The sequence below is a fragment of the Carettochelys insculpta genome, chromosome 1 (assembly GCF_033958435.1).
Source record: "Carettochelys insculpta isolate YL-2023 chromosome 1, ASM3395843v1, whole genome shotgun sequence".
Classification (NCBI taxonomy): Eukaryota; Metazoa; Chordata; order Testudines; family Carettochelyidae; genus Carettochelys; species Carettochelys insculpta.
The window spans coordinates 23,727,328-24,015,685 of record NC_134137.1 but is presented as its reverse complement, the minus strand read 5'-3'; the positions used below and the strand labels follow the sequence as shown (position 1 = coordinate 24,015,685).

The 288,358-nt window shown below is 45.1% G+C and overlaps 3 protein-coding genes and 1 non-coding gene across 11 annotated transcripts; 2 read left to right on the top strand and 2 right to left on the bottom strand.

The window, feature by feature from the left end:
• Window positions 1–1,668: 1,668 nt before the first annotated feature.
• PCF11 (PCF11 cleavage and polyadenylation factor subunit) lies at window positions 1,669–32,612 on the bottom strand. Its single transcript, XM_074983491.1, has 16 exons — window positions 32,157–32,612; window positions 27,502–27,627; window positions 24,906–25,094; window positions 24,252–24,446; window positions 21,886–22,982; window positions 21,420–21,609; window positions 15,519–16,158; window positions 13,856–15,432; window positions 10,604–10,709; window positions 9,071–9,193; window positions 8,308–8,422; window positions 7,483–7,666; window positions 6,799–6,954; window positions 6,026–6,118; window positions 3,781–3,816; window positions 1,669–2,767 (listed from the first exon to the last, which is right to left on the bottom strand). The coding sequence occupies exons 1-16, from the start codon at window positions 32,343–32,345 to the stop codon at window positions 2,552–2,554; spliced, it is 5,232 nt and encodes a 1,743-aa protein (XP_074839592.1). The 5' UTR covers window positions 32,346–32,612; the 3' UTR covers window positions 1,669–2,551.
• Window positions 32,613–67,209: 34,597 nt separating this feature from the next.
• On the top strand, window positions 67,210–249,271 carry LOC142006876 (ras-related protein Rab-30). Of its 6 annotated transcripts, none has more exons than XM_074983393.1 (11): window positions 67,211–67,363; window positions 130,812–130,912; window positions 133,016–133,099; window positions 214,221–214,361; window positions 222,362–222,463; window positions 222,886–223,067; window positions 226,072–226,229; window positions 228,149–228,321; window positions 233,923–234,087; window positions 235,139–235,326; window positions 245,469–249,271. In XM_074983393.1, the coding sequence occupies exons 2-11, from the start codon at window positions 130,820–130,822 to the stop codon at window positions 245,671–245,673; spliced, it is 1,491 nt and encodes a 496-aa protein (XP_074839494.1). In that variant the 5' UTR covers window positions 67,211–67,363; window positions 130,812–130,819; the 3' UTR covers window positions 245,674–249,271. The 6 variants fall into 6 exon arrangements, with proteins under 6 accessions (XP_074839522.1, XP_074839494.1, XP_074839499.1 ...); XM_074983398.1 differs by lacking the exon at window positions 67,211–67,363 and adding an exon at window positions 121,484–121,573; XM_074983404.1 differs by lacking the exons at window positions 67,211–67,363; window positions 130,812–130,912; window positions 133,016–133,099 and adding an exon at window positions 170,428–170,812.
• Window positions 156,644–170,199, bottom strand: DDIAS (DNA damage induced apoptosis suppressor). Of its 3 annotated transcripts, none has more exons than XM_074981325.1 (6): window positions 170,081–170,199; window positions 167,884–167,928; window positions 166,651–166,779; window positions 164,391–164,552; window positions 162,318–162,435; window positions 156,644–159,492 (listed from the first exon to the last, which is right to left on the bottom strand). In XM_074981325.1, exons 3-6 carry the CDS (start codon window positions 166,761–166,763, stop codon window positions 156,931–156,933), a joined length of 2,955 nt encoding a protein of 984 aa, XP_074837426.1. In that variant the 5' UTR covers window positions 166,764–166,779; window positions 167,884–167,928; window positions 170,081–170,199; the 3' UTR covers window positions 156,644–156,930. The 3 variants fall into 3 exon arrangements, with proteins under 3 accessions (XP_074837426.1, XP_074837439.1, XP_074837433.1); XM_074981338.1 differs by having other exon boundaries at window positions 170,077–170,170; XM_074981332.1 differs by lacking the exon at window positions 170,081–170,199 and adding an exon at window positions 168,425–168,611.
• LOC142007736 (U6atac minor spliceosomal RNA) lies at window positions 161,576–161,703 on the top strand. The gene has a single exon (XR_012644012.1). It is a non-coding gene; the product is annotated as a U6atac minor spliceosomal RNA (small nuclear RNA).
• Window positions 249,272–288,358: the final 39,087 nt, after the last annotated feature.

The window sequence follows — 288,358 nt, the reverse complement described above, 5'->3', positions numbered from 1 at the left end:
CATGTCTACGTGGACCAGCTCAGCAGTCTGTTCACCAGTGACCATGAGAGTACCAAAAAGGACATACTTTTGCATGTGTGTTTACCACCCAGCAGACCCATTCACTATAGCCAAGAACAAGAAGCCTCAAATGGGAGAGAAAGTTGGTGTCTGAGCCAAAATTTTCTGACAGATGTTTTCCTTATTTTGTGGATTGCAGGGATAACACATGCTCGTCTACCAACCCTGTTTATCTGCTAGCCCTCGGTAATTTAGGGTGATCAATCAGCTCCACAAAGGTAACCTGATCAGCAATACCAATACATCATGCCCCTCATTAGGACTATACACTCTAAGCCAGTGGCTCCCAAACTTTTTGGCATCACACCCCCCTTTTGATTTTTGAGAAACACTCACACCCCCCGGCTTTTTTTTTTTTTTTTATCATGGGCCAGCCACCCTAGCTGGCTGTGATCTGCCTGCCTGAGCTCCTCCTCTCCCCAGAAACCCAGGCACCACCAGCCCCTCATCTAACCCCAGCCTCATCCTCCCACCCAACTCACACTAACTCACCCTTGCAGGAAGCAGCTAGCTCCACGTGGGCCTTCGCCAGCTGCCCGATTCTTATAGTAGCTGTGCTGGGTCACCACATGAAATGGCAGGGGCTGAGAGCCAGAAGATAGGGCTGGCTTTGGGTGGGGGGAATGACTGGGTGGTGTGTGGAGGGGACTATGCACACAAAGGCTGGACCACAGAATTACTCAAAAAATTACCTAAGCACCCTAAATACATCCATGGTCAATTACCTACTATGTGACAGAGGAATTCCAGATGCTGAAGAGATTTTTGAAAGGGTTTCAGTCCAAAGATTGCCTAGATCTGGAACTGATGCCTCCACTGGTAATTTGCAACTTCCTTGGTGGAATTGTATCCCAGCTTATGTTATGATTTACGGATGTGCTGGTAAGTGTCTTTTGTCCCCAGTGTTTACTGCAAATGACTATGAATAGACTGGTCTCCATGAAAGAAAAAAAAACTGTCAGCTACAACTTGTACAATTTTGATAGCACTTACATCTCCATGCACCTTTGAGAGCCCCATGTCAAGGATTTTCATTCTTTAAAAGGAACCATCACCTCAAACTCAAAGGGATTAAGGAGAAAGCGGTGCCAATCCACTGTTGCAACAATCATGATCTTAAGTTATGAAACAGGCTACCCACCTCTTAAAAGTTGCAAAAACACTATTCCGTTTCACTTAACACATCTCCACCCCCTACTCACATTTTAAATGAAGCGGAAATTTTGACTAACAGCTTCAACACTGGCTTTTGCAAGAGCAGGAGCGTAATTTTTCACAGTGGAATGTACTAGTACTCTGCACCCAGGGCTGGGGTGTGTGTATTATGTTTCCCAAGTCTCAGAAGCATCCTTTTGCAAGGCAAATGTACTACGATTTTGCAGAGGGGACCAGAATTTGACCACTATATTTAACTCTAGCTTAAAATTTTTGAAAGCTTGCAACATAAATTCCTTAAAAATAATCCTAACATGTAAAATACTGTTTCTCTCAGCCACAAATTATTTTAACTTCAATTTCCGGACACGGGCAGGCGGACACACACACACACACACACAAATTACCCCAAAGCCGCTCAAGAAATAAAAGAGATTCAAACTCAAATATGCTTCATTCTATTTATTACATGTTAGAAATATTAACATCTCTGGTTTACCATCTAAATCCAGTCATAACCAACAAAAGAAAAATGTTAACCATGTTTCAAAACGAGCACTCTTACATTCATTTCCTTCCCTGTAACTTAAAAGAAAAAAATTGTTCAGCTGTACTAAATTCTTATGTTTGACTATTTGAAAAGAAGCATTAAAAATCTGCTTCAACAAGCAAGTATACTGGTTTGTTAATCAAATGTATATTGGCAGTTGTAACTACAACCAAGCTCACAGGTTGTTTTATTAATCCACTCATCTACCCCAAACTGTCTTTTTGGTTATTTTGTATTTATATCTGGATATGTATGCAAGTTTGTTTAATTAAATCTAATTGGAAAAGAAATCTAGGGTTTGCTGTTTACGTTCCTGCATTGTTTTCCTTATAATCCTCTTACGAATTCAAGCAACTTCCTTCAATTATATTTAAGAATCCTACTTATCTAGACGTCTAAATTGAGGTCCTCTGTTTAATTCCACTTAAGTTGAAAAAGGTACAGAAACTTCATTCGATGGTGTGCATAAACATTACACTCCATATATAGCAAAAATATCTTTTATTTATAATTTACAATTCCACAAGTGAAAATTGTACACTTTTTTTACATATACAATTCTATTCCGTTAAATTTGCACGCATCTACAGAACTGTCACACAATCGACACCTGAAACTGTGCAGGCAATAAAAAATTCAAATACAAAAATGTATTTATTAACCAAATAATAGCTGGGGCCCTGCCCCATGAGAACATTTTATTTATATAAAAAGTATTTGCCTTCTAGTGTCAACACAGCAGCGATTCTGTAAAAAAAAAAAAAAAGTTATGCCTCTCAAGTTTAGTTAAACTGGTTCAACCTTATCAGTTTCTGTTTTAGTATCTGTAGAGACAGGTGTGCTCTCCTCCATACAAGTAGCTGGGGTGTCGACAGGTTCTTCTTTGACTGTAGGACTTTTACAGGGCTCCTGTATTTCTTGTTTGACAATGTTCAACATAATATTTAGTGGGTTTTCCACAGGGGTCTTGCTGGGAGATGGTGTACAATCAAATGATGATGCCTGTCAAATGAAAATTAACAAATACACAATTTTGCATGTCACTAAGTCAGTTACTTCATTTATGACTAAAGGAGAGATCCAAAAGTTATAAAATGTTTCTTCACAGGATGTATAAATTTGGTTATTGAAAATGCAAGCTCCCCGTTGCTCACCACAATTCTTGGAGAGTTGGTTTGTTCCGTAACATTCTTGCTGTAGCAAATATAGCTTAAAAACAAACCAGTGGTTTTCAGCTGGGGCTGACTATGTCTTAAGGATCTGGGAAAGGTTATTATTACCACATAAGAGTAGTTTTCAACCTGCTATAAGCAAATCCTGAGTGTTCACAAGCTATAACTGAAGTCCTGTGGCACCTTATAGACTAACAGATATATTGGAGCATAAGCTTTTGTGCGCAAAGACCCGCTTCGTCAGCATCTGTTAGTCTATAAGGTGCCACAGGACTTCCTGTTCTTTTTGAACACAGACTAACTCGGCTACCTCCGATTCTTGTCAAGCTATATCTAAGATTTCCAAAGGGGTTAGGATCTTCATTTGAAATTTTTAGGGACCCACAAACAAAAAAATCTTGAAAACCTTTCAAACAAGTATCCTGCCAAAAATCACAGTACACTCCTTACTAACCCTAATGTAACAATTTGAATTCTTGCATTCACATTAAGCATCTAATGGAAGTTAGAAACTAAGAACAGATCAGTATCAATTCATCAGATTTAAAAGCTTTAACCCTGTACACTTGACCTATATATTCTACCTATGGTTTCTCTTTATGGCTGTTTACATGTAAGCTGACTAGCTATGTTGTAACATCAGAGTTAAGTAATGAGATTCCCAATGCGTGTTGAATTATAAATTTGCCATTACCATCATTCTTGCAGTTCCTTTTTTAGTCACATGTGACAGAAAAGTGTATCATGATCTGAATGCATTCACTCAGTACAAAGTTACAAATCTCTCAGTACAAAAATCAACCTAATAATAAGCTGTTTGAGCATAAACAGAGAGACACTTACTTTTTGGTAATCTTCATAACATGATGGATGGTAAATCTAAAACAAGAAAATCCATGTGACTTCTCTACATATTTGAACACAAAAATGCACATTTTCTACCTTTTGCACTGGATTATGTAATTAGGTGTGCAGAACAGTTTTGATTATTCACTTCACTGTCAGACAGGCTAGCTTCCCTAAACATTCACTTTTTAACTGAAGTCTCCCAGGCTTGGTTTCTAATGTCCAAAAGTAAATCTGAGCAAAATGCATTTTGTCCTTAATGATGATCACAAATGTAATTTCTCTACCAAAACTTCATCTTAATATTATTACACTGTATGCTCCACCAGCACAAGACAAAGATCAAACATGCAGTTTAAGCACTTAAATCCACTTATTAGCACCCCTTCTCAGCATCAACTATCTCCTATCCCCCGATTCATAGACTCAGATAGTTATAATGATTAATACAGGGTTGATCTGTTTTTCATACGAGGTGAGATCAAAGGTCCATCTAACCCAGTATCCTGTCCTCTAACAGCGACTAATGACAGGTGCTTCAAAAGGAATGAACAAAACAATCATCAGGTAATCCATCCCACTGCCCTTTCACAACTTCTCGAATACAAAAGTTCGTATGGATCACTTTCACTGATGGACCTATCCTCCAGGAACTTAATTCTTTTTTGAACCGTTATAGTTTTTGGCTTCACAACATCCTCTGAAAAAGAGTTCCACAGGCTGACCGTGCACTGTGGTAAGACATACTTCCTTATTTATCTTCTCCACACCAATCAAGATGTTATAGACCTCTACACCTTTTCCCCTCAATCTCTTTTTCAAGCTGAAAAGTCCCAGTCTTATTAATCTCCCCTCACAGGGAAACCATTCCATACCCTTCATGATTCTTGTTATCCTTTTCTGAACCTCCTCCAATTCCCATATATCTACAGCTAGTACTCAAAAGGCGGATATACCATGGATTTATATAGGAGTAATATGATATTTTCTGTCTAATCGTCTCCACATTATAGAATCATAAGGCTAGAAGGGACCTCAGGAAGTCATCTAGTCAAGCCCCCAGCTTCAAGCATGATCAATGCAACTAAGTCATCATCCCAGCAAGGACCTTGTCAAGCTGGGACTTAAAAACCTCAAAGGATGGAGAATCCACCTTCTCTCTAGGCAACGCATTCCAGTGCCTCACCACCCTCCTGGTGAAGTATTTTTTCCTAATATCCAATGTACATCTCTCCCTTTTTAACTTCAGACCATTGCTCCTTGTTCTGCTATCTGACACCACTGAGAACAGTTTCTCACCATCTTCTTTAGAGCTCCCTTTAGAACCCATAATCCCAGTGGTTCTCAAATCTTGGCCCTCACGTTTTTAATTTTTTCCCCCACACACCCGTGTAAGAACCCTTTTCCTCCCATCAACCTCAGGCCTTGCCACCAACTCAATTCCTTGCCCACCTCTTCCTGCCCCCAACTTCACCCAGCCCTTCTTCTTTTCAGCATTTTTCCACCCTGCTCCCAAATGCACCCTGATCCCTGCTCCTCCCACACACTGTGGGAACAGCTGTTACCTGGCATGCCCCAGCATTCAGGAGACATTGGGAGGTAGGGGGAGGTGTTGAAGGATGGAGGGGAAGGAACTCAGTTTGAGAAATGCTGATCTAATCCCTTTCCTAATGATTCCCACTACTCTGTACACTTTTTGGACTGTGGCTGCACATTGAGTGGATGTTTTCAGAGGACTATCTTCAATAATCCATCCCAAGACCTCTGAGTGGTATCACGTAATTTAGGCCCCATCATTTTATAATGTATAGTTGGCATTGTGTTTTCCGATGTGCATTACTTTATATTTTAAAGTTTGACTGTGACTGGATTTTTTTCATAATATTTAGAAAAAAATATATGAAGGGTTCAACTACACTACTGGTTATTGTAAACTGGTTACAATTTTATGTACAAGTTACTGACCTGATATCTACATGTATTTTATTTATGGGGATGCTGCCTAGTGGTGCTGTAGCCAGGTATATCTGTGCTAACATATCAGCATTTTAATGGTATCCCTTCCTCTACAGTGCTGATGTTCTGGAGCACTGTGAAAAAGGCAGTATTAAAACTCTTCAAGAGTGAAGACAGACTGGGCTGCCCACCACCACATGGCCCTCTGCACATCCATACTACTTCACCTACCCTGGCTTTTAGTAACCCCAAAGCCACAACTACAAAGGTAAAATGGTCAAAATACCTTTTCCTCTACCCTAATAGCATTCTTTAGATGCCACTCTTCCTCTTCCTCATCCCAATATTGTTCAAATTGCTCTTGGCAAATTTCACAGCTCTGAAAGATAGAATAACATAACTATGTAAATTTACAAACACTTTTGTGCTTACTAGTTTCTAGAGAAGCAGCTAACTATAGTTTAGGTAAGTGGGCATTTTAACAATCAAGGTAAATATAAAATAAATGGACATTATTTATTTCATTGCAATACACAAATTGTGGACTAATTGTAACTGACAACTAGATTCCCCATTCAGGTAACAAAAACATTTGTCCATCTTGCTATTTTACCATTAAAAATAGCTCTTATCTGATTACATAGTTTCTCTCCTTAAATAAAATTAGAGATGTCTGTCACATCTTTGTTGCTACTCTGTTAAACACTTAGATGTTTAATTCTTACTCAGCCCTTAATAAGGCCAGTTTCTATTGGCTTCAACTGGAATGTTTCAGAATAAGGCCTGAATGAAAACACAAGTTCAGCAACTTGCAATTAGGCTGACTGGGAATTTTTTCAGTTTGCCTGCCTCTATAGTCTCTCCTACTGCACATCTGCTAAATCCAAGCTTCAGCTTCCAAACAGATACATTTCTAACATGCATTTGCAAGATATAAGGATAAAACTTCACAGTTTACATAAAATATTTAGGGGTAAAAACAAAAGCTGTAAGGTTGCTCAAAATTAGACTGTCCCTTCATGTAGGCACATTAAAGACAATTTAAATATGTAAAGTCACCTCATCTGCTCCAGCTGGTCCAGCAGGAACACTTTGAAACTCTTTTTCTTTAGCAGCTTCTTGTGTCTTCAATACAACTTCTTCATGTACTTTTTCAAAGAACTGGCTCTTTGCACGTTCCTCTAAGTCCGCTATTTCTTCAAATTCTATCCAGTCCTAATGAAGTTAACAAAAGTAACAATCATCTCTTCATTAATCATAACTTTTAGCCATTTAAATACACAATTCCCTCATTTTGTTATTTGAGAGGCAGTGTGAACATTTTTAGTAGAAAGTGTCAGTTTGATCAGGAAATCAATTCTCTCTCCTTACAGATACACCAAGTGCCAAGTTTCTCCACACTGCTCCATTGTGCTTTATGCCTGTTCTACACGGACCACTCTTTGGAGTGACAATGTAGCTCAACATCCGCCCCCATTTTCATCACTGTTCTCCACTGAGACTATAAAAATAAAAAAGTCAACCGTCTTAGACTTCATTAGTTCCCCCACACAGCTTTCTTTAATGCACTTATAAACACTGGCAGAAAAGAAGGAGAAATCTCAGAAGATTAATTATCAAAGGCAAAATTCTGTGTTAATTTACATTCCATGCAACACAAATGACTCACTGCAAATGCACAGGGAATAAATTTTCCATATATTCATTCAAGGATACACAAAGATATTATACTGCATTACTTACTGTTAAACTGTAGTACCACCTTCTGTGAGTAACTTTTCTGCTAATGTCCTTTTCAGTGCGATTCTGTCGGTAATGCCAATCTAAGTGATCTGCATATACATCAGTCTGTGAAGTTGTGAACCTCATTCCGCAGGAGTAACACTGAATACCAGTGTACAGTCGATTTATAACACTATCATAACGCCTAAAAGAAAAAAAGTGTTGAGTGTTAACATTTACTAGAAAAGTGATTTTATTTAAAAAGGTGAGAAAACATTTCAGTAAAGTGTGCTGGATTCCCACTGTCAACACAGAAAGCAGTGAAGCCATTATATAACTAAAGTACGTGTTGGAGCACAGGTTTCCATAGTTTTCAAATTTTCAAAAGGATTCAGTAGTCTCTAGGTAACCATACAGGAAAGCACAGTAGCACATAATGTTAGCAGATTTAGCTCTACTGACTCCAATGAGCCAAAAGCATATTGAGGTGAATACAAAAATACCAGACCCAAAAGTGCAAGCCTTGTGCACATGCATCATTCCACTGACCTCAATCAGAATTAAAAAAAATTTGGTTCAATTCAAAAATATGTACATTGTCTAAGAATTAAATGTTTATAAATGTGTTTCACATGTAAGATGTTAGTATAAATGACATGACATTGACAAATGTAATAAGCAAACAAAGTTGTATCCTTTCTACCCTCTTACTCTACTGTGATATCACAATCTTCTACAATTAAGTTCTCAAATTGTCTTGGGGAAAAAAAAATCAATTAAACTACCTATCTATTAGCATGTCATGATTACCCAAAGCACACACGGAGCCCACATTAGTACACATACTGTTTTAGTTCTTCAACGGTAAAGTTTGTAAGATCTGGGACATCTTGATCCTCACTCTGCTCTTGGTCATCCTCATCTTCCTCAGGAACTGGCTGCGAAGACGTTTCATTCACTTCTAGAGAGCACAAATGGAAAACTGTCAGTTTGCCAAGGCGTCATCTGAAATAGTTTCACTTATTCAAATGATAAAATGAACATGGTAAGGTCAAATACAACTATACAGCATTAATCAGTTCAATCTGGTGCTATAACAGTCTAAAACAAAAGGTACAAAGATTAGTAATCAGGTCAACAATTTGAATTTGGACATGTAATTTTCAAGTGACTTTTCTAATTCATTCAAACCCTTGATTTTGAGAGTAATCTATAAACAACCTAAGTTTAAGCAATTTCAAACACTTACAAAAAAATTGTTTTGATTAAGACAAACACTGGGGGATTACACCAAAGACAGACTGATTTATTTGGAACTCTGGCTGTGTCAGTTAGCTAAAAATCTAAAAAGTAAATTGTTCAATATTGGAAATTTTAAAAGGAAGTTACCAAACACAATCCACTTCACTGGATGCACCAAGATAGACACTCTGAAATATGATACCATATAAAACCAAAAGCAAGTTCTTGGCTTTATTTGCCATAAGTAAATAATTGAAATACCTATTAGATAAAAAATTAAGAGCACTTGCACATCAAGATTTTTGCTGGGAGCTTCTCCACTAACTCTTGTATTAAAATGGATTGTAAAAACAAATACTATACATACGTGCTGAAGAGGAATCAGTAGTTTTTGACACTTTGAGGATTCCCGTCTTAAGGAGTTTAGAGAACAACTCATTTACATCAACCTGGCCAAGGTGATTATCAGGATATGAAAGTGGAAGGGATCCTATATGAAGAAAAATAGCAGTGCTATAATATTTCTGATCCATTCAAGAAAATCAAGCCTTAAGATATGTCATCCTGTTTATTTTAATCATATTCATTTAAAACAATTTTTCTTTAAAGTTAATGCTTTAAAGAAAACAGAAGTTGCCAAATGTAGTTTCTGATATGCCGTAATTCTGAAAATGGCCTACTTTTGTGTGGGTGTGAGATGGAAAACGGAAGCACAGTTGGTCTGACATTCATCTTGCAAGTTATGCAATTCATTCCTGCACACCAGAGACCAAAATGAAAGGCTTCCATAATATGAGGTGAACAAACAATCAGGTATAAATATCTACTAGATTTAGACTGAGAAAATAACACGTTCCAAAAACAAGACGACCACATATGCATGGTTGGTATGCTGGGTGGCAGACATATTAGTACTCTGAAAGCTTAATACAACGAGGAGGGAGGGAGGAGCTGCAAAGAGAAGCTGACTAACAAAGAAGAACCAAGAGGCACAAAACAAAAGGAGGAAAAACAGGGAAAACACTTGGATAAACAAAAAAGCTGAAAAAATGGAGAGAGTAGATAAAAAAATGAGACTACAAAATGGCAAAAGAGAGGTGCTTCTATCTGAGGGTTAATCTTTTCTCTCAGCATTTCGTTTGTATGATAAATATTCCTGGTGGTGATATATACAATGACACCTAGTTCAATAAGAAATGAACAAAAGAGACCTTATGGGTACCTAAACTCATCAGAACTGGGACTGACTGACACTTGAATGGAAAACCTCCAGAAAAAATTAAAGTTCAGGATTTACCTCTCAACAATAGTTTTGTTATCCAGCAGCATTCCTCGTCTGGCAGCCTGCACCTGCAGTTAACCGCCAGCCCGGCTTCCCGCTACCAGTGGGTCCTGGCAGCCTGCGCCTATTGTCTGCTGCCGGGACCCATGGGTGGCAGGGAGCCAGGGTTGGCAGCTGTCAGCAGGCAAAGGCTTGCTGGGACCCAGGACCAGCAGATGCAATTAGCAACAGGTTGCTAGGCTCTGCACGCAGCAGGTACTCAGGGCCAGTGGCTGACAGCAGGCATAGGCTGTTGGAACCTGGGGCAGCCAGAAACTGGGACTCAGCAGCCAGGATCCACAGTCAATGGGGAGCTGGCTTGGGGCTGGAAGAAGATGATACTTCCCTCATTTGTAAAATTCTCTCAGCTGGTTTGGGTCAAGTTCTGAGGGTGCTAGATAAGAGAGGTTCAACCTGTACTACAGTAATTGCATTTACTAGTAATTTTATGGTATTAGTGCTATATTGTTCTTGAGATGAGGATTCAAAACTTTGTTTATCAGAAGTTCTAGAATTTAACAGCTTCTCTGGTAGTTCGCATCTCATTTAATATAACTGGCATAGAATCTGTATACAAACCTGCTTGACTCTGAACAAAGCTTCCAGGATTTTGTGGAAGTACAGGTAAATATGTTTGTCCTTGACTGTAAGACCCAGGTTGAGAAGATACAGATAAACCAGGAACCTGCCAAAGGAAGAAGTACATTTTTCACAGCTATTTGAATTACAAAATCGACTTACATTTTAAACAAAAATGCAGTAAAGTAGCAGTTTAAAGACTACCAAAATCATTTATAAGGTGAGGTTTCGTGGGACAGACCCAATGATTTTGGTAGTCTTTAAAGTGCTATTTTACCGCTTTTTTGTTTTGATAGTATTTAGACTACCACGGCTTTCTCTCTGTTACTTACATTTTATTATTAACTCCTAAATGTCCCTAGTATAGAACCACAGAGATGTAAAACTCAAAGGGACTTCAAGAAGTCAACTAGTTCAGTTCCCTACACTGAGGATTAAATAGTATCTAGACTGGTGTGGGCACACTTTTTGGCCAGAGGGAAATTAGGATGAATTGGCCAAAAATGCTCACAAAATTGGGAGCTGGGGTGCTCGAGGGGAAGCAGGCTGGGCTGGGGGGATAAGGCGCTCGGGACATGGAAGAGTTCACTAGGCTGGAATAGAGGGGTTTGAGGGCAGGAGGGGACTCTTGATGGGGCACGGGATTGGGGAGCAAAGGGAGAAGAGGACACCGGCTGGGGGGTGCTGGTTCTGCCCTTGGGCTAGGGATAACGGGTTTTGAGTACAAGAGGGTGTTCTGGGTCAGGATTAAGGGTTTAGAAAGCAGAAGGAGCAGGGCTGAGGGAGAGGTTTAGGGGTGCAGGACCCAGGTGGCTCTTACCTGCAGCCTCTCCTACCCTCCAGCTCCCATGAGGAAGCAGGCCCACACAGCTCTACATGCTGCCCCTGCAGCACCCACTGACCACTGCTTCCGGCCAATGGATGCTGCAGAGCTGCCCCTGGATGGGGAGGGGAAGAAGATGCATGCAGAGCTTCCAGGAGATGTGTGGGGCAAGGTGAACCACACCTCCGACCCCACTCCCCAGCAGGAGCACTGAAGCAGAGAAAGTACCAGACCTTGCTGCCAAATGGGGGTTCAAGGGCTGCATTAAAAGGCCTAATGCCCTTTTTGCCCACCTGATAGATGCTTGTGTAACCTGTTCTCAAAAATATCCAATGACAGATTCAACAACCTCCCCATGTAACTTGTTCTAGCGCTTAACTAGCCTGACAGCTGTGAATTTTTTCCTAATGTCTTATAAATTTCCTTTGCTGAAATCTAAGTCCACTATTCCAGTAGTCCCTAAATGTTTTACCTTGTGCCCAGGAACCCAACCACCAGCCATCACAGGCCCCAGGACAAGGCATGTGCAAGGCCTGGTTTTGTGCCCCAGGAAGGAGTGTGAGGGAATGGGCAAGGCTGAGGGTAATCAGTCCTTAGAGCCACTCAGACCACAGCACGCTTCTGGCTCCCTCACCCCCAGCCACGCAGAGCAGCACTCCAGCAGCAATTCAAAGAGGCCTGTGGCTCTGGGTGTTAACAGTAGTGACGTGAAGCAGGGATGCAGACACACATAAGGAGGCTGAGCACACAGCTGGAGCTGGGGCCAGGACTGGCATCCAGGGTGGATCGCTGGCAGGTGGGCCCAGCAGTTGAGAAGGATGGGGCTCTTTCCCTGCCCTTTGTCAGGGCTAACCCAGGCACCAGCTGTGCGCCTGCCTCCCTGAATGTTCCAGATCCTAGTGTGGAAACCCTCTGCATTATGCATTTAACTATCTACACCCATGAAGAGGAAATGGTTCCACACATTTATGAGGGATCCTTATAATTTGACAACACAGCATTTCAAACTGTTTTTCAAGCATATTGGGGGAGCAGGGGTGGGGACCTAATGAAATGCTAAGGTCTTCCAAGATTATTTATTTTAACAAGCGATATTTGATTCTTGTAGCTGTCAGGCCTGCACATATTAAATTCATTTTCAATACTAACTCACCATTGCTTCTTTAAATTGTTCCTTTTCACCAAAAGTGGGCATTAAAATTCAGGTTTATACCTACCCATTTAATTCTCAAGTAAACTCCACTATGAAGTAAATATGCTCTGAATTTTAAATGAGAATTTAAATGGTATCAGATATACCAAAAATAACGGAACTGAGAGTGTTTCCATAAAACCCCAAAACAATATACACTAGTGAATTTCAAAGGGAAAAAGTATTTTTTATTATTACTTCTGCTGTAACTGACTTCTGCCAACTGATCAGGAAGTTCCTTCAGCAAATACTTCTAGATTCCTGCCTTTATGTTCTATAAAATTTTACCAATAAGTGGTACTAGGAATCTTATCTATTGTTATTCATTTTATTAGTTATTCTTCATATTGCATTCAGCTATTACTCCTGGGAATGAAGAACACTTGTAGAACTCACATTTTCTAATCAACTGGCTTTGTTACAGCTGCTACCTACTGAGCAGAATTTTTGCAGGACAATCATCAATACTAAAGCCAACAGACCTAACACACTGACAAAAGATGTCTACTAAACAGGCACCTTTTATCCAACCAATAGCTTGAGTGTGACAAAATCCCATATCTTCTAATAACCTTTCTCCCTCTCTCATAAGAGCACTAAAATTCTGTATCTCCAAAAGGGTTAGCTAAAACAATCCCGCACGCACTACATATCTACACCAGCTTTCTGCTACTTATTTACATTAGTTAGGTAGAATCTGGCCTCTACTTCTCTTGCAGAAAGATAAAGAGTATTTATATGTTTAAATTTAATGTTGCCCGTGGAATTTGTTTTGTGCGAAGGGTAATTAAAAAACAGCAATCACAGCTATTTCTGCATTCAAACAGTTAGTGGAAATAGACCAATTTCATTATTATTTTGATCAGATTACACTTTTAAGTGTACACATTGTCAGGACACTTATAAAACAAGCTAGGAAGTATCTGAAATTATTTAAAAAAATCATTAAAATATCTTTTCTTACTAGATTAAGGATATTTCTCTTTAAAAAGCTTCAACTTGGAATCAACATTATCAGACTATTTCCCTTAATTCATAGAATCATAAGACTTGAAAGGACCTCCTGAAGTCATCTAGTCCAGCCTTCTTCACTCACAGTAGGATGGTAGCCAATTATATTCAAATTAACACTTTTTAAAATGAAGCCACCTGTAGAGGGGGTGCTGTCTCCTAAGCCCTCAAACTCATAACATTTTGTTATATGGATGCAGGCAAATTTAATGCTAAACAATCTTACCTGCTGTGGTTGCTGAGTATTTCCTACTGATATAGAATTAGGCAAGCTATTGAAATTTCCATATTGAGGACCCTGAAGATTCTTGTCATCAAAATAATGTCCAGATGCACTGTTAAGTGGATTGGGGAAGTTCTGTGCTCCAGGGCCAGGTGGCCCATTGAAATTTGGTCCTTGAGGAGCATCAAACATTTCATGCCTCTGGAACTGCATATTATGGGATGGTCCATTGAAAGCCTGATTGGGATGTTCATTGTACAAACCAGCTTGCCCATAGGCTAGTGTTTCCAGTCTTGAGGCAGTAGTATTAGCTACATTTTCAAACCTTGGACCTTGAAGTCCAAGGGGCATTGCAAACCTTGAACCTGGCTGGTGTTGAGGACCATCAAACCTTTGAGGTACTGGTGTATCAAATCGTGGCTGCTGTCCAGGTGGGCCATCAAATCTAGGAGGTGTCTGTTGACCAGGTGCCCTTTCAAAATTTGGGCCAGGTTGTCCATGTAATCCATCAAATCTTTGCAAAAGAGAGAGCTGACCGGGTTGGCCATCAAATCTGGATGAATGACAGCCATCGAATCTTGGACCAGTCTGACCTAAAGGCCCTTCAAATCTAAGTCCACCCACTGTCTGGACTGATGGGCCCTCAAACCTAGGACCAAGCCCTGGTTGGACATGTGGACCCTCTAACCTGAGACCACCTCCTCCCTGCACATGTGTCCCTACAGATTGACCATGAGGTCCCTCAAAACGCAGACCTCCTCCTGGTTGACCATGTGGTCCCACAGGCTGATTGTGTGGCCCCTCAAACCGGAGAGCATTCCCTGGTTGCCCATGGGGTCCCACTGGCTGAATATGTGGCCCCTCAAATCGGAGACCACTCCCTGGTTGACCACGAGGCCCCATAGGCTGATCATGTGGACCTTCAAATCTGAGTCCACCCCCTGGCTGACCATGAGGCCCTATAGGTTGAGCATGGGGTCCCTCAAATCTGAGACCACCAGAGGGTTGCCCATGAGGCCCCTCAAATCTGAGACCACCCACAGTCTGTCCCGCAGGCCCATCAAACCTGCGACTACCCACAGGCCCCTCAAATCTTATAGCACCCCCTACTTGCCCTAGTGGACTTTCAAACCTTAGCGCACCTCCTGCACCTACCTGCCCAAGGGGTCCCTCAAACCTGAGAGTGCCTATCTGCCCTGGTGGCCCATCAAACCTGAGAGCGCTGCCTCCCCCTGTTTGTCCCAGAGGCCCATCAAACTGAGAGGCAGCCCCTCCTCCCACCTGACCTAGTGGCCCCTCAAACCTCATAGAAGCCTGTGCAGGTGGCCCTTCAATTCTAGGGCTTGAATTGTTAGGAGGTCCATCAACAAAATGACCAACTTGTCCATCTCCCCTCACAGGAGGCTGTCTAGGTGAGCCATCAAATAGAGGTCTGTCTTCCATAAGTGCACCTAATCTCTGCTTTATATCAATGCTTGCAAATCTTGATCCCGGACTCTCTGTGAACGCTTTGTCTGGATCTTCGTATCTAGGTCTCTTGAAACGTTCACTGAATGGGGATCTTGGTTCTTCTCGAACCCCTAAAATTTGGGGGGGGAAAAAAAAAGTTACTTACTGAAATTCTGCAAGATTCCTAACCTCAACAATAGCAAAATAAAGTATATACCACTCTGTCCAAGCATCTGTCTTTCTTCACGATTATCAAATTTGCAAAATGCATCTCCATCGATTTTCTGAAACTCTGGTGTACTTTTTCCTTGTTGCCTGAGCGTCTCTCTAAATTCATCTGATTCTCCCCAGTTGTCATAAGGATCAAAGCCTTTAGAACTTCTTGCTCCTTTGGAAGAATTCTGTTCATCATATCTTCGTCGGTTCTCAAGTGGTGAAAGATTATCGGCATATGGTCTATTGCCACTTATAGGAGAATGCCGTCTTGACCTTTCTCCAAATTGTTCTTTTCTGTCAAACTGTCCCACACGTTTTCCTTTTGTTTGCTCACATTCTATCTCAGAAAGCAATGCATCAGTCAAACGATAGTCTAAAATATCATCAGGATCTAACAGATCAATTCTTGGAAATGAATGCTGAACTTGTGTTCTTTTCAGTTTAGCTTTATGTTCATAGTATGTTAATTCAGCATCAGACAGAAGCGGTTTCTTCTTCATACCACATTTTTCTTCTGTAGGACTATCCCACACATTGCACCTATGCTTTCCTTCCTGATACTGGAACAGTTGATGAATCTGATGAGCCACAACAAGGAACTCATCTTGCGTTATTTCACCAGATGTCAGACGTTCATTTGCCTACAATATACAAAAAATGTAAACAAATTTTAGATTTAAAAAACTTTATTTTTAGTACAATATACAAAAACAAGTTTAACAAGGGATGTGGAGTAGCATTATACATCAACATAAAAACCTATTCTGAGGTATAGAAGGAAGTGGCTACGTCTACACTAGCCCCAAGCTTCAAAATGGCCACGCAAATGGCCATTTCGAAGTTTACTAACGAAGCACTGAAATGCATATTCAGCGCTTCATTAGCACGCGGGCGGCCGCGGCACTTCGAAATTGACGCGGCTCCTTTTCGAAAGGACCGCGCCTACTTCGAAGTCCCCTTATTCCCATGAACTGATGGGAATAAGGGGACTTCGAAGTAGGCGCGGTCCTTTCGAAAAGGAGCCCCGTCGGGACGAGCCGCGTCAATTTCGAAGTGCCGCGGCCGCCCACATGCTAATGAAGCGCTGAATATGCATTTCAGCGCTTCGTTAGTAAACTTCGAAATGGCCATTTGCGTGGCCATTTCGAAGCTTGGGGCTAGTGCAGACACGGCCAGTAAGAATTAGACAGCTCTGGGTAATTGTAAAAGGAAAAAAATAAGGATGATGTCATGGAAGGAGTCTACCATAGACTACCAATACAGGAAGAGAAGGTGAATGAAGTATTTCTAGAACAAAACAGATACTCAAAACACAACACCTAGTGGTTACCCTTAGTATGGCAAATTCAAAATTTCCAGTAAGTTCTTCAAATGTATTGCAACAAGAGAATTTTAGAAAGTAAAGGAAGTTATCAGAGGAACAGTCATTTTAGACTTGATTTGACCAACAGTCAAAATTATGGTGAACATGAAGATGATTGGCAAAATGAGTGAATGTGATCATAAATAGATCCACCGGGGGGGGGGTGGAGTCAGACAAGCAGAATGACAACAATGGACTGAAAAAATCCAACATTAACACACAGAGACTTGGTAAATAAGGGTCCATGTGAAGAAATTCTGAAGCAAAAAAGGTGTTTGGGATCGCTGGCATTTTTTAAAGAGACAATGTACACATAAAAGCAAACTATGCCAAATGAGAAAAGATAAGGTAACACTTAAGGATTCAACAGGCTCCATCAGAAGCTCTTTAATGGCCTAAAATCCAAAGAAATCATACAAAAAAGCAGACATGGACAAATTGCTAAGGATGAATGCAAAAAGGCCATGCCAACACTACTGGCCAAATCAGCAGTGGTAATCAGCTAAAGAACACTCTCCCATCTGCAAAAAACATAAGGAAAGTCAGCAAGAGAGTAACCCCCATCTACACAGCACAACATAGATACGACAGTAAGTGCAGTTAGCTACACTGATTTCAATTACGTTATTTCAGTTGTGTGACTGAAGTATCTTAGACTGATTCACCATGGTAGCATATATAAGCCCTAAGTCACATCTAGCAAGGGACATAAAAAGCAGTAAGACAATGACCTCTAACAAGATCCCTCACTCACCTAAGGATCCTAAGGTAAGCAGTCCTGCAATGAGGGAAGGTCCCTCATGGATCAGTAACTGGTTAAAAGATCCAAAACAAATAGTAAATATAAATGGTCGAGTTTTCCAAGTGCAAAAAGGTGAACAGTGGTGCCTCCTTACTCTGTACTGGGACTAGTATTGTTCAATCTAGTTACAAATGATCTTTAAAAATGGGTAAACATTAGCAAAATTTGCAAATGATACAAAACTATTCAATATAATTAAGACCTAAGCAAACTATTACAAAGGGACCTCTCAAAACTAAGCAACTAAGCAACAAAATGGCAAATGAAATTCAATGTTAGTAAATACAAAGAAATTCTCATTGGAAAACATAATCCCAACTAGACATATAAAAATTATGCGGTCTAAATTAGCTACTACTCCAGAAATAATTCTTGGAGTCATTGTGGATAGTCCTCCGAAAACACTGACTCAGTGTATGCAGCCACTACATTCAGAAGCTGAGAGTATACAGCTCAAATGCCTGTTAAATGGCTTGATTACTACTTGAATGGCTCTTCCCCGGGTTCAATGTTCTGCTAATATATCTGGAAGGTTTTTCATGCTTAAATTAACTAGATCCTTTTGGGAGGAAGCAGAGCCACTAAACAAAGAAAGGAAGAAGTGTGAAGATATTAAAATGCAACATGTCCCAAATTTTTGGATGCTCACTGCAAATGTATATGGTTAAGCAGCCATACAGCAAGAAAGGACCTGGGGATTACAGTGGATGAGAAGTTGGATATGTCAATAGTGTGCCCTTGTAGCGAAAAAAGCTAATGGCATATTAGGATGCATTAGGAGGAGCATTTCCAGTCAATCTAGAAAAATTATTCCCTTCTGTTTAACAATGATGAGAGTACTGCATCCAGTTCTGAGCCCCCCAGTACAGAAAGGATGTGGATGTACTGGAACAGGTCCAGTGGAGGGCAATGAAAATGATTAGGGGGCTAGAGGACATACCTCTGAGGACAGGCTAAGGGATCTGGGCTTATTTAGTTTGCAGAACAGAAGAGTGAGGGGCAATTTGTTAGCAGGCTTCAACTTCCTGAAGAGGAGCTGTAAAGAGGCTAGATCGAGACTGTTCTCTGTAGTGACAGATGGCAGACCAAGGAACAATGGTCTCAAGTTGCTGTGGTGGAGATGCAGGTTGAATATTAGGGAATTAGGAAAATCTTCACCAGGCAAATAGCGAAGCACTGGAATTCTTTACCTAGAGATGTGGTGGAATCTCCTTCCTTGGGGGGTTTTAAGTCCCAGCTTGAAAAAGTCCTGCCTGAGATGATTTTGTTAGGGCTGACCCTGCTTTAGGCAGGGAGCTGGACTTGATGACCTCCTGAGGTCCCTTCCAGCCCTAAGATTCTACCATTCTATGATTCTGCCCATGGATTAGTACAACCCTTGCCTCAAAGGAACAGAGCAGGCAAGTGCTGGCCAAACAACTCCGAAGGAGCAGGGGGTGCTTGCACAGCCAGCAGCTGGAGAAGTAGCACTCTGAAGGAAAAACAGATACTTCCCTCCAGCCACTAGCTGCATGGCCATCCCTTGCTCCAACAGCCTTGGTGATCAGAGGTTGGATACAGCCTGCCTGGAGAGTGGCAGTTGAAGCATTGGAGTGGCAGCAGGAACCAGCAATGCACAGAGCCTGTGGGGGTGGTGGCTGGGTGGATATGCAGAAGTCTACACCAGCTCCCAGCTGCAACGGGCGGGGTAGGGGAGGAGAAGAGCAAGCCTTGAGCCTTGCAGGTCTGATTCAAGGCAAGTTGCCAAGCGCATTTGGCCTGCAGGCTGTGCCTGAATGGGGGAGGAAGTGACTCTGCACACTGCCATTCCTCTCTCCCACAGCTGGGGAATGGCAGCATAGGGAAGCTCTGTCACTTGACTGTTTGCAGGTTCCATTCCGGGTCACGCTCACTGACTGGGAAGCACATCCAGTGAGTGCAGTGGAGGGTGGTACCTGCAAGTATAGTGGTGCAGAGCCATCTGCACTGCGCCCATGAGCTGCACCGGATGGGTGCACCAATCCCCTACCTCCTCCCTCCTGTCCAGAACCCTGCACTCCTACTCCAGCCACCTTTGGCACGCCCCCTGCCAGACAGCCCGACCTCATCCAACTCCAGTGCCCACCACCCACCCAGATACCACATACCCAAATCCCTCCTGCACCCCCACTCCCAAACCTCCCAACCCTCCAGACTGATCCTGCACACTACCTCCCATCCAGACTCCACATCCCCACCCTCCTCCCACATTCGACCTCCTGCCCAGGCATGCACCCCACCTGCACACTATCACCTGACCAAACCCTGTATCCTCACACCTCCAGCCTGTTCCCCAGCAGTCCCCTCCCACACACCACCTCAAATTTTTCGGGCTCACCGCCAAGACTAGAGGGGGCTTTACAAAATCTACTAGCCCAGGCCCCTAAAGAGTTAATCCAGCCAGGGTGGCGGTGAGACTCTGAAGCTTGGCAGCCCACGCACGCACCAGGCTGGAGTGCCAGGGGAACCCCCTGCATTACATGAGTGAGGTATATGTCCCTCATTTTTGTCATGTTTATCCATTGGGGGACATGGCCCTGAGGTGGTTTTGTTTGTATTTTCCTTCTAACTTGCAAGTAGCACACAACTGATCTTTCTGTGAGTCACTCCCCCACCCCCCGAGCTAATAGGTAATAGGGTTATATGGAAAAGTCAGCACTGTTATGTCACAAAAAAAAAAATTAGGCCAAATCACCCTAATTTCCTTCTCTGACAGAGCTAACAGCCTAGCTCATGGCTAGGGGGAGGCAGCTCAAGCCAACTAGGGCTATGTGATTTAAATGACATTTCTGTGAAGTAGATGTACACCTAGCTGACAATCAAAGACTAGTTAGCAATGGCTCTCTGGCAACCTGGGAATGCATATAATCACAGGGATAAATTCTAGGTCTGGTACTATTCAATATTTTCACTAATAACTTGGATTCTGGAGTGGAGAACATATGTGTAAAATGTGCAGATGACACCAAATTAGAAGTTGATGTAAGCAGTTTGGGGGACAGCATCAGAGATCAAAATGACCTTGACAAATTGGAGAATTAGTCTGAAATCAACACAACATTCAATACAGACAAATGCAAAGTACAACACTCAGAAAGGAAAAATCAAATGCTTAACTGCAAAATGTGGAATAATGAGTTCTTATAATAGTGCAGAAGAGGATATGGGGATTATAATGGATCACTAACTGAACAGGAATCAGCAACTCGATGCATTCCCCCCTCCACCAAAAAAAAGAAGATTAAAGACAAGAAAAGTTATTTGTCCTACTTAATTTGGCACTGAGTCCAGAGAATAGTAACAAAAATGATAAAAGCTTCAGAAAACCTGACCTATTGGGAAAATATTAAAAAAAACTGAGAAAATTTAGTCCTGGCAAGATGATCAAAGAGGAAGCTGAAAGCAATCTTCTATCACTGGTAGTACAAGGATAACCTGTTCTCCTTGTTCACTGAATGTAGGACAAGAAATAAAGGACTTAATCTGTGGCACTTAAATTTAAGATTAAATATGAGAAAAAAATGATCTAACTCCAAGATTAAGCTCTGCAATAGGTTTCCAAGGAAGGTTTTGGAATCCCCATCGCTGGCAAGTTTTAAAGAATAAACTGTACAAATCAGGGATCGTCTTAGTTTACTTGGTCCTGTCTCAGCATGGGGGCCTGGACTTACCCATGCAAGTGCCTTCCGTCCCTATATATTATACAAATTATATGTTACCCTTTTAAGCAGCTCTCGCTTGCTTGCAGAAGTCAGTTCTTTGGGAATCTGCAAGTTGGCATCCACACTTAATCGATGCTGTTGCTTTGGGGCTCGAGGTGACAAAATTCCTTTACCAGCTGCCCACATCTCCCTGTGCCTCTGATGTGGAGATTTACTAGGTCCTTGATGTTCTTCGTTCTGTTGTGAACTGAAAATAATAAAATCAAATTAGCTAAGATACGCACTTTTTTTTCAGACAAGAAATATTATTCACTAAATTCACATTAGAACTAATTCCATCTAGACCTGATGTGATACAGCCACAACGCAGAAGACTCAATGAATCACTTGTTTGCCAGCAAAAATGTTTAAAGGACAAACTGCAGCTGCTTTGATAATCTGAATACTGCACCCCAATCCTGCTGCTACTGGGGTCAATAGCAAAACTCCCATTCATTTCAGCAGATCAAAATCAGTAACTTACTTTTTACTTTCCTCCCAACCAGATTTCCATCTTTTGCTTGATTTGGAACCTTGCCAGTTTTCCACATTCTCCTTTGGTTCTGGAGTGGACTTTGCAGAATGCTGATTTGGGGCTTCCTGTGGTCTATCTTCTTGAGTTTTTTTCAATCTCCTTGGATCTCGGGCATCCTGTTTAAGATTCCTCTTACTAGAATTTCTTTCTTCCCTTGTAGCTAGTGTAAACTCCTCAACATGAGATTGCTTAGGCCCTGACTGACGAAGCTTCCCTATCTTAGGAGCTGAGGAAGTAGGAGACAAACTTCTCAGTCTTCTTTTGGGTGACCTTCTCTCTCTTCTCTTCGGTGAATGGGAAGATGGAGATCGAGACTTAGGAGACCGTGACCGGGATCTTTTTCTATTACTTGATCTTCCTAATTTACCTCCCTGTTTTTCTGAGTCTTCTGAAATAGAATCCTGTTTTTGAACAATTCCATTAATTACTTTATTTCTGCTACCAACAGGTTTGTGTTCAGACGTCTTATGTTCCTCTTTTTCTTTTCTCTCCATACTTTTTCTCTTTTCCTTTGTGTCATCATCTTTACTATCTGGCTTCTCCTGAAGATGCTTTTTTAATCTTGGATCTCTTTTACTAATTTCAGATATTTTTGTACTCTCGCTTTCTTGGCTTTTAGCATGGGATAGCTTGGTTTTCAAAGGGGATGGCGATTTACATTTTGCATCTAACTGATCAGGTTCTTTCCTCTGTGTTTTCTCATTTGATTTTAACTTTTCTTGCTTTGAGGCATTTTGTTTTTCAGCCTGCACTGTTTTGTTTGTCTTGATATCAGACTGATTTGTTGTGGTAGATTGAAACTCTTTCCTATGACTTTGATCTTTAGTATGAGAAGAATGCTGAGCCATCCTATTGAGACGAGGATCTCTGTTTACTACTTTAACGTCATGAAACTGGGAAGATGGAGATGGTCTGTTTTTTTCAGATTGCACAGGAGGCTGGTGAGGAGCTTTTACTATCATATGAGGGGTCTGTGAAACGTGTTTGGAAGGTGCTTGAACAGAACCCATGGTAGTTGCCCCTTGTTGAACACTAAGAGAAACTGCCTAAAATAAGGAATAAAATAGTGTTAGCATGTAAAATATAAGACCTACAAATTCCTGTGTTATTGAGCTGCTCTGCATCTTGAAAATCAACTATAGAAGAAAAAGCTTTGAAAGTTAATGATGAAACCAATTTATAAAATAATCAATCCTAGGACCTGGCCTACATATAATCTTTCAAAATGTCTAGTAAGGCGTCTCATTGAATTTCAGGGTTTTTCCATCGTATCCAAAAAACTGTGAATAAGTAGAAATTCAGGGTACGAACACATGATATACAAGGGAAGATGGTTACATCTGGCTTTTGGGAGACAAACCTGACATAACTTGAAAATATTTATGAAGTCTTCCTGCTCCAATCTCTCTTTGTTAAAAATTAATGTTTTGCTTTCAAAAAATAAGTGGAATAAAGACTGCTGAAAATGCATGGGCTACGGCAACTCTAGAAGCATCTGTTGACAGACGCTTCCATCAGAAGAGATTTCCCAGCAAAACATCTGCCAACAGATCAAAGCTACACACAAAGCAGATAGAAATAGCGATCCACTCTCTTGACAGAGAGTGGCTGGACTGACTGGCTCTCTCTCCACAGAATGGCGGACTGGAAGCTCAGAAAACAGGGCTGCCCAGTGAACCAGAAGTCCTGTCGACAGAGGGTGCCCCAAAAGACCCACACAGCCTTTCTAACAACAGAATCTATTGACAAAGTGCTCTTCCTCTTCTTGGAGAGGCAGAAGGTTGTCAGCGAAAATGACAACTTTTGTCCATTTTGTGTGTGGATGCTCCACCTGTTTTGTCGACAAAACTCTCTAATGCAGCTGTGGCAACAGGGAGTGTGCTTTTAACATGCATATAGTATTGTGATAACTACAAAAGATGGCACACACAAATCACTTTGGGGAAGCAAAAAGAACAAAAGTTGTAAATGGGAATAAAAAAATGAAGTTGCAATTAAAGCCTTCCCTCACTCCAGTTTTGATTTTTTTTTCTTAAAAAAATCATGAAGATATTTGAGGTAATATAATCTTTAAGCCTCTAATTTTACAATTAGCTCCACATGGGAAGATATCACCACCACAGGAGCAGAACCTTATTCTAAGAAAACTTAGCTTGCCCAAAAGGGTGAAAACTGCTATACTGCACTACATATATAGCAAACAACGTAGCCAAGACACCATTTCATAAACATTTCAAAAGCAAAAGAGATTCCATTTCTTTTGTTCAGAATAAAATCCTCCATATATGATCAAACTCCATAACTACCTCACTTACCAACTGTGCTTTAGTCTGTTCTAGCTCCAGCTCTAATTTTTTCTGTTGAAGCTCCAACAACTGTTTTTGCTTTGCCAGAAGTTGTTGTCTTATTAGCTGCTCCTGAGTCAAGCTCTTCTGTATTTCAGGAACAGCTGGAGGAGTTGAAATACCAGATGAAATGACTGTAGAAGTAGGTGCAGGAGGTTCCTCAGGCTACAAAGAAAAATAATCATAAGGACATTACAAACCTTGGAAGGAGAAACAAGTAAAGAGGTTCAAAGTTATACCCAAATCTCACTAAATGGCTACAAGCATTCTTTATCTCATTTATACTACAATTCACAAACTATAAATGAGTTTTGTAATTTCACGAAAAAAATCATTAGAATATTGAAAAGTGTTGGCACAACTGAAATTTGCAGTGACATTGTAAGCATTTAATACAATTCACAAATATGCAAGAATATTCAGTATTTTAGTTAAATTCCAATTTTGACATGTAAGAGATAAATCCAATTAAATCTTTAAATAACTGAAACCTTTGACTTACCTGCACCTGTACAGAGCTCTCAAAATTCTTTAATACTTGCTTAAAGCATCAGCAAAATGGGACACAAAGAATAAAAACTGCATATCACCATCTGCTTGTGCAGAAATCATACTAAAACTTACCGATTTATTTAAAAACTTAGGATTCACATGGATGCTAGAAGTATTCACATTTGGGGGCAGAGGTTTTATTGGCCAAGCAGGATCTAATGAGTTGACTCTGACATCAAGGGCATACAGCTTCTTCAAAGGGAAAATTTCATCCCAGGTAGAACGTAATTTAAATAAACTTTTCCTAGTATTTTCATCCACCTAGAAACAACAGAACAATTCTATGGCTTGTTAAGTTAATATAAAATTGTAGCATGTTTTAAAAAACTATAATTTCAGCTATTTTATTCTACACCTACACTGACTTAAAAATTAATCTTCTCATAAAATCTTTAATGAACACAACTGAGCATTTAGAATCAGGCAAACCATTTTAAAAAATGTACAAATACACCAAAATGTCCAAGTGCAGCATCTGTCTAATGCAGGTTTTAACTGAAAACTTTGAGCTACTCTTTGAAAACTTTAAAATGCCACAAATGTATAAATATGTATTTGCTGCTTGAAAGACATTTGAGGGTTTCGTAGGATATTACTATCCTTAACAGGCTTTTTGTACAGTAATATACTCAAATTTCTTAATTTCGGTCAATTTCTGTAAAAACCAAATATTAACAGCAAAATAGATAATATAGACAAAAGAAACTGACAGCAAATCAGAAAAAGGTCTTCCGAATTTTCTGTTCTCCTGTGCCTTCAACTCATTTAAACACTAAGATCTGTACATCACATTTTGATTCTTTGTGCTCAAGAATCCATAACTGGGAAACAATCTGATTAAACGTAGCAAGAACAAAATTAGCTATAAGTCAATTAAAGTTTTCACTTAAATTCTACAAAGATATGAGGCCATCAACTAGAGTGCTAAATCTCTAGCGTATGTATCTTTTAAAAATCTCTGAACAGTTGCAAGTGTTCTACCTTGTGAATTAGAAATAGACACCAGAAACATTCAACTAGTAAGCTTTCTGCTTAATAAATGGTTATAATTTGAAGACCCTTAATGTACCTCAGCAGCTGTCCCATAATCCTTATGTTATTTAATCAAATACATGTTTGCTTTTCAGGAAGTATTTACTGCTGCATATCAACTCTTACTGGAAAATTTAGCAAGACATACTATAATCTGTAAGGTTGTTCTAAGTTTCAAACTAAACAGAAGCATTCCGAAGAATTCCCTTAAGTAGCATACTCTGTAATCCTTAAAAGAAAGATCTACTTTTTTATTCAACATAACAAACTGAAATTTACAACAAAAATAGCTGCAAAGATTGAGCTGAAAATCTGACTTCTCTTTTCAATGACCATCTCACTAAAAAGCAAGACTTGTAACAACGTAAATACTGGCATCCAAGACAATATCAACTGGCTTTGATTCATTTTAATGCCAGTTTAAATATTAAAATGACTTCAATTTAGTGATTAGGTATTTAAAATAAAGATTAAAACAGAATATAAATGGGAGTGGTTCCAAGTAAGGAATGGTAAACCTATGAAGCTCAGAAACATCCAGAGTTTTAGTTTTTGATGCACTGGGAAAAGCATGGACAGAGCTTTTATTGGCAAGGCCTGTTACCATGGTTTAAATCACAAGACTTTACAGAACTTGGAAACAGTCCTTTAAATAGTCTACATTCATCAATACAATCTATTCAATGGCTATTCACACAAAGTAAAAAAAATTAACATTTAAAAAACAATATATTAAAATTAAATAAATAAATTAAATAAATTAAAAGAAACACTGAAATCCTCAATGGGACATAAAACCTGAACAGAAAATACACTAAATAGCTACCAAAAGGTTAATTTTATCTGCTAAATGTATGAGATCCTGTTTTCTTATCTTGATAAGCAGAAAAACATCTAATTTCCAGTTTAATTTAAATCTATTAAGACCAAGTCCCTCAAAAACTTTACTCAGGTTTGCATTTTTTCCTTTTGAGAATAGTCCCAATTATTTCTTGTGAAGGATGACAAAATGTGAACAGAGTTCACAGTATTGGACCCACCACTGGGTCACAACATTGAAACAAAACAGTCATTTAAAACGATTGTGAAAAGCTTTCTAAGAAAATAAAACAAGTCACTAAGAGAACATCAATACGTCACTGATTTGCTTTCTTCTTAGTTATTGCCGCTCCAGATGCAAATATTTAAAAATGATGTCAACTTGAGCTACAAAAGGCCATATTAATCATCCTCTCAAAAAAGCGAGAATGACGCCTATGTGTTTTCTTTACATAAATGGCATTATCTTTAAAACTATGAACCATTTAAAATAAATTAACCTGTACCACTGCAACAGAGCATACCATATAAATACTTTATTACATGATAGAAATAAAGCCAAGATGAACTTCTCTATTGAAGTATACTATGGAAGTATTTTAATAAAAACTTGATGATGATCCTGAACTAGTAACATCTATCATAGATACTTAACAGCTTTTCTTTTATGATATATAACAGTGTACAAAAAGGCAAATTAAACTCACTCATTATTATGCTTCACCAAGCAAGAAAACCCAACACTGAAAGGCAAATATTTATTTATACAGGAGATAACTTTGATTAGACTAGGTAACTTTTCTGAAAGCATATGTACCTTTTCAAATACACAAATAAATGTTGCAACTAGGTTTTTAGTAAATGCAGTAAGATATTCTCTTCCAACGTTCTTGACAATGGAATCCATAAGATACATAACAGGAAGCTTCTCTGTTGGGGGAGCCTGAGGTAATAAAAAGAAACTGAGAAGTTTAGTATAACACACACATTTAAACATTTTTAAGATTACAGGTCTCTATTTTTGGCTGACACTACAGACCAAAGCATTATTTTGTACTCACTGCACTTGGAACCTTTGTTATCGAGTACCATGCTGTGTACCTATAACACAAAAACTGTTGACCTATGTGCTTTACGTTTGTGTATGAAATGACTTGGGAAAAAAAATTAATATACCAGATAGTATTACTATTTTAAGTGTTTTGAATGTAACCATTTCAGGTACATTTGATGGAATGGACTTAAATCACAACCAAACCACCATCATCTAGTGCTATAACTTCTAATTGTGACATGTATCAACTTAAAAGTTTATCTAAGCTTCACGTTAACAGAATACAGATTTCTGACTGAACAGCCCACAAAAAATTAACTCTGTAGATGTAGTCTATTTTGAATTCAAGAGTCTTTGCTAACCTACATTTGGCATAAACTAGTTATTTCACTGCAATCCAGATGAACATACGGCATCTCAACCTGCTATAACTGTTGTAGACATTCAGTCCGATTTTCAAGCTGTATGCAAAACATTCAGCTATAACAAGTTCTAAACCCAAACACCAGTCAGCTACAAGGTTGGTCATGAGATTATGGATGAGCTGGTCGGGAAACCAAGATTTCCACTGAAGATAGTCTTCAAACTCTGGACTCTCCATCATCAAAGCATCTGGATTTTTTTTTTTTCTTTTTTTTTTTTTTTTTTTTTTTTTTTTTTTTAAGGTTCATACACATGATTGGTACCAAGTTGGTGCAGTAGGACTAATGTGGTGCTGGCGAGATTGGCAGAGTAACTTCCAAAGCAAACAAAGCCTTGTTGTCCTACCCCACTAAAATGAATTTTATCTACCATTGGCTTTCACAAGCAGAAGGCACAGCAAACTTCCAGAAAGCATCAGCAGGTACACAGATTTGTTGGACAACATACAATGCACATGTTGCTAACGGTCTCCTCTTCCACAGGAACGTCCATTGCCAAACTTTTCCCAGCTCCCATCCCACAAGTCCAGGTACACAAGTCAGTGAATTTAGTCACAGTTTAGATAGGTAGTCCAATGGGTCCCTAAATCATTGATGACACCTCACTTCACAAAGCCCATTACCCAGACAAGTGTGTGAAAATGCTCTTGCTTTACAGTTTTATATTTAGTACCTCACCCATTAGAGTAGCTTTAGTGAAACTGCGGACAGAAATATAAAAGGGCATTTTGAGTCTACAAGTCTCGTATAAGGGTAACTCTGAAGCCAACTATGTGTTTTCAGCCTTAAATGTATTTTTATTTACATTTTCATACTATTCCACTGCCATGACTAATGCTTGCTCAGAGGCAAATAAGTAATTTCTTATTAAACGGACCTTAATATTCCATTTGGTAGCTACCTACACTTGATTGTATGCAAAACGAAACACTATCAGTAGATGGCATGTCTTAATATGTAATAACCAGGTGCAGTTACGCACAATATGGCTTCAATCAGCAATAAATCCCTAATCTGAATATTGAAAAATACGCATATTTTAACACTATCTTTAAAGATGACAATATAATCTGGTGCTAAACATACATCTCTCGCCTTAGGAAGCCAAAAACCAAATGTTCAATAAGGCTTGATATTAAAATGGCTGGAATGGTTTTGGTCTCTTCTTATGGCAGCTTATTTAAAAAAAAAACTCTTTGTAATGTTGAATGCCTTGTTAAAAAGAAAACAGGGAGCTTATAATCGAAGTCAGATTTCAATGAACACAGTTTTCTGACCATCACTTATTCCTGAAAGCTACTTATGCAGTATGAGCTGCTCATTTTTCCAGTTCATCAGTGAGTATGTTTGTAGACAAGTTCAATATACTCAGCTATGCTTAAAATCTGGGAGTCTCTGAATCCTTTTAAACCACTAGTAAAACCATTTTAAAAAGTATTATAACTGTCACTTGCATTACACACCAGGTTGTGAAGTAAGGGCAGGTGGAAGTACTTCAATCTGGTAAGAAAATCAGACTGTTTTAGCATGGACTTACGTTATTTGGAACAGTTATAAAGCGAACCCAGAGTAGAATTCTTAAGTCTTTTGGGTATTAGATATTAAGAACCAGGGCTCAGATAACACTAAATTTTTTTAAGTCTTCATTTATGGAAGTGTTTATTAGTGCAATATAGCTATCAAGGATTACAATAACCACAAGTGAACCCATGTTTGGCGTGTTCTTTGGTTTTCAGATTCCAGTATAGTTAGAATACAGCGAAAATCTCCACTAGCTGAAAGATACCCACATGACACTACCCAAAGTGCAGAGAAAGGAGGAGCAAGAAGGGGGCTCAGCATAATAACCAGAACACTGAAGGATATTAACAGCCTGTTTGGATAGTGGGGTTTGGTCTTCATCAGAGAACTCTTGTTGTTCTCTTTCAATTAATGGGTGAAATTTGTTGCTGAAGATGTGCATCTCTGAGGTTTTTATTAGTTTTCTGAAGGATATGAACCATAAAGTCATTTTGATATCTGAAGCCAAGTCATGTAACTTTTAAACACTTAACACATAACCATGTAAATATGGATTTTGAAACAGATTCTGCACTAAACAATGGTAAATAAAAAGACAAATACATATTTCACGCAGTTTATTTACAAATTTTATATAACCAATCACACAGTTCAAAACCATTTATTAAAATGTAAAGCAGACCACTCAGTTTTACACTAAAAAGAAACTGTCTCCAGGCAACACTTTTAAAAAAGTGGCTGAGTAAAGGAGGTCAATTTCCTAGGTAGAACTAAAATCTTGCCTTAAATAACTGGAGAAGTCACTAACAGTAACTAAGCAAAATCAACCATAGATACAGGATTTAGAACATCTTTTTTAAAAAAATAACAGGGAGGCCCTGAAACCACGCAGAAATGAAACATTTCAGAGCACTGGTATTTATGACAAACTATTTAATATGCACATCCCATAATATATTAGATAATGAAGAAATCTATCAGATTGTGAAATCACCTCCCCAAGGAAAAAGGAAAGCCCGGCCAAAGAGAACATTTACAAGTCTGGAGAGGGGATTTGGAGAACCCACAGTTGGAAGCCACTCTACTTTGACAGAAAGATACCTTTTCAGAGGCCTGTACACCCACCTTTTCCCCCCATAATAAGCCTCTATTTAAAACCACAATAGGAAAGCCCTAGATCAACTAAGGGAAGAAGGAAAAAGCAGGGTGTTGCATTAATTAGGATGAGTACGAAAAGGAACTCTCTTACTGGGATTTAATTATGTGCTAATTAAAATCCTCAACTAAAAAATAAAATACTCCCGTCCTCCACCCTGTGCCCCTGGCTGACTGATGTCAGCAACTGCCTGGGTTGGGCTCTGAGAGAGCATCCTCTTTCCCCTTTGTATCATGTCCTCTCAGGCGCCATGTTAGGATCCTACAAACTGAATTTCTTCTGGCCACTCCCACCCCTAAGCTTCTCTAACCCAGTTAAGCTACAGGCACCCCCACCTCTAGCCAAAGCACTTCGTCTATAGCCCCCCCGCCCCCAGATTCCCCACACCAAAATAAACTTGTATAAAGAAACGGCCCCATTCAACTACACCAACTTCTCTAACCAGAACGGCCTCAGTCTGAATAAACTCTTCCTCATTAGGGCAGGACCCCTGCCTTGATGCCTGAAAAGGGGGAAACAGCCTGTCCTCAAAGCTCAGAGCGCCCCACATTTAGCATCTAATAAACGGGACAACTTTGTTCTACAAAATTCCTTGTTTTTCTTTGAACTACCCAAAAACAAGCGCTTAAACCTCCCCTCTCCCAGCAACCTCCCCAAGCCGTCGTTGTAACTACACTACAAACGACGGGACTGACGAGTTTAAGCGTCAAAACAGACCCAGGGGATCTCTCCCTACAGTTGGAGAGCGGGGTGGTCGTACAGCCGAGTCACTGCCAGGCCGCCATGTTGTGACTCGGGTTTACACGGGCCTCCATTCCCAACCACCCATACTCCGCCCGGAGCGGCCCATGGCGAGATCCCCGTCTCCTCCCTCCCTGGAAATCGGAATTCTGTTGTTACAGGGTCCTGGCGCTGAGCGGTAGGGGCTGCTCCCCTGTCTGGGGCAGAGAAGGAAGGGTCCTAGCTTCGTGCTCCCCTCGCCTACCTCCACGCACCCCAGCTGCTGGCCCAGCTTTATAACTCCGGATCCCCCTCCGACTCCCAGAAACCGGCACTCCACACTCCGTTGACTCCTCTCTTCTCCGAGCCCTCCCCTCCCCAAATCCCCCGTCTTCCTTGTGCGCTGCCCCTCCCCCCACGGGCATCACCTGTACTAGGGCCCCCCGCCCCCGCTCCCTTCCTGCTATAACCCGTCTCCGTCTAATCCCCCTCCCCCACCCCATCTGCCTGTCTCCCCTCTACGCATACACTGTCCCCCAGCCGGCTTCGCCCTGCCCCAGCAGTATAGGAAGGAGTAGTAGGCGGTGGAATATAAAAACCTTGGCGATTTGCGCCTCGATCAGGGAGACGATGTCCTTGGCGAAGGGCACGTTCTCCTCGGCCAGGATGGTCAGCATGTTGATGTGCGGCTTGCTGTTGAACGTCAGATCCTCCAGCGACGACTGGTAATCGCGGCACGCGTCCTCGCGTGCCTCAGCACCGCCAGCGCCGCTCTCCGGACCCGACATCCTCAGGCCGGGGCCCGCGCCAGGACCCGACCCACCGAGACCGAGAGCCCCCTCCCCGCGATCCCCGGCCGCTACTGCTGCTACCGCCGCCAAGCGACGCTGCCCTTCGCCGCTGGCTCCGGAATCCGCTACCGCATCCTTCTGGCCGGGGCTCGAGCTGCTGACGGTGCCGCCGCCGCTGGTACTACTGCTGCCTCCCCAGCCCCCGCCGTCTTAGTCTCACACACAAAATGGCGGCGGCTGCGGCTCGCGAAGTTCTTCCTCCAACCGTTGCGTCATGTGAAATTGTTCTGGGGGGAGGGGGCGGGCGTCTGGGAAGCCCCTTTTGTTCCCTCACTGTGTTCTGGTTGGCTCACGCCTCGTATTCGGAGTTTGTGATTGGCTCGCCTATCGCCGTGCCTACTTACGATTGGCTATTTCTTCTGATCTAGTCTCACACCAAACCCTGGCTCCCTCATTCTCGCCGTTCTGAATTGCTATTGGTTAGTTTATCTCGACACTCGCTCCTGATTCGTCGTGGCGTTATTGCCGCCTTCCTTTACTGGTTTACAATTTTGATTGGTTCTCCTTTGTAATCCCGCCTTTTTCCGAAGTTCTAAATTGTGATTGCTTCTTCCACCAAACTCTGTCGACACCACGCCCTACCTTCCTTCAACTGCTTCATCGAGCGCTGGGTGCCGAGACCTAGCTTCCTATTGGCTTAGCCATTCGCTCAGCTGTTGGCATGGCAACCTGGGCTGTTCTGAGCCGTATTTACCCACCCCCTAGCTTGATAGCAGCAAACAACAAGGAAGACAGCCAAGTGTGTGCTAGGCACTTTGGTTGGGGCCTACGTCCGGCCTAGTGCTGAGGGAGCCTCAGAGCATATAGCCGTCTCCTTACTGTTTTTGCACAGCCCCAGCAGGCGGGGGTGGTGCCTGTACTACTTCCATGTGGCACTAAACACAACTCCCTCTTCCTCATTTGCACCTTCCCAGCAGCCCCTCAGACTGGCCCCACTAGGATTGCCAACCTCTCGGAGTCTTACTGGGTCAGGGTTGATCTCTTGGAGGCTAAAGAAGCCAAAACCCTGAGAACTTTGGCTGCTCGAAGTCTGGCAGTGCAACAGGGCTGAGGCATGCTCTTATGTGCCATTTTAGGGTCCTACAAACTGAATTTCTTGTGACCACTCCCACCCCTAAGCTTCTCTAACCAAGTTAAGCTACAGGCACCCCCCACCTCTAGCCAAAACACTTTGTCTATAAGCCCCCACAGATTCTCATTCCCCCTGCCTGCCCTAGCCTCCGGCTGCTCCCAGAAGTGTTCAGCATGGCCATGGAGAAGCAGGAGTCTCCATGCATTGCTCCTGTCCCAAGCGCCAACTCCACAGCTCCCATTGACCAGGAACTGCAGAGCCCTCCTCCCAGCGCCCAAGTGGAAATGCCAGACACTTCCAGGAGTGGCGCCAGAGCACATGTGGAGCCTGCCTTACCCCTGTGCTACCAATTGGTAAATGCTGCTGGGCCAGAGCCCTTACCCCTTCTGTACCCCCTGTTGCCCCAGCTCTGAGTTCTCTCATGGAGCCAGCACCCTATACCCTTGGCATATCCCAAAGCCCCTCCTGCATCCAGCTGAGCCCAGAGTCCCCTCCTGAACCCAAATTCCCTCCCAGAGCCCACAACTCCTTCGGCACCCAGGTGCCCTATCCCAGACTGGAGCACCTTCCCACATTCCAAACCCTTCATCCCCGGCCTAGAGCTCACACCCCTCCCACAGCCTTAACCCTGTACCTCAGCCTGGTGAAAGTGAGTGAGGATGTGGAAGAGCATGTGACAGAGGGAGGGAGCTATGTCTTGGACTCTCCAGGTAAGATAGTTGTAAGAGACAGTTAACATAACAGTGAGCATACTGGGTCAGACCAATCATTGTGCTAACCCAGTATTCTGTCTTTTGACAGGAGCCAGTGCCAAATGCTTCAAAGGGAATGACTAGAACAGGGAAATCATTATGATCCATCCCAGTCGTCCACTGCCAGCTTCTGGCAGTCAGAAGCTAGGGACATCTAGGACGTAGAGTTCATCATTAAGCACCTTGGCTTATGGCTATTGATGGACCTAAACAAAGCCAAATAGAGACTGCTGAGAAACTAGCATTGTAGAAGCAGATTCAGAGTTCAATTGTGTATTGTGACCAGGTGGGTAAGGGTGCATAAGCAAACATACAAAAAGAAACTGGCATTGTCTGGGAAAATTTATAAAGGGAAGAAAGACAGGTACTAGCATATGACCCTGGAAAAGCAATAGACTAGGGGCTTGTTTACATTTTAAATGCTTCAGTGGCACAACTGCTCTGTGGTACTTTAGTGTAGACACTACTTTTACTGACCTGAGAGGTTCTCCTATCCGCGTAGCTAATCCACCCCATAAAGTGGTAATTAGATCAATGGAAAATTCTTCTTTGTACCTACTCCTGTGTATATGAGAAGTTAAGTTGACTGGCAGTCAAGGGATGTGGATTTTTCACACTCCTAAGCAGCATACCTGAGTCAACTTAACTTTTTAGCAAGGACCAGGCATGAGAAAGAGTTGGGTCTGGTGCTGGCTGAAAGGACTTGGGTGTATTGCAAGGGAGGGGCTGGAAAAACTGAGAAACCTCCTTTTTATTCCTGGTTCCTCTGCCTTCAGAGATACACATTTTTGTATAGTCCTTGTAAATAAACAAGTTTTTGCATAAGGAAATATCAGACTTTATCAATTTCTGCTTCCAACTGGAGCATCCCTATGGACAGGAACTTTGACTAGCCTCTCAGCTCAAAGGGAACAATAATATTATATCAGTAAACTCTCCCAGCGTGGATGCATTTTACACTGGTAAAATTGAATTTTTTACTGGTATAGCTTACTCCAACACCCGTAATGAAACAAGCTTTGCTTTTTACTGTCACTGGGGACCACCCTTCTTCACACTCCTTTGTGACAAAGCTGTGCCCACAGAAATCTGGACATGACCATAGGCCATTTATTTTTCTCGATCTATTAATGTTGCTTAGGGGTGTGATTGTTTAGTAACATTGTTACAGCTATATAAATCATAATAGGTACTATTTCAAAGTAAGTGCTATGTGTGCAGCCTATGTGAAATAGCTAAATTGTATTTCAAAATACATTTTTTGCGTGTAGCAGCCCTATTTAGAAACAGCTATTTTGGAATAGCTATTCTGGAATAGCTTATTTTGAAATAAGGTTGCTGTGTAGATGTAGTCTTAGAATCAACAGAGATGATGCTCATCTATGCTCATGCTTCATTGACCCCTGTACATCAGTGTTCAGTCCTGCTTGGTGATGTGGTATTATGGTGTTGTCATAACAGCATGCCAGCATTTGTGGGAAACAAATTTAAGTGTAAACACACGTACATCTAGGTCAATGGAAGGCAGTTTATTTCAACCCAGCTTTGCAGTGTATATCAGATCAGAGAACATACCAATAGCTAAGAAGGTGTTTAGGGGTGATACAGATGTCGCAGCACCACACATGTCGTAATACTATACATATAGTTGAGAAGACCTGATTTCAAGTGCTTCTGAAACGTTTACAAACTGTTGCTGAAAGGTCTCAGCTTTTATGCCCGAGTTGAATTTTCTAAGAAAGCTTACTAAAACTCTTTTGGTCTGTTTTAGACATATGCAAGTAAATAAAAGATTATCTTTTTGCATTCAGAAATAATCACCGTTTTTCAGTCAGGTGACTCTTAACTGGTTAAGGGTACGTCTACACTAGGAAATTAGGTGAAATTTGTTAAGGTCGATATTTTTAGCACCCGATTTTATAAAGTCAAAGGTACATGTGCACACTGGCACATTAAGTTGATGGAGTGCATTCCCATTAGGTGGCCAGCCTTGCACTCTGGGTACCTATCCCACATTTCCTGCTGCCCTCTTCCATTGTGGGTTAAGCTCCCAGTGTCTGACAGAATAAAAAAGGGCTCCTAGGAAACCTGATCCACTAGAAACCCGCTAAGACTCATGATGGTCCAAAATCTGCTGTTATTTATAATCAGTTGTTACAGGCACGGGCATAACTAAATGGCAAAATTTGGCCCGTTCTCTGTGCTGTCCCTTCCTTTGTTTTCCAGGATGGGATATTTACTTATTCATCCTCCAAGACAGGATTCTCCTGTTATTCTGCCCATGCTGTGAGATTTAAGTACTGTCTGACTCTTCTTACTGATATGATTGCAATCAGCTGCCACAGACGCAGAGACATACTTTTTCCAGATGCAACAAGTAGTCCTGTGGCACCTAATAGACTAACAGATATTTTGGAGCATAATCTTTTGAGGACAAAGACCCACTGCATCCATGAAAGCTTATGCTCCAAAATATCTGTTAGTCTATAGCGTGCCACAGGACTTCTTGTTGTTTTTGAAGATACAGACTAACAGAGCTGCCTCTCTGATACTTTTTTCCGGATGAAACAGGATCAGATCAAATGGTCTCTGTGGAACCAGTGCTCTTATTTCCAGGTCCTAGTGGACAAGTGGCTGGAACAATATCACTGTTTTTAAAAAAACATTTTTGATTCAAGTCTCTTTTGGATCTTTTAGCTGCAATGGTGAAATTATCTGTGACTCTTTCAGTAATAGACTTACAGCACTTAACTTCATCTTCACAGAATCACAGAAAGTGGAACCATCAAGTGATCAGTTCCAAATTTCTGGGCATGTTCAAGGCACCAGTGGCCAGAATCCTACTGATTTGGGGGGATAATTAAAAACACTGTAAAACGGAGGACTCCTGGAGCTACTATCATCTGTTGATGGCAACCATTCACAACCTGCAGCGTAACAATACTTCTTTCTGCCTCTATCGTCCCATTAGAATGTTTTTCACAGGCACTTTGAATGACGCAAGAAAAATAATTGTTCTTCTTGCTGGAGCTCTGGATCACTTATTCACTTCTAGCAGGAGCAGCCAGAGGGAGAGGATAGAGTTAAGCTTCATGTATTCTTTCTTCTCTTCTAACATCCTGCTTCTTTAAAGCCTATTCTAGTTGGGGAAGAGAAGGAAAGTGCTTTGGTGGAGGAAAGGAGGAGGAATTCCCATCACCCTTGGCCTGGTGTGGGGAACCAAGGAAACTAGTGGGGTGGAGGTGGAAAGAAGTGAGAAGCACAAAGTCTATAACATGACATGGACAATGGGGTCCCTGCTGTGAAGTGAGGAAGAAAGGCAGAGGAACAGAGCTCTTGGTACAATGAGTAGAAAATAAGACCTTGGCATGCCTGAGGGATGCTTTCAAGGCGGAAGGGAAAGAGGGACATGTGGGGCCCACAGAACCTTTGGTGGTGGTGGAGCTGGGCACCTCATGAAGGTAGGGAGGCACAAAGAACCCCACATGGGGCGTGGAGATCAGAGAGAGTTCCAGGGATGTATGCATCTGATGAAGCGGGTCTTTGCCCACAAAAGCTTATGCTCCAAAATATCTGTTACTCTGTAAGGTGCCACAGTACTTCTTGTTGTTCTGAAAGAAAGGCAATGGGAACATGTCATGCAGGGAGCTTTGTGGGTAAATGCATGAGGGCAAGCTGCCCTGAGAGCATTCAGCAATTTCAGCAGCCTGGAGAAGCTATGAAATATGCACCTGCCCATTAATAATCTCTAGTATGATGAATTACAGATTTGCTTTATACCTTAGGCACATCAGCTGAATGTGAATACATTATTATAATCATAGTCTGGACACATTCTAAATCAGATGAATCTCTAGATACATTCCTAACTGGATCCTGATTATTTGCTACCTTGAGCGGAGTTTATACTTGGTCATATTTTGTCTGGGTAGTTTGGGAGAACTTTAAATGTACTTGAGGAAAGGATGAAATGGGAGTTCTGGCTGTGTTTGTAATGAACCACTCCAGTGCTGTCAAACTTGCTAGAAGAAATTTATGGCCCTCCCTGTCACACCCACACACACTTTGGTACCAGAAGTACACTGCTACTGGAGAGCCTTTGAAATATTTAAAACATCATGTTTTCTTGTGTTGCACGATAGCAACTGCAGTGGAACCCATCAGCAGTGCAGTCACATTACTATATTGTTAAAACTTAATAACATCAGATTGTCTATAGCTGGTTCTTCCTTTTGGTTTATAGAAGCCCCTGAGTTTCCTATTCTACACTTTTAATTTTTATCTCTTTCTATTTTTATGCCACCAAACAGAGGTAAGCAAGAGTAGATATTTGGTTCACCCACACTATGGGTGCATCTACACTAGCTGGCTACTTCGAAGTAGCCAGCACAACGTCGAAATAGTGCGCTTTGCGTCTACACGCGCTATCCACTATTTCGATGTTGAAATCGACGTTAGGTGGCGAGACATTGAAATCATGATTCCTGTCCGAAGATGGGAGTAGAGCCCTATGTCAGCGTTAAATGTCGAAGCAGGACATGTGTAGACAATCCACGTCCCGCTACTTCAATATAGCGGGGTCCTCCATGGTGGCAATCAACTGAGGGGTTGAGACATGCTGTCCAGGCCCTGCGGGGCTCTATGATCACTGCACGCAGCAGCCCTCAAAGCACCATGGACCCAGGTTTCCTGTGGCAGGAAGCTGAGAGTGTGCAGGCAGCAGCACACGCACGTGATAGCCCTGCACACCCTCTGCAGACCCCGACCCGACTACCCAGCGCCATGGAATCAATCCAGCCCCCTGACCACCCTCAGGGCTCCCCCCTGAGGGGACCCAGGGACCCCCGGCAGCCAAATGGGGTCCAAAAAGCAATGGGGCCCCTCCTGGTTGGAGGCCGAGCTCCAAGACCTCCTGAGGTTCTGAAGTGAAGAGGAGGTGCTCCACGTGATGGGGAACAAGCGGCAGAACGCAGAAGCATTTGCCCAACTGGCCGAGGGCCTGGCCACCTGGGGTCACCCTGCCCGCACTCTGGATCACATCCGTAGCAAGAAGAAGGAGTTGTGGAAGGATAATGCGTGGGCCCAGGACTTGGCCAGCTGGTCTGGGGCCTCCCCCACCACTTACCTCTATTACAGGGAGCTCAGGGCCATCCTTGACCCCCGGGACACCTCTTCCCCCCAGGCTACATTGGACACCACAGCTGAGGAGCGCCAGCAGGCCTTGGAGCCGAAGTCTGATCTGGAGGCCAGCCCCGCACCCTATGGCCCACCCACCCCCCTGGACGGCAGAGGAGGGGTCCAGAAGCAAGGAGCAGGGGCTCCTCATAGGCCTCCCTTCCTGGAGCACCAGCCAGGCATCCACCCACCAGGGTTCCCCCGACCGTGGCAGTGGACGGTCAGGTACCTACCCCACAGGGCACACACCCCTGGGCCATGAGGTGGGGGCACCAGACACAACCGGGAGTCCCACACACACCCCAGTGGACCCCGACCCGCAACTGCCAAGCCACAGCATGGTCCCAGGATGGCAGCATGGCCATCAGCACCCGTCAGCACCCACACCCATGGACAGTGCCATGCCCTAACCCTGGGGGGCAGGGGGACCATGCAGTGGAGACACCCAACTGGGACACCACACCCATCAATGGAGGATGGAGATCCAGAACCCAAGGGGGGGATGGGGGAATAGGCCATGGGCTAGGGCACAGTACGAACAGCCTTCCTCTCCCTTTCTCCCTCTCTGCAGCTGCACCATCCGAGGTCCCAGGCAGCCAGACAGCCTCCGTGGTACCCGAGTGCCCGCTGGAGGCCAGGCACTGCCAGCGCACGGGGACACCACCGAGGCCAGGACAGGCATGCTACCGCCAGACCCAAGGGATGGCCCCCGTGGACCCCCAGCTCCCAGTGGCTCTCCAGCGGCAGGCAGAGGTAGCCAAGAAGCAGCTCTGCTTTGACCAGGAGGAGTCCACCTGGTGCCAGGCAGCGTGGCGGAATTCATGGGCATGTTCTGGGACATAGCCGGGCTGCTCCAGGAGGCTGTTGCCCGGCTCCTGCCCCCCGCTGTCCACTCACCGTCCTCCCCGCCACTCCACCCTATGCCCCCCTGCCGCCCCACCTGCCTTGCCTGCCCTGCCTGCTGCGCCGTGCCACCTCCCAGCCCCCCAGGACTGGAGCCCACTGAAGCTGAAGACCAGCCAGTGGAGGCATCCCAGCCATACCTGCCAGTCCTCCCGGCCCCTGGCCAGCCACGCCAGAAACCACAGACATGGGGGGGGGTGACTCGTACCCACCGGGGGTCGTGCCCTTCTAGCCCCACCCCAGATTGATGGGCCGATGGCCGAGTCATCCGCTGGCCCCCCCATTCGTATATAGTTGTCCCCCTTGTATATGTGTAAGGAAAGTGCAAGCAGGAACTCAGTGCTGCTGAAGGCTGGGAAGAATGTGTCTCCCAGAGATCATTTGCATGACAATGCAAAACTGTGCATATGTGATACCTTGCAAACAAAGACTCATTGTGGGGGACAGGGCAGTCGATATAACTGCATAAGACATGGATTACACAGGGCTCCCTGGTTTAAAGTATTGTAAAAGGGATGGGGAGAGATATGGATTGAATCAGCTAGCTGAGTACCTTGGCTTTGCCTATGCCTTGGCCATATAGTTATAAGCCTGGTTTGACTAGTCCTCCCCACCTGTTAAAAAATTGAGCTGGATACTAACTAAGCAATGAGGGGTCCTGTAGCACCTTATAGACTAACAGAAATGTACGAACATAAGCTTTTGTGGGCAAAGACCCACTTTGGCAAGCAAAGTGGGTCTTTACCCACAAAAGCTTATGCTCATACATTTCTGTTAGTCTATAAGGTGCCACAGGACCCCTCATTGCTTTTGCAGATCCAGACTAACACAGCTACCCCTCTGATAGCCGGATACTAGTATTTTTATGAGAGTCCACTTTGGTGGATACCACAAGTTGAAATTGCAGGGTGGGAGCTGAGGCTACCAAGAGCTGAAATCACAGACCCTGTGTCTACACGTGCCCCTTCCTTTCAAAAGGGGCATGTTAATGAGCAGGTTTGAAAGATGCTAATGAGGCACTGCAATGAATATGCAGCACCTCATTAGCATAATGGTGGCCACGGCAATTCGGAAGTGCAGCTTGTCGAATCACGCACTGCCCGTGGAGACGGGACCTTCCGAAAGGACCCACCTCGTTTTTGAAAGCCCTTCTTCCTATCTGGTGATTGGAAGAATGGCTTTTGAAAACTGGTGGGGTCCTTTTGGAAGATCCCATCTCCACGTGTGGCGTGCGATTCGAAAAGCCACACTTTCGAATTGCTGCGGCCGCCATTATGCTACCGTCTGAGGGAGGTAGGTCCCGCCTCCAGCCGGCGGAACAGGCCTGAGTTCTTAAAAACGCAGGTGTCGTGTGTACAGCCAGGCCAGCCCATGTACAAATCCTGGAAGTGGCCCCAGCTGTCCACCATGCCCTGCAGGACCATGGAGTGGTAGCCCCTTCGGTTGATGTATCTTCCCCTGCTGTGGTCCAGTGTGCGGATGGGGATGTGGGTCCCGTCTAGGGCCTGGAAGCAGTTTGGGAACCCCATGGCAGCAAATCCGGCAACAGCTGCGTCCAGGTCCCCAACTCGGATTACTCTCTGGAGCAGCATGGCATTGAGTGCACAGACCACCTGTGGGGAGGGGACAAAAGCACCCATGAGGGTGTGCAGGGTACCCCAGGCCCCTCCCCCTGGGCCCCCTTCCTGGGCACCTCCCGGGCACCCCCCCACCCAGCCCCTCCCTCCCAAGCACCCCTCCCTCCCCAGCCCCACACCTGGGCCCCCCTCCATGGCTCCCCGCCTCCCCAGTGGGTGCATGCCCAGACCTCCTTACCTCCATGACAATGGCCCCTACCGTGGCCTTTCCCACTCCAAACTGGTGTCCCACAGAGCAGTAGCTGTCTGGAGTGGCCAGCTTCCAGACAGCTATTGCGACCCTCTTCTCTACGGGGAGGTTGCGCCACACCCGGGTGTCCTGGTGCCTCAGTGCGGGGGTGAGCCACTGGCAGAGCTCCAGGAAGGTCTGCCAGCGCATGCATCAGTTCTGCAGCCACATGTCATTGTCCCATTCACCCATGATCAGCCGCTCCCACCACTCGGAGCTGGTGAGGTAGCTCCAGAGGCAGCGGAGCACCTGGTGCTGGAGGAACAGGGGAGCCCGCTGGTCAGGGGCATCCCCATCTGCCCCTGGGGAAGGGCCCCCTGCCAGGAGCTGCTGGGTGGCCTCCCATGCAGCACCTAGCAGGGCACTTACTCCCTGGGTAACTACCTGGAAGGCTTCCAGGTGCTGCTGCTGCTGCTGCTGCTGCTGCTGAGGGTCCATGGCTGCTGTGCGTTGGTCTGCAAGAATGTGGCAAGCGCTCTGCAGATCTCGCGCTGTGCAGGCCGAGCGTGTCTGGGAGGAACCCTTTAAAGGAGCGGCTTGTTGTTGCCCTAAAAAGGCTAGTCCAGCCTGTGACCCCATCTGCAGGCTTTCCTGGCCCTATTTCGACAGTGAGCGCTTGTGTGTGTGGATGCGCCGCGTTTCCTTCTGGGGCAGCTCCTTTGGACGTTCCCCATCGCTACTTCGACGTTGAACATCAACGGCACCAGCCCCGGAGGATATGTGGATGATATGCATCGAAGTAGCTTATTTCAATGTTGTTATTTGAAATAGGCTACTTCGACGTAGTGTCCTAGTGTAGACTTAGCCTACGTGGAACAAGCATGGATGTTTGGCATCTTTAGAATCATCTTTGGTAATAATGGGACTAGTACATCACTCTTTACAGTAAACTCTTTCATATCTAGCATTCTATCATCTGGAACTCTCAAATAACCGGCATTTTAACTTTAAGTAAATTTTAGTTATATTTTCCATGAGCAGCGTATAGTACAAATACAAATAAATACAGCAAACCCAGTATAAGTTTACAGTGTACAATACTACTGTTGTTGGTAAATAAAGTACTTTGCATACATTTTTGTTTGTTTCTTAATATCTAATCTTGTTTTTCGTTAGTGTTATGCATTGCTAGGTATACCTCTCTAGTATCCAAAATATTTGAATATCTGGCAACCTGCCAGTCCTGGGGCTGCCGCCTATGAAAGAGTTTACTGTACTTTAAAAATCTTATGAACTTCCATGGGGAATTTGAGTAGAAACTGCTGGATACAACCCATTAATAGTATGTAGCAGTTACATATCTTTACAAACACATTTCTGCTGTGCCTGGCACATTGTATAGTCTTTTATACCTGGTGCTTCCACACCAGCCTTTATGCAAACTCTTACATCTGAACTTGATGCTACAACCACCACATTCCGACAATATTATGCTATTGATATTAGTGCTCCCTAAATTGAGCTAATGGTATTTACATTGAAGACAATCACTTGGTACAATTGAGCTAATTGCTTTTAATTAAAATTTACCTTGTAGTATAGGCATATCCTGAAGAACGAGGCCTGAGAGATAATATATTTTATTGGACCAACTGCTGCTGTTGGGTAAAAGAGACAAGGTTTTAAGCTACACAGAGCTCTTTATCAGGTGACTTGTGTAACTAGAAAGCTGGTCTCTTTCACCAAAAGATGGTGAAATAAAAATAAAAGTTATTACTTCAACTGCTTTTTCTTTCCAGTATCATGGGACCAACTGGCTACAACCCTGCAAACATTACAGTCCTGGTTTGTTCTGTTCTGTCTTTTAGCTCTGCAATATAAAATTATTGGTTTATGAAAAGTACACCTGTACAACATTTCTAGCTTGGTAAATCTCATGTGAAAGGCCAGGAAAAAAAGAGAAACATCTTAATTTTGGTGCAAAATAAGGAAAAGGTACTAGCAAAGAGCATAAAAATGAGTAAAACTTATTTTGGAGCAACATGGATGTCAAATTCATTTTTGCAGAACTAGTTCCTCCAAAATTCTATTCTACTTTGTTGTAAGTCCCCTATTGCTAAAGTTCTTTCTTATGGCTCCCTCCTCACTGGCTTCAAAATCAGGTATGCAATGACAATTCCTGCTCCAATCAAATTGGATCCTGCTGTGAAAGTTGAACGAAAAAAAGCCATGTCGTATGCCTATTTCCTCTTGTCAGCAGTGTTGAAAACCTCCATGTTTCAATAAAGGAGTTGTAAATCATCAACATCTCTAATGCTACCAGTTCAGAATGCCATGAGCTGCATGGAAAATTGCTGGATCTTCCCTTCCCCTGATGTCATACTTTCCCCATTCCATCTTCTTTCATTTTTCCTGTACAATAATTCCCATATAAGATGTAGCTCCTGGAGCCTTCGTGAAGGCCACAGCTCATAACTGACATCTGGGTCTCCAACAACTGCATTAGTTTGCAAACCAACCTTGTTGCTTGTGTCTACAACTCTAAATGCAGCCCTAGTAGTAGGCATCCTTCGATCCCGAGGGATCATGGGTTTGCGCCCCAGTTGGACTGATTCGAGCAGCGTCTTCTGTGGTTGTGCAATCCAATCCGGGAGTGGCAGTCCTTTCCGCACTGGGAGCCGCAGTAGGCAGATGTCGCTCTGGTATCACAGGCACGGATCTTCCTGAGGGCTCTCCTATCTTCCGCTTCCTTCACCAAGGTAGTTTCATACATAGCAAGAGCTTCCTTCACTCTCTGTTTCCAGGCATGCCTGTCTGAGGCGAGCGAATGCCAGGTGTTCACACTGATAGAGAGAGCGCTGAGGTCACGCTTGCATGTGTCCTTGTAGTGCAATTTAGGTCGCCCTTTAGGCCTCTTTCCAGATGCCAGTTTGGAGAAGAGGAGGTCCTTCGGTATTCGGCCATCTGTCATGCGTGAGACATGGCCCAGCCAGCGCATACACCTCTGTTTGAGAAGGGTCAACATGGAGGCGGTGCCTGCCCTCTCAAGCACTGAGCTATTGCGGACCTTGTCCTGCCATGAGATACCTAGTATGCACCTAAGGCAGCCCATGTGGACTGTGTTGAGCCGCTGCTCTTGTTTTGAGTGCAAAGTCCATGTTTCATTGGCATACAGCAGTGTGCTCAAAACACAGGCTGTGTAGACCTGCACCTTGGTGTGTACAGTGAGCTTATTGTTAGCCCATACTCTCTTCGTCAGCCTGGAGAACGTTGTGGCGGCTTTTCCAATGCACTTGTTGATCTCACTATCAAGTGACAAGTTGTCTGAGATTGTTGAGCCTAGGTACACGAACTCATGGACGACTTCCAGTTCGTAATCTAGCATGCTGATAGATGGCTCATTATCCACATTTTGGCCCATCACCTGGGTCTTCTTTAAGCTGATTGTGAGGCCAAATTCCATGCATGCATCTGCAAAACGAGTTATGAGTGACTGCAGTTCTTGCTGAGTGTGAGCAGCAATAGCTGCGTCGTCAGCAAAAAGGAAGTCCCTTAGATGCTTCGTAAGCACCCTGGTCTTCGCGCTAAGCCTCGACAGTTTGACGAGGTTGCCGTCTGTTCTCGTGCGGAGTGAGATGCCCTCTGTAGCAGTTCCGAAGGCATATTTGAGCAAAACTGCAAATAAGATGCTGAACAGTGTTGGAGCCAGCACACACCCGTGCTTCACTCTGCTGAGAATCTCAGAGGGTTCGGATGTGGATCCGTCGTATTCAACAGTCCCCTTCATGCCTAGAACCAAGGCATAATGTGAAGCACAAGTTTTGAAGTTTAAGATCATCTTGAACAGAGATGAGTGTCCACGCAAGTCTTGCAGCTGTTTTGTTAAACCAGCGTAAAGGTGCATGGAGATAAAGGATATAATTTTAAAAAGAGTGTAAGAGTGATTTAGGAGCCTGAATCCCATTTGAGAAGTCAGATTAAGTATTTATAATTGATTCTGAATGAAGGTTTAGCTCCTAAATGCTTCTTGAAAGTGGGATTTTGGTGCTTTTGAAAATATTACCTAATGTATTTATCTGCTACAAAATGCGTTAAGCTAAAATGATGGAAGAGCATTTACATGCAAACTTGCACAGAGTTGATGTGTTATTAAACCACTGCAAACATGCTTAGATATCATTATTTTGTTTTGACAGTGGTTTATATTAGGTTACCTGAAGTCAATTCCCTATTAGTTTGAACTAAATGAAATAAAAAAGAAATGTATCTACATAGGTTTTGCATAAGTTTAACTAAACTTTCATAAAGCTACTGAATTGAACTGCTGCAATTTCCTCATGTAAACACTTCCTTCGGCTTATTTCACTCTGGTTTGTATTAGATGACATGATGCTGACAATGGTAAATGGTTGGTGACTCATCTCTACTTCCAAGGTTGCTAATACTGATAGTGCTAAGATCAAGCTGTTACTATTATCAGCTATAGGATTTGTTTTTAATATTTACCTGGTGTAGATAAGGCGTTACTTGTCTGAAAGCCCCACAAAATGATGTAAATCTTCTGGAATTTACATCCCATTTTCCCTTTATATAAACTAATTATTATTAGTAGGTTCTATGTTATCCAAGTATGAGCAAAATAGTCACTTGGAAATGAGACCATGAGAGTATGATGCAGTGTTCCATATCTTTATGGAAATATGCTTATGAATATGAATACCACATAACTGGACTATGGTTTATGTAAGTTCCTCATGAGATATATAATTGGAAAGGTTGTAATCTACCGATTACATGTGGAGGTACCTTGCAGTCTCCAATATGGTGCCTGAACTCTGAGTTGATGAACCTGTTCCTGACAACTGATATGAATGTGATCAACTACAGTAAGTGGAATGTTAAGGGCCCATTTTTGCTTTTATTACAACTGTGTTAATAGTAATTGTTCACCATAGGAACTACTGGATGCTCAGACCTTTTGAGATTTACACTGCTTATGTAGATACCTAAATAAGGATTTAGGAGTCTAACTCCTGGTATGCAGTTTTGAATATTTTGGCCTTCGCTCTTTAGGTAAGCATGACCAATCTCACAGCTTCTTGTGTCCACAATTATAGTGGATTTTAATGGCCACAGTTAACATCTATTATGGAAAATTTAGCAAATGTATTGTCCGTTCCATGCTAGTGCCTGGTACTAAAGTGAAATGTTTCATACAGATCTTTCAATATTTGCTTCAGCTTCATCAAAAGACTTAAATTTGGTGGAGAAAAATCCTTAGTGGAACATAATACATAATACTCTATACCACAGTGTGGGATAAATTCTCTAGCAATATTTCCAAATGCAATGTGCTTTAAAACAAGAAAACCTATTTTCTAACAGGTCATAAACCACAAGGAGCATAATTCTGCATAGAGTTACTTACTCCTGCATGTGCAGTTGCTTCCTTGTGGAATCCCACTGGTTTTAAAGGTGAATAATAACAACATGTGCATGAGTCATGGTGTGCAGGACTGGGGTCTTGCATGATAAATTGGGCATCAGAAGATGGTTTTAATACTACTTCCTCTTGGACTGCAATAACAACAATTAAAAAGTGTTAATGGAGCTAGATCATCCAATATTATTGATATTATGGATGGGCTGTTTATATAAACAGTGTAACAATAAAGTACTTATCTAGGTTTCATTTCCTTATGTGCTGGAATACTAAATATTGATTTCCTTATTTTTCAGTTGGATATTTACCATTCAGTTGTGCTATCCCTGCAGTAAAGTGACTGAAAAATTATATTGCTGATCTCTTAACAATCTTTATAAAATTTTCAAATCTACAATGTGTAACTTGAGGACGTTTCTCTTCGTTGCTTAAAAAGTCAATGAGACATTAGAAAAAATAAACCCTAAGAATGTTACACTTAGAAATACCATATCATGTAAAGGAAAAAAAATAAGGCAATGCACATATACTTCAGACAATCCACTCTGTCACCCCTCCATTGATGTACAGTCCTACAGGGACTGTACATTATTGGTGTAAGTTAGAACAATCACTAGGTTATTATGTCGGGACTGGCTTATGCTGACCCCCGATACACTTGTCCATTCATCCTTTTCTGTTCTGTTCAGAACTCAGATGCAGGAAAGAAAGTAGCACTAGCAGTTTTAGAGCCTAATATATATCTGAGATGAGCTTTGGCCTGGCGAGTTGTAAAACCCTATGGGATGCGATTAACAAGAAGACGGATAGCTATTAAAATGATCCATATTCTCTTTGTTGTGTAAGGTTGAAGCTGGCTCCTTGCCACTGTGAGCAAAACAAATTGAATAGTAAGCAGCAGCCCTGGCCTTAGAGCACTGGAATTGTAACTTAGCAGTCACAAAGTCAACCCTTCATCTTACTTGAAAATGCATCACAATCATATCTAACTTTAAATTGTCTGGGCACCTTTCATGAATTTTACTGCTTCTTTTTATGGCCATTGATGTAACAAATAGTGTGAAGCTATGTTATGCCTGTTCTCATATTCAAAGCAATATTTGTAGTCATTGTCTACAGTTCAGTTTTATGAGGCTGGGTTTCATGTGTTGGTCATGTTTTTCTTTTGGTGAGGAAAAACACCACTGATCAAATTTATCCTGTGGCAGTTAATCCATTGACCTCCCTGAAGTCACCATGGGTCAATTTGGCTCTGGAAGGACATGAGCTGACCAATTAAATGTTTAAAGATGTGACAGGAGGATACAGTGGTTTTAATGTGACCAAAATTCAGGTCCCTATTTAAGAGTTTAAAAAAAGCAAACACTATGTCTGTAGTAGTGCCACAAGCACCCTCTGAAAATAGATCTATGGCTAGTTGAACCCATGACGTTATAGAAAAGTCCCAGTGCAATGCTCATTTTGAAAAAATGGGATTGCTTCCATGATAAACTTTTTTGAAAAAGAGGAGCTGTAGTCATGTACACTCATTAGTGCATTATGATGATACACTGTCATTTTATTATTTTAATTCCCCTCTCTTGGCAAATTACTTGAAAACATTTCTAAGTACTGCTTTTTTATGCACATTGCTGAGTGCATGTGCCCACATTAAAGAGAAGCAACTATTAAAAGCAAGGTAGAGTTTGTACAGTTTAGTGGCTCATTCTAGAGAAAAGTGACGCATAGCATTGCAGCATCTATGGTTGTTGGTTAGTTCCCAGCAAAGGTAGTTATACTGGATCTTGACATTGTAAACAAAGGTTTGCAAACCCTTTTTTAATCAAGCATATGTAATATATCATCTTCTTTCTTCTTCAGGCTGGTGGAGCAGAAGTGTGCAGAATATTCATGCTCCATCTTTGGTAGAAAACCAGGCATCCAAAAATTAAATCTTAAGTAATTACGCCCATTGTGTCAAAGAAACTACCCAGACCCTCTTCATCAAAAGTTGCCTCAGCATAGCTTTATAAAAGAACATCTAAATCTCTATAAACTGACACTGATGACCAAGTATGAAGCTAGCTCTGAAATATATGGCCAATTAAAATTCTCTTGGTCTGCGCAGAGAAAAAAAGCCAAGTGAACATTAGGCAAGAAACATCTGTTTCCTAGAGAAGTGGGAGGATGATTCCAAATGGCTAGGAAATACTATACAAATATTTGAAGTATTTATAGTGGATGTGTGATTCCTCTGGACACCAGAGTGATTGTTCTACTTCGTATTTAATCATTTCTTAAATGAAGCATTTGAAACAAATGGCAGCGGAGTTCTATTTAACTTCAATCATACAAGCTGTTTCTCTCCCACAGGTACAGGTTGAACCTCTTAAATCCAGTACTCTGTTGTTCAGCAACATCTTTGATTAGCAAGACCACTGATGTTGCAGAACAAGAGTCCTGGGGCTGGGGCTGGATCAGCATCTGGGGGACTGGGCTGGGGCCAGAGCAGCAGCTGGTAGAATGGCTGGGGCCAGAGTTAGAGCTCCTCGTGGTCTTGCTGCAGCATGGGGCTGGAGCCAGAGCCCCTGCCAGAGTACAGGACTGGGGCTGGAGCCTCAAGTGAAGGCTCCCACCATGGTGCAGGTTTGAGCCCCCACCTTCCAGAGTCCTGTGCCAGCCCTGGTAGCACAGGGCTGGGAAGCAGAGCCCCACGGGGCCTCGGCAGCCTGCAGTCCCAGGGGAGCAGGAGGCTTAGGGGTATGGATTTTCCACGCACCTGAGTAATGTAGTTACATTAATGTAAGTTTGTACCGTAGACCAGGGCTAATTGCATGCTGAATATTGCCATTACTGATGATCAAAGCTAAGAGTAATCAGACCTCGATTCAATACCCAACTGTTTAGCTATTTCCTTTAAACCTGGCTGGGCCAAATTTTGCTCTTGGTGACACTGTTGTAAATCCAGAGTTACTCTGCTGAACTCAGTGGTATTGCTTGAAGTTTGCACCTGTGTCTCTAAAAGAGGAATCTGGCCTCTGGGTCTCATTAACCCTCTCTAAACTGCATCTAATAATACTTAAATGTCTTTGAAAAAACATTTGGGGGTGAAAAGTGCTACGGGCTTGTCTACCCTTACAGGGCTGCATTAGGGCAGCTGTGCTATTGTAGTGCTTACTGAAGATGTTACTTACATTGGTTTTAAATAAATATATGGAGATACACATCTCATAGAACTGGAAGGGACCTTGGGAGGTCATTGAGTGCAGACCCTTGCCCTCTTGGCAGGACCAAGCACCATCCCTTTTCATTTTTTTTTCCAGTCCCTGTTTTACCCCAGCTCCCTAAATGGCCCCTCAAGGACTGGGCTCACAGTCCTGGGTTTAAGCAAGCTAAGGTTCAAACCACTAAGCTATCCCTCCACTGAAAATATCTAAATCTCTATAAACTGACATTGATAACCAAGTGTGGTGGCAGAGGTTCTCTCATCACTGTATTACTCTAGCTCTCCAAGAGATAGTAGCTGTGTTGATGGGAAAAGCCTTCTGGTCAACATAATGCTGTTTGCACTGGTAATTTTGTTATGCTTATAAGAAGCATGTGGGCTCTCTTCAGAGGGATAAGGCCTGAAGCCTCTAGCTTTACTCATGCCAGGCTCAGCCTGGATAAGGGAGGAGGGTTGGTCAGATGTGTGTCGATGCACTGATAATGAAACAACAATCTGAATGAAATCAGATGCCAGCACGACTAACTGATAAAAGATGCCAGTTCAGATGTCACCTGAATAAACAAGGTCTGTGGCACCAATCGAGTGATCAGGGTTGTGTCAGTAAGTTGGCTACTGAAAGAAAATTACAATACATGTACTATAAATTGGAACGTGGAACATCCAAACACTGTAGGCGACTGGAAAGTTAGAGCTGCTTCAAAAGGAGATGGAGAGATACCCATGTGATATACTTGGGCTGGCGGAGATGTGTTGGATGGCATCAGGAGAGCTGTGCGGTTGCAAAGTCATTTGGTCAGGGAACGAAACAAAGCATGAGGCAGGAGTCGGATTCCTCCTTAGCAAAACAGCTAGAGGAGCATTGTTAGGATACAAACCAGTGAGTGCAAGAATGATGGTAGTGAGATTTGAAGCAAAACCGTTCAACATCTCAGGCATTCACGTATCTGGGGAGCAACATAACATATGATCTAGACTGTAAGAAGGAAATAGCGACTAGCATAGTGAAAGCAAGGGTAAATTTGAAGGCAATGGATAAGATCTGGAAAAAGCAAAGTGACCAGCTTAGGAATGAAACTGAGCATCTTAAAAACATGTATTCAGCAGCATATTGTATGGATGTGAGACATGGTTGATAATGAAAGATTTAAAGAGAAGGATATTGGCATTCAAAAGGAGTTGTTATTGAAAGATCCTGAGAATAGGATGGATGCTGAAGGTCACCAACGAGGAATTATATAGCAAGATACAGCTGAAAGAGAACCTACTGCAGAAGGTTATACAACGGAAATTACAGCTATTCGGGCATATCTGCAGAATGAATAACAAACTAAAAGTCAAGACCCTGGTATTTGGCATAATGGACGGTTCAGATAGGAGAGGAAGAACCCCACAGAGAATGGGTAGACGATATAGTAGATTGGTGCGGAGCTAATCTACAGAAACTAAGCCACTGTGCACTGGACAGGGAAAGATGCAAGGAAGTAGTGATGGAGGCATTGAATACCAACAGGCACTGAGCCAAGGGTTATTGATGATGATGATAAAGAATGCAGTTACACCAACTGAACTCTCAGTGTAGACTGCACTACATCGATGGAAGGGCTTCTCCCACTGACATCCACCATCTTCGGGAGGCAGGGTATCTGCACCAATGAGAGTTCTCCCACTGGCGTAGGTTGCATCTTCACTAAATTCTACAATGGCACTGTAAGTGTAGATAAGCCCTTGCTCTTCACCTATCAAATAGGGATACACTCAGCTGTGATATAGAACATGAAAGGAAAATGCTTAATTACGCCCCCAAAATTACAGAAATCCATTTGAATGAAAATAGTCATATGGTGGAACGGACAACTCCTGAGGGCCCCTGCTGGTGGTCCTGCCACATGCTGCCCAGAAAAGGGAAGTGGAGAGCATCTTCCAAGCTGCCTAGAGTGTCTATGTGGGAGGCAGTCAATCACAAGAGGAGCAGCAGTTCAGGACCTTGCTGGCCTACATAAAAGGAGATGTAGAGTAGTTCTCAGAGACAGAGCAGTGCAGGTAGAGATCTGGGGAGCAACAGGGAACTCGAGGCTGGTGGCTGGGACTCAATGGGGTTGCCAGGCATCTAGTTTTTGATCAGCACATTTGGTCAAAAAGTGGCTCTGGCAGCTCCAATTGGCACTGCTGATAGGCCATTAAAAGCCTGGTTGGCTGTGCAGCAAGGCCAGGGCTAAGGAAAGCTATCTGCCTGATGCTGTGTGGCTTCTGGAAGAAGCTGCCAGATCTCCGCTGCCTCTGGGGCAGGAAGGCTCTGTGTGCTTCCTCTGCCCCTACCGCAAGTGATGGGTCTGAAGCAAATGTTGGCTGGGAACTGCAACCAATGGCAGCTACAGAGAAAATGAACTCTTAGTGGACCAGCAGGACAGCTGAGGCCCAGAAGACTCAGAGAGGGTGAAGACATTAGCTCCAGGGAGGGAGTTTTGGAATATGGTCTATACCAGGTCTGAGGCCATTTTAAAGCTTGCCAGAATAATTAAGGCCCTGAGTCCAAGAAGGGTTACAGGCAAAGGTAGGCCAACTGATGGGCTGTGGGATAGGCCTTCCTGTCAGATTGTTTCCTTGAAAGGGGATTTTATTTCACATACAGTGTTTTTCTTGCCTGTAGGTCCAAGTCACCAACGACCCCCCACAAACTGTATGCAGGTCCAAACACATACACACACTCTTAGATGGGGGCACTAGCAGAAGATGACAGTGACCACATTACAAGTTATAATATATCTGTAGCAAATGTAGACTTTATATTCCTTGTAACTTTTATAGACTGTACAGGAGTCTTTTGGAGGAAATTAGTTAGCTGAAACTCTGGGAAATACATGCTCATTTTAAAATGAATTTGGAGATAGGATAAAACTAAACCTCCAAATGGGAACACCCTTTTGATCCCAATTGTGAGATTTAAGCTCATCTCTGGTTTATACATTGTCTAGTTTCATGAAGTGCTATCTACTGAGTCTTGTTATATGACACAGGATTTAAACAGCCCAGTTTGCTATGGTGGGGACTACTCAGGGAATTTTCTTGTTACTATTATTCAGTAGTCTAGTCTTTTAAGACTTTCTTCCGCCCTTCAAGCATTGGTTAGTAAAAGAAACTACACAGTGCTTATCAGATTTTTCTTACAGAATGCCACTTCCCCTGCTCCAACAAAGTCTACCTCCAAGGAAAACTGCCTCCATTTTATCTATAAGTTCAAATAGTTAAGAATCAATGTCTGCTTTGTTTGCACTGAATTAAATATTATGGCAGGCCATAATATTATACCCCTTACATCAGTGTAAAATAGGGATGGCTCCACTGAACAAAACAGATGAATCAGACTGAATATTGTTAATGAGAGTCAGTATCCATTAACCTCTGGAGACTCTGGAGCTCTCCCCTACAAATAACCATACACCTAATGAACACATCCAACACAACCCTATGCCAGCATAGCTTGTCATACAGGGAAGTAGTTGAACTACACCCACAAAAGCTTGTTTTGCCAGTATATGTTGCATCTTTGCTAGAGGCTTTGACCTGTTATGCTGGAATAGCTGTATCATCAAAATGTTTGCATTGTAGGCTAGCCCTGGCATCATATCCCACTTCAGAGAAGAGTGAAGCTCTCCTACTTCAACTAGGTGATGTCATCCTCAGCGGACACATGTCCGTCACAGAATTACCCCAGAATTTAGCACAATTGTCAGTCTCTTTGTGTTTTGGATTGGGAATTTAATACATTGGAATGTGAGGAAGCTTACATAACATAGCCTGCCTGAACTATAACTTTGTCCAGTGCTGTTGGTTTTGAGGTAGAAATCATCTACGTCTTAAAAAGTTAACATTTACGCATTCCCAAATGGAAGGCTTTTCACAACTCATTTAGCAGGCAGGTAAAACGCACAGTAAAATCGAATTATCCCATTATCTTTAGAACGTGTTATTATACTCTTGTTGTAAGGACAAATTCACATGTGCCAACTCTGTGGGTGTTCCCACAGCACCCATGGAGGACAAAAACAGTGGATGTTCAGCACCCACAAGCAATCCCATTGATCAGCTCCTCTCTCTCCTGCTAAGTGCTTCCATCTGTGGGCTCTGCTGATCAGCTTCTTCCCCTCTCAGAGTCTCCTGCCCCCCACAATCAGCTGTTCACTGCTATGCAGAAGGTGGGGGAGGGGAGGGAGGAGTGGTGGAAGGGGTGGGAGTGGGAGTGGGAGCAAGGCTTGGAGGGGAGTAAGAACTGAGCAACCCCAGGAACCAAGAAAGTTGGCATCTCTGTCAAATTACATAAGGAGACTAATATCTCTACTACCCATCCGCACTCCAGTCTCTTAAGAGACATTATTCTGAACCAGAGCCACAAGGTCCAGCTGGCAAACTGATCCCGAGGAGCCAATCCCTTTTTACCCAAGACCTAGCAGCAACAATTTTTGCAGCAGACTTTTGCAGCTTTCCTTTTACAAAGGGGAGTAAAAAGTGGAGAGGGGCCCTTTGTCCACAACTTCACTGGACAGTAGGGAGAAACAGGTGAAGAGACATAGCATGCAAGACTTAAGCCAATTAAACCCTTCTACTCTTGTCCTTTCCTGTCTTTTACAGTATAAACTCATTGGGAAAACAAACATGTTTATAATAAATATGTCAATGCTTAATACAACAACAAAAGGCTGCAAATTTTACACTTTTTAGATGGGGCTTGGAACCATTTCATAACTTGGTTTGGCCTAAGGGAGCATCAAACCATGTTATTAAGGAACTGTGCTGTAGCTGTATGCATTTATAGCCCTGTTTGGCCCCATCATCTAAAATGCAATCCATATAAGACTGCATTGTTATAAGATGGCACCAGCATTGTCATGTAGTTAAATACTGTAACATTTAGCATAGTTTCAGTATAAGAATTCATTCAAGAATTCACTTCTTAGGGCCAGTCCACACTAATGTCTTTTCTAACTGGTTTATGGCATACTCCTCTGACCCGAGTTACTACAGTGTTCACAGCAGGTTATTTCACAGTACAATCATAGAACATACCTAATTGGGTAGTGTGCTGGGAATGATGGAGAATCTCTAGATCTAAAAGCATGCATTTCTGCCTGAGCTCCAGGATCCACAAGCACAAAACCAGTAGCAAACAGACTTTTCTATGTGGCCTAGCTATAAGACAAGGACAAAAAGCTACACCAATTACTTATGCACAAACCAATTTTCTGAGACTGTAGCCCACTGGTGAAAGTTACACATCCATTTTGTGCCCAATTCACAGGATATTAGTAATTAAAAAAGCCCTCTAGTTACAGAACTTTAGCCCTATTTGGAGCACGTGCTTTTAGTGCTGAAGCTTCCTGGATCCATGACTGGTGTGCAGGGCCTGGGGCAACCTCCCAGGCATGAGGCCCAAGGCACACCCCCAGTGACCTAGGCCCCATCCCTTTCCCACCATATTCCTTTACCCCTTCCACAAGCAACTGGACTAGGAATTAGCTGGGGCAAGGCATGGGGCCAGGCAAGGCAGCAGACGCCCCACTTACCATACAGGCAGCACGAGTGACAGCCTGCTCTTCTCCACCACTCACTTGCAGCCTGCTGATCCTGGTTTCTCTGTGGACAGCAAGGAGGGGAGGCCATTTCTCTTTACTGCTGCTGAGTGGGGCTCAGGGGGCCAGGAGGGTGCAGTAGAGTGGAGCAGGCCGCCACTTGCCTTGCCCGCCTGGTGAGTGGAAGTGGGGGGCAGGCGAAGGGAAGTGACTCTCTGCTGCTGCCACCATGGCTGGGCCCTGCCCTAGGTAATCCTCCCACATTCCATCCATAGGACGGCCACTATGGAGCCCCAGAAAGCAGAGCCTGATGTAGTCGCCCCAGTTTGTCCTATGGACAGGACAGCTCTGCTGGTGTGTCAGCCAAGAGGGCATGCATCATAAAGCCACAACTGCGTTGCTGCCAATCCAAGGGTGAAACATAAGGGGTGTGTGAAAGGCTACATACCCAAAATACTGGGGGGAAGAGGGCCACCAGCCAGTTCACCCAACTGCTGTAAACCTCATGCTTTGGAGGTCTCCAAAGGGTCTAGGGTGGCATAAGGTTTTTCATGGGGTCTGGTACGGGCTTCAGAAGCCAGAGCTGCTCCTGCACTCACCAGCTGTGGTGGAAAGCAGAGCAACCTTGCACCAGGTCCCACTGTTCTTCCAGCCATGTCACTAAGGGGCAGGGATGAAACTGCCCGTGTTCACCAGTGGTGGGAAATGCCAAGCAACAAGGCTAGGAGCACAGCAGGATGGGCCTGGATTGCTCTACTAAACCCTGTGACTGGATGGAAGCGTGGGTGTGGGGAGGCAGCAGGGGAGCAGAGCGGGCTTCACTCGTGCATCTGGTGCCAGGCCCCCTCCTATTTCAACCAAGCTGCCCCCGAGCTGCATTGCTCATGGCGAGGGGCACAGGGGGGAGAAGTAGTAACATGAATACACAGCACCTTATTAGCATAATAGTGGCCATGCACAATTCAAAAATGCCGCTTTTGGAATGCATGCTGCTCGTGTAGATGTGGCCTTTTGAAAGGACCCCTGACTTCAAAAGCCCCTTCTTCCTAAAACCACATAGGAAAAGGGGCTTTTGAAGCCAGGGCGTTCCTTTCGAAAGGCCCATCTACATGGATGGTGGCATTCCTAAAGCAGCACTTCTGAATCATGTGTAGCTGCCATTATGCTAATGAGGTGCTACATATTCATGTCAGCACCTCATTAGTATCTTCCAAAGTGCCTCATTAATATGCTCCCTCTGAAAGGAAGGGACACACGTAGACACCACTTGCGTGTTGGGGGCTCAGAATACAGCTGCCTCATGGCTCTCCCATCTCCTGCTGACAGCACTGTCCACACAGGGCTATTGATGGTGAAACTTATGGTGGCCACAGGGTGTCTCCTGACAAGTTTACTAATAAAGGGCTCTAAAATTGGGGATATCAGAAGGCTGTTAAGCAATATGCTATTTTTTTCCTGTCCACGTCTGGAACAAATTTTGTATGCATGTGCCAACGTGCACCACCGAGAGACCCATGCTGCCAGCTGTGGGAGCTCTACTAATCAACTGGGCAACATTGGATTCTCTTTTGGGTGGCTGCCCAGGCACTCCAATTCAAGGGAACACTGGTGTAAGGGTTGTTATGTGCAGGTTTTGAATGCATGCTGCCCCCCAAGATACCAAATCTGTGCTCGTAAGTATGCAGTGAAGTGATATTAATACATTTTAATTTGTAAGTGGGAGGGATGGGAATAGCAGTGAGAGATGTGCAGTCAAAACAGCCTTCTTTACAGGAAGTCTGAGAACCACTTGTGTAGACAAAACCTTAAGTAAGGGAGTGTTCCAGTTACAGACATAAACCCTGCAACTCTCATGGATGTTGAGTTACATTGGTATAGTAAACACTTACATTGGCGGGACAAGACTGTAGTGCACACGGACCTAATTGGAAAAATGTGTACAGACTTAAGTCAGCCTGTACAGCAGAGGCCACTAATGCACAGAAAAATCAATCAGGGGCAACACACAAGAGAAGCAAAACAAAACCTCATTGATGTGGTCCCTGATTGAAAAACATGCAAAAAAATAGTCCCCTTGTTGCCCTCAAACACAATCCCCAGAGTCTAGGGTGGCCACAGGTAGATTTTATGGGCCTCCCTCATCTCTGGAGTGGTGCCAAAAACAAGGGGTTCAGTGTGGGGGGATGCCAGGAAGCAGACTTGAGGTATGGGGTCTGGACAGAAGGCAGGGTGTAGGAGCAGACTGGGAGTGTAGGTATGAGTTGGAGACATGGTGGTGCAGGAAATCAGGTGGAAAACATGCGCAGGAATTCCTGGGGAACTGACTGGGGCACTGACCTGACACCATCCACCCGTTGGTCTGATTGCCTGGAATTATGGCTAATCAGAGCATGCAGGGAGCGAAGAGAAAGAAGTTTCTCCAGGCAGCACTGTGCTACTATTTCCCCAGCTGGAGGAGTGGCAGCAGCAGCAGCACAGAGCCACTTCTTCCCCTTCAGGTAGAACCCCTAAGCTGGATCTGGCCCCAGCTTGCTTGACTTCCGCCTGCAAGGTTCAGGGTGCCAATGGAACAGATGCGGGGGAGGGGATCACTAACCCCAGGGGCAGGATCCAGCCAAGCCATAGGTTGCCCACACCTCCTGTGTAGACCTCAGATATTAGCAAAATAGCACGTTCCTACAAACTCTCTTACTGCTCTGCCTTAAATACGGCTGAACTAGTCAGCAGCCTCCAACACTGCCTACAAAGTTTTTCAAGCGTAATTGCAGGCTTCAAGACTACCTCGTGGAAGAATGCTGACAAGCAGTCCACTGGCTTAGGAGCCAGACTAACAAGAAGGGAATTAATAGGAGTCAATAATAGGTAAAATGTTTCCTGAGGCAAGGACAAGGTCGTCTTCATGCCTCTGCACCGAGGTTTCCAAGACCTGGTTCATGCTAGAAAATTATTTTACCCAAAGAAGGAACAGCACTGAACCACGGGATACTGAAAACAGAGAAGCACTGCCTGATGGGAAATCTCTGCCCCAGATGCTAATGAACCCACACCTACTGACATCCAAATTAGACATCAGACCAATTCTAGTAATGGATCCTACTGATACCCAAAATACTGAGAGCCTAGTTGCATTGATTTGTTTGAGGAACATTGCTCATAACCAGTCATGATTAGTCTCATCTCACCTGTCTGCCCATAATCAAATCTAATGTTCTTGAATCATTCTCCTACCACCAGAAAAAACACCTACCCCTCCTCTGAAAACTATTCTGATGCGCAGAGGTAAACTGCACATCAGTTTCATTGAGACTTCATCTCCTGTCTGATTGTTCTGGCGGCTGTTTTCTCCTGCCCTCTACAATCTTTCCACCTACCTACCGTCACCGAGACCCAATTCATGCAAGTTCACATGATGAAATCTCTCATGCTCCCAGAATCACCTCCTAACCTTGTCTTCTATATGGTTTGCTATCCCAAATATTTGTAATCACTTCCATCAGCTACTGTAACTGTTAAAATACATATCCACTACTCAGAAATAACTTTCATTATTAAACTGGTTGCTTCTTTCTTTCTGGCTCACACTTTGTTTCGGCTTCCCCATTCCCTCTTCAAAACTTCTTGTATCTATGCTAAAGACTCCTGTAGTGCTCAGAAACATCTTGGAGTTTGCCCATCAAGTGATTTACTATTAGAAAATTGTGATGTGAATTTGGGGATGGGATGCTGAACCAGGGTGGCAGCTGGGAGTACTGTTTAACCCTGCCCGAGTCCAAGGGCTCATAAGGGCCACAGCTGGGTACTAATGTACAACCCAACCATGAGTACAGAGACATGCAAGGTGTCAACTTCTGTGGACTAATGAGTCCTCTCAGATGAACTCTAGTAGTATGTCTTCATCTGTCTCCAAGGTTAGAAGAATTCCATGGACCCTGGAGTAGGCAAAATAGCTTCATTGGGAGGAAAACTAGCTAAAAGGATAAGTGAAACTCGTTATGCTCACTAGTAACACAAGCAGCACACTGGTAACAATTAACCTCCCCCTGTAGCCCCAAATAAATGAGCATACCCCAGAATAATGGGCAAATCTAGTAATGTGCCCAAAGTGAGATGTGGGGGGGGGGGGGGAGGGCAATCACCTAGTCCATAGGCTGCAGGCTGCCCACCACCATGTACCATTATCAAAATTGGTGAAGATATTGAACAGAACCAATCCCAAAACTGATCCCAGTGGAATCCCACTTCTTATGGTTTCCCAGCATGACTGTAAAGCTTTGACAAATACTTTCTGGGAATGCCTATCAACCAGTTATGCTCCCATCTACGTTGTATTTTCCTAATTCATTAATTACATGTGAACCTACCTAATGACACACTAAAATCTCGCTTTACCACACCTATCACTTTATCCACATTTATCCTACCCCAGAAAGCTATGTGGTCCATTGGACACAATTTGTTCTTTACAAACCTACACTGCTACTCATCACCTTATCTTCTAGATGTTTACAAGTGTCCTTTATCATCTTTCCTGGTAGAGATGATTGTCTATAAACCCTTTTGTTGTCTTTATTTGGCTTTCTTAGGCAGGCACTGTGTATCTGCCCTTTCCCAGTCTTCTGGAATCTCTCCCCCAGTGTTGCATTTCAAAGATCATAGCTAATGTCTCACATAGTTCCTCAGTCAGTTCCTTATTTCAGGATGCATTTCATCACACCCTAGAAACTATCTAACCTAAGTAAATAACTTGTTTTACTATTTGAGCTTTTGAACCTCTCACTGACATTGTTCACCAAGAAGGTGGGTGATGAATAGATGCCTAACATTAAGTACTTCTGCCATTTCCACTTTGTTACTGTTTTCCCAAGTAATGGTCCCAACCCTGTTCTTGGTTTGCTCTCATTTCTAATATTAAGTTTTTTCTTGTTACCCTTTCTGCCTCCAGCTAGAGCTCATCATGCACCATAGCCTTTCCAGTTTTAGCCATACATGCTTGTGTTGTATTCATCTTCTGCAATTTGACCTCCCTTCCACCTTTTGTAGGACTCTTTTTTGATTATTCAAGGTGTCATGGTTAAGCCAGATCTATCTCTTTATACTTCATCTCTTATGCAGTGAATAATGGCTCAATATAGAATACCAGTGCTACATGTAAAACTAGACAAATGAACTGGTGCGAAGAAACAGTCACTTCCTACTACCACTCCTCTAGGTTACATGCTGTTACATGGTGTAATGCTGGAAATCATAGGGTAAATGAAACCACCCGAACCACTCAGCCTGGAACAGGTGGGGGCTGAGAACACGAGGTGGTAGCATCAGTGCCTCCAAGCTTTCCTAGAAGGTTTTTATAAAGAAACAAGAGACGCACAGACAGGGGAGTACAAAGCATGGGAATGAAAGAAATGGAATGGTGAAACATAGGGGGTACACAGAAGTCGAAATGAAGGTATGGCTCAATCCATCTTCCCACTTCTCTATAATGCAGAACACTAGAAAGCAAGCACAGGCATGTAAGGTATCCTGAGACAGGATCAGCAAGTGTCTGTACTAAAATCCTCTGCAGACCCTCACCCATTCTTTCACTTGTTAATTCTCTGGCTATGGCTACACTGTGGTTGCTATTATGGGATACAGTTGTATCCCCGAAAAACCACCCTCTAGAGCTAACTGTTACACTTGAAACAGCAAGGCTATTTCAAGCATGGTATCCATTTCCGCTACCCCCTCATTATGAGAAGGGACGCGGTAACATCAAAGTAGGCACTTATTTCAAGATTCAGTGACTGCTGGACATAACAGTTCAAAATAAGTTAACTTGAAATAACTTGAGATTTGCATCGTGCAAAGCACGCAAGTTATTTTGAATTGCGGCTACAGTACATCCATAGCCCCAGAAAGCTGAGGCTTGCCACACGCCCTCCTAATTTCCCCCCTTTTTCTTATAGTTTTAAAACAAAGAAAAAAAACCCACCTATCACTTGATATGTACTTTTCTAAATGAATGGCCTGTAGAGGAGCTAGGATTGTCCAGCTCTTATGGTCATTAGTGGGAGCTCAGAGTAGTTAGGACATTTGTAAATCAGGCCATAAATGTGCAAAAAAGATGTTAAAAGGAATATGACCCAAAGATATGCAATTTTATCAGAGTTCTATGTACTTTTCCCCTTGTCTAATGTGCCCATGGTATTTTTCATTTATGGTGCTAGAGGTTTGTATAAGAAAGTGTATGAAAGCAGAAATAAGCATGAAAGAAAGCAGAATAGAGATAAAGATAGGCCCTGTGCCTACTTTTTCCTGTGACCTGGGAGCAAATGTTAAGTGAATGTGAAGTTTGTCTTCACATTCAGAAGTTCTTTAGCAGCAACTGTATCACTATCTGAAGGTTCTATTACACAGAATATTGTAAGTCAGCAGACTAGCATATATTGATGAGAAAGTTTTTTTTGCTTTAGCAGACTGAAGTATAGCCTCTCTACTTCACAACTGGAGATGGATGGCCTAGACAGTGCTTGGTCCTGCCATGAGGGCAGGTGACTGGACTCGACCTCTTGAGGTCCCTCCCAGGTCCGGTATGTGCTATCTATGACAACATTCTCATTTACTTTAATTGAAATGGGCTTGAGTTCTAGATAGGAAGCTCTCACTCACATCCCTATTACTATGCACTTCCTGTCAGTAAGTGCGGTGCAGCAGCTGCCATGATTAAGTTCCTAGAAATCCTAAGATGTACGGTATATTATACTACTTGTTCTCTCATGTAACTGCTATTGAACGAAGACGACACATCCATGATACATGAAGAGATTCTTCTGTTAAAACACTGCAGCATCCTTCATCTGAAAAAACACAAGATGATTAGTTCAATTTCAGCAGCTGAAAATTAAAAAATTGCATCTGCATCAGGTTCCCACCCCCATACAAGTTAGTCAGAAACCCAAATCATCTTCTGAAGTTTCATTTTGGATACCCATCCCACCTTACCCTGCCCCCAATAGTTCAATTTCTTGGGGGGCGGGGGGGGTTGTTTTCAGCACTTCTTCCTTGCCTCCTTTTTTCAATGGGAGAGGAAGAAGAGAGGAGAGACAGCAGCTGAATCAATTTGTTAAAATACCTCACTTTTACAACTGGAATAGAAGCATTTGTATTTCTCTTCCCTGCCTTCTTATTTCCAAACAGGAAAAACTGCCAGCTTGGTTAATTTAAATCTATAGGTTTTAAAATTAAGAATTAGGCACTTTCCCTTGGACATTTCCCAAAAATATTATGGAAAAAACAGAGCAGCTCTAATTTAAAATTCAATGTTCCGTTGGTACCAAGGATTAAAAAAAGTCACACTACATATATGAAGTCTAAGTTACACAGGGTATACATTTGCTACTACTGAAAGAGCATACAGTGAATTGTTACAATTCACTAAAGAATTTCAAAAAGAAAACCTTTCTGAAAGAGCTGTAATCTCACACTTATGTTCATCTACATACACTTAAATTGTATATTACTTCCTTCTAGGCTTCATGTGTTCATTTGCCTTTGTTTCCCTCCCAGAAAGGCTCTCCCTCCATACAGGCCATTTTGTTCTCTCACTAAGAGTATGCTCCCCAGAAGCTTTTTCAGGGACACTGTCTTCAACTGTCCTAGTCAGACGAGAGATGATTACAGTCACTTTCACATCTAAGAGTCTACGGTGCCTTCCCATCATAAAAGGTTATATAGTAACAGCACAAGTATGACAAAATACTTACAGGCTTAACTATTACACGAACTCAAAGTTTACTTCCAAAGCGGTATTAGAAAATAAACTATTTACCTACTTATCGAGAAGTGTCGTAAGATCAGTCTTCAACTGAAGAACTATTTGAAAAACTTTTACCATATTATCCAAAATGACATCACTTCCACTACTGCAGTACGATCTTCTGTAACGCTAGAGTCAGCACTACAGTGAGTTGCGAGCCTGTGGCATAACTTGGCTACATGACCTTGGTGTTTGTTGACTTTCAACTGAAAAAATGTCACAGGTGCAGTGTGACCTGTACAGAGTGAAACTTCTGAAAGCCATGACAAATTATGATTAACGAACTTCACAAAGCTGTAGACTGATTGTTAAAAAAAGAAGACTGGAAAGCCCTGCATTAGTGTGGAAAAGAGTGAATTATGAAATGCAGTATTTTACACCACTTAAGCACCAGACTTACAAGACAACTGGATCTTGCAATGGTCCCCTGCTTTGTTTCTTTAAGTTGGCTTTCTCTGGCAATTCAAAATTGTGACAAAAGCATCATCACCCTCGTATATCTTCACAGAAAGAGGAAGCTCATCTTCTTCAGGTAAACACTGGAATAAAGTAAACTGTGTATTCCTAAAAATAAGACACAGCTAAGCAATTCTCTCATACACAGTAAAGGTGTACTTAACAGGCTTCCCACACATCCATTGAAGAAAGCTGTTTCAAGAATCTGCCCACCACATTGCTATTTGATGGTCAGGAAGCCTGACTCATCTCTGATTAGGCTTTATCAGATAACATAGAGGTACGGTCTTTGGAGAGGGGAGGAGAGAATATCAAGCATCATCTATATACTCCATCAAAATACTTACTGCTTTCACTCAATATGAAGAGGCTCCAGCTGCACAGATCTAGGCCAAATTTAATTTGAAAAACCTCAAGTAGACAGCTGTTCTTCCGCAATTATCCCAAACCTTCTTAAAATAAAAAAAAAAAAAAGAAGGTCTCATTTCTCCTCCTTAGTGCAAATTACTCCAGCAGATAGAGACTCACTCAAGAAATGGGAAAAGAACGCAGCACTTGGTAAGTTAACGTAATATCCACATATATCAGAAAGAGGAACTTTGAGATGCAAGGTATTTTTCACTTAACATATACCGTATCATTTACCTTTCTTCAGTGACCAACATGGAAAGATTTTAAAAATCAAGGGCTAAGGTGCATCCCTTCAATCAATACCAACTGACAGTTTTATGGCAGGATTCAGAAAGGCAGAATGCTGTTCAAAATTCTGAGCATAACACCTTAAGCCTAAAAAAGAGAAGGGGAGGGACTATTGCATTCTATTACCTCAGTACCAGCATATCCTGAAAGAGAACAAATTTAATAAAATGATTGATAAAGTTACTAAAAGCAGAAAAAAAAAACCATGGTAGTACAAACATTTTTTCACCATACTTTCCATACCTAGTTCCTCCCACTGCAGTGCTCTTACTGGGGCAAAGCCAAGACAAAAGGTACCAATTACTACAGTGAAGGCCTATCCTGGACATACTTTACCTCCAAAGACCAGCTCAAGTTCCCCCTTCCCCACCCCTTCCATTCTCTTTTAATACTTTGACACCATTTACCTATCTTGCCACAGTAACCCAACAAGGGATGATGGATGATCTACAGAGGACCTCAGAAACTGCCAACCCCCACCAGCCCCTCTACACAGTGCCTACTTGCTGTAAGAAAGCAGAGATCACCTGCATCCTTGATGGTCTCTTCAACCAACGAGAGTAAGCTGAGAGCAGGACCAGAATAACTATTCTCTCTAACAGGAATTTGCTAGTGTCATGTCACCAGCGGAGTCCCGAGGGCAGGCCACGCCTGACCGGTGAGAAGGCCACCACCACTCAGGACCCTTAACTAAGAGCTGCTGTGAAAGTCACCTTTGATGATGGAAACCAGCCCCCCCTCCCAATCATGCAATAGCCGGATTAACATTAGAAGGAACCTGCGCTTGCAACAGGAAGAGTCACAAATGACGGCCTTACAGCCCAGGTCCCTCTCCCAAACAAGCCAGTAACTCTCCCACCCAACTGGTGGAAGAGCTACTGATGGAGGCTGAACCCAGCCAGGACTGAGAAGGCTGCGAGGAGAAGAGAAACTCTCCCGAGAACTTATCGCTTCCACAGCAGCGGGGCCTTCTCCCTCGCCGTCATCTCCAGTGACTCTGCAGCGCTACCCGACGGCCGTCCTGCCACCCGTGAGGGAGGGGCCCCATCACCGCGCGGCTCGGTGGGCGCCAGAGAAGCCGCGTACCCCGACCCCAGCCGCTCCGAACCACCGCTCACTCTGCGCCCGCTCCCCACCCGCGGGTAGGGTCCCTCTCCGCCGCAGCGCGGCCGCAAACACAGCTGGGTAAAGACTCGGCCCGACTCCCACCCACGACGGACTCGCGCATTCGCCTGGCTCCGCCCGGGCCCTCAGCGCCGCCGCCCCCAGTCCCGCACCCTCCATCCCTGCGGTCCGGGGTCTTGCGAGCCCCCGGCTAAGCCAGCGACCTCGCTCTCACAGCGCGAAGGAGATGGGAGAGGGATGTGCCGCGCACGCTCCTACTCGGCAACCGACCCTCGCAGGGGACTTCAGCGCGCCTCGCCGCACCGTCCTCGCTGGCGGAGGATAACCGAACGTTCCGCGCGGTTTATTGGCCCCCGCGCCTCCCCGTCTCGTGTGGTGGGAGAGAGGCGCGCCCGCTTCCTCCCTTTCCTTACTCGCCCCTGAGCATTCCGCTCCCGCCCTCCCCGGCCGACATTTTAATCCGCTTTCCCGGCCGCTCCTCCACACTAACGGCGAACCCGCATCACCAACATGGCCGCCGAGCGTGCCTTCGCCTTTTTCCCCACCCGGTTTTCTCTGCGGCTGCGCGACGCAGAACCTTATGGGAGTTGTAGTACTCCATGCTTCGGGGGCTTGCCGCTCGATGTGAGAGCGAACTACACATCCCAGAATGCCTCACTGCCAATCTTAAGGGGCCAATGGGAGGCTTCCCTCCTCCCCCCTCCCACCCTGGCCATGGGGATGATGTCATTGCAAAACAGACAGGGGAGGATTCTGCACTGCAATTCATTGTGCTACTCCGTAGCCTCCTCCCCCTACTGCTGAAGTGCTAGGGCAGTGGCTGAGTCCCAAGCGGGGGGGAAACTATACAGCCATCCCAAGGGAGCTACAAGCCTTACCCCGTGTCTCAGTGATTGAATCCCACATTGCGTCTTGTTTTATGATCTCGCCGGGGAAGGGGGGAAATCCCAAACCCAGGTGAGTTCTGTGATTTCTTCTGATCAACTTATCTGTAATGTGCATTTTAAAGTCACAAAAGTGCTATTGATGGGTGAGGTTCAGTGCAGGGCGTTTGTGGGGGCATGGGGAGCACTGCAACCGCAACAGCGACAAAACACCTTCGTTCTTTTCCTTGTGCATTGAGTGGTCCATAAACGTGATTATTATTTTTGGAGGGGCGGTTGCGTGTGAAAAATCCTTACTGAGCTAGACTTGCCTGCAGCACGGTCATCAGACAGTGTTGTTTTTCCTTCGTATACAGATGTTGGCGTGGGGTCTGTGTCTGGTGTGGAGAGCAAGACGGAGCTGAGATACGCATTTATGATATTGTGGTGCCTTTTTTAAAAAAATCCTTGATGCATTTTTAAAACAGCTAATTTATCCTGGAATAAGATGTTTACTTAATATAGTTTTGAATACTTTGTTGCCTTTTTTTCTTGCATTTAAAAGAACAAATGGATGATGTATTTGAAACTATAGACTTACTACTTATGTGGAATGCTTTCTTTCCTTTTCCCCACATCTTCAGGATGATAAATTAAAAATAGCCACAGCAGTAGGCTCAATCATATTGAAATATGTGTACAAAATATATAGAAAGGGTACAACACACACTGCTCATATGTGTCAGTATTCTTTTTAGATAGTCACAGGATGCTTAAGTGTGATTTGTTTTTATTAAAAATATTCTCTTTTAAATATTGCTAATTTTGAGCGTCACTGAGTTGTTTGAAAAAGTGAACATCTGTAGATCTTTCTTAAAAACTCCATTGGAACTTTCAGCACACAGTAATACTTTATAAGTAGAAATTTGATTGTACTTCACCAAGATACAATTTTTACTAACAGATAACTGGAGGGAATTCAGTTGGTCATCTCAATGATGAAAGTAGCAGCAAATACGATTGACTGTAATTTGCTATTGCTTAATGACGCCAAGATGCTATAGGATACGAGATAGGCGTGTTTCTGGCTGGTGAGTGAGATCTGGGACTGTTAGCGGGGGTTCAGAGGGCAATGTATATGGTAAGTTTTTGTTAGAATGGTAGGTTTTTGTTAGAGCTATTCACTTTCTTTGTCAGGGAAAAAATGACCTGAGTTGCATGACTTGCTCTCAGTTACTTAAATTGTTTAAAAGTTATTTTCGAGTAGTATGAGTAAATAGATACTTTGAAAATCAACAGCTGGACTGGTAGACACTGTATAGACAGATGTACCCAATCTTACCTTATTGAACTTCTGATTTACTTGGTTTTCCTTTTGTCATAAGTAGAAGAAATGTGGGTGTTTTTAAAATTAACTCTGGAATCTGACACAGCCTGGTTGTCTTTGGAGAGGGTGCAGTGTAGAGCACGTGATTCGAGGGTGGTGGGGGAACTAGGCATCTGGGTCCTTTCCCAAGTTCTGTCCTTAAGTCTTGAGTGAAAGTCACTAGCTTCAGTTTCAGTATCTTAAAATGGGAATAATGACTGCTTTTGTTAAGAATTTTGAGATGTTTGCATGTATATTGCTACCATATCAAGGTGCAAAATATTACTTTTTCTTTTTTAAGACCATATTGTCACTGCAATTGCAAGAATATTCCAGAGAAATCCACTTTCTGTTTTCAAACATATTAGCAGGAAACACAAAACCCCTTCACTGCAGAATTTGCAGCATCTCTCATTTGTGTTCCTTCAAAGTTTATCATCTACAAGGGCTGACTCTGTTTGGGGCACAGGAAGGGTGCGTGCAGCTGAGCTGATTTTCCTCCACTGCTGCATATTTGCTTCTGTGCTATTCTTGTGTAAGTGAGACTGTTTTATCCTCTGGCAGACTTTCCTTGGAACTGCCATGCTAAGGGATGTGTGACATGAGTGCAATGTGGACAATGAAACTCCCTGTTCCTTTTGATTAAAGTGTTTGTAAACACTAACACAATGGTTATGGAGGCAGTGTGTAGTTCAGTGGCTTTTATTTGATCCTATCTTGCAACTACATTCCTGAGGGTAAACATTCCTCATCTAATCTCCTTGTATTTTTTTTGGCTCTCTTCTTTTTTTCTTCCTTCCTTCCTTCTTTGTTCCTGCTAAGTTAAAGGAGAGGAACAGCAGTGCATACAGTCCAGTTGCCTTTTTTTCTTTTTTAAGACTTCTTTTCTTTCCTGGAATGGCATCTCTGTCCTCTTTTTTTTTTTTGTCAAGGGAGTGAGTGCATAATTTAATATATGGCTTATCCTGTTGGCTATACGTGAAGAACCTCTACAGCACTGATTTTGTGGGCTGTAAAGAACAAGTGCTGGAACTGCAGTGATAGTCTGAAAGTGTATTCTGTAAATTAATGACATGTAAGTTAGGAGAAATTTATATGGTAGGGGATTCAAAGAATGGCAGGGGGTGTAATATAGTTCCTAATGTAAATACAGTGCCTGTATATTTATACCCATTTTGCATTCTTATTTATTGTTTCCATGTATTCTTGTTTTATCATGTTGCTATATTTGTGATTTTCTATAATTAGCAATGAGTTTGTTTAATGAATTCTGGTGCTGTATAATAACAGAGCAATATTTTTAGAGTTAAAATGCGTATCAAAATGCAAACACCAAGTAACACACATGCAAATGCAATATGCATCAGGATGAATTGCAGTTTTTGTCTTGCAGTAGCAGAAATGTAAAAAGACTATAAAAGTTGGACATTCAGGGGATCATCATCTGTCATCATGAATGATAAGAAACAAGGTGGGCAAGGTAATGTCTTCTGTTGGTGAGGGAAACAAGCACTTGAACTTGATATTACCTCACCTACCTTGTCTCTCTAATATCTTGGGAACAGACAATGCTACTACATTGCACTCAACCATGAATGAGCAATGTCAAGAACTATCACCTTGCTTCTACCAAATAGCTGGGTTTATAAAAACTTTAACTTTATGTCTGGATCCCACAAAGAATTGGGCACGTGCATTTACTCATGCAAGTAACTCCACTAGGTTTGTGCGAACAAAGTTATATGCAGGTCCACATGATTGCAAGGTCAAGCCATTATTTGCTAAGCATCAGCAATGAGGTATACACTGTATTGGATTTAAAGAAAAATGGTCCTTAACTGAAAGTGCTTTCGGATAGGAAAGGTCCCAGTCCCAAATAAGATCTACTAGCAGGGACACATTCTGAATTCTACCTTGATGTGGAATTGAGGTCTAAAATGTACAGACACAAATAAGAAAAGATGGACTTGGAGAGCCAAGGAAAATGTTGACATAGATTTGTTCTCCTCTGCTGCAGTGCTGGGAGAGAAGGCATTTGAGTGATTGAGGCTAGTGCAGAGGGTATGGAGCTAGTGGGAAAAATTAGCCTTTAGGAAAGATTTGAATGAAGAGAACTTGATGCACTGGGACTTAAGTGGTAACAAAAAGGTAGTCGTGTTAGTGTGTACTCCAACAAAACAAAGCAGCAGAAATGTAGCACTTCTGGTAACATTGTATGTGCTATTATGTGCCAACAATGCCCTGACACTATGTGCATTGGACAGACTGGGGAAAAACTTCTCCAAAGAATAAATGGACACAGAGCAGACATCAAGAAACTCAATACACATGTCAGTCAGTGAACACTTCAGTGGAGTGGGCCATTCTGTTAAATACCTGAGAATTTCTGTTCTGCAACACAGAGAATTTAACAACAGATTAGAGTGTGAGATTTCTGAGTTAGAGCACATATTCAAATTCGACACATTAACACATAGTATGAATAGAGATGTCAACTACCTCACACATTACAAAGACTGCTGCCCTTCCTTTGATTCTTGTAATTATCTCAGACAGGACTATTAAAATTCCCCCACCTCTCACCCCTTCCTTCTATCCTATGTGATTTGTCATTTTTTTTATTGCATTTTTTTTTCTTTTTGGTCCTCTGTACTTACATATGTCAGTCTGTATTGGAAATGAAAGTGATCTGATGAAGTGAGTCTGTCCCATGGAAGCTCATCACCAAATCTTTGTTTTGTGGGACTTAAGTGGTCACTTGTATAGGGGCCTCTTGGAAGAAGATGAAAAATCAGAAATGTGAGAAGAATAAAGAGAGTGCTGATTCTGGTATATCCTATGACCCTTTTTCTATTGTCGCTCCCATAAAACGGGTTTTGTTCTTTTTTTTTGACCAGTGTAATCTGTGTGTGTTACATGCCCCCTACCTCCACACCGTTGCTAGTGCACATGAAATGAGTCATTCACTGCTTGATTGAGGGAACCTTGCCCTTTTAACTCAAGCAGTAGCAACTCCTGCTTTTTGTTTTGGAGGTCTCCAGTTCAACCTTAAGTGCGTTAGTCAAGATGGCATCCATCACTGGCAACTTCATTCATCTTGTGTAACTGTGAATTGTGTGATCTGTCTTATGGAGATTTATCTGCAGCTGTATTGTTTCTGTGCCGGGGGCTTTTTTCCCCATAAATAAAATAAATGAAAAGGTACAGCAGTCCTGATTCTGGATTTTAGTATTGGGTACTATCATAAGAACATAAGAACATAAGAATGGCCATACTGGGTCAGACCAAAGGTCCATCAAGCCCAGCATCCCATCTGCCGACGGTGGCCAATGCCAGGCGCCCCAGAGAAGGAGAACAGAAGACAAGTGATTTATCTCCTGCCATCCATCTCCTGCCCTTGTTATGAAGGCTAGGGCACCATACTTTATCCCTGGCTAATAGCCATTTATGGACCTGACCTGCAAAAATTTATCAAGCTCTTTTTTAAACCCTAATAGAGTCCTGGCCTTCACAGCCGCCTCGGGCAAGGAGTTCCACAGGTTGACTGTGCGCTGTGTGAAGAAAAATTTCCTTTTATTAGTTTTGAACCCACTACCCATCAATTTCATTTGGTGTCCCCTAGTTCTTGTATTATGGGAAAAGGTAAATAATTTTTCTATATTCACTTTCTCCACACCATTCATGATTTTATATACCTCTATCATATCGCCCCTCAATCGCCTCTTTTCCAAACTGAAAAGTCCCAGTCTCTCTAGCCTCTCCCCATATGGGACCCTTTCCAAGCCCCTAATCATCTTAGTCGCCCTTTTCTGAACCTTTTCTAATGCCAATATATCTTTTTTGAGGTGAGGAGACCACATCTGCACGCAGTACTCGAGATGTGGGCGTACCATAGTTTTATATAGGGGAAGTATGATATCTTTTGTCTTATTATCGATCCCTTTTTTAATAATTCCTAACATCCTATTTGCCTTACTAACTGCCGCTGCACACTGCGTGGATGTCTTCAGAGAACTATCCACTATAACTCCAAGATCCCTTTCCTGATCTGTCGTAGCTAAATTTGACCCCATCATGTAGTACGTGTAATTTGGGTTATTTTTTCCAACATGCATTACCTTACACTTACCCACATTAAATTTCATATCCTTTTTGTTTTAGGGAGAGATTTGTTTTTTTTTTAGTGGTGGACTCTAAAACATGAAAGTAAATTGTGCTGCTAATAGTTTCAGAAATGGCAGTCAGAAAATGTGTCTGAGCCCAGCTTTTTGTGTGTGCCTGTGTGTGCGTATTTTGTCCAGATTACATGGATGTACATGGTAATGTCAAAGAGAAATTATGGATCATAATATGAGTATATCGATTATAGTAGGATAGGAATTGCATAGAATGGGACAGAGTAGGATAAACCTGGGAATAATAGGATAACATTTAAATCAGAGAAAATTGTGGCTGGATATCAGAGTGTATCAGAGTGTGAGACTTGTTCACTTAGCTGAGTGAAGATTATTCCATCTTGTAAAATATCTGATCTGAAGAAGTGGGTCTGTCCCATGAAAGCTCATCACTTAATAAATTATTTTGTTAGTCTTTGAAGTGCTACTTGACTGCTTTTTTGTTTTCCATCTTGTAAGTGATGACAATTCCATTACAAAATCATTATCTCAGTGGGAGAAAGCCTGGAATGTAGATTACAGGAACACTTCTGCTTTGGTTGGGAACATGGACTAAATGACCTACAAGTTTCTAATTTCTATAACTTGACATAATTGTTGATAGAAAGTGTGCTTTTATTGTTAACTGCCTGTTATAGCATGAAAAATTATGTTGTCATGTTTGCAATCTTTCCCTGGGCTGTGATGCTTCTCAGTTAGACTATGCTTCAAATGAAATAGAACAAATTGGAGCAAATATATCCCTGATGTGACTCCCATTTAATTCATTACAATTACATGAGGAATTACTTTGGCCCATTAAAATCAATGTTACTATTTAAACATAGTTAGGTTTCAAGAATTCAATTGGAAGGTTTCAATTTTTAATGGTAAATGTTGGTAGACATAGAGTTCACCATACACGCTCAAAAATGACAAAACATTTCCATTGATCATTGAAATTTACAGATAGGTGGAGAGCCATGTGTGGATACAAATATCTAACCACAGGTGCTACTTGCAGTGCTCTATTCCTAGAAGATGCTGCTGCCAAAGGAGAGGAGCATGGTGCCACCATTCCCAAGAGGCAGTACTACTGCACATCCTGGAGGAGCTGCCAGCATTGGGTGCTGGCTTCTGGGAGAGGCGGCGCCACACTTCTTTCCTTTGGGTGTGGTGTCTTCTGGGAGTGGAGCCCTGCACATCAGCAGCTACCAATTTTTGTCCTCGAGATATTCGCGTCCATGGGTAGACACTGGTATCTGCATAGGGCTCTATAAATCAGTAAAAAAAGAGTAATGGTGCTTGGGGAAACTACACAGTTTGATTTAAGGCAGTTTTCTTTGTATGTTGGGATATGAGTTGACTATTTGTGTTTTTAACAGTTATGAAGTTTTAACATCTTGAATCTTAGTATCTACTGTCATTAAATAAATTTCACGCCTTCTATTGTCTGACCCCTCTATAATTTTCCATTATTGTGAACACTTATATTGATAAAAATAAAAAGAAATGCTTAAAATAAACTGATGTTATCTGTCATGTTATTTAAAAGATAATCATTCTGCCAAACCCAAAAGCAACTGAGAGCAAATTATAGTGGATCATTATTACAGTTGGTTCGTCACTGCTCTTCCTCTCGGGTACTAAAAATTGTCAATATGGGATGTCTACACTGGAGCTGAAGATGTGATTTCCAGCTAGGGTAAACATATAAGCTACATCTACATTAGAGAGTTTTGTTGACAAAACCCACGGAGCATCCACACCAAAAGTGCGTGCTGTTGACAGAACTCGTCACTTTTGTAGACAGCCTTCTGCCTCTCCCCCATGAGGCAGAATACCTTTCTTGACAGAATCTGTTGACAAAAAAGCTGTGAGGACACTCCGGGGGTCCCTCTGTCAAAAGACAGGGCTTCTGGGTCACTGGGCTGACCTGTGTGCTGTGCTTCCGGTTGGCCATTCTGTTGAGAGAGTGGTCAGGCAGTCTGGGTTCTCTCTGTTGACAGAGCAGATTGACAGAGCAATCCTCTTTTGTGTGTGTTGGCAATCTGTTAACAGAAGTTTTATTGGAAAGGTAATGTCTGTTGACAGATTGCTGTACTGTAGGCAGAGCCATACACACTGGCTCTGATGGAGCTCGCGTACTAAAAATAGAAGTACATCCATGGCAGCACAAGCAGCAGGATGAGCTAGCTGCCCCGGGTATATGCCTATGGTTTCAGATGGCATCATACTCAGAACAGCTCACCTAGCCTGCTGCTGGTATTGCCACATTTATGTTTCTGTTTTTTATGTGAGCTCAGTCAGCTTCAGATTACACCTCCAGCTCCAGTGTATACATAACCACATGTAGAGCCTGTGCAAACAAAGCATATGGGAATTGTGCTTTAACATGACCCTGTGTACAGAGGTGGAAAACATACCTGAAAAGTTACTTGACTAAAAGTACGGTTGCTTTGTGGTGGTAGTAGTGGGAGAAGAGGAGAGAATTGGTGACACTCAGAATTTGCTCTAACTGGGTTGTAAAGATATTGCCTTAAAATGTCTTCTTAAATTTAAGGCAGGGGTGCAGGAAGAGTGCAAGGCAACATATATGTGGATCGTCTTATAAAAGTTTTTCGTTATACAACCTGACTTCTGGGATCACTTTATGAGAAATTCCCTAATGGGATCTCTTTTATAGGTTTCCTTCAAAGAGTGGACCGTTGCTTTGCTTTGTCTTTTGCTGCTTTCTAGTGATTGAAAAGACATTTAAATTCTGTGGGTTTTTTCAAACTAGAAATTTAGGATTTGTCTGCCCTGAAACACTAGACGACAAGGAGAAGTGATAAGATTGTGTCTTCTCAGATGTCCTAAAATCTCTGTAGCCTGCATAATCAACAGGTGAAATTACGTTTTTTCTTCAGGTGGTTTAAAATTATGTCTTGCAAGGGTTTTTTTTTTCTCTTCTTTGGTTGCAACTGATTAAGACTTGAATAATAAAATAGGCTGAAAAAGCTTTCTTTACACGTTTTAGATCATCAGTATATGGGAATATAAACCTGTCTCATAGAGCTGGAAGGGACTAATGAGTCTAGTCCCCTGTACCCACAACAGGACCTCTCATTATCCTTGACAGTTTTTTTTTTTAAATCAATTTTCCCCAGATCCCAAACTGTCCCCTTCAAGGATTGGCCTTACAACCCTGGGTTTAGCAGGCCAATGCTCAAACCACTGAGCTATACTCTCTTCTTCCAGCAAGAGCTGATGATCCCTGTTTTGACCTTGCTGATACGGCACATATTAAGAATGAAAACGTTTGAAATCATGGACGAATATTTCATATATTTGGTACTTTATGAGGAAAGGCAGGAGAGAGGGAAAAAAAGCCTTCCCTTTTTATTTTTCCAGTTCATCTTTAACTGCATTCTCATGTGTGTCTTCGTAGGAAAAAGGGTGCTGGCTAAAATGAGGTAATGTCCTAATGAACACTAGGGAATCAATATTCACAAGTTGACAGGTTAAGGTAGAGTATGAGGAAATTTAAAGTTTATTTTAATCTGTTAACCCATGTTAAAAACTACAGGCTGCATTATTCAAAAATATTTTACCTCATGTAAGAACTGCCCCCCTTTCCCACTGCCCCCCTAGTGAAGGCAAAGCTTTGTAGATTGTAATTCTTAACAGTGCAACAATGGACTAACACTTAACTCTAGATCTTCTGACCTGCTCTGTGCATGTTACTGAGGGTGGAACTTCAGGAGGGGAAGTGCTCTCACTAAAAAGGGTAATGAGTTTTTGTGGGTAAGACTGATGAAGTGGGGCTACCCATGAAAGCTCATTATCCAATAAATAAAATTGTAAGTCTTTAAGGTGCTACAGGACCTCTTTTGTGAAGCCCCCGACTAATACTGCTACCCCCTTTGAGTCTATTCACTGAAAACGGGTCATTTTTATCTGTTAACTGAAAACTGCTTACATGAAGCGAATTCATCAGCATCAGTTACTTCTCAATAACTCTCTCTCCACAGCCTCCTCACATGGTAGCTAGCAGGGAGACAACTGTGTGTCTTTACAAGTAACTTTTACATATACTGCTGGTGTATAACATTGCCCACTGAAAATATAAGTGCTTGAGAACATTATATGGGATTAGGGATTTTCCTGGAGAATTTTGGATCTTGTACACACAGAATTACTTTGGCACTTTGAGACTGTATCTGTGCTGCGTATCCAAGAAGCCTGTGATTTTAAGAGTTGGCACATTTGTTTAAAAAATTTTATCCCTTTTGTTTCTGAATGATGCATGCTGTTTAATGGGAGCTGTGCTCACTTTCTTCATCCCAGCATTTTTTCACATTTTCAAAACATGGTAGTATCTTTCGGCCTGACTTGTTTGTGTGTGTGTGTGTGCAGGTCTGTGCAGGTGTGTGTGTGTACACACACAATTTTGCATTAACTTTTGAACTTTCAGATTAGTGAAGAGAATGAGTAGAAATTTGTTAACTGTCTTACAAAGAAAGTGCGAACACCTAACAAAATGGAAATTGCTTTCTAAATTGTGCAAATGGAGCTGCTTCTTCTGATATGTGATTGTTGTGATATGTAACTTGTGTTTAAAATATTTATATCCCATGCATACCACTGAAAGGGTAATTATCCTGTCATTGATTCCTGACTCTATCAATGTCAGGTATATTGTGGATGTAGGTAATAATGAATCACCCCCCCATTATTGTATTTTAAAATTAGATTAGGGGTGTGATTCCCAGGGCTCCACTTCTCCCCACCTAACCCCTGCCTTCAGTATAATATTTAAATAAATAGATCCATATTAAAATGTTGAAAAACCTCCCCATGTACCTTCAGACCCAAAGACGAAACTTCTTAGTATGGATTTTGTCTGCAGTAGCAAGTTGTAGCAATTAAAAGTTCTTTCGTCATACTGCCACCACAAAACTGTTCCAGCAGAGCACATACACAATTGGCCATTTGTGTGGGTGTATTGTGCCCACGCAGTCTCAAAATGTGTCAGAAAAACTGTGTTGCACTGCAAGTAGCCAAACAGTGTTTTCCATCTTGCTCCTAGGACAAATATTATGGGGCAGCAGCTGTATAATGTGGGATACCCACTGTACTCTCAGGGAATTGTGGGTCAAATACAATCAGCAACTGTTACAATCATACTACAATCAGCAACTCTTACCTTCAATTTACGAGCTTGCTGCTGCAGATGCTATTCATGGAACAACTGCACTATAAAAAATACCTTGTCGCCATCAGAAATAGCTTACATGCACGTTTCCCCCTTTCTCATGCATCCCAAATGAATTGGTTTTATGTCCTGCCCTTCTTGTAGTGTGTTTCTTCTCAGCCTGTTCCTGAGGGCTGGGATAAACTTTCTGCTTGTCCTTGTGAACAGGATTTTCAAGCCATGTGCATGTTGGACCATTCAAGACCCCCATTTTATTACAAAGGTCTGAATTTTCTCCTTGCCATCAAGCCTGAGGGGCAACGTTTAGGTACAGGACAGAGAAACAGATTGTGCGTGTGAAGACCTTCTTCTCCAAAGCACTTAAGTACATGCTCAGCTTTAAGTATGTGAGTAGTTTGAATAGACATTTGAACTAAAATCTTCTTCCTCCTTCTCCTCTTTGCTTTCTGAATTACTACAGCCCGCGAGACAATGGAAGTAATGCACTGGCAATCATAAAAAGACAGAATGCCAGTTTAAGCGTGGAAGAAAATAAACCTTATTCAAAATTTGAGTGGTTGTAATTATTCTCCCTGTTACAGTTTTCAAAATTGGAATGATTAAATCTGAAATAAATTGACCACAAACTCCCACAACCCAGCCAACCAATGGAAAACAAACAACAAAAATCCAGCCAAAAATCTGCAGTCATTTCAGCTACAGTAAATTAGGATGATATTGAAGTAAATATTAAACACACAGACTCTCTTTTAAGGTCTGCATTTCTGGAGAATTGGTCTCTGAAGCAAAAGAACAAACCTGGCATTAATTGTTTACTTTGACTGTTGCTCATCAAATCAGTAAGTCTTTTGCATCAGTTCCTAATATAGCTATTAAACAACCAAATCAGGATGTTAAATGTCAGACTGTTCTGAAAATTTAAAGAACAACATTAAAACTGAAATTGTAAACTGTTTTCCCTTTTCATCCTGTGGATAATGCTCTTCATTATTATTTTTTTTCAGCCCCATGACCACTGATGTTCTGTGAGCTTGGTTATGCAAACAGATATGCCTGTGTGGAGTCCCATTGTCACTGAGAACTCTGTGGTCAAAGGTGGCTCCTTTTTTCCCCCCCTGATTAAGGAGATACAACCCTCTCATAGAGCTGGAATGATACCTCAAGACAGTTATCAAGTCCAGTCCCCTGCCTTCTTGGCATGACCAAGGATCATCTCCCCCTCTCATTTGCCCAAGATACCTAAATGATCCCCTCAAGGCCTGAGCTCACAGCCCTGCGTTTAGCAGGCTAATGCTTAAACCACTGAGCTATTAAGGATTGAGGTACAAACATTTATGTCTGTGACTTGTGTAGTTACCATTTGCAAAATATGTATTTTGTACTACTGAGCTTTCAGGAAAGTTGTAGCGTATTGGATACTGGTATATTTTTGGCTTAATGGAATGGAATGTACTTTAAAAAGCATTGTGTTCTAATTTTTGGTCTTCTAGGTATGCAAAATTCAGGCCTTTAAAAACTTACGTGGTTTTTCTCATTTAAAAATACATTGAAAACAACTGGTTCAACTAATGCTAAATTTTTAACACTTTTTTTTTCAGAATTTAACTCTTGTTGTTTATTTGTGTAATTAATTCCAACCTGAAAGATTGAGTTTTCTTGAAGTTGTTTTTCAAACATTTCTGTGGACTATACAACCACCCAGACCCATTCTGACCCTTTTATTGTATGTGCTTATGACATTGTGTATTCTTTTAAGTATGAACTGTGCAGTGAATGAAGTATAGGTAGAAACTTTCCATTTACTTGTCTGTGAAGTTTTGCTTAATAAGGTGTTATTGGGACTCGTTCAGTAATATGAAGGGAGGGAAAAATAACATGTCCATATGCATAGGGTTTTGGCTGCTTGAAGACAGCATGTCACCAAAATAAAGGCTCTTTTCCTGTCCTAGTTCAAAGACTCATTTCAAATGGACAGAACAATCTGTGCTACATGGGGAGAGAATTGGGAAGACTGTATTCTAATAGTTCGCACATAGCTTGTACTGGGAAGGTGGGAGATGTACGTTTGTATATACATTCCAAAGTGAGGATATTTTAATCCAATACTAATATGTTGTGGCAGTTATGATGATGATGATGATGATGATTGTATGGCATTCTGAAGCTGGCTGTGGTTAACAGTATGGTTCCTGCCTTGCTGGGAATGTGAGCAAGCAAATGTGAGTACTGACATGCAAGATATGTTCATAGTCTGTGCTCAGAATTTTAAGATTCACGGTTTTCCGTTTTTTTTTGCCACAACTTCTAACAGAGCTGTCTCACCTTATCTGACTGTCAGATGCTGAGGCTGAATGACTGGGGCTGGATCACTTAATCATTGCCCTGTTTTGTTTATTCCCTTTGAGGCATCTGGCCCTGGCCACAGTCAGAAGACCAGATACTGGGCTGAGTGAACCTTTGTGCTGACCTAGTATGGCCATTTTTAAGGTCTTCTTACAGAAAGAAGGTCTGAGATTTTGTCTTTGCCACGAGACTGGTTAGAAGACAGTTAAATCTGTTGAGTCATCAGGGTAGACACAATAGCTTAAATCATATTTGTGAGTTAGAACCCCTAGAGCAGGGATTCCCAGCCTATGGGTCGGGACCCAAATGTGGGTTGCCATTAGATTTTCTAAAGGTCACCAGCTAGTGGCTCCGAGTCACATGTAGCCATTTGCAGCTCTTGCCACTGAGTCATCCAGCTCCCAGTCCCTGCCCTGCAGTGCTGAAATGGAACTCCATTCAATTGGCAGGAGGAATCCAGCCATTAAACCAATTAAACTGAGTCCCATTTCCGTGTGGCAGGGCAGGAACTGCCCATACTGCAGATGGGGAAAGAGAGTAGGAGGGCTGAGGGGAACCATGTGGTGGAGGCGGTGGCCCAGAGAAGGAGCAGCAGGGAGCAGCAGTGGCGTTTGTGTGAGGTAGGTGGGGGGCATTTTGGGTCTGCAAGGGGTTTAAGCCTGGGATTGTTGGGGCGCGAATCAAGATTTATAAAATAAATTTCCCAGGGGAGAAACTCCTCTTCCCCTGATCCCAGTTTTGAATTGCCTTGGGTCACAAAGTTGTACTGAATTGTCAAATGGAGTCACTGTCTCAAAAAAGGTTGGCGACCTCTGCCTTAGAGAGAGTCCATAGAGGGAGAAGAGGAGGGGGCTAAATGTGGACTCCTGTCGAACCTCCTCAATATATTGTAGAAGGGATGCTGATGAAGAGCTTGTATGTGAAGTTTTGAAGAAATGATTGGAATAAGGGGGAGAGCCAGGAGAGGACAGAGTTGTGAAAGTTGACGAAGGACAGGCTTGCAGGAGGGAAGAGCATGGTAACCGTGTGATGAGTTGGCTGATTTTCTGGTTAGGAGAAGGTATCATCAGCTTATTTTAATCATCTAGTGGCTATGGCTGTGAAAGTCTTTGAAATCCTGACTGAAAGCCAGTGCTGTACTGTCTTTGATGTTCTGCGGACAGTTTCAGTGCTGCCTTGGCTCGTCAGAGCTTGCCCAAGCTACAGTGAAAGCTGGAGTCTTCCCCTTCATCTGCTGCTGTTCCAAACCCTGGGGGCAGCAGTGGGGCTAAGAATTGGAGCAATCTCACTTTGGTGCGTGTGAGGAAGGAAATGGCATTATAGCTCTTCACTGCAAAGGAAGGTTTAAACTGTAGCTGAGCTGGAGCAGTGAAGGTGGGTGAAGCCTTTTGGGGTGACCCCAGGTGTCTGGGGTGTATTGCAGGGAGAGAGCCCTACCTTTGTTCACCAGGGAAAGCTGTCCAGCCACTGCCTATTTGTAACACAGGAGCTCCACTCCAGACTCCAAAGTCCCTCTGTTTCCCTCTGCAGGCTAAGAATTTACACACCTCGCTTTGGTCAGTTTAAATGCCCACTCCCTTAGTATTCCCCTTAGTCACCCACCTCCACACCTGGCCCTGCCCCCAGCCTGCCTCTTCCTGCTTCTACTCTGCCCCTGCCCCATATTCTCCACTCCCCCCCCCCTTCACTTCTTCCTGCCCCTGCTCCACTCCCTTCCTGCCCCCATTCCATCCCTTCTTCCAAATCCCCAGCCCTGAGCCGTAAAACCCAGAGGATTACTGGGGGATTTGGTGCCATCAGCAGGTGTCAGATCCTCCCCCACACTCACTGGGGTAGAGGGAAACAGAATGACCCAGCCCCACCCTACTCTTCCATGGCTCCCAACAGCATCACTTGAGGGAACAGAGTTGGTTGGAGCCAGGTCACTCCTCCTCCCGCCAGTGCAGTGAAGCAGACCAGCCTGGCTTGGAGATGGAAGAGTGGAGCAGGCTCTGCTTCCCGCTGGCGGTGAATGCAGGGGTAGGCCTGATCCCAGCTGCCAGTGCCAGGGCCCTGGTAGCCTGCAGGATGCCCTGGGCCCTATGGGCCCTCCAAAGCAGAGGGTTTGGGGCAGCTGCCACAAACTGTCCATGGATGGGATTACTCTGGTTCTGGACACCCATGATGTGTGGAAACCTGGCTGTGGACGCTCTGCTAATCAGCTGGGCATGTTGATGTCACAACACATGCAGCCTACTTCTTAGAGGCAGCCAGAAAATAGAGGGAGTGCTAGGGGTGGTGGATACTTCTCACTTACCATGCCGGGAGGTAGCAGGCTACAGGACAAGAAGAGAAGAAAAGAGAAATTTTCTTCTCTATTCCAGCAGCTATAAATTTGTCTGACACTTACAAGGCAAAATACAAAAGCTGGATCCCCAGAAGAGGGTGCAGGGACAGCCCTTGTGAAGGAATCCCACCCTCCTTGCCTTTCTTGGCAGTAGGGAAGAGGTGGTAGAATAAATGAGACAAAACACAAGAGGATGAAGTAAAGGACACAGTACAAGGAGAAAGTGAAATAGATATGGGGGAGTTAAACAAAAGATGGATCTGAGTGTGCACATTACGAGACTGGAAAAACGTGAAACAGAGCGAGGACAAAAAGGAAAAGAAAGGACTCCTAGAAGAAGGAGAACTGAAGTAGAGGGAGGGAGATGTGGAATGCAATTTCCAGCTCTGCTAGCAACCTCTGTGACCTCGGCAAGTCACTTTGCTTCTCTGTGCCGTTATTTCCTCTGTCTTTTTTCTGTTTTGCCTGTTTGAATTGTAATTTGCCATATGTGGCAGGCGCTGACTCTTGCTACAGACATATAAGATGATACAAACCTTGCCTCTGTGAGTTATAGTAACTTCAGTGATCATGCCAGCACTGTGTAAGTCCTGCATTGCCTTCAGCATAGTCCTCAAAGTCTGCAGATCAGGTGTTCCACCTGGGTAGTTTCTTTCTGTGGTGATTCCAGTTTTAGTTAGGAATCTTCAGAGAAGTTATTCATTACAGAAGACACACAAATGAATTACAGTGAGAACCTGGGAACTGCCAGTTTCACTTGTAGGCAGTCTGTGAGGCTGCTTCATAGAAGCACTAGTGAACCAAAGGAGCAGATTAGTGAACAGACTGCAAGAATTTTAACTTATTTAATAGGAGTGAAATTTTCCTTCTCTAGGGTTACAAAAATGCCTTTTTCACCAGGAGAAGTCCTTTGGATTTCATTAGGTAGGTTTATGATACCAAATACACTGTTTAAACCTCTTCTCTGTTATTGTACATGGCCATGTCTAGAGTAGAGGGATTTGTCAGCAGAAGTTTTTGTTGGAAAATATCTTGCGACAAAACTTCTGGGGACAGATCTTGTCCAGACTGCAGAGTGGATTGAAAGAGCGATCTGCTCTGTTGAGAGAGCGCAGCCGGAATGCCTGGTCGCTGAACCGGCAAAACAGGCCACCCAGAAGCACAGCAGACAGGGTTGTGCAGTGTCCCAGAAACCTCTTCTGTTGACAGAAGGCCCCCTAGAACGTCCAGATTGGTGTTTTGTCGACAGATCTCTGCCAACAGCAGTGTTCTTCTTCGTGGTGACCAGGGTACGGCTGTCAACAAAAGTGCTGTGTTCTGTTGACTTACTGTCAACAGAACTCCATTGGGAATCTGGACGCTCTATGGGTTTTGTTGAGAAATCCCTCTAGTCTAGACATACCCCATAAGCAATGTTCTAAACATGAGGCATATGAAGGTCAGCTGGGATGCAAAATACCTGTGACACTTGACATTTAAATAGCATATTTCCATGACTCATGCTGTCTTCAGCATGACTATCCTGTGATGTTTCCAAAAATCAGACTCCATAGGCTATATGTAGCCAACAAAAGGATGTTTTGTTTCAGAGTGTGCCTGTGAGATAAAATAATTTTCTCTATTATCAAGGCATTGGTAGTGACTCACTTGTCAAGGTTGCATAGAGATTTGTACTAAAATCCTGATTAATTCTTTGCTGATTGAATAGTCTCCTGGCTTTAGCACAATATTTCTTCAGCAGATAGTACAATTTCAAATTCAACCAACTTTGTGCAGAAACAGCACTTTAAAAATCAAAACCAAAAGTGGTCAAGTAGCACTTTAAAGGCTAGCAAAATAATTGATTAGGTGAGCTTTTGTGGGACAGACCCATGGTCTGAAGAAGTGCTTTTTGTTTTGATAGTGTATAGACTAGCACGGCTTACTCTCTGTTACTGTACATTTTAAAAATGTTCTCTTAAAGTTTTATACTTGTTGCTTGCTCTTTGGTGTCTTGCACATGGACCAAGTCAGATATAGTTATAGCAAATGGTTTGCACTAGTATGCCCTGCACTCTTTCTTCGTCTCTGCTCACTCAGTCATTATTGCAGTCTGCTCCTTGCTACTTGATAAAGCTTATATCCTCCCACTCAATATCTTTGGCTTACCATTTGCTGCCCCTACACCCCATGGATAGTCACACTGCTGAAACCTTCCCCTGTTATCTTTCCTGTCTTCTCTGTGTGCTCCGATCCTATACCCTTTACTGCTCATCACTACATGACAATACTTTTAATAATCTGGGACGTTCCCATATGAAAAATATTGAAGTAAGGCTTTTAAAATTGCTTATCCTTTAAACACAATTTTATAACAATGAAGTAATTGCCAGTCAAGGCTATGTTAACACCCAGAAAAACCTCAGTTCACCAGTTCACAGCCCTTAATTTAATCCTGGACTTGTCATCTCAGCAGCAAGCCCTGTTTTTTTTTCTTGACACTGTGCACATATCTGTTTTCATTGTACCATAGCCTCATGTGCAATGTTGGCTAAATTTTGAGGTTGCTCCAAATTTGTCTAAATAGATACTTTGCAGGTTTTAGTTTAAAAAACAAACAACCAGTACTTGTTAAATTGGTGTAGACTTTAGTGAGAAAACAGAATCCTTTGAAGTTAAGTGGTTGTTTAGGGCTCAGTTCATTTGTTTCATCAGAGGTGACCTTATATTTTAATTTACACAAGTCTCATAGCTTTCCGTCCTCAAGAAAAGGTGTGGTAATGACCCACTGGCTTTGTATATTTGGCCTGTGGAACTCCTTGCCAGAGGATGTTGTGAAGACTTTTTAACAGGGTTTAAAAAAAAAACAACTAGATAAATTCATGGAGGTTAGGTCCATCAGTGGCTATTAGCCAGGATGGGTAGGAATGGTGTCCCTAGGCTCTGTTTGTCAGAGGCTGGAAATTGATGACAGCAGAGGGATCACTTTGATAACCTGTTCTGTTCACTCCCGCTGGGGCATCTGGCATTGGCCTGTGTCAGGACACTGGGCTAGACAGACCTTTGCTCTGACGCAGTATGACCTTTCTGATGTTCTTTAATCATAAAATAACACTTTACTTTCCAAGTGTCAGTGGAGTTAACTTCAAAATAGCACAATGAGATTGGGTGAGTAATACTATCCAAGTTGTACAGAAGAGGACTCTCTGTGCCAATTAGGTGACTTACCTAAGCTCATGCAAGAAGCCTGAGATAGAGCCGAGAATAGGATCCAGGTCTTTCTGATTCCTGATTTGTTGTTGGATCACAAAGTCATCCTTCCTGATGTGATGGTAAATGTGTGCAAAATGTACACCATTAATATTATAATAACAGATATTCCACTGCAACTTTGATGAAAGCATCTGATAGTAATGGCATTTCCTCCCGCCTCCCAGGAGTCTATCATTTACCATCCTAATTACAAAAGGATTCAACATCAATGTGTACTTTGCAACACAACAACTTAAAAACTTCCCTTATTCTCAGCAATAGCAGGAGTTCCGATGTGTCTGAATTTAGTATAATGGGAATTGTGGTTACGTTTATGGTGAATAAAAGATAAAACCAAAGTGTTGAGGGGTGTTTGTTTTATCACATGAAGAGGGCTTATAATTGTTATTATTTTTTTGCACTTATTGTAGAATGCTGTTTAAAATAATTTTCTACTCCTTGGATAAATACTGCTACTTTTAATTCATTTACGTAAAATAATGTTTCTAAAATAGTCAGCATATATGGATGTTGCATTCTGAAGTTTTTCTTTGAACAATGTCTGCTTATGGAAGTCTTTCAAAATATGTGTGTGGGAGTGTATGTGAGTGTTTTAAAGAGCTGTTGATGACAGTGATTATATTTGTATTACCAGTGTGTCTGGGAGCTCTGGGCATGGACCATGGCCCCACTGTACTTGTCATGGTACTTACAGTTTCAGTGAATTCATAATTTTTCATGACTTATGCAGTTAAAAGCTATTATCCCAAGGATTTAGTCTGCTGGACAGGGTGAAGAATAGCTGCTCTGCCATATCTCCTGTATAATAATTTAAAGGAATAGAATACTTGTGTGAAGTTTACTGTGCCTATGGACTATTTTAACGTGGCCACAACATTAATATCTTTTGCTTTTGTTCCTTTCCTAGCCTGGATTAGTTTTTTTGATTTCTCTCTGTATAAGAGATCGAGTTTCTCCTATTCCTTGCCATTTCTCTTTCTCCATCACCAGAATCTCTAAAGCCGCGTCTACATGTACAGGCTACTTCGAAGTAGCCGCGCCAACTTCGAAATAGCGCCCGCCATGTCTACACGTGGTGAGCGCTATTTCGAAGTTGACATCGACGTAAGGCGGCGAGACGTCAAAGTAGCTATCCTCATGAGGAGATGGGAATAGTGCCCTACTTCGACGTTGAACGTCAAAGTAGGGCACGTGTAGCCGATCCGCGTCCCGCAACATCGAAATAGTGGGGTCCGCCATGGCGGCCATCAGCTGAGGGGTTGAGAGACGCTCTCTCCAGCCCCTGAGCTCTATGGTCGCCGCGTGCAGCGGCCCCTTAAAGCTCCCCACCCCCTTCCTTCTTGTGCAGGAAGCTGAGAGAGCGTGCAGGCGGCAGCACAGCCACGCGGCCAGCCTGCACGCCTCCCTGCAGCCCAGAGACACGCCCCCCGCTGCGATGGCCGCCCCCCAAGCGCCCCCAGGGCACCCTCCCCAAGGGGAGCCAGGGCTCCCAGGCTGGCAGCCAGCTGGGGAAGAGGCAGTGGGGTCCCTCCTGGACGGAGGCCGAGATCTGGGACCTGCTGGGGCTCTGGAGCGAGGAGGAGGTGCTCCAGGTAATGGGGAGCAACAGGCGGAATGCGGATGCATTTGCTTGGCTGGCCGAGGGCCTGGCCGCCCGGGGTCACCCTGCCTGCACTCCTGACCACATCAGGAGTAAGGTCAAGGAGCTGCGGCAGGGTTACGCCTGGGCCTGGGATGCGGCCGGCCAATCTGGGGCCGCCCCCGCCACTTGCCCCTTTTACAGGGAGCTCAGGGAAATCCTGGAGCCCTGGCACACCTCCTCCCCGCCGGCCACTCTTGACACCTCGGCTGGTGAACCCCATCAGGCCCTGGAGGCAGAGTCCGCCCCAGAGGCAAGCCCCGCACCCCAGGGGCCCACCCAGGAGTCCACCCCTGGGATGCCGGAGGAGGAGGAGGAGGAGGGGGAGTCCTCCTCCAGTGACGGGGGGCTCCACATCGTGCTGCCATCCCGGAGCTCCAGCCAGGCGTCCGCCCACAGGGTGTCCCCCGACCGTGGGAGCGGACCGTCAGGTATGTACCCGCCCCCCGGTGCACACCCCCGGGGTTGAGGGGTGGGGACAACAGACATGACCAGGGCCCTCCACATGCCCAGATCACCATGGCCCCAAGGACAGCAGTGGCATGTCCCTCAAAAGACTGCATCAGCCCCTGCCCCCACAGCAGGACAGAGCCATGCCCCATCCCTGGGGATGGGGGGAGCGGAACCTAGGGTCCTCCGGGGGGAGGGGGTGGGACACCCATCATCAGCAGCAGCATCTCCCAGGGACAGGGATGGGGAACCAGCAGCAGAGGGGTGGGGGGACAAGGGCCACGGCTCGGGGGCCACACTAACGGCTGTCTCCACTCTTCTTCCCTCTGCGTTCCGCAGCTGCACCATCGGAGGGCCCGGAGAGTGCCGGTGAGGTGTCAGTGGTCCTGGAGAGCCCACTGGGGCCATCACTGCAGGCCAGCACCACGGCGGAGCACCGACCAGCCCCAAGGCGGGGCTGATGGCGGACCCAGCACCACCACCGGACGGCGACGGACCACTAGCTGCTGGCGACCCTCCGGCGACAGCTGGAGGTCTCGGAGCAGCGCCTGCGGGTGGACGAGTGGCGCCTCCAACTGCAGGAGCGGGCGCTGGCCTGGCGCCAGGAGGCATGGGGGGCTTTTATGCGCACGTTTGAGCGCATCGCGGACTACCTGGCCCCCCATGCCGCACCGGCTGCTGCTCTGCCCACCCTGCCTGCTCCACTCACTGCTCCACCCGCTGCTCCACCCGCCGTCCCACTGCCGTCCGCCACCGAGGGGCCTTCCACCGAGGGGGACCTGGAGCCTGCTGACACCCGCCGGCCGTATCTGCCGGTTCGCCTGGCCCCCAGCCAGCCTCGGCCAGGGCTGAGGCCGAGGCGAGGGTCGTGCCCGCCAACCCCCAGCGCTGGACATGACGGGGTGCGGAGCCCAGGACGTGGCCCCCCCCCCTTTGTACATATCCCCATTATGTTGTATATAGTTTGTATTAGACCCCTGTTATTTTAGGATACCTGCCCCCCCCATGTAAATAGTTCTCCCCTTGCTTGTGTTCCACTGTTTGTTTATCATAGAATATATAATATATTTGTAGTAATAATATAATAAGAGAATTCACCGTTTTGTGGTTTCACAAACAACAGGTGTATAAGTGGGGGGGGGTGTGCTCTTGGGTTGTCTGTGGTGTAGGCGTAGGGGCAGGGAGTGTTGTGGAGGATGGGGGGGTGCAGTGGGGGACCTGCCAGCATTCACTCTGCAGCCTGGTTGAAATGGGCCCGCAGGGCCTCCCGGACCCAGGTCCCCTCGGGATCCACCTGGCGACTGGGGGCAGTGGGTGGCTGCATGTCAGCCCTGCCGGCCTCCACAGCCCAGCCCTGAAAGAATGCCTCCCCCTTCCTCTCCACCAGGTTGTGGAGTGCGCTGCACGCGCCCACAATCTGGGGGATGTTGGTGGGGCCCGCATCAAGGTGGGTGAGGAGACACCTCCAGCGCCCTTTGAGGCAGCCAAATGTGCGCTCAACCACCTGGCGCGCGTGGTTCAGTTGCATGTTGAAGCACTCCTGGCTGGCTGTGAGATGGCCCGTGTACAGGTGCATGAGCCAGGGCCGGAGGGGGTACGCCGCGTCTGCGATGACGCAGAGGGGCATGGTGGTGTCCCCCACAGGGATCTCCCACTGAGGGATGTAGGTTCCCACCTCCAGCCGGCGGCACAGGCCTGAATTCCTGAATACTTGGGCGTCGTGGGTGCTGCCAGGCCACCCAACATAAATGTACAGGAAGCGGCCCTGGCTGTCCACCAAGGCCTGGAGGACAACTGAATGGTAGCCCTTCCTGTTCAGGAAGCGTCCTCCGCTGTGCTCCGGAGCTCGGATAGGGATATGGGTCCCATCCAGAGCCCCAAAGCAATTTGGGAAGCCCAGGGTGGCAAACCCCACAATGGCAGCATCCAGGTCCCCAAGCCGCACGAGCCTGTGGAGGACCAGGGCGTTGATGGCGCGGACGACTTGCAGGGGAAGGACATGGGAGAGCACCAGTGAGGGGTGTGCAGGGTGTGTCTGGCTCCCCACCCCCAGGGCTGCTCCCCTCCCCCACCAGGGCTCCCCTCCACCCCCAGGGCTGCCTCCCCCTGCCCGTGGGTCCTCTTACCTCCATGAGGACAGCCCTGATGGTGGCCTTGCTGACGCAAAACCGCTGCCCCACGGATCGGTAGCTGTCTGGAGTGGCCAGCTTCCAGACAGCGATGCCGACCCATTTCTCCACACTGAGGGCACGCTGCGTGGCGGTGTCCTGGTGCCTCAGTGCGGGGGTGAGCCACTGGCAGAGCTCCAGAAATGTCTGCCGGCTCCCACCAGTCGGTGCTCGTGGGGTAGCTCCACAGCCGGCGGCGTGTGTGGCTGGGGGCGGGGCGGAGGACAGCAGGGTCTGGGGTTGCTTCCTCCTCCCCTGGGGGCAGCTCCTCTTCTGTGACTAAAAGGTGATCAGCTGCCTCCTGCATGGCATTGAGCAGGGCGAGCACTGCTCCTGCAGGGGCGGCTGGGTGGACCTCTGGCTGCTGCTGCTGCTGCTGCTGGGGGTCCATAACTGCTTCGCTGAGGTCGCAGAGCCATAGGCACGCACAACCGCGTGCTGTGCAGGCTGAATGTGTTTGGGAGGGGCCCTTTAAGGAAGCGGCTAGCTGTTGCCCCAGAAGTGCTAGTCCGCCCTGTGACCCTGTCTGCAGCTGGTCCTGGCACCCTTATTTCGATGTGTGCCGCTTTGGCGTGTAGAAGCTCCCCTGCAGTGCCTACTTCAACGTGGTGCTGCCCAACGTCGACGGCACCAGCCCTGGAGGATGTGTAGACGTTATTCATCGAAATAGCTTATTTCAATGTCGCTACATCGAAATAAGCTATTTCGATGTAGCATTCATGTGTAGACGTAGCTTAATAGTTCCCCACCCACAACTGTGTATTTACTCACGTAGGATCTGTGAAATGCACCAGACACAACACAGCCAGAGGATAAGTGTGCTAGACAAAGACCTGTGTGGAGGAGGATGGAATACTCCATATATAGGTAAGAAGTCAAGCCAGTTCTCTGCTGATAGAGGGGAGGTTCAGGAATTCCTATTAGAAATTCCTATAAGGAAGTCCTTGGACCCTCCTGTGGGACTCAGTCTTCTGCTAGCTGGTGTCTGAAGCTCCCCATCTCAGCTTCCTCTGGTGTTGAAAGGGTAGAAGAAATTAGATTAATTCTCTCTGCTTCTCCCGTCTGTCCCTGGCCTCTCTTCCCTACCTCAGTGTCTCCCTTTTTTCTGCCTTGCTTGTTCTCTGTGTGTAGCTCCTTTCCCTTAGTGAATCTTCACCAACTGCCTCTGCAGCTTTCCCAAGCAACAGCCGTGTGAAATGGATGGATTTTGAGTAGCAGCAGTGAAAATTGGCAGGGATTTGGTAAAAGGTCTGAGCAGCAGCAGAGTCCCTGGAGGTGTCTTGGCTGCAGACTCTGGCAGACAGCATTGCATTAGTTTACACTTGGTTTCGCAGATTTTAAGGCCAGAAAGGGACCATTGTGGTCAAATGACTTGTGCTATAACACTGTCCGTAGAACTTCATTCCAATAAGTTATAAACCAAGTACTTTCTAGATGAACTAGAGGAGTGGTTCCCTACCAGTGCACCCCAATCACCCCCTGCCCAAACTGTTCACAGAGCCCCAATCCTCCTACCAAATCATTGCTGGACCCCCATCAAAGCCAATTCTAGCTGCTATGTACACTTCAATAAATGAAAAAGGAAACCATAACATAGATTTTTGGACAGCAGTTAATAACATTATTGGAAGATATTTAATTTAAAATTATAATAGATTGTAAATTTGCAATTTATTTAAAAATTATTTTCTATGATTATTTGTTATTTTATCTTTTACTTTTCTTTTTTTTTCCCCATGGAGCCCCTGCAATTCCCTCGTGGACCCCCAGGGGACCTCCATGGACCCCAGGTTGGGAACCACTGAACTAGAGGTTGTCTTCTAGAAAAGACATCCTGTCTTGATTTGAAATATTCTGAGTGATGGAAATTCACTATTGCACTCATTAATTACCCTAGTTACAAGGAGAAAAAAGGGACAATATTTTCAGTTTGAATTTTTCTAGCTTCTTATTCCAGATGTTTTATATTATTGTGCCATTGTCTGCTAAATTAGAGTCCTCTAAAATCAGAAATATCTCTTTCTTAGGGATTTATAGATCGTGATCAAGTCTCCTCTTAACCTACTTGATTGAGCTCTGTTTCCTTTGGGTTGTCATCTTTGGAAGATTATTAATTAAGGTCTCAGTTACTGTGTGATCTGAGAAGTCTGTGCCGTAGTTCGATCATCTGTGTAACAGGGATAATATCACTTAATCTTACTGGTGTTGTAAAAGTTAATTCATTAATGTTTTCAAAGTGTGGAATGTGCTATAAAATGCAATTTAATATTTTTTTTGTTTGCTGAGAGAATTCTAGAGCTCATGAGACTTATGCAAGTCATTCTTAATAGCTTTGCCTGGTGCTGCTCTTTTTGTTTTCCTTTTAAACTTTCATAGTGAGCTTGTGTGAATTTATGCTGTAGCTCCTCTGGCTTTCGGAAGCCTGCAGTAATTTGGTAGGACTCTGCCTTTGCATCCATCCATTCCCACACCCTCTATATAGTAGATGTAAAACCAAGGATGCTGTTAAGACTTTATGTATGAGGAAGAGAACATCTTATGTGGAAAAGAGAGCACATTAAAATGGGCATATAAAATTAAACTTGAAGATTCAGGTATTTCATTCAAGGTACATGAAGCCTTTTGTTCAAAGGGGTCTGAACATTTATTTGTGAATTATATACAGAGAGCAGCACTGAAGTGTAGTAAATGGGGTGCCCAATAGTACATGAAATTTTCATCCAGGAGACAAGATCCAAAGCCTGCTTGGTACCTCCAAAATTCCCATAGGACTTTGAATATCCATGTAGACCAGATAGGACCTGGGGATTTGTTTTTGTTTTTCAATAATCTCATGGTAAACTCTAGGGAACCCATTTTGTCTCCATTAGGTTGAAGGTCTGAGTTTTGACTTAGTCAGGGTTTGTAGCTAAAGTCCTAGGAAGTCTAGAAATTCCAAATTTATCTGAGATCCTCCTCAAGTCAGTAGTGGTTCTGGATAGGAAGAGGAGATGTATAGGGCCCTACCAAATTCATTATGGGTGCGTCCACAATAGGAACTAACTTCAAAGTTAGGCACTACATTGAAGTAGCTAGCAGAGAGTCTACACACATTTTCTCTTACTTTGTAGTTAACCTCGAAGTAGGGAGCCCAACTTTGAAGTCCTTACTCCATTCCTGGGAATGGAGTAATGCCCTACTTCGAAGTAGGTTGTGTTAGATGCTCTGCTTTGAAGTTATAAGCAACTTTGAAGTTATTTTTATAGTGTAGACACAGCCTACGTGTCACAGACTGAAATCTGGTCTCCCACTATGGACACAGGTGTTTTGTGTGCTTTTACCCTATGCTGTACAGATTTCAGAGTGGAGATCAGTGTTTTTCAGATTGGGGTTCCTGCCCAAAAGATGGGATGGGTTGCTGTATTGCCACCTGCCACTGGTACAGCAGTGGCTAATCCTTCTCTTAGCTAAGGAGGCCACAGCTCAGCTGGGCATGCTCCAGCTGGAGCCACGGTACAAAAGACAGCAGATTAGCTCAGTCTGGGCCAACTGCTGGAAGGGAAGGAGGGGTAGCAATAGCTCCTGGGAGAGGACCACTGGTGCTCCATGAGGCAGAGGCCAGGCAGATGGACACATAATTCAACAGTCTCTGGTTATCCCAGAGAATGGAGAGAATATAGAGTCCCAGAGATGGAGAAGTCCAGAGACTTGGGTAGGACGTGATGTAGGGTGGCTTTGTGGTGAAATGATCACTGAACCAGACCAAGGCTCATCGTGCTTTGTGACGACACCTGCTGAGCCAATGGTGGGTAAGCCTGCCCCGGCAGAGCCTTGTGTTGGGACTGTGTGGAGAGGGCAGGCCTGGGTCCCTCTAATCTGGCCACAAGCCACCTAAGGTGGTGGCCCACATCACCAGTATTGCTGTCCCTGGCCATTATGCCTGCATTGCCCTGCCCTGACAGCAAGTTCTGTAGTGTTGATTTTGGCTGATACATCTCACCGCCTGGCTAGCAAGGACCATATTCAATATAAGGATGCTAAGCTGCATAGCATCAGACATGGGACAGCTGTTTTGGATTGGACCATGGGGCTGTAATGCACCTCTACCTTGCTCTACCAGCGATGATGGGATATACCAGCCTATGTACTTCTGTGCTATCTTTAGAGCAGCGGTTCCCAACCTCGTCAGTAACACAGCACACTTCAATGAGACAAGCAATTCCACGGCAGACGTGCTTTTTTCAGCTGAATCGAATGCTCATAATGTCACATTCACTTACATTTACTGTGGTTACAGTTTAACTAGAGAGGTTTGCAACATAGTTGTGCATGCAACAAGCTAAACAGGGATCAAATGGGATGGAGAGTAATAGAGTAACTGCTGAAAATTTCAGTGTTACTCGATTGCTTGTGGAGGGGACGGGGCAGGGAGGCCGCTCCAGAGAGCAAGCTCCCTTCCCTCACCAGCCTATTGGAGCCAGGACACGGCACTTAAACCATGTCCTGGCTCCAATGGGCTCGTGGCTTCCCTCCTCACTTCCCACAGCAGGGAGGGGAGATGGGCTCCCTGCCAGCCCCTTTGGCCTGGGAAGTAGCATTTCAGCTGCCTCTTGGTGTAAACGGGCTCCTGCAGAGTTGGTGTTTCCCCTCATGGTGGGTCTGGAAAGAGCCACCATGAGGGGAAATTGACACACCTCCATGCCAGCTGGGATGCAGGCAGCTCAGTCATGTCTCCTCTCCCCACCCCTCCCCATGTGGTAGCTCTTTGCAGAGCCAGGATGAGGGGAAATTGACAGAATTTCACAGCCCACCTGTACAGTTCTCTCAGCACAGTCGTGTGTCGTGGCACACTGTTTGAAAACTACTGCTTTAGAGCTCCGTGGCTGGAGCGTATTGGCTGCTGGCCAGGTGGCCAGCTGTGAAAAACCACACCCTGTCAGCAGCAGCACAGATGTAAGAGTGACAATGCCATACCATTCCCTTCTTCCATCTGCACTGCTGCTGGTGGTGGCACTGCCTTCAGAGGTGGGCTCCTGGCTAGTGGTTGCCAAGCTCTGGAAGTAGTGCCACCACCAGCGGCAGTGCAGAAGAAAGGGAAACAATACCACAACTCCCCTGCTCCCAACCTTGTGCACTTTCCTCCCATGGCTGCTTTATGGATCCCTACCTTTACAAGAGTGTGACAGTTCAGGTTTAAATAACTGAAATAATGACATTTACTATTTTAAAAAGCCTATGATCATGAAATTGACCAAAATGGACTATGAATTTAGTGGGGCCCTAGTTATGTGCATGACTGATTAGGATTTACTCTGGTTTTATACTGAAAGACATTTGTGCACAAATATTTTGTCTTGGAGCTTCATACTTATCACTAAAACTGACTCCAGCTCTAATGTGCTCACTTTACAAGTGAAACAGCAGTTCTGAGAAACAGTCCTGCAAATACCATTTGGGCCTTGAGAGCCTTGCATGGCTCTTTTCTTTTTTGTGCATCATCACAAGTAATAAAGGATCACCAGGCTAAGTCACGCTCTTAGTTCTAGCAATGTAATCAGATTGTTTTCAGCATACGTCTACCTGATTGGAACTTAGTAAACAATTTTGTGGATGATACTCAAGAAGCAATAGAATACTGCTGGCTTTCTGTAGTTACATGGACTCTGCCAGGCTAGTCAGAAAGCATAGCAGTAAATGCTTACCCATAGTTATTCAAGTCTGCAGCTAGAAACCGAAATATGTGCACAGAGCAGATTTGCTAAATAAGATCATGCTGTATTGTACTTAGCTGCTTGTCACTGCACTTTAAGTGGAGGAGCTTGTGTTTCTCATTAAATCTTGGGTTGCTTCCAACTAATTGCGCGTTTGTGAGGTTGTGAAACTTCTGGTCTCACACATGCAATAAAGAGGGGATGGGGAAGTTTACCTGAAGGATAAAATAAGTATGCAGAGAAGGAGGAGCATTGGTGACTACACAATATGATAAACATTATTCCTTAGGGCTTTGTTGTTCTATCCAGACAAATGGCCCTGAATTTAAGCCCAAGAGGGGGGAGAGAGTTCGCAGAGGGGGCCAGGCAGAGGAAGAAAACAACTGAGTAAATCCTTGTGGTGCAATCACTGATGTAAATTTGTCTTGTGTGGATATCCTGAAATTCCCAGGCATTGAGTCTGCCATGGAACAAAAAGCAGTTTTATTGGAATAATCAGCTCTCTAGAGGCCTGCATATGACATTTTATCCCAATTACCTTAAACCTCTGTAATCTGACAGTCTGTGCTGGGGAAAATGTGCAGATGTTTACTGTTTGAACACTATATTTTCTATTGCCATTGCTATTCTAGTGCTAGCAAAATGGCAGCAAGGAAAACTACATGACCACAGATCTGCCCCACTCCTCTATGGCAAAAGTCCTCCTGCAGCTGTAGGTAAGGGGAAAGGTAGCAAAGCCTAATGGGCAAAGCCTCTTGTCTTGTCTCTGCTTTCATGGCTTTAAATACTGTTGAAAAAGCATCGTATGGGCCCGGCCTCACGGGTCCACAATTGGGCCAGTCTCCCAGCACCAGGGGATTGCGGAGCAAAGAAGTTACACACAGAAATACACAAATAGACAAAACCAGGAAGAAAAGCAGACAAAAGGGAAAGGGAATTGAAAATAGAGGATAGTAGAAACTGAGCCTGGAGATAGGGTATTGCCCTATGTGCTCAGATGTAGGACAATGAAAAAATTCTGTCACGGTGCATGTGTAGGGCTTGTGGTTTTGCTTTTGAGCAATACGCACATCTTAAAACATGACCGAAGAGGAAAGAAGAGCTGTTTTTTTTTCCAGCAAACACCAGAATTGTTACTTGCATCTAAGAACTTGTCTACACAGAGCATGAATATGGACGATGGGAATGTGATTTCTAAAGCACACTAATATGTTGCCCATTAGCTGGTCCATGAGACCCTGTTGTGTGCATTAAAGTTCCCAGTCAGTAGTACTTTTTAACTTAGCATTGTTTGAAATAGTACCATGTTAAAATGCACTAGGGAATATTATAAACAGGTTAGTCATTAAAATTAACACTACTGTAATGAGTAAAATATGTTTCTAAATTACTCATTGTAGTATATGCAAGGAGAATTTGGAAATCTGCATATAACTCAAATTGTTAAAAATAAAATCTGAACAGTGAAATTAATAACACCCTCAAAACACCTAGTACAAGGGGGTTCGGGCCCCAGTGGCTGCAGACAGGGGCTGCGCCGGCTGTGTTGGAGTACCCCCAACCTGCAGCGGCCCCACAGGGCTGGAGCAACCCCCTGCGTGTGCCAGGCAGGGGGCTGCTCTGGCTCCTACTGATTAACCATTAGCATCCCAAATTTGGACACCCATTTCCTTTCCTATCTAATGAGAAAATTTGGGGAGCACTGTAGTAATACGTTGTCTAAATGTGGGTATGTTAACTATTTGTGCCATATATTGGAATAGGAAGTAATGTTTTTTACATCACCTTCTCTTTTTTCGTGGTACCTTCTTATCAGTTTCTTTGATTATCTAGTGATGTGGCTGTAATGCAGCATAGATCCTTCTGATTAATTCAGCATAATCTTTCTTTGGCAGGCAAGAGGTCGCACATGATTCCCATTACCACTGCCTGAATGTCTGTGTACACTGAATAGCTTGCGTTCCCTGACTTTCAAATAGTTATTTATTATAAGTCAAAGAGAAGAGACAGAGAGGACACAAACGTTTTCATATGGAAAGGGCAGCGCTTTTTTTGGAAAATATCTGGTAGTTTCACCAGCCGTCATTAGGAAGTGTTCTTCTCTGGACCATGAAAAGAGATGTTCTGTTGTCTCTCTTTCTACAGAATAGACAAGTTTGAACATAAGTGACTTTCATTTACCATGACAACCAAGGAAATTGCAGAACCATGTGGTTGCTGTGTTCTTCATGTGATTTATTTTTTTATTTTAAAAATTCATATTGCTAATCGAGTTAGGAAACAATGTTTTTTCCTCTCTAATGAATTATATCCCTGTCATATTTGCATAGTATTTAGTAGGAAGCCGTATAAAAACTTGATAGTGCTGTTATTTTCAAGTTTCTTTTTAAGAAAGTGATCTTAGCTAATAACCATAGTATCACACCGAAATAATAATTGTTTAGTTCTATCTTAAGAAAAAACCTAGCACAAGGGGGTTCTGGCCCAAAACAAATAATAGATCATAATAATAGTGAAAAACATTAATCTTGTTAACAATCAGAGACACAGTGACTCCAGCATGGGAGATGATAATCTTTTAGTTCATGTTTCCTCCCCTAGTCCACCGCTGCCCCTACATAGCTGTGATAGGCATACTGAGATTTAGGAGCCGCAAATGGCTCTTCAGTGTGTTTCCTGCAGCTCTTTGCAGCATGTGATATTAAAACACTATGCCATTAAATTATTAACCAACCGGTATGCTTTTACTATTTTCTTAACCACCTCAAGAATACTGGCACAATCATTTTTCTGTGAGAATATGTAAATAGTGAACAGAACAATGAATTCACACTAGTGTGACTCTTCTAGGTAATGCTGATTGCTAAATTGAGTCCTGGGGGAATTCTGCAATTGTGGCATTTGGAGCCATAGCAAAATTGGAGAATTCCCCCAGGACTGTAATTTTGCATGCTGAACCACTGAGGTCTTTATATAGGTGGCTGTTTATATAGAGTTACTGTAGCCAAGAGATGGAAAGATCCGTTGGGTCATAAAGCTCATCATTGTGTTGGGGTGGGTTCTGGCAAAGACAGAAGATTGTGCGCTTGGGACCTGCTTCCATTGAAATCAGTGGGAGAGCCCTCACTGACTTCAGCGAGATGCAGTTCAGGTCTTCAGTCTTAGCTGAGGGACTGACACCATCAGTTTGTGTACAGCACCAGTAATAATCACACCTCTTAAAAACTTCCATAATCTTGAAACCAGAAAACAGAATTGAACACTGCTATGTTGCTAAGGCCTAAAACAGAAATGGCTACCAGCATGGTGCGGACAGGCCATCTGTTAATCGATGCGTGAGCTCCCTCTGTAGTTCTGTAGCTGAGCCGCAACGTTTCCCAGAGGTGTGCCAGCTCATGCTGACAGCCTTGCTCAGCGACACAGAGAGAAATTAACTGGGTAATGTTTGCTTTAAGTGAACGAGATGGAACCATTTAATTTTAGCCAGGCAGTCCTAGAAATGCTTAGAAATGTCTCCCAATCTGGTGTAGACTGCTCTAGAAAAGGTCTATGTGAATGAGGCTGGGATGTTGTATTTCTGTAATGCTCTTCATTTGGAAAAATTGCTAATCCCTCAATATGCGTAATGGGTATTTGGACTACAGCTGTAAAGTCCCATTTAACTGGTGAGGCGCTTCAGCCCAGCTGGAGCTTCCCTGGCCACCGGTGCACTATGGGTAGGAGAGCAGCTGGGAAGCCTCCCCACCCCCAGCTGCCGCAGACGGGGGCTGCTCCGGCTGAACTGGAGTACCCCAATCGGCAGTGGCCCTGCAGGGCTGGAGCAACCCCCTGCGTGCTCGATGCCGGGTGGTGCTCAGGCCCTACTCATTAACCATTAACATCCCTAATTTGAACACCAGTTTCTTTTCCTATCTAATGAGAATTTGGCTTCCAAAGCCCATGGCTTTGCAAGTCTCAGCCATACTTCATACAGCCAAATATTAGCACATTGTGAGGACTACACCAACATGTATGAATATCAGAACCATGAACGCCAAGTTATTGTGCCCCTATTGTGTTCCTGTCAGCAACATCCATCTGTGGACTTCTATGTATAAATTAATCTTACCAGGAGTGTGAATAATCTGTTTATGGAATCTCTGAGTAACAGCTGAGGTGCTAGTATAAATGCACAAAAGTGAAGATGTGGTTTACTTAGCTTGTGTAGTCTCTGGGATAGAGATTGTTCTTAAACTGTGAGTATGCGTGTGTAAATACAGTGCCTAATCCAGTGGGGCCTTGATCCTTTATTGAGGCCTGTGGGTGCTACTGCAGCACAAGTCCCAAATAATAAAAATGATCGTTGTCCCACAGGTCTTACGCTGAAATGTCTTTCTTCTGCTCTTGAGGAGAGTCTGTATTTCTGCAGCGGGGTTGATGCAGACTGGAAGGCTTCCACCTTGTACTCCCTCTGTGCCCTCAAGTTTTCTGACATGCACAGAGACAGCCACACCTTGACCCATAAGGAAGGCTCTGCCATATTGATGGCCTTGAAAAACTTCTTGTGGACTGAGACATCTGGTCTCCTAGCGTGAAATCTGGCCTTTTGTGTGCTTTACCCTGTACTACACAGATAACATGGGGGAGATGAGTATTTCTCAAATTGGGGTCCTGACCTAAAAAGGGAGTTGCAGAGGTGGTCACAAGACTGTTTTAGTGGGATTGCAGTATTGCCACCCATACTCCTGGGCTTCCTTCAGCGCTAGGAAGCTGGAGAACAGTGGCTGGTAAAGGCGGTGCCCTGCCAGCAACAGTGCAGATGTAGGAGTGTCATTGCCATATCATGCTATCCTTAGTGCACGGCTGCTGGTAGCCACTCTGCCTTCAGAGCTGTGCTCCTGGGCAACAGACACCACTCTCCAGCTGCCTAGTTCTGAAGGCAGCACCGCTGCCAGCAGCAGTGCAGAAGAACCATTTTTTTTCTTCAAAAAAGCGCAGTGCATTTTCCACTAATCACTGTTCTCTGATGTACTGTTGTTCTCTGTATTAACCTTGGGCCATCCCACCTAGCAGATGAAATATTAAGTATGCGGCATCTCCATGGCATCTGCAATTTAGAAATGTCAGAGAATTCTACAGATGTTTTTTATAATTCCCCTGTGAGATACCAAGCTGTAAAACCCTCATTCTTCATAAAATCAGACTCCTAGAAGATGAAGGTTGGACGAGACCTAGGGAGGTCATCTGCTCCAACACCTTGCTCAAAGCAGGACCAAGCCAAACTAAATCATCCCAGCCAGGGCTTTGTCAAGCCTGGCCTTAAAAATCTCTTAAGGATGGAGATTTTGTCATCACTTTAGGTAACCCATTCAAGTACTTCCCCACCCTCCTAGTGAAATAGTTTTTCCTGATATCCAACCTAGACCTACCCCATTACTCCTTGTTTTGTCATCTGCCACTGCAGAGAAGAGCTCAGCTCCATCCTCTTTGGAATTCCACTCCAGATAGTTGAAGGCTGGTATCAATTTCCCCCTCACTCTTCTGCAAACTAAATAAGCCCATTTACTTCAGCCGCTCCTCCTAAGTCATGTGCCTCAGCACGCTAATCATTTTTTTTTGCTCTCTGCTGGACTATCTCCAGTTTGTCTACATCCTTTCTGTAGTTGGGGCCTCAAAACTGGATGCAGTGCTCCAGAGGTGGTCTCTCTCTCACCAGTGCCAAATAGACAGAAATGATCGCTTCCCTCCATCTGCTGGTAATGCTCTTACTTATGTAGCCCAGTATACATGCCATTAGCCTTCTTGGCAACAAGGGCACACTGACTCATCCAGTTTCTCATCTACTGTAATCCCCAGGCCCTATTCCGCAGCACTGCTGCTTAGCCATTGGGTCTCCCGCCAGTAACAGTGCTTGGGATGCTTCCATCCTAAGGGATTCCTCATTTCACCAAATTGTTCGTCCCAACCAAAATGGCCAGCATGCCACAGCTGGCAGTTTTACCCTCACAGTGGTTGAAAAACAGTGAAAAAAAAGATGATATTTGCAGCATGGAACGTTTGCACCCTCTTGGACAGGGAGAATGCTATGAGGCCTGAGAGAAGAATGGCCCTCATAGCAAGAGAACTGGCACGTTATAACATTGACATAGCCGCCCTGAGCAAGACCAGACTGGCAGAGGAAGGATCCATCTGTGAACCAAAAGGAGGTTATACCTTCTTCTGGAAAGGCTGGCCAGAAAATGAAGACAGAATCCATGGAGTGGGACTTGCCATCAAGACATCACTTCTGCACCAGCTTCCTGACCTACCAACTTGCATCAGTGAGCATCTGACCAAGCTCCGCTTCCCCCTTAACACCTCTCGCCACGTTACAGTCATCAGCACTTACACACCCACACTGACTAGCAGCGATGAAGCAAAAGAAAGTTTCTATGAGGACCTTGACCATCCTGTGAAAGCAACTCATCCTAATGACAAACTTCTCCTGTGGGTGACTTCAACGTCAGGGTCAGCAAGGACTGTAGGACCAGGAAAGGGGTTCTGGAGCATCATGGTGTTGGTAACATGAATGCCAGTGGCTGCCTTCTGCTGAGCTTGTGTGCAGAAAACGAACACTCTCTTCAGGCAAGCCGATAACTACAAGACCACATGGATGCACCCGAGAGCAAAACAGTGGCGCCTGATCGCCTATGTCATCAGTCGCAGACAGGACATTCGAGATGTTAAGATCACCATGGCCATGTGGGGAGCTGAGTGCTGGACTGATCCTAGACTCGTCAGATCAGTCCTTATGCTGTACATCACACCACTGCACTGCAAGAAGCTCAGGGTTGTCAGACCCTCCTTCAACATCGCGAAGCTGCAACGTACTGGTCATCGTGAGAAATTCACAGCCTGCCTTGATGAAATGCTGATGTCCCATGGACCTCTGACTGGAGACCCAACACAAAAGTGGGACCAGTTCAAAACTCTGGTGACGGAGTCAGCCAAGTCAACACTAGGACTGAAAAAGGGAGTTCACCAAGACTGGTTTGATGAAAATGATGAGGCCATCATGAAGATCGTAGAGGAAAAACAGAACACATTTCTGCTATGGCAAAACGATCAGTCCTCAATCTCCAAACACGATCATTTTAAACACCTTCAGAGCCAGGCACAAATGGCACTTTGCAAAATGCAAGATGAATGGTGGGAGAGTAAAGCTGATGAAGTCCAATGCTACACTGACACCAAGAACTTCAAAGATGTTCTTCAATGCTATCAAAACTATATATGGACCTTCAAAGCCAAGTACTACACCTCTCCTGTCTGCAGATGTCATGACCCTGCTGAAGGACGAGAACAGCATCAACAATAGGTGGAGAGAGCACTTCAGCAACCTTCTCAACAGACCCTCCATTGTCAACCCTGTGGCCCTAGACCAGATCCCTCAGAAACTCACAATAGACAGTCTTGACCTGCCCCTTACAATGGATGAGGTCAAAAAGGCAATTAGCCAGACCAGCTCTGGCAAAGCCCCTGGGATGGACGGTATCCCTGCTGAAATTTTCAAAGTGGCAGGACCAATGTCACTTGAAACCTTTCACAAAATCTTGATCAGGATCTGGGAAGAAGAAGACATGCCCAAAGAATTTAAGGATGCCACAATCATCTTGCTCTTCAATAGCAAGGGCAACAAAGCAACAACAAATTACCAGGGCATCTCCCTTCTCTGTACTGCTGGGAAGATCTTGGCTCGAGTCATCCTCAACCATCTGATCATCATCTCAGGAGAACCTGCCAGAGGCACAGTGTGGTTTTTGCCTAGGCCGCAGCGCCACTGACATGATGTTTGCTGTTTGTCATGTCCAGGAAAGTGCATAGAGCAGAACTTGGATCTGTATGCTGTCTTTATAGACCTGACCAAGGTGTTTGACACCATCAACAGAGAAACCCTGTGGATTATCAGTCAAAACTTGACTGCCCGAGAAGATTCATTAACCTCATACGCCTGTTCCTTGGTGACATGACTGGCTCTATTCTTTCAAATGGTGAGTCCTCAGATCTATTTGAGATATCTAATGGTGTGAAGCAAGGGTGCGTGCTGGCCCCGGTATTGTTCAACCTCTTTTTCACATGCGTCCTCAGCCACGTAGTTAGGGACCTGGACCACGGAGTCTACATAAAGTACAGACTTGGTGGGTCCCTTTTCGTCCTTCGTCGTCTGAATGCTAAAACCAAGACGCTTGAGAGGCTCATCCTTGAAGCCCTTTTTGCTGACGACTGTGCACTTATGGCACACAAGGAGTCTGATCTCCAGCTCATCGTCAACGAGTTTGCTGATGCCCCTCACCTCTTTGGTTTGACTGTCAGCCTAGGAAAGACCCAGGTGCTGTTTCAACCTGCTCCAGGATCTGCTGCTGTCCCTGCTTCAATCTTTACTGAAGTAACAGAGTTAAAAACAGTAGAGGAGTTCAAGTACCTTGGCAGTGTGATAGCCAATGATGGCTCCCTTGACAAAGAAATCTATGCCAGAATCTGCCAGGCCAGCCGGGCACTAGGACATCTGAGAGCGCAAGTGTTGAATCAGCACAATATCCGACAATCCACTAAACTGAAAGTGTACAAGGCTGTAGTTGTGACCAGTCTCTTGTATGCCTGTGAAACCTGGACCTTGTACAGAAAACATATAAAACTGCTGGAGCACTTCCACACACACAGCCTGAGCTCAGTACTGCACATTCAATGGCAGGACGGAGTTACGAACCTGGAAGTCCTGGGTAGAGCAGGAACCACGAGCATCAAAGCCATGATTCTGAAAGCCCAGCTTCACTGGACAGTGCACGTCATATGAATGGAGGAGTCGAGAATCCCTAAGCAACTCCTCTATGGTGAACTCTCCAAGTGCAAAAGGAATCAAGGTAGGCCTTGCAAGAGGTATAACGACTGCATGAAGGCCAACATTGCTCATGCTGGTTTAAAACCAGATCAGCTAGAGCAGCATGCAAAAGACTGAACAGGCTGGCGTGCTCTCGTACAACACGCATATGACAACTTTGAAGAGCAGCGATGCATACGCCTCATTGATGCTCGTGAGAGGAAGAAAACAATAGCCGCAGCCACACCAACAGAGCCAGGACATTTCCCTTGCCCCCACTGTGAATGCCCATGCTGTTCAGAGCTTGGACGACTCAGCCCCATACGAGTCCACAACCGATGAGCCTGTGCAAGCTCAAGACATCATTGTTGGATACAATGGACTACCTACTATGTAAACCCCAGGCCCTATTGTGCAGCTCTGCTGCTTAGCCATTGGGTCCCCAGCCAGTAGCAGTGCTTGGGATGCTTCCATCCTACGGGATTCCTCATTTCACCAAAGTGGTGAGCAGTTAAAGGTCTTGCTCAAAGTTTTGTAGTGAGTCAGTGGCAGGGCTTGTGCCCTCATATCCATTTCCTGTTATACACACCAGGTGTTTCCTCTTTACATGCAAGTGCAAGATCAGTGATTCCCAGTGTTCCCTGTGTCACAATGCACTTCCACTGACATCTATGCTAATAAAACAGTGTGCTGATCCAGAGAGAGACTTTCCCAGAGGGCTTGTCTTGAGATGGTTTCACTGCCACACGTTGGACCATGTTTATAAAATGTGTGTGAGTGGCACTAGTGAAAGAGTCCAGTTTGGCTCTTACTGAAGCCAGTCATATAATCAGATCGAATGTGTCAAAAATGAAAGGTGTTTGTTTTTTAGTGCTCGGTGTGCCTATGGCTCTTACAGCAGTACCATCTTGGCTTTTGCAGTTTTCACTTTGATTATTGTTACTGTAAGGCCGTGTCTACACTAGCCCCAAACTTCGAAATGGCTACGCAAATGGCCATTTCGAAGTTTACTAATGAAGCGCTGAAATGCATATTCAGCGCTCCATTAGCATGCGAGTGGCCGCGGCACTTCGAAATTGACACGCCTCACTGCCGCGCAGCTCATCCCGACAGGGCTCCTTTTCGAAAGGACCCCGCTTACTTCGAAGTCCCCTTATTCCCATCTGCTCATAGGAATAAGGGGACTTCGAAGTAGGCGGGGTCCTTTCAAAAAGGAGCCCCGTTGGGACGAGCCGCGAGTCGCGTCAATTTCAAAGTGCCACGGCCACTCGCATGCTAATGGAGCACTGAATATGCACTTCAGCACTTCATTAGTAAACTTCAAAATGGCCATTTGCGTGGCCATTTCGAAGTTTGGGGCTGGTGTAGACGTAACCTAAGAGAGCTAGTCAAATGCATGCAATTCTCTAATAGGGCGTCATAGGAATGCAATTAAAGGAAATTTCAGTTTGGTGAACTAAAGATGCAGGAAATCTGACTGACTGCATTTGGTATCAAAGAATGCGAGGTACTGTGGCTACTCTTCAGGAGACACAGCTGTCTAGACACTTGTTGTTAGCAAAATCAAATCGGCAGATAAGATGTCTGGAAGAATCAGTTACAATGTGTTTTAACTAGGCATCCCTACCTTGTACCTTGCCTGTTTGCGCTCTTCTTTGCTGCTATTTCTAAAGTTAACCTAGTAATGTTTGTCAGCCCAGCTTCCACCCCCAGACTCTGGAAAGGAACCTCTTTTGTTTGGCAGGCCTGAGAGCAAACCCTCAGACTGCTGAGCAGTCAGCCAAGACCTTTTCTTCTGCCACTGCTCCTGTTGCTTATTTTGAACACCTCACCTTAATACAGAATTTTAACTCCTCAGGACCTATAAAAAAGACAGACTGATTGCTGGTCTCTGTCACAGAATGTGGGGGTCACCAGGCCCTATACCGCATCCATAGTGAGATGTGGCTTTCATTCAGCAGGTAGAAAAACAGGTTTATTAAAAGACAGGGCCACTGCATAGAAGTGACTTGTCAGCACAACTAGAAGCAGTCAGTACTGTCTGTCTTGAGGAGAGGGGGGTCTTGGCTCTCCTTTCTCCCTCTCAAGTCAACCGATACAACTGTCCAGTTCAAATTCAAACCAGCCAGGCCCACCCTCCTGCCTTTGTCCTTTTTCCCAGTGGGGAAAAGGTGTCACCTGGTTGCCTAAGTTACAAAGGGCATGGTGGGCCATTGCCTATGTGTGAAAAGGCATTACACCATAACTCCCATCTCCAATTATGCATTGATGCTGTGCCTAGGGAAACTCAGGCATGCACACAGAATTACTACAGGACAGTAGGAAATACATACAACCTGACAAGGGGAATATAATCCTCACAATCTACTCCTGAATTACCAAAGGTCAGTGAAACACTGGACCCACTATGCCCTGGCTTCTTCCTCTGTCCCTATGCAACTCTTCCCCTGCGTGAGTTTGCCTGTGTAAGTATATGAGTGAAGGGGAGGGTATGAGTGTGTGTGGGTGTGTGTTTGAAAGCTAATTCCCCTTTTTCCTTTAATATAACAGTGGCATTCAATAAAATATATGAGAGTGTAAACCTGGGGTGGTCTCCAGTGAAAATAACATAACGCTTAGTGGTGGAGAATGTGGGCAACAAAGGGTTAATTTGAACTGGAGCAGAATCTGACAAGGGACCAACACCCCTCCCTTCTCGGTGTCCGTCTGTGGGTAAGCTAGCTAGCTCCAGGTTGGGTCTGAGTTCCAGGGCAGTTGAGGACGAGTGGTGGCAGGAGGCCACTCAGGACAAGTTCCTGGCAGCTGTTTGTGGGTAGGCTAGTTGACTCCAGTTTGGGCTTGGGAATACATGGTAGACACCATGCTGTTGTTTAAGGGGAAAAGTGACAGGGTCCTGTTAAGAATCTGCACCAATGAACAAACTTCAGTACTGCCCAAGTTCACATCTTGTCCAGCCGCATTCCTGGGCTGGTTCCAAGGATATGCAACAAACAGACCTTTAGCTCCAATTGCAGGGGGTAATGTTGTTAGCTTTGGAAGTCCCTGGTTTAGTGCCTTTTGTCATGACTAAGGTGACATTCATGACATTCGTCTGACTTTAGGCTGATGTTCCATCTCTGGAAGACTGATGACTTCCACATCCATTGCTTTGCGGGCCAATTTTTCACGGACATAAACTCCGTTAAGATAGTCTCCTGCTTCAGCTTTATGCTGAAGTTTGGGATTAGTGCCTGCCACCAGGGTCTGTAGCTCAACTTTTGAGAACTCTGTTGTACTGATGAATAGTAATAGAGAGAGAGCCATGTTAGTCTGTATCTTAACAAAACAAAACAGCAATCATGTAGCATTTCAAATACTAACAAAATAATTTATTAGGGGATGAGTTTTCGTGGGGCAGACCCACTTCTTCTGATCTGGAAATAGTGCTGTAATGGAAATATCAGTATGCTCTGAAGAAGTGGGTCTGCCCCATGAAAGCTGATCACCTAATAAATTATTTTGTTAGTCTTTAAAGTGTTACAGGACTGCTGTTTTGTTCTGTTGTAGTGAGCTGGCCATGTTATCTGATTGCCACTTCCCAAAGTGAGTCTGTCATGGGAGCTATGATGGCCCCCATCAACGCAGGAACAAACATAAGCATCTTCATTTACAACAGCGTCTTGGGTGCTTTTAAAAGATATAAATGCTGCCTCAAACAGCCGCACAGACCACAGCAAGGTACTGGAGTTGAATGGAGAATTGTAGTCATAAAATGAGCATCCATCCTGTAAGAGACCAGACACAAGAAATTTAGGCTGAAGGAGATATGTGTTGCTCTCTGGCATGCCAGGATCCTTTCCCATCCCCTTTGTGCCATGCCTAGTGGAGCTATAGCACAAAGAGATATCTTAGTCCAGCATATTTTGGAGGCAGTGGATTTTGAGAAGCTAGTTCTCAACACCAAAAGGAGACTGGGATGGAGAGACTTAGTTGGTAACAATAGAATACAATTATCAGAAGGGGAGCCATGTTAGTCTGTATTTGCAAAATAATGAGGAGTCTTGTGGCACCTTAAAGATGAACAGATTTATGTTGGCATAAGCTTTTGTGGGCACAGATCCACTTCATCAGATACATACTGACAAAGTGAGTCTGTGCCCACAAAAGCTTGTGCCCAAGTAAATCTGTTAGTCTTTAAGGTGTCACAGGATTGGACTCACTGTTTTAGTACAGGTGTCAGCAACCTGTGGCTCCAGAGCTGCATGTGGCTCTATAAGCAGTCACTTGTGACTCTGAGTGCTGCTGCTGCTGCTGCTGACTTTTCTTGCAGCTCTGGAGGCTGCCTCCACATAAACAAAATAACTAAATTCTGTTGCCTGTCATTAAACCAACTGAATTGAGATTTTTTCTTGAAGTGGCGGCAGCCTCCGGAGCTGCTGAGCAGTCAGCAGCAGCAGGGAGCTTCGGAAGAGAAGGGCGGTATGGCAGGGGAGCCACCCGCACTACATGTGGGGGGAGCGTTAAGCCTGCCAGAGAGCTGTCAGGAGAGGTGGCCGAGCCTGCCCCTGCCGGAGCTGCACAGCTCTGCCAATGAAGAGGACGTGGCAGGGAGCAGTGCGGGGGGCAGGGGCAGAGGTTGGGGCTGAGGCAGGTTAATCTTGGGGATTAAGGGGGCAGTTTGGGGCTGGGAGGGGTTAAACCTGGGGATTGTGGGGTGGCGGTTTGAGGCTGAGAGCGGTTAAGCCTGGAAATGGGGGGGTAGTGTGGGGCTGAAAGGGGTTAAGTCTGGGCGTGGGGGGTGGGTTTGTGGGTGGAGGGAGTAAAGCTTGGGGATTGGGAGGCAGATTTGTGGGCTGAGGTGGGTTAAGCCTGCAGATGAGGGTAATAACTTTCTGACTGGTACAAATCATTGTGTGTGCACTGTTCTTATAATAGGAGTGACAAACTGTATGGTTTGACTTGATTAAGGACTGTCTCATAGTCACATGCAATGAGGCTCTTGAAATATTGATTTTGTAACTGAATTTGAAAAGGTGGCTCTTCTTGCTCTTTCAGTTGAAGGCTCCTGTTTTAGTTGTGAACAATGGCAGTTACTCTGACTTGGTTAACCTGGGACAGCATGATAGTAGGTTTCTGACTACAGGCTGTTTTTTAAGGACAATTTTATTCCTTGTTGGAGAGCTGGACACAAGGAAGTCTGCTGGCTTTCCACACAAGACACATTCCCGTTAATGTTTTTGGCTGTAGTTTTTGAAACCTTCTCAGATTATTTTTCTTTTGGTGAGGAGGGAATAACTTTTGAGTGGATTAATTCTTTAAAAGCCATTTTTGGCTGGCGTAACTCAGTACAGTTTTTCGCAATTTTGAGGTCTGTCCGTCCAACGCTTGTGTTGTTTTCTTAACCGTTTGCATACTAGTCCTATAGAAATGCTGTATGTTTGATTATACATTGTATATGCATAGGGCGCGAGAAGCTATTTGGTTTCAGTGTCTAGACATGTCTTTGAAGTCTGTACAAAAGTTGTGTTCAACTGTTCCAGTTAGTTTGAAGTTCAGTAGACAGAAATCCAAGCTCTGTTAGATTAATGTAAACAAACATGGATATTGGTTTAAGCATAAACACTACTGCCTCATTTTTCCACTTTCTCCAAAAACTTGCTTTATTTTTTAAAAGCCACATAAGAACAAAGCACATAGGAAAGAACACCCAGTTCACATTTGCATTCATTGCTCAGTCACCATTGTATACATTCACGTCAGTGCTACTTTTGATCCTGCATGAAAAATTGATCTTCTCCATGTCAGTTTGCAAATGGTTGCGTTCTAATGTCCATTTTAATATTGTCTCATCAGCAACATAGAAGCTGTTCTAAAACACTCCCAGAGATGAGGAAATGGTGTCCCAGGCAAACAAGCGCAATGGTGCTCTGATTTTCCCCCCCCCCATGCATAAAATTTTGCTCTTAAAGCAGCTTCTATATCTGGGAGCTAAAGTATTTTACAGACTTCAGCATGGAGTGCCTGTGTGCTGTGAAAAGTCTTCATCCTCATCCAAATCAGCATACCTCCCATCTGACAAAGCTGCAGGGAGCTGAGCCGCAGTGTGTATGGCCCGGGTCTTCATTAGATCCTCCGTGGTGGTAAATATCCCTGCGACTTTTCCAAGACCGTGATGAGGGAAATAAACTTTGCCAAAAGGAAATAATGAGGGAAACTCCATACAGGTTGTCCATGTAGGGGACATGGGCTGGGCTTACATATGCATCTCACAACCCTTCACAAATGAAAGATATTCTGTTTATATGTTATGTAAATCCCTAGCATATCTGGACCTGAGTGCTTTGCAATATATGAGCTTGCAGGAGATAATTTAATGGCTGACGTATTAAGCTTAGCTTTGAATTTGTACTAACTGTAATATTTTCTGTATACATAATTACTGCTGTTTGGACTTTGTTTGGGTTAATTTCCTTTGTGTACAGGAGACTTAAAACAAAAATGAATGGAAAACTTCCCTACAGCCACAGCAATTATGTAAATGCTTTTGAATCTTCTTGTGGCTTATTCCTTAAAGATCTAGCTGCTAGAAATAGCTTCTCATTCTAGTGCTGGGATCGGCAACCTTTCTGAGGCGGAGCACTGAAATCTGACCTTTTGACCTGTACATATGGTGATACAGTAGGGTCTCAACATTATTTCCAAGCAGCCGCTAGCGACCGCTTCCCCGGGGCTCTGTGACATAGAGCGCCGGCAGCTGCCGCTTCCCGGTGCTCTGGGGTAGAGTGCCAGCGGCTGCCACTTCCCAGGGCTCTGGGCAGCAGCGCCAGTGGCCACGGCTTCCCTGGGGCTCCGGGCAGAAGTGCCAGCAGCCGCGGCTTGCCTGGGGCTGGGAGTGCTGGCAGCCACTGCCAGGGGCTCTGGGCAGGGAGCACCGGCAGCTGCTGCTTCCCTGGTGCTCCAGGCAGGGAGTGCTGGCAGCCAGGAGCTGCCATATTTGCCAAATTCAACATGCGTGAGGGTTCTCAACAGGGAACCCTTGCGAATGTTGAGATTCTACTGTACTTTTTAAAGTCACTAATAGTCCTACTTACAGCAGCTTCATTAATAAAGATGTAGAGCTTTACCATTTAATCGTTGGTTGGTAGCATTAGCTGGTCTTTTGTTAATCAACAGGCAGCCTGGCTTTGAGCAAGCTCCCAGCTGCATGGGGGAGCAGGGGCGGGGCTGAGCTCCAGCCTCACATGCCAATGAAAATAGGCTTGTGTGCCCCCCTTGGCACCTGTGCCAGGGGTTGCTGACCACTGTTCTAGTGAATAGTGTGACACAACAGGCCTTTTGACTTCTAGAGGAGCCAGGAGTGTATCAGGTGGACAGGACAGTGCACTGACTGTATGGGTTTGTAGCTTTTGCGTGAATAAACTGTGAGCTTAGGCAAGTCAGTTTGACTCTGTGCCTGTTTCATGTCTGTAGAAGAGAAGTAGGACTTTTCACCTGTGGTGGGTATCATGCAAAGTATTACTAGAATTCCCACATTTGTGACAGCCTCCTCCGGGGCATCGTACCAGGCGGTGGGGTCAATAGCTACCATGGGCCCCCAGGCAAGGGCGGGGGCTGGTTCTGTGCTCCACAAAGGGTGGGGCCAAGGGTGGAAAGGGTGGGGCCTAAGGCGATCAGCCCTTCGTGCTTCCCAGATAGCGCGCTGCGCTCCTGTCACAGCAGCACGGAGTGGTGGAGCAGCACTGTCATGGCATTTCATAGGGACCCGGGGCAACTGTCTGCTTTGTCCCCCTCTTTCTTCCCCATCAGCAGGCCTGGTAGTGGGGACTGGACCCTAGATCCAAAAGCATGAGCTTGTTCTCCCTGAGCTAAAAGCCAGCTCTGATTAACTCAAAAGCCCTATAGAGTCCTGGAGTTGGATATGGGCTAGCCATGAGAGGGGGACAGAGTTCTACTAAGTAGGTGGGGTTACAGAAATGACAGTTATTGCTGTCCCTACAAGATGAGCTAAATTGAACCCTGGAAGATCAACCTCTGCAGCATTAATCTTCAGGTATGTACAGATGTGCCCTGAGTTTTGACATTTATTGCTGTGAAGAGTTATTGTTTGCCTCTTGCCCATTGTGTTGGGTTCAGAATGCTGCAGGGTGATTCCAATCTGATCAAAATAACCCAAGCTACTGATTCTCTTTAAAGGAATATTCTTCTATTTGAAAATTATTTAATCGATAAATTAATTAAAAGTAGATTTCAGGTCCCATCCCTGCCCCTTCAGTCCTCTCTGGCTCCATTAAAGTCTGCCATCAAGAAGGGAAAACTGACTCGACAGGGAAGACAGTGAAACTTACTATAAGCAAATGTGAAAAGAAATACATACTGTCAGTGCTTTCTTTGTACAGTACTTGCCTGTACTGAGTACTGGCACCTTGGCAGCCCCAGCCATGGGAATGGCTGGGCAGAGGGAGGGGGAGCTGGCTGAGTACCAGCTCCTCTTTTTTTTGTTTTTGTTTTTTTTTGTTTTTTACAATAAAGCACTGCATCCTGTGATGGATTGGGTGGATGGTATCCCCTTGGGACTGTCACCTGACGTGCTGAAATACCACTGAACCCACCTTCCTGCCCTACAAGATGCCTGTGCAGCTGTTGGCGGAAAAGGTCAGCAGGGGAACAGCCCAACTACAGGACAATTAGTACCTTTTAAAAAATAAGTCAGGGTGCCTTTTTGGTGTTCCAAATACATGACCAGCCCGCCTAATACGGGACAGATGGTCACCCTGTCTCTGAAAGACCCCCCCCATCTCCGAAAGACCCCTATCTCCAGTGTTTATGGGCTAACCCACACATCTGTAAGAAGGCTAAACGTCATTATCTCTTTGCTAGTGAGCCATTATAACCTTGAAGTACCATTAAAGGTCCTCCCTTTTTATGACAACATTACTAACACAGGCTTACGCTTGATATTCCGAACTTGATGTACAAATATGACACATGTTTTATAAGGTTTATCATATTTGACCTTTCGAAAAAGAGGACACCCGTCAGAGGAGTGTGTCTGTATCATGTTGTATTAATATACCATACACACTATAACACATTAATATAATGTGCATTGGTAGATCCTAATACAGATACACTCCATCTCGGGATGTCCTCTTTTTGATATGATAACTTTACACATGTATGTAAATAGGAAAATCCTATTCAGTAGAGCAGTGTTTTTTTGGAAAAAAAGAGGAGCCAGTACTCAGCCGGATCTCCTACACGGGACTGCCACGGTTAGTCTTCAACTGGGGTCCTAGCAGCTGGGACTGCCCGTGGGGCTCGGTGCCCCAGCCAGCTCCCTGCCGTGGGGCTGATGGGGTGCCCCCTGTTCCCTGGCTGGGGATCCGTGCCTGGGGCTGCCAGAGTACTGGTAGTACTGGCACAAAAAAAGCACTGCAGCTTATTATAACTTCTCCAATGATATCATACATGAGGTATTTTCATAAAGCATATTCCAGTTGTGTCAGACTCCTGTTCATAAGCATATTTGCATAAAGCATATGGATTGCCCTGTCTCACACACATTAAAAAAAACTGGTACAGGGAACCAAGAAAATGTTGTTTATTCTAATATTTTTTATAATGATCTTCTGTTTTATTTGTTACAGTAATGGGGAAGATAATTCAGGTAGAAATTAGATTCTTCTCATTCATCCCAACTCTGTTGCTTAAATTTTGAAATATATAAAAGTTGGCAGTGCTCCTTAAAATGTCTGAAAGTGTTTGTTTTAATGTGTTGTAAAACAAAACATCTGTGCTCCAGAGCTGAGCTTTGAGACACGAAATAGCAGCCTGGGACTAGTGTTATTTGAATTATGTGTTCTTACATGCAGTGGTGGTTCTAATGGATCTTCCAACGCAGCACTTGGCTGCTATAATAAAAGAAAAATGTGTGTGTCTCAAAAGAAGGGTGTGCCCTGACATGCAGAGAAATGGGTGTTGCTAGGACCAACACACTTAACTTTGCTCACACACATAATCCTGTGGAAGGTGCATTCCATGTAAGGGGGGTCATGTCGTTTTTTTAGATACAGCTACTTCAACATTCTGTAGCTAGATTGTAATTTTGTTCCTGCAGAAAGGCCGCAGTTTGTCTTCCCAGCCTGAGAAGTTTGCTGTAATCAAAACGTATAAGCCGCATCTACATTAGCCATTACTTTTGAAATTTCAGGCCCTCTTTTGAAAGAGAGCGCAGAGCATCTATACAGCCACATGCTCTTTCGAAAGGAAAATTGAAGGAATGCACCCCAGCTTTCGAAATCGCTCTTCCAAACTTGAAATAGGAAAAGTCCCCCTCCCCCTTTAGAAAGAAGACAGGTGTAAATGCTTTGCGACCTGCTCTTTTGAAAGAGCGGAGTCTCCCATGACAGCAGCCAGTTGGGATGCAGAGATGTGCTGCCTAGCACCTGTGGGGCTCTATGATCCATGAGTGCAGCAGCCCTGAAAGCCACATGGACCCAGAAACGCTGTTGCAGGATGCTGAGAGCTTGCAGGCAACAGCTTTTAGACATGCTGCCCCTGCACACCCCAGCGAGACCTCCAGCAGCTCCTGGAGCAGCAGGGCCAGCACCCAGCCACATGAGGTGCCCCAGGACTCCCTCTCTGAGTGTGCCCAGGGCTTACAGGGGTTCAGCTAGCGGGGAAGAACGAGTCCCCTCCTGGACTGTGCATTAGCTCAGGGACCTCTTGGGCCTATGGCAGGAGGAGGAAGTCCTGTGGGAGATGGGCACAAAGCGGCAGAACAAGGCTGCTTTTGCCAGCTGGCCGAGGATCTGTCCACCCAGAGCCACCCTGTCTGCACTCCTCACCAGGTCAGGAATAAGGTCAAGGGGCTGCGGCAGGGATATGCCCAGGCTAGGGACTCGGCCAGCCGGTAAGGGGCAGGGCCTGCCTCCTGCCCCTTCTGTGAGGAGCTGTGGGACCTCCTCAGGCCCAGGAACACCACCTTCCCCACCTGCTGTTCTGGACACTGCCACAGAGGGGCCCCACCCTGGGGACGATGACAAGCTGGGATCTGCAGTCAGCCCCACCACACCACGCCAGAGCTGGAGCCAGCTGCAGAGTGGTCCAGCAAGGAGGATGAGCTGGTCATAGACGTCACCTCCCGCTTCCCCAGCCATGCCTCTGCCAGCCGGGCATCCTCTGTCCTCAGTGGTGGACACTCTGGTAAGTACCTGACAGGGCACACACCCCAGATCACAGGGTAGGGGCTCTATCCCCACCAGAGGGCCACATGCACCCCCAGCAGACAAGGGCCAGCCACAACCCAGGTGGGCAGTGACCCTTGGGATGGTGTCATGGCTGCCAGTGGCCTTCATCACCTGCTCCCACAGATAGTGCCACGGGCCGCTCTCAGGGGGAGGGATGGGCAGAACCAGACCTCACAAGGGGGTCGCCCTCAGGGGGCTTGGGACCCCTTCTGCCAACATGGTCCCCCAGGGCGGCCCAGCCATCGGACGGGTGACAGGGACCCGCTGCCCATAGGGGGATGGGGAGGTGTGGCCCATAGGGCAGGGATTGGGTCTCACAGCCTGTCCCTCTCTTCTTTTCCCCTTCCACCGTTTCTCCCGCCAGCCACCGTGCTGTAGCCCCCACCATACTCTTACAGTCTCATAAAAGGGAATTAATATTTCTAGTCTGTCTAGCCTTCTTACTGGCTCTTACTTCTTGAAAGTTCTGAGTTTTCAATTTCTGTTTCTCAGCAGACTAAAAAGCAACATGTGCAAAGAAAGACAAGCTGGATGGGATTGTTTTTTGTTCCGTTCTTATGTGGTGGTGGACCTTGGCCAAGAACAGCAGAGGAGTTAGTTAAGACATTGTCTTAAAGACAGAGAGACAATATATAGGAGAGGACGGAGGCAGTATAGAAAGGAACAGTGAAGTGGGCTAGCAAGAAAAAGGGAAAACATTATTCAGCTCACACACAGCTTCTTATATTCCCCCCCCCCCCCCCCCCTCCCGCCCTTTTGCCACAGAAAAACTGTCACAATTTCTGGGCATAAGAGAGACCTTAACTGGGAATATTTTGAAGAAATTCATTCCCAGGGCAAAAAAGGAAAACATCAAGTGTTAGAAATACAAGATGATGAGGCAGGACTTAATTGCAAGAATGAAACATCATATGGGAAACTGCTTATTGGGAGAAAATTATGTGGATGTGGCTGAGTGGATCTACTGGTTAGTAGTGTAAATAATTCGCTTTGCAATGCATTATTCTTTAGGACTCTCTCTATGCCTTTTAGGCTACATCTACACTAGCACACTACGTCGAATAGCCTATTTCGAAGTAAGAACATCGAAATAGGCTACTTCGACGCATATCGTCTACACGTCATCCAGGGCTGGTGCTGTCGACGTTCAACGTCTAAGTAGCGATGGGGAGCGTCAAAAGGAGCTGCCCTGGAAGGAAATGTGGAGCATCCACACACACAAGCACCCTCTTTCGAAATAAGGGTCCAGGAAAGCCCGCGGACCGGGTCACAGACTGGACTAGCCCTTCTGGGGGAGCTGCAAGCTGTTCCTTTAAAGGCCCCGTCCCAGACACACCCGGTCTGCACAGCACGAGGTCTGCAGAGCAGTAGCCACTCTCTCGCAGACCAAGTCACAGCAGATATGGACACCCAGCAGCAGGAGGAAGAGGAGGCCCTCCAGGTAGTCATCCAGGGGGCAAGCGCCCTGCTAGGTGCTGCCCAGGAGGCCGCCCAGTGGTTCCTGCCAGAGGCAGGATGCCCCTGACCACCAGGCTACCCTCTTCCTCCCTCACCGGCTGCTTCCCCGCCTCTGGAACTACCCCACCAGCTCCGAGGGTTGGGAGCAGCTCATCATGCAGGAGTGGGATGACAATATGTGGCTCCGGAACTTCCGCATGCACCAGCAGACCTTTCTCGAGCTCTGCCAGTGGCTCACCCCAGCACTGAGGCACCATGACACCCAGATGTGGCGTTCCCTCCCCGTTGAGAGGAGGGTCGCAATAGCTGTCTGGAAGCTGGCCACTCCAGACAGCTATCGCTCTGTGGGACACCAGTTTGGAGTGGGAAAGGCCACGGTCGGGACATCATCATGGAGGTAAGGAGGCCCGGGCACGCACCCACTGGAGGCCGGGGGGGGCCAGGTGTGGGGATGCGGGGGAGGGAGGGAGGGGCCGGGTATGGGCTGGGGAGGGAGGGAGGGAGGGGCCGGGTGTGGGGCTGGGGAGGCAGGAGCACCGGGGAGCAAGGGGCTGGGCAGGTGGGGTACCTGGGGAGGTGCCCAGGAGGGGGGCCTGGGGAAGGGCCCCGGGGCACCCTGCACAGCCTCATGGGCGCCTGTGTTCCCTCCCCACAGGTGGTCCGTGCGCTTAACGCCATGTTGCTCCAGAGGATCGTCCAACTTGGGGACCTGGACGCAGCTGTCGCTGGATTTGCCTCCATGGGGTTGCCGAACGGCTTCGGGGCCCTGGATGGGACCCACATCCCCATCTGCGCCCCGGACCACAGCGGAGGAAGATAGATAAACCGCAGGGGCTACCACTCCGTGGTCCTGCAAGCCATGGTGGACAGTCGGAGCCACTTCCAGGACGTGTACGTGGGCTGGCCTGGCTGCACACATGATGCCCGTGTTTTTAGGAACTCGGGCCTGTGCCGCCAGCTGGAGGCAGAGACCTACCCCTTTGCCTCGTGGCGGATGCGGCCTACCCCCTCCAGCCCTGGCTCATGCGCCTGTACACCAGCCACCTCAACACCTGCCAGGTGCGGTTCAACGCCCACCTGAACCACGCCCGCCAGGTGGCGGAGAGGACATTCAGCCATCTGAAGGGCCGCTGGTGGTGCCTCCTTGCCCGACTGGACGTCAGCCTCCAAAACATCCCCCAGGTTGTGGGTGCGTGCTGCACGCTCCACAACATCGTTGAGAGCAAGGGGGAGGCCTTTGTCCAGGGGTGAGCGGTCAACACCGGCACGGGCTTCCCCCAGCCAGCTGCCGCACCCAGCCACCAGGCCCACCATGAGGGGGTGCGGGTCCTCAAGGCCCTGCGGGCCCACTTCGATCAGGGAGACCCCTGAGCACCTCCCTGGCCTTCCCCAGAAGACCCCCCAACACACACAGCCCACATTGCCCGCACACTACCCCCCCAACAAGCACACGCCTCCAGCTTTTTGGAAAATAAAACCTTTTTTTTTCTGAAACCTGAAAACTTGTTTTGTTCAAAACAGAAACTGCAACGAATATACAAAAAGGGGGACAACTATATACATGGGGGCCCAGCGGACGGCTCGGCCGTTGGCCCATCAGTCCGGGGTGGGAGTAGAGGGGCGCGACCCCCAGCGGGTACAGCTTGCAACCGCCCCCCTGTGTCCACGGTCCTCGGCATGGCCGGCTGGGGGCTGGGAGGACCGGCAAGTATGGCCGGGATGCCTCCACTGGCCGGTCTTCAGCCCCAGTGGGCTCTGTGGAGCTTGCAGGTGGCGAGGCGGGTGGGGCAGCAGGCGGTGCGGCAGGGGGGCCTCGGGTGGAGCAGTGGGGAGGGCGGCCCGGGGGGCAGCGGGGGGGTAGGAGCTGGGCAACGGCCTCCCGGATCGACTCAGCTATGTCCTGAAAGACCCCCATAAAGTCCTCCCATGTCGCCCACCGCCAGATGGGCTCCTCCCAGTCAAACCGGAGTCTCTCCTCCACCGGAGAGCTGCCAGAAGCTGTGGGTCCACAGGGGCCATCCCCAGAATCCGGCAGTGGCAGGACCGTCCCACTGCCCTTGGGGGTGTCTCCAGCCACTGGCGGTGACTGACCTCCAGCAGGCTGTCAGGGATGATGGAGGGTGCCTGGCTGCCTGGGGCGTCGGATGCTGCAGCTGGAGAGAGGGAGGGGAAGGCTGTTAATAGAGTGCCCTGGCCCATGGTCCGTTCCCCCCGCCCTCAGGGCCCGTTCTCCCCGTCCCCTCTTGGGTGCTGGGTCTCTGTCCCCGTTGGTGGGTTTGATGTCCATGTTGGCTGTCGCCATGGTATTGTCCCCCCGCCCCCGGGGTTAAGGCTGAGTGCTGTCCATGGGTACGGGTGCCAATGGGCGCTGATGGCCGTACAGTGGCTGGGCGTTTGTGGGTTGGGGTCCGCTGGGGGTGTGTGAGGCTCCCGGTCGTGTCTGGTGCCCCCGCCCTGTGGCCCATGGGTGTGTGCTCTGTGGGGTACGTAACTGACTGTCCATTGCCGCGGTTGGGGGAAGCCTGGCGGACGCCCGGCTGGTGCTCCGGGAGGGGAGGTCGATGAGGAGCCCCCCTCCTCACTGCTGGACCCCTCCTCTGCTGTCCCGAGGGGGGGCTCCTCAGGTGGGCCCCAGGGTGCGCAGCTGGCCTCCGGGCCAGACTTCAGCTCTGAGGCCTGCTGGGGCTCGTCGGCTGTGGTGTCAAGGGTGGCTGGGGGGGAGGAGGTGTCCCAGGGGCCCAGGATGGCCCTGAGCTCCCTGTAATAGGGGCATGCAGCAGGGGCAGCCCCAGACTGGCTGGCCAAGTCCTGGGCCCAGGTGTACTCCTGCCACAACTCCTTCACCTTACTCCGGACATGATCCGGAGTGCGAGCAGGGTGACCCCGGGTGGCCAAGGCCCTCGGCCAGTCGGGCGAATGCTCCTGTGTTCTGCCACCTGCTCCCCATCATGTGGAGCACCTCCTCTTCACCCCAGAGCCCCGGTAGGTCTCGGAGCTCGGCCTCTGACCAGGAGGGGCCCCGCCTCTTTTTGGCCCGCCCGCTTGGCTGCTGGGGGTGCCTGGGTCCCCTCAGGAGGGAAGCCCTGGGGGCGCTTGGGGGGCTGGCTTGATGCCATGGCGCTGGGTGCTCACGTTGGGGTCTGTAGAGGGAATGCAGGGCTAGCATGTGCGTGTGCTGCTGCCTGTACGCTCTCAGCTTCCTGCCACAGGAAATCCGGGTCTATGGTGCTTCAAAGGCTGCTGCGCGCAGGGACCATAGAGCCCCACAGGGGCTGGACAGAGCATCTCAACCCCTCAGCTGGTGGCTGCCATGGAGGATCCCGCTATTTCGAAGTAGCAAGACGCAGATCGTCTACACACACCCTGCTTCAGTGTTCAACGTCAAAGTAGGGCGCTATTCCCATCAGAAGATGGGAATAGCGACTTCGACGTCTCGCCGCCTAACGTCGATTTCAACATTGAAATAGCACACGGTGTGTGTAGACGTGACGGGTGCTATTTTGATGTTGTGCTGGCTACTTTGAAGTAGCTGGCTAGTGTAGACGCACCTTGAGTGTAAGTGTGATTTGACAAGTAAATTCCCAAGCTGTTTCCTGTGTTGGAAGTTGCCAGGAAAAGAAAAAGTTTAGCTTAGCTAATCCTTATGGCTTGCTTAATTAGTTTAGACCAGTGTCTTCCAATTTTATTTGGCCACAGAACCCTTTTAAACTTGAAAGAATTTTGTGGAACCCCTCATAACAGTGTTATATATGGAGCTGAAAAAGTAGACCACAAATAAGTAGGGAAAATAATAAACAAATGCTAAACAAGGTCATGAGATCAACATTTAGTTTAATTACACATATTTCATAACAAAAATCACATTTAATTTAATTGATTTAATAGAGTGAGTACAGGGATTTACGGTGGTATATAACACGCGCACTGCTGAGTAGTGACATCATCATCCCCACTCTCTGGCTAAGCTGGCATTACACAGGGACACTTATCGTGGCAAACAAATGAAAATTGTTTTTAATAAAATTCATAAATGCTTAAATATTTATTTATTTTTTTTAAATCATAAAATGTTATTGTAATGGAATTTTCTTGTGGAAACCTTATTTTCACTTTACAGAACCCAGGGTTCCATGGAACACCGGCTGGGAGACACTGGTTAAGACTCTATCACTCAAGCATACAATACAGAAAGCTGCGGTAAATGAAATGTAGAGTTGCCAGTTGCCGCTGAGTGTCAGATTCTTATTTTATATTACATAATGCATGCCCCTTATTTTGGAGCATCATGGCCACAGACCATAATCATGATGCTATAAATCTTGTCCTTATTTACTTCAGCATAACTCATCCTTTCCAAAGGAACTCCATTATGTATTTGTTTTCTCAAAAAACAGACATTCCAGTGAGATCAATGGGGCGTACCCCAAAACGAAATACATTCTAAGCACAGCCAGTTTTATTTTTGGTAACCTGATTTAAATGAATGGCGTTTTTTTGGTGATTTAAATCAATCCACCTTGGAGCTTTGAATTTATATTGTCTATCTGTTTAGCTCTACTTTGTTGTTCAGCCCTTTTGCTATGGTTGTGGATGTTTAATAAATAAAATTACTTATCCACAACACTCCTGTCAATAGGACACCTTAATACTATGTAATGGACTCTGAAGAGTGATAAAAATGTTTTTCAGCTTGCCCCCTTGGGCTGGCAGTGCCTCCTTCCTCTTGCAGGCTGTGCATCATCACCACCTTCTTTCAAATCTCTCTTTATAATTCCTTATCTCTCTGTGCGACAGCCATGCCACCTCCTTTATTCCAGCACCTAAGCATCTCAAAACCAACGTTACAAAAAGGTACTGAATAAAATAAAGTAGCTAGTATGATTGACTGGGCCCATAAAGAACAGCCCCCCTAAAAGCTCAGTATTCCCTTCCTTCTGATTTCCAATTCATGTGTGTCCTCTCTTCTGCAATCCCTTTACACATCCTGGAGATGGATCTGTTGTCCTTGTTGTTTTTGTTATTGTATGGTGTGCCCAGGTCCAGCAGATGGATTCATGAAGGTTGATTCTTAAGCCTAGGTTGAATCTTGTGAATTTTAATTGATCCCTATGTGAGTAGATCCCTCTGCAGGATAAGGGCTTAGTTTTTGGGGACATGAATGTCTATCATTTGAAATACTATAGTTTTTGATTGAGGCCCCTGGGAATTTTGCTATTTTAAGTTCTTATGGGCAGAGACCTATTTTATTGGCTTTCTCCTACAGCTCTGTAGACACAGTCTATTGTTACTGAGACACCTTTTGTCTTGAGCCTGGGGATAAGCTTATTTCCTGATCTCTAAGGTGTGTAAAAGAGTAGGTCAGTGTAACTCATCTTAGGGCTGCTCTGAGAAAAGCCTTTGACCTTTGGTAGTCACATGATGATTCCATGGAAAGGATAGTTGGTGCAAATCTTTGCCACTCCACATGTTTACAGTAGGTCTGAATTTGACCTCAAATGTAAACCCTGCCCCAAGCAGAGTAGCTATGCTCAGAGAGAGAGAGAGAGAGAGAGAGAGAGAGGTCATGTGGAGTCTATTAGGGACCTCACACTTGCCCATCTGTTTTGCATGGAGGTGCCTAGTATTATGAAGATCAAAGACTGCCGTTGTCATAAATCCCTATGATAGGAAAATAATGGGAAAAATCCCATGAGGCAAATATGTGAGTGTGAGGCTGTGTCAAGCTTACAACATTTCTCCCTTTTAAAAGGGGAACTCAGTTACTCAAAGCAATTAACATTTCCACGCTGACTTTTGAATCCTTGCCCTGAATTACCATTGCTTGTTCTGTTGCCCTGAGTGACTCTGCATTGTACATTCGGGATGTCAGGATGTCAAAGATAAGGAGGAACTTTCTGTTCCCATCCAGACAGATGCACAGAAGAGCAGTGCAAAGAGCAGATAAAAAGAAACTATCCAAACTCAGGAATCACAATGAAAAATACTAGACAGGGAAACCAGGCTCAACTTGGGAGAACCAATATGTGAAGGGAGACAGATACAGGAAGAATAAAGCTTTCTGCCAGAAACTAAATAAAACTGGAAATTAAATTCTCTGGGCAATAATTCCCCACACGTATTTGCTGCAGATAAATTCCTTGCCCGTGGTACATGCTGAACAAAATAACACCCCAGAAAAATATCTTAATCATCCCCATAACTGCATGCAGACAATTGAAAAAACTGTAAGGTGAAAAAAAAAAAAGGTGGATTTTGCTGACTTTACGCCCATGAGTAGGTCCCGCTGACATTCCTGGCAAGTGTCAAGGAACAATACCAAGCTCAGAACTTACCATAGGAACTGGGTGCTGTGGGCAGTAGGTGTCTGTCATAAGGGAGTAGCCTGGGGGACAAGCACACCATGAAGTCTCATTGATACAATTCACAGACAGTAGAGCTGCCTGTGGCCCCATTGTGCTGAGGTACTCCCTTTAAGATCTGCTTTGGAGAGTGTGGAACGTGCACTGGGACTTCGACGTCATCAGGAGGACTGTGTGTGTATGGCCAGGGGCAGTAGATCACCAAGTCAGGATGCCCATAGATTTCCCCTGCTCTTGTTTCCTCTTCTCTGGTGTCCTCCTGCCCCCAAGCAGCAGCTGGACCGCCGTGGTCCATGAATCCCTACACTCACTCACTCCAAAGTTCAGCGAGTGGCCTTGCGAGCTGGTGCATGCAGTCGCAGTGCCACTCAGGCTTGGCTCAATCCAAAAGTGGCTGGATTGTAGCCCAGGTGGTATGTCTGCTCCCAGCTCTGGCTGGCGGTAGATAACCCTACAGTCCGTGATGTGCGTCTGGGAAGAAAAGAGTTCTCTCCCTCTCATAATGATTCATGGGATGTTTTCTGCCCTTCGTGCCTCTTCTGGATTTCACTGTGAGTGAGTGTGATCCAACTCCTACTTATTAATTTTAGGAGGCAATGCTTAGCAGGTCACAGGTGTGTGACGAGGAGTTGTTTTTAATCTGAATCAGTAACTAAAAAAATACTAAATGCTTTGTTACAGTTCCTTGGAGATGCACTAGTCCAGTGGTGGGCATCCTGTGGTCGGCAGGCCACATGCTGTGGCCCACTGGGGTTCCATCTGTGGCCCACAGACTCCTTGTCTGCTTTCTCCCCCATATGCCACTGGGGCACTGGAGCCCTGCACTTTCCTACTGCTCCCCTACTTTCCCACTGCTGCGAATCAGCTGTTTGCCGTTGTTCAAGTTCTGAGTGGGAGGGGAAAGAGCGGGGATAGAGCGTGAATGAGCAGATTTGTGGTGCTCTGAAAGCACTGGGAAGGAGAGGGAGGATTAGGAAGTGCGAGGCTCTGGCGCACGAGAGGCCTGGGGGAAGGGGTGGAGGGAGGGTGGTACATGGGGCTGCAGGTGGAAGTCCGTTGGGCCATGGTCCACAGGTTAACCCCCACTGATACAAAGGAAGGCCACTCGTGAGGGGCCCACTCACTAGTCTTGGTTTCCCATTGCTGCGGTAGTTCCTGGCCAGTCAGAACAACAGTTATAGTGGTTCAAATACTCTGACTTCGTTAAGAGAGAAAGAGGAAAGAAAAATATGTTAATATGTGACTGAGGCATCAGAAAAAGTCCCTTGGATAAAAGCTGCTGGAGTGAAAACTGTGTAACAGTAATTACTATAACTTTTTGATTAGACCAGTTCTGACACTGCTAGGAAGCTCTGCACTGTGTTCCTATGTAATACTGAGAGTTCATAATCGAAGGCCCCAGTCCTGTGAGGAGTTCTGACCACACCATGTGGACCCACTGCAGTGAGATTTGATGCAGAGCTCCGCATTCAGTGTTCATTGTAGGTTGGGGGGAGGCATTAGATAAGCCCTTGCCTAGGCACAAAAGTTGTTGTACCACTTTAACTAGACCAGTATCATTACAGTGGCACAACTTCCCTAGTGTGGCTACCACTATACTGCTAGAAAGGTGCTTAGACTGGTATTTCTTAGGGAACAGGATAAAGCTATCTTTACCTTAGTGTAACCATGTTCACACTAGGATTATATAACTGTACTGGTAAATCACACCCCTAACCAGCATAGTTATGCAGGTACAAAACTGTGTATAGATAAAGCCTAAGTGAGTTAGGAATACAAATCCCATTGATTTTTCTTAATAAAACCTTGTGCTCCTAATTCATTGAAACACTTGAAAATTCCACCTATGGCCTTAAAAGTAAGAAAAGTTGAATTTAGAACACACTGAGAAGCCTAGACATACACTTCTGATTTTTATTAAAGTGACTTGGGTGGTGTGGGAGTCGTACAGAGTGGATAGCAGAGTGATACAGTTGTTGAAGGATATTAACGACAATGCGGAGGCAGCAGTGAGAACGTTCGGGGAGTTGGGAGTTTGGTTAGAATAAGCAGAGGTACGAGACAAAGAGATCTGATATCGCCAAGTATCTTCATCACGCACCTAGAGAGAGTGATGGACAAGATCAAGCAAGAGTTAGAAGGGATATCTGTGCATAAGATGAGAATTAACAACTTGAGTTTTGAGGATGAGGTATTTGTTGTTGAGGAAGATGAACAGAAGCTAGCGAGAACAGCGCACATGCCAAGTGAGGAAGGGAAGCAGTATGGATTGATTATGAACACTGATAAAATGAAAACAGTGGTATTTGGTGATAAGGAAATAGGAAGGAAGACCAATGTAGACAGGATCTAACTAGAGATCACAGAGAAGTTCACGTATCTGGGGAAAGAACATGACATGATCTAAGCTGTAAGAAGGAAATAGCGACTAGAATAGCAAAAGCAAGAGCAAGTTTGAAAGCGATGGGTGAGATCTGGAAAAGTAAAGTGGTTAGCTTAGGAACAAAGCTGAGCATCTTGAAAATATGTGTATTCAGCAGCATATTGTAAAGATGTGAAACATGGGTGATAATGAAAGATTTGAAGAGAAGGACATAGGCATTCGAGAGGAGTTGTTATAGAAAGATCCTGAGAATAGGATGGTGGATGCAAAAGGTCACAAACGAGGAATTTTATAGCAAGATACAGATGAAAGAGAACCTACTGCAAAAGGTTATACAACAAAAATTACAGATATTTGGGCATATCTGTAGAATGAATGACGAACGAAAAGTGAAGACCCTGGTATTCGGCGTAATGGACAGTTTGACTAGGAGAGGCAGACCCCAGAGAGAATGGGTAGATGATATAGTTGATTGGTGCAGAGCTAGTCTACAGAAACTAAGCCATGGTTTCTGTACTGGTCAGAGGAAGATGGAAAGAAACAGTGAGGGAGGCATTGAACACCAAGGGGTGCTGAGCCCATGGTTGCTGATTATGATGATATGAATGAAGAGACAAATGCTTTAGTAAACTGGGAAGTCAAGATTTTTAAGTATTTGTTTTTCTCCACCCATGTAATATTTTTTCTGTATTTCTAGCTCATTCCATTGTTGCTTATTCCCACCCTTTATGTGTAGTTTTAGTTCTGGTATTTAATCTCTCTTTTGTTTATGGCTTTGGCAACTGGCTTGTCATCTTGTTTCAGTTTTGGGTCATTATCTCATATAATTAGTTTTGGAGTCTAACAGGGAGAATCAGACATAACTATAGGATATGTCTGAGTTGTTTAGCATTCATACATGTAAATATGAGAAAGCTGCAAAAAAGTTTATCTTTAAGCTTCCTGAGAAGATAAATTTTGAATGTTGGATGGCTTCAGGGAACTTGCAATGGGAGCCAAATGTGAAAGGATGAAATGCATCCCAGGTTTTGAAGGTCCTCAGGGATTGCGAGTCCAGATCCAGTGTTGAGAGTTTTTAGTGGTCCAGAAAGAACTTGCATTAATTGACCAAGTATTTCTAGCATTAACAAATCAAAAAACGTGAAACATTTTGACACTGCTGTCATTATTAAAAAAATTGCTGGGACAAGCTTCTCTTCTCTTCACTGTGAAGATGAGAACAGAAGGACTTGAGGGAGCTTGTTACCATCTTGGGTCTTGTGCAGGCTGGAGCAGCCTTGGGGCCTCACTAACTCAATGTCTAACCACCAGACTTCAGCATAGTTAGAGCAGACCTATTTATGAGTTACTGCTAGCTGATGCTGTTTGGCCCAGGCAAAATGAGTTGTCTATGAAATGAGTCAGTCTGGTTCACATTACCATCTGTCTATGTCATGCAAATCACCATCCCATTAGTCACTCCCTGTTGATGCCTGCTAGTTTGTAGGATTGGTGGAAAGTCCAAAATTTAAATAGATGGAGCAGCTGAACCAGCTTCTTACTTCCTTTGCCATCATGCCTATCAAAAACTCAACAGTGGTTGGGCAGCCGTTGTGCTGTGACCAATGCCTCTTGTGCAGACCACTCTTGTCTCATTGTTAACTTGTTCTGCCCTTTTCTGTAGTACCTGCTCATTGTCTTTTGGGTGGTAAACTCTTTGAAGAAGGGACCATCATTTTGTTCGTTCAATACCTTGCACAGTGGGACCATGAGCCATGATGGGGGGAGGAGAGGAGCTCCCAGTGGGGGATCTCAGGCGCAATGGTAACACAAACGATAATCTCAGGACTGCTTCTTCTGATGGGGAGGAGGCCCAGTGGAAGGCTGATGTGGAGAAGCTTGTGTAGCTCAGATGTATTTGTTTTTTTGACTCACTCCTTCTCTGGCTCCACCCATCTGGGCCATATCTAAGCTTAGCTGTTTCCATCTTCATCATGTTTCTAATAGTCAAGCTCTTCCACCTGTCCAGGTTCCCATGATTCTTGTCCAGACCTTCATCTCAGGCCCTGAAGGCTGTGATCGCCTCCTCTGGCCTAGATGCCAATCATATTGTCTACTGAAAAAGTAGGTGCAAGGATCATCTTCCAGTCTGATTGATCATTTCACCTTCCTCTTTGCATCTCTTCACTGGTTCCTCCTCATGCCCAACCAAATACAATTTATGGTATCCTAGCTTATTAGGCTGTCAGTCTTGTATTCCCCTTGCAGCTATGGTCAGGGTTGATTGTCTGCTTCTCTGATGCCAGGCCATGTTTATTCCCATGCTGTCCCTTGGGGAAACTCCCTGACAAAATTAAAAGCCTTCCACCTTATCGTCTTTTTAAAACCCTCTTTAAAATCTTTCCTCAGCCAGAGTGTCACCAAATCACTACCTTTTGGTATTGGTTAGGCAAGTGGTGAGCTAAGATTTGGCTTTATGCCAAACACTATTGGTTATATTGTTAGCTCATTTCCTTATTTACTACCCCTCTTCCTCACCACACTTGCCCCATTTTTTTCCCTTTCATCCATTTGTTGCTTCCTGACAGACATGGGCTGTGTCTACACGTGCCCCAAACTTCGAAATGGCCATGCAAATGGCCATTTCGAAGTTTACTAATGAAGCGCTGAAATGCATATTCAGCGCTTCATTAGCATGCGGGCGGCAGCCGCGCTTCGAAATTGATGCTCCTTGCCGCCGCGCGGCGCGTCCAGACGGGGCTCCTTTTCGAAAGGACGCCGCCTACTTTGAAGTCCCCTTATTCCCATGGGCTCATGACTTCGAAGTAGGCAGCATCCTTTCGAAAAGGAGCCCCGTCTGGACGCGCCGCGCGGCGGCAAGGAGCGTCAATTTCGAAGCGCGGCTGCCGCCCGCATGCTAATGAAGCGCTGAATATGCATTTCAGCGCTTCATTAGTAAACTTCGAAATGGCCATTTGCATGGCCATTTCGAAGTTTGGGGCACGTGTAGACACAGCCATGGATTGTGAACTCCCCCGGGACAGGGATGTCTCCACTGTTATAGGTCTGGACAGTGCCTACCAAAATGGGCCCTGATTAGTGTTGCCTGTTATTGGACTATGTGTAAGGGTTACGTCTTCACTACCCAGAAGATTGACCCAGTCAGTGTCGATCTTCTGGGGTTTGATTTCATGCACCTATTAGGGATGCATGAAATTGGGCTATCAGGGATTGGCAGTCAACCCCTGTGCACCTCAATATTGTGAGGAGTAAGGGAGGTCGACGGGAGAGTTTCTCCCCTTGACCTTCTGTGAGGACAGCTGGGTAAGTCAATTGTGGATAAGTCAGTTTAGCTGGAATAGTGTATTTACAATCAACTTTAAGGTCTAGTTTAGATCTGGCCTAAGTAATGTATTCTACGTAGCATGTGGCTCTTCAATGAGTCATTTGTGGCTCTGAGCATGGCCAGCACTGACTCCACTTGCAGCTCTTGAGGCTGCCGCCACTTAAACAAAGCTCACAATTAAAACAGAATTTAGGGTTTTTTTGTTTAAGCAGTGGCAGCCTCTGAAGCTGCTGAGCAGTCAGCTGCAGTGGTGGGGAAGCCGGCAGGGCAGGGAGCCCTGGAAGAGGCTGCTGGTAGGGTTCTACGTGGGGGAAGAGAGTTGGAGGGGGGGCGGCCAAGCCTGCCCCTGCCAGAACTGTGCAGCCTCACGGAGAGGGAGGTGGTGGGGGCCAGAGGGGAAGAGCAGCAGTGGAAGGTGGGAGCTGTGGAGCAACAGAAGCCCACAGAGCTTATTAGCTGAGGCAGGCAAATCCTGGTGATGGGGGGCGGGTGGCTTTGGGGCTGAAGGGGTTAAACCTGGGGATGGGGGGGCAGATTTGGCGGCTGAGGCAGGTAAAGCCTGGAGATGAGGGTAACAACTTTCTAACTGATACAAATCAGCGTGTGTGCTGTTCTTAAAATAGGGGTGACAAAAAGTAGGGTTTGACATTATTTATTAAGGGTTGTCTCGTATTGACGTGCATTGCAGTACTGATTGTGTAACTGAATTTGAGAAGATGGCTCCTCTTGCTGTTTCAGTTGCAGACCCCTGGCTTAGCCCAAAACAGATGCACTGGGATCAAAATGTTTAACGAAACCTAGGACTTCCAAAGCTTACTTGTCTCATGTAGTAGTGAGTGTGAGGCTACTTACAGAAACTGAGCAAGGCAGGCTCGTAAACCAACATCGGTAATGCCGTACAGTTGGCTGCCTGAACACTGTGACGAACGGAGGTAAAGTCCATGCTCACTCATCATTTCACAACAGGGCTTTTTGCCAGGCAGGCTGGTAAAGGTTGAGGTGGCTCTGCCAGCTTGTGGTCAGGTTTGTGGTATGCAGAATACCTCTGCATTGGAAAAGTAAGAGCCTCTCACCTGCTGTAAATGCAGTTCTCTTATCTTATTAGCCATGCACACTGTGTAATGACCTGTGTCCTGAGTATTTGGAAGAGTAAAGTTCACCAGTGACTCAACTGATTGCAAAGGCACTTACTGGTTTCCCTGTTGTAAGGGAATCTGAAAACCGCATTGATTTGTTAGTGGTGCCCTGCAAGAGTATCATAGGCCGGGCTCCTGAGAGTGAGGCGACAATGCAGAGCTAGCACTCTTCCCAGCTGGCTGAGTCTCAGAGCTCCCCTTAGGCTTATTTATATTTCTCTTTCCTTTGCAGCTGTGTAAATGAGTATGGAAGATTATGATTTTCTGTTCAAAATTGTTTTAATTGGCAACGCTGGTGTGGGAAAAACCTGCTTGGTCCGACGCTTCACTCAGGTGAGATGTTTCTTCTCTGAAGGGGGAAAATGTTTGTGTGCTTATTGGGGCAGCTTTTGGTTCATGTGCGGAAATCCAGTGGAATGAGTAGCTGTCTCTAAGATGACTTGGAATCTGTGGCTATAAACAGAGGGGTACGCAGTCAATGCGGGTTAGTGAAAGCACTGTGTTGTCTGCATTTCCTCGAGACATCTGTGCTTGAGTTCAGCATTCTCAGTACAAGAAGTAGCACTGTAAGGGTACGTGTCCAGGGTTGTGGCCTCAAAAATGAGACACTCATTGGCAGCTCTAGATGAGAGAAGAACAAGGCCACGGGCGTGATTTTGGTGTATTTCAGATTAGGCCTGAGCGCATCACAGAGACTGAAGTACCCTCTTGCAGCAGCGCACCATCACCCCTTTTCTACCCTGAACCCCGCAGAGTGGGCTAGAAAAGGTGTGTTGGGGGGGCAGCTTTCATAGCTCCTGGGAAGTGCTGTCTGGATAGAGAAATGCCATGTCTGAGGTTGTCAGTGCATCACCTTCTGTTTGAGAATTAGGCATTGAAAGGGCATTTAATGAGCCCCCCTTTTTTTTAGTACCATAGGTTGCTTAAAAATAAAGACAAACAAACAAATAAACCCCCTTTCAGTGTCCTGTGAGCCATACAGCTAAAGTCTCACAGTAGAAGAGAGAATTGGGTAAGTCCCTGCTTGCCTTGCAGAACATGAAAAAACGACAGTGTTGGGGACTGATTTCCTTTTGTGTGCCAAGATCCTGAGGGGCGGGGGAGGGAAGGGTAAGATTTTTGAGTTCTGGGGTACAGGGGAGGTTTGCACATTTTTTTAAAGTAACACCAATTATGGTTTTCACTCAAGTTTTACTTGAAAGTCTCAGCACTTTTCACTGTGATTGGTTTTAAAAATAGGTCTCTGGAAACCTTAAACAGCCTCTCTTCCTCCCTCTCCAGCTGCAAGCAAATAGCTGGCAGCACCAGAGCTACATCCAAGGGGCTGAACTGCAAAATCTGCAGCTAATTGGGAAGCAGCACAAGCTTTGGCTTGCTGCTGCTGCTGCTACTAGCAGAGGCAGAGATGGTCAGAAATCAATGTAGCTTTGTGCAGGTCTGCAGGCCTGGAAACCAATAATTGAAAAACTATTATTATTATTTTATGTTTTATTGTTGTTTAGGTCCATATACTTGGCTGTGCCTAAATATAAGGCCTAAATAAAATGTAGGTTGAAGCTTCTTGACTTAGCTACTGTCAGGATAGTGGCTGTTCATTAACTCACACAAACCTTTGTATAAGATGCTAGAGTATCACTTGGAAAGTGGCTTTCACAGAGCTGCACTTCTAGACCTGCATTAGTTAGGGCAGTGGCATGGTAAATTCCAAGGCCAGTCTGATAGCCTGTATAACATGGCTCATAGAGCTTCCCCAAAATAATTCCTGGAGCTTATCTTTAAAAAAAGGTCCAGTCTTGATTTAATGCTGCCAGTGGTAGGGAATCTACAACAACCTTTGATAAATTGTTCCAAAGTGGTTAATTACCTTTGTTGTTTAAAAGTGATAACATATTTTCAGTCCAACTTTGTCTACCTTCAGTTTCCTGCCACTGGATTCTCTGCTAGACTGAAGAGCCTGTTGTTAAATTGTTCCCTATGCTGCAGGTACTTATGGACTAGTATCAGAGGGGTAGCCGTGTTAGTCTGGATCTGCAAAAGCAACAAGGGGTCCTGTGGCACCTTATAGACTAAGAGAAATATATGAGCATAAGCTTTCATAGGCAAAGACCCACTTTGTCAGATGCAGGTGAAAGCTGCAGAGAGAAAGCTTATGTTCATACATAAGCCATGAAAGCTTATGCTCAGACATTTCTGTTAGTCTATAAGGTGCCACAGGACCCCTTGTTGCTTTTGTACTTGTGGACTGTGATCAAATCATTCTGAGTTGTTTGTACATCTGTTGATACGTCTCTCAGATGGAAAGCTCAGTTTGGGGATAGGGGAGTAGAATCAAAGAGGAAAAAAGACGGGACAAAGACCTGAAGGAGATTAACTAGCAGGTGAAATCTTTTTCATCTTGCAACAAAATCTGCATTAACAAACTGCTTTTTTTTGTAGGGGCTTTTCCCACCAGGTCAAGGAGCCACTATTGGAGTTGACTTTATGATTAAGACTGTGGAGATAAATGGTGAAAAAGTGAAGGTAAGAAGCTACTGACTAACGTTGTTGTGTTACTGCCTGGGCTTAGCTGGACCATGCAGGGTGTTAATTTCTGTGTTTGTAATCTGTGATGGAAGTGGTTGTTGGGCATTGGGAGCTCATAGGAGAGTGAGAGCATCTTTATAGCCTTAATGCCTGGAGAAGTTTGTACTCTTGGATCTTATTCCTGGCTCTGACTTTTTGAGACAGATAGGCATACCGTTGTGCCTCTGTCCATCCATGGAGATAACGTTATACCTTTAACACAGGTCTTACAAAGCTCAGCCTATATTTGTACAGCACTTGCATACCAGGGTTTGTGGAGGCACAAAGAACATTTTCCATTCAACCTCTATTTACTGAGCTCCTATTATTTCATCCCCCCAACTATAGCCAGTGCAGCTCTGCTCCAGCGGAGCTACTAAGGTTGACAGACTTGGCCCTCCAGGGTTGGGGAACTTTGCAGGACTGAATGGCCCTAGAAACACCCCCAATTTCTGTTGAATTGGGTAGCCTTGGAGAAGCTGGGCGACACTAGTATGTCAAGGTGAGTGGGAGTCACAATGATCTGACTTGCCAGTGCTGTGAAAGTTTCAGGTGACCTCTGATGTTTTCCTAGAGTTCAATTCCCTCCTACACTAGTACAAGCTAACAGGAGTAAAAAAATAGTTAATTTCTCTTTTCTCCCATCTCAGATTCTAGTGGGTAGTCAGGTGAGAAAGCCAAGATCAGTTAAACACATACGGCAACATTTTCACATTGTAGGTGCCTGAAGTCAGGTGTCTAAATCTAGTTAGGCAATAAGTGCCTTGATTTTGTCAGATATTCTGAGACACTCCAGGTCCCTTGGGCTCCTCAGATCAGGTGAGAAAATCAGGCTACAGTTTGCCTATGTAGATATTAGGTAGTCACAGACCCTTTTTTAATTATGGGAGTGTCTAGCAGCCCCGTTGTGACAAGGGTTGTGCAAATCTGTAGTAAGAGAGACAAACAAAGGAAGTCGTATCATCTCCCTTTTATGAACTGTGAAAGGAATCACAAAAATGACTGACTGATGCCCCTGGTCACACAGTCCATCTGTGGCAGAGCTGGGATTTGAGCCCAGATCACTGAAGCCTGAGGCAGCACATGAACCACAAAACTGTCTTTCACCCCTTCATTTAAAAAGCTTGGCCTGGTGCCCTGTCTGCTCTGTAGAAGGATTACAATTCTAATGACACCTTTTAGAAAAACAAAGTACATTTACCCACGCATCTCTTACCTGCCTGTCCTGCAGAGGTATGTATGCCTACCTTCCAAGTATGGAAGACTGCAGGACATGGGTGGTCTGTGGGTATAGTTTTTTATTTGGTTTCTTCACAGTGGCGCTTTGTATATGTATATTCATCCAGGTAGAAAGAGACAGAATTCTTGGAATGCTTCCCCCCATCAAAAATTTGCCCAGCCCTGAGTTATAAAATAGCTGTTATTAGTATATCTGAAGTTAGAGATGTATGTCAATGTTTGGAGATTGAGGTCTGTAGCAGAGGCACCAACTTCCCCAGTTCCCAGGGAGTGTTTGACCCATCCCCAGACTGCCCCTTCCTCAAGCCCTCACCACAGCTTCTTTCCTTCCCTGCTCCCACTCTTCCCCCTTCTCCAAGCGTCTCTTGCATGTCATGAAAGAACTGGATGTGGTGGGCGGGAGGTGCTGGGAGGGAGGAGGAGGACTTGATTGTTAGGACTTGCTGGCAGGCTGGGGAGAGGAGAGGAGATGATCCATGGCACTGCTACTGGGTGCTGAGCACTTACTATTTATTTTCTGTGAAGGCTCCAACCCTGAGCACTCACAGAGTCAACTGCACCTGTAGTCTCTAGGTGGCTTCCACAGGAAATAACATCCAGACAGTTTGGGGTTCTCATGTGTAAGTCAGGCAATATCTTTTGACTTTCCTGGGAAGACCATAAAGTGGAAAAGCATAGATGGTAAATTCACTTCTTTGCCAGACATAAGCTGAACAGTGATAGAAGCAGACACGCATAATGCCTGAAAGCAGATTTTTATCAATGAACACAAATTCTTGAGTTTTCTTTCAATGTAAATATCCAGCAGGTGGGTTGAATGACAGCTAAATCCAGTCAAAGGCACTTCTGTTCTGTTGGTCCTCAGGGCTGTTCCTTCCAATTTCAAAATTCATCATGTTGGAGTGATAGAACATTGCCATATTAAATAGTCTTTCCTCACTGAGGGGTAAATCAGATCAGGAGACATGGAATTCTCCCCTGAGGAGTTCAGTCAGAAGTTAATTAACACAGTATTCTAGTGGTGATCTCTAGACTATCCTATAAAAATACAAAGTATGGACACATCAGTAAAAAATTATTACATTAACAGAAACATCAAGCCCTCAGAAACAAAAACAAATGACAAAGACCCTGATTTTTAAAGCAGATTCAGCGTGCTACCTGATTTGTACCCACAAGGAATATTGCTTGCAGTATTGGAACTCACTTTAGTAAACACTTAGCCATCTAAATGCCATGTGCCAACAGACGAGTCAGTGTGATACCCAAGTGCTGGGAATTGTACTGCAAATACTTTCTCTCCACAAAATCAGAAGCAACTTTTCAAAGTCAGATCCTAAGGCCTGGAATAAGTTAAGTGGGGCTCTCCTGTCACAGAAGCTAATATAATACTATGTAGATTACCTGTGGTACCATGATTGGCACAATTTAACTTTCATGTTCCCTTTGAGGTAGAATCTTTTAAGTTTTGTTCACACTGTTGTGGGTTGCTGAGTACAGGACAAATTCCCATCGACTTTAACCTTTCCACTAAAGGTTGCCCAAATGTAGCTAGTGTTTCTGATCAGCTTTCAAAAATTCAGATGTTCAGATACATTGACAAGCTCTTTAAAAACCAACACCTGAAATAAAGAAATGCCCTTTTGAATTAAAATTGAGGCTGTCAGTTAATAACAGTTAACTCATGCGATTAAGTAAAAAAGTTGAAAATTAAATAATTGATCACTATGAATTGCCATTTTAATCACATTGTTAAAAATAAAATACTGATTGAAGTTTATTAAATGTTTTTCAATATTTTTCTACATTTTTCAAATACATTGATTTCACTCACAATATAAAATACAAATGGACATTGCTTACTTTATATCATTATTTTATTACAAACATTTGCACTGTAAAATGATAAACAAAAGTAGTAGTACACAATTCACCTCATACAAGTACTGTAGCAGTCTCTTTATTATGAAAGTACAACTTAAAAATGTAGATTTTTTTTATTACGTAGCTGCACTCAAAAACAAAAACAGTAAAACTTTTGAGCCTACAAGTCCACTCAGTCCTACTTCTTTTTCAGCCAGTTACTCAGACAAACAAATTTATTTATATTGGCTGTAGCTAATGCTTCCCACTTCTTGTTTACAATGTCACCTGGAAGTGAGAGCTGGCATTTGCATAGCCCTGTAGTAAGTATTCTAAGTTCTTTACATGCTAGATATGCTCAACATTTATATCCCTTTATGTTTCAACCATTATTCCAGGGGACTTGTATTCATGCTGATGATAGGTTCTGCTAGATAATGATCCAGGGCAGTATAGAGCAAAACAAGTTCATTTTTATCATCTGAGTCAGGTGGCACGAGCTGAAGGTTGATTTTTTTGTGGTTTAGGTTCTGTAGTTTCTGCAATGCAGTGTTTCTCTTTCAAGATTTCTGAGAGTATGCTCTGCACACCTTGTCCCTCAGATTTTAGAAGGTACTTCAGATGATTAAACCTTGAGTTGAGTGCTGTAACTCTTTTTAGAAATGTCACAATGGTAACCTCTTTGTGTTTTGTAAAATCTGCAGTGAAAGTGTTCTTAAAACAAATAGCATGTTCTGGGTCACCATCTGAGACTGCTATAATATGAAATGTATGGCAGAATGCAGGTAAATTAGAGCTGGAGACAAGCAGTTCTGTTCCAGGGAGTTCAGCCACAATTTAATTAACACATTGTTTTAATAAGTGTCATCAGCATGACAGCATGTCCTCTGGTTTGATGGTCAAAGTATGAAGGTGCACACGAATGTTTACTATATCTGTCATGATAAGCTAAGGAAGTGCCATGCAAACACCAATTCACACATTGATGTGACACTAAACAAGAGCAGGGCAACATTATCTCCTGCAACTTAAATAAACTTGTTTGTCTGCGTGATTGGCTGAACAAGAAGTAGGACTAAGTGGACTGTAGGCTCTAAAGTTTCCATTGCTTTGTTTTGTATGCAGTTAATTTTTGTAGACAGAAGTGAAAGTAAGCCGGTGTGGTCCAATATGCCATACCGGCAAGACAGTAGCCGGCAAGGTCCAGTATGTTATAGCAGCTATTTCTAGTCAATATAGTATATCAGAAAGACACTGTACTGCCCCAGCTCCTCCATGGAGTTGCCTTTCAGGAGAACAGGACTGGGGGACAAGCTGGGAATGGTAGGACAGCTGAAGGAGCTCCTGGTGTTCTGGTCCTTTCCTCATGCACTACTGCCACTCCCAGTGGGACAAGGAGCAGAACCACCCAATACAGCCTCCCAAACCCCACCCTCCAACCCTGGCCTCTGGCAGGACTGCTACTCTATGGAGAGGAGACAACTCTGTGGAAGGGCAGGGCTGGGGCTTCCATTTGCCCTCACTGGCAGAGTGACAAAAGAAACAGAAACTTGGTAGCTCCTCCAGCTGTTGTACCACCCCTAGCCCCTACTTCCCATGTAATGAAGGGTGGGAAAGAATGTGGGGCACAAGCTGGGGGTGGGGTGGAGTCACATGGAGCTGTGATATGCCCTTCCCTTAGCTTGTGTGCCCCGCTTCACCCTGTACCAGGAAGAAATTAATTTTACTTTCACCCCGTTTGTACACAGTTCTTTATCACGATAAAGAGATTGCACTACGGTACTGTGCACTAGGCCAGGAGTGTGCAACCAAAACAGCGAGAAGAGACATTTTTTCAAATTCGGTTACAAAACCAATCCTTCAAGAGCCACAATGCACGTGAATCCGAGACAGTCCTTAGTAAATCGTGTCGAACCGTACTTTTTGTAACCCCTGGTTTAAGACCAGCGCGCACACAATGATTTGTACCTGTCAGAAAGTTTAAGTTACTTTCACCCCTGGACTGGAGAGCAAACGAGGACAAGGACTATGGGATAGGCTCTTTAGCAGGACGGAGCAATGTTTGCATCAACCCTCTATGCCACCCCATTCCCAGGCTCTACCCTCCTTGGCCCACAAATCCCGCCCCCATCTCCAGGGTTAAACCCCCTCAGCCGATGAGCTCCTCCAACTTGCCCACTGAACCTGGATCTTACTTGCCCACCCACTGCTCTCCCCCTGCACGCACTCTGGGTCTTTCCGCCCTGCCCCCACTCCCAATTTCTCAGGCCAGAAAGTGCCTGCAGCCTTCCCAGCCATTCCCTGCTCAGTGGTGCTGGCACTGGACTCACCAGGTCCTGGGGCCGGGCAGGGAGCTGGGACAGCTCCTGAGGTAGCTGAGCCTGCATCGCAGGACGTGGCTCCAGGCGCCGATGGTTGTCAGTGGAAATGGAGAGGGGGGCAGCTGCAGAGGGAGGAGGAGCTGGGGGGGCGCCACGCTGCCCAGGAAGAGGTGCTGTCCCTGCAGGGAGGGAAGCTGCTCTCGGCTCCGAGGAGGCCTTCTCCTGCTGCCTCTTCCTCCTTCTTGGCGGGGCTGTGCAGCTCCAGCAGAGGCAGACTGAGCTGCCCCTCCCCCTGCTCTCCTGCACACTTCCCACATGCGGTGTGGGTGGCTCCCTGCCCTGCTGCACTGAAATCATGGAACTCAATATAATTGGTTTAGTGGCCGGATCCCTCCTGCTGGCTGTTAAGCCAATTAAATCGAGTTCTGTTATTTCAGCGCAGCAGGGCAGGCAGCTGCAAGAGGAGGTGGGGGGGCCAGCAGCACCCAGAGTCGCAAGTGGCTCCTTCGGAAGCTGCATGCGGCTTTGGAGCCGCAGGTTGCAGACCACTGTACTAGGCGAACTGAAAAAGATACTATTTCCTTTGTTTTTTTACAGTGCAAATATTTGTAATAAAAAATAAATATAAAATGAATGCTCCGTACTTAGAGTTCTGCATTACAATTGAAATCAATATATTTGAAAATGTAGAAAACATCCAAAATATTTAAATAATTGGCATTCTACTACTGTTTGACAGAGCAATTACTTTTTTTTTAGTCACTTGACAGCAGTAGTTAAAACATTGAAATTTGAGATATTCCTTCATTATGAATCACTGACAATGGTTACACAAAGTTGGCTTTTATTGTAGATGACCAAAAGTTCATCAGGCTAACAAACTCCAAAAATTCCACATATTTGTTTCACGAGGCAGCTGTATTTAGGCACAAGACCAATGACTCAGAGAAATTTTAAGACAGTCTGTTGTCTGTAGATCTACTTATTAGAATTTAGTCAAGAAATGCGTTGCAGTTGGTGGGCAAATGTGCTTCAAGGGCAGATGTAGATGGCCACTTCCATCCAAAGGGAATTCTGTAATCTCAATATATATGGCAGAAAACAGCCCTCTGTGGAAGCAAGCAACATGCAGCATCCTGCGCATGAGTGTCAGAAGGGAAATCTGGCCGTTAGCAAAGCACTCTGGCGTTGCTTTCATGAAAAGTGGCAGGAGCTCCTCCTTGTTTCTATTGCAGACAGAACTTCCAGTTGGCTTAGCTCTCTTCTTAATGGAATACCTGATAATTGTGAGTTCTGTAGGGCCTACAACCTGCTGTCTTTCAGTAATAATGTGCTTTTGCTAACAAAACCTTCCTAAGTGTCTGCTAAACACTGGGGAATTCTTTGTGGTTCTGGCTGCATCTAGCTTTAGAGCCCTGCACAGGTACAAAAATGTGAACCTGCATCCAGATAAGACTGCCCCACATTTGCCAGACTCAGCTCCTCTTCTGATCAGGATTTTACTTGAATCTGCATGACACATCTGGAGGGGAGTGGGGAAAGAGCACAGATGAACAAAGAGGGGTTCGGGTTGTGCAGGGAAGAGGCAGGGAGCAGGAAAGCAGGGACTAGGGGGTGAGGGTCAGCAGGGGCCAGGAGTCTGCAGCTCAGTGCTCACTAGGTAGGGAGCAGCGAGGGGGTGGACAGGGCCAGCACTCCGCTCCTCCTGTAGGAAGATTTAGGATGCAGCTTCCTGCGTCCTTTCCCTGGTGGCAGTGCACAGGTCTGTCCTGATTAGCCCTTCACACACACCCCTACACCTGGTGACCAGGCCCAGGAGGGGGAAAAGGAAGAGCCCATTCAGCTATCCTCTCCATTACTTTGGATATGCAGGGCTATCCCTGCCTTTGCACATCTGCTTGTTGGTTTTTCGAACTCCTCCTTGCCAATGACATCTTGCTCTAGAGCTTCACTTGAAAATTCAGAATCTTAAAAGCTTTACATAAAGCGGATGAATAACTCATCCAAACTTTCTGCCAGGTTTTAACACGGCTTGAGCTGTAGGCTGTGATAATTGGTACTGTTTTGATTAGCTTGGCATTTCAGGAGATATACTTACCTCTGTGTCATCTGAGCCGTGCTTACAAATCTTTCCCCCAGTTTAATACCAGATTAGCTGAACCACAGGTCAGAACCATTTTGAAATTTTCAGTTAATTTCCCCAGTGTAAACATGGCTGCAGCCTGTCCTTTTTGGTCATGTTCCAATTAAATGTGGATTGAGGTGACTTGTTATCTTGCAACTATTCTGAAATACAGTTGACCAGGAAGTATGCTTGTAGGGCCCATTTCTGCTACAGTCTCTGTAGGCAGACCCATGCTCTGCCACAGAGCTCCCCACAGGATCAGGGCCAATGTTATTTTAAAAGCCCTCTCTCCTTGCCCACCCCTGAGACTGTGGTATGAACAATGTTACTTTGTACTTCTACTCTCTGTTGTCTTTCAAGATCGCAAATAGCTTTCACAAACGCTTTGATGTAGGTAAGTAGGTATATAGTCTCCCTTCCACTTCCAAACTGGGAACAGAGACAGAGAGGTCTGTGCAGAGCAAGAACCTTGAGGCGCTTGGATAAAAGTGCATACCCACTTCCGAGCCATTTATTCTTTCTTCTCACACTCTTCATGAGAAAATGGATAACTTTGTTTGCAGCTGGGGGAAATGTTTTTGTCTGTTTCTTCAGCTCTTGTTACTGTCCTCAGTGCAGAGGGCTCTTCTTTTCTCCCTGTAATGCCAGCATTAGAATTCCAAGCCAGCTCGGTTTACTTCTTCCACTGCTGACTGAAAGACTCATGGCCACACAAAAGTTTCCAGACCTGCTGCTTCCAAGGGAAATCAGCTGGAAAGCCAGCCAACTTAGTGCCTTGAATTTAAATATGTAAACGCTTGAATAGAAAGAAAAATGGGAGGTGGGGAGTGGAGAGGGAAAGAGGGACCCAAAAGGATTAAAAGCTACCAAATTTCCTATCGTTGGGTTGTCCCTGAAAGCACTTAGGTGCTGCCCAGGTGCTAAGTAAAGTATGGTTTAATGCTTTTTAAAAAATCTGTTATCCTCCTTTTTCCCCCTCCTCATGTGCCAAAAGCTGCAGATCTGGGACACAGCAGGTCAAGAGAGATTCCGCTCCATTACGCAGAGTTATTATCGCAGTGCCAATGCATTAATATTGACCTATGACATAACCTGTGAAGAATCTTTCCGATGCCTTCCCGAATGGCTGAGAGAAATAGAACAATATGCCAGCAATAAAGTCATAACTGTGCTAGTGGGTAAGTGAGGACTGCGCTTATAAGAGCTCATTTCTCCAGGAGGGAAGAATCAGCCACGTCTATCTGGAGTTTGATGAGGGTCATTGGCAGATGGAGGCAGTGGAAAATACTTCATTTATTTCATCTCATGGTGCCAAGATCTCCTTCTAATATTCTGGACTGGACACTGCTTGATACTTTTTAAAGTCACTAGACCTAGTTTACAACAGCTTCATTAATAAATCAAGGTGCAGAGCTTTACCGTTTAGGTGGTGGTTGGTAACATTAGCTGATCTTTCGTTAATCCACAGGTAGCAAGCTCCCCAGTGCATAGGGCAAGAGAGGCAGGGCTGAGCTGATGAAAATTGGCTCATGGCCCACTCTCGGCACCCCTGCTGGGGTTACTGACCTCTGTCTAGTACAGAAAGCCATTACACTAATAATACGATTCAGAATAGAAGCTGCTGTTTCTCAAAGTGTGGGCCATCTAAGGTTATTCAGTAAGGAGGGGTGTATTTAGGTAGAACACCTAAAGCAACCAGGAACCATTTAACAATTGCTTCATTTTCCCTTCCCCTGAGTGATGTATGCATTTGTTATTTAGCCCCTTGGCTTTGACTGTGCAGTTTAGAAAGAGTAACTGGAGCTTTACACCTCTAGCTTTCCAGTTCAAATCTAGATCAGGTTGGTGGGTTTGGAAGTTCTGACCCTCTCATGGCTGTGTGATAGCCTCAGTCCTGTTAAAGTGGCAGGTGTCTGCATCACAAAAACTACCCTTCTCATTGGCATTCTCAGAAGAGAGGTTGCAGACCCAGTGGATGTATGGAGCCTGGAGTGTCTTCGGTGGCTGGGCAGTGCAGATGATGTGCTGCTGTCTGTATTGTTCTTGTCTTGTGAGTAAAAGAAGGCTTCAGTCCCCAGAGCCATGAGCCTCCACCTTTCACTGGTACTAAATTAGTGTTCCAAATGATATTTTAGAGCATTTAAAAAGGAATAAAATGGTAGGGTGTTGAATAGCACGTCTTAGCTTGCGATGAAGGCGAGCCAGTTGCCAGACAACTTGGCTATCAGTAGAAAGCATAGAGATGGACTCAGTGCTCAGGTGCACGAATGTTCAGCATTGCTGTACTTTGTTTTTGGAATCCAGTAGCTGAAACGTCACTCTTCAGGGACCAGCTACAAACGTATACACAGAATGATGGCCCTGGAATTTGGAGGAAGGGTTAGTTAGCTGTTTGGTTGAACAGTCAACAGAAATATCTCTCTCTTTCTCTTTCTGGTGTATTTAGTTTTTATTTGGATTTTAAATTAATTATAAAGACACTTATCCCAGACTCTAGGAGCCCTAATGCATGATAACAATACAATGTAAAAAAGGCAGGGAAGTTCTGTGACAAGAAGCTAGTCGCACTGTAGATTAAAGGTACAGAATATTTTTAAATAGCTTATAAAAATTAATTAATTAACATAATACATCACTAGAAGCAGTAGGTTGCTTATGATCATCTACAGCAACTTCTATTGATGTGCTTATAACGTGTAATTTGGTTAGATGCTTATATGGCTTATTAATCCTTCTATGAAAGTATACTTCATACAAAGTAAGTCTGTGAGCCATTACACTGCAAAAGAGAGGTTGTTGGATGAAAATGATGTTAGTGGAAAGGGATCACCAATGAAACAGTAGATCCTTCATCAACATCTGCCTCTTCCCAAGCCAGCCACAATTAATCCTGAGATGGCTTTTCCCTACATATACGTTAATCTGCTGTGCCATAACCTAAAAATGAAATCTCCATGGGGGATGGAATGGGTAGGAGTTTCTCACCTCACCTTTTCAGCAACTATTCATTCAGTCACCATATTTTGAACAAAAATATGTAATTAAAACTGGAGAGCAGTGCTCATTTTAAAGCTCATCATTACATGAAAAAATATAGTATTTGGCACTCCCATGTGCAATAACTACCAGTTTAAGTGCTCTTTGAAGCAAGAACCAGTGATTGTTCAATAGACATCACAAGGGAAATCCTTTAATGCTAGTTGATACACATGAATTAGCATTAAATTAATGGTAACTGGCTTGCTTGTTTCTGGGGAAAATTCCATTAAGCAACTGAATATTAAAAGGGCTTGGTTGTCTATTGGAGAATCCTCTTTCTGGGGGCGGGTGGGACAAGAGAGTGAGCTGTTAGTATTAGTATTAGACAAAGTTGAAGTTAGTTAGTTAGTATAAGACAAAGATTTTGTTTAAAATAAAGAACCTAACACAAAATACACAGTGAGCAGTGCATCTTTTCTTCCAGATCAATTTCTGATGGTTTTGTCTTACAAGTCAAATTAATTCCTTTTCTTAAAATATTGTATTGATGCAGGTAATAAGATTGATTTAGTCGAGAAAAGAGAAGTCTCCAAACAAAGAGCCGAAGAATTTTCAGAGGCCCAAAACATGTACTATCTAGAAACTTCTGCTAAAGAATCGGATAATGTGGAAAAACTCTTTCTGGACTTAGCTTGCCGGCTGATCAGTGAAGCAAGACAGAATACGCTTGTGAACAATGTGGCAGCCCCCTTACCGGGAGAGGGAAAAAGTATTAGCTATTTGACTTGCTGCAATTTCAATTAAGAGCTGGCCCAATATCCGCTCCAGTGGGCTCCAGAGGGTTTTGCTGAGATTTCTCTCAGTAAAGGCAATTCCTGCCACATTTACCTATCCTGACTCACTTCTTAGTCAGGTTCCTGATTTTAAAGCATGGCAGGCCGGCCGCTCCATCTGCAGGGAAACATAGCAGAAAATAATGTGGTTTAATCTTTTTTGCAGTCTCTGGAGTTGGTTAGGAGACAAAAGTTTGCACAAGGCACTCAATAAATTCTGCAGCGTGGACTGCTATGTTACTTTTCAATGAAGACTAGAACAGCCTCCCCTGATGATACTGAAGAATGCAGGATCTTTTTTGCAGCACACCTTTGGTCCTTTTTTTTTAAAGATGAACTTTAAGTCTTGGGCTATGCAGTACTGGCATTCTTCCAGGCTGCCAGCTGAATGCATGCTTAGGGTGTGTATATAGCGTGTGCCCTGAGCATCCTGATGCAGGTCTCAATTGTATGTTTAAAATAGTGTTATATCTCTCATCACAGGCACTTTCATGAACTTGGAATTAAAATATATATATAGATCAACATTTCCAGTTTGGAAAAAGATATGGCTCAGTCACTCCTTTTGGTGCTAGCACTTCAGCCGAACATTACATAGACCAAACATAGTTTTATTGCGTTACTGTCCTCTGAATGTGTAACTTAAAGTAATTAGTGAAAGTATGCTAATAAGCACGGTCCATGCAATATCATTACCTCCTTTTCTCAGCCTGAACATAGTGGGTAAGGACTGTGCTTCTTTGTTTGCAATTATGGGTGAAAAGCCTTTTTTCCTTGAGCTCTGTGAACAACAATTTCCTAATGAGAGAATACTTACTGACGGAATTATAATCAGATCAGATCTGACCAAAATAATGTGCTTGCATTGATTATGTATAAGGGTTCAAAGGCAGAGCACAGTTTTAGATAGCAGTCCAGTGTGTTTGAGTAATGAGAGCTTGTAGTTACAGGTCTTGCTTGAGAAGCAAGCATACAATTTTTGTATGAATTTTTAAGCTTAAGTGAAAATGGCAGCAAATGTTATGAGTCATTTTGTCTTACTCATGCAGTATGAACTTACGAAATTGTGCCTTGGAAAAGTAATTCAAGGTACCAGTTTGGCCGTGATTCTGTATTATAGTAGCTTTTGGATACATGACCATGGATTCATTTAATTTTCTTGTTGCTTTGTACTCTCAAGTCTCAGACTCCAGTGTATGTGTAATTATTTGCTTAGGCAATTCCTTTCTATAACACCTCGAATGTGGAAGCACTATGGTATTTGTTGTATTACACCTCTAGTGCCATGTTCTAGTAACACATTGGACTTCACACACTGATGCTAAAGCAAATTGGAAAAGAGGTTGTATGTGTACGTGGCAAATCATTCAAAAATGTTTGGAATCAGTTTTATTGAACTGAATGATGCTAAAACTATTGGTAACTTTGTGGCTGTGATACATTGTAACTTAGCATTAATAATTTTGGTATCATGTATTATTTGCTGAAGATGTTGACTGGCGTTTTGTATTAACATCCAAAAAGCTGCCAATAAGTAAACCTTGGAAATAAAAATGGCCTTTTAAAAATGCTTTGTCACATTTTTCTAAACAGCTTTTCGACTCTTGTCATACTGTACCTTTGCTTTTCAACAGGAGTTGTATGTGGTGTGGTGTGGATCAAGAGAGTAAGACAGCCACTTTGTGGTGCGTATTTTTCTTGTGTCGTATTTCAGTTTTTTCTCGTTACAGTGTAATCAGAAGGCAAATTTGTTTGACTCCAGTGGTTTCTCTTGTGCTAACCTATACAGTTAGGCCAGCACTAAGAAGCATCTCCAGTAGGGAGGTTTCTTTTCTTAACCAATTTTCCGTAAAATAATCCCCAAATTTCCAATATAGTTTTGTGTGATCTCTTAAATACCATCCAGCTCCTATAGAGCTGATTTTTCAGGTACAAATTGCTGAGGATCACATCGACACCACTCTCTACCAGAAATCCACTGACTGCTATGCTTACCTACGTGCCTCCAGCTTCCATCCAGCACGCACCACATGATCCATTGTTTATAGTCAAGCCCTTAGATACAATCGCATCTGCTCTGATCTTATTGACAGAGACTGAAAACTTCAAGATCTCTACCAAGCATTTATAAAATGTAATAACCCACCAGGAGAAGTTTAAAAAAACAAAACAAAAACAAACAGATTTGGTTTTTGGGTATTCATCTGGCCCTGTCAGCTACTTCAAGATAGGCCCCAGAAGATCAATAACAGAGATAACAGAACACCACTTGTCATCATCTATAATCTCCCAACTCAGACCCCTGCAATGCATCATTAAAAACCTACAACCTATTCTGGATCATGACGCTACACTCCAGAAGGCTCTCAGTGACAGGCCTGTCCTTTCTTATAGACAACATCCCAACTTAAGAAAGAGTCTCACGAGCATCACAGGCTACACCTGTGATGTAATACTAGTCCTGGACCTTTTCCTTGCAACAAATCGCACTGCCAACTTTGTCCACATGTTTATTCTGGGGATACCATCACTGGACCTAACCTTGTTAGTTACAAGATCAAAGGCACATTCTCATGCACTTCTAGCAACATTATATATGCCATTATGTGCCAGCAATGCCCTGCCACTACATACATTGGACAAACTGGGCAAAACCTTTGCCAGAGAATAAGTGGACACAGAGCAGACATCAAGAAACGATGCGCATGGGCTGGACAGTGAACATTAAGTGGAGTGGACCATTCTGTTAAAGACCTGAGAATTTGTGTCCTAGAGCAGAAAAAATTTAAAAACAGATTACAGCAAGAAATTTGTGAGTTGGAGTTCATATTCAAATTTGACATTAACATGGGGTATGATCAGAGACATCAATTACCTAACATATTACAAGGACTGCTTCCCTTCTTTTGATGTTCATAATTTTCTCAGGCAGGACACTTAATATCCCTCCCTCCCTCTGCCACCTACTTCAGTCGGATTTGATTTATCAGTTTTTATTGCAATCTTTTTGGTCCTTTGTACTTATAAATGTCAGTCTGGATTTGAAATGAGATTGATCTGAAGAAGTGGCTCTTGTCCCATGAAAGCTCATCACTGAATAAATCATTTTATTAGTCTTTAAAGTGCTCCATTTCTGCTGTTTTTTGTTTTGTTTTGTTTTGTTGGAGTACAGACTAACATGGCTACCTCTGTGTTACTATTCAGCCTGTGATCTGTCCACAATTTTATGGGGAAGCAGCCTGAGGGCACTGCAGGTGCTGGGGGGTGGGGAGGGGCTGCTAGCAGCATGTGGCTCTGAACACCCACGGGTACCTACCTGGCTCTGCATGGCTCCCTGGAAGCCGCAACATGTCTCTGGACTCCTACGCAGAGGTGCAGCCATGGAACTTTGCATGCCACTTTTGCCCCAAGCACTGGCTTGGCAGCTCCCATTGGCTGGGAACCAAAGCCAGTAGGAGCTGCAGGTGGTGCCTGTGGATGGAGGCAGTACACAGAGCCACCTGGCCATGACTCTGCTTAGGAGCTGAGGCAGCAATGTATCACTGCTTCTGGGGAACCCCCCAAGGTAAGTACCCCATAGAGCTCAGCTCACCTCCCCTCCCATTTCCCAACCGCAGCCCCAGCCCTTAGCCCCCACCCACACCCAAATGTCTAGTATTGCTAGGGGTGGGGGTTGAGGGGTGTGGTGACCCCAGACTACCCCAGCGATGGATGGTGCAGCTGACCCAGGGGCTCCCTGAGCTGCTCAACTATACTGGCTACCTCAGAAGTCATGAAGGTCGTGGCAAGTCATGGTTATCAGTGACTTCTGTGACAAACTCACAGCCTTACTTATGATACAGTCCTGCCTTACAGAGCCAACAGGCAAAATCCAGAGAGGAGAAGATGTTCTACTTCCTGGTTACAAAATAATATTGCAAAATAGGAAATTCTGTGAAAAAATGAGTTAGTACATGAGGCTCGACTTCCTTTGTCTGGGCTCCTCCCTTTTTTGAAGGTAAGTTGCTTATGGTTACAGACTCCAAATCTTCAGCGTGTAGTAATCAAAGAATTTTGGGTTTTTTGGCCAATTGATTGTTAAAATCATTGCATGTCTTTAGCGTTGTGGCTCTCCAGGGAAAGAGACATGCCATTCTTTGGGAAAAGGAGGAACTCTCTTTTCTTTCCCCATGCCACTTAAAGTGTAACTATCCAAAGTAGGAGCTGGTTAGAAATCAGATTGTTTGTTTCCAATATTGAGAAATGTAGATCCATTGTAACCTAAAGTCATTTTACAGATATTAGATCTCTAGTCAGTCTCTAGAACTACTTGCTAATATCTTCAAATACCTGAGCCATGATTGTCCATTTATGGGTAGAAGGTCAAACCCCCGGTGCCTTCTCAGCTGTGACCCTTGATATGTTGGTGCTGGAAAGCCAGGAAAATTGGCTCATTTTAAATCATCCAGTGGCTACAGTCCCCATCTGTGACCTCACAGCTGCAATAAACAAATGTCTATAAAGATGAACAGGGCCATTATATAGGTTGGCACTCCCTGGTTTGGCACCCTTGGGACACGATCAGTTCAAAAGAAGGGAATGTGCTAGACCAGGAGAGGTCTCCTGCCACTGACCCATGCTTCCCCCCAACCAGCCTTCCCACCACTGTCTCTGCTTCCATTCTAGCTGGGCCCCTACTACCAGCTCAGCTGGGCTGCTGGCCCCATGGATTCTGGCTTGGTCCCCAGCTGGGCTGCCTGACACCAGCCCCATGGGGTTCCTGTTACTGCAGGGCCACGGATACTCTGTCATTGGGCTCCCAGCCTGGCAGTCAGCCAGCCACTGGCCACTCTGCCACTTGACTCTAGGGTCCAGGGACATTCAGGGTCCAGGTGCCAGACTGGACAGTCCTGATTTTGGGTGGTGCACCCTGTTTATACCAATGTCAGGGGAGCTGAACTAGTGCGAGGCCAATGGTGGAAGAACTTCTGACACTTTGCACTGCTCAAAGTCTTATGTTGTTGGAAGCTCCAGTCAAGGGATTAGGCCCCCATTGTGACATGTGTTGCATGGACACATCCTAAAGACTCCTGACCCCAAATAACTCACAGTCTTACACAGACAAAGAAGCAGTCCAGTAGCACTTTAAGGACGAACAAAATAATTTATTAGGTGATGAGCTTTCCGATCTGAAGAAGTGGGTCTGTCTGACGAAAGCCCATCACCTAATAAATTATTTTGTTAGTCCTTAAAGTGCTACTGGACTGCTTTTTGTTTTGATAGTATATAGACTAGCACGGCTCCCTCTCTGTTACTCTTATACAGATACTGAAAGACTCAAACTACCATTATTTATGAGCAGTCTGAAATTAAAATTGAAATAGATACTTTTTAGGCATGAACCAAGTACCGTCAGCCACAGATAAAATTGTGCTAAAAGGTTTGTTAAAAGCAAATAGCGTTTTTCTGACAGCATCCATGTCGTTAATTCTGTGGCACGGATAGTAGGCTTAGCACCACATACAGCATTTTAGAAGAAAGCCTCTTGTTTAAATGTCTGAATCTCGCAGCCAGAATGAAGACAGGATGATGCATTGCTTGTTAGTCAGGCATAAGTAGTGAACCACTTAGCCATTTCATCACAGAAAAATGCACCATTTTCTAACTGCCTCTGAGTTTTATGGGGTAATGTCCTATTTTGAAAAGGAAAGATACTATTATCAAACTCTACATCTACACTAGCAAACTATGTCGAAGTAGCCTATTTCAAAGTAAGGACATCGAAATAGGCTACTTTGACACCTATTGTCTACACATCCTCTGGGGCTGGTGCCATCAACATTCAACGTCGAAGTAGCGACAGGGAACATCGAAAGGAGCCGCCCTGGAAGGAAATGCAGAGTGTCCACACACAAGCTCTCCCCGTCAAAATAAGGGGCCAGCAAAGCCTGAGGACAGGGTCACAGGCTGGACTAGCCCTTCTGGGGCAACAGCAAGCTGCTTCCTTAAAGGGTCCCTCCCAGACACACTCAGCCTGCACAGCACGAGGTCTGCAGAGCCGACAACCAGTTGCAGACCCCATGCACACAGCATGGACCCCCAGCTGCTGCAGCAGGAGCAGCAGCAGCCAGAAGCCCTGTGCAAAGGGCTGCTGTACACAGCAACCACAGAGCCCCATGGGGGCTGGGCAGAGCGTCTCTCAATTCCTCAGCTGATGGCCACCATGGAGGACCGCGCTATTTTGATGTAGTGGGACACGGATCATCTACACACACCCTATTTTGATGCTGAACGTTGAAGTAGGGTGCTAGTCCCATCTTCGGATAGGAATAGCGATTTCGACGTCTCGCTGCCTAACGTCGATTTCAACGTTGAAATAGCACATGGCATGTGTAGATGCAACGCATGCTATTTCAGCATTGTGCCAGCTATTTTGAAGTAGCTGGCTAGTGTAGACACACCCTGAATGATGAACTACCACTAGTATTTGGCTTTTCTATGGTGTTCAATTTTCTGTTTCCAAGAAAGCTAAAATTTGTTGAGTAAGGCATTTCTTTTTGTGACAAGGATGAATACATGTATAAAGCTTCACAGTTCTTAACTTAATTTCTGTACGTGGTGAAAAATTGCGTACTGGTGTATCAGTATGTAAATAAAAGGTTTTAAAGGGGGTGATAAAATTTGTTAAATCAAAATTCATAGAATGAAGTTGTAGAAATGCCAAGGGTTGGATGTCCTTAAGAGAGATTTACAGCCCAAGAGTGAGAGGCGATGTGAGGCTTGGGAGTGAGACTTTCTGTTGGTGGTGCATGTCCACACATGCCGTGGCGCACATAACAAAATGTATTCTAGCCATGGATGGAAAAAATTAGAACACGGCTGTGGTCATATCTTAGCAATACCAAAAGCTCAAGTGGTGCATCAGATCATTTCTGACCTTTGGTCCTTCACAACATCCAATTCTCATAAGTTTTTAATTCCACTAGCACTTACGGATTTGTTTTAATACATACACAGCTTAATATTGCATATGAAGCACTTTGTCCTCCGTGACTTGCTATGTGGTATGACACACCCCACTGGAATTGCATAGAAAGAACAGGGGTAGGGCTGTCATCCTTGTGAACATCAGTACGTCCCATATAAGACAAAGAAGAAGTTCCACTTGTGTTTGAAAGGACAAGGCCCTAGAGCACATAAAGAAATAGTAATTCCACCACTAGAGGGCAATGGTACACGGACATGAGCCAGCTCTTGACAATAGTATGTGTTCCCAGACTTGAAACTAGTCAAACTGGCACCTTAGTAAAGATCAGAATGCATAAAAATCAGGGAGTTATTTATCTTTTTTAAAAAAAGGTTGTGGTTTTGGAACCAGAGTTTGCTGAGGTGCTAAACCAGCTTTTGACAGCAGTGATCTCCAGAGGCGACCAGTGTGGGGATTGGTGGAGGGGGGCACCAGTCATGTGCCCCTGTCCTGGTACCTCCCCTGCACCTGACATGCCCCATCCCCGCCCTTTCCCTTCCTTTCCCCACAACTTCCAGTGCTTCCTGGGCAGTCTCCTCTCCCTACCCCACCCCCCCACAGCCACATGACCTAGGAGAAGTGTCTGCTAGGAAACTCACAATGGTCTCATGATGCACTGATCCAGGAGAGGCTCTGCATTCCTCAGAAGCAGCTGAGTTAGGTGCTGAAGGTGTGGGGGGGGGGGGGGACACACACTGGGGGGGGGGGGTGGAATTTGGGCCCATGTGCACACCCTGTGCACTGCCTGGGGTAGTGTTTGCAGATAGAATAGACTCTTATTTTCGGTCAATTCCAAACTGAGAGCGCTACTGGGAGCTGAAAAGAGCATATGTGGGCTGTGCTGCACAGGGGCTCTGTTGTGCCTCAGGGACCATGCTGCCCACAGCGCCCTCCCTTCACTGCTTGACAGATTAGTGTCCCAGGGGGCTGTTCAGCCACAGATGGGCCCCCACATGGGTGGTGGTTGAGCTGGGAGCAGCCCTGCCCACCCTGGGGGCCCCACACACCTCTGCGGTGCACCATAGTGTCCAGGGAGTGGGTGCTGCCTCTTGCCTTTGGGCACGTCCGTGTGCCAGGAGCTGCACTCCTCAGTGTGTCTGGGGTCAGAACCTTGCCCTCAGGGCTAGTCCAATTCCAGCCATGGCAGATAGGGGCAGCCCCCACGCCTCCCCACCCCTGGGCCAGCCTCCTGGGTCCAGGAGGCAAACACTACCTTGCCCAAGCCAGCCAAGCAACACTAGCAGCACAATCCCATCAGTGCCCACCCCACACCCTGGGGTGTTCGACGCATGGGCTACTTACTGCAGGGACCTTTGCCTAGCTCTGAGAACGCCCTGGAGGTGGCCTGGCTGGCAGGGACCAACTCCAGGATGATCATGAGGGTGCTGCTGTTGGCCTCGCAACTCATTTAGCTCTGGTGGGGGGGTGGGTCTCAGAGTGCTGCTCCTCCTCCCCTAGGGGCTCCAGCTGCAAAGCAGGAGCCTACAGTACTGTGTGGATGGGGCTCGGCAGAGGTAATATGTTGTTCCCCCCCTCCCCAGGGTATGGTGCAGCTCCTTGTAGTAGGGGCAGGTGGCTGGTCTTGACCCAGAGTGTCACCTGACATCGTGGGCTCGGGAGTAGCCCTGCCAGAGCTCCTTAACTTTTTTGCCTGTACCTGCTCCATGGGGTGGGGTGGCCCTATTCTGTGAGGGTGGTGGTCATCCGGGTATAGACAGGGACAGTGTGCTACTTAGCCTTGGGGTTGAGGGGGGTCTCCTCCTCGCACTACAGGTCCAACAGGGCCTGGACCTTGAGCCCGGTTCAGCCTGGGGCCTGGCGCTTGGTGTCCCAGGGTGGGTCCCTCAGGCTGCTCCCTCGAGGGCCCTGGGTAGCCTGTCTGCCATTTCCTATGACCCCTCAGTGCTGCATTCTGTCGATTTACTGTTGACAGAAAGCCTTGGGAATCTGGCTGCTCCACAATTTTTGTCAAAACCCTCTGGTGTAGACCCTGTAGTGCAGCCTTAATGTGTGGAGACAGACTTTCTACTAAGTGTGATAGCTATCTTTAGTTGCAAATCAACATTTTAGTACTTAATACATAGTGAGAATCTTAATGAAAATAAAAAGTACAGTTGCAGAATATTGAACCTGAATATTTAAATCAAGGGTCCTGCTTGCTGTTTTAAATCCCAATTAAAATTGGCGAGTTAAATTGCTTGATTTAAATACTTCCACACAGGTGGTGATAGGCCAATGTTGGGATCAGAGCTGTCTTCTCCATGAGCCTTAACAAGCGGGTGGAAACGGTAGCATTACTAAAAGATGAGTGTTAGAGCAGGAGGTAGCCAGTTGCTCTGGCATGAGAGGAAGATATCCTAACCCAAGGAAAACTTCTGGCACTGAAATGAAAGCACACAGAAAATACCCCCCACAAGAACATTCACATTAGCAACTCTAGTGGAGAAGGACAGAGGCTAGAGACAATCTTACTTCCTTACTGGCATTGATAATAAAAGGGCCTTGCGAAGGGGAGTAGATTTGCATTCTCTATCAGTGTGTGCTTGGCAGCTACCTAGGAGAGAGTAACAGCAGCCGCAGCCCGTGTCTACTGGTGGTGCACAGTCACACATGCCTCAGTACACATAAAATTATTCTGTACATAGATGAAAAACATGAGCGCACTGGAGCAGACTAGGATTGTGTAACAGTGGAGATACTGAGCACTCCAGGCTGGCTCAGGTGCAGAGAGACCAGGGGCTCCTTACCCCTCTGTTACACCCAGGGCAGTCTGCACCACAGAATTAATTCTGGGCACAGTATTTGTAAACTTATGCAAATTTTGTGTCAAAATAAGCAATACATAATCATACCAGCTTCAATACTTTGATAATTCATTTCAAAACACCTGGCAGCAAGCATGGCTGTAACAATGCAGACACAATTTCCCCCTGGAGTGGAGTTAAAGAAACCCTTATAAGCCAGTTCCTGCTTCTTTGCTTCCCCGCCCTGAGCCCAGTCAGGAGGCTAGACACCCACTATCCCACTCCCTCAGAGTCCAACCCAAGGGCCCACCCCAATAAATACACCCAACCACACTGCCCTCCCTGAACCCAGTGACTCATATGCCCTCCCCACCACAGGCAAGTGATCCAGACAGCCTGCTGCTGGTTTCCAGGCTTGCATGGAGTTCCCAGCATACCCCAAGGGAAGCAGAGAGGAGCACGTAGAAAACTGCAGCTGCCAAGAAGCCTCTAAGTGCCTCTCGCTCTCACCAGCAGTCTTCTCTGTGGAACCTGGGTTCTGTCAGGTCTAGTCTCAGCTAGCAGCACTGCAGCCCATTTCTGCGGAGGAAAGGAAATTCCTCAGCCTTTTCTGCTACAGGCCTCACAAGCATGCTAGGACAGCCAGCAGAGCACAGAGCACCGAAGGAAGACAAGAGGGCAAGTGAATTGCCACTGCACAGTCATAAAACCAATATTTGCTCACTCCTGAAAGGGCTCACAGTTTAATGAATTAACACACAGGGCCACAAACAGGGGAGGGGAAGGGGCAGTTGTCCCAGGGCTAGGTGATTTCAAAGGGCCTGGGGTGCTGGCTGCTGCTATCATCGAAGTGGTGGCAGCCAGAGGCCTGAGTCCTTTAAATCGCTTCCAGAGCCCTACACACCATGGTTCAGGCAGGGCCAAGGGCTGACTCGGGGTGGCACAGTGCAGTCTGGGTGATGCTAAGTGCTGGCTGCTTCTAGCCCCCACTCCTTCTGCTCACAGTCTTGCCCCTTCCCGGGGCCCCAGAGCTCAGCCTCCCAACCTTCAATGCGCAGGGTCTGGTGAAGTCTGTCACCAGCCCTGTTAACAAGACTCTGAGATCTCTACATAAGGAGGGACCAGCAGGAGTTCCTTAATAAGCAAATGGCTTGCACCCAAATGCAAAGAGGTTTTAGGGCACTACCACTCTGTAGATAGTGGCAACAATCAGTTTTAGGTGAGTTGACTCCAGCTGTGGCATTTTCATTTGGCATAGATTTGTGTATCTAAAACTGATATTTATTCCTAGTGGAGAGCAGGCCTCAGAGAGGCACGTAGTTTCTGAAATGTCTTGTTCTGCAGCAACTGAACTGAGGCCTATTAAGATTGACACATATTGGCACCAAGTCTTAGGAATGACTAATGATTACACATCCACTGGATGGAAGAATGCGCAAGGTAAGACCTCATCTTCTGTGACAATTAGCTAAATGTAGATAGTTGATGGTAACAGAGCCCAACAGCAGAAAGCTCAAATAAATTACATGCCAGTGCAAAGCATGTACATCACTGAGCACAACTGAAGAGCTTCTTGTAAAGTGGATTTTCTTGGGTACCTTAGGGAAGCTTGGAATATAGCCACTATGAATTTCCCTTTTTCTAGCTTTCAGGAACACTGCGGTGCCAATATGCTCAACTCATAAGAGGGAGGAAGCAACTGATGCTGAGTGGCCCCTTGTGCCAGTTAAAAACAGCAATGGGCTTCAAAGTTCTTAGGTAGGAGATGCACGGCTATGATGTGGGGCCCTCCATAAGGCAGAAAGAATGTCCCTGCTGAAAATAAAGGAAAGTTGCTGTTAGGCAGGTTGGGAACAGGAATAGTTTCCATTTACACATTGCTTTCCTGGAGCTCTCAGTGGCTGATTTCCCATTTACAGATTACAAAATCTAAGGCTCAGAGACAGTGAATGACTTGTAGCCCATTCCACTATCCCATGAAATAATGAAGAGTGTCCTACTGCCTCCTCTGACGGGGGGACTGCTTATAGTTCCTAGTGCCAAGACAGAAGCATTAGAAATACCATAATGACCTCCCTCAAAGATAAAGCTAAATGGGTACAGCTATGACCCTAAATCCAAGTTATCGTGATGCCTAGTTCTAGTCTTGTCATTCGTTGTTTTAGAGTGGAATTTATTCCCTCCTGTGATGTATTGATAATAGTCGCAAAAATAGCAAAGTCAGCCATCTACGAAAGGAATTCACTGGAAGCAGAAACCAGGGCCCATGTTTTAAACATGGTAGGAAAAATGTGCAGTCTGAGGGCTCTCTCTGTGGGGAAGATCTACTTATTAGCTAGATAAATCTTTGCTTGAATAGGCTTGGAAGGTGAGGTTGTGTAGCCTATTAATGTTAAAATTTTATTTCACATTTCATAGTTAAGTCATTTCATCCATAATAAAATAAAGTGACTGCCATTCCCCGTGTTCCCTACCCTCTGTAAAGGACAAAAGTCTTTGGAACATGGCATTATTCATCTAAACAAGACAGATACCAAGAGACATATGAATAATTATGCTTTTTTTAGAACAGTCCTTTTTCTTCTCTGGTAATACTGGAACCCTTTCAACAAATTAAACAAAATGACAAAAAAGTAGCATGCTTCAAGATGAGGCTTTTTTCCCCAAAAAACCACACACTCAGAAATGGTATTTTTCTTTAAACAGTTCAGGAGACCAGCTAACTGCTTCATCCAATCCAGTCAGTAAATAAGTTGCACATGACTGGCTCTTCTTGGTTTCTGAGCAGGCACAAGTTCCAGAGGCCTCATCTTTTGGAAGTAAGGCATCAGTTACAGGTATAGGAGCTGTTGGAATCCTGGCATTATTCATAGAATTTAATTTTCTGTTTTTTAAACATGTATCAGTTCTTGGCTTTCCATTATTGGCATTGTTTTCAGAAATAGTTTTTTGATCAATGAATTTGAACATAGCTGGGCTCCCTGCTGGCAACCCCACTGTTTTTAAATTGGAGAATGAAATCGGCTGTGACAATTTTGTTGCTGAAGGAGGGACCCATTCTTTAGTGTCATTCTCTGGCCATTCACTGTTGGTAGATTGCTGCTGTGGAACAGATTTATTAATGGTTGTGTTATTTGATCTTTTGCATTTAGGGAACTTGCTGGTAAGTTGTCTTAATAAGGTATTTTTAAAAGAATACCTAGCCTGTTTACATCTGCAGTGGATTTTGGTAGGACTTTTAGATGTCAATTTAAGGATAATTGAGTCTCTGCCCCTCTGGGATCTGAATTTTTGGAAAGGTCTTATAACAGGAGTTGACTGTGAAGAAGGAACAAAGTTCTGGGTAGCTCCTAGATCAAGTTCTGAATCGTAAAGTGAATAAGTTAGAGGTGTACTGTGTTTACTAAAAAGAAGTGGTAGGTTAGGTGAGGAGCTGTACTCTGGAGAGCTGCAACCAACATCTAATGGACTGAGCATTAATTCAGATGCTCTGCAGCGTGCAGTCAAGACATCTTCCTGTGCAGAAAAGCTGGGAGACTTATTTGAAAATTCTATGAAAGTTTTTCTCTCTCTGGTACTAGCATCAAAGAGGTCAGCAGAAGCATTGTAGCTGCTAGTGGGGAAGTTGGCATTCTGTAGTAAGTCATTCTGGTTTATAGCTCTAACAGTATTTTCTTGCAATTTAGTTAATGGTTTTAATTCTCTCTTCAACATATTTTTAGCTTTGATAGGAATTGCTGAATCACAGCCCAGCTCCTGAGAGTTTGTAAGATCTGTTCTTGGGGTTAGTGGATAACTACTATTTTCTTTATTTTCCCAGTCAGCTGTACAGCCATCATTAAGGGAATGTAAGCGGGCGGGTTCCTCTCTCCATTGTTTATACAGGCTTCCTGCCTCTTTCATAGTACACTGAAGGCTGGTGAAAGAATGGGCATTGTTCGAAATTTTAACATTTGCTTCTCCAGATTGTAGAAAACTACCCTGTGAAAGAGACATTTTTGCTGTAACTGCTGATGATTGAGACAGCACAAGCAGAGGTGAGTTAGGTATAAACTCCGACTCTTTGCCTCCTTTAGTACTTGTAGATAAAATGCTGTACAAAGGCTCCCACTGTGTTACAGGACCACCTATAGGAGTTAGGTTTGACTGATGGCAGGAGAGAATATGATCTTTGCAAATATTTGGATTCTCTGCTATTTGTGGGAATCTCCCTGTTGTACACACTGCCTGCAAATCAACCACCACAATGTCTTGCCTACAAGATGTTCTGCTATGATTTTTGTCTAGCTCACCTCTTTCTTGAGGAGAACATTTATGAACATCAAAACCTACTGGGGATATGGTGCTATTGTTTTCAATTCTGGCTAAGAATTCATTTAGACTTTCAGAGAATGGCAACTCGTCCCAAATCATAGGGTCATGCTGAGATGTTCCAGCTGCACTTCCATGATTGGGAGAGACTGCTGAGGAGCAAAATGAATCATCTTCTCTTGGGTAATGAAAGGAGTTCCAAGAGTTTTCTTGGAAGTGATCATGTCTGCTGATAATTTCAGGGCAAGCATATTTTATCCCCAAATCCAATGGGCTTTGTAGCCATCTGGATTGGTTCCTGTCAGGTGACCATTCTCTCCTTAAAGAAGAGAAGCTCTCTTGTTTTCCATTTGCTGTGACTGTGACTGACTGACTAGGCAGTGAATCAATTTTGTTATCTTCCTGCTCACTCTTCTCATTCACAGAGTTGCAGAGGTGCAAATCTTGTATGGTTTGGTTCCTGAGGCTTAAGTAACTTAGTTCTGCAGAGAAATGTGGGTCCTTTGATTTACCCTGTTCACCAGAAATCTTTCCCAGTTCTAAAGATGAAGAATCTTCTGCTGTTACCCAATCAACAGATGAAGAAATTAGGCCAAAGGACTGCTGCCAGAGTCCTGGAAAGCTCTCTCGGCCACTTGATGGAACAAAGCTTGAATTGCTGCCAGAACTACACAAACTGCTAAGCTCACTGCTAGGCTGATCTATTCCAATTAAAGGACAATCAGGTCGATGTGAGCTGCTGTGACTGCTTCTGAAATAAGCAGATTGCAGGAGCCGACGGAAGTAGCCGATAACAGTAAAGCCGGCAACAGCAGCACGTGGCAGGAAGATCTGGCAGGCTGTAAGATCTCGTGCGAGTCTATTAATTTTGGAGCAGTTTTGCAAAATGTTGTCAGAGACAAAGTGCCCTCCATCATGGTTTTCAGAACTCTGCAAAAGAATGAATGATGTTTATTAGTATAATGATGATTTATATGGACATGGGGGAATGTTAAATAGAACCAGAAAGTATACCAGTAAGCATGAGACCTTCCAATATGCTTACTGGCTTTCGCTGGTGAACTTTATCCATGGTGGGCTGGAGCAGCCCTGGCTCTGGTGGGACCAGTGGGCTGGGCAGCAGGCCTCAATTTGAAACAGTTATCCAATTAAGCACTAGCATTTAACCATCTTAATATCCCTACTGAGCACAGCAACATTTTAATAGAGACTGAGAACAAGAAAGGTCCAAATAAGCCTTGTCCACAGTTCATTTTAAAGACTCTTTTTTTTTTATCAGAGTATTTGGGGAAAGAAAAAAAAACCTGCTGTCCCTCAGCAGTATCCCCTAGCAAATGAGTCCTACTGAAGTGTGGCAACAATACAAAGAATCTTCAGGGTGAATTCAGTAGGAAATCTGAGGAGAAAAGACAATACCCGGGCAGAAGAAAAATTGCTTCACTAGAGAAAGCCACTATGTGAAAAGGAACGTATGGCATAATTGACTAGCTGGCCACTAGATACCAGATAACTTCCCTTCAACCATGAAGTACCGAGCAAAGTTTGAAGCAGGGTACCCTGAGACATGGGGGGAAAGTGCAGGAAGGAGTGTTACTTGGACCCCCTTGGTTAAGTATAAACAGTGCTGGAGTTGTAGGGCCAAATTATCAGAGGAGCCACATCTGAAATTCTATTTGCCCCCCAGCAATATCAAGTCACTGAAGGTAAACTGCAGGTGCACACTGAGAGTCATTCTTGGAAAAAGAACGACAAAGTATGTAGCTCACCGAGTACTTAACACACCAGTAGTGGCAAGGCAATGCCATACCTGAGCAACTGCCCAAATTATAGTTACCTGCAAGTTTACAAAATGAAAACGAAAATTTGTGTCAGAGAACTCAGAGACTGCAGCTCTGCTTGTGGTGTTTCCTCCTCCCAACTGTGCCAGTAGGTATAGTTTAAAAGAGAGTAATGTATGCACATAGTATTGGTGGAAAGTACAGACTGTGGAATGATTCACTGATTCCAAGTCCAGAAGAGGTCCTTCTAATAATCTACTCTGACCTCCTGAATAGCACAAGCCATATAACTTTCTCAAAATATTGCCTATATCAGGTATTTTTGAAAAACATCCAGTCCTGGGTGGGTCAGTGATGGAGACTCCATCATGAAATCTGTAAATTGTTCCAATAGTTAATTACCCTCATTGATAAAAATACATGCTTATTTCCAGTCTGAATTTGTCCTTCCTGATAGATTAAAGAATGCATTATTGAATATTTGTTCCCCGTATTGCTACTTACAGGCTAAAGTAATCCCCTTCTGTGTGAGTTTTAGTTTTAAAAGGGCAGAGTTTAGTACTGGTGTTTTGATCAGGGAGCATGTGCAGATGGTGTACACAAACACTCCTTAAACACCTGCTTAATCTCAGACACCAGGGAGATGTGTGACCTGTGGATTAACTCCCATCACATCTGTGGGAGTGGGAGCTAGTCGATATCTCTCAGGATTTAGTCCACACATTTCAATCTAGTTTAACGATACCTGAGATTACACAGATAGAAAATGTTTAAAATTAAAATACAACCAACAGCTGGGAGGTTTCTAGTCAACTAACAGTTTCTAGTGGTATCTCCAGATCTGTGAAGACTTCTATTAAAACTCAAATGCACAAAGGCCTTGTTAGGGCAGGCACTGACAGGCAGCAGTTATAGTAATATGTTTTGCTAATTTTTTTAACACTTAGATACTGCATAATAATCAGTGCTAAACAGACATATTTTGATGGGAAATTGAGAGAGACAGAGTGAGAGAGAAAAGTTACTCTATCATTAAGCAGTACCCATTTGGGAGATGGGAGACCTCAAGTTCAGTCTCTTGGCTCCAATGAATAAATTACTTATAATAAGTGGACTGGCTTCGTCAGGGGAGAGATATAAGAATATCCCATGGATAAGTGATTTGAGTACTCTCCTGAGAGGTGTGGGATTTGAACAGAGCTCTCCTTTCTCCCCATTAGGCAGAGGAGAACTGAATGTTGTATGAAAGGAGAGAAGATTAGCACTCCCCTGGATAAGGATGGAAGAGGTCCTAGTGGCCTTTACAATATGCATATAGTTAAGGCATTGTTACTTACATCATGGCATCTAACAGAGCTTGTGGGGGAGGGATAGCTCAGCGGTATGATCATTGGCCTTGTAAAGCCATGATTGTGAGCTCAATCCAGAAGTGCCATGGCTGCTGAGCTGGGATATTTTCAAAAGGGGACCTCAGTTTATCCAAAATTTGATTTACATGTGGTTCCCCAGGAACACAACCTGCGTGTAAGTCGGGGTTTTACTGTATCTGGATATCCAGAGAGAGGAAACAACGCAAATCCTCAGAGGCAGAAACTTAGGTGTTAAAGGACTCTTTACCCTGCAAAAATAGGTGCCAATTGGTCTTAGATACCTACAATATTAGCAAGTAGCCAAGTGGGGGTTCTACAGATGGCAGGGGTTTCTAAAATTTGAATTTAAGTGCCTAAATTTGGGATTTAAGTTGCTAAATACCGTTATGGATCTCGGCCTTTCTAAAATTACATGGACGCTTAACAGCAGAATTGAGAGTAGACCACAGGTTTGATTCCTTGTTTTATATCCTGCCCCGTCACCTTCTCAGCTGGATATTTCAGTACGTGCTGCTCTAATACTGTCAGTGTGGAAACATATCAGAGATTGTTTAGTAGAATTCACATGATTCACCTGGAACCAAACAGATAAAATGTGAAAAGTTACCTTCACTCCAAATATAAATCTTCTCCCAACGAAACAAGTTTTGACTGCTTGAACTAACATGCTTGGAGAGGCATTTCTGTCCAGCTCTCCTGATTCTTGGTTAAAATCTTGAATACACCTTGAATGAAGAAAATTAAATGTCAAGCACTGGCATGGGCACAAAAAGCTGTAAATAGTATTTAAATTAGGGCACCCATGATGAAGATAGGCTGTTGGGTTAGGTTGCTGTGCTACATGTATCATGAAAAGATCAAGTCAGAGTAGGAAGTTAGCAGTGATCTGCAGAGACTCAACTGTCTTATTTTCAGATCTTCCTTACTTCTCTTTTGAATACACATGTAACTAGAAAACTGTATCAAGTAAGGAAAAAATGGCATAAGCAAAAAACTACATAATTTTGTTTTAGGCCTGGTCTGAACTCAAGTTTTACAACTGTTAGGGGTGGGTTTTTACTTTAGTGATAGATAGACCAATAACATCCAGTGTGGGCACAGTTATACTGGGATAAAGGTGACATCCCTGAATAATTAATTCCCCTTCTGGCATGGGAATAGCTATACTGGTGTTGAACACCTTTACAGTAATATAACTTTCCCCACAGAAATGGAGGTAAGAGGGTTGAGCCACTTCTCATGTAACAGTATAGTAAAAGCAGTCCATTGTGCTACTGTAGACAAGGCCATAAATTCAAGCTACTAGCAAGCCTGAAGTATAGAAATTGCCTCAGACCACACTGGTAGATTTATTTATTTAGAGAAAGCATTAATGATACATTATTCTGCTGTGATATAACACAGATGGACAGAAGCATACGTGTACCAGACTGAACCAGGTGCTATACCACAAAGCCCTGGTGTAGACAATGCTGTGGTGATGGGAAGGCTTCTCCCATCAATATAGCTAACTCCCACTCAGTGAGGTGAGATACTTATGCCAATGGGGGAAGTTCTCCCATCAGTATAATAAGTGCCATTTCAGCACTAAGTGTAAACAAGCCCTGAGACACTATGTGCTACCTATTCATATATACTGCTGATAAAGGAACTGGAAAACATGGAATTGAAGCGTGAGAATGGCAGTCGGTAAGAAAATGGTACCACATATTACATTAATGATGGGCCCTATGTGATGGACATTTGCCTGATTAGGATAAGAAGCAAGAATAATTTCCAAACCATTCAGAATGTAAGACAAAGCAACCTGCTTATGTATGCAAATAGAGAGATGGAGAGGTCACATGACTCTCTTGAAGCTGGGGAACAAACTGTAAGTATGTGTTATTAGAGAGTTAGCAAAGGATAATTCTCTACCTAGTGAAGTTATTAAGGTACTTTTTCAAAAACATTTAGCTTTCGTCTGACTCGGCTTCTACTGGTCATGCATAAAGTTCTCATGAAATTAAATTCCACTCTAAAGTGGTTTTATAGTGGGGGAAAAAGCCTTTGCTTGATGGCTAAAGGGTGAAGCGTATAGGGCTGGTAGTTGAGTTCTCAGTAGCAAGCCTGCAACTTTGGAATTCACTTCATGTTAAATGCAAACCCGATCACTTCACTGAAGAGCTATAAGACAGTTTCCCAACTTCAGTGTCAAAAAAGCAAGAGAGAGACATGTCTCCAGTGAGATCTGAAATCATCAGACAAAACACTTTTCTTCTGATTGATGTTGAAAAGTGTGTGCAACTCTGAGGAAGGTATGCTATTTAGGAACCTGCTATCAGACCAGGAATGGTCACATATGACAAGGCACATAAGGGATCAAACTCTAAATGCAGCATGAACTACATGTTTAATGTCTTAACTTATGCCTTTTAAAGCACTCCGACACAATGCTGATAGGTGTCAAATACATGCTTGAAACAAGTGAATATTTTCCTAGGTTGTCCCCTACAAATAAATCACTCTTTACTCAGATCAAATTGTTAAGCCAGCTTATTGAGGAATACCACCTAGATACCTGGCTGGCAAACTGTTCTAAGACAATACTGAACCATGAATGGAGACACAGACATATACACCCCCTCTAGATTGTTAGGTTCAATAAAAGGAGATATATAATTAAAAAAACATCCTTTACCTCTGCAGACTTTTTGCTGTGACCCCAAAGAATGGATCTAAAGAGCTTCCAAATATGGTGATGTCAAACAAATCATCAGTGTCAGCAACTTTTAGGCACAACCTATACCTGTAGTGTGCATCTTTGGCTTCACCCGTGCAGCCACATTTTAGACAGTTAAACCTGATAAGACAGTAAGAAAAAATGAGCGCACGTTTTTGTTAACTGATGGCACAGTATGAATTTCCATCAGCATAAATCAGAAATACAATTTTTTCTTATCCTTTGTTTTTTCAACCCCTATCCTGCAATAAGCTTAATAAAGGTAGATTCTTCTGATCACGCAAAGCCCCACAGACTTCAGTGAAGCATTTTTTACACATTTAGTAAATAGAAGCGTAGTAGAGACTGCAGGAGAGGCTGGGTTACTTGAATGGATCTTTTGTTGTTGTAGGGAGGAGTGAGTGGGCTTTGAAACTCCTAGCACAGCACTTTTTGTATTTCATTGTTTGTTGTGGGGTTTCCTCTTTGCATTTACTCTAGTACCTACAGTACCAGATAAGTCAAACAAAGATAAGAAGCCCCCAGGAGACATCATAAGCTTCCACCACCTATCATCTCTTCAATATCTGATATTATGAATATACAGATACTTGCATCTGTAGATGGAAATTGCTATAAGCTGATTCACAGGGCTCTACTTCCAAGAACCACAGGGGCCAAATGATAATAATGTAGTGCTGCCGCTCTCAGGAACCAGTGCCCTGCACTGACAGCTCCTCCCAGCCACGTAGCTGTGCTATCTCCAACAGGTCTGTACGACCCCAAAGAGGAGAGGACATTGAGGGCAGTACATCTGCACAGCTAGGAGGCGCCTCAGGCATGGGTTTCTGGATCTTTCTGGCCACCTCACTTCTTGGGAACAAACTTAAGTTAAGCTGAGTTCCCAATAGACTGCGTGGTCACACAAGGGCTCAGAGCTATCACGGGGAAATGCCTCTGCTGCTGGTCCCAATGCAGAGCTGTTCCAGATGTGCAGTGGCTGGGGGACAGATACCCTAACCCCTGCTTCAGGCCAGACTCAGCATGGTCCTGTTGCAGAGGCTAGTTGCACCTGGCCCTGAGTTTCTGTGCTGGGGGTAATCTTTCCCCAGGACAGCTTGCATCCCCTTCACCTCCAGCTCCACCTCCCTTATGCAGCACATATGACATCCTCACAACCCAGCCCTGAGCCTCTCCCACACACCCCAAATCATGCACACCTGGCCCCTTCCCAGAGCTTGTACTCACCAGCCAGACACCTCACCCTCCCACAGCCAAGCCTTGAGGCTCCTTCCACAGTCTTAACCCCTTGGCCCAACATGCCACCCACCATCCATGACCAGAAAGTTTTGTGACATGCACCAATATAGCTAACGTGTGTCACATCACCTCCATATTGCTGCATAACAAAATTAATTCTACAACTAGATATAAAAAATTAGAGGAAACACTGGAGTTGACGTCCATGGATAGACGTTTGTATGCATGCGTGGCTTTAGCTATGATGAAATCTAGCTTCATGAAGCTGGATGTCTTTAGTTTTTATGGAGGTCATTTTCAAGTGCTTCAGAATCTCAGTGCCCAGGGTTCACCAGTACATCAGTCTGGGTGTGCCATACATCAGTGGCAACGTCATGATTTCACAGATCAGTGGTACTTTGTGATTGACATATGTTACATGAAGGATGAGTAGGCATAATTTGTGCACTAGCTAGATACGAGGTGAGAAGAAGTCATGTAAAAGGACCCAATGTTACCAGGAGGAGGACAGGATTGTCTTCAGTCATAGAATGAGGAAAGTCAAAAAGATTCATGAAGTCACATTAAACTGAAGTTACAACTTCCAGGAGAAAGCATATATATGTGCAGGATGGAGCCCATAGTTTCTACTGGCATAAGAAAGTAGCAACTAATCAATCTACACTTCAAGAATCTTATAGAAAAGTACACTATTATGTGTGTAGTGCCATTTATTCTGCTATGTTATTTTATTCTTTCAAATCCCTCCTTTAAAAAAAAACCCTCCATTGCAATAATGCCTACAAGAAGCTAACAAAATTTAGGCTGAAATCATAGTCCTTGACAAGCATCATTTTTTCATTGTGCTTTTCTGTCTTTTGTCTCATCTTATACTTACATTGTAAACTCTTTAGGGCAGGGACTGCTTTTGTACATAGTACCCAAAGAGTGCTAGGTGCCTCCCAAATTAAAAATCAGCAATACCCTAACATGGACCTACCTCTTAGAATCTAGTATTAGCTTAGACAAACAGTTTTGACAAGAAGGGTAGACAAAGCTGGAATTCTGGATAGAAATTATAGAGGCAGCTAATAGTGTTCTCCTGCCATTCATGTATTCACAGCGTCACCTGAAAAGAGATAAACCTGATGAGATTCCCATTTATGAAATGATAACACAAACTGCATTTTCTTAAAAATAAAGCTTTTGGGTTTTTTTAAAATGTAGTGGTCTTTACCCCTGTTAGCCTCGGGGTAGCATTTACTTTACTGCTCTTTGTGAAACAGAAGACAAAAGCTACTTGTCTGCTAAAGAGACACACTTAGTAGTTTTTCAAATGAGGACTGCAAAATACTGTCATATTTGAAGAGGTAGTATAACTATGCTTCAATCCAGCTTTAAAGCAAAATTGCTCTGGACTCTTTATATCTTAAAAACAGAAATCACAATATGGGGTTGTAAGTAGGGATGTAAAATCCTGTTTAATTAGTTAACCAGCTAAACATTAGTGCTGAGGCTGTCACAGAGGGGGGTGCTCCTGCTGGGGTGGGGCAGCCCTGCCTGTGGTGGGCTCTGCAGGGCTGGAGCAGCTCCCTGCTAGCAGAGGGCTGCTTCAGCCCCTACAAGTTAACCATTAACATCATCCCAAGTTATAAACCCAAGATATCCACCTCACAGTGTTTGCATGATTGAGTTGAACTTCAACAGTGAGAGATGTAGATGCCAGGCACTCAGAAAAGCAGCAGATTGTTCTTTCAATTGAGGATGAAGAATTGAGAATTCTATATTTTGATCCATCAACACAGACCAGCACAGTGCACCACTAAAAGCACAGGTCTGCCCATGTAGTGCCAATAGCAGTATGAGGAGCTCAGTATTTTCCTGTTTTTTTCTGCAGAGTTACCCGGGTAGCTTGTAGTTAAAACACAGAAGGCATCTCTGTGATAAATCTAACTCTATTTTCCTTCCGAGCAGAGATTTGGCACTTGTGGTTTCCGTCTTGTATTTCACCAACATTCAAAAATGTCGGTCAGCTGTTTTGGACTAGTACACTGTTGCTCAGGCACTTTACTCTCAAAGCCACTGTTTTCTCAGAGGCATTTAACCATTCATATATGTTTCTTGCTCTACAGTTTGTTTTTTTAAATGTAAGGACCTAAACCACAAAGCTTCAATTCTGAAGCTATAGAGCACTCATTCATTTTATAGTGAGACAATGTACAGAAACATATACCTTTGACAGTGACAGTTTTGCCTGTGTGGGTCTCTCAAACAGCAACTGGGGAGACAAAACAAAAGTGATTGCAAAATTAAAGAATTATTAAAAGGACATTTACAGATAAACCCCTTCAAAATACTTCTAACCTGAAATCAAACCAAATTAATGGCTTTCTTTAAAACATTTCATCACGATAAACATTTTTAATCCCCTAGCACAACACTTGGAATTTTAATGTTTCTATTGTAAAGGCAGCAAAAGCAAGCAGTGCTCTTTTGAAGCTACACCGTGGCACATTTTGACTGTATTTACATGGCCATGCTCCACAATGGGAAATAAATAATGTCTGACACAAAACACAAGCAAAAAAGCAGTCCCATAGCACTTTAAAGACCAACAATAGAATTTATTAGGCGATGAGCTTTTGTGGGACAGACCTGCTTCCTTAGATCTGAATTTTCCAAAGCTCAGCACTTAATAAATTATATTGTTAGTCTCTAAAGCTGAATCTGTGCTGTCTTCCCCACTTGATATATAATTTGAACATTCCACGTACCAAACTGCATGGCTGTCCTGGATGACAGAAGGGTCATCTTGGGGAGGCTTATGGAGGAACAGTAAGGATATCAATGCCAGGATAAATATCAGAGAGGTAGCCATGTTAGTCTGTATCTTCAAAAAATAACAAGTCCTGTGGCACCTTGCAGACTAACAGATATTTTGGAGCATAAGCTTTTGTGGGCAAAAACCCGCTTCATCAGTTGCATGAGTGAAATGATGAATTATGATCTGATGAAGCGGGTCTTTGCCTATGAAAGCTTACACTCCAAAATATCTACAGAGAGGAAGCCGTGCTAGTCTGTACACTATCAAAACAAAAAGCAGTCAAGTAGCACTTTAAAGACTAGCAAAATAGTTTGTTAGGTGAGCTTTCGTGGGACAGACCCACTTCTTCAGACCATAGCCAGACCAGAACAGACTCGTGCTCTGGCTATGGTCTGAAGAAGCGGGTCTGTCCCACGAAAGCTCACCTAATAAACTATTTTGCTAGTCTTTAAAGTGCTACTTGACTGCTTTTTGTTCCAAAATATCTGTTAGTCTATAAGGTGCCACAGAACTTCTTGTTGTTAATGCCATGACAGGGAAAGCAACAGCTGCATTCAAGGCTCTGTCCCATATGGAGTTCCCAAATAATATCCGTGAAGATGAAACTGCAGATCTTCAATATAAATGTGAAGTGTGCGCTCCTGTACAGATGTGAGATCTGGTGTACTAAAAAGTCTTCCAATCACAAGCTACAAACATTGATAAACAGATGCCTGAGGTACATGCTTTACATTAAATGGCAAAACTTTGTCATAAGTGAGCAACTCTGGAACAGAGCAGAGCCACCACTTGATGTTCAAATCAAGAGAAGAAAATGGGATGGCTAGGCCACAAGGGAACCCGCAAGGAAAACACAACAGAGGAGGACCTCAGACAACGAGGAAAAGATCTACTGAGACTGAAGGACAATAACTGGGTTAATCCTGGAGCCAGCTAGTTTTGTCCCAACACAGAGTGACCTGGAGGAGACATGTAGACGACCTATGCCGCATCTGGAATACAAAGGTTTAAGTCAAGTCAAGTCTTTAAGGTGCTAGAGGACCGATTTTTTGCTTTGTGAAGCTACAGACGAACAGGGCTACCCCAGCAACGTCGGGCACGGCAATGATGCATGTTTACAAGCACCACAGCTGGTCCTTTGATTCACAGGAGGTAACCTTAATATAGACTGTAAAGTAGCAAAAAAACCCAAACACCACTTCTGCCTAACCTGGCGCTCCAGGCAACCATCTCCTCCACCCATATGGTGGCCAGAACCATCTTCCCTACCGCGTCCGGCGCTGGTCCCGGGACGGGGCGCCAGGCACCTAACCTGTGTGTGGCGGGGGTTAAGCGCGAACATCTGCCGCTCCGGCGTCCGCGCTGCAGGGGAGGGGGCGCAGCAAGGTGAGACGGGAGGTCCCTCGCCGGCAAAGGCCGCGTGCCGCGAAGGCGACGGGGGAGAGGGGCAGAAGGGCCGTTGCTAGGCTGAGCATGGGCAGAAACGCTGGAGGGCCGCGCGCAGCCCTGGAGAAGAGGAGACGTGACTGGAGAGTAGCGGCAGGGAGCGCGCGGCAGGCCGCTTATCAGACCGGGCAGACAGCTGGGGGCTGCCGAACTCACCCACCCACAACTCGGCTCCGGGAACAACTGGCCGCAGCCACCTTCCTGCTTCCGCCCAAATCCGCCGCGTCCGCACGGAGCCAACCGCCGCCTCCCGAGACCAGCCCGCGTAGCCAATCCCTGCTCTCGAAAGAGAACCGGCACAGAAAGCCACAGAGTCCGATCAGACAACCAATCACCACTTTGATACGAAGCAGCCAATCAGCGTTAGCCCTCTCTCGAATTCTATCCAGTCACTTCAGACCAGCGACACAGCCAATCATACCCAGGCCCGGAATCCAGGCTCGCCCGGTCCGCAGACCAATCGCACGGCCGCAGAGGGCTATGGCCCCTGCCCCCGTGTGCCTGACTGGGACCTGGGGCGAGTCCTAGGCAGAGATGGCTCGAGCCCTTTCCCTTTGCTAGGTTTGGGGGCGGGGCTCTGAGGGCCGCGGGCGGTCGCTCACCCTTCGCCGCACTTGTTCCCCGCCCCGCCGGGGTTCCCCTTATCGCTCTCTCCCGCCCCCAGCGCGGGGCCGGCACCTCTGAGGCCGGTATAAAGCGGGCGGCGCACGCGGTGCTGTTCGGAGCTGCTATGCTGAAGTTACCGGTGTTGCTGGTGCTACTCCGTCTGGGCAGCGTCTGCTGCCCTCCGGGGGCCCTTTCCGCCCTGCCCCTGGCCTCCCGGCGGGGCCCGCCCGGTAAAGCTCAGCCCCGCCCCGCCGCCCTCTACCAGGCCCGCTACTTCCCCCAGAAGGTAAGCGCCTCCGCTGGCCCCGCACAGACCGCCCGTCACCCTGGCCGGGAGTCCCGTTTGTTGGGCCCAGACCCCTCCGTCTCCTCGGATCCATCCGCAGCGTGAATGTTTGTGGGAGCTTCTACTGAGCATCCCCATCCCCCGCTGTCTGTGGGGCCGGCTCGGACCGCCTTCGTCAGCTTCTCTGGGGTCCGTGCTCACCCGCATCCCCTAGGTGCGTCGGTCCCCAACAGCTGTGCGAGCAAGACCCCTTCATGCTGATCACTCCCCACTCCTTGACACCAGGGCCTGAGATCGTCTGCCCCCGCCCCGTTATGTATGGTGTGTCTGCTAAGGGCCGTCTCGCCTTAGGTATAACAAGAAGGCCTGTGGCACTTTACAGACTATAACATATTTTGGAGCATAAAGTCTGTGCCCACGAAAACTTATGCTCCAAAATGTTTGTTAGTCTGTAAGATGCTACAGGACTTCTTGTTGTTCTCGAAGATACAGACTAACATGGCTACCTTTCTGATACTTGTCTCTTAGGTATGTTTCTGAGGCTGTGGCTAACCTGGGTCAATGGAGACCTCAGGCAGGTGTGAAAGAGGTTTTAAAAGTAGGTTTGCACAGCAGTGAGACATCTGTGGCTGACCCATGTCAGCTGACTCAAACTGGCTGTGCTGGAGCTAAAGGGTTGTGTAATTGCTGTGTATCTTTGCTGCAATTAATACACATTAGCTTGATCTCTGAGAGCCTGAGTCTGCTGGCATGTGCTGATGTGCGCTGCCTTAGAAATGTATGCTGCTGGCTCTGGGTGCTCTGTTAATCAGCTGGGTGGTACCTGAACCTTTCCAGCACCCAAGCGCTCAGCTGACAGGAATGCTTCCAGGGACCATCTTTTTGTTCTCTTTTAAATTCCCCGTTATGGGAGATTAGTCCCTGACTACTGCTGCTGGTGCCAAGGAAATGCAAACAAAGTAATAGTGGTGCATATTCTAGTGTGTGGTCTTACTAGATCTTTGAAAGAAATTCCACTCTTGTTCTCTTGAGATTTTAGGGTCAAGCCTGTATCTGACTGTATTAGGGGATTTTCCCCCCCCTCCTTTTTAAACTTCAGCATGGGGCATCATCAGTCCCAAACTACTGGCCTGTGGGTTCCTGCAATCTTATTGCAAATGAAAATAATCTCTTATAACTGTGCTGTTCAATAGAAACAGAAGGATCACCACAGCCCCCTTCCCTAACCCCCACAGAGCCAAACATCCTCCCCCTGCTCCTGCAGTACAAACTAGAGCCGTGCCACCCCTGGAGCCACATGGGGCCATGCCTAAAGCCGCGCCTGTGGCCACTCCACAAGCTGCTCCTGGAGCCATGCCATGAGCCACTGTGGGTCACAGATGTCAGGGCCAGTGGCTCCAGGCTCAAGCCTCAGGAGGAACTGCCACCGCTGCTGCCACATGCTTTTCCCACCAACTGGTAAGGGCACATGTGGAGTGGGCAGAGGGTGCTTCACGTGTGCTGCTCTAAGGAGCTGCATTTCGCCGCACCGCAGTGTCCAGTTCTTCACATGTAGCGAACAGAAAGCGTATTGGACAGCACAGTTTTGTAAAATGCTGGGTAACTGCTGTTCTCAGTAGAACTTGTTCTAATGTCTTAGTATTTTGCAGTTGAATGTAAAGCATCTGAATGATGCTCCTATTTACGTACAGGCCCACTTTGGATGTAAAAAAGCATTATCTCTGAATATTTAATATCTAAAACTAATAAAAAAAACATCATCAACAACTGTGGGCTCAGTGCCCGTTGGTGTCTGATGCATCCCTCGCTATTTCCTTCCATCGTTCCCGGTCCAGTGTGGAGTAGCTTAATTTCTGTAGACTAGCTCTGCACCAATCTACGACATCATCTGTTCATTCTCTGTGGGGGTCTGCTTCTCCTATTTGAGCTGTCCATTATACCACGTACCAGGGTCTTGATTTTGCGTTTGTCGTTTACTCTGCAGATATGCCCTAGTAGCTGTAACTTCCATTGTATAACCTTCTGCAGTAGGTTCTCCATCATCTGTATCTTTCTAAATAATTCCTCATTGGTGACCTCCTACATCCATTCTTTTCTCAGGTTCTTCCTCTAACAACTCCTCTTGAATGTCAATATTCTTCTCTTCAAACCTTTTGTTATTACCCATGTCCCACATCTGTACAACAAGCTGTTGAATACATGCATTTTCAAGATGCTCAGCTTTGCTCTTAAGCTAATTGCTTTGTTTTTCCAGATCTTAGCCATTGCCTCCAAACTCACTCTTGCTTTTGCTGTTCTAGTCACTATTTCCTTCTTACTGTCTAGATCATATGTTATGTTGCTCCCCAGATTGTGAATCATCTAAAAACTGTATGTCACTGTTTGAAGCAGGATTTGTACCTGAAGCTTGCCGAGAATCAATTATTGTTGAATACGCCCTTTGTACAATTGGGGAAGTACGTGTTGGCATCAGAAAGTTTAACATTAACTTCCTCTTTCTTAACCAATTTTCTTTCTTGCAATGAGGTTAAATGCAAAATGGTTATGTTGACAGGCACTAAAGTCCAGAATGTTGAGAAACAAGTCAAGTAAGACAAAGCAGTCAAGTAGCACTTTAAAGACTAGCAAAATAGTTTATTAGGTGAGCTTTCTTCTTGACCTTCCCCCCCAGCCCTCCACTCTCTGATTTGCTCACCTTGATTATCTTTTTCTGATTTGTCCTCGTTGCTTACTGTTTTTGGTTCTCTGTGTCTTAAATATTGAGTCTGTTCTTGTCTGGCTATGGTCTGAAGAAGTGGGTCTGTCCCACGAAAGCTCACCTAATAAACTATTTTGCTAGTCTTTAAAGTGCTACTTGACTGCTTTTTGTTTTGATAGTATATAGACTAGCACGGCTTCTTCTCTGTTACAAGTCAAGTAAGGCAGAAATTAATGTCGCTATGAGACTTTAAACTTGCATAGCTTCTTTGTTACATACTGTGTGTATCAGTGGCTGGTAAACTTATTGCTGAAAACTGAGCTTGGAATGTTCTGGCCTGGCACAATGATGGCCATGTCCTGGCACAGGTCTCTCTCTTTTTTCTTGCTGCCTGTTACTTGTCCATACTGTCCTTTTTCCCATCTTGTCTTTTGTTTGTTTACTTTTCCTCTCATGCTTATGTCTTTCTAACTTTTAGGTCTGGTCAACACAGGATTTTGAGTCAGTTTAACTTCTTGGACTAGGGATGTGACTTTCCTAGTGAAAGGGTTAGAGTGGTATACCACCTCGACACCTCTGTGTGTATGCAGCTATACCAATAAGAGGGTGTCTTATTGCCTCATTCCCTTCCCTTACAGGAATAATCTGTCATCCTAAGCATATTTATATTGGTATACTTACATGTATGAGTGGGGATGTGCTGCTTTAACTATATCTGTATAGTGAATGTGATACAATTTCTTGTTGTAGAGAATAAATTCTCTTTTTTTCAGGGACAAGAAAAAGTCTTGTGGCACCTTATAGACTAAGATATTTTGGAGCATAAGCTTTCTTGGGCAAAGACCTGCTTCATCAGATGCATGAGTTGCGGTGGGTGTGGTTTCACGGCTACCTCTCTGATACTTTTTTCTGGGGTTAGTTTTGATCCCATTCTACAACTCGCTGGAAGGCTACATATTGTCAGGAGTGTTCATTGAAGCTATCAAAGACTCAGCAACTAGCCAGAAGGCTACATATGGTTGGGTGTGTTCACTTCTATTATCCAAGGTTGAACTGAGTGTAATGGAAAGGTAGCAGTTGAACAAGCAGCTCCATGCTTATAACTCACACTTACATGGTGTGGCTCTCTCTACTCCTCAGTCAGTTGGACCTCACTGAGGTTTATGATCAACTACTAGTTTTGAGCTCAGAGGGGAGGGCTGGTGATGACAATCTGCAGGTAGCACCCATATATGTGTGAGCTACTTTTATACATCTGGCTGTATCAGAGGCCAAAATGAGTGCCAGACATGGGTCTCTCTCTAGGAGCCACCTTGCCATTCTATGCAGATTGGTAACAATGTTGCTATGTGTTGGGGGCTTGAGGGATGGAGAATCTGGACTAGTACAGCTTTCAAGACCTACAGTGAGCCTATACCTTCCCCTAAAACTAGTATGACACCTTTCTGTCTTCTGGGATCCCACCTTCTAGACTGGAAACACTGAAATGTGTAGTAAAGTACTGCAGTCCTTGTAAGAGCTTGTAGCCTTCACAGGGGCTATAAGGTAAAGGGCCAGGAACATAATGCAGAAACTTGAGACACATAGGCTTAGACATATAAGAATAACTTAATCAATTAGCAGGAGTGTAAGGAGAAATAGATTACATAGGTGTAGTTGCTTAATATAGTTTGTGGTCCTGGTGCCTGGGTGGGCCACGATGAGAATGCCAAGTCAAAGCGTGCTGCAAGAATAGGGCAGACCATCTCCAAGACTGGTGATTTGTTAGATTTACCAATCCTGTAACAAAACAGTTTCTGTAATACCACTCTGGTTAACTAGAAACCAAATAGTGTCCTTCAGGCAGTCCAGCGTTTGGCTCCCATCTAGATAGCAGGAATGTTAACATTTAACTGGAAAGCCTCACCTTGAGCGGATGAGTGTTATTGGTTGTGGTTAACGGGTGGAATAGCTCCTGCCTGTGTCGGCCTGTGGGAGGGATGGCCCCCTGCTGTGGATGGCTGCTCTGGCCAGTCTGGAGTGTCCCTGCCTGTGGCACACTGGGAACCAGGATTGCACAGCTTGGCCGGAGCGCCCTCGCTGCATAGTGTATCCAGGGCCACTGCAGATGGGGACTGCTCAGGCCTGGCTGGAGTGCCCCCACTCCATACAGGGATGCTTCAGCTGGGCCATAGCAGCCATGGCCCGCAGTGTGGGTGGAGGTGCCTCAGCACGGCTGGAGCAGCCCCTGTTCATGGACAGGGCTTTCCCATATTCTTCTCTCCCACACCCCTTTAATAGGTTAACTGGTTAAACCTAGCATTTAGCTGGTTAACTAATTGAACAGGATTTTATCTCCCTACTAGATAGCCAAGTCTAATACAGTGAGGGGTTACTAAAAACCTTATTCACCACAGAAGTTTTACCAACTTCAAAAGACTGGACACATTGCTCAACAATCTCACCCAGATGCACACTACAGCAAATCTTTATTAACTAAACATTAATGAAAGAGTTACATGTGGTTAAGAGATCAGTATACATGCATTTGTGGGTAAAGTCCTTAGGTCAGTTTCATAGCACAGATGGTGAGGCAGCTAATGTATAAAAGACTTTCCGGAATGATTTTAGAAGGTTATAGTCCAACAGGCAGTCCAGGTGCAGAATCTGTTCAAGTTCATAAAATCAATGAAAATGCCAGGGTAAACCTAGAGAACTCAGTATTATGATTTAGGCCTTCCTTGTTCAAATTTAAGAATACCTGAGATGGTGGGATCAGCCCTGGGGCTTTCCTTTGTGGCTCTCTGGAAAGCTGACAAGCCTCTGTTCACAGCGGGTCCTTGCTGGAGGAAAACTAAGCAGTGCAGATTGTTGCTTTGAAGCTAATTTTCTATTTTCTAGGCTGGGGTCTGGAACCAAAACTGAGGAAAAACCACTTTTTTTTTTTTTTTTTTTTTTCAAATTCAGGAGCTGCAATGCATGTGAATATGAGACGGTCTTTAATAAAGAACATCAAACCGTGCTTTTTGTATGCCTATTTTAAGAACAACACACATGCAGATTTGTACCAGTTAGAAAGCTTGTTAACCTTTCTCAGCCCCAAACTGCACCCCCTCCATCACCAGGCTGCGCCCCCTGTCAGCCCCGGACCCAGGATTAACCTGCCTCAACTGGCAAGTTCCTCCAGCTGCACATGCTGTTGCTGCTTCTACCCCCACCTCCTTCTCAGTGGGGCTGTGTGGCTCCAACAGGGGCAGACTCAGCTGCTCCTCCCCCCAACTCTCCTGCTCACTTCCTCTACCTGCAGCATGGGCAGCTCCCTGCTCTGCTGCGCTGGAATAATAGAACTAAATTTTATTGGTTCAGTAGATCTGGCTGTTAAACCAATTCGATTTAGTTCCATTATTTCAGTGTGACAGGGCAGGGCGCTGCAAGAGAAGTCAGTGGCAGTAGCGTCCGGAGCCGTAAGTGACTCCTTAAAGAGCCATATGTGGCTCCAGAGCATCAGGTTGCCGACTCTTGTCCGAGACATCCACAGGTGAATTAGGTGCATTCATTCACATAAGGCAAATAGCCAGTACTTCATTACAGTGTAGATAACTAAGTTGAAGATACTGTAGACAGTACTATCCATTTTCTGTAGTACAGTACTTTACAGCTTTGCTCTTAAGGTTAACTGAACCTTCCATATGCATAATACAAAATATTTTACGACATGAAAGGGAATTAGCAACTACCAGCTGCTTATTAGCTTTTACTTCAAATAAATGGGTTAATGATAGCTAATCTAGTATATTTCTTTGAAATTATCATTCAAGTAGACTGTATTGATTACATTTCAATGTCTGTTATGGATCATAACCAAGTGGGCTTTTCTGTCAATGTTCCGGAGTTAGCATAAGTAAACTATTAGTGACCTTAAACCCACAAAGTGGCATAACTTTGTTTTGCTTGTTTTGTAATAGTCACAAGTGCTGAGATTAAGGAAAACTGTTGACATGTAACTGCAAGAAGGCAGTTTGTACCATTTAGGATGTTTTGGAGAACATCAGCCTATGTATTGCTCCAAATACTCATAGTAACCCAGTCAATTTATATGCTTGTAAGTTTATACTAATTAATATACTAAACTTTAAGATCAACGTGAAGGCTAGGAAACTAAGACAAGACATAGGAGGAGCTACAGATAAGATCTGAAATTCTTCATTGTATGTATAAAACATTAGGTTTCGGTACAAATTTAATGGAACTGATGATCAAGATTATGATCAAGGTGAGATTACTCTGACTTCAATTTTTGTAGTTCCTGATGAGTATCATTGTATGGTATTTAGTAGCTTGTTTACTGGAGTAACTGTAGAAGGTAATAAGATGTCTGTCAGTTTTCTTTGATTCTTAGTGCTTCTCGGGGATTTGATGCATGTGTATGATAGTCCTTGCTTCCACCCACCGCACCATCTGATTCTATCTTTTACAGAATTCAGCAGCTTGTACTGATATAATCCATTATTTTAAACTGAAGCTTAAACTCCTTTCCAGCCTTGCTTTGAAAGCTCAGGTTCTCTAAATTCTGTCAAGATTGAGACTACTAACTTTACAAGGTTTTCAGATTAGTACTTGTAAATTCATAGAACACTAGAACTGGAAGGGACCTCAAGAGGGCATCGAGTCCAGTTCCCTGCCCTCTTGGCAGGACCAAACTCCATTTAGACCATCCCCGATTGGTGTCTGTCTAACCTGCTGTTAAATATCTCCAGCGATGGAGATTCCACAACCTCCCTAGGTAACTTATTCCAGTGTTTAACCACCCTGATAGGAGGTTTTTGCTAATGTCAAATCTAAACTTCCAATGCGGCAGTTTAAGCCCCTTGCTTCTTGTATGACAGTTTTCAAAATGTGTCCTTTTGAAATCAGTATCAAGGGCTGACTCATACAGGCTATAAAATAGGCACGCTGAGCCACTTCAATACATGTGTAATTGGTGGTGCTCTAAAACGGGTGTATACCACTCCTATGGGGCGCATGAAAGTTCAAAAGGAGGGTGCAGCAGTCAGGTCTGCCCTCTGCACATGGGCCCTCTACTGGCTCCTGCAGCCTCTTTCCAGTCACCTGCCCTTTGTGCAGCGCTCACTGCCTGCTTCTCACCTCCCTGGTCTCTGCCAGAAGAGAGTTGACTTCATTTCCAGTCCTGCCCTGCCCCCCAACAGGGGCCCTCCTTTGTCTCCCAGCAGCTTCTCTTGGCTCAGTTGCTCTGTGAGTGCGCCCTCCCCCACCGGTGGGCTAATCAGAATGTGTGGAGGCCCTGAGACAAGTGGCGGGGGCAGCTGGTGTGTTCAAGGCTTGATACCCTCCTGGGATCCTCCCCCAAACAACCCTCATCTCCTTCAGAGCACCTCCTGGAGCCTCCCAGCACCTGCTTCCTGATTGTCCCAGCCCTTTCCTGAGTGCAGCTCCCCCCCACATCCTTTCCTGTGGCCCTCCCACAGGTTGGGGGCCCCCAGCTAATTGCAGGGCCAAAAAGGGAGGCCTTATGGAAAAAGTTCGCTCACCTCTGCTCTAAAACAAATGTTTGTGTCCACAAAATTGCATGTGTGTAAAAAGGGAAATGTGCTTTGCAACTTTAAAAGTTTGTTTTTGTCAATGGAAGCAATACAACTAACTCAGTGCACAGCCTGTATGAGATGCTTACAGTGGCAGTGTTTACATTAGTCAGAAATGCTGCTAAACCTAGAAGAGCTGGGGAAAGAAGTACATTGGGGTCAGAATTGCAGAAGTAGGGAGGAAGGGGGTTAAAGGAAGAACAACTGGGAAAGAGAAAACAAACTGTCCTTTCAGCAGTAGTTCTTTCTGTCAGTCACAGAAGTTGTGCTGCCTACAAGAGGACTAACACCCATTCATGCTTAACGTGTTCCTTTCCCAGCGCTCCCCAAGACCTAGTTACAGTCTGGATTGTGATTCATTATGAAACCTACACATTCAGCTGGGGAAGCCCATGCATTCTGAGACCACCACCATGATATTCTGAGGTATGATTGTGAGCATGGTCAAATGATTAGATCAAGAAAGAGTGTCACAGTGTGACTGTCTATGTATCCAGTCACACCTGTGACTTTTGGATAAGCACAATTTTAGCTCTAAAGCTTTGTCTGCCCTAGGAAATTTTGGTTTTGCTAGGGTTTTATTGGGAGAGGAGGAAAAGGGGGTAAGCATGTTTTGTTTTTATTACTGGACCTCTAGTCAGCACTGTATTGGAGCAGAGCCTCATCGAGCTAAACATTGTACGCCAAATAAGAAACTGTCCCTGACCCAAAGAATACACTTTGAGTTGGTTTTCTTATTAAATACCTGCCTTTGTGTATGCCTTCACTGTGGAAGTTTCTACTAAAATTTCCCACTGATGGAAATGAAGTGTTGGGAAATTGAATATATGGAAACTAGTAAATTCTTTAAATTTATAACATGCTTAACCCTAAAATACCCAGTAGAAGCAATCACTGGGGAGAGAGAAACAGGAAGATAGCCATTGAAGGGTGTGATGCTTTATAGGTATTGTTTATGAATTCCACTGTTGAAGTATGTGTAGTATGGAGAGTAGTGTATGTAGTAATCCTTCTTACTGTTTGTTTGACTAGTACCTAAAACATCTTTCACTTCCATTTTTCATCTGCCTTTGTGAGAATTCAAACTCTTCTGTCAAATCTGGACCTTACCCCAGTCACTCCTGCCTTAGTCTTCCAGGCTGGCTTTTTGTTGTGCTGTGTGGCTGCTTTTGGCCATGATGATCATGGTGCATAAAACCTGCAGTAAGGCAATCTGCCGGACTTCAGCTTTTGCCATGTCAGTGAATACACGGAAAAATCGATCTTTCTGGGCTCAGCCATCAACTCTGGTACTCCATGCTGCTGTGTGGAGTTAGGAACATTGACATGAGCCCAAAGAGCCATAATCTACACCAGGGTGAGAAGTCGATCCTAATACGTCATTCTGTCAATGTTAATGATATGGCTAGAATTGTGTATCTGGGATCGACTTCGATCCCTAGTGTAGAACAGGCCAAAGACTATACATTCACCCCTCACTATACAAGCTCAGTTGGTTCCCAACTTTCTGTTCGTAGGCGAAAACTCGTAAGAGGGATGCTAAATTATCATTAAAATACATGTAAAAGTCTCTGATTGGTTCGTAGCTCTCCTAATTGCGGGAAGGAGTGGCAGCATGAAGCTTGAAAGGTAAATGAACCTTGGGGGGGAGGGTGTGTTGGAAAAGGTGCAGTACCTGTGGGGGATGCAGTGAGCTGGAGGGTTATGGGCCTGGGTGGGTATTGGAAGCAGGTGGGGCTGGGGTGTGTGTGGGCAGTTGTGGGTTAGGAATGTTGGGAGGGGGCCAGGTGGGGCTGAGGGTCTCCCCGTGCCCTGGCCAGGGACCCCATGGCTGGAACAGAGCCAACCATGGGGCTGCAGGTCTCCCCACGCCCTGGCCAGGGACCCTGTGGCTGGCTCGTGTAAGTGGGGGAAGTTCACTCTTTTAGTGAACAAAGGTATGTATTTATGTCCCTCATTTTAGCAAGTACTTATAAGTCACGTACTCGTTAAACGAGGCATGAGTGTATTATAACAATTCTTCAAGAACAACATTGGCTTCCTAACAATTTCTGGGACAACGTATGGGCTCCATCCATCAATCCCTATATTGCAGAGTCATGGTTACTTGAGAAACTCCCCCTTACAATGCATCATGAAGTCTAACCATTTCTTGATCAATATGTGTACTGCGTTCATAATTATGAAAATAAAAATGCCCGTATCCCCAACTCTGGAATTCTCAATGAAGTATGTTTTTTGTTTAGATTAGTGTCTGACCTGTTTTTAAACAGAACTCTAAAATATAATTTGGCACTACTGTTGCACTTCTATCCATAAATCTCAAACCACTTTACAAAGATCTGTGAGCAGTACTTCCATTTTAGAACTGATAAAACTGAAGCACAGAGGCAAACCTGGGGAACACAATGAATTGGGTGCTATCCTTAGGTCACACCCTTTTGAGATAAATACTTTTAATTCCAGTAGTCATGGTCCAATATTAAATTGTTGCCGGTGATGGCATCTATAGTAGCATGTGGAGAACAATTAAGTTGGATCTCTTTCATCACTGATAATACCAGTAGCCTCATAATTTTTTGGCAAAAGGAGAAAAAGTGCTTTTTTGAAACCCATTTAATGCTAATTAAAAGTAGTTTAATTGATTTTTAAAAAAGTGACCATTTGTGTCTGTGACAAACACTTGATTATCTAATTTAGTCATCAAGCAGTATCGGAGTATTTGGCAACAGTTATCCTGTGATTTCATAATGGGATTTAACCCAGAAGCTATTATTGAGAGACAAGGCTGCAAGGAAAAACAATAGGTCTTGTTCAGCAGATAGGTAAGTGTGGAAGTAATTGTTATAGCTTGTTAGTGAAATTTTATTTTTATGCACTGTATCTGTGGGCCACAATACAGACATCAACTTTTCAAAGTAAGCAGGAAACACTTAATTTCCTCACAGCTCACAGCCTCTTCCTGCAAGGCAGTAGTTAATACAGTAACTACAAAAGGTAGCAGTAATCACCACTGCCTCTTTGAAAATAAACACTTCCTATTTTGAGCACCACCCATTAACAAACTATAATAAGCTGAGGATGAGAATTGTGGACGACTTTGTCTTGATTAAAGAAAGCTTTAAAAGGCTAACCAATTGAAACTTTTTGAATTAGGAAAAAGGCCTTATATGAACTCCACATTTAATTAGATTCTAAGCTGATGTAGATCAGAATTGTTTTACTGAAGTCATTCTTGTTTATGCCACTTGAGGATCTAGCTCAGTGTTTAATGGGTCAAACCAAAATCTTGGATCTGAATTCTGCTGGTAGGGGTTCACAGACTGTCAGCAGTTCAAATTGTTATTTAATATCAACATGTTCCAAGATGAATTTTTTTTTCTCCATCTCCGAAAAGATCTAGACCAGCATTTCCCAAAGCGTGGTTCACAGCCCAGTACTGGTCCTTGTGGGGGGAAAAAATAACGGTCCTTAGGAAATATACAAATTATTGCACATGATCCTATTAATTTGGTACATTTTGTATTTTCCTGCATAATTAAAGTAATAACAGTAAGTTAGGCACTGAAGTATTTTATATCAAGTTTTATATTATGTACTGTTTTTATGAATAAATAATAAACAATGAATTTATTCATTTTTCATTTTTATATGCATTTATATCTTTGGGCTGCAAAAAAAAAGTACTGAAAAAAAAAAACAAATTCCAACTATATAAAGTTTGGGAAACCCTGATCTAGACGATACAGATGCTCGCAAGTGTGTCTGCAATGAGACATCATTGCCTTTAATGTAGACAATTTGCAGCTTATCCCAAATTGGCAAAAGATTAGAAACCATATGACTGCTTTTGAGTCTGCTTCAGAAGCTGACGATATAAAATTAAATGAGAGACATGGAATGTAACTGAAACAGTGCTTATTCTGCTTGATCCTTTTTGATTTCCCGTTTCTTCTCTGGGGTTATGTCTATACTATGAAATTAGGTCAAATTTCTTAAGGTTGATTTTTAAAGCACCCAGTTTTACAAAGTCACACCAGCACATAAAGTCAATAGAGTCCCCATTAGCACTGCCAGTTTTGATTTTGTCAGCAATGCATTGCAAGTACCTATCTCGCAGTTCCTGCTGCCCCATTGTGATGTGGGTTTCTGTCCCAGTGTCTGATGGGACAAAAATGTGCCTCAGATAGTTGTGGATAGGTTATTGGCATCCCATAGTGCACTCCTCTTCTCCCACTCCCCTTGGAAAGTAATGGCAAAAGGCGTTTTTGCGCCCTTTATGTCCATGCAGATGCCATTGCAAGGCTAGCATGGAACCTGTACAGCTTAAAGTTGTTGTGGCAAATGTTGTGAGTACCTTGTGCATTGTGCTGTGATATGTGCAGAGCCTAAGCAGCAGTGAGAGTGATGAAGACTCAGAGAAAGACCCGAACATATATGAATGTGAGACACTGAAGAGGAGGAATGGAGATTTGCTGGCTGCACTCGATGCATTGCACACAGTGGAGCACCATTTCTGAGGCCGTGAAACAAACTTAGACTGGTAGGACTGCATTGCTCTTCAGATACGAGATCAGCCGTGGATACAAAACTTTCACATGCGTAAGGCCACTTTCATGGAACATTACAAATTGCTTTCCCTCACCGTGAAGTGCAGTGATACCAAAATGAGACCTGCTCTGACAGTTCAGAAGCACATGGCAATAGCTCTGTGGAGGCTTTCAACTCCAGATAGCTACCAGTCAGTGGGCAATCAGTTCAGAGTGGGAAAATCTACAGTGAGGGCTGCTGTGATCCAGATAGCCAAGGCCATCAGTACCATTGTGCTACAAAAGGCAGGAACTCTGGGAAATGTGCAGGACATGGTGGACACTTTTGCCACGATGGCGTTACCAACTGTGGTGGGGCAATAGGGATGTGCATTGCATCTGTCTTGGTACCAGACCACCTGGCCACAGAGTATAAAACCATAAGGGGTACTTCTCCATGGTGCTGCAGGCATTGGTGGATCACAAGTGTCATTTCACTAGCATCAGTGTGGGGTGGTTGGGAAAGGTGCATGATTGTGCATCTTTAGGAACTCTGATCTGTTTTGAAAGCTGCACAATGGGACTTTCTACCCAGAATAGAAAATCACCATTGGAGACCTGGAGATGCCGCTAGTGCATGGTTTCCCAAACTAGGGTGTGTGAAGAAGTTCTGGGGGGGCGCACGCAAGGCAACGCAGCCCCCTCCATCATACCCCACACCTGAAGAAAGATCTGGCCTTTCCTTCCGGCTCTCAGCCCCTGCCATTTTGTATGGGTGACCTGCCACAGCTGATAGGAATAAGGGGATTTTGAAGTTGGCGGGGTCCTGTCTAGAAGGACCTCCATCTGGACGAGCTACGCGGGAGTGAAAAGCGGCAATTTCGAAATGTCATGGCTGGCGACATGCTAATTAGGTGCTGAATATGCGTTTCAGTGCCTCACGAGTATTCTTTGATTTGGCCATTAGCATGACCATTTCAAAGTTTTCTCTAAGTGTAGATGTAGCCAATGTGTTTTGTCAACAGTTTGTCTTTTAATCCACGTTTAATGTGTGGCTGCACTCTATCGACAAACTGTTTTGGGAAATCTTTTCTGACAGTGACTTCTGTTGACAGCTCTGTAGAGTAACCGAAGTCCTGGAGTGCAGTAAAGCTGAGTGTTAGCCAGATTGGCCACATTGGGGCACTGTGGGCCACCTGTAGGAGGCCAAGAATGTCGAATTTCACCAAGCTCTATGTGCCGTACCCTAAGGTCAACCATGCAAGGCTGAATTTGGGGTTACTCCTCATGAAAAGCAGGGGTACAAAATTCAAGCATAGGAGCCCTTAAAATTGATGGAAAGGACCTTCTACTGTGGACTGACTACTTAGAAATTCATAAAGCTAACCTAAATTTGACCTAATCTGCAAGTGTAGACCAAGCCTTCATCTCTATTTAGCTGATCCCCTTCCAACAAAAACCCATGCCACAAATTAAACCAAACAAAGAAAACATGGTAACACTAACAAGATATTTGCAAAACTATCTTTGTTTACTTTCCTCCTTTTGTTATATCCCTTCCTCCGCAGTATTTTGTCTGTCTTGTGTGCTTAGATTATAACCTTTCCAGGGCAGAGATTCTCATTCTGTTTATTTTATGCCTAGAAGAGTTGAGTCTCTAATCCTAGCTGGCTTTCAGGCTGTACCGTGGTAAAAATAATAAAAATTGACTGTTAGTAGTCAGGACAAAAATGATCTTAACCATGCAAAAACTCAGTCATTTGAACCTATGTCAGTCTGCTGTTCTTAGAACTCGTATAGAAATTTACCTATTTCTTCTGAAACATTGATCTGTATATTTAACATACTCACCTGCCTCTATCCAGGAATTGTTACTGTATTCTGCAAATGCTACTCCACTTGTTGGTTAACACCAATCCCAGACGGCAACTATCCAGTCTTTTGTCTCATCACAACATGAATTTAATTCCAAGATTAAAATGGACCACTTTGGAGTCTGTAGCTGGTTTTTCAGGTAAAAGAGTAGGCTAGCTTTTCAGGACATCCTTTAAAAACATTCAGAGACCAAAGGTGACCCTACAGGGTTTAGGAATACAAGGTCCATTAAGGTTATGTCCTATTTCAGAACGTTAATTTTGCAAAAGGACCCAAGCAAGGTCATTTAATGGAAAATATCATTTACATGAAACAATTTTTTCTCTTTTAAATTACTCTGTGATGACAAGTTTAGGCCAGGGAGAAATTGATTCTGCACAGGGGAGAACAGGTGGTTTGAATACCTGCTCCATAAATTGATACCAGAAAACTTGACAGTGCAGATCGAGATACTTTTTATTTATTTATTTAAAACAGCATGCTCCAGCTGTCTTGGTCTTTTGGTTGGAAAAATACTTCCATTATACATTTTGTTTCTGGCATTTCCAGCTACAAAGAACCAAGTCTGCTGTTGCTCCAAACATTCAGGCTTTGTCTATCATCTTGAACCGCTATTGTCGTCTTTAGGGCTTTCATATAGCAATGTAGAGCCCTGCTGCAGAGTGGCAGCTGGTGATCTTAAGATATTGCAGTTCTGAAATCTCTGTTTTAGCTAGTGGTTCATAGTCAAGCTGGAAGGCTATATTCAGAGGGGTCTGACAGGCATTGGTCATAGGTAGAGCTCCGCTCAGATACAAAATTGGTATCCACATCTGCAAAAGTAATCTGTGGATTCAGATACCTGTGGATATAAAGTGGTTACCCACAAATTTGCAGGGTTCTAGATCCAAAATGTCTTCATCTGTATCTGCAAACATGATCTTGGGTATCTGTGGATTACAGGGCTCTAGTCATGGGTCTACTTCTCTCCCACATTTTCATCAAAGGTTTAGATTATGTCACTGAGAGTACACTTAAAAGTTTGTGGTAACACCAAGATGGGAGGGTTTGCAAATGCTTTGGAGGTTGGGATCAGAATTCAGAGTAATGTGGACAAACTGGGAGAAGTAGTCTGAAGTAAATAGGGTGAAATTCAATTAAGAACAAATGGAAAGTACTTTATTTGGGACGGAACTATAAATTGTGCACATACGAAATGGGAAATGATTGTCTAGTATGGAGTATAGCAGAAATGGGTCTGTGGATTATAGTGGTTTGCAAGCTAAGTGTGACTTAATAGTAGAAAATTTGCGGGAGAAAAATGATCTTTCTGGGATATATTGGCATGAGCAAGATGCTAAATGTAATTCTTCCATTCTGATCTAAAGCCTCACCTGGAATACTGTGTCCAGTTTTGAGCACCGTGTTTCAGAAAGCTGGAGAAAGTGCAGATGAGAGGAACAAAACGATTAAAGATCTAGAAAGGTGAAACATCCAGTCTCTTTAATCTCTCCTCATGTGCCAGCTGTGTCAAACCTCTAATCATTTTTGTTGTCCTTTTTTGAACTTTTTCTAATGCCAAGATATTATCTTTTTTTAGATAAGGCAACCACTTCTGTATGATTTTAGCACAGGGATTGTGGGCATACCATGGATTTATATAGAGGCAACAAGGTATTCTCTGTTTCCTTTTTAATGATTTTTTTGCTTTTTTTGACTGCCACTGAACGTTGAGTGGATGGGATGCGTTCAGAGAACTATCCACAGAGACTCCAAGGTCTCTTGAGTCATAATAGGTATCTTAGTCCCTACCATTCTGTACATTGTTGGGATTATGTTTTCCAATATGCATTACTTTGCATTTATCAGCATTAAAAATCATTTGCCATTTTGTTGCCCTGTCACCTGGTTTTGTGAGATCCCTCTGAATCTCATCACAATCTACTTTGGACTTAACAGTCTTGAGCAGTTTAGTATCATCTGCTTTGTGGAATCACCCTCATTGGAATTTTTTAAAGAACAAGTTAGACAGATGCCTGTCAGGACTGGTCTAGCTATGATATAGCCTGCCTTCAGTGGAGGGGACTGAATTAGATGTTCTTTTGAGGTTCTTCCCAGTCCTACATGTCTAGGATTCTGAAAATTTAGGCTGCTGGAAGCAGCAGCTGTTTTATAACTGATGTACCTGTAACTTATCCTCCCTCGAGAAATTGGGATTCTGGGCCTAAAAGGTGTGGAAAATCCAGTACCAGAGGCTTTATGATCATATTAGTCAAATACCAGCGATGATTTCGGTATACTTAATCCTGCCTCTAGAGCTCTCTTGCAAGTCTCTCTTTTTATGGTTTCACAGTACCTGTTTATGGGATTATATAATAAAAGGTGTGTCATGCTTCGAAGTGGCTAGCTTAATGGGAATATGTAAATCTGGCAATGGAGGTTTTGTGGGAGTGACAGTGTTGTAGTCTAGTGGTGTGCTCATAATGGGTGGTACAGTCACTTGTGAAACTGTCCTGCGGAAAGGTAGTGTTTTGCTTCAACAACCTAAACCTACTTTTTGGACTTATGTTTTTTAGTTCTAGCTTTTAAAATTCTAGAAAAGCCTGGAGAAAATAATGTATTATACAACCTGCTTTCATCATGTCTTACTCAGAAATATGCACTTAGGAATACTATTTCTCTTTCGGGGTTTATTTTAAATTCTATAACAGCACACTACCTAATCGAACAATGCACATAAGTGCCTCCCAAAACAAAAATACACCCCCATACCATGCTAATAGCTTTTATCAAATATGTCACTTCAAAGATGAGGGGATGCTTTCCTCCTTCAAGTCCACCCACAGCCTCCTTCTGTGATTCCCACAATATGAGTTTATCATCCCTAATATTAGCTACTTAAAAAAAAAAAAAAAAAAGTGCTGCTGATTGAACAATCAAATTGGAACATGACAACTCTTCACATAATCCCACCTGTTTTATCCTGCCTAATAATAGATTGTAAGCAGTTTGGGGTAGGGAATTGTGTGTGTATTTCCCCCCGCCACACACACATGTGAGGTGCCATATATCTGAGGGATGTAAAATAACGTGCCTTGATTAGTCCCATTCAAACCAAATAGATTTTTTTTTTTTCTCCTCACAGAAACACTTCTCTCTGGGGCCATATTATTTGTCTTATTTACAACCGAATATTCTCATTTAAAGTATCCCTGATCTGAATAGAAAGGAAAATTGCTTTTACAGCAATTTTAAACTCTTACTTTGTTCTGTGCAGCACAAACCTGATTGCTGCTTAAAGATCAATGTGGTGGAAGTGCTGTAAAAGCTGTGAGAGAATGTCTGGGCTGTGGCTTGTGTTAGCTGACTTGGGCTTGCAGGACTTGGGCTAGAAGATTTCAGAGGGGTTTGGGCTGAGCCTGGCACTGAGCTCTCAACCCCCTTGAGGGTATTTTTATTGCGGTGTAGACATATCTAGAGTGTGATCTTACTCCTGATTTCCAAAGGCTTTCTTTCTTAAATAATTAAGCCCAACTTTATTATGCCACTGCCTTTAGTGGCATGGATATCTATGATTTTAATTCGAAAGCCCAGGCTGTTTCAGAGGAGGAGGAAGTTAATGTCATATTGTGCAACCTGGAATATTTTTCACTTCCCTACAGCCTTCGCTATGCTGACATTTTAAATGTTAACCGCTTATTTTGATTTTATATTAAAATAGCTTTGCATGAAGTTCTGCTTACTGGGTGACTTGTTTTTAAGAGGCTACTGTACATAGTGTTTGCTGCTTTCTTACAAGTTTCCTCTGGGTATCTGAGTATTTTTAAGCCTGTTGTTTTCCAGGTAGTTTGTCTAAAACTGTCACAGGACAATAGCAGAGTTCCTCTCCAGGAATTCCCTTCTGGGTGTTTATAATCACAGCTTAGATAAATGGGTGTTTTAAAACCTGATGATTTTATGTAAACAATGACTGCCTATTCGGAATAAGTGTCAAGGCAAGCCCTAGTCAAACAAGTGAAAGTATAACTTGCTCTTATCCCCAAGAAGACATGCTAGCAGGCTGCTTATAATGGTACAGTCACAGCTGAGAGGTGCCTGTTCTCGGGATTTTTCTGGGTGGGGGGGATGGGGGAAAATTAGACTGTACATTCCCATGCTCTGTGTATTTAGCATAAGCATGGGGGTAAACAGTGTTCTTTTTTTAAAAAGGGCGGGGGGAGCCAGTACTTAGCCAGCTCTCCAACACTCCTCCCCAGCCAATCCCACAGCTGGGGCTGCTGAGGTGCCGGTACTCAGTACCGGCAAGTACCAGCACAGGAAAAGAACTGGGGGTAAATGAATACCATCACATGGGAAGGTATTGACCTTGGTCAAGAGGGTGAGCCAGGATGTACAGTCATATTAACAGCTCTCCTGTTTGTTATCCTGTTATAGAGTGAGTTACTTTTGGCACTCCATAAAATGATTTCATTTCCTATTATAACATTGAACATTAATGTAAGGTCTAAAACATTACTAGTGTCTCCTTATTGCCATAACGGCAGACAGAACTAGGCACAGGCACCATAAAAGTCCTGCTTCAAGACACATTTTAAAAATTTGAAGCTGAGAGGAGGAAATTGAACACCAGAACTGCTGAGATTTTTTACCAACTTTTTAAAACAAAAAAGGAAGGCAAATTCAGTTATTTATCATAACTGTTTTGCTCCTAATTATTACTTTAACATTATCTAATTGTCCTTGAGTATTTCAAGCCTGTTGGAAAAGTGCATGACCCAGTGCAGTAAGAGATGGAAATATGCCCCAGTTCATCCCCTCTGATAAATGTTGTCCAGTTGTTCTCATTTACACAGATAGTTCTTGGGATTTAGCTATGTTATTTGACCATAGCATCTTTTACAAGAATCAGCATTCTGAAAAGAATATAACCAACACCACTGAGAAGAAACTGGTGCACAAGTTGAAGCCCCGGTATCTTAAAATGGGGGAAATTAACTCAAAAGCAGAGTTTCAGTACTGCCAGTTTTTGTGACCTTCCCCACTCCCCCTTATGACTTTAGGAATTTGGAGGTGTCCCTTTAGCTGTCTCCATTAAGATGTGTTCAGATGTGGCCAACTCATGTTCTGTTCCCTTATTCCACATGGCTACCATCTCATTTTCAGTGGGTCACCTCACCACTTCCCTAAAGTCTGTCTGCATCTGGAAATGATGCTGCACCTTATCGTCTCACAGTTTGGCAGCCCCTTTGCCCATGGGCATGGCTTCAAACTGATTCATGGGGCTGAATGGGACACAGGGTCTGTGAGGAGCTGCCAGCAGTGACTGTGTAAGGTAGTTGGGGGAGAACTGAGTGGAGAAGGATATCCCTTAAAGGGTGGAGGAGAGGGGCTGAGGAGTTGGCAGAGGCCATTGTAATGGTGGGAGATGGTGCAGAGAGAATGACAACTCCTTCAGCTGGGGTGAAGGGTAGTTGTATGAGTAAGGGGGAGTCCCCTCTGAGCAGTCAGGGAAGCAGTGTTGCCATTTCTCATGAACTGATCTCCAGCCATGGAATTTTGGAGCCCACCTGGGGAGTTGTCAGGATAATTCAAGATACTCCCCTGACTTTTAGGGCTAGAACTCTGTGGAGGATTCTGGGGGCTGATGGCAGCCTGTCCTTTCTTCACATAAGGCCCTGAATCAGAAAGAGGGTTTTGGAGTAGCAGGAGGAAGGGGTGTGAGGATCTGGGACAGTGGAGCTGTTGCATAGGGAAGTTCCAGGGCTGCAGAAAGTGTAAGTGTTACTTCTGCGTAAGGACTGGGACCAAGGAAATGGATGGCCATTCCCATCTTAAGGGGACATGGTAAAGAGGCTCCAGCTGAGCAGGGAGAGGTGCATATTGGCATGCATTAAAGATTATGTCAGCCTGAAATTCCTTCACATGTGCACACGTTGGCACTGGACTGGAGGGGAGTTGAAAGTTAAGCAAATTATGTTTTTAATCTGTTTTTTCTTAAAAAAAATCTTTGATTTTTGATCTGAAGGTTGACAGTGCTGAAATCTTAAGTTTTAGATTTAGACATTCAGCTGGTACTAAAGAGGGAGAAAATGTCACCCAACAAAGAGTGACACAAGGAGGTGCATAATCCATTATGTGAATAAAACTGAAAGTGGGTGGGGCTCAGTTGGGCATGCTGCTCTACATATTTGTAGGAAAGGACATCCCTACCCTGAAGGATTTATGGCAGTGGTTCCCAAACTGTGGAACCCACTCTGCTAGAGGGTGCTAGAGGGCGCAGAACAGCAGTTGGAGCGGGAACCCATTGGGGACTGAGCCAGTTCCCACAAGGATTGGGGAGCATAAGATTGGCAGGCTTGGGTCGTCAGCAGGAGGGAATGGATCTGCAACCTTAGGGGTTAAAGCCATGTGCACTACTGTGTGAGCTAAAAGCCAGCTGGCCTTTAGCTAAGTCTGTAAAGCGGAGACTTGTCAGTGGTCTCCGTGCCTGTGGAGTTACAGGAGGAAGCACCAGCTCCGATCTCTCTTAGCTACACCCCTTCTGGTTTCCACTCCACTCCCAACATCAGGGCATGGGCTCCTCCTCCTCCTAGGCATCCTTCAGTTTGCGTAGACTATGGATCACGCCCTTCATAACTCCATTTAAGATAGTCATTTACAGCGTTGACTGTGACTGTGGAGGTCCACACTAGAGTGACAGTCCTTGCTACATCTGCTGCATGTGTAGAGGGTGTCTGGCAGGTCCTTGCTGTCCTTTCTACGGGCTCGCTTCTCCTCTGCCAGCTGTCTGATCTTCATCTCGCCCTTCTGAAGGCCCTTGTGTAGTTCCTGCTTCCAGCTGCTGCGGTTGTCTGCCAGCTCTTCCCAACTATCTGGGTCAATGTCTACCTCCTTAAGGTCCCTCTTACAGACGTCTTTGTAGCACAACTGGGGGCATCTGGGAGGTGTTTTGCCAGAGGATAGCTCACCGTACAGGATGTCTTTTGGGATCCTTCCATCCTTCATCCTGTGGATGTGGCCAAGCGAGCGGAGCCACCGCTGCCTGAGGAGGGTATGCATGGTTGGAATTCCAGCTTGCTCGAAGACGGCATTGTTGGGCACTCTGTCCTTCCATGATATCCCAAGAATGCGCCTGAGGCAGCGCAAGTGGATGACATTCAACCTCTTTTCCAGGCAGGCGTACAACATCCGAGATTCGCTGCTGTAGAGGAGAGTGCTGAGGATGCAGGCTCTGTAGACTTGCATTTTGGTGTGAGTGTACAGCTTGTTGTTGCTCCACACTCTCTTGTTGAGTCTGAACAGAGTTATGGCTGCTTTTCCTATCCTCCTGTTTAGCTCAGTCTCCAGCGACAGGGTGTCGGTGATGGTGGACCTGAGGTAAGTAAACTCATGGATGACCTCTAGAGTGTAGTTGTCAATGCTGATTGATGGAGGTTCAGCAATGTCCTGACCAAGTACGTTTTGTCTTCTCTAGGCTGATGGTAAGCCTGAAGTCCTTGCATGCTTTGGAGAACTGATCCAGCAGTTTTTGAAACGGGCCTTCTATGTGTCTCACTACAGCAGCGTCGTCTGCGAACAGAATGTCTCTAATGAGCACTTCCCGCACCTTAGACTTAGCCTTCAGCCTTGCAAGATTAAACAGTTTCCTGTCAGATCTTGTGTGCAAAAAGATGCCCTCCGTTGAGGACCCAAAGGCTGCTTCAGGAGGAGCGCGAGGAAGATCCCAAACAATGTCAGAGCAAGGACGCATTCTTGTTTGATGCCACTCCTGATGCTGAAGGCATCCGATGATGTGCCGTCATATTGGATGGTTCCTCTCGTGTCTTTGTGGAAAGACTGGATCATCTTGAGTAGCAGCGGTGGCCAGCCTATATTGTGGAGCAATTTGAATAGTCCATCCCTACTGACAGAGTTGAAAGCCTTGGTCAGGTCGATGAAGGTGATGTACAGTGGCTTCCTCTGTTCCCTTTATTTCTCCTGCAGCTCCCTCAGGGAGAAGATCATGTCAATGGTAGATCTCTTGGCACGGAATCCGCACTGGGATTCAGGATACACCCTCTCAGCAAGCTCTTGGAGTCTGCCGAGGATGACACGATCAAACAATTTACCAGTGATACTGAGGAGGGAGATTCCACAGTAATTGTTGCAGTCACTTCTGTCTCCTTTGTTCTTATAGAAGATTACAATGTTGGCATCCCACATATCCTGTGGAACCTCACCCTCTCTCCAGCACAGGCACAGCAGCTCATGTAGGGGTTCCAGAAGTGTGTCCAAGGCACACTTGATTACCTCTAGTGGTATACCATCGTGGCCTGGGGCCTTTCCTACTGCAGTGCTGTCAATAGCTTTCTTCAATTCGACCACAATTGGTTCTTGGTCCAGCTCGTCCATAACTGACAGGAGTTAGACAACGTTGAGGGCTGTATCAACGACAGTGTTCTCACGTGCGTATGGCTTTGTCAGTGATGACTTCACCAGATTTGGATTTCAGAGGTGCCATCTTGTTCAATGGGCAAGGGTCCCATTGCCTTCTTTATGCCCTCGTACATTCCCCTGAGATTACCAGAGTCAGCACAGGTTTGGATACTGCTGCGTAGCTTAAGCCAGTAATTGATGGCACAGTGCCTGGCTGTCTGCTGTACTATTTTTCTGGCTTCTCTGAGTGCTTGCTGGGTACTCTGACTCGGTGAGCATTTATACCCCAGAAGTGCAGCGCGCTTCTTTTTCAATGACTAAAATCATCTCATCTGAGTTAGCTTCAAACCAGTCGTTTGTGTTTCCAGCTCTTCTTCCAAACACTGATGAGGCCGTATTGTAGATTGTGTTCCTCAGATGCTGCCATCTGGATGTCGCATCAGCACCCTCAGGGCTGCTGCGCAGATGCTCCTCAAGGGTGTCTCTGAACATTTCAGCTTTTTCTGAGTTTGAAGTCTTTCTGGCATCAGTGCGGGGCCTTTCAGTTGGTTTAGAATGGTACAGAACAGAGTGTGGACACATTCATTCTATTACTGGTGAGGTGGGTAGGGTTAGAGGAACTGTTAATTGTCGACAGAGACAGGACAAACAAGAAATGTGTAGGGAAAACTGGCACAAAAAACGTAATTTGCCTGAAGTCACACCACAGGTCAATAACAGAGCTGGGAATAGAATGCAGGTCTCTCGAGTAAAAGGCAAGCCGATGACCACATTGCTGCTCAAGCTAGGAGGATATCCTCTGTCCTTCCTGTGTCTTTCCACAGTGAGGAAATAATTCAGACAGGATAAGCACTTGGAGGGTGTCTGTCTTCGCCAATGGAATCGCTAAAGTAAACTCAGTTGCAAATTACATATCTGGTTATGTAAAATCAAAGTTGTTGGATGGAGGAATTCTGAAATATAAGCCATTTCAGCAATGCTGTAGAGCCACAGTATCAATATGCTGTCTGTGCTGTCCAGTGGTGAAAGATGTGACAAAGTGGTTCATTAGAGCGGCACACAAGGAGCACCCTCCATGCACACACCCCACCACTTAGTGGGACAAGTGCGTGGAGGCAGCTCCTGCAGCTTGCTTGGGGCTGTGGGACACCTCAGGGCTGGGTGGCTCGCATGGTGCAGCTCCAGCAAGTCATTGGCAGTTGCACGGGAGGTTAGGGAGTCGGGTGCTTGGCTGGGAGGGCATGGGGGTTAGGGAGCCTGGCTTTGGGAGGAGGGGGTGCAGTGCCTGGCTGGAGGGGAGGTTGTGGTGATTGTTAAATTTCTTTTGGACGCCACTGCTTTAGAGTCTTATGATCCTGCTAGAATCTCAAGGGGGTAAATAAATTTGCAGTTACATACAGTAAAAATGGGTATAGTCTCCTCTGGAGGAGAAACTGAACTGAAGTCCTGACTTGTGGTCACTAAAGATGAAATGGAACTTCTGAATAAAGAAAGGTTCTTAATCCTGATGCTCTGTTCTGTTCCACATAGGTTATTAAACTGTTTTTGCAGTGGTATGTGACTTCCTTCCTATAGTTCATTCAGTAATGTGTCTAACACCTGCCACTTGTTTGTATTTTTTTTCTCATCCTCTCTCCAGGAGGTGAAGTGTGGGTAGGGCAATACCAAATTCATGGTCCATTTTGGTCAGTTTTGCAGTCATAGGAATTTTTAAATGGTAAATTTCATTATTTCAAATATTTAAATCTGAAATTTAAGGATGTTGTAATTGTAGGGGTCCTGACCCAAAAAGGAGTTGTCAAGGGGTCTCAAGGTTATTGTAGGGGAAGTGGGAGAAGCACTTTTGTACCACTTTGGCAGTGGCTCTGCCTTCAGAGGTAGGCAAGTAGAGAGGTGGTGGCTGCTGGCTGGAATTCCAGCTCTGAAGGCAGAGCTACTGCGAGCAGCAGCACAGAAGTAAGGATAGCATAGCATGTTGTTACCATTCTTGTTTGTGCACTGCTTCCTCCAAAGCTGGCACCTTTTTTGCTTTGCATAGCAGCATGCATATTATAAGACAAGGTCAAGGAATTGTGCCTTGTGCTTAAAGTGGATGGTGGTGATTGTTTATGACTACAGTCTGTAGTTACTGTGAATTTTGTTCTATGGTTTCTGACCTGCCCTCAAAAAGGCTCTGGCTCTTGAATAGGTAAGCGATTACCCTTGTAGGAAGTTCCATTGTGCCCAAGAAGTGAAGTTGTTGACTAAGGACTTTGTTCTGGAGCCTTAGCTGATCTTTTAGATATTTGAAATGGAGGTAAGCTAGCAGCTACCTACATTTTCACCTGGTGACTTCATGTGCACATAGCTCTAAACTGTTTCTGTGCACTGGTAAATAGTTAGTGTTCCATCTGGAGGTGACTGCCTTTCAGCTTTGCAAAATCCTTTGTGTCCCTCTGTATCACAGGTACTATGCAAAAATAAAATGTTATGATACAAGGATTTTTGTATTTTGATTTTTGAAATAATAACCAATTCTCCTTCTTCTGAGATGTTGTTCGTGGTTAACTTCCAAAGAACTCCTGTGCTTCTGTGTTAATTTTTTACATGTTTAACTTTATTTGTTCATAAACTCCTGCTCTATAGCCTTCTGACATTCCAGGTGTTTTCACTCATTTCAGAAGTGTAAGTTCACTGAGTTACCATGGCTATAGGGAAGTGTGATGAAGCTGCGCACGTATTATTACTACAGGTTGGAACTCTCTCACTGGGCAAACTCCATAATTCAGCATGATTTTAGTTAGCCAGACGACCACTTACTGTGGGTGTGACCAAGTTTCCTGTGGTCCCATAAAGTTTGTTTACAGCCACCAGTCCTGGCTCTCTGTATTCTGTGCTGTTATTTCTCTGTAATTTACCCTAGATGTCTTCTGAGAGCCCAGGAAGCAGTGGAAGTGTTCATAATGTGTTAAAGTATTGACCTGTCATCTGGCAAATTCTCTCGTCAGGTCCTGAGGGTGCTGGATGAGAGAGGTTCAACCTGTACATCGGTAAAATAGAATGGTGTTCTGAAGCTTTGACTTGCCCTGCTAACGTTGATGACTGGGGTTGTTGTTTCTAACCAAGTTAGCTAAAGCTACATGTGCTGGCTAGAAACTAAAATTTTAACCCTATGTAACCAGTCAGGATGAATGTCTTCATAAATCAGCCTGTAGCAGTAATACTGTAATTATGGAGTTTATTATCTATATAAAATCCTGGCATACACAATGTAAAATAATATAGGTCCTCTCTTGATCATTGTTACAGATAATAATACTTTTCGCATTTTGATCTGTTTCAAAAATCTGCTGTAGTCATTTGTCATTGCTACTATTTTACTCCTTTGCATTCCACACTAGACAGCAAAAGTGAGTTTTTTGTTTTTTTGTTTTGTTTTTTGTTTCTGATCATTTTCACTTTGAGATTGTGATACACTATCTGCAGTGTTGTTCTTTGGGCTGACAAACCTACAAGGGAAAACCTGTTTTCCTTCCACTGAGGAGTAAAAAATCATACTACTTTTTATTTTGTAAAATCTGACTTAGAAAAATCTTAGTTGACAGAAGCTGTAACTGTTTTAAGATCTATCTTTTCTTCTTACCCTCTGTACATCTTGTTTAACTTTCAGGGATCTTTGTGTTGACTTACCTGTTCTCATTCCAAAAGTGGATTTAAAAAGTGTGTAAAATCTGAGTTTTAAATCATTTGAGTAAATGTTGACTTTAGCATTGGACAGTCTTCACTAAATCTGTTCAATTGATTATGCAAGAGCTCCCTCTGGTGTTACCAGATTCTCACCCCTCCCACCTTTCTGGATCTAAATTTTTCACTTCTGTAATTATTTTAGCTCACACTCTGCATAGATTCAAAAGCCAGAAAGGACTTCTTTTATCCTCTAGTCTGACTTTGTGTAAAATACAGGCCATAGAACTCTGCTGGAGTATATCTTTTAGAAATCTATGGGCTTGTCTACACTAGCTCGCTACTTTGAGGGACGCATGGTAAGTAGGAGTAAAGGAACTTCAAAGTTGCCCAGGCACTTTGAAGTACCAGTGGGTTAGCTGTGGCTACACGGGAGCTGGTACTTAAAAGTTTAACATTTTGGAGTTGCCGCAGGGGAGAATTAGCTTAATGAAGTGCTGCATACGCAGCACAACATTTCATTAATAATCTCCTGACACCCTATTTACCATGCTCCCTGCAAAGTAGGGAGCTAGTGTAGACAAGCCCTATATGAATTTGATTTAAGCATTATCATGGATGAAGGTGGAATCCACAACAAGCCTTGGTAAATTATCTTTGTGGTTAATTATCTTCAATATTTAAAAAATATTGTGCTTTATTTCCAGTCTGAATTGTTCTGATTTCAACTTCTGTTAGATTGCTAAATCTTACTCTGGTAGATTGAAGAACCCATTATTAAATATAGTTGTTCCCCAGTGGGTGCTTATAGATTGAGATCCTTTAATCTATTTATCTTAATTAATAGATGTTTAAGGGATAATTTGATTTCAGTCTATCACTAAGGTTTTCTAAACCTTTAATCATTATCAAGGTTCTTGGCTGAGTCCTCTAGAATTCATCAATATCTTTTTTTGAATTTTGGGCACCAAAAGTGGATGTACTGTTTTGGTAGCAGTCGCACCAATGCCAAATAGAGGTAATGTAACTTTTCTACTTCTACTTGAGGTTTCCCTGTTTATGCATCCAAGCACTGCATTAGCCTTTTTGCCGACAGCTGATCATTCACTGTGACTGCGAGATGTTTTTCAGCATCACTGCATTCCAAGCTAGAGTCCTGCCTTTTGTGATTATGGCTTATAGTTTTTGTACCTAGATGTATACTTTATATTTAGCCTTATTAACCCTCAGGCAAAGTCTAGTGTAGCCCTAGGTCAAAATAACTTATGCAATTTGTGGTGCGCAAATTGCATAAGTTATTTTGAACCTGGTGCAGATGTATCTCAAAATAGAAACTGTCATGTAGCCTTAGCCTCATTTTGTTTGTTTGTGCCCAGTTTACCAAATGATCTAGATCATTCTGTATCTCATTCATTAATTACCATACACAAAGTTTGCAGTGACAAAAAATTGTATCTGATTTTTGTTTCCTTCCAAAGCATTGATAAAAATGTTGATTAGAGCCCAGAACCATTCTCTGCAGGACCCCACTAGAAACACACCTACTTGCTGCTGATTTGCTGTTTGCAATTACATTTTGGCCATGTCTAGTAGTAGTAGTAGCATCCTTCAGTCTGTGTAGACTATGGATCGCACCCTTCATAGTCTGTTTGGCATCCTCATTTGCAGCGTCAGCTGTGACTGTGAAGACCCACACAAGAGCGACAGTCCTTGTTGCATATGTAATGGGTGTCTGTCAGGTCCTTGCTGTGCTTTCTGTTGGCTCGCTTCTCCTTTGCTAGCTGTCTGATTCTCAACTCACCCTTCTGAAGGCCCTTGTATAGTTCCTGCCTCCATCTGCTGCGATCATCTGCCAGCTCCTCCCAGCTGTCTGGCTTGATGTCTACTTCCCTGAGGTCTCTCTTGCAAACATCTTTGTAGCACAGCTGGTGGCGTCCGGGAGGTCTTTCGCCAGAGGCTAGCTCGCCATACAGGATGTCTTTTGGGATCCTTCCATCATTCATCCTGTGGACGTGGTCAAGCCTTCGGAGCTGCCGCTGCCTGAGGAGGGTGTGCATAGTTGGGATTCCAGCTTGCCCAAGGACCATAGTGTTGGACACTCTATCCTTCCACGATATTCCAAGGATGTGCCTGAGGCAGCACAAGTGGAAGACGTTCAGCCTCTTTTCCTGGCGGGCGTATAGGGTCCAAGTCTTGCTGCCATAAAGGAGGGTGCTGAGGATGCAGGCTCTGTAGACTTGCATTTTGGTGTGAGTGTACAGCTTGTTATTCCACACTCTCTCGCTGAGTCTGGGTAGAGTTGTGGCTGCTTTACTGATCCTCCTATTTAGCTCAGTCTCCAAGGACAGGGTGTCAGTGATGGTGGACCTGAGGTAAATGAACTTGTGGACTACCTCTAACGTATAGTTGTCAATGCTGATTGATGGAGGATCAGCAATGTCCTGAGCAAGTACATTTGTGTTCTTTAGGCTGATGGAGAGCCCAAAGTCCTTGCATGCTTTGGAGAACCGATCCAGCAGCTTCTGAAGCTGGTCTTCTGTGTGTGACATGACAGCAGCGTCATCTGCGAACAGCATATCTCTGAGGACTTCCCGCACCTTAGATTTAGCTTTCAGCCTTGCAAGATTAAACAGTTTCCCGTCAGATCTTGTGTGCAAAAAGATGCCTTCTGTTGAAGATCCAAAGGCGTGTTTAAGAAGGAGTGCGAAGAAGATCCCGAACAGTGTCGGAGCAAGGACGCATCCTTGTTTGATACTGCTCCTGATGCTGAAAGCATCCGAAAATGTGCCATCGTATTGGACGGTTCCTCTCATGTCTTCGTGGAAAGACTGGATCATCTTGAGTAACCGTGGTGGACAACCAATCTTGTGGAGCAGTTTGAACAGTCCATCCCTGCTAACCAGGTCGAAGGCCTTGGTTAGGTTGATGAAGGCAATCTAGAGTGGCTTCCTCTGCTCCCTGCATTTCTCCTGTAGCTGCCTCAGAGAGAAGACCATGTCGACGGTAGATCTGTCTGCGCAGAATCTGCACTGTGATTCGGGATACACCCTCTCAGCAATCTTCTGGAGTCTGCCAAGGATGACGCGAGCGAACAGTTTACCAGTGATGCTTAGAAGGGAGATTCCATGGTAATTGTTGCAGTCGCTTCTGTCTCCTTTGTTCTTATACAAGGTTATGATGTTAGCGTCGCGCATGTCCGGTGGAACCTCTCCCTCTCTCTAGCACAGGCACAGTAGGTCATGTACGGGTTCCAGGAGAGTGTCTGTGGCACACTTGATTACCTCTGGTGGTATACCATCGTGGCCTGGGGCCTTTCCTACTGCAATGTTGTCAGTGGCATTCTTCAATTCATCCACAGTTGGTTCCTGATCCAGTTTGTCCATTACTGGTAGGAGTTTGATGGCATCGAGGGCTGAGTCGACAACAACGTTCTCGCGTGAGCACAGCTCGGAGTAGTGCTCGACCCAGCGCTCCACCTGTTTGGCTTTGTCAGTGATGACATCACCAAATTTGGATTTCAGAGGTGCCATCTTGTTCTGGGTGGGTCCTAATGCCTTCTTGATGCTCTTGTACATTCCCCTGAGATGACCAAAGTCAGCACTGGTCTGGATGCTGCTGCATAGCTCGAGCCAGTAGTTGTTGGCACAGCGCCTGGCCATCTGCTGTACTGTTTTTCTGGCCGCTCTGAGCGCTTGCAGGGTATTCTGGCTCGGCGAACATTTGTACTCGAGGAGCGCAGCGCGCTTTTTTTCGATGGCTGGAATCATCTCATCGGAGTTAGCTTCAAACCAGTCATTTGTGTTTCTAGTTCTTCTTCCAAACACCGACAAGGCCGTGTTGTACATTGTATCCCTCAGATGCTGTCATCTGGATGTCACGTCGGCACCCCCAGGGTTGCTGCGCAGATTCTCCTCGAGGGTCGCTTTGAACTTTTCAGCTCTCTCTGAGTTAGCCGTCTTTCTGGCATCGATGTGGGATCTTCCAGTTGGTTTAGAGCGGTGCAGCTTCTTGAGAATCACCTTGAGTTTGGAGCAACTAACGAGTGATCTGTATCGCAGTCAGCACTATGATAGCTGTGTGTCAGAAGGACGTTTTTGAGGTTCACGTCCAGCGATGACCACGTCTAGTTGATGCCAGTGTTTTGAGTGTGGGTGTCTCCATGACACTCTGTGCTGTGTCTTGGTTTGAAAAAATGTGTTTGTGATGCACAGATTGTGGTACGTGCAAAGTTCGAGAAGACGCTGACTGTTTTCATTCATTTTTCCCACACCGAAGTGGCCTAAGCAGGAAGGCCACAAGTCACGATTGGCTCCAACTCTCACATTGAAGTCACCCAGAATGTACAGTTGTTTGCGAGTAGGTATTTGCGCTATGGCAGCACTAAGCACGTCATAAAACTTGTCTTTTACTTCCGGTGCGGTGTACAGGGTTGGGGCATAAGCGCTGATCAGGTGGACAGGACTGGTGCGAGTTTGAAGTATGACCTGAAGGAGTCTTTCAGATCCACCCTTGACTAATTTCACCATTTGTAGAAGGGTGTTTCTGATGGCGAAGCCAACACCATGCTCCCTGGGTTCTTCTCGGGCTTTACCCTGGCAGAAAAAGGTGTATTCTTCTTCGAGTGTCCCAGTGGGTGCTCCACATTAGGTGTCGGGCTCGCCCGGCACCGCAGATCGGATCTTCCAAGCAGTTTCTGCCGGACCGCGCATGTGCCGGTGCGCGCCACTCCCCCGCGCGCTCCCGGCCACGTGCGCGATCCGGTCCCCACCAGTTCCTCTTAACCGCCGTCGGCTGCAGACGGAATCCGAATTAGGCTAAGGCCAAGTAGCGTATTCAATGGCTTTAACTGTTTTTTCTTTAAAGTTTTTCAAGTACTTAGGCTACTGCAAGTTAGCCGGTTGTTATTTTTCAAAAAAAAAAACAACAAACAAACTACAAGCGGGACAGCTTCAATCCAGTCCCAGTAACAAGCGCCGGAGGCCAGGAGCATAGGGCCATCAGCCCTCCTGCTGCAGCAGGCCATCAGAAGGGGAAAACAGCACAGAGAAGGTGCTAAGTACCCGTTTAACAACTGAAAGACTCACCAACAATGTCCTCTTCAGGATTTAAAAAACGTGAGTCCTGCCGAGAGGTGCTGCCAGTGTCTGATGGGCACAGTCTATGCATAAGGTGCCTTGGGGAGTCCCATGTTGCACAGAAATGCTCCTTCTGTGCTAAATTAACAGCCAGAGCAAGGAGAGACAGGGAGATGCGGCTTGAAATGCTGCTTTTCGACAAGGCCCTCCAGCCAGACGTGCCGGAGCGGCCGCAGCAGGAGGGACCCTCCGGGGCCCATAAAAGGAAAGCTGCCTCCCTCACCCCATCAGCGCAAAAACGGAGGAAAGTCTCCCCAGCCCGATCCCTGCCGGCAACAATAGCGAGCAGGACGGGAGGAGCGAGCAGTCCCCAGCCTCAGCAACAGCTGATCGGCGGCGGCACGGAGAGCCACGTGGAAGCGGCTCAGCCTCCGATAATCAGCCAGCCGCCCCACACCGCAGGCAGGGCGGCGGCTAAACAAGCACCGGTACCGGCGGCACCGCAGGCAGCGGCACCAACCCCCAGGAAACCGGCGGTGCAGAGCGCGCAGGCACGCAGTCTGCAGGCACCGGAGGACACTGCATGTGCGGCACCGCCCTCGAGCGTGCCGAGCTCCATGCGGACGGGGCCGGGATCCCCTGTACGTCAGGGGGCGGAGTTACCTCCTCAAGGGAGGGGGAAGGCTGCACACAAGAGGAGGCATTGCAGCCCCTCTCCGCACAGGGCTGTGGAGTTGCTTTCTCACAGCCCTCCGCTTATGTTGCAGACTCCAACCAGAAGGCAGGGGTCCCCCCTAGCCTACCCGGAGCCCCCTTCTGCATTTTTTGCAACCAGCCTCACCCTGGCTGGGACTACCTTCACCCTTCCTGGGGTTTGAACCGCTGGACTATTATGCAAAATCGCTCTCTCCAGCCCTCCCCCAGACGCAGAGGGTATGCACCAAGGGAGTGGTCTAGGTCACCTTCCCAAGAGCAGTGCCTATACTTCCATGGTCGCCCCTACCACGCGGGGCATAGACACCATCGGCTATCTACTAGGGAAAGATCCCCACAAATGATCTCGTACCCCCGAGGGCAATTGCAACCGGGGACAGAGACTCAAGCATCTCAGGGGGGACTGGTTATGGAACCCCGAGATTTTCCCTTGCAAACCTCTAGTGAGAGGGTGTACCATCACCAGCAGGAACCGGAAGGGTCCAGAGAGACGTACCCCAGCGGTTCCTCGCTCTCCTCCCCGGATGAGGCTACGGCCCCGGGGGACGTCCATCCTCCGGACGATCTCAAACAGTTCCAAGAGCTGTTTTACGAGGGTGGCCTTCACGCAAGGCTTCCAGACAGCTAAGGTGCAAGAGAAACACCATAAGCTCCTCAAAAATCTGAGACCTCCGGCCTCCTCCAAAATAGCAATACCGCTTGATGACGCAATCTTGGAGTCTGCCACTATGATATGGCAGACTCCTGCGACTATTCCGCCTGTCCACAAGAGAGCGAAAAAAAAAAAAAAAAAAAAAAAAACCTTCGTGCCGACAAAGGGCACGGAGTTCCTGTTCAGCCACCCACAACCAAATTCCTTGGTGGTGGAGTCGTCGCAATGTGGGGGAACAGACAAACATGCCAAAAAGCTAGAGCTGTTGGGCAGAAAGGTCTACTACTCCTCCACTCTACTGTTGCGAATGGCAAATTCCGCAGCGCATCTAGCGAACCATAATTTCGACAACCACATTAGGTTAACCTCCCTCATGGACTCGCTTCCAGAGGGCAAGAAACCAGTGCTCAAGGCCATCATGCAAGAAGGCTACGCGGCCTCGAGGACGGGAGTTCAGATCGCCCTGGATGTTGCGGACACAGCAGCACGCTCCACAGCTACGGCAGTGGTGATGCTAAGGGAGTCCTGGCTCCAGACTCCGGGTATACCAAGGGCCTGTAGACAGAGATAGTCGATCTTCCCTTCGACTCGCACAAGCTGTTTGCTGAACTAACTGACTCGGTCCTTCATTCCAGTAAAGATTTAAGAGCCACACTTAGGACCCTGGGGATTTATACCCCTCCATACAGAAAGAAAAGTACTACCCTCAACAAAGATGGTACCAGTACCAGCAACAGCGTCCCCAGTACCACAGGGGTTACGAGCAAGGGCGACATCAACAGCACCAGCAGTACAGAACTCCCAGGCGTCGTTCCCAACACAGCCGTGCGTCCTCGGGGCAGGGCCAAAGGCCACAAGTTTGACACACAGATCCAGGGCTGCGCCATCACTACCATCGCAAGGTCATCCGAAGCGGTTATTCCACCATCGCCTCCGACCATTCTATAACCAGTGGCAAAGGATCACCACAGACAAATGGGTGCTGGAGATCATAGTCACGGGGTACGCCATCCCCTTCCAGTCGCTCCCACCGCCATGACCTCCACCCAGGCCCCACCTCCAGGAGGCCTCCCACGTAGCGAGGCTCAAGCAGGAGGTAGACCATCTAATGCTCATAGGGGCAGTGGAAAGAGTGCCGGAGCAACTGCAAGGGAGAGGGTTCTACTCGAGGTACTTCCTCACGGGGAAAAAGACAGGAGGCGGGAGGTCCATCTTACATTTTCGAGGCCTCAACCGGTACCTGCACAAGCAACGCTTTCGGATGATCACAATCGCCTCCATCCTTACGGCACTAGACGATGGAGATTGGTTCGCAGCCCTCGACTTATAAGACGTGTATTTTCACATAACTATTCATCCGGCTCACCTACGATTCCTCTGGTTTTTCATGGTAGGCAAAGAACATTTTCAATACAAGGTCCTACCGTTTGGCCTCTCCTCGGCCCCCAAAGTCTTCACCAAGCCCTTGGCAGTGGTGTCAGCCTACCTGCACAGACAGGGGGTATTTATATTCCAGTATCCGGATGACTGCCTACTCAAAGGGGCCTCGAAGGAGGAGGTACTACGCATGATATGCGTCACAGCAGGCACGTTCTCTTCGCTCGGCCTGGTTATCAATCTGACAAAATCAAAGATAGACCCCACACAGGACATAGAGTTTGTAGGGGCACGCATAAATTCTATTACAGCGAGGGCGTATCTACCAGAGACTCGCTTTCGGGCCGTCGGCTCCCTCGTGCAAGTCTTCACCTTCAGCCCTACGGTGCCGGTTCTGACATGCTTACAGCTGCTGGGCCACATGGCAGCAGCGACGTTCGTAGAACAGAACGCCAGGTTACACATGCGCAGCATGCAGCACTGGCTGGCAAGCGTATACAACCCGGCAGCACACACTGTTCACAGGGTGGCGTCGCCCACAACAGAGGTGCGCAAATCCCTGCAATGGTGGGTAAACCCCGAGAACCTGCTAACAGGGGTACCCTTCCACCAACCACACATTGGTTTTTCTTACTACAGATGCCTCCCTCATAGGGTGGGGAGCACACATGGGTGAAGAGGTGACGCAAGGGCTGTGGTCCTCCACGGAGCAGTCACTGCACACAAATATACTGGAGCTCAGAGCAGTGTTCAATGCCTGCAGACGCTTTCGAGACCATATAAAAGGCAAAGTAGTCGGGATCAGTATAGACAATACCTCCACCATGTTTTATATAAATCGGCAAGGAGGAGCTCGGTCCCGTGCCTTATGTGCAGAAGCAGTCCGGTCGTGAAACTGCTGCATCGCCAACAATATAACCTTGAAAGCCTCGTACTTCCCAGGCGCTCACAATGTGAAGGCAGACCAGCTGAGCAGGCGTTTCGCACTCACGCACGAGTGGCAGATCCGTCCCGATCTGCTGCAACCGATTTTTCATGCATGGGGTTTTTCCCCAGATAGACCTGTTTGCTACTCAGCACAACAAGAAGTGCCCACGATTCTGCTCCAGGGCAGGACTGGGACGGGGGTCCCTGAGGGACGCCTTCGCGATCTCATGGAGGGGCCCCCTCCTTTACGCTTTCCCTCCCACAGTGCTCATCCACAAAGTGTTGCAGAAAGCCAGGAGGGAAGGAGCCTGAATGATCCCGATAGTCCCAACGTGGGATCGACAGCAATGGTTCCCCCTACTCCTGCGCATGTCGGACCGGCCACCGATGCCCCTTCCGGTGGCGCCGGATCTGCTCACGCAAGCCCAGGGGTCCATAGTGCATCCGCACCCCCAAGGCCTGCGACTACAAACGTGGTTAATCCATGGCTCAGCTCCCTAGAGAGCACATGTACGGAGGAAGTGCAGCAAGTCCTAGAAAGTAGCAGGAGGACTTCCACCAGGAAGACCTACAAGCAGAAATGGACTCGCTTTACGGCATGGTGTTCTACCAAACAGCTAGCCCCCCTTGCGGTGCCTATGGCTGTGATATTAGAGTATTTACTGGACCTCAAGAGAGGAGGACTCTCGCTATCCTCGTTTAAGGTCCACCTTGCCGCCTTTTTGGCATTCAGACACGGAGAGACAGGGCACATGGTGTTCGCCCATCCCATGGTTACCAGGTTCCTTAAAGGGCTGGTAAACCTATACCCCCCTCGGAAACCGCTTCCACTTTCGTGGAACTTGGACCTGGTGCTTAATGCGAAAAGGGGACCACCGTTCGAGCCTTTGGCCACGGTTTCCCTCTGCCTCCTTATCATAAAGACGATCTTTCTTCTCGCAATCACGTCAGCTCGCAGGGTGAGCGAGCTTGCGGCAGTTATGGCAACGCCACCCTGCGCTGTTTTTTCCAAGGAGGCGGTAACCATACGGCTGCATCCAGCCTTTGTTCCTAAAGTTTCTTTCTGAGTTTCATACTAACGAACCTATTGTTTACCCTCGTTTTATCCAAAGCCTCATAACTCTAACAAAGAGGCGCGCCTACACCTCCTGGACGTGAGGAGGCGCTAGCTTTCTATATAGACAGGACCAAGTCCTTCCAGAGAACGGATAGACTCCTAGTCTCTATCGCTCCCAAATCAAAAGGAGAATGTCTCTCTTCGCAGAGAATCTCGAAGCACATCGTATCTTGCATAAAAATGTGCTACAAACTCAAAAAGACTCCTTTCCTGGCCATGCCCAGGGCTCATTCCACTAGGGCGGTGGCAGCATCAACAGCCCTTTTTCAAGGGCGTTGCACTAAAAGACATTTGCAGAGTGGTGACCTGGTCATCCTGTGACACCTTCGCCAAACATTACGCCCTTCACAGGGTATTCCAAGAGGATACCCGTCTCTTGACAGCGGTCCTCTCGGGGACAAGCTGCACATAATCCGATTACCCACCTCCTATCTTGGGTTACTGCTGGGTAGTCACCTAATGTGGAGCACCCACGGGGACACTCGAAGAAGAAAGAAAGGTTACTCACCGTAGTAACGGTGGTTCTTCGAGATGTGTCCCCGTGGGTGCTCCACTACCCGCCCATCCTCCCCGCTCCGGATCTCTGTTTAGTGTTTTGCAGGAGCATCCGAGGCGGTTGGTCAAGGAACTGGCGGGGACCGGATCGCGCACGTGGCCGGGAGTGGCGGGCACCGGCGCATGCGCGGTCCGGCAGAAACTGCTTGGAAGATCCGATCTGCGGCGCTGGGCGAGCCCGACACCTAATGTGGAGCACCCACGGGGACACATCTCGAAGAACCACCGTTACTACGGTGAGTAACCTTTCTGTCCTTTTCCTTTAGAGATCCTGAATCTGCGAGACGTGTCTCTCGCAGAGCAGCAGTGTCAACTTGGAGCCTCTACAGTTCCTCATTGATGACAGCAGTCTTTTGGGCGTTGCTGATGTCCTGAAGATCTTCAGTCAGACCTGTCAGCGTGGTCCGCACATTCCAGCAAGCAAGCTTAAAACTTTGATGGTTTCCTTTTCTTGTTGACTTTCTTATTGGTTTGCCTGGTGCTCAGATTTCAGGTCACTTGTCAGGTTTGGGAACCTTAAGCCTCACGCACCCAGTGAGGCAGGTGAACTGTGGCGGGACAGTACCCTATTGGCTGGGGGCTGCCCAGCTTGAGGTGGGCGGTGACTGTCCAGTGAGATACAACAATCTCTCACACCGTCAGAGGCAACCCCTGGTGCTCATTCTCTACGCCAATCGAGCAAGAGCTTATAACCGGTATCTGTTACCTCCCGTGTTGATTCAACGCAGTTAGCGATGCTGGAGTACCTCTCCAGGCGCGTGCTTGGGCAATTATTGGGATCCTGGGCTGCCCAGATGCCAGTGTTCCCCTCGGCTGTGTCTACTCTACAAAAATAACTTGGAAGTTGCTTACTTTGAAGCTGAGCATTTTATACACGCCCTGCTTCAAAGTTAAACTACCCAGGAATGGAGTAAGAACTTCGAAGTTGGGCTCCTTTACTTTGAAGTTAACTTCGAAGTAAGGGAAAAATGTGTGTAGACTCTCTGCAGGCTACTTCGAAGTAGTGCCAAACTTTGAAGTTAACTTCTAAGTTAGGTCTCAAAGGGTGCAACAAAAATCAGTAAGGGTCTGGAGCACAAGACTTATGAGGACAGGCTGAGGGATTTGGGCTTGTTTAGCTTACAGAATTGAAGACTTAGAGGTGATTTAATAGCAGCCTTCAACTTCCTGAAGGGGAGCTCTAAAAAGGAGGGGGAGAACCTGTTCTCAGTGGTGTCAGATGGCAGAACAAGGAGTAATGGTCGGAAGTTGAAGAGGGAAAGGTGTAGGTTAGATATTAGGAAAAACTACTTCACCAGGTGGGTGGTGAAACATTGGAATGTGTTGCCTAGAGAGGTGGTGGATTCTCCATCCCTTGAGGTTTTTAAGTCCAGGCTGGACAAGGTCCTGGCTGGGATGACTTAGTATGGGTTGATCCTGCTTGAAACAGGGGGCTGGACTAGATGACCTCCTGAGGTCCCTTCCAGCCCTGTGATTCTGTGGGTGCATCTACACTATGAGCTATCAGTTAACTGTTTTGCTTAATTTAATCTGTGCCATGTTTGTTTTAGCTTTTTCTAATTTCTTAGTGTTATGCGGTATCAGTTCAACAGCCTAGCAGAAATATGAGTATATTATATCACCACTATTACGTGCATCAACCAAATTTGTAGTCTGACAGAATCTTTATTATATTACCTTGATTTTATCTCCCTAAACTTATGTTGATTGACATTAATTATATTACCCTCCTTCAATTCATCATGAATCAAGTCCTATATGAACTGCTCTGTTTATCTTGCCTGGGATCTTTGCCAGACTGAGAGGCCTATAATTATCTTGATCATCATGTTTACTCTTTTTAAATATTGGCACCATGTTAGCTATCTTCCAGACTTTTGGAACTTCTCAAATATTCCAACACTTACTTAAAATCAATATTAACAGTTCAGCAAGGTTCTCAGCCAGCTCCTTGTAAATTCTTTGGGTGCAAGTTATCTATACCTGATTTTTAAAATGTCAGTCTTTAACTGCTGTTTAACATTCTCCTCAGGTACTAGAGATTGTCTCCCTGTAGGTGTATAAACTTTCAAAGTGTTGCAACTTTAAAGTTAGTGGAAACTGCATGAGTTAATCTCTTTTGCAGCATGCAGACATTATAGCTGATGTTTCGATTTTTAGTTCTTTTGATTTCTGGGCAATATTTGGCACTTATATCAACATTGGATTCTTTTGTAATAAACGGGCTTAGCCCTTGTTAACTGGTACAATCAAGGCTGAGCCTACTACTTATTTAGTGCTTAAAGTTGTTACTATTTTGTCTTAAGAAGAAGTATTTGTGCTTTTGATGCTGAAAGTCTCTGTGGCTAGATGTGTATATGGCCACAATTAATTTACCTTTTTCAAGCCATATCAAAGGGAATTTGTTTGAATAAGTCAGTAGAACTGGGCTTATAAACTAACCCTCAGGAATGCTTTGAGGAAGATAAGTGAGGTTAACACAACTTTAGAGATGGGGAGGAGAAAAGAAGCAGGCACAGAGCCTCTTATACTAGTACTAAGAGAGGGACAACTGTTGGCTATAGAGCCGCTCATACTAGCCTCTCATACTAGCCTCTCATACTACTCATACTAGTAGTAAGAGAGGGACAGGTGTTGGCTACAGAGGTGGAGCTGCAGCCCGAGCCGCAACTTAAAAGCTGGTCCAGCATGGTTGGGACCTGACTGGTCTCAGACAAGAGAATTTGCCGGGCCAGGGAAGATTCCCTGACATGGGCCTACAAGCCGCCACCCCCTGTCATTAGGCTCCTCCCCTACATGTTGCTGTTGCCAGGGTACTGCCACTATCCCAGGTCTGCTAGAGGAAGGTCACTTTGGCCTATGCTGGGGATGCAGCTCCAGCCCTGCCTGGCTGGCTGGCCCCAGCCCTGGAGGGCTGCTGGAGGAAGCTGGACATGCCCTTCCTGCCACCCTGCTCCCAGGCAACCAGAGCAAGCCAGCTCTGGCCAGGTGGGGGCTGCCCTCAGCCCTGCGGGGCTGCTGGAGAATGCCAGCCCCAGGGTTGCACTCCTGCCCCCCCACCCGGGTTGTTAAGGGGACATGGGCTCCATTGCAGGCATCCTGCCCTGCAGGGTTGCCAGAGGACATGGGCCGGACCCTCCTGCCCAGCTGTCTAGTCCGAAGAGATCCTTGGGCCTGCTGGCATAAGATAAGAGGCAACAGGTAGTCCTAACAGAAGAGGGTTGACTCATTTTGCCATAGCCAAACAGCATCAGCTGGTGATAACTCTCAAATAGGTCTGCTGTGATTATGGTCACATCTGGTGGCCCTTGAGGATATGTGCCAAAGGGCCATTGTAATTTGTTCCTGTTGTCCTTAAGGAGAACTTAGAACACCAGAGAATCTCATCCCTGCATTCTTTTTTCTTTTGTATTAAGTTTTTGTGGAAACTACGTAAGTTTTGCACAACTGACAAAGAACAACAGCAATAATACCAAGAAAAACTGACATCCCTCTCACAGTTAAATGAGTGATATTCTTATTAAGATGCTCCATATTTTGTGACTTGCCAAAGTTAGAAAACTTTGGTTAACAATGTGAGATCTTTTTGGACTAGTAAAATTTTTCGTAGCATAATTCTGGACCAGTAGTAGCTGTAGTCTCTTACAACCTGGGCTATTTCATCTGGTCACATTTGATTCCCATTGCCAGTCTGACGTTCACACTTATCTTTAAGCTTTCTTGGCAGACGGTAACTTTCTGATATTTGTATTCATAAATGGTAAATGAGTCAGACTGATCCTAAAGTTATGTCTGATTGTCTTGGTTAGACTCCAAATTGAGATTCAATACCAGAACTAAAATTGTTCACAAAGGTTTCATGGAAAAAATATATCAAGGAAAACACAAAGTACTATGTCACTTCTGACTCTGATCAGTGGCTGACTAATTATTTTTGAACCAGTCAGAGCCCTAAATCTAGCTTGTGAACTCTCGAGCAGGACCTCTGTGTTTAGTGTCTGTAAGGTGAAGTGCACACATGTGGCATTGTATGAATAGTAGAACGCGTCTGAGGCCCAGAGGATTGGCACTTCCTCTATAGTCAGTGCTGCTAAGGCCCATCTCAAAGAGCACCCTCCAAAGTGTGTCTTATTAGGTTTTGAAAACCTTTAAAATAGACATTTAAAGTAATAAAGTTCTGATCCTGCTCTTGGCTCCAAGAAAGCTGGAGGCTTTACCCCATTCCCTGTTTGTACATATTGCACTTTTAAACAGTGTGTGTTCACATACAAGACCATGCAGTTTGCTATCTTGACTGGACTATGTGGGTTCTGGTAGTCAGGAATTAGGCTCTTCTGAGCTGCATAGGGAAGTTCACACAGCAGCTGCTCATGCTATACGTGGCTTGATCTAGAGCTCAGATTCATCACTTCCATGAGCACTAAGTTCGCTTACAGATGGCTTTAGACGAAAGGCCATGTTAAAAGTGCACACGGGTTTTATGGGGGCACATGAGAGACTGTAGAGGCTGCACGTCAGTGGCGCTCAGTCTGAGAAAACTGAAGCACTGAATGCGGTGCTTTCCAGGAGTCGTTCAAAGTGATCCAGCCACAGGCAGTCCTCACTCCCGGGGTGGAAGCGCCAAACGCTGCTTTCTAAAGCAGAAGTGCCAATGGTTAGGACTTGATGATGTTAGCAAACAGTGGGGAAAGAAACCACCATAGTTCCTTTATCACCTGTCCTCATATCATGTTCGTCATGGCTTGAATGAACGTTTATTTTGAGGAGTAACCTTCAGAAGAATCTGTTTCCTAGTTTCACTGGTCTATAAAAGAACTTGGGGTACTTTTGTCTCCAGGGAGAGATCTTAACAAGGGGGCAGGAGTGCTGACAGCAGTGCTCCCTGTGAACTGAGTGCTTGGCGGCTACCCAGAAATGATTCATATGCTGCCCAGATGATTAGCAGAGCACCCGCAACTGGAAGCAGGTGTTTCTACTGGTGGTGCACATCTGTCATGCTTTGGTGCATAACATAACAAAATGTATTCTGCCCATAGTTGGAAAAATTAGAGACAACACTGGCATGCAGAATTGTTGGGCATCTGGGTAAGGTATGGGGGATGGCTCCCGTCTTGCAGAAGGGGCAGGACTGGAGGCTAGCTTTCCCCTGTCAGCCATTCAGTGCTTCCTGGGGCTCCTGATGCAATAGTGGCAGCAACAACCAGAAGCCCTGGGCCCTTCTGAATCACCAGGCCCCAGGGCGGTCGTCCCCTTCCCTTTTGTCCTTCCATTCCTGTCCCCACTGTTGGTGGTCTGGGGAGGAGAGGAATCAGCCATCTGGCTCTTCAGGCATACAGTAAGACTCTTACCTTGATTCAAGACTGTAGTTTTGTTAAGTCTTAACTTGCAGAAAGCATTTTTTTTTACTTACATTTGTGTGTAATGATTTCTAACTGTATTCTTCAAATCACTTAAATTCCTGCTTCCTTTTGTTAATGAACTTGTTTTACTTTTAATGTAAATCAGCTCAGTGCTCTGAATTTTGTCTCTTTAGTGGGAAAAAATGACCTTCTTATTCCTTTGAATAATACAGGAAAGGGTTGGATATTGTAGAGCAGGTGGTTTTGAGAAGGACTGGGAGTGTTTGTGTCATTAGGCTAGAAGTAACTAACCTGGGGAAATCAGAATGTGGCTTGGTGTTGCTGATATCAAAGTTCTGAGCCAGGGTGCTTAACACACTGATGCTCAATTTATGCTTGTCTGCTGGGTGTTTGCTGTCCAGGGCGTTTAAGGCACACCCAGTGACAGGCCAGATCCTGACTCAGTCATTCGCTGTTGTGGATTGCACCTGAAAATGTGATGCAAGACTGGGAGCAATATGGGACAAAGACTTTTTTTTCTTTTACTCTGAAGAGTGTCTGGTAAATTCGTCTAAGAACCCTGATGCAGGTCTTCGAGATGCTACTGCAGTTTCGATTGTATGGGGGAGGCCTGAACTTCTTGAGAGCATTGCCTCCTAAATGATGTTGTTAAAACTGCATATATCTTTTGTATTCAGAAATTAAATTTTGATGTCCATCTTCAGTGTACAGCCTTCGGCCAGCCCTGCTTACCTGTTCCTTGGAGAGGAAAAGTTCAAATCAGTTTCATTGTACTAGAGTCAAAGTTTAATTGAAAAATTGTAATCTTATGAATCTCATTTTGAATGTCAACATTTTCACTCTTTGATCTTGTTAGACTTCCCTGAAGCTATCTGTTCTGTTCATTCCCACAGATTGACCATTTTGGATTTGAGCAAGATCTTACCTTCCTGCAGCGGTACCTAGTAGCAGATCAGCATTGGAGAAAAGATAATGGATCGATTCTCTTTTACACTGGCAATGAAGGGGATATCACCTGGTTTTGCAATAATACAGTGTGTATCAAATAGATTTTTGTTCTCTAATATTCCTCTTACTTATGCAGTGTGGCATGTTGGTGGAAGGTGGCCCTGGAATACGTATGTGAAAATCTGAGTCTGAAGTAATTTTGATTAAAACAATAATATACCTTGAAGAGTGAGCTAAAAGAATACATGTAGCAGAACAAAGCCGTTTAGGGCCTGACTGAAAGCCATGGAAGTAAATGGAAATACCTCCATTGTTTTCAAAGGGTTGTGAATCAGGTCCAGAGAGAAGGAATGCTGATACAGTAAACTCTTTCATAGCCAACATTCTATCACCTGGAACTCTCAAATAACTGACATTTTAACCATAAGTAAATTGTAGTTATGTTTTCTACATGTACAGTATAGTGAAAGTAAATACAGTGTACAATACTACTATGTTTGGTAAATAAAGTACTCAGCATACATTTTTATTGTTTAATATCTAATCTTGTTTTTCTTTAGCGTTACACATTGCTAGGTATACCTCTCTGGTGTTCAGAATATTTGAATATCCAGCAAACTCCAGGGGCTGCTAGATATGAAAGTTTATGGTATTGGGTTGAGATGCTGGTTTGGTTTATCAGGAGACTTTGGTAATTCACCTCATATAATGTTGCTTCTTCTTCGAGTGTTCCCCATGGGTGCTCCACTGTAGGTGTCAGGCTCGCCCCGGCGCCGTAGATCAGAAACTTCTAGCAGTGTCCATCTGGTCGCGCATGCGCCGATGCGTGCTGCTTCCCCGTGCGCTCTCGGCCACGTGCATGATCCGGTCCCTGCCAGTTCCTTCTCAACCGCCAGCGGCTGCAGATGGAATTTGCTCCGGTTCCAACACCTGAGACAAAAAAAAAAAAAAAGAGAGAAACTGTGGTTGTTGTTAGTAGTTAGTCGTGTTCTCACTGTTCAAACCATTGTGCAAAAAAAAAAAAAAAAAAGGGAGGAACAAAGGGGAGAAGAGCGGACACAGGCGGCTGTCTTTGGCGGTCCGCTACCCCTGGAGGCCGTGAACGTTATTTGGTTAAAGACTTCATTAGCCGATAAGTTCTCTATTAACATTTAAAGACTTACAAGCCGCAGTGGAGATGTCTTCACAGGGCTTTAAGAGGTGTGCGTCATGCTGTGAGACCATGCCTGCCTCAGATGGGCAGAGCGGGTGCATTCATTGTCTTGGAGAGGCTCACATTACTCAGAAGTGCTCTCATTGCGCTAGGCTTACAGCCAGGGCCAGGAAAGACAGGGAAATGAGACTAAAAGTGATCCTGTTTGATAAGGCCCTTCAGCCCGAACCACCAGAGAAGCCCCAGAAAGAGGGGCCCTCGGGATCGCACGAGAGGAAGGCGGCCTCCCTAACCTCCTCAGTGCAAAAGAAAAGGAAGCTGTCTCCAGCTCGATCTTTGCCGGTAATACCAGCGAGCAGGACGAGTGAAACATAGGGCCCTGACCCCCTAGCTACTCATAGCGGGGATACAGCCGCGCATAGGAGCGCGCTTGGGCCTCCGACTGATCAGCAGTCGGCACCGAGGGCACTGCAAGCGCCAACGTGGGAAGTGCCGGAGCCGGCAGCGCAGACTCACGAGGCACTGCCCCTTGCGGCACCGACAGCACTGGAGGAGGGGCACCCGGAACGGGGCCAAAGGTTGCCAGAGGAAGCTATCCGCGCGGCACCGCATGCAGCGGCACTGAGTGCGGCACCGACAGTGGCGCCGAGGTCCCTGGCACCGGAGGGAGTGGCGCCTGCTCTGCAGGGTGGGGGAAGGCAAAGGCAAAAACCCGGCACCGCAGTCCGGCTCCAGACGTCATTGCACTGCTGTTATTGCCCAGGCCCCACCCCCCTGAGATACACACGCCACGCTGGGCAACCACTCTAACAGCCTGTTTCGGACCTCCCTCCCCATTCCTTCAGCCACCATCACCATGGCTCAGACAAGCTTCACCTTTTTCCAGCGTGGGCCCCTACGAATACTATCACAGATCATCTCCGCCGTTTTCAATGTCGTCACGGAGATCACGCTCTTCCAGACACCATATGTACACATCCCGATCGTGGTCCAGATCTCCATCTCCGGGCCCTTGCCCATGTTGCCATGGCCGCCCTTATCATACTGAACACTGGCATCGGGGGTCCAGATCCAGGGGCAGATCCCCACTCACACCCCTCCGGCACCCCCTCATACAGTCCTGCTCCTTGGGAGGAACACAGCTTTCCCCAGACAGACACTGGTCCAGAGTCCAGGGACCTTCGTTCACAACCCGCAAAAGAACAGGTACACCAACAAACTCAAGGGTCAGAAGAAGTAGAGGAGGTATACCGCAGCAGTGCCTCCTCGTCCTCTCTGGATGAGACGGGTATCCCTGGGGACATCTCTCCTTCGGACGACCTTAAGCAATTCCAGGAGCTGTTCAAGAGAGTAGCATTCACACAGGACATTCGAATAGTGGAGGTGCAGGAGAAACATCAAACTCCTGAAAAATCTGAGACCCCCTGGCTTCATCCAAAATAGCCATTCTGCTAGACGAAGCCATTATGGAATGAGCCACCAACATATGGCAGATCCTAGCCTCCATCCTGCCTACAAATAAAAGGGCGGATAAGAAATGCATTGTTCTAGCCAAAGGAATGGAATTCCTGTTTGTCACCCACAACCAAATTCTTTGGTGGTCGAATCATCGCAGCATAAGTCTAAGACACCCCAATATAAATCAGGAGGATTGGACAAGGACACAAGGAAATTAGACCTGTTTGGCAAAAAGGTCTACTCCTCCTCTACCTTATTACTAAGAATGGCGAACTATGCGGTGCACCTGTCCAACCACAATTTCGACAATTACTCCAGACTGACCTCTCTTATGGACTTCCTCCCAGAGGATAAGAAACCAGTGCTGAAGGCAATTGTTCAGGAGGGCTATGCAGCCTCACGAGTGGGAGTTCAAATCGTCCTGGACATGGCCGACACAGTGGCACGCTCAACGGCCACAGTAGTGGTCATGCACAGAGAATCTTGGCTTCAGACATCCGGCATTCCCAGAGATCTACAAACAAAAATTGTGGACCTTCCATTTGATAAGCAAAAACTATTTGCAGAATCAACCGATTCAGTCCTACACTCCAGCAAGGACTCGAGTACCACACTTAGGACCTTGGGTATATATACCTCCCCATACAGGAGGAAAAAGTTCTACCCCCAGCAAAGGCACTACGCCTATCAACCGCAGCGTGCACAATATCAACGAAGCTACGACCATGGGCGCCACCATCGTCAGCAGCAATATAAGGCCCCCGGGAGACATCCTCAACAAAGTCGCGCAACCTCGGAGCAAGCCCCAAGACAGCAAGTTTGACGGCCAAGTCGAGGACTGCAATATCAAGACCATCTGCCAATGCCACTCTCAACACATGTTCCATCATTGCCTCAAACTGTTTTATTCCCGATTGGCAAAACATCACGACAGACAAATGGGTCCTGGAAATCATAGCCACGGGTTACGCGATCCCCTTCCAGTCACTCCCGCCACCAAAACCTCCCACCCAGTCCTCTCTCACGAACCTTTCCCACAAGACCAGGCTGAAACAGGAGGTCAATCATCTCATGTTCATAGGGGCGGTAGAGAGTACCGGAACAATTCCAAGGGAAGGGGTTCTACTCACGATACTTCCTAACAGAGAAGAAAACAGGAGGCTGGAGGCCAATTTTGGACTTACGGACCCTCCAATTGGTATTTACACAAACAGCGCATCAGGATGACTACAGTTGCCTCCATAGTTACAGCACTGGATGATGGAGATTGGTTTGCAGCCCTCGACTTACAGGATGCTTATTTTCATATAATGATCCACCCGGCACACAGGCGTTTCCTTTGTTTCAAGGTTGGCGAAGAGCATTTTCAATACAGAGTCCTTCCGTTCGGTCTTTCTTCAGCGCCCAGAGTTTTTACCAAAACCCTGGCAGTGGTGTCAGCGTACCTGCACAGGCAGGGTGTGTTCATTTTTCCATATCTGGACGACTGCCTACTAAAAGGGGCCTCGAAAGCGGAGGTCCTACGTGTGATACACGTCACCGCGAGCACATTCACCTTGTTGGGCCTGGTTATCAACCTCGCAAAATCAAAGACTGAGCCCACGCAAGATATAGAATTCATAGGGGCACGCATAGGCTCTATTACAGCAAGAGTATACCTACCCGATGCCCGTTTCCGCACGATCCAATCCCTGGTACAAGTTATGATGTACAGCCCCATGGTGCCAATCCTAACATGTCTGCAACTGTTGGGGTACATGGCGGCAGCCACGTTCGTGGTACAGAATGCCAGGCTGCATATGAGAAGCCTGCAGCACTGGTTGGCGAGTGTTTACAGTCCATTAGTCCATACCACACACAGGGTAGTATCGCCCCCGACGGAGGTGCGAAAATCGCTGGCATGGTGGGCAGATCCCAAGAACATGCTAGTAGGGGTGCCCTTCCACCAGCCACATATCGCGATTTTTCTTACAACGGACGCCTCCCACATAGGATGGGGAGCGCACATTGGCAGCAAAGTAACCCAAGGGCTGTGGTCTCCCGTGGAACAGACACTGCACATCAATGTACTAGAGCTCAGAGCAGTGTTCAACGCGTGCAGACGGTTTCAGAAGTACCTGCAAAGCAAAGTAGTCGGGATCAATACCGACAACACCTCCACCATGTTTTACATCAATCAACAAGGAGGGGCCCGATCCCGAGCGCTATGCGCAGAAGCAGTCCGGTTGTGGAACTGGTGCATTGCCAACAAGATAACGCTAAAAGCTTCATACTTAGCCGGTGTCCACAATGTGAAGGCGGACCAACCTAAGCAGGCACTTTGCGTTCATGCACGAGTGGCAGATCCGCTCTGACCTGCTCCAACATGTATTCCACAAATGGGGATTTCCCCAAATTGATTTGTTTGCCACCCAACACAACAAGAAATGCCCTCAGTACTGCTCCAGAGCAGGCATAGGACGGGGGTCCTTGGGGGACGCCTTCATGATCCCATGGGAGGGCCCTCTACTCTATGCGTTCCCTCCCGTGACTGTCATCCACAAGGTTCTAGAGAAAGCCAGAAGGGAGAGAGCTTGCATGATACTCATAGTCCCAACCTGGGACCGACAACAATGGTTTCCCCTGCTTCTGCGCATGTCATGCCGCCCACCACTCCCCCTGCCGATTAGTGCCAGACCTACTCGCGCAGGCTCAAGGGGCCATAGTGCACCCATATCCTCAGGGGCTTCACCTACAGGCATGGCTAATCCATGGCTAAGCGCCTTAGAGAGCACGTGTTCGGAGGGAGTGAAACAAGTCTTGGAATGCAGTAGAAGGACCTCCACCAGAAAGACTAATGAGCAGAAGTGGACGCGATTTACCTCCTGGTGCTCTTCCAAACAGCTAGCTCCTCTGGACGTCCCTATAACTGTGATTCTAGACTACCTGCTGGAGCTGAAACAAGACGGACTCTCCTTATCCTCGCTAAAGGTCCATCTCGCGGCTATATCAGCATTCCAACACAAAGAGGAAGGGCCTACCATATTCGCCCATCCTGTCGTCACGAGATTCCTAAAGGGGCTGGTAAATTTGTACTCCCCCACGGAAACCGTTACCACCATCATGGAGTTTGAACGTGGTAGTCCACACGGTATCAGGACCGCCCTTCAAACCATTGGCTACGGTACCCCTCCGACTGCTTACCATGAAAACGACCTTCCTCCTTGCGATTACGTCAGCCCGCAGGGTGAGCGAACTTGCAGCAGTAATGGCAACGCCACCCTGCACAGTATTCTCAAAGGAAGCGGTGACCTTACGGTTACACCCAGCCTTCGTTCCAAAAGTTTCCTCGGAGTTCCACATTAACGAACCAATAATATTACCCTCGTTTTATCTGAAGCCTCACAGCTCCAGCAAGGAGGTGCGGCTGCACCTGCTAGACGTGAGGAGGACATTGGCCTTTTACATAGACAGAACTAAGTCCTTCTGGAAAAAGACACCAGGAGCCTGTCCGATCGCACCCAGGTCAAAAGGGGAAGGCCTATCGTCCCAGAGGATTTCGAATCACATTGTATCCTGCATAAAACTGTGTTAGGAGCTCCTAAGACCTCTCTGCTAGTTCCGCCCAAGGCTCACTCCACCAGAGCGATGGCGGCGTCGACGGCCTTCTTCAAAGGAATCCCATTGAAAGACATTTGCAGAGCGGCTACTTGGTCCTCTTACGACACCTTCGCCAAGCATTATGCCATGCACCGGGTGTTTGAGGAGGATACACGTCTGTCAACAGCAGTCCTCTCAAGGGTGAGCTGTACGACTCGATTACCCACCTCCTTACTTGGGGTCACTGCTGGGTAGTCACCTATGGTGGAGCACCCACGGGGACCGCTCGAAGAAGAAAGAGAAGTTACTCACTTGTGTAGTAATGATGGCTCTTCGAGATGTGTCCCTGTGGGTGCTCCGCTACCCGCCCATCCTCCCCGCTTCGGATCGCTGTCTGTTGTTTTTCAGGAGCATCCGGGGCAGTTGGTCAAGGAACTGGCAGGGACCGGATCATGCACGTGGCCGAGAGCGCGCGGGGGAGCGGCGCGCATTGGCGCATGTGCAACCCGACGGACGCTGCTAGAAGTTTCCGATCTGCGGTGCCGGGGCGAGCCCAACACCTACGGTGGAGCACCCACGGGAACACATCTCGAAGAACCATCGTTACTACACAAGTGAGTAACTTCTCTTTCAGATTTTTCATCTGGAAAATGGAGTTTATAATATTCTCCTTCTGTGCAGAGGACTTGAGGCTGGATGGATTATTCCTTTTGAGGTGTTCTGATATGAAGTTGATGTTAAAGTCTATTAAACATAATAGTAACTGAACATTTGTGCTATCACACAGACATGATAGTTGGGCCAGACAGTACACCATCAGAGCACTCATACAACCAATGACATTTTTGCATGTAAATTAGCTTTAGAATTAGGCTGGTGTTGAGTTAACTCTATTATCACAATGTGCAGGACTGTCACTGTGGCATAGATACATGGCTTGTTGCCACATGGGTGTAATTTCTCAGGTCAAAATGACTGAGAACTTTAAAAATGGGACGGTAACAGACTACAAATACCAATGGTGAAAGAACCCAGAGGTATTCTGAACAAAAAGAGCTTTCAGCTGTGTTTGTAGCTGTTTCCATCACATCATCACTGATTTCAGACTGACACGCACAATAACATTCTAAGAATATTATTATGTAGATTATAAGCAGATCTATTGGTTTTTTAACGACTTTTTGTGTTTTACATAGATGTCCAAAAAATGGGAAGGTAAGACTCGAGTCTTTTTTTCCCTTTGTATGAACTGTAATATAAACATTATTCATCATAGTAGTATATGTTTTAGCATGAAGCACCAGGGACTACATGGACCAATTAATGCACAACATGTGACCATGCTTTAGAAATCACCCTGCCCCTGCAAAGGTATGCATTACTGTTCCATGTAGACAAGTCACTGGATACAAGTAACCAGTTCCAGTATTTGGGTGTTTCCTGGATGAACACTGATTTCAGGGGATTATATAGATCAGGGATGTTTCATTATGTTTTTGTTTTGTTTTTGTTTATCAGTTAAAACCAAAATCCAAACCTCTAGTTAGAGATCGATTGTTTGTGAAATGAAATTCATGTCAACTGTAGCTTTGTCATAATCCTGAAGTGTCTAGATTTCTCAGGAGCCAGGTACCTTTTTGCTACGGCACATATGGCCACATTGCCTGCATTGACTCTACTACAGGAATGGTGTGAGCACTCTCCCTCACCTCATATTTTCTCTTTACATTACCCCTTGCAGTGCTTTGGCCCTATGTATATTTTCAGTGATTTACTAAAGCTCCATTACATTTTATACTTGTCTGGTCCTCTATACTTTTGCTATTCTGTTTAAATGAAAGTGCATAATAACTCACTGTCTGTTCATTGTTTTAAACACCTCTCTTCTGCCCGCAGGGCTTTATGTGGGATGTAGCAGAAGAGCTTAATGCCATGTTAGTATTTGCTGAACACCGATACTATGGAGAATCCTTGCCCTTTGGAAATAAGTCTTACAGCGTAAGTGTCTTTTCCTACTCTTATTACCAACTGGTTTCAAGGCTTTTGAGAATTCTCTGTTTCCTTTCTCCTTAAATTTTCTATGCTAGTGTAAATCCTCATGGCTTGACTCTTGCAAGTATCTGAATTGCCTACGTACTTATTACATGCATAAGTAAGGTGACGAGCGTTTGGTTCCATGTTTACTAGTATTTTGTGGCAGGACTGTCGCCTTTTCTACAACCTATTGATTCAATTTAGGAGCATTCAAAAGTATCTAAGGGTTTCCAGAATTACAAGTTACACTTGTAGAGATGAATTCACCTGTTACCCAAATGCAGCTACTCTGATGTGGACCTCAGCCACTCACAAATCACTAATGGAAGGACAAAGATTGGTGTTCGAAAATGTGTCCCATGCTACATAATGTCTTCTTGTTTCAGGATTCCAAACATCTGAATTACCTGACATCGGAACAAGCGTTGGCAGACTTTGCAAAACTAATTCAGCACCTAAAGGAGACAATCCCAGGAGCTCAAAATGCTCCCGTGATTGCCATAGGGGGATCCTATGGCGGGATGCTTGCAGCCTGGTTTAGAATGAAATACCCTCATATGGTGGTTGGGTGAGTGGAGCTGCTGTGCTTAAACTCAGATCAGTAACGGCACGTGAAAATGACATGAAACTAGAGGGATGATTAGGAAGATGTGATACGTTTCGTTTATAATTTGCATTTATAGATATGAATAGTCACCCTTGACGTCTCAGTTAACACCGGGCAAAATTTTTCATCTACAACAGGGATTCAACTTATTTATTTCTGGATGAAGACTAAACTATCTCTTCTCAAATTTACAGAACAGAGTCTGCTAGTTGGTAGTAATAGGCATCCTTCAGTTGCAGGGATCATGAGTATGAGCCACTGAGCGGCAAAGAATTTACTGAGTTGATTTTATGGCTGCCATGGCTGAAGTTGAAGAGATCTGCTTGAGAGAGAGAATCTCTGTTGTATCTGTCACAAAGTTGATGATGTTTTGACTCACCTATCTTCTGGAAACTCCTTTCTTCTCTGTTCAACCGGACAGCTTCCTCTTCTAATACAAGAGGCCCCAAAACTCTTCTTTTCAACAGCTGAGGTCCTGAGGGTGATCTTGGCATCCTTTTGGGTTTTTTCCAGCTGCAAGCTCACCATAGAGGATGCTCTCTGGGGTGCACCCATCATTCATTCGGCATGCATGCCCTGGCCAGCAAAAACATCTGTTTTGAGAAGTAATTGCATGTGTGGTATACTGGCCTGCTTGAGTACCTCAGTGTTGGTGTCTCTGTTCCTCCAGGAGATTCCAAAGATTTGACAAAGGCAACACATATGAAAGCTCTCAGGTAGTGTTGACTTTTTCTCTGAGGATTTTTAAGTAAACTTGTCAGTGAGTTATTTCTTAAATTATCCATTTTTAAACAATTAACATTTTGAGTCTCCTAGTGTTTTCAGGCTCCATTGTCTTTACAAGTTGCACGCAGTAAAAAAGTGAACAATTGGTCTATGATAAGATTTTTTGTTCCTCTCTGGGATGAGGTAACTTTTTAAATTTCATTAACAAAATGAAAAAAGTTACTGGCAATTTTGGTATAACCAGAAAATCTTACTGAAAGATTATCTGACCAATAGCAATATGTTTGACAATGTCTGTTTTTTTTGTTTTGTTACTTAACTACATATGCTGCAACAAGTATGTCTATATCCTCACACCTGAAAGCTTAAAGTGTAGACAAACTCTTCTATGTAGGTTATCTAGGAAGAAACTTCATAAAGGATGGGCCAAGTTTGGGACACTTGGCTCTGTCTTATGAAGGTCTGGTAGGGAGAAGAACAAAGAGGCTTTCTGGGCTCTTTATCTCTCTCTTCTCATCATGAAGGAAAAGAGTCTCTGGGATAAAGTCTAGTGTGATAGTGAAAGGTTTTCCAGCAATGCAATTGTGATCAAGCACTCTCCTCTTGGTGTCTAGAAGTAAGATAAGCTCCTCTGTCTGCCTTCCAAATGCCCGAGCCACCCTCCAGCAAACACGCAAGGGAGTCTGTAGAGTTATTAGTAAATACCTTAGCCTTTGTTTCAGCAAGCAGACTGACCAGCTGTCTCAAGAGATGATTACTGGATGCTCTTTCCTTGGACAGTATCACAGCTCATCATTGGAAGGTTGTTTTAGTGACTTTGCCTTGTAGTGTCTTAGGCTTCCCTGCCACAGAGCCAGCATCCATAACCTTCTTTGGCTTTTATGGCCTAGGCACTCACTGCTGTTTGTATTGTATCAAGCCATATATAGGATTGTAGTGTAGCTGTTGGCAAAAAATTGTGTTGTGATTATGGCACTGGTCAGAGACTTAGGAGTGCTAGGTTCAGTTTCACAGCAGACATTCTTTGTAACCTTGGGCAAGTCACCTAAGCCTTCTCTGTCCCAGATTCCCATCTTTAGAGCAAGGATGATAATTCTTCCACCCTTTGCATGCCTTGTTTATTTAGATGGTAAGGTCTTTGGGCCACAGACTGTGTGTGCGTGCATGTGTGCGTGCGCAGCAGGCCTCATCTCAGTTGAGTTCACCTGTCACTACTGTCCGAATAAGTATAAAGGTGGATTAAGAGCCTGCAGTTCTTTTTTTAAAAAAGAAGTCTCTGAACTAGCATCTGACTTGGCTAAACTTGCACTTGTTTTGCGCTCCACCTTTTGGAGTATTTTTGAAAATGTATGTATTGTTCATGTCAATCTTAGCATGTCACAGATGGATTATAAACCCCTCTTTCTAGCTGCTTTTAATGAGAAGAGAGCAGCTGTGAAGACAGTATTGCCATAAGGACAGAGACTGATTATTTTTAGAGGCGCTAGATTGGGGCGGTGAACCACTGGCTCAGGGTCAAGATCTGGACCCCTCCACAGCATCCAGTATGCAGCAGAATGGGGAGCCTCATGCCTTGTGGGATGAATCAGGCAAGCTGGGGCTGGGGCTGGCCCATGAACTCTGTCTGGCAGTGGCAGGAAATGGCTCTGTTGCCGCCTGTCCCTTTGCCACTGCTCCTCCACTCTTCCCCTGGCTGGGAGAACGGCAGCATAGTGCTTGCTGGATGCTGTCCTCTGTCCCTGCCACTCTGATTGCCTGGAATTCCAACCAATTAGAGCAGTGGGAGTTGGTGCCTGGGATCCAGGAGAAGAGCCTCTCCACGGTGCTTTTCTCTCTGCTGCCATTCTGCAGCTGGGGAAGGAAGTAGTGTGCAAAGGTAAATGCCCAGATCCTTCACCTCTAGCCTGCTTCTTTACCGCCATCCCCCCACACCCACTGCCGTCTCCAGCCCACTCCTGCACCCTCCCTTCTACCCAGCTACCAAGCACTCACCCACAGGCTGCTCAGGCACTCTCCTTTCCAGGCCCACACCTGCTCCCCAGCAGGCATCTCCCACACACTGATCCCTGAACCTGTGAGGGGAGTGAAGTGTCTGTGTCAGGGGTTGGGTTTTTTAAATGTGGCCCCCAGCTGCTTTATTTTCTGTGGGTCAGTGCCTCCTGTCCCCAAAAAGGTTCCCTACCCATGTGTTAGGTGCACGTTTCCCCAAAGTCTCGTGTTGTTCTCTCTCTGTCCATAGAGCGCTTGCAGCCTCTGCCCCAATCTGGCAGTTTGAGGATTTGGTACCTTGTGGCATTTTCTACAGTATAGTGACAAATGATTTCAAAAAGAGTGGACCGCTCTGTTCAGAAAGCATCCTGAATTCCTGGGGGGCCATTAATCGCATCTCTTCCACAGGTAGGAAGTTGGCAAGACCTTTCCAGAACTATGCATTTTGAAAGTTCACAAAGTTCAAGCAGTTTATCTAAAGAGAATCATTGTAAATTTTGAAATTGCACTAAGCATGAGAGTCTCATGTGTTTCAGTCATTTTTAACATAGCCTTCATCAGCTGTTATGAACTAGCTTTTATGTTAAAAAATATCTTTTTAAATGAGACAACTTAGAGTTGACTTTGAAGGTATAATCAGACACTGGTAGAAGATGCTGTCTGATTACATGAAAACAGGAGACATTTATTAAAATAAACAACCAAAAACAGGTTTCCACACTGCTTGAGTTCTAGCTTTGTCTACCTTGTTTGCCAGGACCATACCTGGCAATGGTTTGACATAGTCCATGATACATTCGCATACTCAGTACTGTAGCTAGTTTTTCAAAGTAAATAATGATGTCTTTTAAAAGTTACTGAAAATAGCAGACATTAGCGTAGCCCTAGAGAGGTAAACCATTTCCTCTATTGGGAATGGGTAAAAGAGGTCAGCGACCACAAGAATGCAGTATCGGTCTCCAGGTATCAACCTTTTCAAAAAGGGAAAGATAACTTAACTTAAAAATAGATCTTTCTGATGGCACAGCCTATGGTTCGTGCAAGTTCTGTAAAAAGGTTTAAAATAAAGGTCCAAATCTTCCTGACCACAAGCAAAATTCAGATCTGGAGTTAGGATCTAGATCAGAACTTAAGGAATCTCAGTGGCCATTTCTACACAGGCCACTTCCTTTGGAAATGGCATGCTAGTACAGGCACAGTTGCAAATTTCCCGTGCCTCATTAGCATAACGTTGCGTGATTTGAAGTCCAGAAGACCGTTCTTCCGGACTCCAAAACACCGTGTAGAAGCGCGGCCCCTGGGGGGGGCTTCTGGAAGGAAGTCCTTCATCCAGAGGCCCCTTCCTCCCGAAAATTTTTTTTGGAAGAAGGGGCCTCCGGAAGGAGGACTTCCTTCCGGAAGCCCCCCCCACCCAGGGCTGCGCTTCTACACGGTGTTTTGGAGTCCGGAAGAATAGTCTTCCGGACTCCAAATCAAGTGACATTATGCTAATGAGGTGCAGGGAATTTGCAACTGTGCCTCATTAGCATCTTTCACTCCTTGTATTAGCATGCCACTTCCAAAGGAAGTGACCTGTTTAGAAACAGCCTGTCACTTTCCAGCCCGGTGCAAACTGGGAAGGAAGGCAACATCCTTATTTTCATAAGAAAAGGTGAACCGAAAAGGAAGGGAAGGGTAATATTGCAGCTAGTCCATTTGGTTTAGTTTTAAAACTAGCCTCACAATAAACAGGAAAGGAGGAAGGGAAAATCTTAATTGACCCTTGCACGAGTTATCATTTTGGGGAGCGCAAATGGGATTGCATTCTTATAAGAGGGATTTTTTTTTTCATTTATTTAGCTGTTCTAGTTCAGGACCGCACTAGAGATAACTAGTGTTAGAAATGGGAAACTTTCAGTGCAATCCTTAACCAGGCAAAACAAGGGACAGAAGGCTAAGCAGAGTCCTTTGAGTTACCTAGTGATGGCTGTCATACATCAGCCAGTGAGATTGATGCTTTCTTTCAGAAAAGAAAGGCTGGATCTGTGGTGTTCACTATATTAGTATGTCAGACACCAGGTTTTCCAAACACCAGCCAGATTTACATTTACTTAATGTGCTAAGTATGCACTATTCCCATACCCCCGAGTTATCCATTCTCTGAAATGCTCTGTGGACCAGATTTGGCTCTCAGGAATCCTTGTGCAAACACGAAGAAACTACCCTAGCTTAATTATGCATTAGGAGGGAAGCAAACTGTAGCATGTTTCAGAGCCTCACCATCCATACTTTTTATGCTATGGGACTCCAGTGACACGAAGCACTAATCTGCTCGTCTTCTTGTTTAGTTGAAGGTTTGAAGTGGCTTTCCAGTGCATTTCGCTTATGCAGCCCCTTAAAAACCAAGCAAGATGTTGCTGTGTTGAAATCTTGGTTAAGTGACATGTGGGTAAATTTGGCAATGGTGAACTATCCATATAAAGCTGACTTCTTGCAGCCCCTGCCAGCTTGGCCTGTTCAGGTAAGTGAGTGTCAGCAGAACTGGTTCAGATTTAGGTTGGGAAAAGCTGATTTATTGCAGCTTGTTGGTTTTAAAAAATTAAGAAAATCCACTGGATCTAGGAGCTAATCCTGCAACTGGAACACCATCAACTCTGAGAGAGTGTGGAGGCTGCTCACTGACATGGTGAAATAATAGGTTGTCTCAGGGGATATACTATTTTAATCAAATCAGTGGCTGTTTTGTTTTTACCAAATCTCACAGCTTTCCTTATTTAGAGGTAGGCCTGCTGATTTGGCAGGTGTAGATAGCAACTGCCCCAAAGCCTGGTGATTAAAAAGTCCCAGGACTGCTGCTGCTACAGTGGAAATGGCAGGGCTGGAACCCTGGGCCTTTTAAATCACCTCTGGAGCCCTGGGCAGTATGTGTGGAAAGACTGACTGTGGAAGGCTAGCTCATGGGCCAGCCCCTACCCACCTTGCCCAAGACCCAGCAAAGTATGTTGGCTACCTGGTTTATAATTATGCAATTTTGAGTACAAAAAGGTTACATATTTAACAGGTTGCTGCTGTTGTTTTCTCCTGTCGTATAATAGATTTATCAAAGTCAGTCAGCATCTAGTCTTCAATGCATGTCTCTGGCTTTTGGTTGGCCATGCTATCCTTTTCTTTTGACAGTCAGGAAAGGGAATTCCACAGTCAGCTAGCCTGACATCTAATTCGTCCTTGTTCTACTTTTGCTCTCCTTAAACCTGGTTTGCTTTGGCAAGTGGTCAAGTAAAAATTGCACTTTGTATATGGGAGTCACAGCTGCTTTTTTTTTTTTTAATGTCAAAAATAAATTTTAATTCATTGTTACTTATGTTGGATCTGTAAAGCCATTCCTCCGCCCAAAACATTCTTTTTCCTTTTTCACGCGCTTTGCTGGAAGGTCACATTTTCTTCTTTACATCCTTTTGCCTCTCCTCCCACCTTCTTCTCCTGTGATCTCAGCTGTGGCCTTTCCGTCTTACGATTTTTCCATATTTCTCTGGTCTTCTGAGACCCAAAATGCTGGCACTAGATTGTTTGTTTGTTTTTTTGCAGCTGTGTTCTAACCTGCCTGCCTGCAGTTCTCCACGTCCTCTTCCTCATTTGCTAGCCCTACTTATTTGGAATGCTCCTTGCCTCTGAGCCACTTCTTGGTCTTGCCTCTACTCTGCCACCTTCCCAGTGAATTCCTCAGAGTCACTTAAAGCTACTGTATATTACCAACAATGTATAGTAGGTAAAATAAGTTAATACCAGTGTTATCCTCCATTAAACCAAAAATCTGAACAGAAAAACTATTGCTCTCCTTTAGTCAGCAGGCTTGGTTTTATGTGGCATATAAGGGATTGATTTTGCTAGAAAACTCTTGCTAATGTAGGTAGTGTAGTTTATTTGAATGGGACACCTAAGGGTCTAAGCAGAAGTCTTTGGCTGGTCCTCTGGTCCATGTATGGTCCTGTGGCTTTGAGCATCAAGTACTACTCCAGGTTATCAAGTGAAGCAGAATCTGAATGTAAGTAAGAGATTTGCTGAATTGTGCTCCATTGTGACTTTCTGATCATGCCCTTGTACTGTGTGTTGTGTGCATAGGTAGGCTTGACTTGGTCTGGCCTCTTAACAAAAGCTGAAGCACATACAAAAGTAAACATCGACTGGTGGAAGAGAAAAGTGGGAAAGGGTGGCAGAGTGGAATTTCACTAGTCCTTGGCAGATCTCCCATCAGCATAAATACCAGCAGTTTGATTTCAATCTCTTGTCTACCTACAACTTGAAGGAAAGATTTTACCATCCCATTCCCAACCCTGAATTTCCTTTATGTGACTGATAGCTGGAGCTCAGAGGTTTGAGTGAACTAGAAAATCCTTCCTTGTGTTTCTCTTGGAACTTCCTGTGGCTTTGACCTCTCTGGGTGGTTTAAGCTGTTTAGATACCATCTATCAAATGCAAGCTCGAATGACAAAACTAATATGATTAGTTGACTGAGGGTGAGAAGGGTATTGAGAGTTTAGGGGAAGAAAATCTGTTCCAGTAGCTGAATGTGTGTTGCTTAATCCTTTCTCTTATGTGGGTGAATGGTGTCCTCTGGGAAGTGATTGGTCTCTTAGCCTCCACCCCTGTGCTTGATGTACAGAACTAGGGCTGTCTGCAGCTCTTTAGACACTCATTCTCACCTTCTGCCGTGCACACATGAGCCTCTAACTGTTCAGGGGCAAAACAAAAAAGCAGTCCTGTAGCACTTTAAATACTAACAAAATGATTTATTAGGTGGTGAGCTTTTGTGGGACAGACCCACTTCTTCAGATCTGGAAATTCTGAAGGGGCAGAGCTGGATAGTGAACTAGCTTGTGCTGCTTTTGTAATGACAGTGGTACTGGGGTTCTAAGGTTTATTTATTTATTTATTTATTTATTTTCCAAAAAACTAATGCAGCAAACCTAGAAATGCCAAAGCTATGAACTGTCAAGTCTGTGACTGCAGGGGCTCAGCCCTGGCAAGCCCTAGTACACATTGAGCACTGGAACTAGCCAAGGCACAGAGTCTTTTTGTTCTATGTTTCTATGATTTGGGCTTGTTTAGCTTACAGAAGAGAAGACTGAGGGGTGATTTAGTAGCAGCCTTCAACTTCCTGAAGGGGGACTCTAAAGAGGAGAGTGAGAAACTGTTCTCAGTGGTGACGGATGGCAGAACAAGGAGTAATGGTCTGAAGTTACAGAGGGAGAGGTGTAGGTTAGATATTAGGAAAAACTACTTCCCTAGGAGGGTGGTGAAACATTGGAATGTGTTGCCTAGAGAGGTGGTGGATTCACCATCCCTGGAGGTTTTTAAATCCCAGCTTGACAAGGTCCTGGCTGTGATGACTTAGTGGGGGTTGATCCTGCTTGCAGCAGGGGGCTGGACTAGATGACCTCCTGAGGTCACTTCCAGCCCTAGGACTCTGTGATTCTGTAATAGATAGCAGAAGAATTGGTGACTTTTATATTTAGGCCTGGCCTTTACCAGGAGGAAAAATGTATTCTTGTTTTCTGTTAGCAAACACAAGGTAAAATCCTAGTGATGAACAGGGAGTTAACCTCTACCTTGCCTGCTAACTGTGTTAAAACTGCTATGGGGCAGCCTGGGGTTGACTGTCACATGCTCGTTCATGTTAAAACTATGAACTGCCTGACTTTGCCGGTCACAGACAACTCTCGTGTCCCCCATCACCCCTACTTTTACCCACTAACTTGTGCTAAAACTACTTGTGCTAAAACTGCTTTTTCAGTAGGATTTGACTGTGCATTAGATGCTCTGTTAGCTAACAGGCAGCAAGAACATGCCTTTCCTCCTGGGGCACACATACCCTTACTGTAACGGTGAGAGAGCCGTGCTAGTCTATATACTACGAAAACAAAAAAAGCAGTCCAGGTAGTACTTTAAAGACTAACAAAATAGTTTATTAGGTGATGAGCTTTTGTGCGACAGACCCACTTCTTCAGATCATAGCCATACCAGAACAGACTCAATATTTAAGGTACAGAGAACCTCCCAACCTTATGAGAATCCTCATCGACAGCCACAGTCCATACCACAGGAATACCAATCTTGGAACTTTTCTTTGCAACAAGGCCTGTTGCCAGCTTTGTCCACATATCTATTCTGGAGATACCATCACTGGACCTAACCAGGTTATTCACAGAATCATGGACACATTCTCATGTTCCTCAACTAACATCACACATGCCATCATGTGCCAACGATGCCCACATGCTTTTCATATTGGACAGACTTCAAACTCTCTTAGACAAAGAATTAACGGGCTTAAAACAGACATAAAAACTCTCCTGATTCCCAGGCCTGTTAGCCAACACTTTAATGGAGTGGGCCATTCTGTTAATGACCTGAAAGTGTGTGTTTTACTGAAAAGGAATTTTCACAGCCGTTTGGAAGGAGAGGCTGCTGAACTCTGAAATTCAACAAATTAACGTGTGGTTTGAACCGGGATGACAATTTTCTAGCTCATTATAGGGGCTCTTTTACATACTTTGCTTTATCTAATTCTTGATTTCTCCCCCTCCACTCCTTCTGCCTCTCTGCTCTCTGATTTGCTTGCCTTGGTAATAATTTTTCTGATTTGTCAACCTTGATTACTCTTTTTGGTTCTCTGTGCCTTAAATATTGAGTCTGTTCTGGTGTGGCTATGATCTGAAGAAGTGGGTCTGTCCCACAAAAGCTCATCACCTAATAAATTATTTTGTTAGTCTTTAAAGTACTACTGGACTGGTTTTGTTTTCATATCCTTACGGTGTGTTTATACCCACGTGCTGAGCACCAACAGCTCCCTTCAGCTTTAGGGGCAGTTATCGCTGCATCTTTCAGGGAGTGTGATTGCACACCTGTGCTCTACCTCTCTCCCCATAAATCTCTGGAAAGAGGCTAAGAGAAAGGGAGAGTTACACCAATATTCCCTCCCAGTTTCTTCCAGATTATTTTTTTCATGGACAAGATTTGCACACTGCACTTTCCCTCCAGCACATGCACATTTCCACAATGAGGTATTGAGCCTGCCCCCACATGCGAACACCACGGGAGGCTTCCAGATGGCCAGATCTCCCTGTACAGACACTACTTCAGATTCCTGGTCCATTCCTGCAGTCCCTGGCAGAAGCTGCACTAACTATGCTTCCCATGGCCACCCAAATGAGGACAGGTTTGGAGGTTGGGGTCTGAAGGGTGTGCCCTATCCCTCCCCATACTTGCCCTTGGGATGCTCAGTCTCTGCCCTTCCTCACAGAGGTACCAGACCTATGGAGAGCACTCTACAGAGCAGGAGGCAAGAAGGGAGCTATGCTTAGGAGTCAGCTGCCACATGCCATATCTGTTTGAGAAGTGGGGCAGTCTGTGTGGAGGCAGATCACGGTGTAATGTAGCACAAGATTTATACCTAAGCTACAAAACAAACCCAGCCTTGATTTAATTCTTCAGTAGCACAGTGCATCAGTCCAAGATGTTTTCCAGAACCAAAGAAATAAGAAAACTGCAAAAGTTTTAATCACTGCCAGAGTGATTAAAATGGTATCGCTTTAAAAATGAGAAACTTCCCAGTTTGGCTTTTTTTTTCTTAAAAAATTGTGGTGTATCTAGAAGCCCTAGCCATGGATTAGAGTCCCATAACGCTAAATGTAATAAACTTATATTTTTGAGACTTATTTTTATTCCATAGGAATCCCAAATTATTTATTAACTCTGCTATCTTGTTATAAAACATAAGCTATTTTTAATAAAGCAAGAAATTGGATGCAAAAACTTCAAATGCAATATTAAAATAGAACATGACATTTTGAATGTCCTGATTTTTATTTCAATTGTACAAACAGCAAAATTAACTCCGATAAATGGTACATGTATTTTTATAGATTTTTTTTTTTCTGATTTAAGATAATTGTCTGTCTGTATAATATATGCCATCAAATAAAAGAAGCATTCAAGAAATGCTGTTGTTCAGAATGACAAAACTTTCAAAAGAAAGGAATATTCCTTACCCTACTTGTTCCCAGGGTTGGTCAATTTGTGTCCAGGGCCTCATTAGAGACATTTCTCCTTTCTCTTGCTATAGGTAGTTTGCAAGTTCTTGAAGAATCCCAAACTGTCAGACAAATTATTGCTACAGAATGTTTTCCAGGCAGCAAATATCTACTACAACTACACAGGAGCTGCATCGTGCCTTAACACATCTCAGAGTGCCACAAGAAATCTTGGCCTGACAGGCTGGTACTATCAGGTATACACAAAAACCTTTCCATAATTTCCAAAGTACCAAGGCTACTGCCTATTCTCAATTCATGCTGTCAGAATCTTTTAACTTGTATTAATACAGGGGTCTAGGTCCTTGGTTGATGTAAATTGGCATACCTCCACTGAGAGCTCAACGCCAGCTGTGCCCGTTTGCACCAGCTGAGTGTCAAACTTCATTTTTTCAAAATCAGGCTGGCTCAGAACTCAATAGAAATCCATCAAGGGATTATGATGAGCTTTTGTGCACAGTGCTGGCTTTCCCAGCTTGCTGGCCTAGCCTTCCAACAAAGGAGTTTGATGATCTGTGTGAATTAGACTGTGATCTTAAAACATTATTTCAGTCTTCATCTTTGAAACTGATTAACAGAACCTGAATGTCTATCTTGAGCTGGTATGTATGGTGGTGAAAAGGATGAAACTTTTGTATAGTGACATATTATTCAAGTTCTGGTGATCTGCAGTTGTGAAATAGGGAAAATCTTCAAGAATTACAATAATGAAAGTTTACAGTGCTCTTTTGCTTTAGGACATAAAGCACTTGACAATGGAATGTCAGTCCCATTATCCCCATTCTATAGGTGGGGAACCTGAGGTACGTAGAGGGGAAGTGACTTGTACAAAGTCACATTGCAAGAAGTTAGCATAGTGGGGGATAGAACCTGGAGCTCTTGAGTGTTTGACCAATTAAGAGTCAAACTGACATTTTTTATTAGAAATCTACCATTAAGTTGAAGCAAAAAACTAATTTAAGTCCACATAAATCTACTATAGTAAAATGAGTCTGGTTTATTCAACTAGAGCCACTCCTAGTGTGTTCTAGCTAATAATATTGAGGTCAATAGGACAACTGGTATGGGAAAGGCAGGCAGCTTGTGGCTCAGCACCTGCATTTTAATATGGAGCAAATATCTATTGCATTATGTAAGGCACTGAAAGGAGCCCTCCTTTCCAGTGCAGCTATAGCCACAACTAGTGTACTTAAAGTGTTCTACAGAGGCACTGGTAAACTATATTACATTGTCCTGCTCTGCCACCAGGCTTGCACAGAAATGGTGATGCCCATGTGCACAGATGGTGTCAATGACATGTTTGAGCCTAGGAAGTGGAACTTCCAGGAGTTCTCTGAAGAATGTTTCAAACTGTGGAAAGTGAGACCTCGCCCTTCCTGGATTGTATCTGTGTATGGTGGGAAGAACATCATTTCACACAGTAACATCGTGTTCAGGTGAGCTTACTTCAGCTTCTGTAACGATCACCCTCCACCAAAAGGGGTTGTGGTCGAGGATAGAATCTGGGGCTGAGTACTGAATCACAAGCCTCTATCACTTTTTGTTTCACCTAATGTGTAGCCATAGCCAGGAGCACCCAGCACTTCCCAATTTTGTCCTCAGGGCTTGTGCTATAGTTGAAAGTAGTTAGAGCAACTTCCAAATGATGAATTTTGCTTATGGGTTTGTGGAATGTGGCTTAGGAAATGCTTCTGTCTCCCTGTTTGTAAATGTGGTCTTTGCCATAGTTTCCCAGGACAACAAGGCCATCTAGTTCTCCACTAAAATGGTGTACCACCCTTCTGAAAGTCTCAAACACAAACTTGACCACAAGGAGTCTTTTGTCCAATCTGTCACCCTTTAGTCTCCAGCCTCTGATGTGGGCTGGAGCAACCTTTCCTCCCTCACCTGCAGAGGTGCAAGGGAGCTGCCATCCACCCACTTTTGAAAGCATTAATTTTGGGCTCTGAAAATGGAAGCCAGCATTTGGCTCGTGTCTCAAGCCCTCTCGTCTCTTGCCCAAGGATTCTGTCTCAATTTTCTCTGAGATCTTGGTCACCCAACTTCACACACCCCTTTTTGGAGTACTCTAGGAGTACTGGAGCCCCTGGGCTCTGCCTGCCAGCTCTGTTAATGTCTGTCACGCTACCCCTTCCCTGGGTTTCCTGCACTTCTGTCTGTCTCCTATGTCTTCTTCCGGGCTCCTGCAACCAGTTTCATTCTCAGGCCCTTTCTGGGGGCCTCCTGCCTCTTTCCTGGTCTACCTCTCCTCAGTATAGAAATCAGTAGCCTAATCTTGTACAGCCCATCTCATAGTCTCCATAACATGGGGAATGGATTCTTCTTTTAATAAGAAAGTTAGGGGAGTATAAATTTGTACTGGAAACACAAACCAAACCCACAAACTTGCCCTTGTTTCCTAACATGAGACAACGCTTTCAGCAAATGACTATTAATCATTTGGTTCTCAAGCAGCTTTCTAGATTTCTTCCACCCCTTATTTTTGAAAGAGAGAAAGCTAGGAACTCTGATAGGGATTCAAGCTGCCTTCTGATTCAGCACACCACTGAGAATTGTGCATCCTTCCAAAACACCCTCATGAGCATTAATCACAACCAAACAATTCCTTAAGCTGAATAAACAGGTCTTCTACGAGTGTCCCCATGGATGCTCCACGTTAGGTGTCGGGCTCGCCCCGGCGCCGCAGGTCAGATCTTTCCAGCAGTTTCTGCCGGACCGCGCATGCGCCGGCGCGCGCCGCTCCCTTGCGCACTCCCGGCCACGTCCGCGATCCGGTCCCCGCCAGTTCCTCTTTAACCGCCATCGGCTGCAGACGGAATCCACTCAGGCTACGGCCAGAGTCAGCGTATTTAACGTTCTTAAAGTGTTTTAGAGTTTCTTTCTCAGTCTTTTAGATTGTTAGCTTGTTATTGTTTTCCAAAAAAAGGAGGAAGGAGTAAAGCTCCTTAAAAACCTGAGACCTCCTGCCTCCTCCAAAATAGCTATACCACTCGACGAAGCAATCATGGAGTCCGCCACCACGATATGGCAGACCCCTGCATCCATTCCGCCTATAAACAAGAGAGCAGACAAGAAATACTTCGTCCCGGCAAAGGGCATGGAGTTCCTGTTCAGCCACCTGCAACCAAATTCTCTGGTGGTGGAATAGTCTCAACAGAGGTTGAGAACTTCTCAGTTCAAGACAGGGGGAACAGACAAAGACGCCAAGAAACTAGAGTTGTTCGGCAGAAAGGTCTACTCCTCCTCTACCCTACTGTTGTTGAGAATGGCGAATTACGCAGCGCATCTAGCAAACCATAATTTTGACAACTACTCCAGGCTGACTTCCCTCATGGACTCGCTTCCAGAGGACAAGAAGCCGGTGCTCAAGGCCATCGTGCAGGAAGGCTACGCAGCCTCGAGGACGGGAGTTCAGATCGCCCTAGACGTAGTGGATGCGGCAGCACGCTCAACAGCTACGGCAGTGGTCATGCGCAGGGAGTCCTGGCTCCAAACATCGGGTATCCCGAGGGGTTTGCAGGCGAAGATTGTCGATCTCCCCTTTGACACGCAGAAGCTGTTTACTGAATCAACCGACTCGGTCCTTCATTCCAGTAAAGATTCAAGAGCTACTCTTAGGACCTTGGGGATTTACACCCCTCCATACAGGAAGAAAAAGTATTACCCTCAGCAAAGACTGTACCAGTATCAACCACAACGTCCCCAGTACCACAGGGGTTACGAGCAAGGGTGACATCAACAGCACCAGCAAGACAGAACTCCCAGGTGACGTTCCCAACAGAGCCGTGCATCCTCGGGGCAGGGCCAAAGGCCACAAGTTTGACACACAGATCATGGGCTGCACCATCACTACCATCGCGCAATGTCATCCGAAGCTATTATTCCACCATCGCCTCCGACCATTCTACGACCAGTGGCAAAGGATCACCACACACAAATGGGTACTGGAGATCATAGCCACAGGGTACGCGATCCCCTTCCAGTCGCTCCCACCGCCACGACCTCCACCCAGGCCCCACCTAAAGGATGCCTCCCACGAAGCGAGACTCAAGCAGGAGGTAGACCATCTCATACTCATAGGGGCAGTGGAAAGAGTGCCGGAGCAACTTCGAGGGAAAGGGTTCTACTCCAGATATTTCCTCACGGAGAAAAAGACAGGAGGCTGGAGGCCCATCCTAGATCTTCGGGGCCTCAACCGGTACCTGCGCAAGCAATGCTTTCGGATGATTACAGTCGCCTCTATACTTACGGCACTGGACGATGGAGATTGGTTTGCAGCCCTCGACTTACAGGACGCGTATTTCCACATAACTATCCACCCGGCTCACGGACGCTTTCTCCGGTTTATGGTAGGCAAAGAACATTTTCAATACAAGGTTCTGCCGTTCGACCTCTTCTCGGCCCCCAGAGTCTTCACCAAGACCTTGGCAGTGGTGTCAGCCTACCTGCACAGACAGGGGGCGTTTATATTCCCATATCTGGACGACTGCCTACTGAAAGGGGCCTCGAAGGAGGAGGTACTTTGCATGATACGCGTCACAGCAGGCATGTTCTCTTCACTGGGCCTGGTCATCAATCTGACAAAATCAAAGATAGACCCCACACAGGACATAGAGTTCATAGGGGCATGTATAAATTCTATCACGGCAAGGGTTTATCTACCAAAGACACGCTTTCGAGCCATCGGTTCCCTCGTGCAGGTCATCAGCTTCAGCCCTACGGTGCCGGTTCTGACATGCTTACAGCTGCTGGGCCACATGGCAGCAGCGACGTTTGTAGTACAAAACGCCAGGTTACACATGCGCAGCATGCAGCACTGGCTGGCGAGCGTCTACAAACCGGCAGCACACACCGTTCACAGGGTGGTGTTGCCCACGACAGAGGTGCGCAGATTCCTGCAATGGTGGGTGAACCCCAAGAACATGCTAACAGGGGTGCCCTTTCACCAACCACAAATATCGGTTTTCCTCACTACAGACGCCTCCCACATAGGGTGGGGAGCACACATGGGCAAAGAGGTGACGCAAGGACTGTGGTCCTTCACGCAACAGTCACTGCACATAAATATACTGGAGCTCAGAGCAGTGTTCAATGCCTGCAGACACTTTCGAGACCATATACCAGGCAAAGTAGTCGGGGTCAGTACAGACAATACCTCCACCATGTTTTATATAAATCGGCAAGGAGGAGCTCGGTCCCGTGCCTTATGTGCGGAAGCAGTCCGATTGTGGAACTGGTGCATCGCCAACAATATAACCTTGAAAGGCTCGTACTTACCAGGCGCTCACAATGTGAAGGCAGACCAGCTGAGCAGGCGCTTCGCACTCATGCACGAGTGGCAGATCCATTCTGATCTGCTACGACCGATCTTTCACGCATGGGGTTTTCCCCAGATAGACCTGTTTGCCACTCAACACAACAAGAAGTGCCCACAATACTGCTCCAGGGAAAGACTGGGACTGGGGTCCCTGGGGGACGCATTCGCGATCTCGTGGAGGGGCCCCCTGCTTTATGCATTTCCTCCCACAGTGCTTATCCACAAAGTCTTGCAGAAAGCCAGGAGAGAGGGAGCCCGAATGATCCTAGTAGTCCCAACGTGGGATCGACAGCAATGGTTCCCCTTACTCCTGCGCATGTCGGACCATCCACCGATGCCCCTCCCGGTGGCGCCGGATCTGCTCACGCAAGCTCAGGGGTCCATAGTGCATCCACACCCCCGAGGCCTACGACTACAAGCATGGTTAATCCATGGCTCAGCTCCCTAGAGAGCACGTGTACGGAGGAAGTGCAACAAGTCCTAGGAAGTAACAGGAGGACTTCCACCAGGAAGACCTACTAGCAGAAATGGACTCGCTTCACTGCATGGTGTCCTACCAAACAGTTAGCCCCCCTTGCTGTGCCTATACCTGTAATATTAGAGTATTTACTGGACCTCAAGAGAGGAGGACTCTCCCTATCCTCGTTAAAGGTCCACCTTGCCACTATTTCGGCTTTCAGACATGAAGAGGAAAGGCACACGGTGTTTGCCCATCCCATGGTTACCAGGTTCCTCAAAGGGCTGGTAAACCTATACCCCCCTTGGAAACCGCTTCCACCTTCGTGGAGCTTGGACCTGGTGCTTAGTGCGCTAACGGGACCACCGTTTGAACCTTCAGCCACGGTTTCCCTCCGTCTCCTTACGATAAAGACTACCTTTTTTCTCACAATCACGTCTGCTCACAGGGTGAGTGAGCTTGCAGCAGTTATGGCAACACCACCCTGCACAGTATTTTCCAAGGAGGCGGTAACCTTACGGCTGCATCCAGCCTTTGTTCCCAAAGTTTCTTCAGAGTTTCATATTAACGAGCCTATCGTTTTACCCTTGTTTTATCCAAAGCCTCATAACTCTAACAAAGAGGCGCACCTACACCTCCTGGACATGAGGAGGGCGCTGGCTTTCTATATAGACAGGACCAAGTCCTTCCAGAAGACGGATAGACTCCCAGTCTCTCTCGCTCCCAAATCAAAAGTAGAAGGTCTCTCTTCGCAGAGAATCTCGAAGCACATCGTATCCTGCATAAAAATGTGCTACGAACTCAAAAAGACTCCTTTACTGGCCTCGCCCAGGGCTCACTCCACTAGGGCGGTGGCGGCATCAACAGCCTTTTTCAAGGGCGTTGCGCTAAAAGACATTTGCAGAGCGGCGACCTGGTCATCCTATGACACCTTCGCCAAACATTACGCCCTTCACAGGTTATTCCAAGAGGATACCCGTCTCTTGACAGCGGTCCTCTCGGGGACAAGCTGCACATAATCCGATTTCCCACCTCCTATCTTGGGTTACTGCTGGGTAGTCACCTTACGTGGAGTACCCACGGGGACACTCGTAGAAGAAAGAGAAGTTACTCACCGTAGTAACGGTGGTTCTTCGAGATGTGTCACCATGGGTGCTCCACTACCCGCCCATCCTCCCCGCTTCGGATCTCTGTTTAGTGTTTTGCAGGAGCATCCGAGGCAATTGGTTAAGGAACTGGTGGGGACCGGATTGCGCACGTGGCCAGGAGTGCGCAAGGGAACGGCGTGCGCCGGCGCATGTGCGGTTCGGCAGAAACTACTGGAAAGATCCGACCTGCAGCGCTGGGGCGTGCCCGACACCTAACGTGGAGCACCCACGGGGACATATCTCGAAGAACCACCGTTACTACAGTGAGTAACTTCTCTTTTTGTGTGGTTCTTGCTGTTTGGTCAATCTGTTTACTTCCTTGTTTCTACCTTTACATTTTTAACTAATTTTTAAAGGTCTGTTATCACTGTTTTTGTGGCTGCGACGTGAGGTAAATTTCAAATTTATTAGCTGATCTATTTAATACATTTAGATATTAGGGTCTTAATTAACAAACACTTATTTCCCACATATTTGGAGCTTGTATGCTTAGAGGAGTTCCAAATCTCTGTAGTGATTGCCTAGTTCCTTTTGAAAAGTATGTTCTTTAAATGAATGTGTGAATTAGTCTTTGAAACTTAGTAAATAGCTGTGTGTGTTAAAAGGTATGGTGTTCTGTCTTGAAACAGGGATTATTCTCTTTGGATTTCAGCCTGTAACTTTGGTCTGCTTGGCTCCAAAGACCTACTGCTCTTCTCTAATTTATCTCTTGCTGTTCCTTCCCCAACAGGGTATCTGCTCTAAAATGTGAAACTGTGGTTTGGAGGAAAACTTTATTTAAATAATAAAAAGAAACCGAAGACATCTAATTTACTTCTTGCAAAATGTTGCTTGTTCTTAATGATTCCACAAAATTGTACAGTATATAAATATGCTTTATAAATTGACAGATGAATGAACAAACAAACATGTAAAGCATGTTTAAGTGTTTTTGCCAACTTAGGGTACTCGACACCAGAAAAGCTTGAAAGCAGGCAAATGAATGAAAAAATGTATTTTACACACAATGCTTTGGACCACAAGATGAGCGGTTTCTCTTTGAACAAACATATTGTAAATTCTATATACATCTCCCCATTTATCCTGAAGGGCCACAGATAATCCCTAAACCCTCCATGGAGTTGCAGCCCCATAGGGAGTAAAATGCAACATCTGTTTAATTGTAAAGCTACTCCTCATACAACAGTTTTAGGACAGTGAGTGATGCATATTATATTGGAATGGAACTGTTGGATGGATTTTCTCCAGGCAGAACGTAATTACTCAGGTTGGAATTTGGTCAGGATACTGGAACTGATGTCTCTACTGCCACAAAAATACCCTGAGATATCTGAGAAACAAAAACGGTCTTGATTTCTGCACTCTCATTAGCACCAGTGTCGTAAAGCACCGTGCTGGGATGTTACTTAGTATTGACTTAGAGGAATCCTCAGCAGGGCTTCTGTAGCTCCTTGGAGCATTGCCATTCAACTCTCTGGAGCTGCTGAGCAGCATCAAGACCACAGCCACTGTGGTGGTGTGGCTTTCTGGGAAAGTGCATCTTTCTTACAACTCTGATTTTTCTGAGCATGGGGTATCCAGTGACTATTTCACTCTAGTGGTTTTCATACCAGAGAATCTTATTGGAAACTGTTCACTTAGTATGGCATGGAAACCTTGCGTCATGGTTGAAACCACAGTTGAATCCCATTAGCATGTGTGATTGTAGAGTTATTGAGAGTGGCAAGTTTGAGAGTTGGGTGATGTCAGACAAGGAAGGCTCCTTCTGGTCCCTAGTAGAGGTGGGGGAGTAAGGGAGACAGATGGCCCTGATCTGAGAAAATAGGTGGCTTTTTTGCTAAATCTTTCAGGTCAGGGCCCTGTAGGAAGTTCTGTTTGTACTGTCTGCACTGGGCAGTGTTGTCGGGGACAAAGCACTAATGATGGAGGTGGGAGTAGTAACTTTAGACTGGAAATTTGACTTTCCTCCTCCTCCTCCTCCAAAGCCCCACCAGGATCCTCGTCGATCATGATTTGCTTTGGAACTTTGTCGCACAGGAAGCATTTGTAACCATGTAGTGAATGGAGAGGAGTGGCTGACTCCTGAATATTACTGCACTTGGCTAAAAAGGAGTGTGTGCTTGACTTCATCCTCTTGTATTCTCAAGTGTCTTTACTTGCAAGATGCTCAGCAAAGCGCTCAAGCTTAACTTTAAATCTGCACTGAAGTAAACAGGACTATTTGCAGGCTTAAAGTTAAGCACATGCGTAAGTGCCTTGGTAGATCTGGAGCCATGCACTCAACACCTGCCAGGATAAAGCCCCTAATGAAAATTGCTTCTCAAATGAACTCGGTGATGCCAGTGCTGTCACTTGGCAGGTTGGCTAGAACTTTGAAGGGAGGGGGGCAGCCAGACTCGCCTATGAAAGCCAGAGCAATGTTGTTTTCCTGCTGCATGCTTGAATTTCCACAAGAGTGGGACTGAGAAACCCGAGTTCATGTACGTTTTGGGTCTCTAAGCAACTCAACCTACTGTTGCTATGGCACTGGACTGATTCAGGTGACCTTTTAAGTCAAATGCATTTTGCTTATTGTGCAGCTCTCTTGATGTGTTTTTGTTTTGCAAATACAGAATGTTGTTTTCCTCCTGTGCCATAGTAAGAGCTCTGGAAATGAGAGGTGCAAGCCTGTCTGTATTTTTCCACTGAAGAAGAGCTTTTTCAGGCTCAAAAGTTGTTGGGGGTGGGGAGGGGAAGGGGAGAGAGAGAAACGTTTTTGCATTTTTACGAAACATGATGACTACATGACGTGAACAGGCACCTGTCTCTCGTAGGTGTCTGATCCTGTGACATACCAGCTTTGGCATAGAATAGAACTTAGTGTGTCTGTGCCATCCAAGCAACATCGTGGGGTGCAGCCTAATGTTTTTCTAGCTGCATAATCATAAATGTCTTCTGTGTCCTAGGAGAAGTAACTGAAAGATTGAGCTTAAAACGTGCATGCTAAATAAAATAAAAGGGCCCAGGGCTATAATTTACTTTGCAGGAGTTTCCCTGATTTAAATAGGAGTGTCTGGGTAAGGATTCGCCCCAGCCACTACCAGTGCATTTGTGTGGTGTGTTGTCCAAACTCTCTGCCTTTCATCTGGAGAAAGGGCGCTGGAGAGAACCTTGTAGAATGGAAAGGATAGGGGAAAATGTAGCATAGGAAATGGATTGAGCTCAGAACTAGGACTTGAATATTCTTAAATACTAATCCTGATTCTGCCACTGGTTGGCTGTATGGACTTGGGTCATCATCTTGGACCTGATCCAAAGTAGAAAATCTTCCATCGATTTCAGAGCTTTAGATTTTTATGTGGTAATTTTCAGATGTGTCCACCAGATGTTTGTTTCCAGTGGGGCAACGAAAATTCATAGACACTTTGAAAAATGTGGTCTTCTCCATGTCAGTAAAAACAGGGAAGTTACTCTATTTTTTTCCCAGAAAAGACACTAAACTGAAGGCATAAATAAATGAATAGCCCGGTACCAAAAGTGCAGAAAGTAAAAGAAGATAGAAGTCTATATATCAACATACCCCTCTGCTACATTCACTTTTTTTTCTTCTCTCTCTGAATGGAAAAGGCAATCTGTGTTGAAAAGGTTACCATTTGAATGTGATTTTTGCATGACAAGATAGCTTAGTTCCCTCAGTAACTTGAAATGAAGGGAGACTACTTCAGTTACTGTAATGTAGTGTTGTTGAATGCTGTAAAAAAAACTGACACATTTTATCTTGGAAGGAGATGGATTTCAGTGGGGGAGGGGCGGAAATGGATCCTCAGGGAGTTCATATAAATCCTACTGAGCTACAACATGATACCACTCAGCAGGGAGAAAGGCCATCTTACTCTACAAGTGTCCCTGTTCGCTTGAGTAGGACTGTTTATGGTTTATAGGTATCAGGGTCTGATAGGTACACTCAAAGTGGTTTAAATCCTACACTCCCTGGATGAAAAACATCGCATAAGAGCATTAGCAGCGCATATGTGTGAGCTAAATGTCCCCATGGGGAGAATGTGCTTAACTTTGACCAGTTGGAAGTAAAGCTAAGACAAGTCTGTGCTTGGCAGGATTGGGCTAGACATTTCTAGTCCTTGCATATATAAATAAAACTTCAAAACGTGGAGTTTCAGGGATGAGACGTGTGATTTGGCCTCCTCTGTGGCCCTGTTAGCTGGGAAGGCCTCAGGTCCTGGTACAAAGCTGCCAGTAGCTGCTGTTGTCTGCTGGGAGTCTGAGTGTGCAGGCCTCAGGGACCTCTTCTGCTAGGGAAGTGGGGAGATTGTACATCTTGTTCTTCCACTAGCTTCCTGTCCTCTCCAGGGATTGACAAGTAAGGCTCCCCAGGGTAACCTTTGCAGGGACTTTTTCACTGAGGTGTCCTTGAGATACTCATTTTTGTGGCTTTTTCATGTGAGAGAAGGCAGTCTGGGCCCTACTTGGCAGAAGAGTGCTGAAGCAGAACATGCCAGAGCAGGGGGACTTTAGGCTGTGCAGAATTTTGGTCTGTCTGAAATACTGAGCCTCTCATCAATAACAGTGGCTGTTGAGTGACCCATAGCTTTATCACACACGTACTGTCACTCAGGATATTAACAGTACTCTAACAGGCTCTATGGACTTCCCTTACAGCAATGGTGGATTGGACCCATGGTCTGGAGGTGGAGTGACTCGGAACATCACAGACTCTCTAATTGCAATTGTGATCCCAGAAGGAGCTCATCACTTAGACCTGCGTGCCAGCAATCCTGGTGATCCCAAATCTGTGCTGCAAGCCCGGGCAATGGAAGTTCAGTACATGAAGCAATGGATTGAAAAGTCCAGGCATAAACTCTAAAGTGGTACTGTAATAGGAGTGGTCATTGCTCCCATTGTCTTCAGTGGGAACAGGTTCAGGGTCCTTATTGCAGTTTTGTTCACAACTTTTTTCACTCCTGTTTTCCTCTTTTCAGCACTGTGCCTATCCCTGGGAGGCAGAGGAGGTGGCTGTCATTGGGAATCTGCTCCAATAGCAAACCTTAGTCAATAAAATGTAAGGATTGAGTCAATCACAGTGGCATGCTTTCCTGTTCTACTACTATCCAATGCCTCATCTATCTTCTTTGTAATTTGCTTGCATGAAGTCTGATTCCTAGTAGGCCGCACACATCCTCACCAGATCTGTTCCCAAGTTGCTATTGAAATGTGCTCTAAACCAAGGGAATGGACCACTGAACTCTATGGGAAAGTCCTCTCTGATTTCAGCTGCATCTCTGTCTAGGGGCTGTTTCTCAACCGGCGTAAGTTGCTATAGCTGCAGCAGGAAAAACAGCTGAGATTTCCCCTAGAGCTTGACCTTGTTGACACATACGGTATGTATGCTGTCTTCCATCAGGCACAGATTAATTAGTTAATACTGAATATCAGAGAATGAGAAATCAGGCCTGTTGCATTGATAAGTGTGAGGGAAACGTACTGAATATTGCTGCCTGCCTGCAAAGCCTCATCTTCAGTGACTGTTCGCAAGTTTTGCCAAGCTTTCCAGCAGAACTGTTGTTGTTCCCAACCTCCAGTTAAAAACAAACCATGATAGGGAGCTGAGTTTTGACAGTCCCTTGGCTTCAGTCAGTCTCTGTGTTTAGAGACTTCCATGGGGATAGAAACCACTTAGATATGGTGAGGGATATAGACTAGGGATATGGTTATCTTAGAATGGGAACAAAACCATGCTGGGATGTGATTCCATGGGTGGAAAGATCTCTTTTTAAAAAAGCAGAATAGTGGAAATCAGCTAAATGGTTTTTCTTGGTATCTGCAGCGTTTTAACCAAGTGTGGTTGTTTCTGTTCTCTTCTGCACCAAAAAAGGAGTGTTCTCTAAACACATTTTTGCTGGTTAATTCTCTGATTGGGTGTGCACCATTTATCGTTTTTTGTCCCTCCATCACTGCCTCCATTGGGCCTAGGGCTAGGATACCTGCTACTGTGGTGCTGCCCAAGAGAAATACGGGTATTGTCTTCTCGTTGCTTTTTTTTCCAGCTCAGCACTAGCAGACTTTCTTTAAACTCTTTCCCTGGAGAGGAAATCTGATACTCCTGCTGGCTAGGATCTGAAGTGCCAAATAATTGGGGCTCAGTCTTATTTTCTTTGCCTTTTCTGTGACTTGATGAGATTCTGCATGGTCTTGTTGCTGGTGGTAGTTCAAAAAAGGCCTTTTAAAGATTGTTTGCAGCATACTCTTCAGAATGCAGCTAAACTGTGGGGACAGCAATAACCCAAGGCATGAGATGGTGCTCGGCAGGGGAGGTGTGCCAGAGAGCTTTCTGTGGAGCTTCCAAAAGAGGCAAACTGCCCAATTCATGCAGATGGCATATTTGACATTAATAAATAGCTGAAGTAGTCCTCTCACTTGGCATCTTTGTTCACATGGAAAACCTCTTCCACAAGGCCCCTTTCTAGACTAGCAGGACTAGATCATTTCAGAAAGTCTCAATACAACAGACATACCAAGTGTCTTAAAATTCCAGGTCTTGTTTGTATTTGTTGGTGTAATGCCAGTGGACCCAGGTTGTGGGCAGAAGGGATTGAACTTGCAACTAAGGGGGCTAAAGCCCTGTGCTCTACCACATGAGCTAAAAGCAGCTGGCTCTCAGCTGAGGCTGTAGAGCAGAGACTTCACTCTTCCTAGTACATGGTCTCAGTGCCTATGAAGTTACATTGGCTTTTGGTTATGTACCTAAAACACAGTATTTCATATTACTCTACACAGCCTTTCATATTCCCACAGGATCCGGCATTTCCTAGGAACAAAATGGATCTTATTTGGAACCGTTTAACTTATTTGATACACTCCAGCAAGTGTGGCTCTCTTGTTGACAGAGCTCTTGGCATATCTTTGCTTTTGCTCCTTTATGTTCAGGTTCAGCAGTCTGGACTCTTCATGCTCTGTCTCTAGCAGGTAATCACTTTGTAGCCTATAAAGAGTGAGACCAGAGAAAAATCCTAGTGCAAAGGGAAGAGTTCTTTAGAACTTGACTAAAATCTGTCAGGTGTTAGTAATCTCCATTCAAATAGGTCAATTTTCTAGCATTATGATGTAAGCGTGTCCTAGTATCTGTGTGTGTACTTTTGTAATAAAATAGCACCCTTTTACATTTTGTTAAACAATATTTTAAAACTATTTAGATGAAATTAAAAACTGACCACATTTCCTATGTTTCCTGTTTAAACAAAAGCTAAAACCTGAAGACAATCAATAGTATTTTAAGATGGGATCTATGTTTTATTTTTAACATTTTATTGGACATCAAGGAAGGGAACTGACCAAGTTAATCTAAACATTAGGAAGCCACTCAATCAAGGAGAGAGAAAGGGTAAGGGTCTAATCTATTTCCTTTGACTGCAGAGAGAACTATATTAGGCCCTCAAAGTACAAAGTTCAGAAAATTATGTAACGGAAGATCAGTAAATCATACCATCAGTGGGAGCTCACCCAAGAAGGGCTTTTTTCTGTAGTCCCAAAATGGCAACCACTGTGGTGCATGGTCTTCTGGTGTCCTCCAGTGGCTGGCGCACAAATCTCTCCACGCTAATAACACCTTTTAACTTGTCAAATCTAGAGATGATTGAACTAAAACGTCTTGAAAATGATTTTGTTTTTAAAAGCTTCCACTTTTTATTTCCTCTGCCTCCACCTCTTTGCCTTTTGATGTGACATTTTTGTTTTCATTTTTAAAGAAATACTACTTAAAGTTCACAAGTTTGTAAAAAGGCTTCTTTGCCTCCAAACCCGCCCAAATCTTTCACTTAAAAAAATGTCCATGAGCTCTATCCAGTCCCTGGCTCAGTCTTCTAGTATATAGTTATTGTTTCCATCTATTGTAGGCTGAGCTCATGCTGTCCCATTCTTGTAGTATCTAAGGGCTCGATTCAGAGCTCATCAGAGGCTTTTCATCAGGCCTTTACCACTTTTCTAGATTTTTAACAAGGTGACAAGTTTTCTGTTCTGCTTCACAGGGCTTTCTTCTGGCCTTCACCCTAATAGTTGAAACGTTAGGTCTATCTTTGTAGTTATTTTCGTTACAGGATCTTTCAGATCTGGTCTCGCAATATATGTGCTTTAGGATATAAATATCAACAAAGATTAGTTACTGCATTTTCAAATGTATCTTTTCCTGCTTATGTCATGGGCATTAGCAATCAAGAGTCAGGATAGGATTGCTACTTTCTTTGCCCAGCTGTATCATGTCCTTCAAGAAGAAAATGTTTCGAGATACACTTTTGTTCTCTGTGAGTGTTTATGAATTCTTTTAAGGGAAAATGCATAAAATAAAACAAATGTAAATTTCTCTGTCAAGCACTGATGTCCTGTGAATCAAAAGCCAGTAGCTTACAGCTACAAGGTTATGAAATTGAAATTTGTACAATAAAAATATGCTGACACATACTAAAGATAAATGAATGTGAATTTTTGGAAGTTGCTTGTATTTTAAAAAAGTTGATTGCTGATATTAGACATGTTGGGGGTTTGTCAGCATTTCTGTAAGTTTTTTTTTTTTTTTTTTTTTTTCCTTTCCAGTTTATGCTTTGAGCCACAAATGTGGAAAGTGAGCTAAACATCAAGTTATCAAGCTAAACTATCAAGTTATCACTGCTTCATATTATCCAATGGGTCAGGGATTTAGACACCCCATGCTGGCTGTAGATTAGATAGCTGTTTTAACTGGGGGGCTGGATGGCTCCAGAGCTTGGTAATGGGCAGATAACCCTGCCCCTTGTAGGGTGTTGGCTTGAAGCTAGCCCAGGTGAGTATTATTTTGAAAGTTACCATCTAACTGTTGTTTTTGTTGTTGTTTGTCTCTGTCCAGTTCCCAATAGACAAATGTCTGCTCATATTACCATATATTCCACTGATGAGAGCCGTGTAAGTATCTAGATCAGGGATGGGCAAACACTAGTGGTGGGTTAGCTACACTTCTCTAGTTAAACACTATAAAAAAGGAGGGTTGGCCACATGAGTGACCCTCCTAAACTTCAGTGTGATGAAGCAGCCTTTTGGCCTAGTGGTGTTCCAGCTGCAGCCCCACAGCCCCCCATCTGTCTCCTCTCCCCCACATGCCTCTCCCACACTAGTGCACTGTTGCCCCACACTTACCCACTCCTCCTTCTCCCAGCACTTTTGCAGCATACAAATTGCCTGATTCACACACAGCCTCTGCTTATCTCCCTCCAAGAGCTGGAATACCACAAACAGATGATTCACGGCATTGCAGCTTTAGCAGGAGCAGGGATGGAGCATGAATCATGCACTTCACAGCTCCTTCAAAACTGCTGGGAGGAAGCAGGAGAGGCAAAGGAAGCGTGGGGCTGTGTTTAGATTGCTGGGAAGAAGTTTGAACCACTGCTGTCTATACTGTGCTCATAAGACGCTTTAATGAGTTAGGCATAGTCTGCAGACTAAGAAAACAAACAAGCAGTCCAGTAGCACTTTAAAGACTAACAAAATAATTTATTATGTGATGAGCTGCCGTGGGACAGACCCACTTCTTCAGACCATAGCCATACCAGAACAGACTCAATATTTAAGGCACAGAGAACCAAAAATAGTAATCAAGGGTGACAAATCAGAATATTATCAAGGTAAGCAAATCAGAGAGTAGAGGGGCAGAAGCGGGGGAGGGAAGTCTGCAGACTAAGTGTAAGATTTCCAAAGGTGTCTGCATCTCCACTGGAAACTTTTTAGAGGCCCATAAATGACAAAAAGTGGAAAACCACTGACTTAGACTTTTAATATAGTCAAATGTGTATTGTCAACGAGTATCAGAGAGGTAGCCGTGTTAGTCTGTAGCTTCGAGAACAACAAGAAGTTTTGTGGCACCTTATAGACTAACAGATATTTTGGAGCATAGGCTTTTGTGGGCAAAGACCCACTTCATCAGATGCATGTGTGTGTGGGGGGGTGGGGGTTCAGAGGGGTATTTAAAGAGTGGGGTCCCAGTAGGAGGGAGGGCCAGAGCTGACAAGGTCTATTCAGCAAGGTGGAAATGGCCCAGTATCAACAGTACTTCTCAAAAGAGGGAAAAACAAGTCAGATCAGACAGGGGGATGTGAGCCTTTGTCAGAGTCTAATGGGGAGATATTAGCACCCAGAGCACCCTTAAATGGTGACAATCAGTGGCAGATTTAAGGGTGACAGTCCTGAAACAAAAAAATTTCAAAAATCAAATGGAGAGAGAAATCTCTGAGCTGAAATTTATTTGCAAATTTGACTCCATTAACAATGGATTAAACAGAGACTGGGAATGGCTCGCAGCTTACAAAGGCAGTTTCTCTGCTCTGGGTGCTAATATCTCCCCATTAGACTCTGACAAAGGCTCACATCCCCCTGTCTGATCTGACTTGTTTTTCCCTCTTTTGATAAGTGCTGTTGATACTGGGCCATTTCCGCCTTGCTGAATAGACCTTGTCAGCTCTGGCCCTCCTCTTACTGGGACCCCACTCTTTAAATACCCCTCTGAAACCTCCCCCCCCCCACTCACGCATCTGATGAAGCGGGTCTTCTCCTAGAAGAAGATGAGCTATCCTCTTCCGGGGATGAAGAAATGGCCCCAGACCATATAGCCCTCCTGGCTTCCCCCCGCCAGATGTGCCACCGGCTATGGAGGTACCCCACCAGCACAGAGTGGTGGGAGCGGCTGGTGCTTGGGGAGTGGGACAATGACCACTGGCTCCGGAATTTCCGGATGAGCTAGCAGATGTTCCTTGAGCTCTGCCAGTTGCTCACCCCTGCCCTGCAGCACCAGGACACCCCTATGTGATGTGCCCTCACCATCGAGAAACGGGTCGGCATTGCTGTCTGGAAGCTGACCACTCCAGACAGCTACCGATCCATAGGACAGCAGTTCGGTGTGGGCAAGGCCACTGTTGGGGCTGTTGTCATGGAGATAAGGGGACCCTAGGGAGAGGGGGGTAGAGACCAGGGAGAGGGGGACCCCAGGGGAGCCTGAGGGGTGCCAGGGGGAGGGCCAGGCACACCCCTCACGGCTGCTCATGTCCTTCCCCTGCAGCTGGTCCACTCACTGAACGCCCTGCTGCTCCACAGGCTTGTGGGGCTTGGGGACCTGGAGGCGGCCATCATGGGGTTTGCCAGCGTGGGGTTCTCTAATTGCTTCGGGGCTCTAGATGGGACCCCCATCCGTGCCCCAGAGCACAGTGGAGGACGCTTCCTGAATAGGAAGGGCTAGCATTCGGTGGTCCTCCAGGCCATGGTGCACAGAGGATGCCGCTTCTTGGACATATATGTTGGCTGGCCTGGCAGTACCCACGATGCCCAGATGTTTAGGAACTCGGGCCTGTGCCACCGGCTGGAGGCAGGGACCTACATCCCCCAGCAGGAGATCCCTCTGGGGGACACCACTGTGCCCCTCTGCCTCATTGCAGGTGCAGCCTACCCCCTCCAGCCCTGGCTTATGCATCCCTACACAGGCCACCTCAGTGCCAGCAAGGAGTGGTTCAACACCCGCCTGAACTATGCACGCCAGGGTGTCAAGAGGACTTTTGGCTGCCTCAAAGGTCGCTGGAGGTGCCTCCTCACCCGCCTGGATGCAGGGCTCCCCAACAACCCCCAGGTTGTGGGTGCATGCTGTGCACTCCATAACCTGGTGGAGAGCAAGGGGGAGGCATTCGTGCAGGGCTGCGCTGTGGAGGCTGGCATGGCCTACACCCAGCCACCCACCGCCCCCAGTCGCCAAGCCGATCATGAGGGGATCCAGGTCTGGGAGGTCCTGTGGGCCCATTTTGACAAGGCTGCGGAGTGAACGCTGGCAGGGCCAGCTGGTGGGCCCCCCACGCCCCCCACCAGTACCTGCTCCCATGCCCACACCACTGAGCACTGAAGAGCACACACCACCACGTTTGTTTTGTTTTAAATAAACCAAACCTTCTTGAAACAAAATGATGAACTTTTACATTAATGGGGAACTATGTACATTGGGGGGGACAGCTACTAAAGGGGGGTGGGACAAGGCAACTACGTACAATTAATGGGGGGGAATATGTACAAAGGAGGGCCTGGGGGGCCCAGTCCTTGGCCTTCTTCACCCCTACTAGCCAGCGCCCGGCGTGGGGGAGCGCAAACCACGTCTGGGCTGGAGGCCCTCTCGAGGCTGGGTGGGGGCTGGGAGAACCAGCAGGTGTGGCCGGGCAGGTTCCTGTGTCCCACGGTCTCCCTGCTTGGCGGGCTCCAGCAGGACAGGTGGAGGGCAGCTGAGAGGGATGGCGGTTGGAGCAGCAGGAGGTGCTATCTGCTCTGCGATCCGCTCAAAAGTCCTCATGAAGGACCCCCAAGCCTCCTGGCGCCAGGCCAGTGCTCGCTTCTGCAAGTGGAGCCGGTGCTCCTCCTCTTGCAGGCGGTGCTTTGAAATCTCCACTTGACGCTGGAGGGTGGCGAGGAGCTGGGGGTCAGTAGTCACCCGTGGATGGCTCCGGCGGTGGTGGGCTCATCCTGGGGCCAGTCCCTGCTCTGCCGCTGGGCTGCCCCGATGTGATGGCCACGGTGGGCTATCCAGGACAACAGATGCAACGCCCATGCTGTCGAGGTCTTCAGATGGTGCGGCTGCGGAACAGAGGGGGGAAGAGCGGAGACAGCCGTTAGTCTGGGCCCTGACCCGTGGCCCACGTCCCCCCATCCCTCCGCTGCTGGTTCCCCATCCCCTGTCCCCCAGAGATGATGGGTGTGGTATCCCCCCCCGGGGGGACCCCCTTCTGAGGTTCTGCTCCCCCCTATCTCCAGGGGATGGGGCATGGCGCTGTCCTGGGGGGCAGATGCTGACGGGCTCTGAGGGACGTGCCACTGCTGTCCTCGGGGACGTGGTCTGGCTGGGCCATGGTGGGCTGTGGTGAGCTGGGTGTGTGGAAGGCCCTGGTCGTGTCCCTTGTCCCTGCCCCTTAACCCGAGAGTGTGTACCTGGGGTACATACCTGATGGTCTGCTCCCATGGTCGGGGGATCCCTGTTGGGCGGACGCCCTGCTGGAGCTGCAGGAGGGGAGGTTGATAAAAAGCCCCTCGTTGCTGGAGCCCTCCTTCTCCTCTGCTGTCCCAGGGTGGACTCCTCTGAGGGCCCCTGGGGTGCGGGGCTGGCCTCCAAGCCAGACTCCGGCTCCAGGGCCTGCTGGGGCTTGTTGGCCGAGGTGTCAAGGGTGGCCAGGGGTGAGGTGGTGTACCAAGGGCCCAGGATCTCCCTGAGCTCCCTGTGAAAGGGGCAAGCGGCAGGGGTGGCCCCAGACCAGCTGGCCATGTCCCGGGCCCGGGCGTAACCCTGCTGCAGCTCCTTGACCTTACTCCTGACATGGTGATCCCAGGCAGCCAGGCCCTCGGCCAGCTGGGCAAATGCATCTGCATTCCGCTGCTTGCTCCCCATTACTTGGAGCACCTCCTCCTCACCCCAAAGCCCCAGCAGGTCCTGGATCTCGGCGTCTGACCAGGAGGGTCCCTGCCGCTTCTCCCCCCACAGCCGGATGGCTGGGAGTCCTGGGTCCCCTGGGGAGGGGTGCCCTGTGGGTGCTTGGGGGGCTGGCTGGCTGCCATGGGTGCTGGGTGGTGGATTGGGGCACCTGGAGGGCATGCAGGCTGTGCGCATATCTGTGCTGCTGCCTGCACGCTCTCAGCTTCCTGCCACAGGAAATAAGCGGAGAGGGAGCTTTAAGGGCCTGCTGCACGCAGTGACCATAGAGCTCAGGGGCTGGACAGAGCGTCTCTCACCCCTCAGCTGGTGGCCGCCATGGAGGACCCCGCTATTTCGATGTAGCGGGACGCGGATCGTCTACACATGCCCTACTTTGATGTTGGATGTCGAAGTAGGGCGCTATTCCCATCTTCCGATAGGGATAGTGATTTCGACGTCTCGCCGCCTTATGTTGATTTCAACTTCAAAATAGTGCTTGGCACGTGTAGACGCGCTGGGGGCTATTTCGAAGTTGGCCCAGCTATTTGAAAATAGCTGGCTAGTGTAGACGTGGCTTTTGACTGAAGTATGGTTGGGGCAGTCTCGCCCTCCATTCATGTTAAATAGTAACAGAGAGATAGCCGTATTAGTCTGTATTCTAACAAAACAAACTAGCTCACAAAAAACCCACTTCTTCAGATGTTAGTAACAGTAATAGCAACAGAGAAGGAGCCATGCTAGTCTATACACTATCAAAACAAAAAGCAGTCAAGTAGCACTTTAAAGACTAGCAAGCTTTCGTGGGACAGATCCACTTCTTCAGACCATAGCCAGACCAGAACAGACTCAATATTTAAGGCACAGAGAACCAAAAACAGTAAGCAAGGAGGACAAATCAGAAAAAGATAATCAAGGTGAGCAAATCAGAGAGTGGAGGGGTTGGGGGCGGGGGGAAGGTCAAGAATTAGATTAAGCCAAGTATGCAGACGAGCCCCTATAGTGACTTAGAAAGATCCCATCCCGGTTTAAACCACGTGTTAATGTGCCGAATTTGAATATAAAAGCCAGCTCGACTGTTTCTCTTTGAAGAACAGTGTGAAAGTTTACACCCCACCATCAACTTATGCCTCAATTACAACATGCAAGAGATAACATTTCCTGGACACTACAGTACTAATCAAGGATGGCCTGATCAGTACCACACTACTGAAAACCTACTGATTGCTATACTTAACCTACGCCCTTCTAGCTTCCATCCTGCACACACAACTAGATCCATTGTTTACAGTCAAGCTCTTAGATACAATCGCATTTGCTCTGATCCAACTGACAGAGACCAAAAACTACAAGATCTTTACCAAATATTCATAAACCTGAATTACCCACCAGGAGAAGTAAAAAAACAAATCGACAGGGCCAGACGAATACCCAGAGACCAGCTACTCCAAGATCAGCCCAAAAAAGCCAAGAACAGAACACCAATGGTTGTCACCTACAGCCCCCAACTCAGACCACTGCAACGAATTATTGGAGACCTACAACCTATCCTTAATCAGGATGCCACACTCCAGAAGGCCCTGGGTGACATGCCTGTTCTCTCCTACAGACAACCTCCCAACCTCATGAGGATCCTCACTAACAGCCACAGTCTGTACTCCAGGAATACCAGTCCTGGAACCTTTCCCTGCAACAAAGCCCGCTGCCAGCTTTGTCCACGTATCTTCTCTGGAAATACTATCACTGGACCTAACCAGGTTACTCACAGAATCATGGGCACTTTCTGATGCTCCTCTATTAACATCATATATGCCAACAATGCCCAGATGCTTTGTATATTGGACAGACTTCTAACTCCCTTAGACAAAGGGTTAATGGGCACAAAACAGACATCAAAACACTCCAGATTCACAGACCGGTTAGTCAACATTTTAATGGAATGGGGCATTCTATTAATGACCTAAAGGTATGTGTGTTACTGAAAAAGAACTTTCGCACCATTCTTCAAAGGGAAGCAGCTGAGCTGGCTTTTATATTCAAATTCGGCACATTAACACATGGTTTAAACTGGGACGGGAACTTTCTGAGTCACTATAGGGGCTCGTCTGCATACTTGGCTTAATCTAATTCTTGACCTCCCCCCCCCACCTCTCCATTCTCTGATTTGCTCACCTTGATTATCTTTTTCTGATTTGTCCTCCTTGCTCACTGTTTTTGGTTCTCTGTGCCTTAAATATTGAGTGTGTTCTGGTATGGTTATGGTCTGAAGAAGTGGGTCTGTCCCACAAAAGCTCACCTAATAAATTATTTTGCTAGTCTTTAAAATGCTACTTGACTGCTTTTTGTTTTGATAGCGTATAGACTAGCACGGCTTCCTCTCTGTTACCATATATGTCATCATGTGCTAACAATGCCCAGATGCTTTTTATATTGGACAGACTTCTAACTCCCTTATACAAAGGGTTAATGGGCCCAAAACAGACATCAAAACACTCCAGATCCACAAACCGCATTTTAATGGAATGGGGCATTCTATTAATGACCTAAAGGTATGTGTGTTACTGAAAAAAAACTTTCGCACTGTTCTTCAAAGAGAAACAGCAGAGCTGGCTTTTATATTCAAATTCGGCACATTAACACGTGGTTTAAATCAGGACGGGAACTTTCGAGTCACTATAGGGGCTCGTCTGCATACTTGGCTTAATCTAATTCTTGACCTCCCCCCCAACCCCTCCACTCTCTGATTTGCTCACCTTGATCATTTTTTTTCTGATTTGTCCTCCTTGCTTACTGTTTTTGGTTCTCTGTGCCTTAAATATTGAGTCTGTTCTGGTCTTGCTATGGTCTGAAGAAGTGGGTCTGTCCCACGAAAGCTCACCTAATAAACTATTTTGCTAGTCTTTAAAGTGCTACTTGACTGCTTTTTGTTTTGATAGTAACAGTAATGTGCAGGTACAGGAGACCCCAAAGATATGCCAATTTGTCCTGTGTATTTCTCATTTTAATTTGAGCTGTGGGGGACCCCAGTGTAGCTCCAGCCACAGGGAACTGCCAGGCCAGGGAATCCCCAGGTGTTAAGGGGGTTGGGAGCTGGTGGAGCACAGTGTTCCACCAGCTCCAACCCCAGGGAGCTGCCGCTGGGCCTAGGGAATCCCCAAGTCAGGAGGGAAGGGAGCTGGCCCTGTGCAATGCTCTGCAGCTCCAGCCCAGGGAACCATTGGCTGGGGGAATCCCCAGCAACAAAGGGGCTGTGCTTGACTGGTTTTCAGTCCCCTTGCTGCTGGGGATTGCCCCAGCCCCAGTGGTTCCCTAGGGGCTGGAGCTGGCCTTCCTGGCTTCCCACAGTTAGGGGAGCCAGGAGGCAGACTAGCACTGTGGTGTGGCTACCCCAAGCCTGGGAGCTGGAGGTGGTTGTGGAGCACTGCAACACCCAGCTGGCTCACAGCCGCTCTGCTGCCAGGGATTTCCCCAGACCCAGCAACTCCCTGTGGATGGAGCTGGCAGAGTGCTGTGCACCACCATCTCCATTCCCTGTAACCCAGGGTTCCCTGGCCCCAGTGGTGGCTCTCTGGGGCTGGAGCTGGTGACCCCGTCCCCATCTCAACTTGTACGAAATCCAAATTACACCTGGTTCCTCAGGAATATAATTTGCCTGCAAATCAGGGGTCTACTGTAGTTCTCACATGACCACCGGTGTTTTCACCATATTGTCTAGCTCTAAGCAGGCTTGGATGATGCAGTGGTAAACGTGTCCATTCCCTGGCTTCAGTGAAGGGCTCACCACTTCAGCAGTGCAGGGGCTAGTTTCATGATTTTAGAGGAAAAAATCTAGTGCGGAGAAAGGCACTGAGGTAGTGAGTATGCTGGGACTTCTTCATGTTATACTAATTGTTAGAGTTGCCTGGGAACAGGAATTCCTGTACTATGTGAAATTCCAAAATAAAAAGTTCAGAAAAATCCAAATTTCCCGGGGCTGGGCTTGCTGAAATGTCATGCATAACAAGCTAAAGCACCGCTTCACATATGCGTTTTTCCAAACATTTCAGAACCACGCGTTTAGCAGCTTACAGGGAAGAGGCAGGGGTATGGTGGGAACCTGCAGTTCATGAGCAGCTTGAGGAGGCCAAGGATCCCAGGCCCGAGAAGTCCTGATTCTGCAACAATCTGGGAAGTTTGGGTTTTCTGTGCTGACAATAAGCAAGGAAACCGTGGAGCTGGAAACAATTTTCTGCCTCCCTTTTTCTCCCCTCCCTCCACCCTTTCTGGCTGAAAACCATTTTGATGGAAGATTCCGAACAACCAATTCTACTACTTATAAGCAGGCTGTACTGGGTCTATGTCTTATAGTCTCTGTTGCTGCTCATTAGGTACTTGGAGAAACACACTGACTTCTTCATGGTTTGCATACACTCTGCCATGCGCAATGGGCCTCCAACACTGGATCGGGCTTTAGGTGCTACACTACTAGGCTATGACCACACATCAGAGTTATTTTGAGAGGACAGCTGTTATTTCAAAATAACTTCACTATCATCTACATTACGCACACACTATTTCGAAATACATTTGCAATGGCAGGTGCATTATTTTGAAATTGGTAAACCTCATTGCAGGAGGAATAGCGCCTATTTTCAAATAACTATTTTAAAATAGCCACTGTTAAGATGTGGGATGGCACTTATTTTGACATTGCTGTTTCAAAGTAAGCACTATTTCCTGTCACACCTTTTCAAAATAGTCTGCACAAGTAGCGCTTATTTCAAAATAGAACCTATGTATTTTGAAATAACTAAGTGCTATTTCAAAATACATTTTTGAGTTATTTGAAAATACATTTTTGTGTGTAGCCACCCTATTTTGAAGTAAACTATTCCAGAATAGGGCTGCTGTGTAGACATAGCCCTACAGAGAAAATTTTAAGGAAAGATCACGTTTCTCTAGTATGGTTGTAACCTATTTCTGCCCTCACGGGCAAGAACAACGTGTTCTAAATTAAGCTGAAATGAGACATCACAAGCCTGCTGGACCATGATGGCTCAGCTGGGGTAAATCAGCATAGCCCACAGCAGCAGTGCACGAGTGGGGGATGGGCCCTCTCGGGGTGCATGAAATTTCCTAAGGGGAGCGCAGCTCAATTGGCTGCTGGATCTGAGGTTCAGCCATCTCATAACAAATGCTGAAATAGCTTCCTGTGTTTGTGTACGCGTATTCACCTTTCTACACCCATTAATAATGTTTTTACATCCTGTGTACTTCTTTTCTTATATCAGCCAAACAGGTCCTTTTTCATATGAACTGAACCAAAATTTCAGTCAAAACAGAAAAGCAGTTGAGTAGCTGTAGTATATGGACTAACACAGCTATCTCTCTGTTAAAATTTCAGTCAGTTTGGATTATATTGGGCGGGTTGGGGGCTGGAGGGGCTGCTACGTGCAGGAATGAAAAGTGGGGCCTGATATAAAAAGTGTGCTCACCCCTGGCCCAGAGAGTAGTCACAGGCCTAGGTTTACATTTGCTTTGTTTGGAGCCTCTTTGTGTCACTCTAGGTGTCACCTCAGGAGGGAGCAAATACTCCTCAGAGCAGGTTCTGCACTGCCCCGCCCCCAACCTCCCCGCTCTGTCCGCTGTAACTTCCCAGAGCCTCCTTTCAGATGCTGCTCTTCTGTCCCAAGCTGGGGTAGAGGCGGGGTTGAGCACCCAGGACTCGGCTGCTTTTCCCTTTGCTGACAATTTGCAGAATCTTTTAGTTCAATCTTCTGAGCTTGGAAAGTAGATGCAGGGAGACACTGAGACCGGGAATAGCAAATCCCTTCCGTTTGGCTTGTTGTTTTCTAATGTATGTGACCTCTCTGGGTGGTTTAAGCAGTTTAGGTACTTTCTATAAAAGGGATCTTTTAATGACAAAACTAATGTGATTATCTTAGTGAGTGTGAGAGGGGTATTCAAGGCTTAAAGAAAATCTGTTAGAATAGCTGAATGTATCTGCTTAATCCTTTCTCTAATGTGGGTGGACAATGCTCTGGGAAGCAATTGAGCTTTCTTTCTTAGAGTAAATGCCTGGTCTCCAGAGGTAGGAACTGCTTGCAGCTTTTCATATCCCTGCGTTTCACCTTCTAGAGAACACAAAGACACCAGAGAGAGGGGGAGAGTTTGAGAGGCCAAGTGTTGCCTTGGGCTAATTCTGATAAGCTGTTGAGTACCCTCAGCTCCCCTAGATTGCATCAAGAAGAGAGGGAGCTCAGTATCTCACATGATATGGCCCACTGTGGCTGAAGAAACCCTTGGTGTGTTCTTTCCCCCTACCTCCCCCCATCAGATAGCAGCAAATACATGAACACTTTCAAAAATGAAAGCTATGACTATGATCTTTAGGGGTGTATGAACTTGACCAGGGTTCCCAGAATGGATGGTGGATTTTCTGTATTACAAAGTTAACTCAATGCACCAGAGCCTGCCTTGGTCTGGGTCCTCAGTACAGCAGCATTTCCTAGCCAGAACAATCACAGCTTTACATGTGTCTGGGAACAGTAATGCTGGGAAATGGAATTCTCTACAAACTGCAGTTTCCAAAATGACCGCTGATTTCTGAGGGGGTCTTGGGAGCCCATCTTGAGAGGTGCTAAGCACCCACAAATTCAGCTGATGACATTGGGAGCTGCAGATGCCCAGTGGTCACCACCAGATGCAGGACTGATGCATTCATTTGCAGTTGTTTGCTTTAATAGCAGATATAAACACCTGGGTCTTCACAGTTTGAGTTCCAGCTCTGCCTCCTTTGTTTATGAGAGATCACATCCAGCCTAGAACCCTGGAAAACACATGGAGACACCTAGGGCTGAATACTGTAGTGCAGCTGGGTATATCTGTAGTAAACCTTTGGAACCAAGACCCCAGGTGGTTCAAGCTGGGAGCTAGTATTCCCTCTAATTTTTTTCCATCCCTGTGCAGAATAAATTTTATTATGTGCACTGATATGTGTTAATGTGCACCGCCAATCAAAACACACACTGCTGGCTGTGGGTGCTCTATTAATCAGCTGGGTGGCACTTGAATCTCTCCTGGGTGGCCACCAAAGTGCTCAGTTTACAGGGAATAGCGCTGGGCACCCAAAGTGGATACTTTTAAATTAGTTCTTGATTCAGTTGTGTCTGTTGAGAGGATCTAGGCTGTATTCTTTGGGCTCTAGGGGTCCTCAGCTTGCCATAAGGGCAGGCGTAAGGGAATGGGTTTCGTTCTCCACCAGTTTGGCTGCAGCATTGGAGGAATCGACCAGTGAGTTGTTTCCGCTTTTCCACACCCACTGGTGGGTGTTGGGGAAAAGGTGGAGAAAAGGTGCCAGCCCTTAAGTCCCTCTAGAGCGACTCAGCTACAGCTATGAGCTGCTGACACTACATGTAAGATTTATTTTTGCAAATAGGCCAATATTCAAGGACCTATTACAAAACCCAAATGGGATTACAGTATGAATTTTCTTTGAGTAGTGCAAAATAAATTATTAGTCAGGGCTGTGGGAGCACCAGAAATATTAAGTCTTCCCCAGAGGGTACTTGCACGATCAGTAGCAATGCTAAACCTTCCCAATTAGCCAAAGTAACTTATGAGAATGAAAGATTTTCTTTTTTGAACACTGTTTTAGAAGCTGTGCTGGGAAAAGGTTACTGGTTCAGAAAGCTCTTGTTCGAGTCCTCCCTTACAGCATGTTTCTAGCCTGGTCAGGATGCCAGATTTTGGACATTACAATGCTGTCATTCCGATTACTGTCTTGCTATGTCACTCCAAACTTCACTTCTTACACATTTTCTACTCATCTACTATTGGAAGTGGGCCAAATCCACCCTGACTGAATTGGCCTCAGAGAGGTAGCCGTGTTAGTCTGTATCTTCACAAAACAAAAAAGCAGTCCTGAAGCACCTCAGAGACTAACAATATTACTTATTAGGTGATGAGCTTTCATGGGACAGACCCACCTAATAAATAATATTGTTAGTTTTTAAGGTGGTACGGGACTGCTTTTTTTTTTTAATTGGCCTCATTATGATAGGGAACAGCCGGCATGGTTTTGTTAAAAACAGATCATGTCAAACCAATCTAATAGCTTTCTTTGATACAATAACGAGCCTTGTGCATAAGGGAGAAGCGGTGGATGTGGTATACCTAGACTTCAGTAAAGCATTTGACATGGTCTCACACAATATACTTATCAATAAACTATGCAAATTACAACTTAGATGGGGCTACTATAAGGTGGGTGAACAACTGGCTGGATAACCGTAGCCAGAGAGTAGTTATTAATGGTTTTCAATCCTGCTGGAAAAGTATAACTAGTGGGGTTCCACAGGGGTCTGTTTTAGGACCGGTTCTGTTCAATATCTTCATTAACGATTTAGATATTGAAATAGAAAGTACACTTATTAAGTTTGCAGATGATACCAAGCTGGGAGGGGTTGCAACTTCTTTGGAGGATAGGGTCATAATTCAAAAGGATCTGGATAAACTGGAGAAATGGGCTGAGGTAAACAGGATGAAGTTTAATAAGGACAAATACAAAGTGCTCCACTTAGAAAGGAACAATCAGTGTCACACATACAGAATGGGAAAGGACTGCCTAGGAATGAGTACAGCAGAAAAGGATCTAGGGGTCATAGTGGACCACAAGCTAAATATGAGTCAACAGTGTGATGCTCTTGCAAAAAAAAGCAAATATGATTCTAGGATGCATTAACAGATGTGTTGTGAACAAGACACGAGAAGTCATTCTCCCGCTCTACTCTGCGCTGGTTAGGCCTCAGCTGGAGTATTGTGTCCAGTTCTGGGCACCGCAGTTCAGGAAGGACGTGGAGAAATTGGAGAGAGTCCAGAGGAGAGCAAAAAGAATGATCAAAGGTCTAGAGAATATGACCTATGAAGAAAGGCTGAAAGAATTGGGCTTGTTTAGTTTGGAAAAGAGAAGATTGAGGGGGGACATGATCGCAGTTTTCAGGTATTTAAAAGGGTGTCATAAGGCAGAGGGAGGGAACTTGTTCTTCCTTGCCTCTGAGGATAGAACAAGAGGCAATGGACTTAAATTGCAGCAGGGGAGGTTCAGGTTGGACATTAGGAAAAAGTTCCTAACTGTCAGGGTGATCAAACACTGGAACGAATTGCCAAGGGAGGTGGTAGAATCTCCATCACTGGAGATATTTAAGAAGAGGTTAGATAGATGGCTTTCAGGGATGGTCTAGAAAGTGCTTGGTCCTGCCATGAGGGCAGGGGGCTGGACTTGATGGCCTCTCGAGGTCCCTTCCAGTCCTACTCTTCTATGATTCTATGATTAGCACTGATCCTCCACTTGGTGAGGTAACTTCTGTCTTTACATGTGCTAGTGTATTTATGCCTGTCTCTGTAACTTTCACTCCATGCACCTGACAAAGTGGGTTTTTGCCCATGATGGCTTATGCCCAAATAAATCTGTTAATCATTAAGATGCCACAGGACTCCATGTTGTTTTTGCAGATACAGGTTAACATGGCTACCCCTCTGATCCTTGTCTACATATTTTCTTCAGCTAACACCTCACTAACTGCTGGAGTTAGCGATTCATGTTTAATACCAATTTGCTTGCAGATGCCATTGTCTATAGGATAAATTTGGGGCTGAGTTATGGGTTGTGTTAGAGGATAATATCCTGTGGGGTTCAGTTTCCACCATTTAGAAGGTCCTGTAAGAGCAAAGCTTCCATAAACCAGTGCTGGGAGTGAAGTGGGATGGGCCTTGTTCTCCCCCCCCACCCCCAGCAGCGTTTGTGTTCTGACAAATTTAAACACTTGTCTAGGACTTCACTCACTTGGCCAGGCAAGGGTCGCAATGATCCTCCGAGATAGGTCTGTACTATTACCCAGGGAAACTGAGCCAGAAGATGATCCTGGAGGGATGAATTATTAATTTAATCACATGATCTTTCATGCTGAATGGGAAGAAGCAAGAACTTCCCTTATGTCCTTGTGGGGCTGCCCAGGCATTGCAGGTGGAGGAATAAGATGATGCTGTATTTCTGCCCCTTGGAGCAGATGCGTGGCGCTCCGTCCTTGTCCCTCAAGGGGCAGGCAAGCAGCGGAGCAGATATTGGAATATCGTGATTGGTTGCTAGGCCAATGGCAAAGTACCGCCCCTCCTCACCCAGAGAAATGGCACCACTCCTTCTTAAGACTGTGGCTCTGAGTACAAGCTAGGTCAGATGGAATCAGTATGAAATAAAATTAATACCTTAACACAGTGCACAAATAGGAATTAGTTTAACAGTGACAGAAAGTGTGGATCTTTTTGTTCCAAGCTGTTCTATTGAGGTTTCCTCTCTAAGAACCAAACACAGGATGGGAGAAAGAATTGTCCCCATTTTACAGGTGGCAATGGAAAGCACAGAGAGACAAAGGGCCTCCTTGCCCACAATTCCCCAGAAAGGCTACATCCACAATACAGAGATCTTTCAAAAGAAGCCCTTCCAGAAGATCTCTTCCAAAAGAACCTTTTTCAAATGAGTGCGTCCACACACAAAAAAACGATCAAAAGAGCAATCTGTTTTTTCGAAAGAGTTCACACAGCCCCTAGCCTTTCAAAAGAATGGGCCAGGGATGGAAAAATCATGCCCCATGAGGACTGTTCTTTCGAAAGAAGGGCCCTGCAGGGTGCCAATGCACATTTTCTTTCAAAGTCACTCTTCCTGAAACAGGAAAGGAAGAGTGATTTCGAAAGGCGTGCCAGAGTCTTTCGATTTACTTTTGAAAGAACGCTGTTTGTGGGTAGATGCCCCATCAATCTTTCAAAAGAGTTTGCTTGTGTTGTACACAACCAAGCGCTGTAGCAGAGCTGTGAACTGAGCTCAGATCTCCTGAGGCCCACCCCGGTGCCTTATCCATCTTTCTGGTCATAGATCTGCAGGGATCTTTGGGAGTGCAGCTTTGAAAACTGGTCTGCGTGACTTGCCCTTCCAGACTGAAACATGCTTCTTAGTGGAAGTGGGAGCTGATCAGTACAGATCCAGCTGCGCTGTTTTCTACAGAAACAAGTCTGAGGTTTTGATTTCCATAGTCAGAGCCTTTCAAAAGCTCATATTCGTGTGAGTCAACTTCCATGACCGGGGTGCTCTTACCTTTCCTCTGAGAGACGGAGTCAGCATTTGCTGGGTAAACTAGACTAATAAATGTCAGGGCAGCAGGAGGTGAGTGCAATAAAGTGAAAGAGCCTGAGTTATAGAGGTAACCTGCTGAATTCCTAGGTCACCAAGTAATTTACAGAGCAGCCCTAATGTCATACAATAATTATTCAGACAGCCCAGGGCCCATGGTGCACAGCCTCCCGCTGATTATATTATTAATACCATCAACAAACAGCAGGATGTTGGTGTTAAGAAAAGAAACACAACACGAGCCTCTGAGCTAAGGAACAAATGGAGACTGATGTGATGGGGTTGTTTGTACCAGCACCGAACAAGTAAAGAGAGCACCAAAACCATTTCCTGGCAAGTCATTCAGCAAATATCACCAACTCTCCTTATGTCAACAGTGAAAATCACTCACCACAGTTTGCAGGGGACAAGAGACTGGCGTGTCAGTGCCTGTCCATTTATATCAAACACTCTCTGCAATAGTCCCCATGGAGATGGTGGTGGGGGGAGGAAGAATGGTTTCTAGGCACCCCCAGAATAATTTAAATTAATATCCAATGAACAATGTAAACCTTTTCTTTAATGTGGCGTGGGAATAGACAAGCACAACACTATAACTGGGTCAGCTGAAATGGAAGGTAATGCCAGAACCTTGGGATTTGACCAGCATAGTATGCCAAGGTCTTGACCTCTGCTATCTCCCTTGCTTGTTAAATCTCTCTTCTCTGTTCACCCTCCCACCAGGTAAAATAAAAAGTGTATAAAATGGTGGCAGAAACCTCTTGAGAAATTTTTCTTTATAGACTGGCACTGGCTGGATAGCATTAAAGGGCGTGTGTGCATGCACTGAAAGTAATTCATATCAAACGATGTATCATATACATACACACAAATATACATACAGATGCATGCTTATGTATATGTAATTGCATATATATACACGTGTGTGAACAAATGTCATGGTAGTGACCCTATAGTTAACATTTTAAACCTTGTCCCATTGTAGAACTGATTTTGACCTGTCTCCCTTAGCAAAACACCTCTCTGCCAGAAAGTTGTTACATGCACCCGCTCAACAGTGTGGGGATTTTTCAGACAAAGTTTTTGGTTAATTGGCCCACGTTGTCTCTAGGTTAGGAGCTGAGGGAGGAGTGCTGCCTTCCTACTTTTTGAAACTGCTCTGATTTTTGTTCTGTTTTGTACATTCAGAGTTAACTCTACATAAATGCAATAGGCTGTCCCTGCCCCACTATTTCAAGTGAGAACATATGGGTTAGCATCGTGTGTTCATTCAATAGACATATTTCATTTTTTCTTACCAAAATCTGAGTATGGTAGACTGGTGGACTTGGGCAATCAGCTGTTTTAATTGACGTGCCTTGAAAGGACATTGTGGGAAGATTGACCAACAAGTGCTTAACCATCATTATGCTGCGTACTGGACAAAGAGACAGAGGATATCAATCTATAAGGCATTTTTGGAGGGCTTTTACCTAATTATTAAAAGTATTATAATAGAGATTGTCACCAATGCTGTGTCTACACTTGCATTCCTTTTTCGAAAGAGGCATTCAAAGGAGGGAACTCAAACATGCAAATGAGGTAAAGATTTACATATCTGACACTCATTTGCATATTCTTATTTCAACATAGCTTCTTTCAAAAGAAGAAAACCGGTGTAGATGCTGTTCTGTCAAAAGTAAACTCCATCTCTGAAAGATTCCTTCTTCCCTTTTTTATGGGAAGAACGATTCTTTCGAAGACAGGGTTTACTTTTGAAAGAACAGTGTCTACTCTGGTTTTCTTCCTTCGAAAGAAGCTATTTCGAGATAATAATATGCAAATGAGGTACCAGATACGTAAATCTGGCACCTTATTTGCATTTTCAATTTCCCTCATTTTCATGCCTCTTTTGAAAGAGGAATGCAAGTGTAGACACAGCCCAAGTGAGTAAAGAACACATATGGGTATTGGCTCAAGAGGGATGTAGCTTCAAATGCTGTTTGAGGCTGTACTACAAAGCTGAAACAGGTGGTAATGTAATGCCAATAGGCAGAACCGAACCTGAGATCTCTGCAGTTTAGTGCACGAGTATCTACCAGATCAGTTAAAAACCAACTACTTGTCAGCTAAGGTTGTAGAGGATACTCATTCTTTCTCTCTGTAAGTGGTCTAAGTGTCACTACCTGGGACACTTAACCACGCTCAGTAGGTGTATGGCTACAATAAGAAAAGGAGTTGGAAACGTAGATGCCATTTTCTGCCTTCAGAAAAAACAAGCTTTTTAGGAGCGGGGGATCAGACAAAGAAATTTCTATTTTATTTGACTTTTGGGATACTTAAACTCCATTGTGTAGTTGAAGTCTAATGCCAGCCTAGTGATGTTTTAAAAAGGGCTTCAGCTAGCCCAGGGCTTTCATTAGGGGTATGTCAACACAGTAGCCTTGTTTCAAAATAAGCTATTCCGAAAGAACTTATTTTGAAATAACACTGCTAGACACAAAATGCATTTTGAAATAGCACTTAGCTCTTTCAAAATACAGTGTCTACACACACAGAGCCTATTTTGAAATTGAACCATTGGACACACGGGCTATGTGTACACTAGCCCCAGAACTTTGAAAGGGGCATGATAATGAACGTAATCGAAAGATGCTAATAAGGCGCTGTAATGGATATGCAACACCTCATTAGCATAATGGTGGCCATGGCACTTTGAAAGTGCTGCTTTCGATCATGTGTGTCTCGTCTACACAGAGTCCTTTTTGAAAGGACCCCGCACACCCCTTATTCATATTTGGTTATTGGAATAAGGGGATTTCAAAGTGTGTGGGTCCTTTTGAAAAAGACCCCATGTAGACGAACTGTGCACCATCAAAAGCGCCGTGGCTGCCATGATGCTAATGAGGTGCTGCATGTTCTTGGGAGCACCTCATTAGCATCTTTCGATTAGGTTCATTACCATGCCCTTTTCAAAGTTCTGGGGCTAGCGTACACATAGCCACTATGGCTTATTTTGAAATAGGCTCTATTTCCTGTCGAAATAGTGAAATAGGTGCTATTCCTCGTGTAATGAGGTTTTCCAATTTCAAAATAAGCCAACCACTATTTTGAAATTATTTCTAAATAGTGATTGTGTTGTGTAGATGCTAGGAGTTATTTCAAAATTGTCTTTGGTGGTTTCTATGTCATGTTGTTGTAGCCGAGTTGGTCTCAGGATATTAGAGAGATAAGGTGCATGAGATCATGTCCTTTACGTGATCCAATTTTGCAGGTGAGAGAGACAGAGCTCTGTGTGGCTTAAGGCTTTGCTCTCTCCTGCACAGAAATGAGTCCAATAAGAGGTATTTCCTCACCCATCTTGTCTCCCTGTGACTGGATTTGCACACATCACAAAAAATGTGCCCAGGTAATGGTGATGAGAACTACCAGATAAAGCTCTGGTCACCTTAAGTAGAAATCGTAAGGCAGATCCTTTTGGTGCAGAAGCATTTCTGCATAACTGGTGGTGCCCTCAATCCAGCAGAGCGCTTACCTATGTGACAAGGCCCATTGGCATCCATGTCTCCAACCTCACCAGAAAAGCTATATATTCTTGTGGTGCAGGAAACAAATTACGCAGGGCTGCTCTAGCTTTACATAAGAACATAGGAACAGCCTTACTAGGTCAGACCATAGGCCCATCAAGCCCAGTATCTTGTCTTCCGACAGTGGCCAATGCCAGGTGCCCTAGAGGGAGTGAACAGAAGAGGTAATCATCAAGTGATCAGTTCCCTGTTGCCCTTTCCAGCCTCTTGCAAACAGAGGCTAGGGACACCATCCACGCCCATACTGGCTAATAGCCATTGATGGACTTATCCCCCATGAATTTATCTAGTTCTTTTGTAAACTTTGCTATAGTCTTGGTCTTCACACTATTCTCCAGCAAGGAGTTCCACGGTGTAACTGTGCATTGTGTGAAAAAATATTTCCTATGATTTGTTTTAAACCTGCTGCCTATTAATTTCATTTTCCAGTGTTCTTGGTTGCCACAGAGGAGTGGGGGGATCCCTGCAATACTTTTCCTTTGGACAATGCCAGGAAACACTTTGTGGTGTACTTGAATGATGCTGGGATGTGACAGGGCACCATCATATGCATCTGCATAGAGGAGCTAGGACTGTGGCAAGGGCCTGTAAAAGATGCAATTGTGGCTGCAGTACAGGGCTGGCTCCTGGGGTGCTAATGTTTGGGAGATGTGAGCTGGAGAACACCAAAGTGATTGCTGCCTCCCCATGGGGAGTGTAGCATGGCACAAGTGATGCTCAGTGCCAATGACCTGAGAGACTCTTCTAAGAGTATTATAGGTTGTGATTACGTCAGGATGAGGGGCGTTTAAATAGAGCAGCTTGAACCTCCACAGTGCTGTGGTGGAAGAAAATTCGCCATCTTCCAGTACTGGCCTCTTTTACATTTTTGGCCAACAGTTTTTGTCAGTGCCAAGTTTCCCCAGAAACCAGCTCTTTGTTCTGCAGTTCCACCATCCCCCATCTCCATCTTGGCATGATCACGGACCTGGAAGCCTGGTGCCTGAGTACACAGGGAGGAACAGAGAGGACATCAGTGACAGCTCTTCTCACACCGCCTCGACTTCTGCTGTAATGTCCATACAGTCACCTGGAGCCTGGGGACAGCACCCCATTAATACTTGGCCTTGGCTGTGGCGACTCACTAAGTTGCTCATGGCAGAGTTACAAGGTTTGTCGGGTCTTTTGTATGCTGCCAAAGGATAGTACATTTTTAATATGCTCAGAAGTTGGATCAGTGGAGAACAGATAGGACAGCTACTTACCCAGACAGCAGTGACTCAGAGACGCACAGGATTATGTTACTCAATGGGTCCTTCCTGTGATTCACAGCTTGGAACTAAATTGCTGGTGACATCCATTCCCTACTCCAAATGCCCTCCTCCATCCCCAAACCAGCTGAAAGCCACTGTACTTTTATTTGTGTTGTTTTTCTTCCCCATGAGATCTGGAGAGAAAGGGAGAGAGCTGCATTAGTCTGACATGATCACTGTATCTGCCTAAGCACAGGATCACTGGAATACTTTTATTCTCCCTTTTGTGTTTATGCACAGATGTTGCTGGTGATATTTCCTGAATTCCACTGAAGAATAAAGAGTGTTTTATCAGTATTCCCCAAGTGCCCAATACAAATGCAAATCAGCTCAGGGCAGTAAATGATGTTTTAGTTTTTTATTGGCTGCCCAGCGGTAACTGGCTGATCTTTCTTCACTTCTCCCTTTTCTCTCCATTTCCTTTAACCCATGTGTTTGAAGTGAGTTCCCTCCAAGGTTCTGAAATGTTCTCCCATTCCAAACTTTCCTCCCCTCTCCCCTGGGTCAGTGCATTTGCTGAAGTTTGTTTGTTTATTAACCCTTTAAATGTTCATCCACTCTCCCCTTCCCCCCGCTTTGCAGGGCTTTTTGCGCTAGCTTAGATTACTTTAAAAGGATATTTGAATGAGAACATAATTTCAATGAATTTGATATTATGGGCTCCAATGCCTATCTTTGTTACAGCACTCACTTCCTGAGCTGAAGCAAACAAAACTTCATGACCCAAAAGACAGTTCTTGTCACATGTGGAGAATCAAATTCTGAGACAGGAGGTTGTTTCTCGCTGGATGAACTGTGTGAAACATTATCCAGTTAAAAACAGCTGGAAGAACAGGATCATGGACAATAGCAGACTTGGATGTTTAAAATTTGGCTCCTAAATACCTATTTAGGGAATTATAGGTGGCTCGATTTCTCACAGTTGCTCATCCTACCGTTAGCTCTCTCTGGGATCAGGAGGAATTATAGGTGTGAAACACCTTTCTAAATTAGTCCCACTTTTACAGAGGTGCGTAGGCCTGATAGCAGCTACCCCTGTATTACATTAAGCACCCATATGCAGCTACTGGTGCCTAACTTATGCAGCCAGGTTTGAAAGCATTCAAATCTTTACGTTAGGAATTTTCAAATTTACCTTCGCCCCTCAATTAAACATTAAAAAGGTCGTAGAGCAGTTTTTAAACTAAGAGGTGGGGGAAAGCCGATTGGTGCGGGGGAGCACCTGGATCGGACGGAGACTTCTCTTACACGAGGCTCCATAGATAGGGATTCCCTAGAAGTTAGTCAGATAGGGAACGTGGGAAATAATATATGGTCAAGATCAGATGTGAAACAATCGTGCATAAAAAAATCCAACGCGTCTGTGAAAGGCGGACATATAAATAGTGGTAGTTTTCTAACATGCTTTTACACTAATGCTAGGAGTCTGTCTAATAAGATGGGTGAACTGGAGTACCTCATATCAAAGGAGGAAGTTGACATAATAGGCATCTCAGAAACATGGTGGAATGAGGACAATCAGTGGGACACTATCATACCGGGATATAAATTATATCGCAAAGACAGAACAGGTCGTGCGGGTGGCGGAGTGGTACTATATGTGAAGGATAATATAGAATCAAATGAAGTAAAAATCCTAAAGGAATCAAAATGTTCCATAGAATCATTATGGATAACAATTCATTCCTCTAATATGAATATGGCATTAGGAATATATTACCGACCACCTAACCAGGACAGTGATAGTGATGCTGAAATGATAAGGGAGATTAGAGAGGCTATCAAAATAAAAAACACAGTAATAATAGGAGATTTCAATTATCCCCATGTTGATTGGGTGCATGTCACCTCAGGACGGGATTCAGAGATTAAATTTCTTGATGCCTTAAATGACTGCTTCTTGGAGCAGCTAGTACAGGAACCCACAAGGGGAGAGTCGATTCTCGATCTAGTCTTGACTGGAACGCAGGATCCGGTCCAAGAGGTAACTGTTACTGGACCGCTTGGAAATAGTGACCACAATATAATAACTTTTAATATTCCTGTGTTGGGAAGAACACCGCAGCAGTCAAACACTCTGGCATTTAATTTCAAAAAGGGGAATTACACTAAAATGAGGAAGCTAGTTAAACAGAAACTAAAAGGTAGAGTAATTAAACTAAAATCCCTGGAAGCTGCATGGAAACTGTTTAAAGACACCATACTAGAGGCCCAACTTAAATGTATACCCCAAATAAAAAAACACAGTAAGAGACCTAACAAAGAACCACCATGGCTAAACAGCCATGTTAAAAAGGCAGTAAGAGAGAACAGGGCAGCTTTTAAAAAGTGGAAGTCAAATCCTAGTGAGGAAAATAGAAAGGAACATAAACACTCCCAAATTAAGTGTCATAATGTAGTAAGAAAAGCCAAAAAAGAGTTTGAGGAACAGCTAGCCAAAAATTCAAAAAACGATAGTAAAATGTTTTTTAAATACATTAGAAGCAGGAAGCCTGCTAAAAAAGCAGTGGGGCCCTTGGACGATAAAGATATAAAAGGAGCGATCAAGGAAGACAGTGCCATTGCGGAGCGATTAAATGATTTCTTTGCTTCAGTCTTCACGGCTGAAGATGTTACAGAGGTTCCTAAATCTGAGCCAGCCTTTTTAGGTGACAAATCTGAGGAACTCACTCAGATTGAAGTGACATTAGAGGAGGTTTTGGAATTAATTGATAAGCTGAATAGTAACAAGTCTCCAGGACCAGACGGCATTCACCCAAGGGTTCTGAAAGAACTCAAATGTGAAATTGCGGCGTTATTAACAGTGGTTTGTAACCTATCCTTTAAATCCACTTTGGTACCAAATGACTGGAAGACGGCCAATATAACACCAATATTTAAAAAAGGCTCTAGAGGAGATCCTGGCAATTATAGACCGATAAGTTTAACATCAGTACCAGGCAAATTAGTAGAAACACTAGTAAAGAGTAAAATTGCAAGGCACATAGAAGAGCACGAATTGTTGGGCAAAAGTCAGCATGGTTTCTGCAGAGGGAAGTCGTGTCTAACTAATCTATTAGAATTCTTTGAAGGGGTTAATAAACATGCGGACAAGGGGCACCCAGTGGACATAATATACCTAGATTTCCAGAAAGCCTTTGACACGGTCCCACACCAAAGGCTTTTATGTAAATTAGGTGGTCATGGGATAGGAGGAAAGGTCCTTTCATGGATAGGGAATTGGTTAAAAGACAGAAAACAAAGGGTGGGAATAAATGGTAAATTTTCACAATGGAGGAGGGTAACTAGTGGTGTTCCCCAGGGGTCAGTCCTGGGACCGATCCTGTTCAACTTGTTCATCAATGATCTAGAAAATGAGGTAAGCAGTGAGGTGGCAAAGTTTGCAGATGACACCAAGTTGTTCAGGACAGTCAAAAGCAAAAGGGATTGTGAAGAACTACAAAAAGATCTCAGCAAACTGAGTGATTGGGCAGCAAAATGGCAAATGAAATTTAATGTGGGTAAGTGTAAGGTAATGCATGTTGGAAAAAATAACCCAAATTACACGTACTACATGATGGGGTCAAATTTAGCTACGACAGATCAGGAAAGGGATCTTGGAGTTATAGTGGATAGTTCTCTGAAGACATCCACGCAGTGTGCAGCGGCAGTTAGTAAGGCAAATAGGATGTTAGGAATTATTAAAAAAGGGATCGATAATAAGACAAAAGATATCATACTTCCCCTATATAAAACTATGGTACGCCCACATCTCGAGTACTGCGTGCAGATGTGGTCTCCTCACCTCAAAAAAGATATATTGGCATTAGAAAAGGTTCAGAAAAGGGTGACTAAGATGATTAGGGGCTTGGAAAGGGTCCCATATGGGGAGAGGCTAGAGAGACTGGGACTTTTCAGTTTGGAAAAAAGGCGATTGAGGGGCGATATGATAGAGGTATATAAAATCATGAATGGTGTGGAGAAAGTGAATATAGAAAAATTATTTACCTTTTCCCATAATACAAGAACTAGGGGACACCAAATGAAATTGATGGGTAGTAGGTTCAAAACTAATAAAAGGAAATTTTTCTTCACACAGCGCACAGTCAACCTGTGGAACTCCTTGCCCGAGGAGGCTGTGAAGGCCAGGACTCTATTAGGGTTTAAAAAAGAGCTTGATAAATTTTTGCAGGTTAGGTCCATAAATGGCTATTAGCCAGGGATAAAGTATGGTGCCCTAGCCTTCAGAACAAGGGCAGGAGATGGATGGCAGGAGATAAATCACTTGATCATTGTCTTCTGTTCTCCTTCTCTGGGGCACCTGGCATTGGCCACCGTCGGCAGATGGGATGCTGGGCTCGATGGACCTTTGGTCTGACCCAGTATGGCCATTCTTATATTCTAATTTACAACAAATTCTCTAGCCTGTCAGTTTTCCTTTGTTTTTGTTTTGTTTTTAGAAGTGATTTTTAGTTACAGTTGAAATCTCCAGTAGACCAAATGTGCAGGTGATGTAACACATATCATAGATCATTACAATGAAAGGAAAAAATTAAAAAATGTAGTTGCCTTCACTGGCATCATTCTATTTTAACTCCTCAGAGCCTGTGGAGACGAAGAGTGATACTGGCCTCTGGAATTTCCACTACATACATCTGACGAAGTAGGTCTTTGCCCATCAAAGCTTATGCTTCAATAAATCAGTTAGTCTATGAGGTGCCACAGGACTTCTTGTTTTTAGTGAACACACAGCAAGCTGAGTTATAACTCTCCCTTGTACTAACTGTCCAAATGGACCCCGCTGCTGTACTCTAAAATTTCTGTAGTGTGCTTTGATCTACTCCCCTTTATTGAGCAGTCCCAAGGGGAAAGACAGGGACGGAGGCAACCCCCCTCAGTGCCTCAGGCCCAGGGCAACACTCTGAAGGCCTGCCCCTTCCCCACTCAGCCCCTTATACCCTCCCCACCCAACCAACCTTGGGATCACTTGGGGCAGGGCACAGCAGCAGAGGCTGGTGGCAGCAGCAGGGGGTCACCAACCCTCAGCCCCCGGCCACACTCATGTGGGTAGTGTGAGCAGCAGCCTGCTCTGCTCCAGTGCACCCTCCCACCCCGCTGAGCCTGGCTTCTTCACAGGTGGTAGAGGCTGCTTCCTGCTGCTGTGGAGGAGCAGGGCTCAGCAGACGAGGAGGGCACAGCATGGCAGAGTGGAGCAGGCTGCTGCTCACACCACCCACGTGCTGAGTGGGGGAGAAGGGAGGTGATCCCCTGGTGCTGCCACCTACTACCGCTGCTGCTGAGCCTTTCTCTAGGTAATCTTCCACCTCCCATCCACAGGACAGCTGGGAAGGCCACTGAGGGGCTCCCAAAGCGCGGGGCAGCCACCCCAGTTTGTCTTATGGTCGGGACAGCTCAGCTACTTTGAAACGAGAAGTGACTTGCCCAAGATCATCCAGCACACTAATGGCAGACCTGGGACTAGTATCCTGGTCTCCATCCAGCACTCTAGGCACTTGGCCAACTGTTCAAAATACATCCGCCCCTTTAGGCACTACTCAGCCCCCTCTTAACACATACTTCCCCTAACAGACTTGTATTTCAAAGCCAAAAACAATGCAGAGCCGATCACCAGCCCTTCTGGTACAATGCTGTCCCCATAGCTTGCTTTGTTGCAGTGTTTTGAGAGTAGAGCCCCACATAGGCTAGTGGTATGGTTCTCTATTAGCAAACCCAGAGATGAAGCAGTTAAATGCCCTGCTGGGGAGGAGGAAATTTCTTGTAAAAATTCAGAATCTCATTAAACAATTCACCCTTTTATTTTTCAGCCTTGGACTCAAGCCTGGCTGCCCGTGTAAACAAAGAAAGGAAAGAATCACTGAACCAACCCAACACATAAAAAAGTGACCATGTCTGTCTTTGAAGGTCTCTTTATGCTGTTTGGAAAACTTAGGATTATAGTGGTTTTTCTCAAGTTGTGTTTAAAAAAAAGAAAAAAAAGAAAAAAAGAGGAACAGGAGTTGAGGGAAACTTTCTCTTAAACAGAGCAGAAGTCATTAATTAAGTATCCCATTCATTCCCCTGGCACCGGCTCATCAATCAGATTTCTTATTAGCATTCTGATGACCTGCTTGACCCCCCGTCTCTGTACTATCTGCATGACGAAACAGAAGATCAGACCACACACCAAATGGAGGAGGATTATGCTACAGTTTTTCTTACTTGGGGATGACTTAAGTTGTTGTGGGTTGGAGCATTTTAAGAGGCTGGCTAGCAGAGGAGCCATCCCCGGTATTTCAGAGCCAGCCTAGTGAAAGTTTCTAGGGATTTACAGAGCTATAAACTGCTCTAGTCACAGCAAGGGCAAGTGTAATGGATTGAGCTGGTGAGATCCTGAGCACCAGGAACTGAACATCATTGAGGTCAGACTAGATGAGCACAACGGTCCCTTCTGGGCGTGGAATCTATGAATAAAAACTTGTACCAACACAGCACGACTACAATGTTCCGCTTGGACCCAGGTGACCACCACAGGGCCAGAGATGCTGGTTTTAGGGCCAGTCTGAACATGAGTAAGGAGAGGCAATGAGAGCCCAAGTCTGCACAGGAAGTTAGCAGCAAAGCTGGGAGTAGAACTCTGGTGTGCTGGTACCTAGTTCTGTGCTCTAACCACTTGTTAACTTTCTTGTCAGAAAATGGCTTAGCTCCTGAAAAATTCCAGAAGACCCAACAACATGGGCCTAATTTTATGGCCCTTGGGCTGGATTATAAGTACCACAGAGATAGCAATCATCTTAGTGTCCCCTTCATAGATTATTACAGCCCCAAGGGATAAAATATTTCCAAATCTGCTTTATTAAAAGGATCAGAGAGGTAGCCGTGTTAGTCTGTATCTTCAAAAACAACAAGAAGTCCTGTGGCATCTTATAGACTAACAGATATTTTGAAGCATAAGCTTCCGTGGGCAAAGACCGGCTTCATCAGATGCTTTAATACCCTTATTAAAAGGGTATTTACTTGTAAAGCATGTCAGGGTATAATAATAATGGTAATGACAGTGCTATAAGTACACATTGTGCTTAACAGGTGGTTCAACAACAACAGAGCCCTGCCGGCCCCAGGAGCTTACCCTGTAAATAAGACACCACACAGCAAGGTTTGGCACTCAACAAAAGGCAGGGAAAGGAGTTTGTTATGGCAGCTGGAGGGATACAGCAGTGAACGATCATGAGATGCTCCCAAGGACATTTTGGAACATGTTATGCAGAAGTGCATGTTAACGATGAACAAATGAAGTGTGAATGATCATGTCTGTGTGGTTAAAGTGATGACAGAAACAAGACAATGAACACCAATTTATACCTCCAGATTAGTGGAACTGCTATGGGCACCCTCATGGCCCCACATTATGCTAATACATTTATGGCTGACCTGGAAAAACGATTCCTCAGCTCTCATGCCCTATTACCCATCCTCTACTTAAGACACATTGATGACATCTTTATGATTTGGACCTGTGGTATAGAGACTCTAGAAGAATTCCTCAGAGACTTTAACAATCTGCACCCCACCATTAACTTATGCCTTGATTACTCCACACAAGAGATACATTTCCTGGACACTGCAGTACAAATCAAGGATGGCCTCATCGATACAACACTGTACTGGAAACCCACTGATCGTTATACTTACCTACACCCTTCTAGCTTCCATCCTGAACACATAACTAGATCCATTGTTTACAGTCAAGCCTTTAGGTGCAATCACAGTTGCTCTGATCCTACTGACAGAGACCAAAAACTACAAGATCTTTACCAAATATTCATAAACCTAAATTACTCACCAGGAGAAATAAAAAAAACAAATTGACAGGGCCAGACGAATACCCAGAGACCAGCTACTCAAGATAGGCCCAAAAAAGCCAAGAACAGAACACCACTGGTCATCACCTACAGCCCCCAACTCAAACCACTGCAACAAATTATTAAAGACCTACAACCTATCCTTAATCAGGATGCCACACTCCAGAAGGGCCTAGCTGACATGCCTGTTCTCTCCTGCAGACAACCTCCCAACCTTATGAGGATCCTCACCAACAGCCACAGTCTATACCCCAGGAATACCAGTCCTGGAACCTTTCCTTGCAACAAAGCCTGCTGCCAGGGAAATACCATCACTGGACCTAACCAAGTTATTCACAGAATCATGGGCACATTCTCATATTCCTCAGCTAACATCATATATGCCACCACGTGCCAACAATACCCAGATGCTTTGTACATTGGACAGACTTCTAACTCTCTTAAACAAAGAGTTAATGGGCACAAAACAGACATAAAAACACTCCAGATCCACAAACCAGTTAGTCAACATTTTAATGGAGTGGGCCATTCTGTTAATGACTTAAGAGTTTGTATGTTACTGAAGAAAAATTTTCGCACCACTCTTGAAAAGAAGACAGCCGAGCTGTCTTTTATATTCAAATTCAGCACATTAACATGTGGTTTGAACCAGGATGGGAGTTTTCTGAGTCACTATAGGGGCTTGTTTTCATACTTGGCTTAATCTAATTCTTGGCCTTCCCTCCCCCACTCCTCTACTCTCTGATTTGCTCACCTTGATCATTTTTTTCTGATTTGTCCTCCTTGATTACTGTTTTTGGTTCTCTGTACCTTAAATATTGAGACTGTTCTGGTATGGTTATGGTCTGAAGAAGTGGGTCTGTCCCACGAAAGTTCATCACCTAATAAATTATTTTTTTAGTCTTTAAAGTGCTACTTGACTGCTTTTTTGTTTTGACAGTATGTGTGGGTGATTTTGTGGCTTTTGGTGAGCACTGGTCAGCTGGAAGAAGAGCAGGGACTTGTGGAACAGATTAGAAAACATCTGTAGTGGGGTTAAAAACACAAACCAAGTATGCTATCATTATTCTGTTTTTTAGAACTGCGCAACTCTTAATTTTTATTAAAAATGGCTTACTAAAATGAAAGCTTTGTATTTATTTTGCAAATATGAACATTTTTTGTTTTTTCTTCTCACTCCTAGTTTCCTTTCCATTAATTTTTTATTTTATTGTATTTTATTTGGATATAAAATGGAAAAAGCAGGGGAGGAAAAAAGGGAGAAAAAGGGGAAAAAACAGAAACAGCTGTTGAAAGGATAGTGAAACCTTTTGAAATCAGTTTTCTGAAAACTTTGAAATTGGTGAATTTAGTTTATCTTTTTGACCAGCTCTGCTCATTAAAGGTTTTAATTTCAGCAGGTGCTGCCTATCCACCTAACATCTCAGCATGCTGTTTAGTGAATTTATCCTCACAACAATGGTTTGAGACAGGAGGTGCCATCATCCCAATTGTGCAGGTGAGGAACTGGGTCACAGAGATTTTTTCAAAATAATTTATGCAATTTGTGCTATGCAAATTGCATAAATTATTTCCAAATACCCTATTACAAACTTGGTGACAAAATTTCGGAATAACGGGCTATTCCAAATTTTCTGTTACTCTTCATATGATAAGGGGTACTGGAACTGAAATAGTATGCCTGAAATAGCAGCACTATTTTGGGCACTGTGAAAAGCTGCGGGGTTGCTATTTTGGGATACCTTTGCACCCTGAAATAGCACCCGCCACGTAGACATAGCCAGAGAGAATAAGGCCATGTCTGCGCTACAAAAATAACTTCGGAGTTGCTTACTTCGAAAAGTAACTTGGAAGTTGAGTGCCTACACACAACCTGCTTTGAAGTTAAACTTCAAAGTAAGGCACTACCCCAGTCCTGGGAATAGAGTAAGGACTTTGAATTTGGGCTCCCAACTTTGATGTTAATTTTGAAGTAAGGGGAAAAAAAAAAAGTGTGTAGATTCTCTGCTGGCTACTTCAATGTAGTGCCGAATTTCGAAGTTAACTTTGACGTTAGTTCCTAGTGTAGACTCACCCCAAGTGACTTGTTTAAGGTCTCACAGAAGGACTAGGGCTGGAGAGCAAGGAGGGAATAAGAACCTACAAGGTCTTTCCAGTCTCAGGTTAGCGTTCTAACCACTGGGTCATCCTTCCTTCTTGTGATTTTAGGTAGGGGGACATAGGGTACATAGCACCTAAACAGTCTTCTGGCAAACAGGCTTGGGATACCAGCCTTGCCCATCCTGGTTAATAGCCATGAATTTATCTGTTTCTTTTTTGAACCACATTATAGTCTTGGCATTCACAACGTCCTCTGGGGAAGGAGTTCCACAGGATGTGTGAAGACACACTTCCTTTTGTTTGTCTTAAATCTGCTGCTTATTAATTTCATTTGGTGACCAGCTAGTTCCTGTGTTATGGGGAGTAAATAACGCTCCCTTAATTATTTTCTCTGCACCATTCATGATTTTATGGACCTCCATAATAACCCTTCAGCATCTGTTTTCATGCTGAGAAGTCCCAGTCTCATTAATCTATAGCAACAAAGACTGAGGGGAAGTGTCTGCGGGAAGCAGGGTCATAGATCCACAGCCACATCTTGAGGGGTGTGGCAGGCTATTTGTTGTGTGGCAGTGGAGCTAATGGAAAGGGAAATGAGGAGTGCAGGTGAAAAGGGGCAGCAGATGCAGCAGCCCCCTTCCTGGTTATTCATCTCCAGGTCTGTCCAACAGGACACTATTTTCAACTGTTTCTTTCTGTGCCCCCACACATGGGTTGTTGATTTCCTAATTTGGGGAGGCGCTCACGATTGTGTCTCCATGGTTGCAGTTTCTGTAGGACCTATCCCTGATAGTCTTTAAACCAACGGTCTAAATTCATGGCCCAGGGACCATCTGTGACACAAGCAGTTCTACAGTCTGACCTGCAGGTGGCTGCTGGCATGTGAGTCCCTGGGGGGTGGTGTCCAATCCAGCCCCTGCTCCAGCCCTGCCCACTCCTCCCCATTGCACTCCTTGGCTACGTCTACACGTGAAGCCTACATCGAAGTAGCCTATTTCGATGTGGCGACATCGAAATAGGCTATTTCGATGAATAACGTCTACACGTCCTCCAGGGCTGGCAACGTCGATGTTCAACATCGACGTTGCGCAGCACCACATCGAAATAGGCGCAGCGAGGGAAAGTCTACACGCCACAGTAGCACACATTGAAATAGGGGTGCCAGGCACAGCTGCAGACAGGGTCACAGGGCGGACTCAACAGCCAGCCGCTCCCTTAAAGGGCCCCTCCCAGACACACTTGCACTAAACAGCACAAGATACACAGAGCCGACAACGAGTTGCAGACCCTGTGCATGCAGCATGAATCCCCCGCTGCAGCAGCAGCAGCCAGAAGCCCTGGGCTAAGGGCTGCTGCACACGGTGACCATAGAGCCCCGCACGGGCTGGAGAGACAGCGTCTCTCAACCCCCCAGCTGATGGCTGCCATGGAGGACCCCACAATTTCGACGTTGCGGGACGCGGATCGTCTACACGGTCCCTACTTCGACGTTGAACATCGAAGTAGGGCGCTATTCCCATCCCCTCATGAGGTTAGCGACTTCGACGTCTCGCCGCCTAACGTCGAAGTTAACTTCGAAATAGCGCCCGACGCGTGTAGCCGCGACGGGCGCTATTTCGATGTTAGTGCCGCTACTTCGAAGTCGCGTGCACGTGTAGACACAGCTCTTGTCTCAAGTCCCCCTCCCCTAAGGGAAGTGGCTTTGGGGATAGCCGGGGGCCTGGCAGAGGATGCAGCAAGGCTGGGGTTCCCCCCCACTCACTGCAGCCACAGGAGCTGTGGGGAAACAGCAATGTGGCAACCTCTGGTCTGCTCAGCTGTCATCCCGTAGGCCAGCCCGGTCACTCTTCTCCACCATGGCGGGTGAAGGGGACTGCCCCAAGGAGAAGGGGAGCATGGGCTGGCTTGGGAGAATGCAGTGTACTGGAGCAGGGTGCTGCATAGCTCTGCGTTCCTGCAGCTCCCACCCCCTGGGCTGAGTGCAGGTAGGCGGGGAGGCCATGACTTCTGCTGCCAGCCCCAGCCTGCCCAGGGCCCCATGGGCTAACCTGAGTATGGGAGACCATGCCATCCATAGGGCACATGGGGTGTCTCCCATGGAGTCCCCCAAAGTGCAGAACCCAGGGCGCCTGCACCAAACCATCCTATGGACAGACAGGTCTGTGCACACCTTCCCCGGGCCACAGGGATGTGCCAGCAGTGGTGCATGGCTAGCAGCCAGAAGCTGCCCTCGCCCTGCTGTGCTACCGGTGTTGGAGCTGGAGGCTCCTGGAAGAGTTTGATCACCCAGGAGTTGTAGGTGGGGACAGGAGACGTGTGTATAGGGGGAACACCTGGAGTCACCCCCCCGTACCCTGACAGGGGGTACCTGCTGGCCCATGGGGAGGATTTTTTAGGACTGGCACTAGCCCTAAGGTAAATTGAGGCCCCTTGCTGTAAGCAAAGACACTAAATGGGGGTGCTCCAATCACAGAAACAAAGCCCACAGCACAGTCACCCAACCCAGCTATGTCCTTAGACTTAGAAAGATGGCTCAAGTGATGCCAGGCAGTACTCCTGCCATCCCTTCCTGGCCTATGAACAGGGAGAGGGGCAGGCAGGTTAGCCAAGCAGTGAGGAGTGGCCAGAGCTAGCCACCCAGCTGGGGGTCAGCATCCCAGCCAGAGCATCCTCCACTGAAGGTAGGAAGCCACGGGCTCCGAGGACGAATCTGGTAACTCAACTCTGAAGTCGACCCAAGCCAGGACAAGGAGAAGCTGAGGCAGAGCCTTAAGGGGCTGTTTCATGAATTGGAGTCCGAGGATGTGTGTTCATTGGAGGGACTCATGGGTGGGATAGCAATGGGACAGGAAACATGGGGAGTTAGGCTGGAAGCAACCCAGCCTGAGGGACTGAGCAGCCCACAGGGTTTCACCAAGTGTCACCCCATAAATGTAACCTGCATTCAGAATCACGTTTTGCTAATGAAAGAGGATCCAGCAAAGTGAGACCAACCCAGGGAAATGCCAGAGCCAGGCAGAAGTAGGGGGATGCCTGGATTCCTAATACTCATTCAGGACAGTTCTAGTCTGTGGGAAGGATTTAGGGTACCCAAATTAATGCACTAAGTCATTTGCATGAAATCTCCAATTTCCTGGACCTTCAGCCATAACAGCTGGGACATTCAACATTTTACTGAACAGAAAACGAGAACCTATCTTGCTCTGACACCTTTGCGAGAACTTTGAACCTAGTCTAGAACCCACTGAAGTTAGTGGAAAGATTCATTATGTGTTGGATCAGGCTTTTCTTGGGGTGCCAGTTGCACTTGTTTTCCTTGCATAGTCACTCAGTGTCTCCTGTAGTTTATGAATGCTTCTGGGTCTGGAGCATCTTAAAAACTCCAGACAAACTAACAAGTGAAGTGAGCTGGGAACACTCAAGCAGCCAGTCCTGAGATTTATACATCTGGAAGCTGGGGTATGTGCATTCTTAGTGGAAAGCTCTTCATGGTGGAATTCTCTTTTCCCGAAAATCTAACTGATGAAGGCACTCCTGCCTTCCCTGTCCCACTGCTCTTGGCCCCGGTCTGATGAAAGCATAAAGACCAAGGTCATGCCCACCCATGGAAAGTCTTCATGCAATTTTTTGCCCTAGGAGGAATGGAGGGGACTATCTCCTTACCTGAAAATTATCATTTGTCTTTTCTATGCACTTTTTAGATGCATGGTGCGGCACGTATCATATCTGCTTCTCTTTTGTAACATTATCTACCACATGTGAGTCTTCGATCTTCCCTTCCAGTTCTTTTGAACCTGTGCAGGATCAAGCACATCTGTTTAGTTTTACTGGGGTGTATTTTGAAGCTGGGCAGTCTGGAAGGACATTAAACATTGTAGATTCTGGGTAAAGAAAATGTTCCAGGTTTGGTTTACATACATACAATTGTGTACTTTTCCTGGGTCCCTTTTTAACTGAAGTAGCAATCAATCTAGTTCTGCTCTGAAGTATGCCCCTGTGTCCTATGACTGTCAGTTGTCTTTGTGTGCTGGACTGTGCTATTCAATGCTGAGTGTACTTTGAATTTAGATCAGCTAAAAAGTCAGATATTTCTCTGATGATGTCATTTTTCCAACCTTGCAGATGAGAAGCAGCAAATGAAAGCTGGAAGGGAAGATCGATGACTCGCATGTGGTAGATAATGTTACAAAACAGAAGCAGATATGATACGTGCCGCACCATTCATCTAAAAAGTGCATAGAAAAGACAAATGATAATTTTCAGGTAAGGAGATGGGACCAAGTCCCCTCCATTCCTCCTAGGGCAATAAATTTCATAGAGACTTTCCATGGGTGGAAGGCTGGAAATTGCTGATTGTTGATGGACCATCTGAGATGAAAATCAGTTGTTTCCAAAGCCTGAATAAATTAAATTCTCTGTACCTGCCAAAAATGTAAACAGGCTTGTTGGTGCCAGCAGCTTCTCTTATCTTGGTAGCCTGTTTACATTTGCTGGCAGATAATCACCATGACTAATGTTTATCTAATACAGCCAATTTTTCCACCAAAATCTGTTCTCTCACCTTAACCAATTGTGTTCAGAAATGGTTAATGAAAATCTCCAACAGAGTATCAAATGGTAAGACATCTCCCAGCCCTTGTTACAGAGGGATTATAATTTCTGGAGGTACTTTGCAATGTAAAAACAATTTCAACTCAGGACCGGGACATCTGTGCTTGTGGGCTCATGATTGTATGAGAGCCTGAGATATGTCTTTCTTTTTTTTGCTATTAGCGCTGTGAGCACATCTACCCGCTACAATAGCCCCAGCATAGAGTTCATGGTTCTGTGACTCCACTTGGTATTTTTTACTTTGCTGCCCGGTGCCAGCCACTGCCCCACTGCACTACATGGCAGTAAGGCTGTGGTGGGGGTTGGGCTTGCGGAAGAGCCCGAGAATCTTCTTAGTGGTTTACATTTGTGCCTGAACTCCCCTCCCTCCCTGATAGGCACCATGCAGTCGGGGGCTTTCCTGTGCTCAGATGCATCACCTGGCTAGCCCCCAACCCAATGCAAGGGTGTGCCTGCCATTCGGTGCTGACCATGCTGCCAGGCAGCCCTTGTCCTGACTTGCACACAATTAGGGTTCCAAGGGAGGGAAAGAATTCTGGGCCTTGCAGCTTCCGGGGTTGAGAAGAAGTCTCCTCCAGTAGCTAAGATTTTTAGGGCATTTCTGCTGTATGTGGGGACTACTTCAGCTGGCCCTCCACCAAAAATATTTTGGAGTCTTTCTGCCACTGGGGGCGGGGGAAGTTTCCCCCAGCGGCCTAGATTTTCAGGGGCTTGCTGCTGCACAGGGGACTACTTCAACTGCCCCCCACTGAAGCCCCCCCATAATGCCATCCCCAGGAAGGACATGGGGGCTATCTGCCACCAGGGGGAAGTCTTCCCTGGCAGCTAATAATATAATATGGAGATACACGTCTCATAGAACTGGAAGGGACCTCAGGAAGTCATCAAGTCCAGTTCCCTGCCCTCTTGGCAGGACCAAACACCATCCGTTCCCCCCCACATTTACCCCAGATCCCTAAATGGCCCCCTCAAGGGCTGAATTCACCACCCTGGGTTTAGCAGGCCAATACTCAAACCATTGAGTTATCGCTCCCCTCAACCGCTACAGTTAACTGTTTCGTTCTGGCCCTCATTATATCTTGACTGACCTAATATACCCTCCACTTCTCTGGCTTCTCTAAACCAACCCTTTCAGTCCAGAAAAAATATTGTACTGGAAATTTCATGCCCTCTCTGAATCCCTTCCTTGGCTCCCTATTTGCTACTGCATCAAGTTCAAATCTGTCATCACCATCTCCAAAACTCTGCATAACTCTACCCAACCCTGCCTACCTAACCATGTCTCCCTTTTCATTGTCTCCTCCCTCCCTACTCTTCTAATATTTCTGTTTTCCACGGCCTGTTAGCTTTGCACAGATACAGCAATGTATCTTCTCTTTGCCCTTGCTAGTGTAGATGCAGCCTCTGTGACTGGTCTGAATCCTTCTAAATTAGCAGGGAATATAAGCAGTTTGATGCTTGTGTTTGAGGGCCTCTGAAATATGAGCATAATGATCCTTGAGTGGCTCAGACCTACAGTTTAAAAGGTGGATATGGATTTTAGATAACTGTGTTATGTCTTGATCTGTTAATACTGCTCTTTATACTATACACCTAAATGTAAGTACAATAGCCACATTCCAATTAATTTATTTACTAATTATGTGGTAAAAACAAGAAAGTCAGCCATTTTTCAATAATTGTGAGCTATGACGCTTCTGTATTTTTATGTTTTTAAGTGAGGTGAAACTTGTAGTACACAAGACAAGCCAGATGCCTGAAAAGGATGTAACATCCTGGAAATGTTGAGAGTCACTGTGTTAACTCTGGCCCAACTTCTGTTGGTGAAAGACAGGAGCTTTTAAGAGACAGAGGCTCTTCTTCGGGTCTAGAAAAGGAATTCTGAGGGTTCCAGCTAATTACAAGTTGGCACAGATTGTTTTGCACATGTAGCAGCTCATTCTGGCATAATTTAGAATAAGTCATTCCTTGTGCCATCATAAGTTACGCCGGCAGAAGTGCTGGTGTGAGCAGTGGTGTGTAGGCGAGAGAGCTTGTCCTGATGACATGCTCATTGGGGGCAGATAAATTAAGTCAAAGGGAAAGCTCTCTCCCATTGAATCAGAGAAAGTGCACTAGAGAGCTGACAGCAGCACAGCCGTGCCTCTGTAAGCTCACTGGTGTAGCCACAGCCTAAGTGACCATTCAGCATGGTTAGTCCATTAAAACCTGTGCCATTAGAGGATGAAAAAGGGGGTGGGTGATAATGGGTGACTAATTGTTGTGATAACCAGTGTCTCTGTTCAGTCCATGAAATGTAGCATCTAGCAGAATTATATACTGAACTCCCCGGCTTGTCTTTCAAAAGTGTTGTACATTTTTCCTTTCAGAATGGGGACTGAGTGGTCAGGAATAGAGTGACTTGAAGAAGAGCCCTGTGTAACTTAACGACTGTTTTTTCTCACCAAGAGAAGTGAGTCCAGCAATAGTATTATGTCTCCCATCTTGCCTACCTAAGGTAAGGACTCAGGCATATTGGCAGGTCAGCACAGGGAAGATTGAATTGATATTTCAGGTGTTGTACCTGCTCTTCAGCCTTCCAAACAGGAACAGCTCCAGGACACTAATGTTCCCCAGGCAATCCTTAAAGGAAAAAAAGTTACTGCTAGAGTGGGAAAAGGATGCCACAGACTATTTGTTTCCTTGAAAAGCCAGCAGTTCTCTTTTAGCACACAGGGCACTTTCATAATCTTAACTGCCCAACAGGGTCTTTCAATAAGCCACAATCCAGTTGAGATCATTCTGCAGCTTGTAGAGTCAGCCTAAAGGAAACCACATGGATGGCAATTTGAACATGTTAAGCCAGAGACTGCATCTTTCAGCATTCCCACTGATGGCTGGGCAAAGTTATGATAGCGTGCCAGAGAATGATTCGTGCTTCGGGGGGTGGTAGGTGGAGAGGAGCCAATGGGATAGTATTTAAAATGTGGTCTAACCTTTTCCGCAAACTGAAAGAACGAAAAATGCTCATAAAACTGCGCTTTGTGCACAGGAAGAAATCGGTTTTTATACTGTTGCTAAGTTCCTTATTGTTTTCTGGCTGTTTTTTGTGCTTCTGTGGCAGCCTTTTCTGTGGGCCCCTTTCAGTGAATTGGCTATATTGGCCTGCAGATAATTAGATCAGTGCTATCATTTGCACTGTCCTTTTTCCTCTGGGCCTATTTACATAATAATGGCAGTTTGTGCTACTCTGTCTCTCTCTCTCTCTCCTCTCTTTTAACAAGACACCATTTTCTAACCTGAAATAATTCATTGAATAATCTATGAATGGTTCAGTTAAGAAAAGACTGCAAACATCTGGCTAAGAGAAAAATATTTTCAGGGCCGCAAATTCTCCAACCTAAATACGGATGGTTTAATAAGCTTTACTTTTCCTAGTGAATTTATTTTTACTGTATTCTTACTATAATCAGAATGTATTTCCTATAGTAATGCAATGCTATTATCCTCTACTATTAGTTTGATTTTTACATGCATATATTTTGTGTTACATAAAAA

Bases quoted from the DNA above. Each gene is read 5' to 3' on its own strand.
- LOC142006876 (XM_074983393.1), top strand. From the start codon at position 130,820: ATGAGTATGGAAGATTATGATTTTCTGTTCAAAATTGTTTTAATTGGC. The intron at 214,362-222,361 runs GTGTGTATCAAA...TTCTGCCCGCAG, and splicing joins CCTGGTTTTGCAATAATACA to GGCTTTATGTGGGATGTAGC. The intron at 234,088-235,138 runs GTATACACAAAA...CTCTGCCACCAG, and splicing joins TGACAGGCTGGTACTATCAG to GCTTGCACAGAAATGGTGAT.
- PCF11 (XM_074983491.1), bottom strand. From the start codon at position 32,345: ATGTCGGGTCCGGAGAGCGGCGCTGGCGGTGCTGAGGCACGCGAGGAC. The intron at 8,423-9,070 runs GTATGTATAGTA...TGTGCTCTCTAG, and splicing joins TACTGATTCCTCTTCAGCAC to AAGTGAATGAAACGTCTTCG. The intron at 3,817-6,025 runs GTATTTTGACCA...TTCTTGTTTTAG, and splicing joins CTATTAGGGTAGAGGAAAAG to ATTTACCATCCATCATGTTA.
- DDIAS (XM_074981325.1), bottom strand. From the start codon at position 166,763: ATGAATGGCAGGAGAACACTATTAGCTGCCTCTATAATTTCTATCCAG. The intron at 164,553-166,650 runs GTAGGTCCATGT...CTGTCTTATCAG, and splicing joins CTAATACTAGATTCTAAGAG to GTTTAACTGTCTAAAATGTG. The intron at 162,436-164,390 runs GTAAAGGATGTT...TCTTCATTCAAG, and splicing joins ACAGCAAAAAGTCTGCAGAG to GTGTATTCAAGATTTTAACC.